This window comes from Thermobia domestica, chromosome 6, assembly GCF_964235325.1.
Source record: "Thermobia domestica chromosome 6, izTheDome1.hap1.1, whole genome shotgun sequence".
NCBI lineage: Eukaryota > Metazoa > Arthropoda > Insecta > Zygentoma > Lepismatidae > Thermobia > Thermobia domestica.
This window is the reverse complement of record NC_137459.1, coordinates 240,574,157-240,862,514: the sequence shown is the minus strand read 5'-3', so window position 1 is coordinate 240,862,514 and position 288,358 is coordinate 240,574,157. Positions and strand designations below refer to the sequence as shown.

At 36.4% G+C, this 288,358-nt stretch overlaps 1 protein-coding gene across 1 annotated transcript; it reads right to left on the bottom strand.

Moving 5' to 3' along the window:
- Positions 1 to 48,715: 48,715 nt before the first annotated feature.
- On the bottom strand, positions 48,716 to 230,031 carry LOC145688439 (tubulin alpha-1 chain-like). Its single transcript, XM_081762673.1, has 4 exons — positions 229,703 to 230,031; positions 195,878 to 196,097; positions 167,931 to 168,232; positions 48,716 to 49,751 (listed from the first exon to the last, which is right to left on the bottom strand). Exons 1-4 carry the CDS (start codon positions 229,703 to 229,705, stop codon positions 48,933 to 48,935), a joined length of 1,344 nt encoding a protein of 447 aa, XP_081618799.1. The 5' UTR covers positions 229,706 to 230,031; the 3' UTR covers positions 48,716 to 48,932.
- Positions 230,032 to 288,358: the final 58,327 nt, after the last annotated feature.

The following is a 288,358-nucleotide window of genomic DNA, read 5'->3' as shown; positions in this document are numbered from 1 at the left end:
GCACCTTTTGTCAATTAGCGGTCCCAAAGGCCAAAAGGAATGGAAATCTCCAAGAGAAAGAAACAAAAAACTTTCTTATGGTAAATTCTAGTTCAAAGTTCGAAGTACTTGCTTTTGCACGTGATTTTTTGTTTCTTTTTTCAGGGAACAAAAAAGTTCTGGCGCCTAAGAAATTACATCATATAATATTGCAAATTTGCAAGTGGATGTATTTACATTGCAATATTTGGTAAATAAGATATTATGATTAGAAAACAATCTTGCAAAAAGTAAGTTTAATTTCTTCATCAAACGCAAGTCTTAGGGTATCTTTACACCTCGCCTCCTTACTCCCCGAATATCGATATCGAAAATTTAGAATGATATATTCATGTCCATATATTTGCGATATCGAATGTTGATATATGATAATATAGATATCGATGATAGCGATATATCGACATATCACAGGCCCAGATTCCGAGAAGTGATGCTTGAAATATACTGGAATCAACAATCAAATTCTAAATAAGTTTTCCATTTCCAATGTTGTGGGGCAAGGGTGGGAGTCTACTTTGCTACACAGTCCATATCAATTGTGTTCTTAAATCAGCCATTACACCCGCTATTATCAAAGGGTTAAGTCAGCCATTGTCTGCGAGTTACCCCAGTTCCATTTGAAGTTTGAATTGAAGACCTGAATTGCAAAACATCACAAGTCCACTCTTTTTCTTCGTATTTTTCATTTTCTGTTTTTTATGTTAGCATCTATGTATCAGGGCTATTCTCTTGCATAATACGTAAGTCCAAATCAAAATTTTAAAAAAAAAATCAAAATAATTTCAGCAGAACAGAATAGCATTCCAAGTATAACCTTCTTGTCTTTCTTCTAAAAACAAAAAAAAAGTACTCCTGTGAAATTCAGATCTTCAATTTTATTTACGGTCTTTAACCATCTTTAACTCGCAGGCTCCTTCCTTTCGTAAAAAGCATTTGTTGTGTAGATTAAAATCAAGAATGAATTAATCTATATTCTTTGGAACTTACTGTTGCACCAACACACACATATACAGGGTGTAACAAAAAGGTACGGCAAAATTTCAGGGGTGGATTCTTTGTGGGTAGACAAGCAAAATCGTTCATATGACCATATGTCGGGAAATATATCATTACAGAGTTATGGCCATTGAGCCGCCTAATGGTGGAAATAGTCATATTCTGGTCGCTCCTTAATGTGACTCATTTTAAACCTCAATAACTCAGACCCTAATTAACCTAGGAAGATATTTTTGGTATCAATGTATTTCTAAAGGACGATGCTTTCCGCCTATATATACAGGGTGAGTCAAAAGTCTTGCGACACCTGGATAAGTTTTAAAATCGATGGGAAAAGTAAAAAGTGCTGATGGGAAAAGAGGTTTGATGAGGGGCTGCAACCTTTGGAGTGTATGTCATTCATGGCGCCATCTCGAAATCCGCCATTTTGGATGCAAGTCATTTTTTAAAATGGGAAGGGGGTGTATGTCACATCAGATAACACTAGCTTGAGCTCAGAAATTTAGTGGTGTCATTTGTTTTTTTTTATCTTGTACAGTTTAGAAGTTATTAATGTTCAAAGCTGGGAAATTACCTTGATACTGACCCAGTTCTCTCTGTTCCAGGTGATCTAAAATAGGTCTGACACGTGAACAGAAGATCGAAATCATCCTTATATCAGTGGAACGCAGCTATCGAACAATAGCAGCTGATTACAACCGACGGCACTCAGACAGAGAACCGGTATCGCACAGCACGGTGGCTCATGTGATCACCAAATTCCGAGAGACGGGCTCTGTTCAAGATAGGGCACGTAGTTGGCGACCAAAGACTGCCACCAATGAGAAAACTGCAACGGTGGTTGTTGCGTCGTTTGTGAAAAGTCCTAAATGAAGTACCCGTCGTGTGTCCCTAGCATGTGCAATAAGCCAATCCTTCGTTGTCCGGATATTGCACGCCAATCAGTGGCATCCTTACAAGCTGCACATGCAACATAAACTGAACGAGGATGACCCTGATCGCCGGTTGGAGTTCTGCATGTGGGCTACTGAACAACACGAACTGGATCCTGCGTTTACCAAGGGCATACTGTACAGCGACGAGGCGCATTTCACTTTGAACGGGGAGGTTAATCGGCATAATTGTCGATACTGGTGTGACGCAAATCCGAACTGGGTTGACCCGAGTCGAGAACATAGTCCAGCGAAGGTGATAGTGTGGTGTGGCATATAGGACACCCGCATCATTGGGCCATTTTTCATTTACAACACCTTAACTGCACCACAGTATCTGTTGCTGTTGCAGAACTTTGTGTTCCCTGCCAAACTGAAAGCTGACGGCATTTTCCCATCTTATTTTCAATACGATGGAACCCCTCCACACTATAGACTTGGTGTCCGTGAATGGTTGTATGAACAACTGCCAGGGAAGTGAATTGGTCGCCGTGGTCCCGTGGAGTGGCCGCCCAGATCCCCTGACTTAACACCCCTAGATTTTTATCTATGGGGACATCTTAAGCAGATAGTGTATGCTGAGACAAACCGTGATTTAGACACCTGAAGGAACGCACCCAACAAGCCTGTGACCAAATTTCAGGAAACATCTCCTCCGTGTGTAGTCAGAGTGGTTGCGGCGACTACAGTTGTGCATTGCACGGGATGGACAACACGTAGAACATGTGTTGTAGCATTCAGTATCAAGGTAATTTCCCACCTTTGAACATTAATAAATTCTAAACTGTACTAGATAGGAAAAACAAATTACACCGCTAAATTCCTGAGCTCAAGTTAGTGTTACTTGATGGGTCATACACTCCATTTCCCATTAAAAAAAATGACTTGAATCCAAAATGGCGGATTTCAAGATGGCGGCCATGAATGACATACACTTCAAAAGTTCCGGCGTCTCATCAAACCTCTGTTCCCATCATCAATTTTTACTTTTCCCGTCGATTTTCAAACTTATGCAGGTGTCCAAGGACTTTTGACTCACCCTGTATATTTTATGTATGTGTGGGAGTACCACGGTGGACATGGGAGGGTAATTACTTGTTTTTTGTTTGTTTTTTGCATCAGTATTTTGGAGATCGCATTCCTTGGGGATACACTCATAAAATGCATATCAGCGGAAAGCTTAATTTTTGCAGAACACATTGCTACTAAAATTATCTTCCTATCTTAATCAGAGTTTGATATATTGAGGTTTAAATTGACACACATTAAGAAGCGACCAGAATGTGACTATTTCACACCATTGGTCGGCTCAAAGGCCGTAACTCTGGAACTATGCATTTCCCGACATATGGTCATCTGAACTTTTTTGCTTGTCTACCCATAAGGAATCCACCCATGAAGTTTTGCCGTACCTTTTAGTTACACCCTTCATATACAAGATCCGTTTTGTAGATTTACGAAATCACTCATTTTTCCTCAATCAATTTACAAAACGGGTCTTGAATGAGGTGGTCGCACTAGTAATGATATCCCGTAGCGTCGTTACATAACACACACAGTATAAATAAAACTTCGAAACCACAAATTGCAAGTTCTTCCGCAGATAATTCGGTAAGGTGTCTACTTGTTGAGTGAGCAACCTAGATTCATATCACGGCTGGTACGGTTTGATTTTTTTCCCTTTCAAAATAGATTTCTATATGTTTATATTTCTTCTTAATAATTACTTTCTTGCATCTTAAATTAGTCGGGGTTAAGTAGTCAGAAGATTAAAATACATGCATTACTACTTTATCCGTGTGTGTGTACACATGTATGTATCTTTACTTATTTGTTTCTTTCTTGGGGCCGCGGTAGCTCAGTGGTAGAGCGTTCAACTGTGGTGCTTGGGGTCCCGGTTTCGATCCCAGTCCCCGACAAGTGAACTTTGTGGTGGACAAACAACGTGTGCGTGGGCTTTCCCGGGGTTCTCCCACTTTGTTCATTCCATCATTTCATTCATTACTCATCATCACCGCCTTCTTTAGCCTAACTGGCATAAACGTGGGACGTAAAACTCAAAGATTTCATTTGTTTCTTTCTTTCAACTAGTGTTGCCACGAGACGAGACAGAAACCTTTGATACGAGACACGAGACGAGACAGACTACTTTTCCCTTCTCGTTTCCGAGACGAGACGAGACGTCTCTTGAAATGCATCGTATCGTCTCATGTCTGAAAAATGCAAAGACAGTTTTTAAAATTGTTTAAAAATGTATTTACTCGGAATAAATTATTGCCTTCGGAAGTATATCAGCGTTTATTATTTCAAATGAGGACTATCCTAAAAGAACCAGGAAGACAAAAAGTTATTTTTTAGATGATTCTTACAAACAGCTTTCATTTCCATTTTCCAACCGATTCAAGTTTAAATATTTAGTGATACTGTTCCAGATTCAAGTAAATTGTTAAACCATTCTTTGAGATCAGTGTTTCAGAAGATTTCATTCCGAGGGCTGGTGGTTATATCTATGTATAAAAATCCTTTATAGAAATACAAGTTCTCTTAATTCCAGTTTCATCAGCAACTAACCATTGTTTCATGAGTTTTCTCGTTCCGAACAAAGACAGAAACGTGTAGGCCTTTTTCTGTACTGAGGTTGAAAGGATGCTGGTTTGACAATAAAATTTAGTTTCTTTTTATTGTTTTATGATGTTATTCGTACCAAAGTCATTTTTGAAATCAGAAAGTCACATAGGCCTTCTTATTTTTTTGAAGTGGCGCCAGAGGTTTTGAAAAAAGGATTTCAGAATAAGTGGGGAAGGCTTGCCTTTCGACTGTACCGACGATATTGACAAATATTACTGTCTTAGTAAGTCATTACTGGAAATCATTGGCGCCCGAAGAAATTTTTAAGGAGTCATCTCCTTGATTGCTATATTACGTCTGGTATTTAATATACGTAGTTTGCTATATTACGCATACATTTTCGTGAGCAAGGGGGGCCGGGCCCCTCCCCCTCCTTTCGGGCGCCCGTGGTCGAAACTAAGTAGTCGTTGTTTTAAGCAGTGTTTCTTCCAGACATGTATTTGGGGTGCTGCCCCCTGGAACTCTGAGAGTGCCCCCCACGGGGAGACCAAAATAATACATCTATAAAATATTAATAAATAGAATAATACCAGCAGTATCCCCGGAATCCTAAATGTACCCCCAGGAACATTTTTTCTGAAAGAAACACTGTTCGGAAAATTGTAGTCGTGTTGTGTGTTGTGCTGATAACCAAACTAAAGTGGTTAAAAGCTGTAATTTTAACCACTTTGTATAACAGCTCCTTTTTGTGGGCCTCATCCGCTCTAGTGTTGCCAGGAGACGAGAAATTTCTCGTGTCTCGTCTGACAAGACGAGATATGGGACGAGACGAGACAGCTTGAAGTCTCCTCTCTTCTTATCTCGTGGAAACACTACTTTCGACCATGTGGATTACTGCCCCGATCTTGGAAATGTCCTCGAAGGGATTGTGCTACGAATAACAGATTTTATTCGAACTAATTGACTGACTCCGATGCAACATTGTTCCAATTTCGCCTATTCGCAATGTAATGGAATAGACAAGCATACTTTTATATGGTTACGTGAAGGCGGTCCCGTGTTCGATTCCTGGTGGGGGCATTCGGTCGAAAAATTTAAAAGATTTTCAGGCCAGCAACCCTGGATGAGATTTTCCTTGGTTTTCCACATTCACACCAGGGAGATGTCAGGGTGATACCTTAGGTTTTAGATCGCTTCCTTTCTTCCCCAATCTTTTCTTCCTTCCCTTTCCCCGGAAAGTGTGTTCGCCTAGAGACGTCATCCCTCGAACGTGACGAGCTAAATGGTCTCAGATGCCGAAAGCCCAGAAATCTAAATCCTAAATCCTAAATTTACAAGCTTACTTCTGGGGAACATTATTCTTTCAAAATATATTTCTATATGTTGATATTTATTATTATTAATTGCTTTCTTGCATCTTTCCTACATTATTCTAGATTAGTTACCATCGGTTAGTTTAGTCAGATTATGTATAATTAAATACGGTTATGTATGTTTACCGTTTCGTTTCTTTTTTTTTCAAAATACATTCCTATCTGATCACATGTATTGTTAATAATTTATTTCTCGCATTTTTTAATAATTTATTTCATACACACAACAGATAAAACAACTTATACATTTTAATTACACAGCATATAGTTCTTTGACATGGAGGGAAATCTCCTTTGGTTATAGGAACATCTAGTATTACCAATGGGAATTTCCCTCATCCCCCTTGTAATTCGCACACCGTCAACAGATATAGAACATTGTTGAACATTTCTCGAATTACTTCATCACACTCCTGGCCTTGTGACATGGTGCATTATTTTGTCGAAAAATGCCACTACTGTTGGGAAACATGGTCGTAATCAAGGGGTGTACATAGTCTGCAATCAGTGTGCAATACGCGTCGGCCGTCATTGTGCCTTGCTCGAGCTATACTAGATACATGCTCTTGTGTATGTCCCCCAGAGCATTATTATTATTATTATTATTATTATATTTGAAGTACTATCAAATATCACGACATTAATTATTAGTTTTAATTAACTGAATTGAGCTGAAAATTAAATCTTGATTTCGAAAGATTAACCATTAAGTTTATGCGTTCGGTACCTTGCTAAGGTAATAAATGCTAGAATTGGTTTCAAGGCTGTTTCTGACTGAATACTTTCTTCAAAATAATATTAAAAATTATAGAAAGATTTTCGAGACATTCGAGTCGAGTCGACACTTTTACAAAAAGTCTCGACTCGAGTCGTGTCTCGGCTCGAAAATAAGAGTCGAGAAATAAGTTTGTCTTGACTCGTCTCGAATTTTACAAAGTGTGTCTGAACTCGAATTCCAGTCCAGATTTGAGACATGTCTCGACTCGTGCGCATCCCTAAATATTCATATTTTAAATGTGCAATACTACCTCGCGAAAAATGACCCCGAAGTTAATTTACCAAAGTCTACTTTCTTCTTGTTAGATTAGTGATCGTGGTTTAGGATAGATATGTAAAGTCAGACACGGTTATGTATGTTTACACTTTCGTTTCTTTCTTCCAAAATGCATTCCTATCTGTTCCCATTTATTATTAATAATTTATTTCTTGCATTTATTAATAACTATCAGAAAAACCCATTATTCGCATGGTGGCTGTATTTGGAAGTCAACGCCTTATTAGTAGTATCACCGTTGATTTCAGCGAGTGCGAAAACTACGGATTTGACATTAATATCAGCCATTTTGGATTATTTTTATATGTGAGGTATCCCCTCCGGTACCCCGACCCGCAGAGCTCCCTCGTGGCAAAGCGGTTAGCGTATGCGCCTTTGGCGTAGGAGACCCGGGTTCGATTCCCGGCGGGAGCTCATGTGGTTCGGATTCCACGTTAATCAGTAGGTCCACGAGTCATATAGCATCGCTGCTGAAAGGGACGCTAAACTAAAATCAACAACTACCCCGACCCGCAAGTAAGTGGGGTTAATTTGGAAGTTAATGCAATCGGAGTTTCACCATTGATCTCAGCGACCGCCAAAACTTTGAATTCGACACTAATATCGGTTATCTTGTACTACTTTTACATGTCCCTGTAAACGTCTCCTGAGACCCCCCTGGTTCGATTTAAAAAAAAACGCTTCGTCTTGATCTGGAACCTGGGCCAAGGTACCCAAGATCAAAATTTGGTAACAGATACATACAGACAGACACACAAACAAACTTTTTATTTTATTTGTATTAGATTAGGTGTATTTCAAACAGTGCTTCTTCCAGAAGTGTTTTTAGGGGATACTGCCCGCCCGGAGCTGTGAGAGTGACCCCCGGAAGAGACCAAAATAATACGTCTATAATATAATAAAAAAATAGAAAGTTATCAGTAGTGCCCCCGGAATACAAAGTGTGCCCCCCTGGATCATAGTTTCTGAAAGAAACACCGATTTCAAACACAACAGATAGAACCAACGGGGCCGACTTTCCAGAATGTATGTGGGTGTATATAAATGGCGGGACGTGTTATATGTTTTCAGGGGAGTCTCGATTTTTTTAATTGATTTCTTTTTAGCTAAAATCTTTTATGAGCACTGTCATAAAGGGCTGTGCTGTGATAAAGTAAAATATACCGGTAATATAAGGATAAGTTGGGACTGTCCTAGCTCGGTCGGTAACACGGCTGACTTAAACGTAAAGAAACAGATTTAAACCCGGGTTCAAGTTTAATTACTCTAATGCATATTCCCAACATATATGATCGTGATATTTAATGTATATTTTCAACAACTTACATGATGCACAATGAGTGCAAGAGGCAGTGATATTATCAACACGTTACTAAAAGAAAATACTACATTCATACAAATTAAAATGAAAACATCATCTTAAAAGAAAATAATTTTAATTGTATTGCCATAAGAACTTGCAAGGATTTCGTTGTAGACATAAAGTATAAAGTGACTAACTTAGTATGTTCCTTGATTTTGCCTTTGCACAAACACATTTGAAACAAACAATTATGTTTTAGAGGTTAGAAATTTTAACTCCCATCATTATGCTTTAATTGTTTCTTTTTTGATAGTGTAAAGCGAGAACTATTTATTTTGTTATGTTTATTATGTTTTGAAACTAAAAATCTTGCCTGCAGTGCCCTGACGAGATTATTTGTGTGAGTGCTGGAACCAGGGAACATCAAGGAGGCGGCGTACATGGACAGAACAACCCCTAGCATTTCTTACACAGCACAACGTTGTTTGGCATAGAATGTTGCTACTGTAGTAGCGAGTTCCAGCTAGTTAAGCCTTTTATTAACAGCCGGAGGCAGCATTCTGTTATATCGTTGTAGTGAGTGGCGTGTTAAAATACTCCTAGTATCAGTTTTTTCATTGTTCGATTGACCTTGAAGGACCAACAAATGCCTTTCGAGGAATACAAGTTCCCTTTAATTCATGAAGTTAATATAGAAATGACCTTCAAACATATGCTGTGCATAAATGCTGGAAGTCTTATAGAGCGGTTTTATCCGTGTGTCTGTAGACCAGAGCCCTGCAAAGCCAGGCCCGAAGACGGCCCGGATGGATCTGTATTCTGTGTCCGGCTCGACCCGATCCGGGCTCTAACTGGGCCGGGCACAAACGGGCCGGATCCTAAACTAGCCGGGCACAAACGAGCCGGGCACAAACGAGCCGGGCGTAACCGGCCTCAGAACAACCAAGTTAATAAGTCAAGTCAATCCTTCAATATGCAATGGAAAATGAGAAATATGTCGTCATAATATTGCAATGTCTATTTGTCCTTTTCAAATGGGAAAATCGTGTGAAAAGTTACCCAAGGTTTGTTTTCTATATCCCTATACTGTCTGTCTATTTGTTATTTGTGCTTGTTCTGTCCAGCCATGTTTATTATACAATAATAAAGCTCATGGACGTAAAAGTCTTATACTACACTCATTAATGCATTACGAGTAACAGAGAAGATATGTAAAACTTCTACACCGTATGTGATACTAATACTACAAGTACTACTGCTAATACTATTATTATTATTACGATTACGAATGCTAATGCTAATTCCACTCTTGCTTCCACTGCTACTACTGTTACTATTACCACTACTGCTACTACTTATTACTGTACTAATACGACAGCGAATGCCACTACTGCTATTACTAGTAATAGGAAAATAAAAAAATGCAAATGAAATCTTTGAGTTTTACGTCCCACAGTTATGCCGGCTAGGCTAAAGGTGACGGTGATGATGAGAAATAAATAAAATGGTGGAATTAATAAAGTGGGAGGAAACGGGAGAACGTCGAGAACCCCCACACACGGTGCTTGTCCACCACAAATTTCATTTGGCGAGACCTGGGATCGAACCATGGACCCCATCCACCAGAGGTGAACGCTCAATCACTGAGCCACCGTTCCAGGAACACCTAATCGACCTTGGCGTCTTGGTGATTTATTTCACCATATTTTGTTATATTTGTAGTATCATACTGTGATATAAAGAATACAGGAACATGTAACATCATTTGGTATTTGGCTTGCTAATTGAACATAACTACGAATTGCACTGATCTTATGAGCACGCCAGTTCATGGTTTTGGCCTCCGTGGTCTAAAGGTAGCGTACCAAATTCTACTTTGTAGGTCAAGTACTTTACTTTGTCATACGTTCTTCAGGTAACTACGGCTCAGGCCGTATGGATGATGATGGGATGAATTGGTGGAATGAAAACAGTGGGAGGAAGCGGGACCACCCCGGAAACTCCCCCACACACGGTATTTGACCACCACAAAGCTCACATAGCATCTGGGTGGTAGTTCTGTACGGATCCAATGAACTACGGAATAACGTAGCAGAAACTCTTTACTCTGTAAATATATACTGCTAATATTCGTAAGTTTCAAGCTTGTAAAAGAACGTAGCTGTTTTGTCTTTCTGTTAAGGTTTACGATATTTCTATCGTATCTTGTCTGAGCTGCAAAACGAGAGGTAATACATTTATCGCTTTATGGTTAGGGATTGGTCCTTTAAAACATTTAATTAAATCGAGAGGTGATAGAAAGATACTGTCCCACGAAAAACGTGCATTTTCTTTTGTGACAGATGGTAACACTACTTCAAGTTTCACTATTGAATTCATATAGTTTGGAAATCTTCGTTTCACACTGTGAAACGATACTCACTTCATTTATTTTGGTATTGGTACTGGTAACTCGTCTAATATATGCAACAAGTTGACACTCTTAGTCATATATTTGAAACTTGTAGCAATACACGCTGAAACCGAACTTGGCTAACTTCAGCTACTTCTGGTTTGAATAGGGATTGGTGGAAAATATTCTTGGGATGCTGAATTCTTGGAGGAAGATTTCCTTACGACCCTGAGTTGATTTTAAAAAGCCGTATCTTGATATCTCCTATTGTTTTGATTCCTGGAAACAAGAATTGAAATAGGAAATGATAGTTAACTTTAACCACTTCCTGTTGATCTTTAAAAAAAGCCGTATTCTGATATCTCCTATTGTTTTGATCTATGGAAAAATAATTGAAATAGGAAGAAATAGTTAATTTGAACCACTTTCTGTTCCGGTAGGGTGTTAACAATAATTATGGTATGTTGCCTAGAGACGGTAAATCGTTTGGACAAAGATATTCTCGCTATCTGTTACTGTTTTTGTTCTATGGCGTTCAAACAGAATATGGCTAATTTTAACAAATTCTGCTTTGATCAAAGTTGCCACGGAGATGGAGGAGGCTATTCTTGAGACGATGAATCGATTGCAAAAAGCCACTTTTTAATATCTTTTACCATTTATGCTCTACGGAAATCAGCGTTGGAACAGGAAGTACTAGTAAATTTGAACAATTTCCAGTTTTAGTAGAGTTATATGGGTAGTAGCGATATGTTTGTTGAGAGGCTGAATCGTTTGCTTAAAACTGTTTCTACCAATCTGCTGCCGTTTTCATTCTATAGCGATAAACGTTGAGACCGTTATTAAAACCAGAATAAATTCTAACTACAGCCGAATTTAGTATTGTAGATATTTGTCTTTAGACTCTAAATCGTTTGCAGAAACCACTTCTCACTATTCGTTATCATTTTCTTTATATATCGGCAAACGTTAAAATCGGAAATGGGTAATTTGAAGCAATTGGGGTTTGAGTAGAAGGTTAACGGAGGAAATAAAATATATTCTTTAGATACTGAATTAATTGCAAAAGATCACATCTTGAAGCATTTACCATTTCTATTAGGCGGAAATTGGAAATTGAAACTGGAAGTAATAGTAAATTTCAACCATTTATAATTTCGGTAGAATATTTTTTGTACCCATGATGTTGTCTCTAGCTGGTAACTCGTTTTCAAAAATCAGTTCTCGCTATGTTACCGTTTTATGCTATGACGATAAAGTTGAAACTGTCGTTGAAACCGGAAGTAATAATAAATTTAAACCATTTTCAATTTTAGTAGAGATTGTGAATGACCATGATATGTTGCCTATACACGCGCAATCGTTTACCAAAAAAAAGTTTTCATGTATGTTACCGTTTTCATCTATGGGTTAAATGTTAGAACCGGAAACTGCTAATTTGAACCACTTCTGGCTTCAATATAGAGTTAACGGATGAGATGGAACCTATTCTATTCATTGGATGAAGAATCCATAGCAGGAAACCATTTCTCTATATCATTTTCTGTCTTTGCTCTAGTATCTGTCAACAGACACACGGATGAAACCACTCTATAAGATTTCCGACTTTTATGCACAGCACAGTTTGGAAGTTTAAAACCTGTTTTTGGTTCCATAAATATTATTAACACTAACATATCAATGACACTCTTGTGTATGATTCAAAAAGTTAGCCCGTGCTCGTGGTTTTCTCGGGGTTCTCCCGTTTCCTCCCACATTCTTCATTCCACCATTTCATTCATTTCTCATCATCACCGTCTCCTTTAACCTAGCCGGCATAACCGTGGGACGTAAAACTTAAAGATTTCATGTTTTTCAAAAAGTTAGCCGTGAAATTTAATCTAGATTGGAAGTAATTGTGGAAAGGCCTCTTGCTATAACAGATTTGTGGGTGTTCAGATAAAATCAACATAATCTTTCTGTTTCCCAACGGGTGAGTAATGCATAGGTCATTTCCACTGTATATCAACTTCACAGACCAAAGCAACTTGTGACTTCATGAGAAACCATTTGTTAGTTCTTCAAGGTTAATAACAACAAAATAGCTAATACTAGGACTACACGCGACCCATTACTTCGATAGAAGAGGCAGATTCAATAGACGTGTTTACGTATAAAAAAGCCCTCCGGCACTTAGGCTGGGTGGAAGCAACAACATTCTATGCGAAAGAACGCTGTTTGTTCTATCTGTTCGAGTTTGCTTGTGTGTCTGTGTGCAGCCTGGGGATCAGACGAGTTGACAAAAAGTTACTAAATTTTAATAACGGATCCATTTGTCCAAGCCCCAGACCAGGACCAATCGGTTTTTATTTTAAAAAATTCGAACCAGGGGTCTCAGGGTAGGGGGACGTTTACCGAGACATGTAATAATATTAGAAAATGGCCGATGTTTGTGTCGAATTCAAAGTTTTCACGGTGACACTTCCATTAGCGATGACTTTCAAAATCAGCTACCATTGCGTGCGGGACGGGGTCACCGGGGGGGGGGGTAGATGTACCGAAACACGTAAACATAATCCAAAATGACCTATATTAGTGTCAAATCATTAGTTTTCACGGTCGCTGAGATGAATGGTGATTCTTCTAGAGGCGTTGACTTTTAAATACAGCTCCCATCGCTTGGGAGCCAGAGGCGTTCTTTTTAAATTTCGATCCAGGGGTTCTCAAGTAGTGTTGCCACGAGACGAGACGAGACTTCAGTCTGTCTCGTCTCGTGTAAAGCATGTCTCGTCTCGTGTCTCGTCTCAAAAAAATGTGCATGTCCCGTCTCGTCTCGTCTCGTTTGTCTCGTCTCGTAAGAACTATAGCAGCATACCATAGGAACGAAAGTAAAATGTAGCCGGCTGCATCATGCTAATCAAGATACAACTAATTTACAAGTATTACCCAGAACACACAGAACAAGAAATGTCACGGTAGCTACACCGTGAAGCCTTCACCTCTGGTGTATGTGGTAGTCGGTTCGATCTCAGTTAGTGCCATGCAGGGGCGGATCCAGGATATGATCAAGGGAGGGGCTAAACAATAATTTGCCGTTTTATCCAGTGTAAAGCAAAATTGAAGTTCATTTTATCCAGTGTAAACCTGAGCGTGAAGGGGGGGCTATAGCCCCGTAGCCCCCCTTGGATCCACCCTTGGTGCCATGTGAGCTTTGTGGTGGACAAACATTGAATGTGTGTGGGGACCGCGGTGGCTCAGTGGTAGAGTGTTCACCTCTGGTGCTTGGGGTCTCGGGTTCGATCCCAGACCCGCCAAGTGAACTTTGTGGTGGACAAACACCGTGTGCGTGGGTTAGCTCGGGGTTCTTCCGTTTCCTCCCACCATTTCATTCATTACTCATCATCACTGTCTCCTTTAGCCTAACCGGCATAACCGTGGGACGTAAGACTCAAAGATTTCATTTCATTTCATTTCATTTTTCAAATATGTGTGTTTTCTCGAAGTTGTCTAGTATCCTACTACTTTGTTCATTCCACTAATTTTCCCATCGTCATCCATTCCAAAGTTGCCTAAAGGTCTTAAAAATAAATTCAAATAAGCTCACAATGCAAGGACAAATAGTTTACAAGATAATATATCTCTGCTGTTAGTTGTCTGAGGCTTCTCGACCCTGGGTTCTTTTTCTTTACATTCTGAAACATTGAAATTTGTTTCACCAGTTACAATACACGAATATACAGTAAATTGCTCATAGTACGTCGAAGATGAAGACACTAATGTCAAATAATGTTTACACGACAAGCAAAGTTCGATGTAAAGGTGTCACCATCCCAGACACTACCCTATACTATCAGCCCACTTGCTTTATAGTGTCTGTATATATATATATATATATATATATATATATAGAGAGAGAGAGAGAGAGAGAGATGGAAAGATATATAGATAAATAGAGAGAGAGATATGTGTGTGCACTTTGATTTCATATATTCCAGCCTTTAGGTTTCACAGTCTTAACCCATACCAATCCAAAAACTACTTTCCATTTTAGCATGTTTAGATTTGTTGCAATTATTATTTTTTTTTAAAAGCTTGGAACCAAATAATTTTATTGAGTAATGGAAAGTATTTGATTGAAATTTTATATGTTACTGCACAGTAAGCTCTACTTAAAGTGCCATAGTAATGAGAGCTGAACGACACATCGGACGAAAGAATGCTTGGGGCCTGTCTTCACCTCCATGGTTCAAATCTGTTCCCATAACCGCGGGGTGTGTGCTACTATGTGGTGGTTGCCCCGTTTGTATAACTGTGCCGGTGCTGTGCCATCAGTTGTAGCTCAGAATTATCTCTGACAATATTTATAGAATAAAGTAACTATTGGGGATGGAACTGATGCACAACACGGTACTTAATAACTAAATTATGACTGAATTTAAATAAAATTCAAATGTTTCTAATTTCAAAATGACTAGTTGGGGAAAAGGTGAGAGAGAGAGAAAGGTTGTAATTAAGGAATAGGAATGAGCACTAGCCTGATAGATCCAACGAGGCTGGCGTCGTCCTTGTCATCTGGAATGATGAATATCTTTCTCTGCAGAAGTCTGGATTAGCTGGAGACAGTCAACATCTGAATCTTAATCATGTTGATCTGCAAGGGGCGTCGATAAAGCGTCTTTACGATAATGTCCTTCTACATCTTCATTCTACTAGACTGCTGGAGCTTGTTGAGTCTGCGGTGATAAACCAGCAGAATGGTACTCTTTGACTTGTGGAGTCGGTGGTCCTCCAATGGTGGGATCCGCTTCTCTCCGATGATCCTGCACCTGTCCCAATCGTGTGTTGAATACCTCTTGTAGTTGTGTTCCCCGTGGTTTTGTTCAGCTCAAGAATGATGACCTAAGAGTCCAATGAATCGGGAAGTTACAGGCTGTGCTTGAAGGTATGCGGAAAGGAAAGAAGGAAGCTAGTCGAGTTTATTTAACAAATATGCATTTACAACAGGTGTCTGAGAATGTACAGTTCTAGTCAAAGTTTTCTTTCAATGAGTTTTCAAAAGTTCATGTTTCTTTGTATCAAATACACAGTTACTTCACACACCGTCCTTGAAACTAAAATACACGAAAATTTTAATTTTCCGTAGTACAAAAAAAAAAAGATTTTTTTTGAAGAAATTCCAGAAAAAAAATGTTTGTTGAAGATAAAAGAGTTCTTTGTATAACATATTGTTTGTTTTGAATTAATTCTCGACTACATACTGCTGAGTGTATATTTCTGAGATTGTCCATGTAGTTCATTAGGTGACCTTGTGATATGTAACGACAGCGTCTCTGGGAAGATGGAAAGTAAGAAAAATAAAAATAAACCTTAGTGCTTGCATAATATCATTGTGAGTGACATGTGTTTTAAAACGTTAGTGTGGAGTTCCGTTAGTGCTCAGGGAAGGGAGATAAAAGGTAGGAATAATACTAAATTTAATTATCACTAATACAGATCATCAAAACTTAGATACGTATAATGAAAAAAATAATAATCAAATAAATAAATATTTCATAAATATAGTATAATCTAATGTAGACCTCTCTCTCTATATATGTGTATGTTCTTCTAATGCAGAAAATAACTTCAATATTAAACGTGACTAATACGCGAGAAGAAAAAAAAACGGTGTAATACTATCTAGCTAACCAAAGATAGTAAAGTTAGACTACACAAGAAGGGTACTGATTTCAGTTTGAGAAAAATGAGCTTTAAGTTATTTAGGCTTAAAGCGTCCGTTGACTGGAAAAGAATTCCAAGATATGGTTATAGCCCCATATACTGGCTGTAATCAAACTATATGAAATCAGCACGACAGAACTATTCACCACATATAACCTACAACCCTAACAAACATATAAATTCTTCTTATCTTCATCTTCTTTCTTCTTAAATCTTGTCCTCTTCGGGCATCGAATGCTGGACATCAATCATGGCATCGAATCCTAGACATCTAAAAGGATGGAGCATGGTTCTTGCAATCTTGACTTCAATCTTCTTACATCTTCTTAATATATCCATCAAAATATCTATTCATATACGTGTCGTTGATTTTCTTCATTCTTCACATACTCACATTTCAAAAAAAATAAAAGTAAGAAACTTCTGTACTGATACGCTGTCCAATCAAATGAAATGGTACAATTCTTGAAGATACCAACGTGTTCCAAATTACGAAGTATTCCAAATTTTAAAGTGTTCTAAATTTTCGAAGTGTTCCACCGGTGGATTTGGATGCACAATTCAAAACCAAGATAAAACTAACTTTTAAGCGTGGCCAGTGCTAAAAGAAAGTTCATCATCCATCTACAAGGTGTTCCTATCCACAATCCAATCTTCAAGAAAAGTAATCCACATACAAGTTACGTACGGACAGACGGACTAACAGATTCTTCATCAATGGGAAAATATATGGGGAGTAACCGCTGGTAAATGTCCTAATTCTCTCTATCATAAACACAAAATACGACACGGTTTACGTCATCTAGATGTTCCTCCAAAAATATTCTTGTTGTAGCCAAGGCAATTTTGGCAGCTTCTAACTTCGGAAATTTAAATGCTCCAGTCGAAATGTTGGGTAATACAATTGTAGATAGATCATTCTCCAATATCACTTTAAAACAATTTTTGTACGTCTCTCGTAAAATCTTCTTGTCTCAATTCCGTGGTCCACATGTCATAATTATATAATTAACTGGTAAACGATAACCATTGGCAATCTTCGCTTCTCCTGGCTTCAATGATGATATGGTAAAACATTCTTCTAAAAATTCAGATCCAGCTGCGTCTTGAATGGCTTTGTCTGCACCACCTAAAGGAGCTAGGGTTTCATTCGTCGGATTTACTAAGGCATCTGCTTTTATGTCCACTATGTTACCTTTATAAATACTAATCTTCTGATTGATGTCAGTATTACAAGCAAATTTCGGTTTTTCTTCTATGGAATTCTTCCCTATAATTGCTACGTTGGTAGATTTTCGGCAATCACAACATCCTTAATATGATGAGAAGGGATGAAAAATTCTTCTTCCAAACATTGTTTCTTGGGGTTGAAAATCTCTTCAGTTGGTGGTCCTTGATGGTCTTCGCGTCTCGTCTTCTTCTTTTTCATCGTATGGTCTTCCGTGCAGACGTTGATAGGCATCTCTTCGTCAAAGTCTTCAAGGTGGTCTTCCTCTTCCGGGTTTTCCTTCTCATAAAACTTCTTCAATCTCTGGACTGCTATGCTATCTATCTTGTAAGATCCTCGGGCGGTCTTATACTTAACAAAATATGAATTTGGATTTTCCACACGTTCAATTATGCCTGGACCAATAAACTTTCCGCTGAATGCTTAGGCGTGACCTTTTTTTCTTGTGGTGTCTAAAATCCAAACTTTTTCTCCTTCTTTAAAAGCAGGTTTCGTATGTCTCTTGTCAAAAAATTTTGTCGCCGTTTTATGACGTTTATAAAGATTTTCTTGCGCTCTGTCTCTAATCTCTTGTAATTGCTGTAAACGAATGGCATTATCTTCGTATTGACACGGAGTATTTAAAATTGCCTGATGAAGTAACCTAGGTTTGAAACCAAAAAGACATTCAAATGGTGAAATTTGAGACGATAAATTCTTGGTGACGTTAAGCGAAAAAACTACAGGTTTAGGTCAATCCATTCTCCTAAATCTTTGTCACATAAAGCTGATTTCAATCGTTGTTCTATATTCCTAATACTAACTTCACAAACACCATTACTATAATGCCCATGTACATTTACAAAACGCATGTTAGCACCAATCATAGCACATAATTCTTTAAATAGTCCACTAGTGAATGCACTGCCTTTGTCTAAGACAATTTCATAAAAAAATTCCAAACTTTAAAATTACTTTATGATAAAGAAATGAAGCCAGAGAACTTGCTGTAACATCAGGAAGGGAATCTGCAATTATGTATCTAGTACAACTGTCTACTACAACTACCAAATATTTGTGATTTAACATATTATTGGGGGAATAATTCCCAGCTACATCTATGTGGACTCGATAGAAGGGGGGAACGGAGGGATAAGTAAGCAATGTACAGTCCGCGGCATAAAATTTGTTACAAAAATTCTAAGTCCAAATGAATAACAAACTCTTGCCCAGTTGTATTATGCATTCCCGCAATACATGTATCAATCGATTAGTTGCTTCTAGTATTAATTCCAACTCCTCCCCGTTCTCCACCTCTCCTTGTCTAAAGCAGTGTGTGTGACGTAGTATGGAAATTGCCAAGAGCTCAAATATCTACGGACAGAAACGAGTTTTATTCGATGATTCATTGAATTTCTTTTCAGTAAGTGCAAGCAAATATTTCAGGGGCGTCATTTGGGCAGGACAGGAGGGTGTAATTCCCCCTCTCTTGAGCTTCATAAATACGTATTTTTTGATCAAATGTATAGTAATACACTAATAAAAAGTGAAAATCTTATGTCGCCGGAGAATCTCTTCCCCCCCCCCCCCTCCGAATAAAGTCTAAAAGACACTGGTTTTAACAACAAACCTATAGAGCTACGATAGCACATTGCTAAAGAGCTTACATTTGGTTTCAAGAGTCGAAGGTTTGATCTCAAGCCATATGAATTCCTGGGTGACATTGAGAGAGAGAGACAGAGAGAGAGAGAGAGAGAGAGAGATACAGAGAGGGATTCAAGTATGGAGACAGAGAGGGATGATTTGTAAACACAGATTTAGAATTGGGGAAAAAATGATCGGACAGCATTCGTATTATGACGAAAATTCTGATTTTGTGAAAGATAAGAAGGGAAGTTTTCGAACTGCGAGGATCACATTAGGCAGTTGTCGAATTTATGTGGAGAACTCTTTTTAGAGCATCAGGTGATTACGAAAGGAGAGAAATATCTTCAGAACTGAGGAATTAAGATTTTAAAAACTCTGATTTCGGCGACGGGTTTCGAACCACGAACCTTGTGGTTATCGAGCCATGACTTTATCCATTCTGCTACGGAGAATTCTATTACTGGTTCACATACGTTTCCCTTAGCTGCGTTGAAAGCTACCTTAAGGGAATATTCCAAAAGTTGACTCGGTGGATGCGCCGTTCAGATAGGACGTAAACCTCTTGTAACTTAGTTACAATGTGCAAAATGAACTTTCTCTTCTTCAGGATACTTTTTAAAGCTTTAAAATTTGTTACTATTGTTTTAATTAAGTTACATTTGATAGAACCATCTGATAAAGTAAAGCCAAGCCCTGTGCGTCATTGTCTGTTAGGTGAATGGTTAATGTAAGTTACTTTTACGTGGATGGTCTGAGCTTCCAATCAAGACCATTCTTATTGATTATTTGATTTGAGATACGCTCATACTGTATATTCCACAAGTTCAAGTTTGAAGTAATGTAGTCACAGCTAGTTTAATTCGAAATAATTTTCCAATATTATATTTGTTACTAAATTTACATGGCACTTCTCACTGTTTGTAGCCCTGAATAAATGCAAAATTGTTTTAAAAGTATATTTTACTTTCAAGTTTTATTGTTTTTTTTAATTGTCCTTCAACTTTATTTTATAATTATTTTATATTTCTTAATTATAACATATTTTCTATTTATATTGTATTCTATGTTACACGTTTATTATTTATATTTTATGTCTTACCTTTGAAGAGGAGCTTTTGACAATTCAGAGCAGCAGGGACATACACAGGATGCAGGCCTTGGCAATCCAGAGCTTTTGCCCCCACGAAATCACTACTTTTTTGTTTGTATATATATCTAATTTTTGTAGATGATGATAGCAGGGGCGATTCAGGGGAGTGCGTTCGGGCGATCACATCCCCTAGAATAGAGAACTTTTTATACTTTTTATTTTAAAAATAAAACATATCCTAAGTATTTTTCATCTTTGTATTATAAACTTAAATTAAAACCTAAAGTAGATAGGCCTTACTTTCTTAAGAAAGTTAATTCTGCAGAAGAGCTACTTCTCCTTTTCTAAATTTGTTTCTTTTCTTTTCTTTTCTTTCTTTCTTTTTTTTTTTTTTTTTTTGCAATGCGCTCTTACCTTGATTTGACTTCGAACGACCGCCCCTCCCAAACAATCATCCTGGATCTGCCCCTGGATGATAGACATTTTAGTAAAATATGCCCTCAATCGCTGAAATAAATTCCTGTCAAGCTTTCGATCGCTGAAATAAATTTCTGTCTACGGCCCTGCAAAACAGTGACGATTTTAGGGAGTGATCAGTTAGTAATGCCTCCCTGGAGCAACGACACTTCCCCAGAAGTCATATCTCCGATAATTCAGAATGTAATTTGTGCATTATCACTTTTCACTCTCCGTGTCTTGAAACGCACCAAAAAGGAACTGTTCTGAAGTATTTACTGGTTCTCCCTATGACCCCATTTTAATATGGCCAACCTTGGACATATACACATCTGAAATATCACCTTTTATGTCAGTGATCCCGAAAACTATCCATTCGACACAAATATAGGATATTTTCAATTCTTTATTCCTGTCACCCTCCCATTGTCAACTCGAAGCCAACCAAGGCTTATTTTGGACTTACGCAGCATCCACAGTGTCACTTTTCATCTTTGCACATGAATTCGACACTAATTTCGTTCGTATTTGACTACTTTTACATGTCACCTTCACCTTTTGGTAGGGATTTTTTCAGTATCTCGCCCCCACAACTATGGAGAAATTTCAACCAACTAAGTATAATTATAAATTATCATCTGAAACACAACAGTACGGGTGATCTTTTTCGCAGAGGAATTCGTTAACTACTGTTTCAATATCAATGTATTGGCTCTTTTTGCTGTCCATGCTGAAGATTTCCAAAGGGCTAAACTTCATCTGCACTATTGTGCAATGAATATAGGTTTTAGTGGTTTAATTTACTTAATACTCGCTTAGATGATGCTCTCGTCACAGGAAAAGTGAGATACAGTTATAAAAGAAAAACGAAACGAAATATTTAAGTTTTACGTCCCACGTTATGCCGACTACGCTAATGGAGACAGTGACGGTGAGAAACGAATGAAATCGTTTAATGAAGAAAGTGGGAGGAAACTGGAGAAACCCGAGAAAACTCATGCACACGGTGTTTGTCCATAATAAAGTTCATTCAGCGCGAGCTGGGATCTAACCAACAACTCCATGCACCATAGGTAAAGTTATAAAAGAATAGGCGTCTAAACAAATACGGAACACTACTATCAATGAGAGTTGTATAAGATTAGATTTTTATTTATTTCATTCTAAGTTGAAATTCCAATCAATCTTGATCTTCATTACTGTTCGAAATCCCGACCAACCAGTATTCCCTACTAGGGTAAAGATTAACCAAAATCCTCTGTGTAACCCCACGCTCCATTATTCCATATACACAATTAAGAATCCAGCGTAACCTACCAGTTAATAAGTTTTCTTCTTATTATTATTTTTAACACCTCAAAAATATAGGCTCATAATTGAACCACTGATTGGAAAAAGGGAATAAGTACATAAAAATATTTTTTCCACTTTTAAGCTTTTCTCACCAATTGCAGTGCTACAATACAAGGTTCTTCTTCTTGTCTAATTGTAGCAAAAGAACTGACAAACTCTAAATCAGTTATACACGTGTTGAAACAAATACAAATACGCCTCGGGAATTTTTTTAGCTTTTCTGAAAACTTAGGTCTGATGTACTTATTCCCTTTTGCTGGAAATAGTTCATGCAAATAGTTGCTGCAAGGACGTGATAAATCTTTTCGGTAGACTTCACTGTCTATAGCTCCTTCACAACTTCCTTTTCATCTAAGGCTAAGTAGTTACATTTTAGACATTGAGGAAAAAGTGTGAAATTAATTAAAACCCTCCAAAGTGGAGTTACGAATCTTCAATGGACCCCATTTTGCTTTTGGACTGGCTCAACGCACTCCCGTCACTGTTCAGGGTGCACGATGGAGTTTCTCTCTTTTAGGAATACTTTCTAAGACAGTACTAGTTTTTTTTACAGCTGTTTCAATTGAGTTGTATTTGCTAGAACTGTCGGTTAAAGGAAACAAAACATCCTATACTCAAACACAAACCATCTCTCTAGAAGCTCTAATGGAAAACGAAACGAATCATCGTAAACATGTTACGTTCTTGAAGAGGAAAACAACAAAACATTGATTGCACAAACGTATAATGGTATCATTTGCTTGTAAATTTAAAACTTATAGAAGTTGATGGCTTGTTAGGTGAGGGGTTAGTGAACAGGATTTTTGTACTGGTGGTCCAGGGTTCGAATCTCGTCCGTTCTTCTTACGTTTTGTTTCTTTAAGCTACACTGAGTTTGTTCATTCCAATTCTTTAAGCTTGAATTAAATCTAATACCAGTTAGTGAATTAAAAGTAGCTAACATTATTTTCAAATACGAGACGTTATTACATGCTTGTCACTAGCTCACAATACTCAACTTTGATATAAACTCTTGCAGCCTTCATTTAACTCATTTCTTGACGTGTTTTGTTACAAAACTCATGAATCGTGGCGAACAAAATTGCTTTACCATATAATGGTGACTGCTTTGAAACCAAATGACAAGTATGAGAATTTAACGTATCATATCTGTAGTTTGGTGTGGAGAAGAAACCAAATAGCGAACAAGAGGTTTAAGAACAACCACGTTATTAATACAAACTATGCCAAAGATTATTGACTTATATGATTTTAAAAAAATCGAAAGAAATTTTGAAATAACGAAAAATACTAACTTAGAATTTTGTAACTGGAGGCAAGGAAATCTAATTTAAACATACTAAAACCTACCATTTAGCGCATATAGAGCGTGGATATGTGCTCAAGGCGCTAGCTAATAATCTGGAGGTTCTCAAGTCGGAACCATGTATGAATATTTTGTTTGAATGTAGAATTTTTGGTGATCATTAGTCGGCGATGACACACGTTTAATTGTCTTAAGGTATTTGAATATTTTGATCTTTCAATATTTGAATGATCAAATCTTCAATAATAATAATACTAATACTAATACTAATAATAATAATAATAATAATAGTTATTATTATTATTATTAGCAAAGTAATTCAATAACACGTTAATATCTTTAATTATTTCTCGATAGGGGCCGCGGTGGCTCAGTGGTTGAGCGTTCACCTCTGGTGCTAGGGGTCTCGGGTTCAAACCCTGCTCCCGGCAAGTGAACTTTGTAGTGGACAAACACCGTGTGCGTGGGTTTTCTCGGGGTTCTCCCGTTTCCTCCCACTTTCTTCATTCCACCATTTCATTCATTACTCATTATCACCGTCTCCTTTAGCCTAACCGGCATAACCGTGGGACGTAAAACTCAAAATTTCATTTAATTTTTTTTTTATTTCTCGATAACTACTCGAACTTAAGACGTCCTCGAATCTAAGTCGCACCCCGATTTCGCTGGGCTAAATTAAAGAAAAATAGTAATATGTTATGGTTTTACTATTACTAAAGCACTCTTTGATATTGGTCATTTTCGATGATTTTATGTATCCCTCTCCCCTCTCATGTTGGGGGCACGGTATGACAAAAATTATCCCACACCCGAATGTCATGTACGCTGAAAATTTGATCGAAATCTGTTGGATGGTTCAAGAGTTGTTCTATTTATTTTTATATATTAATCTCCCCTTCTCTTATCCTCTCCTATGTTCTACCGTCAAAGTGAAAATATTAAAACAAAAGTTTCTAGGCCCGAACGTCGTCTATGTTGAAAATTAGATCGAGATCGGTCAGGTGGTTCAAGAGTTGTTAAGTTTTATTCATTTTTATAGCTATCTCCCCTCCCCTCCTCCTACCCTACGTTCTACCATCAAAGGGATATGATGAAAACCACCCCAGGTCCGAACCTCATCTATGTTGATAATTTGATTAAGATCAGTTCGGTGGTTTAAGCGTGATGAAGTCACTAAGACAGCATTTTTATTTTTATTTTTTTTACATAGTCCCCCTTCCCCTCCCCTACATTGTGCCGTCAAGGCAAAAAATGAAAACATCCCAGGTCCGAACCTTATCTATATTGAATGTTTGATTGATTGGGATCAGTCGGATTGTTCAAGAGTTATTAAGTTTTATTCATTTTCATATATTTACCCTCCCCTCCTCTTCCGCAAGTTCTAATATCAAAATGAAATAACAAAAAGCTTCCCAGGTTTGAATTTCATCTATGTTCAAAATGTGATTGAGAACGATCGGGTAGTTCAAGAGTTATTCACCACCGAACATTGTCACTTTTATTTTTATATTTATAGCTGTTATGTATCTTCCCCCTCCTCTCCATCCTCTACGTTATTCCGTCAAAGTGAAATGGTAAAATCCATCCCTCGCGTTAATCAAGACGGGGACATATAGCCTCATTGCTGACATCCCCATTAATCCCCCTACTCATACCCTTTAGTCTGTTTAAGTTAGTTTTTTCTTGTCTTCAGTTGCAAATTTCTAAGTTATTTTTCTTTGTTTCAAAATTCTCGCATTTCTTGTATGATAATACAAGTTAATAATCTTTGACTTGTTTTATATTAATAATCTGAGTTGTTCTTAAACCTTTGGTTTCCAATTTTGTTTTGTCTCTACACCAAACTACAGATACGACAAATTTAATTCTCATACTTTACATTTGATTTCAAAGCGGTCGCCATGAACTGCTTAAAAGCACTTTTTCCGTCACGAAACACCCAGCAGAGGGCGTACAATATCGTCTACAGCAATGAGAGGAAACTCCACCTTGTTACTTCACATGAAGCACGTTCCGTTCAAACATCTAAGCAAAGCAATCATTTTGCTTCTGATGTGAAAATGGCTCACTACGAAGCTTCTGTTAAAAGCAGCGTGATTGCTTTAATTGAGCATGCGGGCATGAACTATAGCGAGGCAGGCGCGAGATATGGCGTTAACCGTGCTACAGCACGGAGGTGGTAGAGGAGATATGAGGAAACAGGAGATGTAAGACGTAAAAGAGGAAGTGGGCGACAAAGAGTTTCCTCTGCCGAAGAAGACCAGAGTGTAATTGCCCAATGCCGTTAGCACCCTTTCATGTCTGCCCGACAGTTACGAGAGGAAACCAATTTCCCAGGCGATGTTACGACTGTCCGTCGTAGACTCAAATCCTTTGGTTTGAGATCATACAGGGCAGCTGTTAAGGAGCGACTAACAGAAGACCACATGGTTGACCGTCTGGTGTTTGCACAGTTGAATATTGCACGTGTGTGGGACGAGGTCGTTTTCACAGACGAAAAAATATTTTCCAGTGCAAACTTCGGGCCGAAGCGTGTTTACCACCCCCCTGGAAAAAGGTATGCCTCTGAATATGTTTCCCGTTCTGGTAGAATGGGACATGTAACTGTCCACTGTTGGGCATGGATATGCAAGGCTGCAAATTTCAGAGGAATCTACAGGATTCCTGGTCGCCTAAACGCCCACAAGTATGTGGAACATCTGGATGAGACGCTTCCGGAAATAAAAGCTCATGTAGGTGACGGCATATTATATTTGCAACAGGACAATAGCTCGATACACAATTCAAATGTGGTTCAGACATGATTGCAGAGGCAACCTGATGTCTAAATAGTTGACTGGGTTCCTCATGGAGCAGATCTGAACCCTATTGAAAATATGTGGGCCTCTGTTGCAAGAACATTGCGGGAAAACTGGTCGAACAATCCTCCACGAACATCTAATGATCTTTGGGAGCGTGTTGAAGATGCGTGGTCGATCTGTTGCACCCAACGCTATATCTCTCGCCTGGTGGATTCAATGGCACGGCGTATGGCAGCTGTAATCGAGTCCCAAGGGGACTATACACACTATTAATAAATGCTCGCCCACAACACCATCAGCCCTCTCGAGGGCTACCTAATTCGACCCACTTATTAACAAAATTTTATGAAATACATTACGCGACACCAGTGAAAGTAAGTGTCTCAGTATGTTCTGCATTAATAAAGAGGCTAATGTGCGAGACTTGGTGGCCGAGTGGTATTATGCTTGATATGTAAACCAAAACCGCCTGTAACAGTGGTTCGAATCTAGTGAAGAAGACCCCTACTTTTTATCACCAGGGATATTTGCAATACGCCTTCTGCTATGTCCGTTTCCGTACGGTCTATTATAAGACACATAATGTGGACCGCCATAAGTTTTTACTTAGTAAACAATTTATAAATATATGAACAAATACCTAAGTATATTAGAGTAACAATGGAATATAGTACTTTCGTCCGACTGACGTCGCTCTGCAAATGTTCATTGTATTACACCGGAAGATGAATTAAATAGACTGGAAAATTTGATATAAAAATTAATACGTAATAAGTTAAAGACAAAATATGTAATTATAATCTTATATTTGAAACTAATTTGGACTACAATTAATTCTCTACCTGCTTTCATAAATAATACAAACCAAACTTCGAGGTTTGGAATGCACAAACTAAGTGTAGCTAGGAGAAAAAAGTAACAAGAAGAGCAGAGATTTGAACCCACGACCACCAGCGTAAGAATTCCTTTTACTAACCCTTCATCTATCAAACCATGACGTGAACATGACTTTTGTAAGTTATAAATTTGTATCCAAGAAACACCATTAAGCGTATGTGCAACTACTGCTTTGCTCTTTTTCTCTTCAAAAGCGTAACATGTTTAGGACGATTCGTTTCGTTTTCCATTAGAGTTTCGAAAGAGATTATTTGTGTTTGAGTGTAGGATCTTTAGTTTCCTTTAACCGACACTTCTAGCAAATACAACTTAATTCACACAGCAGTTTAAAAAAAACTCGTACTGCCTTAGAAAGTATTCCTAAAAGCAGAAGCTGCATCATGCATCCTGAACAGTGACGTAACTAACGGCAGTGCGTTGAGAGAGCCCAGAGTAAAACGGGGCCCATTGAAAATTCGTAATTCCACTATTCTTCCTCGATGTCTAAAACGAGACTACATTAGCCTTACATGAAAAAGAAGCTGTGGAGGGGACTGCGACGTCTACTGAAAAGATTTATCACGTCCTTGCAGCAACAACTTTAAGTTTTCGAACAGTAATGAAGAACAAGATTGATTGAAATTTTAACTTAGAATGAAACAACTAAAAATGTAATCTTATATAACTCTCATTGATAGTAGTGTTCCGTACTTGTTTAGACGCCTATTCTTCTATAACTTTACCTATGGTGCATGGGGTCTTTGGTTCGACCCCAGCTCACGCCGAATGAACTTTATTATGGACAAACACCATGTGCATGAGTGTCCTCGGGTTTCTCCCGTTTCCTCCCACTTTTTTCATTAAACAATTTCATTTATTTCTCACCATTACTCTCTCCATTAGCATAGTCGGGGGACGTAAAAATTAGATATTTCATTTCATTTTTCTTTTATAACTGTATCTCACTTTTTCTGTGACGAGAGCAACATCTAAGCGAGTATTAAGTAAATTAAACCACTAAAACCTATATTCATTGCACAATAGTGCAGATGAAGTTTAGCCCTTTGGAAATCTTCAGCATGGACAGCAAAAAAAGCCAATACATTGATATTGAAGCAGTAGTTAACGAATTACTCTGCGAAAAAGATCACCCATACTGTTGTGTTTCAGATGATAATTTATAATTATACTTAGTTGGTTGAAATTTCTCCATAGCTGTGGGGGCGAGATACTGAAAAAATCCCTACCAAGAGGTGAAGGTGAGATGTAAAAGTAGTCAAATACGAACGAAATTAGTGTCGAATTCATATGCAAAGATGAAAAGTGACACTGTGGATGCTGCGTAAGTCCAAAATAAGCCTTGGTTGGCTTCGAGTTGACAATGGGAGGGTGACAGGAATAAAGAATTGAAAATATCCTATATTTGTGTCGAATGGATAGTTTTCGGGATCACTGACATAAAAGGTGATATTTCAGATGTGTATATGTCCAAAGTTGGCCATATTGAAATGGGGTCATAGGGAGAACCAGTAAATACTTCAGAACAGTTCCTTTTTGGTGCGTTTCAAGACACGGAGAGTGAAAAGTGATAATGCACAAATTACATTCTGAATTATCGGAGATATAACTTCTGGGGAAGTGTTGTTGCTCCAGGGAGGCATTACTAACTGATCACTCCCTAAAATCGTCACTGTTTTGCAGGGCCGTAGACAGAAATTTATTTCAGCGATCGAAAGCTTGACAGGAATTTATTTCAGCGATTGAGGGCATATTTTACTAAAATGTCTATCATCCAGGGGCGGATCCAGGATGATTGTTTGGGAGGGGCGGTCGTTCGAAGTCAAATCAAGGTAAGAGCGGATTGCAAAAAAAGAAAAGAAAAAAGAAAGAAAGAAAGAAAAGAAAAGAAAGAAAAGAAAAAAATAGAAAATGAGAAAGAGCTCTTCTGTAGAATTAACTTTCTTAAGAAAGTAAGGCCTATCTACTTTAGGTTTTAATTTACGTTTATAATACAAAGATGAAAAATACTTAGGATATGTTTTATTTTTAAAATAAAAAGTATAAAAAGTTCTCTATTCTGGGGGATGCGATCACGCCAAACACACTCCCCTTGATCCGCCCCTGCTATCACCATCTATAAAATTAGATATATATACAAACAAAAAAGTAGTGATTTCGTGGGGGCAAAAGCTCTGGATTGCCAAGGCCTGCATCCTGTTATGTCCCTGCTGCTCTGAATTATCAAAAGCTCCTCTTCGATGGTAAGACATAAAATGTAAATTATAAACTTGTAACATAGAATACAATATAAATAGAAAATATGTTATAATTAAGAAATAGAAAATAATTATAAAATGAATATGAAGGACAATTTTTAAAAAAAATCAATAATCCTTGAAAGTAAAATATACTTTTAAAACAATTTTGCATTTATGCAGGGCTACAAACAAGTGAGGAGTGCCATGTAAATTTAGTAACAAATATAATATTGAAAAATTATTTCGAATTAAACTAGCTGTGACTACATTACTTCAAACTTGAACTTGTGGAATATACAGTATGAGCGTATCTCAAATCAAATAATCAATAAGAATGGTCTTGATTGGAAGCTCGGACCATCTACGTAAAAGTAACTTACATTAACCATTTACCTAACAGACAATGACGCACAGGGCTTGGCACTACTTTATAAGATGGTTCTATCAAATGTAACTTAATTAAGACAATAGTAACAAATTTTAAAGCTTTAAAAAGTGTCCTGAAGAAGAGGAAGTTCATTTTGCACATTGTAACTAAGTTACAAGAGGTTTACGTCCTAACTGAACGGCGCATCTACCAAGTCAACTTTTGGAATATCCCCTTAAGGTAGTTTTCAACGCAGCTAATGGAAACGTATGTGAACCAGTAATAGAATCCTCCGTAGCAGAATGGATAAAGTCATGGTTCGATGAACACAATGTTCGTGGTTCGAAACCCGTCGCCGAAACCAGATTTTTTAAAATCTTAATTCCTCAGTTCTGAAGATATTTCTCTCCTTTCGTAATCATCTGATGCTCTAAAAAGAGTTCTCCACATAAATTCGACCACTGCCTAATGTGATCCTCGCAGTTCGAAAACTTCCCTTCTTATCTTTCACAGAATCAGAATTTTCGTCATAATACGAATGCTATCCGATCATTTTTCCCCAATTCTAAATCTGTGTTTACAAATCATCCCTCTCTGTCTCCATACTTGAATCCCTCTCTGTATCTCTCTCTCTCTCTCTCTCTCTCTCTCTCTCTCTCTCGGTCTCTCTCTCTCAATGTCACCCAGGAAGTCATATGGCTTGAGATCAAACCTTCGACTCTTGAAACCAAATGTAAGCTCTTTAGCAATGTGCTATCGTAGCTCTATAGGTTTGTTGTTAAAACCAGTGTCTTTTAGACTTTATTCGGGGGGGGGGGGGGAAGAGATTCTCCGGCGACATAAGATTTTCACTTTTTATTAGTGTATTACTATACATTTGATCAAAAAATACGTATTTATGAAGCTCAAGAGAGGGGGAATTACACCCTCCTGTCCTGCCCAAATGACGCCCCTGAAACATTTGCTTGCACTTACTGAAAAGAAATTCAATGAATCATTGAATAAAACTCGTTTCTGTCCGTAGATATTTGAGCTCTTGGCAATTTCCATAGATTTCTTCGGGAGCATCTTACTAGCTTGCACTCTTTAAAGAAAGAAAAGAATGAAACTAAAGATATTTATGAAGCTCTGGGAAGATTGTGTGACTTTTCTTTAATTTAGGCTCTTAAAAATATTTCAGAACAAACGAATGGAAAAGACTGTTTTAAAGCTATAACATTTTAAACTTGATTCCTGATTCTTTTTCAGCTGAATGGAAAGAGTGTACTACGTCACACACACTGCTTTAGACAAGGAGAGGTGGAGAACGGGGATGAGTTGGAATAAATACTAGAAGCAACTAATCGATTGATACATGTATTGCGGGAATGCATAATAAAACTGGGCAAGAGTTTGTTATTTATTTGGACTTAGAATTTTTGTAACAAATTTTATGCCGCGGACTGTACCATACGGAGAACCAATTTTCGATTTCGATACTTGACATATCGTACATTCTTTACACTTCTGATATATATATTTCTTCATGTTGGGAAAATACACTGTTTTTACTAACATATCATAGGTTTTAGAAAAACCAGATGATGATCCCAATGCAGACGTATGGCAAGCATTAAAAACTTTATAACTCAAAGAAGTAGGAACTGCAAACAAAAATTTTATTCCTTGAGAAGTTTTTTGTTTTCTATACAAAATTCCATCTTTAATAGTAAAATATAATGCTTGTTCTATTTTAGGATTTCTATTTTCTTTCTGTTCCAACCAAGAAAAAACATCTTTAAAGAACGGATCTTTACGTTGCCAGATTTGTCTCATTTAAAATTGAAAATGAATTTGTGGTCTGAGTAAATAAAAATTTTGGATCATCTTGATTCTTTTTCTCGTCTTCCAAATCTCTAGGGGGTTTAGAAACGTGAAATGGCGTCTGCCTCTATGTTACTGATGTGTGAAATAGTAAAATTGTACGATTCAATTTCACTTAACCATCTGGAAATTTTACTTACATTCTTTGTTTGCTTCAAATAAATTAAACTATGACAATCTGTCTTCAAATAAAAATGACGTCCCAAAAGAAAATACCTAAATGAACGTAATGAGTATAATAATGCTAGTAATTCAAGCTGATAAGGGTGTAATTTTCTCTCACTAGGAGACGTTGCACGACTACAATAACTAATGGGAACTAAATTTGTGTCGTCAGGTGAATTTTGAGGTTGTTAGATTAGACCAGAAATAGCGACTTTGCTGGCATCAAAATAGAGATACAGAGGATAATCAGGCTTGTATCTCATTAGACAAGGTACTGAAATAATGGCTTGTTTGATATTATTGAATGCTGTCTCCTGTGGTTCCTTCCAACGAAAACGAGCGTCTTTTTTCAACAAAGAAAGTAACGCTTCTGCTAATTGACTAAAATTAGGTAAATACGAACAAACAAAAGAAGCCAATCCTAAAAAACTTTTGACTTGTTTCTTTGTTTTGGGACGTTGATAGTTGGAGATTGAGTTAATTATTCGTTTCGAAATAGACAAACCATCTTTACTAACAGTGTGACCTAAAACATCTAATGAAAAATATCCCAATTTTGTTTTTTCTGGGGAAAGCTTTGAACCAATGTCTTTTATTCTTTGAAGCAACATACGAGTTAACTGCACAATTTCATCAAAACTATCACTAGACCAAAAATAATCGTCAACATAGGCAAATATTTTATCTTGTGGAAGACCTTCCAAAGTGAGTTTCACTAATCTGTTCATACCACTAGTAGATGTCTTGATCCCCTGGGGCAAAAAATTAAAATGATACGATCCAAGATTCGGAATCGAAAAAGCTGTAATAGGTTTTGATTCTTCAGTGAGGGGAATATTAAAGAAAGCTCCAAAAACGTCTCTAGAACATAGATATTTGCGTCCTGTCAAATTAGTCAAAATATCCTGGATAGGAGGAACCGGAAAGCTGTCAGGATCCATTTTTTGATTGATATAACGGGCGACTTGTATAAATCGATACTGTCCATTCTTCTTTTTAACAAGCATTACCGGAGAATTATACTGACTAATACTAGGCTCAATGATCTTACTTTTCAATAAAATATCTACTTGTTTTTTTATCTCATCCCGGAGATGAAATGGTATCGAAAATTGGGGTCGATTTACTGGGATATTGTCTACTAATTCAATTTTATGCTTATATCCTTTAGCACAACCATAATCAAATTCATTCCAAGAAAAACTAGAATAAAATTCTTCTACTAAATCATATAATTGCTGTTGTTGATGTGGCAACAATTCAGGGTTAACATTTACTCTATATTTATTATAACCTTCAGGAAAAGATTTCTTATCTACTGCATTAACTTGATGAACCTTACTGTTAGTGCTATTTTGTTTCTTGAAATTGGTATCACTGATAACATGTTCGGCAGAACCTAAAACAATATCTTTTTTCAAGTAAAGTTTACTTTTGGTAGGATTAATCACAGAAATTATCGGATGTATTTCGTCTACAACTGATTTACGCACAAAAAATTCTGCCTGCGTATCTATTAACTCATTGGGAACTAATCAATTGCGAGTTCCTGCAAGATCATTTACTTTTATCAATGTAACTTTACCACTTGAATTTGCAGGCAAAACAACAGAGCGAGCTACTAAAAATTGAGGTTTATATAATTTTGCTATATGGTTAGAAATTTCATCAAAAGATAAGTATGGCGGCAATTCAACTCTTGGAGGAATACCAAATTTAACAAAACTAAAAGAATTCTTATTGTGATCAACCATTGCAAGATGATTTTTCAAAAAATCTTGGCCAATTATACTACTATACAGAAAATCTTTATACACTCGAAAAGGATGCGTAAAATACTGTCGTCCTAATTTAAATTTCACTAAAGCGATTTGATCACTTTCTTGAGAATTTCCAGTGATACCACAAATAAAAGTCGTTCCTTTGAGTATTTTATGCTTATTACTTAAACTATTTCCAGAAATTATGCTAACAGTGCTGCCTGAATCCAATAGAAATAAATGCGGCTTATTATCAATATATGCTTTAACATGAGGCAAATCAGCTTCATATTGAATAGGCACATAATATCGTTTACTATTTTAACATTATTACACATATTATTGTCTAGTTTATTCTTATTATTCGATTTAACATTCTCATTTACATTGACTGCATTAACAAAAGCAAGACGCTGCGAATGAGAGGAGGATGCGTTGGATGGATTTCTTCGCTCCAAACGCGAATGCTCATAAGATTGTATACACACAGGTTTTCCTTTGTGTGCGTGAGAAACTTTTGCGAGCGCAGTTCTTTGCACCAGGTCTTGTAACTGGACTTTGATATCGTCCAACTGAGCTATCAAGCTATTTCTTTTTTCAGGCTGACTTACAGTTTCAATTTCGTTCTGAATATTAACATCTAAAGTATTTTCTTTTTGCTGTATGGCATTCTTACTAACAGGATGTATATTGTATTCGTTTGTTATTGCCAAGGACTTCGATTGCTGACTACGCATGCTGACAAGAAAATTAATTCTTTCCTCTAGACCTAAGGACTTTGCTAACTCAAGAACAGTCTTATAAGATTTTCTTACAACTACAGAATAAAACGAAGGCAATAACCCATTGATTATCAAGTTAATTTGTTCGGTCACTGGCATCTTCGAATCGTACTCGAGTATTAACTTCCATTTATGAAAAATGTAATCTAAAACAGATTCAGAATCTAACTGTTCTCTTTTTCTCATTTCTTGCTCTAAAACTTGCGAAACTATGTTATCTTCATAAGCCTCTGTTAGTTTCTTCTTAATCTGTACATACATGATATTATTATATTCTGCGGTCGATTGTAAAGCTAACAGATAAGCACGAGCTCCATTTTCTAAACAATACGGCAACAAGTGACGTTTCTGTACATCACGTAGGTTATGAAGGACAGAAAAATCCTCAAAATGACTAAAAACGACTGAACTGACTCGTTCAATTTGCCGGAAAATCTGGGGGGTTCTACTAAACGATCTAAGGCAGAAGATATAGCACTAGTACTCTCCATTATATCTATTTTCAAAATCACACACTTATAATAAATATCTTACACTACTATATATATATATCCAACACCAAAATGTAAATAACACTTCTTATATACTAACACAAAGAAAAACAAAATATAATAACTTGGCAAAAATTTCTCTTCTCACCCACTTAATCATTCAACTAAGAAACAATAGAACAAGAATTACTCTAACAGAGCAAATGAATTAACGTAGCGAGGGTGGGCGGGTGGGCTAAAAGTAACTCTACTCAATTTCTCTCGACAAACTATAAATTACACTGTACAAATTACTCAAAATGCATTGTTTCTACCGTTTAAAATCTCTAAAGTACCTGACTTATCTATCGAAATTAATCGTAGAATCACAATCTATCGAAATTTTAGAATCGTAACAAAGGCGTAAGCCTAACAGCATCTCCATCCATCTGCCGGTGCTGTGCCATCAGTTGTAGCTCAGAATTATCTCTGACAATATTTATAGAATAAAGTAACTATTGGGGATGGAACTGATGCACAACACGGTACTTAATAACTAAATTATGATTGAATTTAAATAAAATTCAAATGTTTCTAATTTCAAAATGACTAGTTGGGGAAAAGATGAGAGAGAGAGAAAGGTTGTAATTAAGGAATAGGAATGAGCACTAGCCTGATAGATCCAACGAGGCTGGCGTCGTCCTTGTCATCTGGAATGATGAATATCTTTCTCTGCAGAAGTCTGGATTAGCTGGAGACAGTCAACATCTGAATCTTAATCATGTTGATCTGCAAGGGGCGTCGATAAAGCGTCTTTACGATAATGTCCTTCTACATCTTCATTCTACTAGACTGCTGGAGCTTGTTGAGTCTGCGGTGATAAACCAGCAGAATGGTTCTCTTTGACTTGTGGAGTCGGTGGTCCTCCAATGGTGGGATCCGCTTCTCTCCGATGATCCTGCACCTGTCCCAATCGTGTGTTGAATACCTCTTGTAGTTGTGTTCCCCGTGGTTTTGTTCAGCTCAAGAATGATGACCTAAGAGTCCAATGAATCGGGAAGTTACAGGCTGTGCTTGAAGGTATGCGGAAAGGAAAGAAGGAAGCTAGTCGAGTTTATTTAACAAATATGCATTTACAACAGGTGTCTGAGAATGTACAGTTCTAGTCAAAGTTTTCTTTCAATGAGTTTTCAAAAGTTCATGTTTCTTTATATCAAATACACAGTTACTTCACATAACAAACACATGACAGTACACCCAGATTAACTAGTGGTCTAAAAAAAGTTGATTTTTGGGTGGCCATTTTGGATTAAAGTTTCTTATATTGTCTTGATCTATTCGCAATCATACAACGTACATCTAAATACCAAGCCAAGCGGTTTGCGGCGATAGACCATCGGCTTGAAGGCCCCGGGTTGAGTTCCGGAAGGGTCATGTATATGGATTATAACAGCATTTGTTTTTTTGTATTGTGTCAAGGGGGATCGTACGGGATAAAAGGCTTTCAGTTTGAAAAAAAATGGAGAGAATATCCTCCCCAGGATACTTTCATGGGAGTAAGAAATTAGTAAAAATATAGGATATACATTTTATAGCAGGTGTAAACATATGGTTTGGGTATCCTATTTCTTTTCTGTTAATTATGTTCTTCAATGTTCGAATTTTGATCGTTCTCATGATATTTTCTGCTTTCAACGGAGTTCCATGAATATTATACCAAATGTTCTTTACACTCTGCAAGAAACCATTTCTGAAGATAATTCAGGTCCTAATGAATATTATTCACTAGGAAAGGGAATTATTCCCCCCTCTCAACATGGAAGCAGAGGGCAATTTCGCACTCTGGTCAGATGAAACATTTCCGCGTAACAAAACGAAGATCCCCCTGCAAAACCTCTTCACCTAAAGTGTTATTATTAGTATCATAAATTTGCTGAAAGCAAACAATTTGAAGGGTTCCTCGATAATATCTTTGCTTTCTTTGTCCTTCGCCCACCTTCCAAACCAATAGCTGAATTTTACAACATGACTGCTGTGTAATAAGCGAGCGATTGGTAAAATGGTAAAAGTGTGTTTTATGTGTATGTGTGTGTGTGTGAGAGAGAGAGAGAGAGAGAGAGAGAGAGAGAGAGAGAGAGAGAGAAACACAAAATTTAGTTGCATGATGACATACTTCAATTGGCGTTTTCGGTTCATATAGCAAAAAGAATACCGCCACCAGAGAATAAAGACAAGTGTAATCTGTTCTGTTCTCTTGTGCCATCTCAGCCAGAACTTTCAACTACAGCCTGTAATGAGTGTAGACCTTACCCAGTTTTCAAATTGAATAGATGGTGGTAGTAGTTCGGTTTCTTGACCTTGTAAAAATCTTCCCTGTCTTTGATTTTGTTTGTCATCATTCCAGCCAGAAATGAAGAAAAGGAGAATGCCTTATTTTACAGCACGGGAAATTGGAGACAAAATATTAAGGATGATATTCCTGGAAGCTCATGTATCACGACTGTTTCATTCAATAGACAGAGGACACTTTTCTATGAAGGCTTTTCAACATGTTTTCTCACAAAGGGGATTTTCCTTTTGAAATCTATATAACCACTGGCAATTTCAATCTTGGCCATTCCCGCCAGCGTTTTCATTTTCGAGACACGAGACGAGACGAGGCATTTCACGGGACGTCCCGTCTCGTCTCGTCTTCGAGACGGGACAAGTAGTCTGTCTCGTCTCGTGTCTCGTCTAAAAGTGTTCTGTCTCGTCTCGTGTTTCGTCTCGTGGCAACACTAGTCTCAAGGGACGTTTCCCGCGATATGTAAAAGTAGTAGAAAATTACCGATATATTTTCGTTTCGTTGTTCAGTTTGTTTACATAGATATTTTATCTGACCCATGCGAAAAGTGGTTATTTTCAGCAAGTTATTGTTAAATGCAAGAAATAAATTATTAATAATATGCAGGGTGTCCCAAAAGTACGTATACAGTACCGTACTGATCAGCCTATTGCATTTTATATAATTTCTTATTTTTATCCATCAGGTAGACTTAGTTTCTTTATTATTTGTTGTTAATATGTTTTTACTTACATCTTAAGCTCAGAAGAGCCGAAACAAACTCAAACTAGAGTGTTATAGTTGATCAATATAGAGGTGTATGCCTGTTTTTGGACTACGTGAACAGATAGGAATGTATTTTGAAAGAAAGAAACGAAAGTGTAAACACACATAACCGTATTTGACTTTACATAATCTATCCAAACCGCGGTCACTAATGTAAGATAATGTAGAAAAAAATGCAAGAAAGTAATTAATAATAATAATAAATATGAACATATAAAAATATATTTTGAAAGAAAAAAGTTCCGTGGCAGAACTTGTTTACTCCAGACGCCGAACCGTTAACCAGAGTTGGAGTGGGTCAGTGGGTCGGTGGGTCAAGTGGGTCGAGTTTTCTGAGTGGGACCTGGGTCAACAGCATGTGACCCACTGTGACCCACCACCCACTGTGACCCACTGCGACCCATCACCCACCATGACCCACTCTGCTCACTGCATTTAAACAGCATCTTCAGAACAGCATATTTTTTTCACCCTCGACTCTAGCCATAGAAACTAAAAAGAAGAACATAGAAGAGGCGGTTGAAGTTAAATTTATATCATGGCAGTCAAGGTGGTTCATATCGAGAACTGCCTAATATCAATATAAGGCAGTCAACCAATATCGATCCTTTTCGATTATTTTTAGAAATCAATCCTATATATAGAAAATGCCCTCCCCTCAACAAAATGGGGTTTTAAAAATGATATTGAGATTAGGGCCTAACTATGTATATGCCAAATGTCATTTCAGTTGATTTTGCAATTTGATCATGATGATCACACATACATAGTTATATTCAATTTTTTTAAAAAAAAATCAGTAGTTAGCTCCTCTAAAAACTCTTAGGCTGTGTCTGAAAAGTCAAGAAGTAAGTCCTATTGCTATGATTACAATTGCAAATATGATCAATTTCCTGAAGTTCTGCAAGAGTGCCTAAAGTTGTTTCTTCAATAGAAACAAATGAAAAAAGAAGAAAAAGAAGGCCTTGAAAGTAAAACGTAGACAAATTCACCAGTACTCAGAAGAAGCTGTCTACAATGCACTGAGCAAAATGGGTTGGTGCGTCAGAGTGGTTCGGTGGGTCAGCGTGGGTCAGAATGGATTGTTGGGTCAGAGTGGGTCACGGTGGGTTGTGTCGCAGTGAATCATATCCTGTTGACCCACAACCCACTTAAAAATCCTAATCCAATTGACGCAATGACTCACTCCATCTCTGGACTGCACACACGGAAAAAGCAGCCATATATTTATCTGAACCTTCCTGACTTTACTTAACCTCCACTAATTTAAGTTAATCTACAAAAAATACAATAAAGCAATTATTAATAACAATTACAAACATAGAGAAATTTATTTTGAAAAAAAATCAAAGTGAACCAGAAGAAAATTTGAACCCGGGTTGCTCCACTCAACAAGCAGACATCTTACCGACTTACCCACGGCAGAACTTGTAACTTTTGGTTTTGAAGCTTTATTTATATTGCGTGTGTTACGTAACAACGCTACGAGACGTCATTACTGTAGCTACGACCTCCTTCAAACCCGTTTCTTAAATTTACGAAACAACTCTTTTAATCCTCAATCAATCCGATATATATCCGTGTGTGTTGGTGCACCAGTAAGCTCCTAAGATTATAGATTAATTCATTCTTCATTTTAATCTAGAGAACAAATGTTTTTATTGAAAACAAGGGGCCTGTTGCCGTAGATGGCTAAAGGCCGTAAATAAAATTCAGACTAAAAGTGTAACTGGGGTAACTCACCGACAATGGCTGATTTAACACCTTCGATAACAGCGCGTGTAATAGATGATTTACAAATGCAATTGATATAGCCTGTATAGATAACTGGGTATCGTGTGTGACTGTTGTTCTAAGGATTCTGTGTTCGAGTCTCACCCTAGACTGATTTACATCCTTTTCAAAGAATTGAACATTATAAATGATGTTCCTGTTTGATCCTGAAATAGATTTATCCTATGAAGTGAGAAAAACCAAGACAGATGCAGGGGGAAAGGCACAGACTGTTTATCTTTAGGTGTTAAAATTTAATTTATTCTCATGTCTTTTGTTCTTTCTTTTCCTCTTTCCTTCTTTTCTCATTTTGTTTAGCTTTCTATACTTTTTCGGTCTCTGTATGATGCGTATTATTATTTTCGTTTTCTTTGCATTAGTTCCTATCTCTTAGAACTTAACGTGAATGGAATTTCTGCAGAGTTATCTCGTGGTTGTTTCTCTAAGTAATGCTCTCAGATAGTAATACTTTTCCTCCAAGTGGAGGAATATCCTGGGATGTTATGTTTTCGAGATGTATTTGCTGTCGTATTGGTTGTTCAACTATCAGACATACAGTGAAACTATGCTGCTACAGGAAAAAGTTATCATTTCTTACATATCCAACCTCCAGGTTTTAAAGTTCCTGGGTGTACCTGGAAGATCTAAAAATAGTCCCCATCAGCATCGACGAAATTCTGTCAACGTTCTGGAAGGCCATGGATTCCTTCGCGGTAGAACTTGGTGGGCCGTGAAGCGAAGAAGGTATTAAGTGCATTTTGCACCTCTATTAAAGATTTGAACTGGCATCCTCTAGGGTGATTGTCCAAGGAACAGTCCTACTAGGTTAATTATAATGTATTTCGAATCAGTACGTTTAATGAACACTACCGAATTTGTAATCGAACCACGCTAAAAGAAAGGGTGTGTGTTAAACTTTTGGCATGATCCTAGATGTGTCCCGGAACCCTACAGTGTCACTGGAAATTGAGTAATTAATTTGACCACCAAGTTTACTATTCATTTTGAAAGTGACTTAATGAATCTTTCAAGCATTCTCTATACATGCCAATAGTTCTGAAAAACTATTAAAAAAACAAACGCTATTTCCATATTACTGATGGACTTCTGGAAACGGAACTTTATAATGTTAAGTTCTTTTACTACCTCCAATATTTTTATCTGTGGTCACCTTTCTTTCTCTTCTTCTGTCTCCTTTTCACTCTCTGTCTCACTTGTGTACCTCTAACAGATATCTATTCGTTTCAATTCTTCATTGAGAAGTGTTTAAGTTCTCCCTACATTAATTATGAATCTCGTTTCGTCTCATTTTTATTCAATCACTTTATTGATACTAATACATGTATATTTTGAAATTAGAATTGTGCTCATGTTGTTGTTGATTTTAATACGAGAAAAAGGAAACGAAAAGAGAGGGGTGGTCTTTTTACCAGACACAATTATGGGATAAGAAGGGATATATTGGATGGTCTAGCTGCACGGTGTTAGCTGTCACACTTTTCTTGGTGTGTATAAAGTTCAATAATTCACCATGAATACAATCAACGAGAAGTGTTTTTGTAATGAAGAAATAAGAACATGCAATCTGAAATCTCTTTTAACAAACTGTTGAGATTTGAGAGTCGACAAACTTTACACTTTTGGGTACTGATTACCTTGAAACCCCAGTAGCCACAATTATCCCGAGATAGGGAGCTTATATTTAAAAGAATGACATTATCAGCAAAATGCAGAAGTCTTTTAGTCTGAGAAAAAGGAAGGAATGAAATCTTTCATTTCTAGTTCTATTAGTCTTGTAGCTCTGAGTCTGTGGCAAAAGTACTGATAGAAATAAGGACAATGAATGACAATTGAAGACTTTGGTGCACAAAACCGTCAATTCTAAAAATTGAAAGTGTAAGGGAGATATCTTCACAAAGATTTCTCTTTACCCGATTTCTTTCGTACTTGGCACATATATACTAGACCGAAAATAAATCGATAGGTATTTTGTGTTTCTTTCGGAAAATAGGTAAGGGGGGAAACGGGCCCCTTTTCAAAACGGGGTCCCCTTGATTAAAAGGACCACATTAAAGAAACGAAACTCTGCCGATGCACAGATGACTTCAAAGTAGAAAATATGGGTTTTGTCGTTTTTGCGAGTCAATGCTCCTTCGAAATACCAAAGACCCCGCACAATCCTGACAGAAAATGGATTTAGGTGGAACTGCTTGAAACCGTGGTATGTTGTAGATATGGCGTTCCTGAGAAGTCGTCTCAATGGGCACAACAACAAATCACTGACCGTTTGGCAACTACAGGGCCACATTTTTGCAAACAGCAGAAGGTAACGTTATTTTGAATTTCGGTGGAATTGCTTGAAACCGTGACATGTAGATATTATGATTGTGAGAGAGACACATAATTTGACCGAAAACTAGAATATCGCTATCTTCGACTCGGCTGCTTTCAAAAAAGATGTTTTGTAGTGACCAAACGGTCACTGATTAGTGGATGTGCCTATTAGACCTTTCCTCAGAATCATCATATCTACAACATATCACAGTTTCAGTCATTTTTGAAGAAATCCAGAACATCACCATGTTCCTTTACTTTCAAAACAATGGTCCTGTAGTATCGAAACGGTCAGTGATTAGTGGTTGTGCCTATTAAATCCATTTCTCAGAATCAGAATATCTACATTATTTCACAGTTTCAGTCATTTTTACCGAAATCCAGAATATCACCATCTTCGGTTACTTTCAAGTGGTCTGGTTGTGGCCAAACGGTCAGTAATTATTGGTTGTGCCCATTAAGACTTTCTCAGAATCACAATATCTACATCATATCACACCTTCAGTCATTTTTACCGAAATCCAGGACATCAATATTTTGGTTGTTTCAAGAAAGCGGCCTGGTTGTGGCCAACTATCAGTGGTTGGTGGTTGTGCCCTTTTCTCAGAATCACAAGATCTACAACATGTCACAGTTTCAGTCATTTTTATCGAAATCCAGAACATCATCATGTTCCGTTACTTTCAAGAAAGTAGCCCTGTAATGGCCAAACGGTCAGTAATTATTGGTTGTGCCTATTAAGACCTTTTCTCAGAATCACCAGGTCTACAACATATCACAGTTTCAGTCATTTTTTACCGAAATCCAGAACATCACCATTTTCGCTTACTTTCAAAAAAGCGGCCTCGTAGTGTCCAAACGGCCAGTGATTATTGGCTGTGCCCATTAAGACTTTTTGTCGTAATCACAATGTCTACAAGATATCACAGTTTCAGTCATTTCTAGCGAAATCCAGGCCATCAATATTTTCGGTTACTTTCAAGAAAGTGGCCTCGTTGTGGCCAAACTGTCATTGATTAGTGTTTCTGCCCATTAAGACCTTTTCTCAGAATCACAATATCTACAACATATCACACTTTTAGTCATTTTTACCGAAATAAGAACATCGCCATCTTCGGTTACTTTCAAAACAGTGGCCTCGTAGTGGCAAAACGATCAGTGATTAGTGGTTGTGCTGATTAAGACCTTTTCTCAGAATCACAATACCTACAACATATCACCGTTTCAGGCAATTGCTATGAAATCCAAAATAACGTTAAGTTGTGCTGTTTGCAAAAATGTGGCTCTGTAGTTACCAAATGGTCAGTGATTGGTGGTTGTGCTTATTGAGACCTTTTCTCAGGATCACAACATCTACAACACATCACAGTTTTACAGATTTTCATTGAAATCCAGATTATTATGTTTGGCTGTTTTCAAAAAAGTGGCCCTGTAGTGGCCAAATATCAATGATTGGTGGTTATGGCCATTAAGACTTTTTCGGAATCACAATATCTACATCACGGTTTTAGTTATTTTGTCCAAAATCTCGAATATCGTTTCCTTCGGCATTTTTTTAAGAAAGTGGCCTCGTGGTGGCCAAATGGCCAACAATTTGTGGTTGTGCCCATTGAGACTTTTTCTCAGGAACATCATATCTACAACATAACACGGTTTCAAGCAATTCCACCGAAATCCAATTTCCATAAAGATTGTGCGGAGTCCTTTCTCATTTCGAAGGAGCATTGCCTCTGCAAAACTTCTCTCTGAAAAACTTCAAAACCCGTATTTTGTACTTTGAAGTCATCTTTGCATCGGCAGAGTTTCGTTTCTTTAATTTGGTCCTTCTAAATCAAAGGTACCATTTTTTTAAAAGGGACCCTTTGCCTCCTTTAACCTGTTCTCCGAAAGAAACAAGAAAAAAAACGTGTGCATTTATTTTCGGTCTAGTATATATGTACCAAGTTTGAAGAAAATCGGATGAAGAGAAATCCTTGTGAAGCTATCTCCTTTATATTTTCACTTTTTGGACTTGACAGGTCGTTTGCCCCGAAGTCTTCAATTTCCTTATAACCTCAAATTGCATTGTAAATAAATGCACTTGCAAATTTGCAATATTATATACTATAATTTCTTAGTCGATACAATTTTCTGTCCCCGAAAAACAAGAAAGCACCCGTCAAAGCAATTCTTAGAACTTTCTCCTAGAATTTATCATAAGTTTTTTTTTGTTCCTCTCTCTCTCTCTCTCTCTCTCTCTCTCTCTGAGAGATTTGCATCCATTTTGACTTTTAGGGCCACTCATTGACAAAAGGTACACACATGACCGCTATATGCAGACATGCTCTTAGGTACGGTCAGAGATTGGGAAAGTAAGCGATTTTTAATAATAATAATAATAATAATAATAATTATTATTATTATTATTACAACAATTACGTTTACAACTAGGGTCCCATCTCTATCTTGTATGAGAGGCCCGCTAGTCAGCTAAGCCACTGGTGTTCCTTATTCTGTGTTTCTCTCTCTTTCTGTGTCGTGTGGATGTTTGTTTTGGGGTTGTTAGGCTTTTAAATTAAACCTTTACATTATATAATCTTTTTCTTTTTTACGAGATTTTCTTTTGGAAAAACGAAAGAAACTGCTTTCCTCTTATGTCTGTTTCTTACCATTCACTTGGTTTGAACTGCTTAGGTAAGATGATTTTGTAACAAAATTGAGGTTTGGTCCAACGCCTTTCGAATTCGCAACCAACCCAACCGCTGAGCTTTTTGGGTTGCCTGCTATTGCAGGAAAGGGAGAATTGTAGGTGGTAATGCACTTTTGGAGTCGTGTATACAATCTCCGAACGAAAGAGGAAAAGGATAATGATAAAGTTTTGAATCTCTCACGAATTAGAAATTGAGAGTAAGTTAGTAGTATGTGAGTTTATCGAATGATTTAGTGAATGTGGAGCTATAGTGACTGACTAATTGAGGATATAGAATAGCCTCCATAATTGAAAAGATGAAACGTTATTTTTTAACCAGAATCGGAAAAGTATCACTAATGCTCATACGAATAGAATTCATATGGTTTATAATGAACAACAATTATATGTACGATATAAAATATAATAGTGATATGAATGGACGCTGTAGAAGTTTCTATTGATCAGTGTGATACCGGCATTCACATTTATCAGCGAGATAGGACTCGTAAATAAACGAACTAAGAAAAAAAGAAGAAGTAAAAACGCAAATTTTCATATATGAGAAAAGACTCATTTTAAATTCTTACATAGTATTTTCTCTTCTCTATAACCACATAAAATATAAGAATATATATTCATATAAGTAAATAAATTTCTATGTACCATGAATGTTTTCTACTAATCCTCTTGTTAATATATGTGTAGATGTATATAAATATATATGTTTATACGTTATTCTGACGTTGCTGTCCAATCTAGTATGTACGTTGCCAATCTTGTTAATATGTTCCAAATGTCATTAATAGCTTTCTAAATGTAATAAAATGTATAAAACAATGTAGTTAGATAGTTTCCTTTGGAATATTTTATCCTTGTTTATACGCTGTCCCGTGTGTACGTGTGTGTTACTGACTGATAATTTTTTAGCTTTAAGTCGTAACATTAATGTTCTTTTATTGTAAAGGTTTTATAATGCATGACTAAGGTCGTAAAGGATAAAGCCTAAAACTAATTATAATCGGCTCTGTGAGAAAAGCCAAAATAACAGGATATGCCCGAATAAACGATCTTCCAGGAATATCAAAATTTCATTTGTGACAAATGTATGCAATACTAGAAGTTTTTCTTTTCTTTTTTCTAACTGATTCAAATGTATGATCGATATCTGAATCTTGAAGTTCAGAGACTGGATACTAGGTAACCTTCGTTCTAAAATAATGGATAAACAATAGAACTGAACTTTCTCGTCACACGGGCTAGGTCGGGGCAACTCCCACTGGCGTAGTTACCTAAATTCAGGTCAGGGTTGTATGAGTGAACATGTCTCTCTTCCGGATCACCTCAATACTGATCCTTCAGCAGTAACATTTTGAATTCAAACTACCTTCCAGAAGTTATTCAAAGTTCTTAACTATATTCCCATAGTCACCCAGTAATCCCTTCTTCTCAGATTTCTTATCTCTTTTTCCTTTCCTTCTCCTTCCCACTTCCTACTTCCTACTTTCTTTTTCTCACTCTTGTTTCTCTATTTCTACTAAAACCTGAAAAGAGGGGTCGTGACTGGGAGTTGTCGCTATTGACACGGTCATTGAAATTGTTTCAATGTTTCTTCGGAAGTGATACGAATTAGTCAACCCAACAACAAACATTTGAAATTAGAATTATAAAATCAAATTTATTTTATTTATATTTAATTAAATTATTCTTTTCAAAGTATTCACAACAGTTTTTCAAAACTTAGGAAAAGAGTATAGCGACACCCCTAATGTGCACGACTGCTCGAGGTCTTAAAATTTTTCTTTTCACTTTGACCTAAATACCAAAAATATTAGTATCATGTAAAAATATATTTTTTTAATTACGCCAAATTGACAAACTGAAGTAGACATAGCCGTCGAGAATTTAGTTAAGGTTCAATGTAATGAGTTAATTTCGAAGAATCAGATCTTGCACTAAGTATCCCGTCTTGACCAACTTTCCCTTACATATATTAGAGTGGAGATTGAATATATTTCGGAATTGTTTAATTTATCACAGAAAAACATTTCTCGATTTTTATTACGGGTTTTATTATATGGCAATCAAACGTTTAACGGGAAATAATTTCTTCCTGCTACTTCCAGTATTGATAGAACTATTACAGTAGGGATGGAATATTTTCTTTGGACGCTTAATTGATTACATAAACCACTTCTCGTTGTTGCAGATTTCACTATAATGACAAATGTTATATCCAGTAGTAATTGATTTCTGCCACTTCCGCCTTTAGTAGAGAGTTGAGTTGAGTTGATTTTGAGTTTAACGTCCCGTTCAGCAGCGAGGCTATATGAGACGTGGACCTACTGATTAACGTGGAATCCGAACCACATGCCTTTAGTAGAGAGATTAGAGTGAAGATGGAATATATGTTTGCAACGCTTAGTTACAGAAAAATGCTTCTCGCTGTTCATTGAGGTATTTTATGGTGGTCAATATTAAAACTGGAAATGGTTATTTCGTGTCATTTCCAATGTTAATAGATTAAAGGCGAAATGTGTCCTTGGAATACGTAACTCAATACTGAAAACAGTTTCTCGCTATTGGTTACTGATTTTGTTTTAGCGATCAACATTAAAACCGGAAGTGGATGATATCTGCCACTTCTAGTTTTAGTGGAGAGTACAGTGGAGATTGAATAAATTTTGAAAGCCCCATTGATTACAGAAAATCACACCTCTTACTATGTGTTACGAAGTTTATTATGTGACGATAAATGTTAAAACCGGAAGTAGTTGATTTTTTCATTTCCAGTTTGAGTAGAAGAGGTAAGATAGGTTACCTCTTTGAACGCTAAATCGATTCCAAGAAACAGTTTCTCATTGTTCTTTTGTACTATATGCAAATCAATATCGGAACCGGAAGCTGTAGTAGGTTCTACCACTTTCGCTTCTATTAGAGAGTTAAAGATTTAGACAATTTAGTCTTGGAGCGCTTCTTCGACTGCAGAAAACAGCTAATCTCTATTACAGTTTCTTCTGTATAACAATGTTAAAATTGGAAATTGTTAATTTCTATAACTTCCGGTTTGAATATTGGTTTCGAAAACTTCTTCTAGCTCTTGACCCTCTACATTTAACAAATTTTATAATTAATGGTTAAATAGTTCTTTATGTTTCCTGTCTCTCGGATAGACGGACGGGGTAAATATATAAAGGAGTTTTGGTAATCTAAAATTTGTCCTATTTTTGTTTCGACACCTTATGTACAGTCTGCAGCAAAAAGCCTGCAACATGAGCGTCTAAGTTTGTGAAACTACGCCTAACAGCGCAGGGAATCAACAAAGTCTAAGTGGCACGAATCACGCCAGGACAAACCTCGGAGTCCTCCCATGCACACAGAATTTGGATCAAAAGACTTCGTTTCACAATAAAGTTACATGCTCCGGAAATGTGTGTTTTCACAAATAAGTCATTTTAAACTGTTGCAGTCTCTATCCATGTTTTTGATATATTCGGAACGATGTTATGTATATTCTGTAAACGGCAATATATACAAGACTTTTGAAAATTATTCACGTCATTCTACGTGCTACTTATCTAAGCACCTTTTCGAAATGCAGTTTTTCTTAAAAGTAAAATTTTGAATCTCAAATTTCTTCCTATTCTTTCAATATACAATTGTCATAGTATGCGACGATAAGGTACTTTGGATTTGCCTTGCGCCTTCCATCTCACTTGTGTTTTTACTGCTTTGAAGACGTAAGTTTGAAGGTTTGATACAGCGTCCGTTTGCAACACTGAATAATAGATGTGATATTGTAAGTTTTAGTTTAATATGTAAATGTAAAATTTATAATCTGACGTAGTGCCATTTGATAAAACTGTTGGATTAGTGACACTTAAGTTGGTGTTGGTGGTGTAGAATACTGCATATTGGATGATTTCCTCATATAAATATTTGTGCCGTACAAAATGTGTATTAGTTGAAAGTTACAAGGGCATTAAAAAGATGAACTATCCACCCGGCAATAATATATAATGGAAATTTTACAAACTACGGTGTTCTTAAATTAGACTAATTAAAAGGAATGATTAAGTTTTGTCAGCTAAATACATATTTATTTTGTATATTACATTTACAACCATAAGTATACATTAATAGATCCTTAGTTTTCACTACACATGTTTCAGTGTTTTTATAAAGATTTGTTACCCAATATTAATACCCAAATACTAAACTGCTTAATATAAATGCAATTACTGAAATAATGAATTGCAAATTAAACTTAAGATTCAAATCAAAATATTATTAATATTCAAATTCATCTTCAGCGTCAGCACTTTCCATTCCAACTTCTTCATAGTCTTTTTCTAGCGCCGCCATATCTTCTCGTGCCTCGGTAAACTCTCCTTCTTCCATACCTTCACCCACGTACCAGTGAACGAAAGCTCGTTTTGCAAACATCAAATCAAATTTATGATTCAATCTACTCCACGCTTCTGCAATTGCAGTGGTGTTGCTTAGCATACAGACAGCTCTGAGAACTTGTGCTAAGTCTCCTCCTGGAACAACTGTTGGTGCTCTGTAGTTTATTCCCACCTTAAAGCCTGTAGGACACCAATCGACAAACTGAATGTTTCTTCTAGCTTTGATTGCAGATATCGCAGCATTTACATCCTTTGGTACAACATCTCCCCTGTATAACATGCAGCAAGCCATGTATTTTCCGTGGCGAGGATCACATTTTACCATTTGATTTGTTGGTTCAAAACACGAGTTAGTTATTTCCGCTACGCTCATTTGTTCATGATATGCTTTCTCCGCTGAGATCACTGGGGCATAAGTAACAAGTGGGAAATGGATCCTTGGATACGGAACTAAGTTAGTTTGAAATTCGTTTAAGTCTACATTAAGAGCACCTTCAAATCTAAGCGAAGCAGTAATTGAGGATACTACTTGACCAACAAGACGATTCAAACTTGTGTAGTCTGGTCTGTCTATTCCCAGATTTCTTCTACATAACTCGTATATTGCTTCATTGTCTACCATAAAAGCACAATCTGAGTGTTCAAGCGTCGTGTGAGTAGTTAGAATAGAGTTGTATGGCTCAACTACAGCAGTAGCAACCTGAAATAAGATTCTAAATTAATTCAGAATAAAACTCTGGAATAACTAAAGGTGAACAAGGCAACAATTGACTTATTCTAAATCAGGGGCGGATCCACGGGGGGCGATCGCCACCCCCCAGAAGAGGAAACTTTTTCTTATTTTATATATAAATAAAACCCATCCCAGAGTTTGGAACTCGTAAAAGTAGCTCTAAGTGGCAGTATTACAACCCACCGCCCCCCCCCAGAAGTCCATCCTGGATCCGCCCCTGTTCTAAATGTTCTGCAGCATTTGAAGAGTATAATAAAATAACCATGAATTGCTACAATAGAATGTGTTTTACTAGGGAAGGTACTTGAAGTGGTACGCACGGACCTGCATGTGTTATATATCGTTGGAAAGGTCACACCTGTACACTTCACATGTGAAATGTCTCACTTGAATTGAGCCCGTAGAGGGTGTGGCGACCATTTAAAGATCAGAACAAGCCACACTCCTAAACACCAGAAAACGTGAACAAAATAGGAAGCTATGATATAATTGTATTGGGACGTGGTATATATAGGTTTAAAAGGTAGTTGAGTACGAATCTGACACCAAATGTTTACAAATCAAAATTGCGGATCCAACATGACGAACAAAAAAAAAAAAAAAAAAAAAAGGGCTATGGATCTAAAATTGGGTATATAGATATATTCGACATTCTAAACGGCGAATTCAAGATGGCGGACAAAATGCAAAACCCTGCTGTGGAACTGAAAGCAGGTAGGTAGAGGTTTTCGTGATAACTGAGTACAAATTCAATGTTAAAAGTGCAAAGTGCAATATAACGGATCCAATGTGGCGGACGAAAAGTGCAAAAATTACGTACCGAACGGACATATATGATTCTTTCACATGTAGTAGAAAACTTCCTGTAGTACATAACGAAATAAGTAGGGCCAGGTGATTTTCTACAATAAACGGAGGGTTTTGCTATGCAATCATACCAAAATTGAGACACAAAATGCAGGGCAGGTTTTGTGGCGCACATGAAAATTTTATGATACAAATAGATTGCAATCATAGGCAATTAATTTACTACTAACTCCCTCTTCCGCCCCTGAAGAGATACGCAGGGTTCGGCTTGTGCTATATATCGTTGAAAAGCTCGCACAGAGTACATTTTACATCTAATATCTCGCTTGAATGGCGCCTGTACGGTACGTTGCGATTATTTGCAGATACCATCTGAAGGTCCGAACAATGACTATGAAAAAGCGCGTTGGAGTTTAAAACATCGTTATGCTTCCACAACTGTTTTTCCGGTTTCACATTATGTGCTGTGTACACTTGTGAGTCATATGTATAAGAAATGTCCACTCTCATGAGTGCCGTTCCTAATTCAAGACAGAGTGCTTTTCCAAATCGAGACGAGACCGAGACGGAGCCCAGGCTCGTCTCGATACACACATGTCCATTTTGTACTTTTGCACTTTTTGTCCACAATAGGGATCCATTATATTGTATTTTTCACTTTTAACATTGAATTCGTACTCCGCGACCACGAAAACTTCTACCTACCTGCTTTCACTGTTTTGCATTTTGTCCGCTATCTTGGATCCTCTGTTTTGAATTTTATTTTTTGTATCCGATTCATATATAGCGACGTCGAATATCTCTATATACCCAATTTGAGTTCAATAGCTTTTTTTTTTTTTTTTTAATTTGTGTCAGTCATGTTGGATCCGCTATTTTGATTTCTAAATGTTTGATGTCAGATTCATATTCAGCTACCTTTTAAACACACAATATTTTATATATCATCATAGCTTCCTATTTTTTCCAGGTTTTCTGGGTTTTGGAGCGTGGCTTGTTCGGATTTCCATTCAAGCGAGATATTTCACATGTGAGGTGTCCTCAATGTAACCTTTCCAACGATATAGAACACATGTAGATCCCGCGTACCACTTCAAGTACTTCCCTTATCAGTCTGGCGTCCCTCACTAAGTCTCATTCAGAGTCTGCTGTGAGGACTGCTGACCATTGATAGTTCCCTGCGGTAGAATAGTATTTACCATAAGAGTATTTATTATATCTAATATTATTTTCATGCAGAAACTGATTTTTCCACTCGTAGATTCTCTTCATTTTTAACAGGTTGACTGCCATGAGCATCATATGTGGTGCTCACCTTATTTTTCTCTGGGGCCATGAGCACCATATATGATGCTCATGCTTGATATCACAAATTACTAACTTATCCATGTTCTTGAGCATCATATATGATGCTCATTGTCAAATTACTGTGAGACAATGAGAATCACATAAGGTGCTCGGTTCTCATTGGTACATTTTCGGGAGAAACAAAATATCGCGACAAAAATATAACTATCCATAATCGAGCCAAAGGTAAGATGAAATTTATGGCCTCCTGGGACCAGTACCCTCAAATCACCTTGCCAGTCAACCTGTAGATCTACAGTTTTTGTATGTAGAGTCATCCGAAAAAAGTTCGCATATACTGTAACTTATACATTTTCATTAATAACACACAAGGAAAGGACATGAACCTGTCATCCGCACATCCGAATCAAACCTAATACATTCCGTAAACAAAGATATGTTAATGCACAAAATATTGCGTGCTATGGACAACGGAATAAGTCCCTGGTACCCATTAACCCTGTTAGTATAAAGAAAATCAGGCTCCCAGTGAAACAGCTATTGCATCAACACTTCATTGGAAGTCATGGTTTGTAGTTCATTGTCTTCAGCAATGAAACAAGCTTTCCAGAGGTGCTATGTATTGGCACCCACATCGTACTTGAACAGGGAAAATTGGGAGAATATCGGGAAAATTCCCTCCTGAAATCCCTCCCATCAACCTTAGACCCCTCTGAAGTGGCCTTGGGTAAAAGCACACAATCCAAATATAACTCGAAAAATACTGTAGAGGATAAGAAATGTTAGTACCAAGTTTTATATTAGTAGACAGAATAGGTATAAGGGAAAAGTGTGTACCAATACAAGTGTATATGGAGGGAGGGAGAGAGAGAGAGAGAGAGAGAGAGAAAATATATATGTTTGCACTTTTAGTTAAAAGTGGTAGTATAATTTATAATCTGGATTTTTATCAAGTGATTTAAACAATCATGTTGGACATGTATACTACATAAATATGAATTAAATTGCAATTGCGGTAATCTGCAGTATCTTACTTTCTTATTTTTTTTTACATCGAATGTTTGTTTTATATTTTATAGCATGAGTGTTAGTTACCATGTAAGACAAAATTAGCTATAAATTTAATCTAATTAGGAAATCGGTATAGTTGCTATAAGAACAAGTTTATGAAAATAAAGTGTATAATAATGGTTGTATTTGAAAGAGAGAGAGCGTAATGGCGTATGTATTTACCCCACCAGCCTTGGAATAGTGTGCAGTTTAAACTATCAATCTCATTTTACTTATTTCGCTTCAATATTCATGGAATTTAGTATAACATCCATCTATTAAAATGCTACAATTGCAGTTAGAAGTGCCTGAGCTCCAACCTATAATCTTTCATTTACAGTTGTGTGAGATTTCACGTTTAACAGAGAAACACTGAGTATTTGGTTGACTTTAAATAGTCTAAATTACTTAACTATATCTTTTTCATAAAGTTTGATATAAAATTATTGTTCAAAGCCTTTGTATTTTTATAAGCCTTCTCTAAAATCAATGCATTTGAATTGTGCTTCCATCTTCCGAGTTCTTTCAAACTATGTTTATATGTTTGTGGTCAATCCTTTCAACAATGAGATCTCGGAAACTACAAGCTCTAGAAAGATGACGTTTTCACTGATCGATTGGAAATTTTGCGTAGATTGTCCAGTTCTAATTGAATATTGAAAAAAACATTGCCATTATTTCTTTACATTTTTTAGGGTACACTGGAAGCGTTGAAATCTAAAAAAAAACTAAAGCATCATATCCTATGCGTTATACATTCCAACACCACAATGTTGTATATTGGGTTGTATGTGTCTCAGGCGTTTGTTCCATGGCCAAATAATAGTGAAAAAGGAAGGATAACCATTTCTCGGGTCTAAGATAAATTTTTAGGCCTATTTTTTTGAGTGTTTTGCCCAATGAACACCATATATAATTGACATTATAATTAATTGTATATGTAACGTACTTGCTTATTACATACTTCATACAAGAAGAAAGAAAACACTGGTCATACATGAATTAGGAACTCCAACCGGAAGTAGGCTCAAATCTTGCAAACGGTGCGAGATATTGAGAAAAAATCGAAAAAAATCTCCCCTTTATGATACCCCTTGCCGATTTTTTTTTTAAAAATCAAGAAGTCTTTCACTTGTGTCTGTAAAGGAACATGTACATATGTTGTGAGGGATGAGAAGGAGAGTTATGCTCATACGCGAATGATGCGCTGTGTAGAGCGCGCAGGTTCAGCTAGTTATGAAACATTGAACAACTAATCTGGCAGTGATAAGAAGTCAAAAGGTCACGTATTTAACATTTAGTAAGATTGTCTTGAAGCTTGTGCCACACAATAGATTCCGTGCTCGCTCACAGTTTTGAACATTAAGGATAGTATACTATGGATGGTAAATAGATGCACTTAATCTAGTATATCTATATACGTATATACACTATATCTGTATAAATAGATATTACTATCTTTAAATAGATAGCAATTAAATACATAAATAGTAGTTTAGTACGAAGTACTAAAGACCAACTGACATATGCAACTTTGAAAGGTAAAAAATAATAGAAACTGCAATACAACGTTAGTTAGGAGTCTCTCAGATAAAAGCTTCACATTTTTGCCGTGTCTCAATCAATGATTAGATTTTATGACGATAGGAGCGTGAAGCATACAATGAAAATTAGTGAACTGTACGTTGCACCTTGTATAATCAGAAAGTTCTTCCCTGACAAGAAGTGACCGAAATACTGAAAGATTTGATAATCAGTGAGCGATCAGGAAAATATGATGGATGAAGAAGAATTTTATACTGAGGTTCGTGGACAGTCTGCCTAATACTTTGTGGGCATGACTTTGGAACATATCTGTCAACCACCATTGCAGCAGTAACCAAGGTAAAGTTTCGCTAGCTCTTCAGATAGCGAAAGCAATGAGTAATATAAAAACTATATATAATTGCCTCTAACACTTTTAAATGGAAGGTCTTTTAATTGCTACTATGAAATATCAGCCTTACTATGAAAAGAGTCATATGAATACTTGTCTGAAACGAGGAAGAAAGCAGCAGTAAGTGATAGTTCAAAGTTAAACCCTTTACATTTGAAACTGAAAATTTCAGGTTTAAACTCAGGTGTTCAGTTCATTTTTCCAGAAAATAGTCTGTGATAAAATCTCGTTACACTTAATAGAACTGACCTTCCTTTAATACTTGAAGCAATCCAAATGAAATGATCAATTTCCAGCTCAAAGGTTGCTGACAAAATTAATTTATTTTTCATTTTTTTAAACCTAAGATTGTATTATATTCGGGGAGTTGTAAACTGGTATTCATTTATTTTGAGCCGCTCAGATTGGTTTGTAGCGGCCATTTTGTATAGGCGCGTGTGCGTATTTTGCACTTTTCAGAGGATTCCGTTAAACGTTGTAACTTTTCAGGTTTTAAAGAATAAGTTCAAACCAAACCCATACGAAAGATAATGAACAACATTCTGTGTTCTGTGGACATTGAGACGTACTTTAGAACGTCGGGGAAAAGCTCTGAACATTGATTTTGGAAACCTAAAAATGACTGTTTTGGAATGTACAGTACACTCATGTCCAAAATTATTGTCGCATATCTATAACTGTCTTCTTGTAAAATATAATTTGATAATGATTTTGCAGGGTACTTTTAATACTGATAGGCCTACTATGTGTATGATCGGGAAATGTATATTTCTGATAAATTTCATAGAAAAATAGTTATAAATACGACAATTAGAATGAGTAAAAAAAAAGTTGCTAAATGGACAAGAAAGTTTTAGTTTTATTGTTCTTATTTACTGCTCTTTTGACATTGAAATTTGCCACATACATGTCTTTGACGATTATACACTAACATTATAAGCAATACCGGGCGAATTCGTTATCAAATTATATTCTTATAACAACATATTTATAGACATGCGACAATTTTGGACATGAGTGTACATTTTGAAACGAAATAAAAGATTCCTTCAATTTTTTTGTCTACATAAAGACTACATAATAGACAACTTTCTAAACAAGTTTCAGATTTGAGAACCATATACCTGATTTTTTGGAAACTTTTAAACATTGCGAATTTTCGAAAATCGTGAATTTTCACCATCAAACATCTCAGGAAGGACGCAAATGAAAAAATCCCAACTTTACACAAAATAAACTATAGTTCTGCAGTAATACGTGGGTGGGTAAAATTGCATCACTGAGATTTGAGAAGTTTCCGAGTTATAAGTTGTTGCAATGATGTGAAATTCGAAATTTTAACAGCTGAACAGATGTTCAGGTTCTGTGTTGATGGTATGTTACGCATAAATTTTATCTATTTCATCAGAAGAAGTGCAGTCAAACGTCAAGAAATTCAAGATTTGCTACTTGTAAAAGTGTATATTATATAATATATATATATCACACGAGGGTCGGCTGATAAGTTCTCGGCCCGACCCCCTTACGAATGTACTATCCTGATGTAATTGATGTCATGTAAAATGTTCTTTTATATGTTTACGTACTAAATTTCACGATTTTACCATGAACGGCTTTTATTTTACATGTAATTGAGTGAACCATGGCGAAGCCAGATGTCAAATTCACCAAAGAGAAGTTGTGAGGTGCAATGAAGTAGTTCTTCCTGCAACAGAAGTCGCTCAAGGAAATCCATGGTTGCATGATAGACACATTGAGTGGACAGTACCCTTCATACTCCACTGTGAAGAAATGGTGTGCGAACTTAAAGCGTGGTGAATTTTCAACAGAAGATTGTGACAGGTGTGGCAGGCCAGTGTCAGTGTCAACTCCGGAAAAAGTGGACCAGATTCATGACTTGATTTTGAGCAACAGACTGATTTCGCTTCAGGAGATGGCTGACAAAGTGCACATATCCAAAGAACGTGTTGGGTCAATAATCCATGATCAGTTGGACATGCGCAAGCTTCCTGCGAAATGGATTTCGAAATGTTTGAACGCGGATCAGAAATCGAACGTGTGAGATCACCGGATAGGTGCTGATTGCCGCGGGTGCTGACTGCCACAGCCAATTATTGGTGCTGATTGCCACGACTGTCGCTGATTGCAAATATGAAGGTGCTGACTGCCACGACGGCGTGCTGACTGCCACGAGCCTGGGAGAAACTGTGTTTGGAAAGAGAGGAATTAATCCCTCATACTAAATTTATGATTATTAATTAATAGAGATTTAGTAGAGATTAATTTCGTAATCATCACAGCAAGTCTATGTGGCATCCTATAAGTTACAAAGTTGCTCACTAAGTGGAACGACGTACACTTGGATGTTTATAAAGGGATTGATTTTCTGTTATATGTACAATTTGCACATTTCATTGTTTATATTAATTGTTTTATTGTATTATTTAATGGATATGATGGTCTGAAGCCAGCTGACAAGGGAAGTTTGGGAGAAAGCACTCGCCTGCAGAGAAATAAGCACGTCATTTGAAGGACCAATTCATGCTGATTACAACAGGTAATAAAACCCCTGTACGTTGAGAACTGTTCGAGGTATTCAGCTTGGAAGTTTATATGAGAAAATGAGTGGATACACGTTTCAATGCATTAAGTATTCTCTCCCTTGGCGAAGCCTGATGGTTTGAACTTGCTATTGCTTGATCACTGAGGTCCATTCAAAGACAAATTGTCCATTACAAGTAGCATTACGGATGGCAAAGACCTAATGGTTGAGAAGATACCAAAGAATTGCACACGATTTGTGCAACCATTTGATTTGTTTTGATTCCGATCAATCAAAGATTATGGTAAGAGATTTGTATATAGTATGAAACTTCTTCATCCGGACGTTATGATGTACCAACGAAAAAAATCAAAGTTCGTGGCCATACGAATAACTTCCGATCACCGCGATACATTGGATTGTTTCAGTTTGCGTTCTACAAGCAGGTTACGAACAAATTATAGGCCTAGAACTTTTGAATCACTTGTCGAATTTGCTTTTTGCTTTGGTTCTACGAACTGTTCCCTTGACGGATGCAACGCAATTGCACAAATAAAATGTTCATGGTGCAAGAGAGTCTTTTGCCTGCGTCATTTCTTCATAAAACAGAAAAACAGTGATCAATTTTCATCTCTAACCTATGATTGTGAACAACGTAATGACTAATTGTATCTATCAAAACCGTTAGTTATTGCAAAACATTTTTTTCTGTTACGTCCGATAGCTTTCAATTCGTATGTCAATATTCGTTACTAATTATTTTTTACTTAACGCGTATAAATGCGTATATCCTCATTTTCTCATATAAACTTCCAAGTTGAATATCTCGAACCGTTCTCAACCGTACAGGAATTTTATTAGCTTGTTGTAACGGCATGAATTGGGGCTTCAAGTGGCATGCTTAGACTAGAGCCATCGTAACCTGAGCTCTGACAGATCTAACATCGTGTAATTTGACGACAGTGTTGCGAACCGTCATAGCAAGAAGAATCAAAGCGACCACATGACAGAATGATAAAGGAATCTAATTACTTTATCACTGATTGAATCAGATAAGTTGAAAGATTTACAAACTAGATATTTAAAACAATAATCGTACTTCACTTTACTCCTCAACATTCCAGCACAACGTAGTTCCACTAGGCCTAAAGTTATTGCCACAATAATGAATACTTTTCTCTTTTTCCACTTATTGACACAACTCTGTCCTTTTGACAACTTTGCTACGTAAATAAAAGTTGGGTTACATGGAACAACCACCGGTCCACCTCCCTATCGCCGCAGGGAGTAGGTTTTCGTGGAATTGAAAGCGAAGAGGGTAGTGAGTCTGTACGGCTCTTCTAAAGTTCAAGGGCAATGAACCATTATTTGGAATGTCAGGCTGAAATGAGTGTAATTTCTAATGATCTTTGTAGGAAATTTGTTGACATAAGGAAAAATGTACCTACATACTCTATATATTACAGAGATTGTTATGAGCTTTTCATAAGGACTGATTTAGAAATTGAATGGTTGGAAAGTAACGAACGTGATCCAGCTATGTTTGTCTTTTCGTAGAAGACATTTTTTCACCAATATGTGAAGGGAAGGATAGGTTTAGACCCACAAAAATACATTTGGAAACACTAGGTTGTTTCCATGGTAACCGAACAGTGTCGCATTTATACCTACTCATTACTGTGAAAGTTTGTGTGTTGTCAGGTTGTTTTGATTTTTTGTGCTATCATCTCAGTGCATTGGTGTGAATATTGTATTATTTTCATTCATCAGTGGAACATAGTTTGTATTCGTATTATTCACATAGACCTAAAACATAAATTTAGTATGTGTGTGTGTGTATGTTTGTGTTTATGAACACAACGCCTGAAGTGTGTAAGTGCGGAAAGGTGGTGCCCTTGACAAGTCAGGCACGGGAATTTGAGTTTTACGTCCCACGGTTATGCCGGTTAGGCTAAAGGAGAACGGGAATTTGTGTTTAATCTTAGGAAATATTTGGAGAAAAAACGTAACGACGGTCCTTTATTGCCATTGAATAAAGTGATTGAAAGAGTAGATTCAGCTTTATACATTAGCCCTACAACTGTGAAAAGAATCACAAAAGAGAAATGCCTGAAAGATCTCGCTGAACCGACGGAAATTTTATCCACCCTAGAAAAAAAGCGTAAGATTTCTACAGTAATTGGAATTAAATTATCTACAATTGAAAGCCATTCTCTAACGTAAGTAGTTTTCATTAAAAATAAAAAGTAACATTATGGGTCTTAGAGTCGTTCTGACGCGTGTCATACTAAAGAGTTGAACTGATTTTGAGTTTAACGTCTCTTTCAACAGCGAGGCTATATGAGACGTGGACCTACTGATTAACGTGGAATCCGAACCACATGAGCTCCCGCCGGGAATAGAACCGGGTTCTCCCATGCCAAAGGCGTACGCTAACCGCTTAGCTACGAAGAAGCCCGATCTCATGCTAAAAGAGTTCGACTAACATATGTTTCCATGCAGTAGTCAGGCATTTAGTATGACGCTAATCATATGTCAAAACGACTCTGCATAAGGCCCTGTGTGTTTAGAAGTAACGGTTGTTTTCTTTACGATTTTGTAAACTATCTTAACGCAATACTAATTTGTTTGTTTCTTTTGTCTAATACTTTCGTCAGGCATAATGTTAAATAATATTTTTGTTGTAATACATACATAATTCATTTCCACAAAATGTGCCCCTTGTTATATTGTTACAGAAGATAAATGTGGCAACCGCGCTTGATCGCACGTGGGAATTGTCAGAGCTCTTCTTAGCGCGGCCTCCTGAACTTCCCCTGTGAGGAACAGCCAGCAGTGCTTTTTTGATGGAACTTTCAAGAGCTGCTCGAAACAATTTGCGCAGCTGTACTCAGTTCATGCTGACAAAGGGAGTTCAGGTGAGAATACATAAATCGTACCAATTTTGTACTCACCGCTCCCTGACAAAACAAAGTACACTCATGTCCAAAATTATTGTCGCATATCTATAACTGTCTTCTTGTAAGAATATAATTTGATAATTTTGCAGAATACTTTTCATACTGATATGTGTATAATCAGGAAATGTACATTTGTGTGTAAATTTCATAGGAAAAGAATTATAAATACGAAAATCATGAGTAAAATAAAATGTAACTAAATAGACAAGAAAATTTTATTTTCGTTTTATTGTTCTTATTTACTGCTCTTTTGACATGAAATTTACCACATACTTGTCTTTGGCGATTATACACATACTAACATTGTAAGAAATACCGGGCGAATTCGTTATCAAATTATATTACTAGAACAACATATTTATAGTCATGCGACAATAATTTTGGACATGAGTGTACATACGGAGACCTGTTTACCTTTGTTAGGTGTTGGTGTGAACAACACGATCCTAAGGTTCATCTAGGTTCTTTCATGCTTCTTGGCGTCCGGTAATGTTACATCTAGCAACTTTCTCTCAGGCTCGTGGCAGTCAGCACGCCATCGTGGCAGTCAGCACCTTGATATTGGCAATTAGCGCTAGTCGTGGCAATCAGCACCAATATTTGGCTGTGGCAGTCAGCACCCGTAGCAGTCAGCACCCCACCAGATCATCGCAGGTGATTTTACGGCATTTTGCGAACTCCAAGGACGATTTTTTGAATCGGCTTGTTACCCAGGATGAAACTTGGTTGCATGACTGATCCGGAAACCAAACAGCAGTCATGCGAGTGGCGCCACTCAGGATCTCCAAGGCCCAAAAAAAAAAATCAAAGCACAAGTCCGCAGGGAAGGTGCTTCACTCAATATTCTGGGATAAGGATGCTGTTTTGCTCTCAGACTACCTTCCAAAGGGCCAAACCATAACTGCAGAGTATTACTGCAGTCTGCTGGCTAAGGTAAAGGACGCTATTAAAGAAAAGCGCCGGGGAGAGTTGACACGAGATGTCTTGTTCTTGCAGGACAATGCTCCCGTCCACAAGGCTGGTAGAACAATGGATTTTCTGAGGGACCTAGGGTATCAGTGCATTGACCACCCACCTTACTCGCCAAATCTTGCCCCTTCTGATTATCTGTTTCCAAAGCTCAAAACAGCACTGAAAGGACAGAAATTTCACAGTGATGAAGAGGTGATAACAGCTGCGGAACAGTTTTTTTTCTGAGGACCTTTAAAAAATTGGGGAGGGGTTGGAGAAGTTGCAGCATCGAAGTGCCAAGTGTGTTGACCTTCGAGGGGACTGTGTTGAATAGCCTAACACTTTCATGCCTCCAGCTGAAGCCCTGGGTCGGGCCGAGAACTTAGCCCACTCTTGTGTATTATATATCTTTACTGGAAATTTGTGAATTTCAATCCCTCAAAAGTACAATTGGCAGGATAGATTCAATCTAGCTTAGTTCTGTTTTATGCTTGTTTTTTAATTACATTTCAATATTTTTTAGAAATATTTTCATACAATAAATGCTTGTTATCTCCATTTAGTAATCGGAACTTTAGGCAAAGTCGGAAAGCAACATTTTATGGACGCAAGAAATCTTGAACTATATAGTATACACGCAAAATTTAACGAGGATAGGTGTAAATTAGGATAAATAATGGTTAATTAAAATATATTCAAATATGTTTTGCTTGTACTTTGAAAGTTTATGTTCTGATAACAAAACTCCTTTAGTAATTTTGAAAAGATCAGAAATTTAGCAAAAACACAAAACCACTTAAAAAGGAAATATTAACAAATATATTTTGCGACTTACATACTGAAGCTTAGTATTAAAAGTAAACTAAATAGACGAAGTCCAGGGTAATTTCAATAATACACCGAGTTATCAAACAATTCAATTACCTACAAGTTTGCAAGATTAGAGAGTGTTACCTGGAAACACTGACGATACATGTGCAGCGACTGACTAGGTGTTAGATAATTGTCTGTGGTCTATCAGGTTGAGGTACAATGGAGGCCTGAGTTTAAGAGACAGACTGGTGATGAAAAATGGAAGCCATCTCTCACTCAAAGATGTCAAATTGGGGGTGCATGTTTAGTTAGCAAAACTTATCTACAGTAGCCAGTGTTAGGTACGTAGCAAGGAACAGTGTCTAAGATGACCTACAGAATCCACTGCAAAACCTCGGTGAAGAGTAATAGCTACACACACACACACACACACACACACACACACACAAAAAAAAAAAGTTCTGTGCACCGGACCCCAGGGTATGGATCAGAACCCTGCACGGGCCGAGCGTGCCCGTTTCAAACTGGACCGGGCCGGCCCGGGCACACAAAGATGGATCGGAAACTAATGTTAGCCTATGCTAATCGTAATGTGTTTGGGAAACTGACTCTTTATTCAAAACTGCACAGTACTGTAATACTACTACTATTACTACTAATACTACTACTACTATTATCACTGCTAATACTACGACAACTGCTACGACTTTGCGTCAGAGTTGACATGTCTGGTGTTACCGAATTTATCTTCTAAGTACAGAAAAAAAGGAGAACTATTAGTTACTATGGCCGGTCTCCATAGAATGTGAACCGATGCTTGATGTGGACAAACACCGTGTGCGTGGGAGTTTCCGGGGTGGTCCCGCTTCCTCCCACTGTTTTCATTCCACCAATTCATCCCATCGTCCATACGCCCTGAGCCGTAGTTACCTAAAGAACGTATTATAAAGTCAAGTACTTGACCTAGTAAGTAGAATTTGGTACGCTACCATTAGACCACGGAGGCCAAAACCGTGAACTGGTGTGCTCATAAGATCAGCGTAATTTGTAGTAATGTTCAATTAGCAAGGGAAGTACCAGATGGTATTACATGTTTCTGTATTGTTTGTAGTATGATGCTACAAATATATAAAATATATAAAATATATAATATATATATATATATATATATATATATATATATATATATATATATATATATATATAATGATCAAATAAATCACCAAGACGCCAGGGTCGATTAGGTGTTCCTGGAACGGTGGCTCAGTGGTTGAGAGTTCACCTCTGGTGCATGTGGTCCCTGGTTCGATCCCAGCTCTCGCCAAGTGAACTTTGTGGTGGACAAACACCGTGTGGGGGGGTTCTTGGCGTTCTCCCGTTTCCTCCCACTTTATTCATTCACCATTTCTCCTTTAGCCTAGTCGGCATAACTGTCGGACGTAAAACTCAAAGATTTCATTTTCATTGCTTCGTTTTCGTATTACTAGTAATAGTAATGGTATTCGCTGTCGTATTAGTATAGTAATGAGTAGTAGCAATAGTAGTGGCAGCAATAGTGGAATTAGCACCAGCATTCGTAATCGTAATAGTGGTATTAGCAGTAGTAGTTGTAGTATTAGTATCATATATGGTGTAGCAGTTTTACATATCTTCTCTGTTACTCGTAATGCACTAATGAGTAGTATAAGAGTCCGTGAGCTATATTATTGTACCTAGGTATAATAAACATGGCTGGACAGAGCAAGCACAGATATCACCGACAGACATAATAGGGATATAGAAAACAAACCTTGGGTAACCTCTCACACGATTTTCCCATTCCAGAAGGACAAATAGACAATGCAATATTATGATGACACATTTTTCATTTCCCATTGCATATTGATGGATTGACTTATCAGACTTGGTTGTTCTCAGGACGGTTACGCCCGGCCCGTTTTCTGCCCGGCTCGAGATTCGGGTCGAGCCGGGCACAGAATGCAGATCCATCCGGGCCGGATCCTGTCTTCGGGCCTGAGTTTGCAGGGCTCTGGTATGGATTCGATTTATTTTGTTACACAGGATCCAAATTTCGAAACCCCAGGACGATCGATCGCGTCAATTCTCTTTATGGGCGAGAAACGTGAGCGATTTTAGATAGGGAGGATACACACAAGGCTACTATCCGTCCCGATTTTGTCGGAACTGTACAGATTTCTGACTTATTAGTCCCACGTTCCGATCGGACACTCGTCGGAACGCATATTGTCCCGATTTATCAATTTTCAAAGTTAATATTTTACTGGGCCATTTCTACAAAGTAATAACTTATTCTTTTACATGGAAGTTATGTATTGTATTTATTTCGTCCTTTTTTCATACATTTACGCGTAGCACTATCAATTTAACATTATCGTCGTAAGTTCACGGAAGGGCGTAACTCAATTTTAGCACTTTTTCAGTGGATAACGAGAAAGTTTTTGCGGTGATGGAAAAGTTTCTCATTAATTGTTTTTTTTTTTTTTTTTTTTTTTTTCCAAAATTGACAGACTTAAGAAGCGATCCTCTAAATATTGCAATATACGATGTGATTATAACTATGCTCCTCTCGGAAAAAATGGCGGTTATTTCAGATATGCTCTTTTGTAAACTTCTTAACCCGAATTCAGTTCACGCATTATCAAGTTACGCTTAAGTAATGCACGGAGTTTCCATAAAATACATTTACTTACGAGACAATATACACCTAATTTTGTGTGATTTTTGTAGCGTAAGGTAATGAAGAATACACAAATATTGATCTAATTATCTAACTTTGCTTACAGAAATCAACGTCATCTTTTACTTTAGAGTTTTTTAATTTTGAATTTAATCTGTGAAAACCATTAGAAACTTCTGCCAGGCTGGATGGATGAGATGATTAGTGGCATGAGCACAGTGGAAGGAAAAGAGTTCCAAGGAAAAGCCACGGGTATGCGGTGTTTATTATTATTATTATTATTATTATTATTATTATTATTATTATTATACTGCAATCTATAATTTCACACTATAGAATTCAAAAAGTACAGTTTTAATAAACATTTAACACAAAGAAAATCTGCTTTAGCTATATACAGTACATATGCAAATAAAAACAGTTATACTCTGATGTTATGAAAAAGTAGACTACGAACAATAGTGCGGGAATTTTGCGAAGAAAACAAAAATAGTTCATACTAGCAAGGAACTTTGCACAGATGTAGTACTTGACCTCCTTATCAATATACGAAAAGTCCCCTGAGATTGACCTTGAGCTTCGGCCGCCATATTGGAAAATGGCCGCCGATTAAGTTTTTCGCCGATAACTCCACAATGAGCAGAGAGAGCGTAAACTATAAAGAGTGATGATATCTGGAGAATGGAAAACACACATTTTGGTATATAATACATCTTTATTCGTTCAGGAGATATGAAGTTTTAAGTTATGGGAACTTATTTTGTGCAGATAGTACGGTTTCTACGGCAGAATTCAATTACTATAGATTGTGTGGCTTGTAAATATATATAAGTGGCTTGTAAATCACACAGTAATAACATTTATAAATCAAGTTTTGAAAGGAGTCACTACTTTTCTATATCTATGGGCGTCGCAGGGGGTCGAAGGGTCGGTCGACCCCCCCTGGAAGTCTAGTTAATATTACCTTGATTTTGAAGTAGTCAAGTATAGCCTATATATATTGAACTTAGGAGTTTCCGGAGACATGATCGTATGTTCCATTCGTAGCATTTCACGATAATTTCTGTTTTCAAAATCTCAAACGTTGAAAGAATCAAGCAAGTTATCCTCAATCGTTCCCATAGAAAATGAAGAGCCACATCTTTTAATACTTCTGCAGTGGTTTCCTTTCTAAAGCAGAATAAAAGTGTTTCTCTGACTCATTTTTTGACCTTTGCAACAATCGGAAAAGTATGAGTATTTAACACATATTGATGTTAAAAATAACCCAAGAATTCTGTTTGTGAAGGCAATAATGTACCGACTCCTCTGCACCTGTTTGCTCCTGGCTGTTGCAAGGTAATCCTGAATGACCCCGCCTCCTTTTAAACCAAGAATCTTGATGGATTACAGAGGGGAAGGGGTCGAGAAGACAAAACTGCAAATGGAGCAGCAGGAACAATGATTCTAATGCTGTCCAACATTGTCTTCCTTGTTCTTAGTAGCGTTCTGAGCAGAAAGAAATTCATTTTTTTTCCTATGAGACCCCGCGGTTTAAAACTACAATGTTATTTTTAGCGGGGAGGATGGAGACTGACCCTTCTCAAGAAGAAAAAGGTTTAGTTTTGCATAGTTGGTTGTGCGCAGTTATTGGAAATCCGAGTTTCTGGTGTGCCATATAGGCAGTTTTCGTTTTCAAAACTTTCAAGTTGCTCGGGAGTGTCGGAAAGTGGTAAATATGTGGTTTTCGATCTCTGGTCTCTTTCAGAGTTTAGTGGGTGTTTTCCCCTTAGTTTATAATTTATCTAATATCTCATGTGTATGTGAGTAACTCGATGTTTTTCTGAAACAGCAAGTGTCCTCAAAATTGGAAAACGCCAAACGTGATATTCTGTGTGTTGAAAATCTGAGCGAAGAAAAAGTTACCGGTGGGCAATATCGTTAGCGTACCTTCTCCCCAAATGTCCCCTTGTGGAACTTTATTAAGTGAGACGCCCTGTGACCCAAAAAACATTGGCAATTATGTAGACTTAAATTTGCAGTCAAGTTTGTCGGACACTGGTCGATGAGATATTGATGTCGCCGTGGCACCCAACGGAAACATACGATTTTAAACAAGATGTTATGCCAGGAAAACGCCCATTTTTGTATAAGTGGTTTGTTGAATTTCCATGGCTAGCATATTCTAGAAAGTTGAGAGGGGGATTGTGCAAGCAGTATGTTCTTTTTCGATCTCCGGTAAAAAGAGAATTGCAAGGGTCTTTTATACTAACACCGTTTAGAAAATACAATGATTTTTTTGCATCTGCTCGACAACACGAACAATCTGAATGGCATTGAGAGTCTACAGAACGTGCTCAGTTATTTTCGAATGTTATGTCTACGAAGAGTTTGCACGTTGATTTGAAAATTGAAGCGGCTCGGAAGCAAGTTTAGGAAAATAATAATAATAATAAAAAAAAAACTGTCATCAATCATTGAGACAATTGTCTTTTGTGTGACATTATTTGTCTTTACGAGGAAAGAATGTTAAATCTGGCAATTTCTACTATCTTCTCCAATTTAAAGCAGATTCAGGAGATATAGCATTAAAGCAACACTTTGAAACTGCTGCTCAAAATGCAAAATACTTATCTGTGCAGACTTAAAATGAATTGATATCAGTTGCAGACAACACTTTATATGAACAGTACATAAAGCCTAAAATTGTTTCTTCCCACTATTATAGTGTGCTTACAGATGAGACAGCTGATATTGGGGGTGTAGAACAATTGTCTCAAGGTATTCGGTTTTGTGACACTGTTGAAAATCAGATGCGAGAAGATTTCGTAAGTTTCATTCCATTAGGAGAGTTAAACGCCGCATGTATTGCTAGAATAATTCTAAAAGCATTGGAAGAACGTGGATTATCTCAGTGTGAACTTGTAGGGGGTATCAGGTCAGATGCTCAAGTGTGTTTTGCTCAACTATTAAAATGTGGGACATTTGCTCAAGTGTCTTATCTTGCAATTGATCATGAACTGGAAATCCATCACAGGCGCGAAAATATTGGCTAATGGCCAGAACGGGGGTTGAGATTTTCATATATGATAAAATATGTGCAGGGTTGCCACAAGTTAGATATCATATTTTCCATATTACGAAGGCAAAACATTGTATCTGAGCAATTCAAGGTACAAACTGGATTTCTTTTATTGCTTAAAAGATTTAAGAAAAAGAGAATAATTAATTACAAACGATACACAGTATGTACGAATTCTTAAATAAATAACATTAATTTCTCAGGTTATGTACAGTATAATTCAAATGAGCTGTATTGAAGGAGATTATATTAAATGTTCCATTGTTTGAAACAAAATGTTTTATGCGTAGAGTATAACAACGATTAAGAATAGTAGGCCTATTAGCCAAGAGAAGAGATTTAAGGCTGTTTCGTCTTAAAAAGGAGGCTTGAAAGTGTTGTCTTTAAAAATGAGTTTTTGGAAGAGTTCGGTGTCATCTCAAATATTCTCTCTCGACATTATGTTGGGTAACACTAATTCCATAATCTATATAGTACTATTATATACAAGAATGGAAGTGATTCTCTTATCATCGCCTAGATCATGCTTCTTTAGGTAAAAATAAACTGAAATTTTTGACAGAATATTCCTCGGGTGTACTCCACTAGCGCACAAAGAAATGAAATAAAGTGCTTATGGTATTGCGAGCACACAATATTCGATATTGCGTTGTCATGGTTAGATTTGTTTTACAAATTATGGCTATATAAGAGATTGTTCCTGTTACATAGAGAGGCAAATATCAAGAAATATAATAGACGTTTATTATAACACGATTAATTGCCACATTTTGATTTGTGAAAAATACGGGAAGATGTTTTGTATGAAAAGGTAAATAGCAAGAAGTATAACATATACGTAATATTATTATATAGTAAATTTTATATCCACGATATGTCTTTAATTGACGTTTACCCATTTTCAGTTAGCACCTATAAAAAAGAGAATAGTGAACATCACCGGCTAGCACCACAGTATAAGTGCCGCTAAATGTGTAACTTTCGTGAAGGGGAAAATTTAAGTTTGTTTGTGTACCAGTTTTAGACAATTTAAAATAGGATTCTTGAATGTCATTTATGCACAATTATTCTTGCTGTTTACTTTGAAAATGATACCATATGTTAATAGAGAACAGCAGTTTACTTTTTTAAAGAATATGCTGACAATATGAAAGTATAAAGACGTGACACGTAATATGTTGACCTATCTCCAAATTCTGTTTTCTTCTCCAGCGCGAAATAAATTAACTAATCTTGTGTTCAGTGATAATGCAATATTTGTTTCGAGGGTGGAGGATGGTGATTTTGAAAAAAAAAAAAAAAATCACTTGCCAAAAACTGTTTTACACAATGGAGTATCTTTGCATCATATTTTGTGCACTCGAGGTTTCTTATTTGTGTCATGATCGCACAGAGGCCTTTATTTGAGCACTCCCGGCCTACGGCCTATCCCTTTTATTACGGAGGCAAGAGATAAGAAAGGATTTTTGGAGCACGTATTCCAAGGGAAATAAAGAGGTTTTTAAAGTTTTTTTTTCTTTTTTAAAAAAAAGAATTCAGTATCTCACACATTCATGAAATTAGAGAGATGAAACTCAGCATATAAACTCTTCTTTATAATAAGAGAATACGTATTTTTAGCGCTTTCAAAAGTGCCGTTTCTAGCGGAGACATTTCTATAATATTCAAACTTCTCTTCCTTTCTTCAGAGACTGTCGAATGTGAAGATTCGCTTAAGTTGGAGATGTGGAATTCAGTACATAGATTTTTAGTTAAAAATTAGGGAACACATGTTTCAAGAGCAAAAAGAAGGTCATATTTATTATATTGAAAATTCCTTTTATTTATACATAAAGTGCCGAGTGTGACAATTTAAATTTCCGGTATTGTATTTATTACACTTTATCTTCCTGTAAGGAAAACAGAAACTTCTGCTACTGTATGTATAATCAGAATACGATAAAATATGTATTTAATAACTAGCCTTCGGTTGTCTGGGGACTTCGCCCAGAAACCGCCGTGTTTCCTCAGCCTACGGCCTCACATCTCATACACCTGCAAGCATACCGATTTTCAGTTCAAACATCAAGTTTCATGTTTCTAACTTTCGGGATCCCTAGATATGAATGTATTATTATAATCCGTAAAGAGGATTACGTAATATTTTATCATTTAATATTGAATTTGGAAGTTGTAGTATGGTTCTTTCAATTCCGGTTTGAGTAGAAAGATTAGTGTTGAAATGGAATATAGGCTATTCTTGGGACACTTAATTGATTAAAGAAAATTGCTTCTCGCTATCTATTACCATTTTTAATTTACAGTGATCAGCATTATAACCGGAAGAGAGTAACTTCTACTTCCGGTTATTCTAGAATGTTAAGGATGAAGATGAATGTTGTCCTTGAAACGTTTAATCGATTACGAAAACAGGTTTTCGCTATATATTACTGTTTTTGCTATATAGTGATCAACGATAAAAGAAGATGTGTCTTATTTCTACAACTTGCGATTTCACTAGGGTGTTAAGGATGAAGATGAAAGTTGTCCTTGAAATTTGTAATTGATTTCCGAAAACCGTTTATCTCTGTCTATTTCCGTTTTTCCTCTGATAAATGTGGAAACCGGAAATGGCTCATTTCTACTACTTCCGGTAGGCAAATCACCTCCATCAACGAACTCCCTCGATATAATCACTCTATCTATCTATGGCAAAAAACAGAATTTAAAAATTTGCATTCGTTCAAAAGTTATCGTGTGGAGTAACGGACGTATGTACTAACATTGTAATCTTATAAGTACCACTACGTGATCCTAATAATAGTAATACTTCGACTAGCTAGGTGTTTCGCCCTCAGACTCTTGCATATGTTCAGCCTACTCTCTCGCAGCTCATAAACGTAAAAGCACACCAAATTTCAGTTCAAATACTAACTTTCATTTCTCTAACCATCCTGAATGCCGAAATACACTGATAATTTCAAGTACCAGGCGACTTTGCCCCCAAACCTGCGTTCGGCCGGCCCACGGGTTTACATCCCATGAACCTATAGAGTACCGAATTTCAGTTCAAATACCAAGTTTCATGCCTCTAATCTTCAGGGATCCAAAAATATGAACATCTTATTGTAATTGTGATCCTCACCTTTTTCTTTTCTTCTAGGCCAGATGTAAAAAATACGTATAGTGACATCTTATCATAATAATTGCATTCCCTACCTTTTCTCCACCATTTTTCTTCCTCTTTTTATTAAAATATCAGATGTTTCTAACCTTCAGAGATTCGAAATATCGATATATAATAATTGCAAACCCCCACTTCTTTTCCACTTTCCATTTCTTTTCTTACCCTTTTAGTAAAATATCAGAAAACGCTGAAAAAAAAAGTATCACATTATTTTAAATGAGAAATTTCAAATCTGTCACTTTAAGGAATTCGGAGATATGGCCATCTTATTAAGTTAATTTCCATTCCTATTTCTCCCCCTTCCCCGTCGAATTTCCAAAAATTCTTTTTTAGTAGTACCCTATGTCATAAATCTTACATATTGTCCAAATTTCAAGTTTATAGTTTGAGCAGTTTGGTCTGTGGGTTGATATATATTTGAGAAGTTTAATTAAGTGCAAACTTTTTAGTCCAGTATGTAGGAGTCTGAACTAAAAAAAAAAAAAAAAGTAACTTAACTAAACTTGCAGGGCAGCTTCTTTCCATCAAGTATAGGCATATCCTGGAAGTGCGCTTTAAGCTTCAGCAAATATGGCTGCCATACCTAATTTGGCCGTCTTTGTCTATAGAAGAATGATGCTTTCCTTGATTTCTTACTTTACGTTCAATTCTACGGTCTTGAAAGTTATAACAAAATATTTTCGAAGTAAAATTTCATTTCGTTTGATATACAATACATTTTTGTAGGTTAGGTAGATATGAAGTTACAAATGATAGAGTAGGCTTGTGTCTGTTTCTTTCAAGAGTAGTTTTCTGATTTTTTAAAACTCTTTCATAAAAAAGGCAGATTTCATCAACCAGTCAAAATGTATAAATACATGAAATTACAGGAGGAAGTATGGGTGATGTAATACTGTTTTCACATTAATTTTCAGGAAGTGACACGACTTTGTCTCTGTTCCAGAAAGAGAACAAGACTTGTTAGAAATTACTTGGGAAATAGTTAATTGCAATAAGTGGTGAGTATATTCAACAAATGTACTTCGAATCCGAAATAACATTTCCAATTACACTTTTGTGCATCGTATGATGAAAACGCACTGGCTTTGTATCTATATTTCTTATACAGAAGATTTATTTCACACCAGTCACCCATTTCTCAGTTTTTGCCTATAAGAGCAAGTTCGAGCAGACGACACGTATTGAAGGTGTACCATCAGGAGAAAACTTCACTAGAGCAAGATATTCCAGCAATTGATTGTAGATCGGAGGAGTAAATGAAGAATATACTCAATTACGTGTTTGGACACACCAGCACCAAACTTTTTTCTTTTTCTGAAGCTTGTGTATTGCAAGTGTAATACTCTCATGTACTTAATCCAACTATTATGTTAGTAATCTTCGAGATTGTAGGCTACATGTCGGCGTTTTATTCAGACATGTTGGCGTTATATTAGTGTTGAACTACCCTCGAATTATACGTTACTTTTATGAATCTTTCGAAGTTCCTTCTTTCTTTTTAATTTTTCAGAGTAATAGGTAACTTTCCTGTTCTGAAAGAAGCAGAGTTTATTACATGAAACCTAAATTACTAAAATAGAAACGCTCTGCTTAAAACTCGTCGTTTCAACATTTTCCATTTGAAGCAGCAGTGGGTCTGATCCAACTCAACTGTATCGCTTATGTCCCAGCAGTGCACCTTACCAGAGATTGGTTAATTTATGTGTCTTTTATGTACTATAGATACTTTTATAGTTTATAAAAAACTGAATTTTGCTTAAATAACGTTTTCTCTTCGGACTATTTGCTAAATAAGTTTATAGAAATTTTCGCATAATACCCTATTATTTTCAAATGTACCATATTTTTTATATATAAATTCTAATTATGGCATGTTTCTTTCATTCTTTCATTCATCAATGTCTCCTATAGCCTTTGAGCGTAATTGAGAGAAGTTAAATTTGACTATAGGTCTATATACTACATAGGCTTTGGCAGAAATATTCGATGGGAGAGGATATGTAATAACTGTGATAATAATAATATCTTCCTATTGTGTTTTGTAGAGCGCATGTTCACTTCTCTTCCTGATACTCCCCCTCTCCACATAAATATGAAGAGTATGTGGGACGAACGATAAAAATCATATTTTCACATTTCTGAGATACTTTTTTTTTTAACTGTTTTAAATTGCAAATTGATTTTCATCGTTCTTCTCGCCTACTCTTCATAATTTTTCTCCACTCCCTGATATTCAGGTTCTAAATACCAAATCCCGATATTCTCTCTCCCCATTATTTGTTTATTTAACTAAAATAAGTAAATTTGATTTTCCTTCTTTATTTACAAATAATAAAATATTTGGAATTTTATCTTATCTCCCCCTTTCAAAAGTTCTTGAGGTACACTATGCAATACAATACCCCACTCTGGAAAACATTGGGAATGTATAAAATACAATCGGGGATCTCATCCAAATCTCCTGTCCAATGCAGTTATGGTGTGGTGCTTGAAGTAATCGTCTCTACATTTACTTCACGGTTTGGTTAAAATATCCCTTTATTTGGATAAGTATATACTGTAGCCTGTTAAAAATTTTCTGAACATTTGGAAGCGATGTAACGTAATACCTATAAATTAACCCTAATCCACACATTAAGATTGTCACTTTTCCAAAATTTAAGTAATCTGAAATCCATTCTATTTAAGTAGTAATTAAAGTTTAATGCAAGTCGCCCGATCCCTCCCCCACCTTGGATCCACGCTTGCCTGGATGGCCTAACCAGGATGTACGGACTCGGGATTTGAACTCGGAATCTTACGATTAGTAAGTGCAGCACAAACTATGTACCAGATACTATTTTAATATTGTCTTTTCTTCTTAATTAAGATTGAAGGAAATTTTGATAGAACTACTAGTAAGAGTTATGCCTAGTACGTAGGATAATAACAAAACATTTGACCAAAGAACGTAACTTTAAATTAAAATTGAACATCTCTTTCGAAACAATAATAATAATAATAATAATAATAATAATAATAATAATAATAATAATAATAATAATAATAATAATAAAACTGACTTATTCAGCATATATTTGAAAACTTGGTCCTAATGGCGTCAACCCTCTGGTTCGTGGGGTTCCTGGTTCAATTCCAGCCCGAGCAAAGTAGGCTTTGTTGTGAGCACCGTGTGCGTTGGTTTTCTCGGATCCTACCGTTTTCTCCAACTTCCTTTACTCCAGCATTGTGATCCGTCTCATGCTTGTGTCCTTTAGCCTCGGTGCATAATCATAAGACGTTAGGCTAAAAAATAAAATAACGGCGCCAATAGAAATTCGATACTTAATCAACATAACTTCTTATTTTTGCTTCGCTTTCACATTGAGATAATTTAGTCAGTACTTTTAGGCTGTGATATGTTTTTAAAGTTCAGTTAATTTATTGTAAAACAGACATTTTATATTGTAAAATCTTAGTTTATGCTTCTTTTTCAGTTGAACTAGTTTCAACTATGCTTAGTTTACCATATTTTTAAAAGCAACACAATTTTATGTGACACACTGCAACCCTGTCTATCGGAGATATTTCATAATAGCCTGCAGCGAAACCATCCATCCCCTTTCTGGTATTTGCTAAGAATGCAGCAGGTGTCCCTTCTGTTTCGGTTGATGATCATCAGATTAAGAAAAAAGATAACCACTTTAGGAAATGACTAGTTTAGAGACTTGAGGAAATAGACACTTGGGCAAATGACCCTATTTCCTTGTAGGGCAGGGTTTAGATGGTTGGATGTAGTAACGGTGTACAAAGCATTATCAGAATTCCCAAAAGAGTTTTTTTTTTTTTTTTTTTTTTTGTTTACCATTGTGCATAACAAGCTTAATCTTGTCGTTAATAAGCTATGTTCCGTTTCTTACATACGAAACACAATGGATACTATCAAAGAAATCAATTTTCTTTCGCGAGAGCCCATTAAGAAAAAAAATATTCCAAATATCCCACTTCTTTCTGAAACCCGCTGGACTTCCAAATACAGCAGCATCAGAAAAATTTCTGAACATTTCATAGAAAGTGTGTGCGCGTTAGAAGAACTGTCAAATTCTACAGTTTCTGAAACTAGAAGCAATGCTTATCGTGTTTTTTTGTGCAGGAACAACAGGAGCCTTATTGTTTCTTTCTCAGTTATCAGTTAATATTCCTCGTACCTTGAGCCAGTAGCACAAATTTTGCAAGGAGTTCAGTTGAACTTAATGGCGGCAAAATCACATTTCGGAGTTTATTTGTATGTTCAAAGAACAGAGATACAGCTGAAGTTACATTTCATTCGATCTTCGAAAAGTGTATTCGTGTTGCTGATGAACTGAATATTCAGCTGTCAGTTCCCAGATTTGCATCTCGACAAGTTCATCGTGCTAATCCCAGCGGCGGCTGGTACTATATGTTGCATGGTTGTGCAACCGGATATTTTTTTTAACACTAAAAATATTTTTAAGTATTAAAGTAGTGTATCAGTAAAAAAATAAACTTTTGCTCTTGAGTGCAAAACAGTATTGATGCATTTCTGAAAAAAAAATAATTAAAAAACGGAAAGAGAGTGAGATTTACATTTCCAGTGGCAGCGAACGTTGACACTGGAAGCAGTAACGTTGAGCATATGGCAGCGAGCTCCTATCTCTTAACATGGGGAAGTGGATTTATTTTTGCATCGCTCCTATCTTCCCGTATTGCTCTCTTGCGGTTGCACTTTCTTTCGCAACTGGTCAGCTTCTGTAATAGTTACGAATTCCTCCGCTTAGCAGCGCTTGACTCAATTGATAGGGTGAGGGAGATACAGACGCTTGAAAGAAAGAAGTTATTCACAAAACAAACTCGCAAAGAACAGATACAAGTCTGGTGGTAGCAGGGACGGATCCAGGCTGAAAGTTTGGGGGGCGGTCGTTCGAAGTCCATAGATTGTATTTAACATTTATAATACAAAGGTGAAAATTCTTGGGATAAGTTTTATTTTTTAAAAAATCCTATTCTGGGGGGGGGGGGTCGATCGAGTCTCGAAGAAAATAAATCTGAGTTTTACGTCCCACGCTTATGCCGGTTAGGCTAAAGGAGACGGTGATGAGTAATGAATGAAATGATGGAATGAAGAAAGTGGGAGGAAACAGGAGAACCCCGAGAAAACCCACGGACACGGTGTTTGTCCACCACAAAGTTCACTTGGCGGGAGAGTCTCGAAGAAGAAAATGTCTTACTACTGGTCTAATTCTTAGCTCTGTCTCTTTCGTGCACATGATTCCGTGTTCAATTTCCGGCGGAGAGCATAAATTAATATCAAATTATTCACTTCCAATACTCATCTGTCTTCTTTAGCCTAATTTGCTGGAATGTTAATCTATTTTTTTTTTCATTTTCGAAAAAAAAATCTTAGATTTCATGCTTCTTTACAGAGAAAATACGTGGTTTCTGAAAATGGACTTTTTGTACCGTATATTTATACAAAAAATGCTAACAAAATGCATATTGTCGGAGGAGAGAGGTGTTTCTGGACCCTAAAGAAAATAAAGCGGAAAATATTTGCGGTAGCGATGCTTTCTGTTCAGAGAAACTTGGCGAGCAGCATTTCAGATTTCAATAGTCATAGAAAAATTTGAAGCCCAAAAGATAGAAGAAAGACCTTCCATTCTAAAATAATTCATAGTTTATATATTTAAATAATTTTGTTTAACTGCGTGCATGCAATTTTCTTGCTTTTTTTTCTTCTTTTCGGATTAACGTCGTCATTCATGGCTTACAGCACATACTATATATTCGATTTATCTCGTTTTCAATAACATGAGTGTAGAGGTTTTGTATATAAATAGTGTATAAACGTACATTGATAGTGGTTGTTTGAAAAAAAGGGAAATAGCTTATATATTAAATCAATATTAGAGAAATAATTTAATCAATAATATACAAATAGAGCTTAAAAGACTTTCCTCTTCATATTTTCTGAATATTTTTTGGATAAGACTCAAGAATGTTGGGGGAGGGGAACACTTGCGCGTACTTACATACCTTTGATATTGGAACATTGCAACCGGTGCTTGTTTAGACTACGAACCGCTACTGGCTAATCCTCCATACACAAATGCGGAAGAATATTATCGGCGAACCATATCTATACCGTACATAGATTCTTTGTTCTAGTCGCTAAATAATAGATTTTCGGAAGAACATAGTCCAGGCTTTTCACTCTTCACACTGAATCCCCGTGAAATAAAAAACACCTCTAAACTACAATTCATGAAGATGATGGATGAAATAAATGAAATTTATGAATTTGACAATTTCCTTCCTCAAGCTGAATGCTGGTACGATTTATGGAAAAACAGAAATCTAGAAGCAGACAGTTTAGAGAAACTCTCGGTTTTTGATTTGACGGATCACGCCACATTTTATCCGGCAATAAAGTAAGGAATACAAGTAATGGTACCCTCCCCGTTACAACATGTAGTGTTGAGAGAAGTTTTAGCACCCTAAGACTTGTGAAAACGTGGTTAAGGTCAACTATCTCTGAAGAAAGATTGACAGGATTGTGTATGATGAGTCTCCATCGGGAACTTATAAATAAAAATAAAACAATTCATATCAGACGTGTTGGATGTTGTTGGGAAAGAACCAAGGTGTATGCAATTCTTGTTCAAGAAGTAGACCTATATGACACGTAATAATGCTTATATTATATTATATATATATATATATATATATATATATATATATATATATATATATATATATATATATATATATATATATATATATATTACATCAGCTAATGCTTCTGGCAACAAATACTATTCGAAGCTTTCTTGCACCCACTGGAAAACGTGAAGTATATTAATATTTATTTGCATATATTGTTATTGTAGACTGTTCCCATAATGCCCACCGACTTCGATTTTACAAAATTTGAGAAATAAATTTCACTTTTTATTTAGTGGTCAATTTGAAGGCATTTTGTTATACTACCATTAAGAAACCCATATACATCATATTACGAATCAATCATTATGGAACAATCTCATGTGTGACACGCAGCAGTGGTACCAATCTTTGAAAGTTTCATTTACAACTTTTTTCTTTTTTCTTTTTTAACTGATTTTGTGAGTAATGGTGAAATCAGTATAAAGGTACAAGAAGATATTCTCTTTCTCTCTCTCTCTGTCCCTGTGTGTGTGTGTGTGTGTGTGTGTGTGTGTTTGTTTCTAGTTTCCGGCGTAAGCGTGTGGACACTACCAGGTATACTTTCGTGTGTACAAATGCTAGTGTGTGTGTGTGTGGCGCGGGTATATGAACTATTAATTGGGATCGCGTAGTGGAACTTATCAATATTAGTACGTACATACAAACGGCTGTTACTTCACACGATAACTTTGGACGAATGCGAATTTTTAAATTCTGCTTTTTGCAATAAATAAGTAGACTGATTCCTCTCGAGGGAGTTCCCCTAAATGGTAGCCCCTACCATGTCCAATTAAATCACAAATTGCCGCAATCGTTTGTACATTGTTTGTACAGAAATGTACAGGCCAAATTTTTGTTTGTACACTATTAGGGGCGCCGCCAGAACGAAAACAAATTGGGGCTGTTTAACTGGTACCCCCCCACCAACATGTTCTATTCAATCACTAATTATCGCAATCGTTTGTACTTCGTTTGTACAGAAATGTGCAGGCGAAATTTTCGTTTGTACACAATTAGGGGCGCCGCCAGAACAGAAAAAAATGGGGGCTGTCTAAGTGATAGCCCCCCACCATGTCCAATTGAATCACAAATTGCCGCAATTGTTTGTACTTCGTTTGTACAGAAATGTGCAGGCAAAATGTATGTTCGCACGCAATTAGGGGCGCCGCCAGAACGAAAAAAATTGGGGGCTGTCTAAGTGGTAGCCCCCGACCATGTCCTATTCAATCACAAATTGTCTTAATCGTTTGTACTTCGTTTGTACAGAAATGTGCACCCGAAATTTTCGTTTGTACATAATTAAGGGCGCCGCCAGAACAGAAAAAATGGGGGCTGTCTAAGTTGTAGCCCCCCCCCCCACCATGTCCAATTCAATCACAAGTTGTCGCATTCGTTTGTGCATCGTTTGTACAGAAATGTGCAGGCGAAATGTTTGTTTGAACAAACTTAGGGGCGCCGCCAGAACGAAAACAAAGTGGGGAGTTGTCTGAGTGGTAGCTCCCCCCACGATGTCCAATTGAATCACAAAGTATCGCAATCGTTTGTACATTGTTTGTATAGAAATGTGCAGGCCAAATTTTCGTTTGTACACTATTAGGGGCGACGCCAGAACGAAAACAATTTGGGGCCTGTCTAGCTGGTAGCCCCTCACCAACATGTCCTATTCAATCACAAGTTATAGCACTCGTTTGTACTTCGTTTGTACAGAAACGTGCAGGCGAAATTTTTGTTTGTACACAATTAGGGGCGCCGCCAGAACAGAAAAAATGGGGGCTGTCTAAGTGGTAGCCTCCCCTCACCATGTCCAATTGAATCACAAATTGTCGCAATTGTTTGTACTTCATTTGTACAGAAATGTGCAGGCGAAATGTATGTTCGCACGCAATTAGGGGCGCCGCCAGAACGAAAAAAATTGGGGGCTGTCTAAGTGGTAGCCCCCGACCATGTCCTATTCAATCACAAATTGTCGAAATCGTTTGTACTTCGTTTGTACAGAAATGTGCACGCGAAATTTTCGTTTGTACATAATTAAGGGCGCCGCCAGAACAGAAAAAAATGGGGGCTGTGTAAGTGGTAGCCCCCCACCATGTCCAATTCAATCACAAGTTGTCGCATTCGTTTGTACGTCGTTTGTACGTAAATGTGCAGGCGAAATGTTTGTTTGTACACAATTAGGGACGCCGCCAGAACGAAAACAAAGTAGGGTGCTTTCTAAGTAATACCTCCCCACCATGTCCAATTGAATCACAAATTGTCGGAATCGTTTGTACTTAGTTTGTACAGAAACGAGCAGGCGAAATGTTTGTTTGTACACAATTAGGGGCGCCGCCAGAACGAAAACTAAATGGGGCTGTCTAAGTGGTAGCCCCCGACCATGTCCAATAAAATCAAAAATTGTCGCAATCGTTTGTACGTCGTTTTTACAGAAATGTTCAGGCAAAATTTTCGTTTGTACACAATTAGGGGCGCCGCCAGAACGAAAACAAACTGGGGGCTCTCTAAGTGGTAGCTTCCCACCAACATGTCCAATTGAATCACAAATTTTCGTAATCGTTTGTACATCGTTTGTACAGAAATAGGCATGCATAATTTTCGTTTGTACACAATTAATGGCGCCGCCAGAACGAAAACAAAGTGGGGCTGTCTAATGGTAGCCCCCGCCATATCCAATTCAATCACAAATTATATCAATCGCTTGTACATCATTTGCACGGAAATGTGCAGGCGAAAGTTTCGTTTGTACTCTATTAGGGGCGCCGCCAGAACGAAAACAATGTGAGGGTTTGTATAAATGGTAGAAACATTAAAAAAATGTGTCACATTTATGGAGTATTTTTCTAACAGGATTTTGTTCACACTATTGTGTGGTTTGGTTTGTTCTCACTATCGTGTGATTCACTATATTGATCTTATCCTAACGATGATGGAATTAAATGTCTTTTTTGTTTTTTTATATTTATATTTATACTTACAATCATTATTGCTGAGTTAGTTTTTCACTCCTCGGCTCTTATTATTAAACTTATTCATTATTTCTTACGTGAAGTGAATCCTTATGAGAAAAATGTATTTTTTTCTTTCTATCTTGCGCAGAAACCGTTATTCTCATCTCGTACAGGAAATTGATAAGTGGAAGATATAACAAATTCACAAAGTAGACTGTTAGAGGGAAAATTATAACACAGTATTTTGTTTTGTTTGATCATCTTCATTAAACTCATTTTGCAGAAACTATAGAATGCATGGTGAAGTATTTTGGTGCATTCAGCATTCTGATTTACGAGTAGAGTTGCTAACTGGCCGGTATTTGCTGTAATTTTGATTAAGGCCGGTGACCGGTACAAACTTGTTATTAGATCCCTTCTGACCGGTATTTTGGAATCTGCAATCCAGAATATAACATTGAACATCGAAATTTTTCAACAGTGCCTTTACAAACACAAATTTCCGTTGTATTATACATTATCGATATTTTTTTAACGTATGGCAGTTTTTTTTATTTATTTAACATAACAAATTTGATAACACTTATATTTTATTGTAAAAGAATTTTATTCATTTATTGAGAGTAGAAAATGACCTTTTAAAGCAATTTCCTTTGTTTGAAGTGAAGTTTATAGAATAAATTTCATTTTATGAATCAACTATTGTTACATAAAAATTAATATCCAGTATTATTCATCTGTTTCGATAATTTTAAACAAGTGGCAATTGCTGGTAAATACAATAACGATCAATACAGTCTTCAGTTTCTCATTTGTACAGAGAATTTTGACGGTGTGAAGGTAATTTTGTTTTCCTGAGTTGGCAACCTATTTACGAGGTTTTGTTTCAACTCTGCTACGTAGTGGCTCCGTACTGACACTCCGCATGCAAATAAGTATGTAAGGCTACCATACGCCTCGGTTTCTTAAAATTTGTCCCGGTGTGCAGAAATTTTCCTTCTTGTCCTGTTTTTTTCTTTATTATTATTATTAATTACATATCAAAATTTCTGAAAAGATAATAAAATCGACTTATTCCTTTTGCTTTCAATTCCGACAATACTATAGGAACAATTTCATTCTAATCTTTATTATTATTGCAATCGCTGCTTCCCCGGATATAACATGCAATGTTTAAATCCTCCTAAGTAGCACTCTTATCACTAAAAGTAAGAATGTATACCCCGAGGTGGCAACAAATTCTTGTGACGTTGCAGACCAGCCCCGAAAACACATTTTTTTCTGCTTCAGAAAAACAATTATGCAAATTGCTTTCTTTTAGTTCGCATTTTAGGTTAACAAAAATAAATCAGCCTATTGAAATTTTGAAACAACTTCATAAATCTGGATATTTTTCTTTATAGACATGTAGAGCATGTAAAGATGGTATGCGTAATAATATTGAAAATATAATTTTTGCCTAAATATTGTATGTTCACTGATTGCGTTTATATTGTATAACAGCTTCTAGCTTCTATAATAATTTTTAGCACTGTTGATTAAGTATGGACAGTGGCGTATTTACGATTTTGTTTCGGGAGGGGCTTTGCTAACTTCCGGGGGTGCTTTGCCTAAAATATGAAAATTCTGCAAGATATTTCATATACTTTACTATAGTAAGTAAGATTTCGGTGGGGGGTTTGAGCCCGGAAGCCCTCCCCCTAAATACGCCACTGAGTATGGACTATATTAATACATTATTTTAAGTTGTATAACTAGTGCGATACTGTAGTAAAATTCGAAAGATAAAATTAATACAAAATGCAATATTTACTACTAATTTGTAAGATGTCCCGTTTTTTCTGTTTTCAAAAAGTATAGTAGCCTTAAAGTATGCTAAACCATACAAAATAAATTGTACTGTAAATAGTACCCCTCTGATAGTGCTCTCAAACGGGTCGGGTTACGGGTCGGGTTGTCGGGTCGGGTCAGTCGGGTTAGCTCGTGTCGGGTCACTCGGGTCGGGTCGTCACATTCTTCACTTATTTTCTATACGGAATACTATAAAGAGCTTTGTTGTGGAATTCAATTCGAAGTTGGTGAATGAATGATAAATGTGACTAATTGAAGGTGAAATAGTAATAAAATTTTAATTTTACCCTATATTAACTAATTGGTATTGTAATTGTAATTAATATTACTACTGACTTTTTTCCTTTCTGCGTTTCTATGTCAAGTTAAATGTCACATTAAGTGAAATTGAAAGGAAATATCTAGTTAACGTCCCACGTTATGCACCAACGCTAAGAGAGACAGTGATGATGAGAAATAATTGAAGTGGTTGAATGAAGAAAGTGGGAGGAAATGGGAGAACACCGAGAAAACCCATGCACATGGGGTTTGTCCACCAGAAAACTTACTTGGTACGAGCTGGAATCAATACCCATGGACCTTCGGGTCAAACATCTGCCTTTGGGCAGGACACATTATTATTATTATTATTATTATTATTATTATTATTATTATTATTATTATTATTATTATTATTATTAATATTATTATTATTATTATTATTATTATTATTATTATTATTATTATTATTATTATTATTATTATTATAACTTTAAGAGTGCCCAAGAAAGTTCCGCCGCCTTTTCACCAACACCTTCGAACATTGGTATGTAACCTAAGACGTACCTGGAATATCAAAAATCGTCTCCATCAGCCTCGACGACCTTCTGAAAACGTTCTGGAAGGCCATGGATTCCATCGCAGTCGAACTTGGTGGGACGTGAAGTGAAGAAGGTATCAAGTGCATATTGAACCTCTACTAGCTGTTTGAATTGGCGTTCTCTAAGGTGATTGTCCAAGGAATGGAACAGTTGATTATCGGACGGTACAATGTCCGTGGAGTATGGCGGATCCAATAGTGTTTTCCATCCAAGGCGTTTAGCCACGTGGGGCTTAGCGTTGCCTTGTAACAAGAGGACCCCTTTGGGATTCAGAACTGCTGGATCCAGACAGTACACAGTGACAGTACACAGTTGCATTGATGATCTGACCAGCTGGTAGCAGTTCCCGATGGACGATGCCTCGAGCAGTCCACAAAATGCACAGGAGAACCTTATTCTGGCGTAGTGCTGGCTTGGGCTGTTTTTGAACCGGTTCATGGGATGCTACACTGTTAAAAATGGTTTCTTAAATTCGAGAAAAAAATCCTCGCATTTGAGAACATCCGTTTCTTACTTGTGCAACGAGTAATACATTCTTAAAAGTGAGATTTCGATTTTTTCAAATCATTTTGAGAAATAATGACTCAAATGAGAGGAATTATGTCTCATTTCTGAGGGTGCAAATGCTTTCTCAAATTTGAGAAAAAATCTATTTTTCTTAAAATTGAGAAAGTAACATTTGAGGAAATGGGACATATAACCCCAATTTTAAGAAACACATTTCTCAAAAAGATTTGAGAAATATCTTCCTCAAAAGCGAGAAACGGTGCACAGAAACGCGGTTCTCAAATACGAGAAGACGTAAAAGGATATAAACAAAATATAAATATGCAAAAAATCCAAACTATTAGTCCACCCAAAATTTGTATTAAATGAACACCTATAGTTATAGATATTGTTTAAAACATAACACATTTAAATCTTCACTTCAACTCAAGAAAATTCCACGAATACCACGATGGCTTGTATTTTAGGTGCGTTACTTATTCCTACTGCATCAGACAGTTGAGCATTTTCCTTTTTATCACTGTCCACTTTCTCAAGACTTTTCTTTTTCATCGACGTGGTTTACTCAAGATTCTTCCGTTTCCTCCGACATTATACCAACTTCTTGATAATTCAGAATCAAGAATTATCTGTCTACTTCAGAATAACGGCAACAATTTTTGCTGGAGTGTAGCGTCCCACGTTTATGCTACGAAACTCAGGGACACGTTATGATGATAATGAGCGAAAATGCTGTAATGAAGAAAGTGAGGGAATCCCGAGAAAACATACATAAAATGTTTACTCACACTGCCCACTTGACGGAGGTGGAATCAAACTAGGGACCCCATGCATCGGAGTCATCGCAGTCTAATATGCCTACTTCTCTACCATAAAAGAAAAAGTTGCCAAAATGAGAAAACACCATGTTTGTGGGCTTTTCCAGGATTCTCCAGTTTCCTTCTTCAAGAAATGTACACAGGAATTTATTTCGGAGGGTTTCCAAGTTCAATACGAGGACAAATTGTATTAAAATATATAAAATTGCCCCTAAAATTTGATAAAATTTACATAAAAGTAGCGATTTCGGGGAAGGTCCGGAGTTCCAGGACTCAGCCCCTACCTTCCACCTTCTTCATTACTGCAGGGGCATGTGACAGTTTCTGCCCCTCAAAAATGTGCTGAAACTCCACTGCTAATGATTCAATTCAGATTGGAAACAAGGTCACAAACCCATGCAAAAACTGCCAAGAAACGTACGTCCACATTTTCATTACACCATTATTATCCATCTCTATCACTGTCTCTCTTAGCTTTGGAACACAATCGTGGGACGTTGGATTAAAAACTAATGAAATCTTTGAATCTTACTTCCCACAGTTGTGTTGGGTAGGCTAAAGGAGACGATGATGATGAGAATGAAAAAGATAGTGGAATGAAGAAAGTGGGAAGAAATGGGTTGAACCAGGCCCCTTATCCACGGGAAGGCTAGGGGACCGCCCCCCCCCTAAAATTTGGCTGGCCCCCTAAAAGTTTCACGGTAGGCTTCCAAATGAACTATAATATGATAATATGATTGGGTCGAGCCCCCCTAACTTCTACCGCCCCCCCTAATTTTTGGGGCTGGCTACGGGGTTGGGAAGAACCCCGAGAAAACCCATGCACACTGTGTTTATCTATCAGAAAACCCACTTGCCGCGAGCTGGAAATCCTTTGATCAGAGCAAGGGCCTCATCGCACCAGAGGTGAGCGCTCTACCACTGAGCTACCGCAATCTCTATATTAAATTAAGAGCAAATGCGTACAGTACTATGCCACAAATAACCTGCAAACGTGTCATTAAAAGCCTGCCGGGTCGAAAACGACCCACTTACATATTTTGCTATTACTAAAGCTTATATATTTACCCCTCAGGTCGTTTTTGACAAAGTATCATAATTAGCCAATGGGAGATCAGCAAAAATAAATGACACTAAATTCACCCAGAATAGGCCAAAAATTATGTACTTTCCAAGAAAAATCAAAATTCAAAACAAAAAAGATAAGGGCATATATGGGTTAAAACGATTACTGGTGATGAAAAAAAGGAGGCGCCAATCTATGCTCGGTGATCAGTACAAAGTACTTTTGTATTACAATTCCGTGATAATAAATCGCACGTTGTTTTGTAACGCTGTTCCTAACTACCACTGGCGCAAATCCCAGGGGGGACGAGGGGGACATGTCCCCCCCAATCTTGGACCTGGGGGGGACTGTCCCCCCAATAATCTGTCTTAAAAAGTGCTTTTTGGGATAAGTGTGATGATTTGTGTCCGATTGGCACAAAGGAATGTGAGATGAAATTTATTTCTCTTGGCTTTTCCATTTCTTTTAAAAAGAATCGTATTCTGTAGTATTTCAAACTGAACTTCGTGCTGTAGATACGTTTAGTAGTCTCATCAATATGTACTAATTCCACGTTCGTTACTTGGGCACAAGTTGCAATAAATGCCCCTCTCTTCATGCTGGAAATTTATCTCCGCAGTAGGTACGGGGACAAATTCCGGGGAAATGGAGAGACATGTCCCCCCCAACATTGGAACTGGAGGCTCTCCCAATAATCCGATTTGAAAAGTCCTTTTTGCAGATAACTGTGATGCGTTGTGTCCGACTGCCACAAAGAAATATGAGATGAAGTTGGTTTCTCTTGGTTTTTCCATTTTTAATGAAAATGAAGGTGTGTGACTGTGTGTGACGTAACGTGATGTGAAATCTTATTTCATCCTCTCCCCTAGGCCGTAGAACACGAAGAGTATATAGACTACCCAATGTCAGTAGAACCCATCTTTTCAGTAAATGCGCATTTCATATATTTGTAGTATCAGCCTAGGCATCTACTCATGCTTCGTAAGCCAACTCTATGGCCTATGGAACCCGGAGGTTCAATGCTATGTTCACAAAAGCTCTCCATTGACTTATATTTAGCCAACTGGATCCAGTTTCTACTTTGCAATCCTATTTTTGCGAGATCCATCTTCAAATTGTCTTCCCATCTGCGCCTACGTCTTCCTAATGGCCGTTTTCCAATTGGTTTTACCGCTAACACTTTGAAAGCGTTCATACTTTCTTCCATCCTGGCTATATGACCTGCCCACCTAGACTTGATGGCCCTAGCAATGTCTAATAAGCCGTATAATTTATGTAGTTCCTCGTTATGAAGTTTTCGCCATTCCCCATTCCCGTTCCTCTTGGATCCGAATATTCATCTGAGGATTTTGTTCTCAAATACGTTCAGTCTATGTTGTTCCTCAGAGTAAGCTACCATGTTTCGAAACCATACAGAACAACAGGCATGATTATCATGTTATATATTTTAAGCTTCAAATTCCTCGACAGAATACGCGACGACAAGAGATTTTGAACTGAATAATAACACGAATTCCCTGGTTTTAGTCGATATTTAATTTCTTCGTGAATATGATTATCGTCTGTTAATGTTGATCCTAGATTTTTTTATCACTACTTTATCATCTACTGTATCTACTTTATCAAAAGTATTATTTAATATTTTAACGTATTCAAAATTGGCCGTGTTACGGTCCTGACGCACTTCCATGTATTTAGTTTTCTGTGCATTTCTTTCTATTGTTCTCATATCATCCCCTATTAAAATTACATCATTAGCGTACGCATAACCTGGCGAACACCGTCCAACTCTAGGCCCTGGTTGCTATCTTTGATTTTCCTTATAGCGTATTCCAGGACAAAGTTGAATAATAATGGGACAACACATCTCCTTGTTTCAAGCCATTCTCGATGTGAAAGCTCGTGACCAAAAATTTTCCTACACGAATTTTATTTTGGGATTCATTTAAACATGTCTTAATTAATCTAATTAGCTTTCTTCGGTATTCCAAATTCTGTAAGAATGTTGTACAATATTTCTCTCCTAACCGAGTCGTAAGCCTTTCTAAACTCAATAAATAGTTGATGTATCGGGCTACTGTATTCCCACTTTTTTTCGAGTATTTGGTGAATGGTAAATATTTGGTCGATAGTTGATCGATTTCGTCTAAATCCGAACTGATAATCTCCAATAATTTCATCTGCGTATGGGGTCAATCTTGCTAATAGAATATTTGAAAGGATTTTATAGGATATTGACAGAAGAGAGATTGACCCCATCGCCTCGATAATTATTACCAGAGGCGTATTTAGGGGGCGGTGGCTTCCGGGCTTAAGCCCCCCCGAAATCTTACTAAGTATAGTAAAGTAAATGAAATATCTTGCAGAATTTTCACATTTCCAGGCAAAGCCCCTCCCGAAACAAAATCGTAAATACGCCACTGATTATTACAGTCATTTTGTCGCATTTCTTGTGGATTGGAACAATGATTCATTCTTTCCACTCTTGTGGCAATTTTTCCTTGTTGTAGATAAGAAGGATGAGTTTGTGGGATAGGTGCTGATTGCCACGGGTGCTGACTGCCACAGCCAATTATTGGTGCTGACTGCCACGACTGTCGCTGATTGTAAATATGAAGGTGCTGACTGCCACGACGGCGTGTTGACTGCCACAAGCCTGGGAGAAACTGTATTTGGAAAGGGAGGAATTAATCCCTCATATTAAATTTATGATTATTAATTAATTTAGTAGGGATTAATTTAGTAATCATCACAGCAAATCTATGTGGCATCTTATAAGTTACAAAGTTGCTCACTAAGTGGAACGACATACACTTGGATGTTTATAAAAGGATTGTCTTTTCTGTTATATGTACAATTTGCACGTTTCATTGTTTATATTAATTGTTTTATTGTATTATTTAATGGATATGATGGTCTGAAGCCAGCTGACAAGGAAAGTTTGGGCGAAGCACTCGCCTGCCGAGAAATAAACATGCCAATTCTTGCTGATTACTACAGGTAATAAAACTCCTGTAAGTTGAGAATTGTTCGAGATATTGAGCTTGGAAATTTATATGAGAAAATGAGTGGATGCACGTTTCAATGCATTAAGTATTCTCACCCATGGCGAAGCCTGATGGTTTGAACTTGCTATTGCTTGATCACTGGGGTCCATTCACAGACAAATTGTCCATTACAAGTTGCATGACGGATGGCAAAGACCTAATGGTTGAGAAGATACCTAAGAATTGCATACGATTTCTGTAACCATTTGATGTGTTTTGATTCCGATCAATCAAAGATTATGGCAGGAGATTTGTACATAGTATGAATCTTCTTCATCTGGATGTTATAATGTACCAACGAAACAATCAAATAAAGTTCGTGTCCATACGAATCACTTCCGAACACCGCGATACATTGGATTGTTTCAGCTTGCGTTCTGCAAGGCAGGTTATGAACAAATTATAGGCCTATAACTTTTGAATCACTTGTCGAATTTGCTTTTTGCTTTGGTTCTGCGAACTGTTCTCTTGACGGATGCAACACAATTGCATATATAAAATGTTCATGGTGCAAGGGAGTATTTTGCCTGCGTCATTTCTTCATAAAACAGAAGAACAAGTGATCAATTTTCATCTCTAACCTATGATTATTGTAAACAATGTAATGACTAATTGTATCTAACAAACCCGTTAGTTATTGCGAAATACTTTTTTTTTCTGTTACTTCCGATAGCTTTCAATTCGCATGTCAATATTCGTTACTAATTATGTTGTTGTATAAATGCGTATATCCTCATTTTCTCATATAAACTTCCAAGTTGAACCGTTCTCAACCGTACAGGAATTTTATTAGCTTGTTATAATCAGCATGAATTGGGACTTCAAATGGCATGCTTAGTTTCTCTGCAGGCGAGTGCTTTCTCCTGAACTTCCCTTGTGATGGTCAGTCAGCAGTGCTTTTTTGATGGAACTTTCAAGAGCTGCTCGAAACAATTTGCACAGCTGTACACAGTTCATGCTGACATAGGGAGTTCAAGTGAGAATACATAAATCGTACCAATTTTGTACGCACCGCTCCCTGACAAAACTGAAAGTACATTCATGTCCAAAATTATTGTCGCATATCTGTAACTGTCTTCTTGTAAGAATATAATTTGATAATTTTGCAGAGTACTTTTAATACTTATATTATGTGTATAATCAGGAAATTTATATTTGTGATAAATTTCATAGGAAAAGAATTATAAATACGAAAATCATAATGAGTAAAATAAAATGTAACTAAATGGGCAAGAAAATTTTATTTTCGTTTTATTGTTCTTATTTACTGCTCTTTTAACATGAAATTTACCACATATTTGTCTTTGCCGATTATACACATACTAACATTATAAGAAATACCGGGCGAATTCGTTATCAAATTATATTACTAAAACAACATATTTATAATCATATGACAATAATTTTGGACATGAGTGTACATACAAAGGCCTGTTTACCTTTGTTAGGTGTTCGTCTGAACAACACGATCCTAAGGATTATCTAGTTTCTTTCATGTTTCTTGGCGTCCAGTAATGTTACGTCTAGCAACTTTCTCTCAGGCTCGTGGCAGTCAGCACGCCATCGTGGCAGTCAGCACCTTGATATTGGCAATCAGCGCCAGTCGTGGCAATCAGCACCAATAATTGGCTGTGGCAGTCAGCACTCGTGGCAGTCAGCACCCCACCAGTTTGTGTATCTTGTTCCACATTTTTTAGCCTCCAGCTAAAATTAACTCAGCCGGAATTTTGTTTACACCCGGATATTTGTGTTTCTTTAATTTCTTTATAGCGATTTCTACTTCTATTCGGTTGGGTTCTGGAATATTCAGTTCTGCGGTGTGTAGCTCCCTTTCTCCACGCACATTAGTCTTTGGCTGCGTGTTAAGCAAATCGTCAAAGAAATCTTTCTATTTAAAATGCCATCTGTATCAGTGAGAACTGTTCCATCAGCTTTCTTTAATATAAGCACGAGGTTGATAGCCTTTCTTAAAGTCGTTGATCCCTTTATACATGTCCCAATTTTTTTTAACTATTATCTTCAAGTTCCTTAATTTTAGCTTTCAAAAACTCCCGTTTCTTTGTTCTAAAAGTTTTGGAAGTTTCCAGCATGATGTCTATGAAATTTTGTGTAGTTATTTCATTCGGATTTTGTAGCAAACGTAATTTTCCTGTTTTCTCTTCTCTGCTATTTTGAACCATGGTTTGTTCCTACGTATTTCAGCGTGTCCCAATTTTTCTTTTGAGAGAGGATGCTTCGTAAGCAAATAAAAGGATTAAATTGCTGGAATATTTTTTTCTCTATAATCTTAAGGTTATATCTGTTAACTGTAATTTTATTGAGATCATCATCATTTTGCTCAAATACGAGTATTGTTGCGTTTTACATAATTGATATTGTTTCTTCATAGTCTTGGGTAAGTCATTATTTATATTATTATAGTATTATAAAACAATTTTAACGTGGATCTTTGTGGATGCCTAATTAAAAACATACAAATTGTAAATATGCATGTATTCAGATTTCAGAATGTGTTCACGGCAGTGATTTGTAATAGTGATATGTACTACTACTTCATCTACATCGCCTAATATATAATACTGTATACTCTACAACAGGTTCACCTCAGAAATCAGATTCATCTACTGTAATATGAGTTTCATCTCCATTCTCTAGAATAAGCCTCAAATCTGCCCACCACCCAATGCTGAAGACAACCAATAGCGTATTTAGGATTTTGTTTCGAGGGGCTATGTCCAACACAAGGAAGGAAGTGGGCAATTGCCACCTGAGTTTGAGAATTAAATATATTTTAATTTATGAATAATGGCAAGAAAGTTATAATGGCAAGAATTGTAGACCGATAAATCCTGTATGATATGATAGAAAAGTTTAGGAGTGAATCTAACCCTTTATTCTATTCATACAAGAATAAGGAAGCATCTTCTTGGTCTTCCTAATTTCCCGGGCTAATTATTCCACTGTTTTGATGTTCTTTAATTCAAACATTTCTTTCTTTTAAAAATAACTAACCGATATAATTTTTCCTTTGTTATAATAACCAAAGTCCTGTCATGTTGATATCCGCGAAAGTTGGTGTGAAACACCAGTTTCGCTTATCAACTCCTCTTAGTTTTGGTGTTACTGATGACGGCAAACTTGAATCACAACTGACAACGGTCGATAAAGTATGATAAGCGAAATGAAAGAAAGTAACATCACGAAAAAGAAACAGAAAAGTAGAAAGGACGAAAGAAAGAACAAAAGGACGCAGTTCTTACATGGAATGAAATTTGACAAATACAGTATTATTTCTGAACAGAGCATAAGAAAATGGAAAGTGAATGACATTCTTAGAAATGGTAAGAAGGATTATTGTTGTGCCTGGTATGCGAAAAACTAACAAATTTATTTCGGGAGGAGCTTGAACCCTCTAAATAAGCCACTGAAGACAATTCTGCTCCCCTGATCCTTCACAGCATTGTTTTTCAACTTCATAAATAGTTTGAGCATCGCTTATATATATATATATATATATATATATATATATATATATATATATATATATATATATATATATATATATATATATATATATATATATATATATATATATATATAATGGGAACGGTCTTAACCCGTCCCCCCCAATTTTGAAGACAGATTTGCGCCGATGCTAACTACACAGATGACTTATGTATTCTTTGTTTCCGTACATAAGCTATTTTGCACATTACAACAAATGGCGAAGGGTGTAAAACATTGACATGCCTCCCCGTTCTATTGCAATAGGCCTATAGAAAACAACGTGCCCTACGGGGCTCTGACCGGCCTTGCATTGCAGCTGCACTCGTTATTATGTGAATTGAGTACTGAGCTTTGATACATAAGGGAGCCAACCTGAGTGCTATAGCCTATATAACCTGCATGAGGTGGGCCTTAACGAATGTACTACAGTAACTTTTAGTCTATGGTAGTATGTTTACAATTCACCCAAACTTACGTTCGAAAGTTGATATGTATGCTGCTCCTCGCCGCTGTCACATGACACGTATCCATACGCCACCTCAGCTGCATCACCTACTGCGTATTCATATCCATTCGCACTCTGCTACAGCTGAAATCCTTTATCTCGTCTTCTGAATAGTAATTGAGCCCTAGCAATGTTACTCCCTAGTAAAACATAGTAATATTATTTCGGTAAGATTGTTACCGTTATTTTTAAATCATCTATGATAATGCAAATCGCGCACTATTCCATTCTCATTTTTAAGAAGTGAGAAAATCTCATAAATGGGAACCTGAAAATTTGCCTTGAGCTCACAAATGAAAACACATTTGGAAATAATGAGACATTTTTCCTCAAATATGAGTAAACATTACTTATTTTGTTTTGAACTTGCATTTTTCTCATTTCTGAGCAAGGAAATTTTTAAGAGTGTAACCAACAATGACGGCGTCGTGGAGCTTCGTACAGGACCCACTTCCCATCACATGTCAACACCCTGTTCAGAACTTGCTCCTTCCTCAGACGAGACACCAAAGAAACACAGGTGTCTGCTCGCGTTGCTTTCTGGCTCCAAGCCAAATCATGTAGGACCTTTCAACCCAACTTGCAGTGCTTCCCAAGTTGATGGTGGTGGTGCCGAATGGTTTCTCCACTTACACTGAAAGGTAGTACCAGTTCCTCACATGTCTGTCTTCGCCTCAATTGCTGCCCGAAGATCTTTATTTTGAACATCTGTTTGTCTTCCGGCACGTGGTGCGTCTTCGAGTGTTTCGTCACCGTCCTTAAACCGTCATACCACTGCACTCTCCGCGTAGTCACGACACCCTCACCAAAGGCCTGTCATATCTTCCGCTCCGCGGAGCAGCAATTTGAACTCGTACAGCAAACAAGCCCTTATGACGCTTTGTGAAGGCCCCATGTTCACTCAGTCCTTACGCACGTTCACGGTGTATCTGAACAGCCACAACCAAGTAGTATGTTGGATATACTTACTAGTGTTGCTCACGAGACCTGGTTTGGGGCATTCTCGTTTCGAAAATGTGTCGTGAAGGTAGTCTCGTCTGGAAAAGTGCATATGTTTCTATTGAAAGAGCTCTGTCTCATCTCGTACCCTTTCATGAAAATTCTGTCTCGTCTCGTCTCGTCCAACAACTGACCTTCACCTTATATCCATTCGCATTCAACTCAAGGTGTGAGGGCCAATTGAACACAGACCTCCACAAAGAGACAGAACTTTCTTGGTCACCTTCAGATTATTATTATTATTATTATTATTATTGCTGGGGTAGTGATTTGACTTTCTCCGCAATAAAATACTTGCTAATTTTATATAACGTTGCAAATATCTTCTAGATAAATTAATCAAGAAAAAATAAAAGGTAATTCCCTAGAGAATGATATTTCAGTGCAATTAGTTCCTTATGATTCTATCAGACAGCAACGCTGTTTTTAAATAGAAAAATCGGAATGTTAACGTGATGAAATTGTTGTTTGTTACACAGCAAAAAATATTAAAAGAAGTTCTATATACATTCCTTACTAGAAAATAATGTCTTCAGAACTTTTATTCTTTTAGCCTTCAGAACTTGTCTTCAGAACTCAGTCAAATTTTATTTTGACTTTTGAACTTGATTGCCTAAATTTTAACCTTGGAAATTTGGATGTGGAGTAAAATAAAGAAGGTTAGCAGGGTAGAGAGGAAAACGAATTAGGAAATGCTGAAAAAATGCAAGAGACGAGAGCAATATTAGACGATATAAGGAAGCGAAAAATGGACGGATCACAAGTTTTGATCTTGCTAAGGGATTGCATTCTGAGGGATGTAGTAAAGGGAGTGATATCAGGAGAGCGAGAGTGTGTAAGAAGGTTGGAATTGATATATTGTAATAAGGAGGGTGGTACATTATGTTGGGTTGCGAGGCAGATATTAGCGGGAAATCGCAAAAATGGAAGCTTCTTACCTAATTCACGGAAACTGGCCTGTTTATTAATGGGAGAACACTGAGGAGGAGGAGGAGGATAATTATACTACAAGTAAAAAAAGCCGAAACAATGGTTTATGCATAAGAATTGGTCAGCATTTTTTTTCTGGTGGCAGTTTTGTAAAGTTCTAGCTCTCTCAAACTGGTTAGATTGTAAGGTCAAGTCACTCGGGTCGGTTGTCGGGTTAAGTCACCTTGGGTTGGTTCACTCGGGTCACTTTGGGTCGGTCCAATCGGGTCAGCTCGGGTCGGGTCAGTCAATTTGGGTCACGGGTGGGGTCGGGTCGGTCTTCAACACATATAATTTCCACGAAAATTACAATATATCACGGTTTATACCTCATTGGACTTCCAATAAAACGTTTTCAATGATGTGTACACCATGTCACCATTTTTGTATGAGGGAATGTCTAGAGGGATTTTGTGGGAATTTGATGGAGTGTAGATTCCTGTGTGTGTGTGTGTGTGTGTGTGTTCCCGCATTCCTATCCTTGTTGGCACCTGCATATGGTTTAACACCTTACCAGTTGGGACCGGAAAAATTGTTGGAACATTTTCCGGTGCCAACAATTTTTAAGCCTACAGGAGCTTCGTGGCGACGTCCTGGGCCTCCTGGCCGAATTTCGGGAAGGTCCCAATAATTATAGAAAAATGTGAGAATCTGTGTATACCGTGTGTATGCTCTACCGAATTACCTGCCTCCTGGTGGTCTCACACTTTAACTAAGAAACGGTGTGTAAATATGACGCATACCGCATTTATTGGCACTGCCCTGCTTACGGGATGGAGAAACGTAAGGGGAGTGGAAAGAGGAGGTGAGTCGTGCGGGGGAATAAACACACAAGCAAATTTACACAGTGCTTGTTGGTACCAACGCAACCTTGAAATTTTCGTTTGCGCAGTCGCGTCTACTCACAGTAGCCTGCCTGTCACATGACATAGTTAAAGAGCAGAAGGTGGGTTGAAATCAGGGGGAGGCATTGATCACAATTGGAGAAACGTATATGCATATATTTACAACTCGTACTTCCAGAAACGGTGGGAACAGAAACAAAGTTTGTGATAAATGAATGGAAGATAGGCTAGCGTAAAACATATACACAGAGCGTGATCTTATCGGGACACAATTATTGTTTCTATCTACACACGTAGTTCGATTTTCTGTTGCTCCATGTAAGAAGGTCTGGGACCAATGTCTGAAGCGAAAGTTAATTTATTTGAACAAGAGCAAAAACAAATGTATCCTAAGAGGTACACTAGAATTGTCTAAGATTGAAGACTTACAAGCACATTGGCAGAGCACAGATTCATACATACCTACATACTATATGTTCCAACTTTAACACTATTTTATTTCCTTCTTTTGTCAAACAGAACTCATTAGTTTAAAAATAATAATAAACTAAATATTTATTTTAACCTTTAACAAATAAAAAAGCACAACCGTAGTTTACAGATATGTCGCATACAGATTTATTAAATTAATTCAAACATATGGAGTAGGAAACACGTAAGATGTCTGGGTTGGCAAAGGATAGGCAGCGACCGCAGCCCTTGATTGTTGGTGGGGGTGATAGGGCTAACTACGTATTTTGTGAGTCTCAGTAGAATAGTAGTGTGCCTGTATCGAGCAAGCGGTCATAAAGTAAAAAAAATAACATTTCCAAAGAGGCCAAATTATTAAAGCTCGGATATATGGTGTTAGCGTGGTGAAAGTGGTAAGTATGCTGAGAGTGTCGCGAGTAACAACATTTAGGTGACGGTCAAAGTGATGAAATTCTACAAAATTTACGGGGAAACCACATCCTCGAAGAGGAACAGTGGTTAAAAAAAATCCTTGGTGACAGGTCCCACGTACAGCTGTGCGATATTACGATATATCGATTAGTAGATATTTTTAAGTATCGAAAACTTTTAAGATCGGTGTTTTTAATATTTCAATATTTTTCAATATTTCGGTATTTTTCAGTATTACGATATTACGATTCTTCGATACTTTTAATGCTTTAATATATCCATGTTTCACAATATGACGATATTTTCTATTTAACCTCTTCAATCCCAGGTAATTATCTGCAATCATACAAATTTATATATTTGTGTATTTGTATCGTAGGAAAAGCAAATTTGTATATTTTAAAATTGGAGTGTTATAAAACATAGAAATGACGTTTTGTAAGAAGACAGTACCTAGGTATATTTATTTAAATAACCCGAACCTGCCTAATCGAAAAAATAAAAACCTGTGAATTTCAGTATATTTGTTATCTAGTGCACTATGTATATTAGAGTTGTTCAACTATCAAAATACGAGCACAATATGTTAAAGGTGTCTACCAAAGGCGGCTTGTAAGGTAAATTACGACAGTAAAAAATAAAATGATATTGCGTAAAACAAACAGATGTATTACTTTCTCGTGTTCTGACTGTTGATTACAAAAATAGGAACAGTAAGTAACATTTCTTCTCTCAGTCTGATGCGACAAAACTTTTTAATCTTTACGGACATGACTTCCCTCCGGAGCCGAGTCTGGTGTTGAAATTGGAATAGTTATTTTTATTATGTCCCTTCTTTCTTCTGTATTTCATATCTGTTTTACTTTACATGCAAATCATCAGGACAGTTTCTGTTTTCTCAATACACAAAAAAATCTTTCACTTAGCGCACTTGAAACTTTTTGATTTCGAACACCCAACCTTAGTCCATCTTTGGCAGTTTTTGTCTTCAGCTTTCTTTCTTTACATATTTTCATCACATTCATCCGTTTCTTCAGATCCTTACGCAAGAGTTGTTGGTTGATTCAGGGCGTAGCATCCTATACAGCACCGAGACTATAGGAAACATGAAATGCAGCTTAACGCGGGATCCTAACCACATGAGGTCCCACCAGAAATCGAACCCAGGTTTCACGCACTTAAGGCGCGCATACTAACCATGTAACCACTAGGGAATATGAAAGCAGAAGTCGAGTGAGTCTTTCTAAGAGTATCCGAAATTAAAATTGTATTTTCTATGGACTATCAACGAAGTCACTAAATACGCTTCCACTCAATGCCCATATACTCAACGTACCAATATTTGTTCTTCCAGATCTACAAATGCTTAACTATTTAACAGTTACACCTGGAGTTGGAATCACGTCATATATCTGGGTCACCAAAGATTACGCGGCCACCACAGATCTGAGACGATGGTAGTGGCGTGTTACGGGCAACTCCATACTACGTGAGGGGTAGTAGAACGTGAATGGACAGTGAGCTGAGCAGTGTTAGTGTAAAATGAGAGTTCTATTTAGTTTTCAAGGAAGGAAAATTGTTTCTCCGTCACGTTCTGCAAGCGCAACCAAACTTACAGGCCTGTTAGGTGTGCCGCAAAGGACAGTGTCCAAAGTGATTACAACCTACAAAACTGATGGCAAATCCTCATCCGCGAAGTGAAACAGTGGATGGAACAATACCGCCGTTGACAGATCTCGCCAAGCCTTACGGCGTATTGTCACTTTGAATCATCGTCTGAGTGCGGAGCAAATAATGGAGAACAAATAGCACCTTCCTCAACCGGCGTCGACAATCAGTCGGCCAAGTTACATGACATGAATATGACCTGACAGGGATGGACTTCATAATGGACCATGACGCTTTGGCACAATGTCAACAGTGAAACGTCGACGGTTCTGTGTCGTTGTTGTCTCAAATATGCTGTTTTCAGTATATTCTGTGCTGACGCATACCGATTGTGCCAGTGCCCGTGATTATGTTGTCATTTTTGGGAATCAGGTATTTTATGGTCCAATTGTCTCCGTTATGGAACAGAAGAACACCGAGAAAACCCATTGAATACAAAGAAGTTTTTCCGCACCTGAGGTATGGGTAGGTAATGCAAAAGTTCAACCCTCCTAGCATCCTGCAGACAGAGCAAAGACATTAACGCACTGTTACAAATCTTTACAGGAAAAAATAACTGAAGAACGAGTAATTTCGTTGAGAACTTGTACCAAAATTGTAAACCAAGTATTCCAAATCCGACTATCAACGAAGGTCATGATTTTTTGAAACTGTTCACAGCTGAGAAATTTAGAAAAGAAGAAAAATGTTATTTTATAGAAAGAACTCGACTAAAGAAAAGATAGCAACCGTCTAATTAACGTTTGAGGAGTCCACGGGGAAATGCGGGATGTCCACTTTTGGGCGGAATTTCGATTTTCATGCCATCTTGTTGAGCACGCTGAGAGTTTCATTCAATATATCGAAAAGGGGAAAGGGTTACTGTTAGCCTGCTATAGCAGTTTAAAAATCCTTTTAAAATGGAAGGAGATATCGTCATCACTTGCAGTGGAAGAAAGGGGAATTCATTTTACTCTTATTTTTCTGTCTCTTTTGTCGATAACGTTCAACTGTATTTATGTTCCAGTGTTGACTGATCATACAGCTAAATGTAGCTTCAACAATGTTTTTTTTTTTAAAAAAATAGTAAGACAAATCATCTCCCAACATTCATCTTGAGCATTTCTGTTACTCTTGAGCATTTCTGTTACTCTTGCAGTAGTCAAAATAAGGATTATACTTTATTCAGATGCCTTCATTGCATTGCACATGAAAGGCAGGGGTTCATTTTCTTTCAAGTGACATTCCCAGTTCGTGTCATTCCTACCTTGAACGTGATAAGAACATGAGACTGGTTAACATAAAATCAAGAGATCAAATACCAGAGGATTGGAATAATGTAATCAAAGGCAGCAGAGTGAAACGTACACCATATAAAGTAAGTGAATTTTTAGTTTCATAATTCGAGATTGGATATCATTCTTACAATCACTGTACTTGGGAAAATGCTCATTCCACTCTAGGCCAATAATGAACTTCGAGTAGAGAAAAGTCACCCATGTTTTGTGATACCTAGGGAGACTTATAATGGACTTTGGTTTTCTTCTGTGATTCACGTACTATTAACAAATGGCCCACCACAACCAGATTTATTGGAGGGAGCATTCTTTAATCCATAAATGACTAGCGTCGGAAAGCTCGACGCTTTTACCATAAATTGTATTAATGTTGAAATATAGTACTATAACACTGCACGAGAGACCCGGGTTCGATTCCCGGTGGGAGCTCATGTGGATCGGATTCCACGTTAATCAGTAGGTCCACGTCTCATATAGCCTCGCTGCTGAAAGGGACGCTAAACTGAAATTCAACTCAACAACTCAATAACACTGCAATAATGCGCAAAGGACCGCATATACTTGTTTCACTCTCCCATACTTGATATTGATTACAGGATAAAAGTACATTTCCAAGATTTTCGTTGTACATTAAGGAACTGGGTTAAATCGGTTGAGAACAGTTTGAATAGGATGCTATGACCAACATCAATTATTGGTGGGATTTACAAGATCGTTTCCTCTTTCTTAAAGGGAAGTTGCCTATCTAGGAAGAAAAATGGTAGGATCTGTATGCTTTGAATGTCTTATGCAGCCTATACGCTTACGCCTTCTATACGAAACTCAAAAGAGAAGTAATTAGCGGAGTAAAGGAGAACAAAGATGTCATATTTTTAATAATATTATTTATAATTTGATAAACAATTGCCTCTTTTTTCCGTTATTTTGCCTGCAATAGACCCGTTTTTCCCAGTATATAAAAACCTCATGTAAGTTTTCTTGTATTCTTTTACTTACAATAATATACATTGAACATAAGATTTTGTAAGCTAGTTTCCAATATAATAAATAACTTGTAAACCAAATCTGAAGCATTTTCCACGACTAGTTTCCGAAATAAAATGTTTTGAACTTTAAAAATCGTTTCCTGAAAAAATTGTAAAAATGGACATCTCCTTTTCCCCTGGACTCTTTATTTATGACAATTTAAGAAGGGACTACTCGGTAGCCTTATACAAGCTCATGCAAACGATAAGCATACCTGCGACATGAAAGCATTCGACCTATGTTTGCGCCATGAGTGACAGTATTTCTTGTCGAATGGCCTTGCCATCTGATTGTCTTTGTATGGTGGTGCTCTAAAGCTATTTGTAGGTAGCGCATATACGCAATAGTAGCGTTGGTTAATTTAGTTTATTCAGTAATATGAGTAATGTTTTTCGAATCCAGGTTTTCTGCATCGAAGACTGTAACGACAGTGATTTAGCTACAAGGGAACTAAAGAAGGAAACTAAAATTATCCAAAATTTTTGTGTTGGAAAAAATGCGACCGTAGCTATGCAAAACATAAAACCAAAGAGCCCATTGGGAATGAAACGAAATCTTTCACTTTTACGTGCCACAGTTATGCCGGCTAGGCTAAAGGAGACAGTAATGGTTATGAAATGGTGTAATGAAGAAAATGGGGGAAAACAGAGGAACCCCAGAAAACCCACGCACACGGTGTTTGTCCACCACGAAATTTATTTGGCGTAATCAAACCAGGGATCCTACTCACAGGAGCCCATAGGGAATAATATAGAAGAAATGAACGTAACTGGAGACAAAAATAGGTTAGGCCATCACTGCTGAACAAATTGTATTGTGGGAGAGTCGGTAGTACATGGGAGAGGAAAAGGGATAAATACTACAATTTATGATGGTATTAAAGCTGACAATTCGCATATCAGGACGATAAAATTGCTGAGAATCGCAACGATGAAAATTCGCTTCAAGTGGTCTACTTGAAATGGCAAACAGCTATAATGAATTATATAATACTGTAGTAGAGACAACAACTGTATTTTGTGTCGCAATGTGAACACGGTACACTTTGAAACTATGAACATTCAATATTAAAACTGGTTGCAGGAGATATATAGCTTTCGATTACAATAGAGGAATAAGATTAGAGGTTACATGTTCTTCGGACGCTGAATACACAACAAAAAAGTTCTATGTATTATCGTATTTGCTTTATGGAGATCAACAATGAAACCGGAAGTAGTATTCGGTTATACTGGTTTCGCCTTTAGTGCCGAGGTAAGAGTGAAAAAAATATTCTTGGGACGATGAATCGAATACAAAAAACAGATTTTTGCTATCTATTTCCATTTTTGCTGTATAGAGATTAACGTTAAAACCAGAAATTGTCTACTTTGACCACTTCTTAATTAAATTGGTCAAAGACTCAATGGATCCTTGGGACCTTGAATCGATCACAGAAAACCGATTCTCATACATAACTTTCAGTTTTATATCAATGCAGATCAATAGTGACACTAGCAGCAGTAGTAATTTCTTTACCATTTCCGCTTTAATAGAGACAGAGAGTAAAGATGGTATATTTTCTTGAGATGCTCAATTAATTCTAGAAAACCGCTTGGCGCTATCTGTTACTGTGTTCTTTCTATGGTAATCAGTGTTGAAACCGTAAAATATTTATTTCCACTACTTCGGTTTTAGAAAAGCGTTAACGGAGAAAATGGAAGCTATTCTTGGAATGGCGAATCAATTCCAGAAAACCGATTCTTGATATACCTTACGGTTTTCTTCCTGTACGGAGATTGATATTGAAACGCTGACTATAGCTCTTTTCAAATGTCAAGTTAAATACCTTTGAGAAGGTTTCCTGCTCCTTTAATAGCAGTGAAGCGACGTTGTCATCATTGTGGGGCAGATGACAGACAGTATATAGACACACAGAATTTCGTACTACTATGATTTTTGTCAATATCTGCCGCAGTACCTAGAAATATCGCGTATCATTGGCTACCGCTCAAGTAGGTTTTCATGTGAAAAAAGGTATAGTAATAATTTCTGGTTTTAGCAGACAGACGACAGATATATTTCCTTAACACGCTCAATACATTCCAAAAAAACTTATCGTTATATATTGAAGCTTTTATTCTATGGCAATTAATCTTGAAACCGGATACGGTTGTCTTCTACCACTTCCAGTTTGAATAGAGACTTATCAGAGCCGATTGAATCTATTCTTCAGCAGCATAATAGATACCAGAAACCGCATTTTCTATATCTTACTTTCGCTCTCTATCTCTCCATCCCTCTGTGTAGATTAATATTGAAACCGGAAACAGTAGTAAAATAATACAACTTCGAATTATAGTAAAGAAATACAGATTCTTTTCTTGAGAAACTGAATCGATTTCTGGAAACTATTTGTCAATATCTAGTACAGCTTTTGTTATGCTTAATTTCTACCATTTCTGTTTGAACAGCACATTAACTGAGTAAAAAGAACCCTATCTTGGGACGCTGAATCGATTAAAAAACTGGTTTTCGATATATCTTACCGTTTTTTCTATGGATATCAATACTTCAACCGGAAGTAACATTAAATTTATAATGCTTTCGGTTTTAATACCATATGGATGAAGATTCTAAAATCTTCCAAAATTGAATTGATTCCCGAAAACAACATGTTCTGCAGCTCTTTTCAAGTGAGAAGTTACATGAGTGATAGCCAATGATACGAGATGTTTCCAGGTAGCTCATCTGGCATTGAGAATAATCATAGTATTGCGAAAAGTCTTGAAAAGATTTTTGATTATTACTGTTATTACTGTGTTAATTTTAAGGCGATCAATGTTGAGACTGCATAAGGTTGACTTTTACCACTTAGGACTTCAATAGTGGATTAACGGAGGATAAGATGGTGCCTATTCTTGAGACGCTGAATCGATTTTCGAAAACCACTTCTCAATATATCTCACCAGTTTTGCTCTAATCCCCGTCGACAAATGGAAGGACGGGTATAGCCATTTTGTAAAACTTCCGATATTTATGTACAGTAGAAACTCGATTAACCGTCACCCTCTTAACCGTCACTCTCTGTTATCCGTCACTGCTCCGGACAGCACTGTACTTTAAATGTGCCGTAATTGACGCTGTGCGCCGTACAGAGCACGGAATAAAGTGTAAGCGAAATGGACTGAAATAGTCATGCGTCACTTCCGGTCATGCTAGTTTCCACATAAAACTTGGTACAGTACTGAAACCCTTATGGAAAAAAGCGTGGACATGTATTATTCACTTGTAAAAGGTTATTTATTTCTTCCAGAACCTTTTAAATCTACTTACTGTAGAGGTTTATAACGATATTTCTGTTATCCGTCTATTCGCTTAACCGTCATGGTCCCGGTCCCGAGGGTGACGGTTAATCGAGTTTCTACTGTATGACATAGTTTGGAAGACTAAAAATTGAAACTCATTAGCTTTTAATTCAAATATCCATCTAATTGCCTTACCATTTCAACATAACTTTAGTTAAGTCTACAAGTATTATAATGCTAACTTTAGTTAAGTCTACAAGCATTATAATGCTTTTATTGTACCCATCAATTATAACATTCAAGAGACGCTCATGCTTATATGGAGTTATTCTGTGCTCATCCAGTAACGTTTTGTCTTTTATGAGGAGCTATTCTTTTACTTTGTACATTTTCATATTTCTCGATTGAGTAGCCTAGAGCTTCAGCAGTACCCGTGTCACGACGCGCTCACACGTTTCCTCATTTTAATTTTTACAGGAATGTTTCCCTTTATCATAAAATGTTAGGCCATTATGAAGCATTGAATTGAATTATTTTCAAACACAAGAATACGCAAGAAAAATGCATTTAAAAGTTTTGTTGATCATTTCAGTTTGGATAAAGTTTCAGTTGCCTTTTTTTTTTTATCATAACTTAATCAACTGAGGTATCAGTAGATTTAGCTTCGTATCAGTATTCTATATCACTATATCTCCCTATATTCTATATCTCTCCATCAGTATTCTATAAGTATTTATCGTTCTACTCTGTTCTATATTCTTAAACGAAAATAATAATAAATGGTATCTATTAAGAATGCCAAATTTTTAAGTGACTTTATTAAAATTTAAGATTCGTAAAAAATCGCGGATTTAGAAGACAAAAATCCTCACCACCAAGAACGACATTTTGGGAGGGCATAGACGGTAATTGTCACTCTTTTTTTTTTTTTTTTTTTTTTTTTTACAAATACAGACCATTTAATAAAAATCGTATTTTGGCAAGCAGTTCTTGTTGCAGGGTCTGTCACTTTTCCGTAAGAGTTTTCCGTAAGAGTGCTAAGTATTTACAAGTAGTATTAACAACGTTTCAGCTGTTGTGTGTGATCTATTGGTCTTAACGGTAAGTTCGGATATCTTATAATTAGCTATCTGTACATTTTGCGAAACACGCACCGTGGGAGCAGTGACGACACCAGCTTTACTTTCTTGAGGGAAGGGGTGTGTGTGAATAGGCAGATACATTTTTGGAAACCCAGTTATATTTTGTGTACCCAAAAACTGCTGTGTGATAATACAGCTTGCCTGGGAAGCGGGGGTTGTCACGAGGACGGAAGGCGGACGATGTGATTGGAAGGCGCCCGTTCCCCTGGTCCCTTCTAGTGTCGTCACTGCGTAGCAGTCATAAACGTCTTCTTTTTTTGTTCCAACAACCGACGAAATTAGTATATAGAGAATAAAATACGACAGAGAATGAAATACTATACAAGCGTATGACGCATAGTAACTGGAATAATAATAGACTCTAATAACAATAACAATAACTCAAAAAATAATTTCTTACGATGTCTAAAATTTTGTATCACATTTTCCACCTTGCCGTGGCACTCTGGTGCCGCGGTACGGCGGTTGCAGATCACTCGTTTAGTATACTGGGTGCATCAAAATACCGGAACTTTGTTATGATAAAGATGCAACAACAGAAAAAGGAAGGTTGTTGGAAATAGAAGGTTTTCAATCTAAAATCTCGGATTTATTCCAATCGCTCCAGCCGTTTCCGCTCCACACTGTAAGGCGTCCAGTGTTAAACGTTGACAGTGTTTTTCTATTTAATTTGAAGGATATACGAGTATACCGTATATATCGTATATAATACTCATTGTCAAAGCTGCTTCAAGATAGATTCCCGGCGACGTCACCACCAAACAGGTTAGGACTGGAAATACGTTAGTAAGGCGAATATTATAACTCACACTGTAATGTAGGTTCGATAACTCTTTTTATTTTTCAGTATAAAGTCGAAATTCCTAAATATATATCTTGACTATGTCACTGATTTAGATACAATCAAAACCACCAGTAGGATTTTATTGATTATAAATCTCACGACCGCAGCTGAAAATTACAACATGATTGCTTAATTTGATGCATGATTATAAAAATAATGGTTAATGCTTATGAACTAAAGCTTAAGAGAACAACAGAAACGGTAATGAAAATGATAAAATTATCGTCTTGTGTAACTAATAAGGACAGAATTCTGCTTTGATAAACCATAAGTACAAGTAGTAGGAAGAAGTTATAGCCTTGATTTTTATAAAAGGTACGGGCCACCGCACTACACTTTGACGCTCCAATTTCCTAAACTGTTAGGCCACACTTCCTATTGAAACTTGTATTTGGGAAATAGGAATAAAATAATTTGTCTTGAAAAACTCAATTGAATAAACTTCACCCTTCCTCCCAAAAAATGTACCACCCCTTCAGATATTTTCATTAGATATGTCATACTGTATATTAGAGCAATTAACAAAATAATTGTTTTTGCAATATTAACAAAAGCACCTGAGCCATTTTTGAGAAAATCGTTAGAAATCTCACCCCAAGAGTAAACTACATATTGTGGATCATTTTCGATCCTGCGAGTTTAGCCATATATTTTAGCTAATTAATGAAACATTTATTTTCGAAACTTGAACAAAATAGTCTGAGTCGTTTGAGAAAATTGTCGGGAAAAACCTTGAGTAAACTACTTTTTTTTTAAGGAACAATGAGTTATTTCATGTTATTAGATTACTAATGAAATACTTATTTATGCAATCACTTGAGTTGTTTTCTAAAACGAAAAATAGACGAAAATACACGAATATGCTACGCCTGGTAGATTTTTCCCAGGGAAATGATTTTTACCACAATATATGGTTATAAAGAAATATTTATAAATTATCAACAAAATCGCCTGGGACATTTTTGTGAAAATCGTCGATAAACAACTCACTCCCAATTCACAAACTGCCCCTACTATATTTCTTCACGTCAAATGACTTATGCCATATTCCCATGTTATTCATGAAATACTTATTTATGAAATACGAATAAAATAGCCTGAGCCGTTTTTGAGAAAATCGTGTTTTTCGATTTTTACTCTTCAGGAAACTACTCTAATTTGAAGAAAACTTAGCGAACGGGCGGACGGATATATATCGAAAAATCACCGAACCTAGAAGTGTAATAGGTAAATTGCGGAGAAACCGGGAGGATGCTCATTAAAAGGAAAACTTCATATTAAAAATAGAAAGTTGACATAAGATTTCATGTAGAAGAGATTACTTTTTAAGAAAAGAAGTTGATTTAGGTGTTTGTATAACGATAAAAGTCCTAACATTACAACCCACGAAGATTTGGAGGACTTTTATAATGACATTTCATTAGCACTATGGTTCCAATCTCAAATTATTTTTGGTTTTCTAATGTGTGAAAATGACCAATGACTGACGACGCTCATTGATCTACTGGTTGGAATTAAGTCTCCCTTTCTAGCACCTAGGCTATATCACAAGAGGCACACTAATGTAATATCCAAAACACATTGCTCGGGTTTGTATTTGAAGCAACTACCACCACTAAAGCTTGAACCAATGATACAAACTTGTGGGATAAATCCATATTGTAGGATTTTTTAACATTTGCTTTTAGAAAAGGGATAAAGAAAGTTTTCATCGAAATTGGCAGCGTAGGTTTATGTGGGATTGTAACAATTTATCGACGCCAACAATTATTTTATGGACCGAAAATAGTCTAATAAATCTTCAATCTAAAATCAGGCTAATTGTAATTTTATGCTACAAACACATGGTAGAGGAAAATGTCTTTAAAAAATTGCTATCGGCCTCCAACAAACTTAAATTGTGCTCTGGCATTGAAAATATATACTGCAAAATGAAGATGTTTTTTTTTTTATTTTTCTTATTTCCTTTTCTTGTTATTTTCATATTCATTTTTGTTGTTACATCCAGTACAAGATGATGGCACAAAGGAGAGGCAGAAATAATAAGTTTTGGAAACAATATATATATATATATATATATATATATATATATATATATATATATATATATATATATATATATATATATATATATATATATATATATATGTTTCTGTCAACATACTAAATTGCTTCTTTCAAGGAAAATCATACTTTAAAAGCTATTTGATAAACGTAGAAAATCTATATTTGCGGATAATTAATTATATATCGCAGAAAATAACATTCAGTACTTCTGTTTTTCTTATTTTGCAAGTTTCGTAAATTTATAATTAGCATAACATGGGAAATTCAAGAGCAAAATGGGAATTTCTACACCACGAGTGGAATTTTATAACGTTTGAAGTTAGCATAACTGATTTGGAACCATAATCATAATCTGTCACGTAGGACATACAATGGCGGTAATTATGTGGATTTATTGATAATGTGTGCGGGACTACGTATACCAAAAGTGCATTCGCGGTCTCATTGTTAAGACCCGTACTCCGAGGTCATATATTCAAGGAATTTTCAAATGAAAAGGCACGAAACGTCGTAGAAACCAAACGTCGTATGTTGAAATAGGAATATATCGCTTTGAAATTAAGTACTGCGGCAACTAAGGAGAGAATGTAGTGTCCGGCCTGGTTGTGCCCATGTGTGGCTGCCTTTCACATGATGCAGGAGAGAATCAGGCAATTATGTGTTCCGTCCAAGTCGAATTGACTCGGCAGTGTGTGTGAGGAAATAATAGCATTCACAATGAAGCATTCGATGAGTGAGGAGCAGCGAGGTATTATCCGATTTCTGACTGGGAAAAGGGGTTTAATCGGTCGATATTCATCGCCGGATGGTGACTGTATACGGGAAAGATTATGTGTCCAACAAGTCAGTGAGAAAGTGGAGTGATTCTGCTCCACCATTACGCTTGTCAACACGTCTCGCAGGTCACACGAAGTGTACTGAATAAGTTGAAGTGGGAGCAGCTCCGCCCTACAGTTTGGACATATCTCACTGCGACTTCCATCTGTTTGGTCCGCTAAAAAGACATCTCAAAGCCAAGCGCTTGAACTCGGACGAGAGCTGAAAGAAACAGTGGAAGACTGGCTGCTATCACACCCACTGGATAGCACAAACAGTGGGATAGTTGTGCTCAGGCGTTTGGTAATTACTTTCGAACAAAGACTTCGATTATATCCACAGTGTCATCTTTCACCTTTCCATTTGAACACCCCTCGTATATCTGACTTAAATATAATAAAATCAATACATTCTTTGTATCAGGTCTAGTTAGAGAGAACGATGAGAAGCAAAACTTGGCTGCCATAATGGTTTTCTGCTTTTGATAAGAACTGCTTCTTAACTGTTATATAATGATCCAACTTTTTTTAAATCACCAACTTTTTAATTCGATAAATTTGTGTTCTTCTATCGCAAGCATGCATATTATTAATTAAACCCACAGTGCTAATAATATTATCAAGCAAACAGGTGGTAGTAACGATCCTCCAGACCCCTGGAGGAGGGGTGAAGCTTGAAACTGTTTTGCACAGGGTTTGGGTGTTATTCCAGTGATGGGAAAACTTATTTAGGAAGGGGCCAAAAGAAAAAATAAAAACACTTTGGCGGGCTAATATTCAAAGAAAAAGAACAATTAAGTGGCCTATACATTTTCTTAAAAAAAAAAAAAAACTTGTAATACTAAGCCCATGATTGAAAGACTATAAAGTGGAAGTGCTAAATGAAATTTGTACAACATTTCTACAAGTTTCTCACAATATTGATTAAAGTGGGATTCACGGATTTTCAGAAGTGAAGTTAAATTCTGTAGATCAGGACTCATACTGCGAACCTTGTGGTGGACAAACACAGTGCTCGTGGGTTTTCTCGGGGTTCTTCCGTTTCCTCCCACTTTCTTCATTCCACCATTTCACTCATCTCTCATCATCACCGTCTCCTTTAGCCTAACCGGCATAAGCATGGGACGTAAAACTTAAATATTTCTTTTCATTTTTCATATTGCGGACATGATAGAATGTTTCAGCCGGTGGCATCTGGCCCGTGGGCCGTAGTTTGCCCATCACTGTTCTAGTCTACAGATGGATCAGACAAAACCGGTTCCGTCACCACTGTGCCAAATTGCTGCATAATTAATATCAGTGTCAGACCTTAGTTATGCACTGAAAACTTTTGTTTATTTTTGTAAGGTGTTGGCATGTCTGCACTCCTATTCTTTGCTGTCTTGGGTTATAGATTATTTTCTTTCTTTAACTGCAGTGACCAAACGACCTGGGCTCTACACCAATCACATAAATGTTTTGCTTTACCTCTGATACATCGAAAGATTTCGGTATACGATTCGTGGAGCCGTCTTGCGAACGCACGCTTGACAAAACGTCAAACACCAAAAGTTCACCAACAATATTACCAAACTTTGAAGACGTGATGATGATTTGGTTTCGCAAAAACACATACTAAATAAATCTAAAGACATTGTATCCTCGTGAGATATTCTCCATACAATGCGGGAGACGACAGAGGCAAAATTTCATGCATAGGAGTTGTAAGCCGCCCCCCTCACGTTCTATAGGAAGGGAAATCGGTATATATAGGTGAATTAGGCAATGTAGGCAGTGATGAATGATATAACGAGGAGTGTTCGATAATTCCTGATATAGAAGATCTTCCATTTTCCCACATAGTCCCCTGTCACTATAATGCACTTCTCCCAACAATGTTCTAGAGCATGAATACCAGTTTTAAAAAAATCCTTAACGGCTATACTGGAAGCCATACTTCGACAGCCTGCATAACATGCTCATTGTTGGCAAACTTTGTTCTTCGCGGGTGCTACTTAATCTTGGGAAACACGTGAAAGTCACTTGGGGCAAGATCTGGAGAGTGGGGAGGGTGCTCACGTATTTCATACCTGACATCGGCAATAGCGGTGGAGGAAAGGTGACTTTTGTGAGTAGAAGCATTGTACTGCAGCAGCAGCACTTTCATGTGTAGCTGCGTTTCCCCTTGATTGCCTGCCTTACTTTTGGAATCAGTTGGGAATAGTAGTAACTTGTAATTGTCGTTGGACCCTGAAGATAATCAATGAAAAGTATGCCCTTACTATATCCCCTCCCAGAAAAAAAATAATTGCCATAATCTTGCCATCTGATTGCATTATCTTGAATTTCTTGAGGGGTGGACATCATGAAGCCGCCACTGCATGCTATGTTGATTGGACTCTGGACCGCAATGATGTACCTAGGTTCCACACAGCCATAATAATACATAGCCAAACCAATTCAACTCTCTCCATTGTTCGGATTTTTCCGCACTCGTGCTATGTGAAAGGAATTTTTAAGTTTACAAGAGAAGAAGAATCTTTGTTTTAATAGAACGTCACTTCAGTTTCCATATTTCAAGATAATTTATTAAGAGTCTGGTTTAAGATAAATTAACAGGGAAAAGAATTGAAATATTTTCATTTTTCTAATGCTTTTCCGTAGTACGTAAGGTGTTAGTCAGGTCTGGATTAACTTATCTGGAGGACCGGGGCTAGGAAAAAAAATATGTGGCCTCTGCTGACTTCACCTAATAAATTTCTCTTAAAGTACAGTAGGAAAGTTAATGGAATATGTTTAATATTTTCGGTCATATTTTATTTTATGATGATTATTATATATCCATGATTCTTTTTAGAAAGCAAGTTGAGGGGTGATATCAATAAAACGGAGAAGTTACTCATTATTCCCAGTTTTGTAGTAGTTACTCGCACTATTCGTCTCAGCTGACCTCGGACAAGCCCCGCCCTTTTGAAGTAACCACACCTTTAATCTCAAGCCAAGTAACTACTCCGCGTTTGATATTAATAAAAATCCAAGATTCCTCTGTGTTGCTAGTAACTTCTCCAAATTTGTGGAGCAAGCTCAATAGGTGACTCTGTGCGAAATATGACAGAGTATATGATTGTTTTGCTACGTAGAAAAACTTGTAAACTGCATAGTAATGTTGCAAATGGAAATTACAAAAAAACATTATAGGTTCATGAAAGAAAATGTAAAGTGATTAGCACAACATTTTTTTTTTTTTTTTTTAAGGAGAATCAACCGAAATTCGGGGTGGTGCACTACGTAATGAGGAAAAGATGCGGGTTTTCTTGCATTACATGAGTGATCCGGCATTCCAGATCGGAATGTCAGGGGATTCTGGTGTGGCTCAAGATACTGTGTCTATGACTACTACAAGTGTAATGAATGCGATTATTGCGAAATCTGAGAAACCTAGTATTTTGGAGACGAATATACTAATAGGAAAAGCTCACTCGTGGCTAAGCGGTTAGCGTACATACCTTTGGCATGGGAGACCCGCGTTCGATTCTCAGCAGGAGCTCATGTGGTTCGAATTCCACGTTAATCAGTGGGTCCCGTCTCATATAGCCTCGCTACTGAAAAGGACGTTAAACTCAAAATCAACTCAACTCAACGTTGATAGGAAGGGTATATACATGAGAATGTATTTTGTTTATGTCAAGGCGAAAGGGGACACGTATGGTGTAAAAAACGCAATCAGATGGACGTGCTTTATGACGTGACTGGCTTAACTTTTTTTAAAAGAAAACAAAGGGGCCAAGTGTCTGATTTCGTTCTTAAAGTCAAACAATCTACAAAGACCTTTGGCAACACGTGACATGCACTTGTCGTGTTAATCTTGATATTGCTGGATTCGAACCAACATCCATCAGCTCCAATAGGTTCGTTCCCATGGTTTCGGTGTTACTTTCTTGTTTCCCGTTTTTTCTTCTTTTTTATTTTTGTTTTATTCTCGCTCAAATATTAAATATTCTCTTTTTGATTTGTGTCTCAGTCGTCGATGTATTTGATATTTCGTTGCATTTCACTGTAATTGCCTTCAAAGCTTCGGCTTTCCTTCGTTTACTTTCTGGTAACTGTGACTTTTAAAGTACTACTGGAAACTCTTTTATAACATCCACAAATGAACTTTGAAGCTATCGTTGCTATTTGCCCGTTCCATGGCGTTTAGGATACTACGCCATAGGTTAAAAACAACGAAATGACCGCGCGACGGATGGGAGAAATGAGTAATCACTTCTTTTATTGATACGACTCTCTGCCACGCGCAGAGGAAACGCGAGCGAACGTTCATAAATCTGGAGCAGTCTAGATCTGAGTAGTGGCTTGCTCTATTGATACGAAATTGAGGGAGGAGATTACTCTAGCTGTAGTTACTCCGATTCTCGAGCAGGACTTCTCAGGAGTAGTTACTTATTTTTATTGATATCACCCGAGATTTTGATCAGATTGGAGGACCCTATTCACCTAGACGCCCGGGGCTATAGCCAGGGGTGTAGCCAGCAGGTTTCTGTAGGAGGGGCCTGTAGTTTTAGAAGGAGGGGCAGCTACAATATACAAAACCAAAAAAAAAAAAGAAAAAAAGTGTTGCAGCTAGTTTTTTTGAAGCCTGAAAAACTGGAAAATTTTAATATCCTTCCGGGAAACTAAAACCACTCTTTTTTAGATTATTTATTTATTGTTTTTTTTATATATTATATTCCAGGTAGTTTTTATTATATTTAACCAAGAACTACTGCCCCGAACCAAACATTATACCTTTGTGCATAACTATTTCAATACACAGAACCTATCTATAAAGGTAACCAAGAAAGTTCTATCGCTTTCTCACCCACTACCTCCGAACATTCATATGTCACCTAAGACGTACCTGAAAGATCAAAAATAGTCTCCATCACCATCGACAACTTCTGCAGACGTTCTGAAAGCCCATGGATTCCATCGCGGTAGAACTTGCATTTTCCGAAGAAGATATCAAGTGCATTTTGCACCTCTATTAGGGTTTTGAATTGGCGTCCTTTAAGATGACTGTCCAAGGAATGGAACAGATGATAATCGGACGGTGTAATGTCCGGGGAGTATGACGGATGCAATAGTGTTTCCCATCCAAGGCGTAGAATGGTATCCCGGGTTATTCTAGCCATGTGAGGCTGAGCGTTGTCCTGTAACAGGAGGACCCCTTTGGGACTCAGAAGTGCTGGCTCCAGAGTTTTGAGTTTTTCTTGAACACGGCTCAACTGTTGACAGTACACAGATACATTGATTATCTGACCAGCTGGAAGCAGTTCCCGATGCACGATGCCACGAGCAGTTTTTCAAACACACAGGAGGAACTTCTGGTGCAGTGCTGGTTTCGGCTGTTTGGAACCGGTTCATGGGATGCTAACCAATTATGACGGCGCCGTGGAACTTCGTACAGGACCCACTTCTCATCACAGTCAAGTCCAGAAATGGCTCCTTTCTCAGACGAGACAGCGAAGAAACACAGGTGTCTGCTCACGTTGCCTTCTGTTCCGGAGTCAAGTTATGTGGGACCAATTGATCCAACTTCTAGTGTTTCCCCAGTTGATGAAGATGCTGCCGAACGGTTTCTCCACTCACACTGAATTGTAGCCCCAGTTCCTCACATGTCTGGCCTCTGTTCGCCTAATTGCTGCCTGATGATCTTCATTAAATGCATGTGTTGGTTTTCCGGCACGTGGTGTATCTTCGAGTGTTTCGTCACCGTCCTGAAACTTATTAAACCACCACTGCACTGTCCGCGTAGTCACGACACGCTCATCAAACGCCTGGCATATCTACTCTACTGCACCGTGGCATATCTTTCATCCCAGTTTGAACTCGTACAGCACATGGCGCTCTGTGGTGGTTACATGTTCACTCTGTCGTTACGCAAGTTCACGGTGTAACTGAAGTGCCAGAAGCAGATAGAGACTGTCTATTCCACCTGTGCCCTCGGAAACTATGTGAACTGTACTTCGACCCCACCCTCTGACTGATGAAACCCTCCCTTTCCGTAGGGAGAAGAAGCGAATGACCTAAGCTGTGTTGCCGATTTGTCATTCAGTCGTTTGGTCTTGACGAGTGAAGATCGTAGGCTACTTAGAATGGCTAACAAGATAGCGCACAGCGAAGTGCATGAAATAATTCATTCTGGCAACGATTCTGCATCCAATAATTGAAAGATCTTGGTCGCAGCAACTTGTCCCTCCTCTTTCGAGGGAAAACACACATCGACAGTGGCGCAAGAAACGGCATAGTTGAGATAGAAAGGCTCTAGTACGTTGGATGTACCACTCCCAGCAACTGATCTTCGCATTATCTTCATTCTCGTTTAACTCACGGTGTGAGAGCCAATTGAACACAGACCTCCACAAAAAGCGACAGAACTTCCTTGGTTACCTTTATACATAAGACTGGTTTTCTTTGAAATTGCACTTAATTTCTTTAAGATTTTCTAAAAAATAAAATTATCTATTTATTATTCGTGACTAAAAAAAAATATTACAGCTGTTTTACACGAAGTAGCATTTTAAAAAAGCGAATGAAATCTAAACTAAAAAACTGAATAAAAACCACCAAATTATTTTCACCAAATTTTCCATCTGATAATTTAAAAAAAAAAATAATTACAGCATATAAATAACGTAATGTACTTACAATTTAGTTTAGTACCATTGTTTAATGGTAGTATGTCTAGTACCTTGTTAAAACGTTTGTCTTCAAACTGTCAAATACAAATCACCGTAAATTGTGTAATCTGCTGTCACAAAAAAGTATACCATACTATTTTCCGATCGCAATAAGAAAGAGATACCATACTGTTTTCCGATCGGTATGGTAAAATACTATATACTATTTTTCCGTACTATTTTACCGTAAATTATTAATCATATGTAAACCTTGTTATTTTTAAATGATTGAAGCGAGGTAATCTCACTATGATGTTTTAAGAAGCTAGTCATTAGGGGGGCCAAGAGATCATTTGGGGGGCCTGGCCCCGATGGCCCCCCGTGGCTACACGCCTGGCTATAGCCTCCCTAAGTCCCTCCCTTAATCCGGCCCTGGTGTTGATGCATGTGCTTTCGTTATCAGGTTCATCCCGAAAGTTACCGAAATTCATGTTAATTATTTATTATCTGCCCTCATACAGTGATTTGTTATTATGATTTTTTTTTAACTGATGCGGTAGTGGGAAGTCTGCATTTGATGTTTTGATTGGACTATAGGATATAAATACACTTACCAACTGGTCAATATTTGTTCTCATTTCATTTTTTATTGTACGATTTTGTAAGATTATTACAACGAAATTGTCGAACAGTGGACATTCTTTCAGGAAATAGCTGACTTTTTATTAAAAAGCTGGATTTTTTTTACATGTAAATTTGAAAACGTTTTGCCTTATAATTGTGTGGATGATGTTGAATCTGCATTGGTTCTTAAATCAGAATTGTAGTTGCCCCAGCCAGAATTTTTTGACCGATGTAATGCATTATGTTGTTGCAACAAGTATTTGTAAAATTCTTCATAATTCATGTGCATAAAACTACGTACATTTTAGGACAATGATCGATCCCGTAACTGACTCTATTAACGACCTTTTTTCTTTACACTAAGCATTGATTAGAGAAAACACTCTTTACTCTCTGCATTACCGTACTGATAAAATCGCAAAATAAAGTTGATAAAGTTCACTGGAAATTTCAATGCTATTGCTATTTCTGAAAAATGCCCATCACTACTCTTCAGCAATAGTTAAATTTTCATTCTAGACTAAGAACTCATATAAGATAACGGACACATAATGAGTTATTAGGACTAGGCTATATGCGATACGCCTATGCTTATATAACTACTTACATAACTTTCGTCATTTATAGCTTCGTCTTTCATTGATTATTTTCTGAAAGATCAAAGGGACTTATTCAGTACAAATTCAATCAAACTCATTGATCTGAATTAAATTTGGCATGGTTGTAAATCTTGACAACGTTGTATTCATATGAAATAAATATGATTTGCAGGATTTTAGTTCCCGAGTTAGATGAGATCAAATTTGAAGTTTGGACTTCGACACATTTTCGAGAATCAATTTTAATAAAGAGTTCATTAAAAACCAATGAAGGACAGTTTTCTAACGCAATTGAGAAACATACTAATGTTTCAACCAAAATATTGAACAAATAGAAATATGATTAAATGTCAGACTATTCAAAAAATAATTGAAGTGATGTCTTGACATTGAAAAATCACAAAATGTCGGACATGCTCGGCAAACTCCGAAAGGGTGGCAACCCTAATTTCACTGAAATTACCTGTGAAGAAATATAAATGTTCTATTTCGGTATCTTACCAATACTTTCCATTTACTAATATTGATATGATTCAAATGCCGGAAAGAGGTGGGTAACTACTTGTTTACTAACACGCTGAATCACAAGAACTATATCTCCAATTTAGATTCAATTCCAGATCTCGGATACAAATTCAAAAAACGATTTAGATTGTGATTTTGATCCGACCACTTCCACCTCACAAGTTGACAATTTTGATTCCCGGCGGGAGCTCAAGTGGTTCAATTGCCGCGTTAATCAGTAGGTCCACGTCTCATATAGCCTCGCTGGTGAAAGAGACGCTCAGCTGAAATCAACAACATTCCGGGTGGGAACTGAAGGGGTTAGGACGTAACGATAAGGCGGAAGTTTGTGTCAAATGATTCAGTGCTCAAAAGGCATGTTAAAATCCGAACCAACCAACCAATCAATCAAGCTGCAGAAGCACATGAGATGTCCATGTAAGTTCAGCACGACAAAAGATTACGTTAAACAACTTATTTTTTTCCAGGGCACAGGAGCGATAGTGAATATTGAGAAAAGCACTATGTTATCAAACGTTATATAAAATACATGTTTTAGATAAATGTTAATCTAAAAAGTTAATTTCAGAGACAGATTAAACATTTATGGATAAGATGTTTATCTCACAAGGAGACTTACGAAAGTGAAACTCACCGATTTGAATGAAACTTTGTAGACTTGTAAAATTTCGAAAAATAATCGATACGTTTATTTATTTATTTTTTTTTTTTATTTCGGCATTGGTGGAGGTTTAAGAGTAGAAACAAACTTTGAACGTTAGAGGTGATCTTGAAGCGTGGGCAGAAAACAATTATTTAATGTAGAAAAAAACATATTGCCAGGGAGTTTTAGGACAGCTGATTCAGAATCTGACGTCAAAATTAGAAAATGCAAAATGTTGGATCCAATATGGTGATTACAATTACAAAAGTCTTCTGGTTTGAAATGGTATGCAGTTAGCCAAGAACAATTATAGTTGGTAGGGGTTACTGCGAGGAGATTGCAGAACGATTTGAAACACCTTTCTCTACTTATTTTAACGAGATACTTGATTAAAGTGCATCTCTATACCTCTCACTATTCGGGGTGCTTGTTTATAGTGAGTCTCCTCGCTTGTCAATATGTCCGAGTTTCATATGTCCTCAGTTGTTATAATTATGAATTTATTGAAAAAACGTTTTACAGTTATGATATTCCGTAAAAAGATGTGTGATGCATAAACATAGTTCACACAACGCACACCTTATTACAGCAATAACGGCGCACAAATTACAAAATGATGCACAATCTTTGAAATAAAATGTTACGGGATTGTCAAATGTAGGAGGTTTTTGTTACAAATAACCGCTTTCGTATCCTAGATACCTAATATTTACAAATGTGGGAGAAAAAAAGCTATTTATGAATCAATGATTGGATCTTAATTATATTATTACGGATATGTAAATATATGTTATAGAGAAGGACAATGTCAGAAAAATGTCCCAAGAAGTTTTTCCAGGGACTCATAATGAAAATACATCAAGATACTAAATCCAGTTGTTCCTGCAGGAATGGTTTCTATTTTGAGATACACTTTTGAGATTTAACTCGGGACTCAAATAGGAATATAAATCACTTAAATACTCACCCCGACTAGTAAGAAGCGAGGGGACTCGCTTTCAGTAAGCACCTTTAATAGTGAGAAGCGAGGGGACTCACTTTAAATAAGCACCCGAATAGTGAGAGGTGCAGAAACTCACTTTAATCAAACATGCATCTAAAACAAGTACAGAAAGGGGTTTCAAATCGGTTTGCAACCTTCTCGCAATAACTCATGCCAATTATGATTGTTCTGGCTAACTGCAAACCATTTCAAACCAGAATACTTTTGTAATTGTAATCAACATATTGAATCGCCATTTTGAATTTTCTAATTTTGACATCAAATTCTGAATCAGCTGTCCTAAAACCTCCCTGGGAGTATGTTTTCTATATTAAATGATTGTTTACTGTCTATGCTTCAAAACCTTCCCTAACGTTCAAAGGGTTAACGAGGGAATTTAAAACAGTACCATTGCCGAAATTAAAAAAAAAATACGTCTCGATTCTTTTTCGATGTTGTACAAATCTGCAAAGTTTCATTCAAATCGGTGAGTTACACTTCTGTAAGTTTCCTTGTTAGAGACGTATTCAGTAATGTAATAATGATGGCCACAAGAATTATCTTACACAGTGACCAGGATTATTACAAGAATATTTTCTAATTCTAGAATTTACATACAAACTGTGGAAACAAAGTTGTCATAGTCATTTTCTAATGTGCAATTTTTGTACTGAGTGCTCATGTTTCAATGTAATTAAGTTGTTCTTTAAAGTGTCAAATGTGGAATACATTTAAATTCATATGATCAGTACAAGAGCCCGATCAAAAAACCAGTTCATCTATTCGAAAAGCAATTCCAAATGTCCCATATTGAACGTCTAAGTACTTAGCAAGAAAATGCAAAAAGTAGCTACGCGTTAAAATTCTCAGCATATCCTATTTATGTTTCTGTATTAACATTTTTCTTTCGAAACAATTCAGATCTTATGTTTTTCCTTTCTATCGACGAATGTGATATAAAACGAGTCTCACTGTCGTGAGAATGTTTCTACGTCATCGTCACGCAGAAGGGAAAGGAACTGTTTGAATGGCGGGAGAGTTAATCGAAAAGGTGGATATATTCTTCTGAGCGTTTATTAACAAATGCAGCGAGCAGTTGTAATCATAGCAAATCTGAAACTGACTCTCGCCCGTTTACGAACGAGTTGTTTCTTTCCTGGTAGAACTTGTTTCAAATACCCACTTCTACTCCGATAAAGCGAAGTGGAGACCAAACATACAGAGTGTCTCCCGGTTTAACGTGGTTGCCAGGTTTAAGGAGTAGTGTAGGAAGTTTACTTGACGAATATCTGGTAATTTAAATATAATAATATGTAGTTTCTTTCCACATACTTTTAAATTCTTGTAGACTTATTTCTCCGAAACTGCGTGTACTTATCTACTTTGTGCTATTATTTTACACTGTAGATAACTGAAATATTGCAACATTGTAGAGGTCCCAACAGCGCCTGCAATTCTGTAGAAGAATGTTAATAGTGTGTATGTGTGTGACATTAGATCATCCAGATATGTTATTGGTACCGGTACCAATTATATCTTGCAGGTGATGTTGGCACCAGGATCCAATAAATATAGTACGGCACCACACGTGTTTCCCAAGAAACTGCCAGAAATAGCGACATAAGTATTTTCCCACCGCAAATATGAATAAAATTAATGCATTTTGATCTCACTCTCGTTTTTGTATCTCTTCTAGTTTTTTGTGCACATTTGGTTCCAACAAGTCGGTCTCCCAACTCGGAGCTAACAAGTACGAAAATACGCGTATACGTGTGTGTGTGTGTGTGTGTGTGTGTGTGTGTGTGTGTTCCCGCATTCCTATCCTTGTTGGCACTTGCATATGGTTTAACACCTTACCAGTTGGGACCGGAAAAATTGTTGGGACATTTTCCGGTGCCAACAATTTTTAAGCCTACAGGAGCTTCGTGGCGACGTCCTGGGCCTCCTGGCCGAATTTCGGGAAGGTCCCAATAATTATAGAAAAATGTGAGAATCTGTGTATACCGTGTGTATGCTCTACCGAATTAGCTGCCTCCTGGTGGTCTCACACTTTAACTAAGAAACGGTGTGTAAATATGACGCATACCGCATTTATTGGCACTGCCCTGCTTACGGGATGGAGAAACGTAAGGGGAGTGGAAAGAGGAGGTGAGTCGTGCGGGGGAATAAACACACAAGCAAATTTACACAGTGCTTGTTGGTACCGACGCAACCTTGAAATTTTCGTTTGCGCAGTCGCGTCTACTCACAGTAGCCTGCCTGTAACATGACATAGTTAAAGAGCAGAAGGTGGGTTGAAATCAGGGGGAGGCATTGATCACAATTGGAGAAACGTAACAGTTATATGCATATATTTACAACTCGTACTTCCAGAAACGGTGGGAACAGAAACAAAGATTGTGATAAATGAATGGAAGATATACACAGGAAGGCTAGCGTAAAACATATACACAGAGCGTGATCTTATCGGGACACAATTATTGTTTCTATCTACACACGTAGTTCGATTTTCTGTTGCTCCATGTAAGAAGGTCTGGGACCAGTGTCTGAAGCGAAAGTTAATTTATTTGAACAAGAGCAAAAACAAATGTATCCTAAGAGGTACACTAGAATTATCTAAGATTGAAGACTTACAAGCACATTGGCAGAGTACAGATTCATACATACCTACATACTATATGTTCCAACTTTCACACTATTTTATTTCCTTCTTTTGTCAAACAGAACTCATTAGTTTAAAAATAATAATAAACTAAATATTTATTTTAACCTTTAACAAATAAAAAAGCACAACCGTAGTTTACAGATATGTCGCATACAGATTTATTAAATTAATTCAAACATATGAAATAGGAAACACGTAAGAGGTCTGGGTTGGCAAAGGATAGGCAGCGACCGCAGCCCTTGATTGTTGGTGGGGTTGATAGGGCTAACTACGTATTCTGTGAGTCTCAGTAGAATAGTAGTGTGCCTGTATCGAGCAAGCGGTCATAAAGTAAAATAAATTAACTAATTTCCAAAGAGGCCAAAATATTAAAGCTCGGATATATGGTGTTAGCGTGGTGAAAGTGGTAAGTATGCTGAGAGTGTCGCGAGTAACAACATTTAGGTGACGGTCAAAGTGATGAAATTCTACAAAATTTACGGGGAAACCAAATCCTCGAAGAGGAACAGTGGTTAAAAAAATCCTTGGTGACAGGTCCCACGTACAGCTGTGCGATATTACGATATATCGATTGGTAGATATTTTTAAGTATCGAAAACTTTTAAGATCGGTGTTTTTAATATTTCAATATTTTTCAATATTTCGGTATTTTTCAGTATTACGATATTACGATTCTTCGATACTTTTAATGCTTTAATATGTCCATGTTTCACAATATGTCGATATTTTCCATTTAACCTCTTCAATCCCAGGTAATTATCTGCAATCATAAAAATTTATATATTTGTGTATTTGTATCGTAGGAAAAGCAAATTTGTATATTTTAAAATTGGAGTGTTATAAAACATAGAAATGACGTTTTGTAAGACAGTACCTAGGTATATTTATTTAAATAACCCGAACCTGCCTAATCGAAAAAATAAAAACCTGTGAATTTCAGTATATTTGTTATCTAGTGCACTATGTATATTAGAGTTGTTCAACTATCAAAATACGAGCACAATATGTTAAAGGTGTCTACCAAAGGCGGCTTGTAAGGTAAATTACGACAGTAAAAAATAAAATGATATTGCGTAAAACAAACAGATGTATTACTTTCTCGTGTTCTGACTGTTGATTACAAAAATAGGAACAGTAAGTAACATTTCTTCTCTCAGTCTGATGCGACAAAACTTTTAAGCTTTACGGACATGACTTCCCTCCGGAGCCGAGTCTGGTGTTGAAATTGTAATAGTTATTATTATTATGTCCCTTCTTTCTTCTGTATTTCATATCTGTTTTACTTTACATGCAAATCATCAGGACAGTTTCTGTTTTCTCAATACACAAAAAAATCTTTCACTTAGCGCACTTGAAACTTTTTGATTTCGAACACCCAACCTTAGTCCATCTTTGGCAGTTTTTGTCTTCAGCTTTCTTTCTTTACATATCTGCATCACATTCATCCGTTTCTTCAGATCCTTACGCAAGAGTTGTTGGTTGATTCAGGGCTTAGCAACCTATACAGCACCGAGACTATAGGAAACATGAAATGCAGCTTAACGCGGGATCCTAACCACATGAGGTCCCACCAGAAATCGAACCCAGGTTTCACGCACTTAAGGCGCGCATACTAACCATGTAACCACTAGGGAATATGAAAGCGGAAGTCCAGTAAGTCTTTCTAAGAGTATCCGAAATTAAAATTGTATTTTCTATGGACTATCAACGAATTCACTAAATACGCTTCCACTCAATGCCCATATACCCAACGTACCAATATTTGTTCTTCCAGATCTACAAATGCTTAACTATTTAACAGTCACACCTGGAGTTGGAAACATGTCATATATCTGGGTCACCAAAGATTACGCGGCCACCACAGATCTGAGACGATGGTAGTGGCGTGTTACGGGCAACTCCATACTACGTGAAAGGTAGTAGAACGTGAATGGACAGTGAGCTGAGCAGTGTTAGTGTAAAATGAGAGTTCTATTTAGTTTTCAAGGAAGGAAAATTGTTTCTCCGTCACGTTCTGCAAGCGCGACAAAACTTACAGGCCTGTTAGGTGTGCCGCAAAGGACAGTGTCTAAAGTGATTACAACCTACAAAACTGATGGCAAATCCTCATCCGCGAAGTGAAACAGTGGATGGAACAATACCGCCGTTGACAGATCTCGCCAAGCCTTACGGCGTATTGTCACTTTGAATCATCGTCTGAGTGCGGAGCAAATAATGGAGAAACAAATAGCACCTTCCTCAACCGGCGTCGACAATCAGTCTGCCAAGTTACATGACATGAATATGACCTGACATGGATGGCCTTCATAATGGACCATGACGCTTGGCACAATGACAACAGTGAAACATGTCGACGGTTCTGTGTCATTGTTGTCTCAAATATCCTGTTTTCAGTAGATTCTGTGCTGACGCATACCGGTTGTGCCAGTGCCCTTGATTATGTTGTCATTTTTGGGAATCAGGTATTTTATGGTCCAATTGTCTCCGTTATGGAACAGAAGAACACCGAGAAAACCCATTGAATACAAATAAGTTTTTCCGCACCTGATGTATGGGTAGGTAATGCAAAAGCTCAACCCTCCTAGCATCCTGCAGACAGAGCAAAGACATTAACATTACAGGAAAAAATAACTGGAGAACGAGTAATTTCGTAGAGAACTTGTACCAAAATTGTAAACCAAGTATTCCAAATCCGACTATCAACGAAGGTCATGATTTTTTGAAACTGTTCACAGCTGAGAAATTTAGAAACGAAGAAAAATGTTATTTTATAGAAAGAACTCGACTAAAGAAAAGATAGCAACCGTCTAATTAACGTTTGAGAAGTCCACGGGGAAATGCGGGATGTCCACTTTTGGGCGAAATTTCGATTTTCATGCCATCTTGTTGAGCACGCTGTGAGTTTCATTCAATATATCGAAAAGGGGAAAGGGTTACTGTTAGCCTGCTATAGCAGTTTAAAAATCCTTTTAAAATGGAAGGAGATATCGTCATCACTTGCAGTGGAAGAAAGAGGAATTCATTTTACTCTTATTTTTCTGTCTCTTTTGTCGATAACGTTCAACTGTATTTATGTTCCAGTGTTGACTGATCATACAGCTAAATGTAGCTTCAACAATCTATTTCTTTAAAAAAATAGTAAGACAAATCATCTCCCAACATTCATCTTGAGCATTTCTGTTACTCTTGAGCATTTCTGTTACTCTTGCAGTAGTCAAAATAAGGATTATACTTTATTCAGATGCCTTCATTGCATTGCACATGAAAGGCAGGGGTTCATTTTCTTTCAAGTGACATTCCCAGTTCGTGTCATTCCTACCTTGAACGTGATAAGAACATGAGACTGGTTAACATAAAATCAAGAGATCAAATACCAGAGGATTGGAATAATGTAATCAAAGGCAGCAGAGTGAAACGTACACCATATAAAGTAAGTGAATTTACAGTTTCATAATTCGAGATTGGATATCATTCTTACAATCACTGTACTTCGGAAAATGCTCATTCCACTCTAGGCCAATGATGAGCTTCGAGTAGAGAAAAGTCACCCATGTTTTGTGATACCTAGGGAGACTTATAATGGACTTTGGTTTTCTTCTGTGATTCACCTACTATTAACAAATGGCCCACCACAACCAGATTTATTGGAGGAAGAATTCTTTAATCCATAAATGACTCGCGTCGGAGAGCTGGACGCTTTTACCATAAATTGTATTAATGTTGAAATATAGTACTATAACACTGCACGAGAGACCCGGGTTCGATTCCCGGTGGGAGCTCATGTGGATCGGATTCCACGTTAATCAGTAGGTCCACGTCTCATATAGCCTCGCTGCTGAAAGGGACGCTAAACTGAAATTCAACTCAACAACTCAATAACACTGCAATAATGCGCAAAGGACCGCATATACTTGTTTCACTCTCCCATACTTGATATTGATTAGAGGATAAAAGTACATTTCCAAGATTTTCGTTGTACATTAAGGAACTGGGTTAAATCGGTTGAGAACAGCTTGAATAGGATGCTATGACCAACATCAATTATTGGTGGGATTTACAAGATCGTTTCCTCTTTCTTAAAGGGAAGTTGCCTATCTAGGAAGAAAAGTGGTAGGATCTGTATGCTTTGAATGTCTTATGCAGCCTATACGCTTACGCCTTCTATACGAAACTCAAAAGAGAAGTAATTAGCAGAGTAAAGGAGAACAAAGATGTCATATTTTTAATAATATTATTTATAATTTGATAAACAATTGCCTCTTTTTTCCGTTATTTTGCCTGCAATAGACCCGTTTTTCCCAGTATATACCAACCTCATGTCAGTTTTTATGTATTCTTTTACTTACAATAATATACATTGAACATAAGATTTTGTAAGCTAGTTTTCAATATAATAAATAACTTGTAAACCAAATCTGAAGCATTTTCCACGACTAGTTTCCGAAATAAAATGTTTTGAACTTTAAAAATCGTTTCCTGAAAAAATTGTAAAAATGGACATCTCCTTTTCCCCTGGACTCTTTATTTATGACAATTTAAGAAGGGACTACTCGGTAGCCTTATACAAGCTCATGCAAACAATAAGCATACCTGCGACATGAAAGCATTCGACCTATGTTTGCGCCATGAGTGACAGTATTTCTTGTCGAATGGCCTTGCCGTCTGATTGTCTTTGTATGGTGGTGCTCTAAAGCTATTTGTAGGTAGCGCGTATACTCAATAGTAGCGTTGATTAATTTAGTTTATTCAGTAATATGAGTAATGTTTTTCGAATCCAGGTTTTCTGCATCGAAGACTGTAACGACAGTGATTTAGCTACAAGGGAACTAAAGAAGGAAACTAAAATTATCCAAAATTTTTGTGTTGGAAAAAATGCGACCGTAGCTATGCAAAACATAAAACCAAAGAGCCCATTGGGAATGAAACGAAATCTTTCACTTTTACGTGCCACAGTTATGCCGGCTAGGCTAAAGGAGACAGTAATGGTTATGAAATGGTGTAATGAAGAAAATGGGGAAAAACAGAGGAACCCCCAGAAAACCCACGCACACGGTGTTTGTCCACCACGAAGTTTATTTGGCGTAATCAAACCAGGGATCCTACTCACAGGAGCCCATAGGGAATAATATAGAAGAAATGAACGTAACTGGAGACAAAAATAGGTTAGGCCATCACTGCTGAACAAATTGTATTGTGGGATAGTCGGTAGTACATGGGAGAGGAAAAGGGATAAATACTACAATTTATGATGGTATTAAAGCTGACAATTCGCATATCAGGACGATAAAATTGCTGAGAATCGCAACGATGAAAATTCGCTTCAAGTGGTCTACTTGAGATGGCAAACAGCTATAATGAATTATATAATACTGTAGTAGAGACAACAACTGTATTTCGTGTCGCAATGTGAACACGGTACACTTTGAAACTATGAACATTCAATATTAAAACTGGTTGCAGGAGATATATAGCTTTCGATTACAATAGAGGAATAAGATTAGAGGTTACATATTCTTCGGACGCTGAATACACAACAAAAAAGTTCTATGTATTATCGTATTTGCTTTATGGAGATCAACAATGAAACCGGAAGTAGTATTCGGTTTTACTGGTTTCGCCTTTAGTGCCGAGGTAAGAGTGAAAAAAATATTCTTGGGACGATGAATCGAATACAAAAAACAGATTTTTGCTATCTATTTCCATTTTTACTGTATAGAGATTAACGTTAAAACCAGAAATTGTCTACTTTGACCACTTCTTAATTAAATTGGTCAAAGACTCAATGGATCCTTGGGACCTTGAATCGATCACAGAAAACCGATTCTCATACATAACTTTCAGTTTTATCTCAATGCAGATCAATACTGACACTAGCAGCAGTAGTAATTTCTTTACCATTTCCGCTTTAATAGAGAGAGAGAGTGAAGATGGTATATTTTCTTGAGATGCTCAATTAATTCTAGAAAACCGCTTGGCGCTATCTGTTACTGTGTTCTTTCTATGGTAATCAGTGTTGAAACCGTAAAATATTTATTTCCACTACTTCGGTTTTAGAAAAGCGTTAACGGAGAAAATGGAAGCTATTCTTGGAATGGCGAATCAATTCCAGAAAACCGATTCTTGATATACCTTACGGTTTTCTTCCTGTACGGAGATTGATATTGAAACGCTGACTATAGCTCTTTTCAAATGTCAAGTTAAATACCTTTGAGAAGGTTTCCTGCTCCTTTAATAGCAGTGAAGCGACGTTGTCATCATTGTGGGGCAGATGACAGACAGTATATAGACACACAGAATTTCGTACTACTGTGATTTTTGTCAATATCTGCCGCAGTACCTAGAAATATCGCGTATCATTGGCTACCGCTCAAGTAGGTTTTCATGTGAAAAAAGGTATAGTAATAATTTCTGGTTTTAGCAGACAGACGGACAGATATATTTCCTTAACACGCTCAATCCATTCCAAAGAAACTTGTCGCTATATATTGAAGCTTTTATTCTATGGCAATTAATCTTGAAACCGGATACGGTTGTCTTCTACCACTTCCAGTTTGAATAGAGACTTATCAGAGCCGATTGAATCTATTCTTCAGCAGCATAATAGATTCCAGAAACCGCATTTTCTATATCTTACTTTCGCTCTCTATCTCTCCATCCCTCTGTGTAGATTAATATTGAAACCGGAAACAGTAGTAAGATAATACAATTTCGAATTATAGTAAAGAAATACAGATTCTTTTCTTGAGAAACTGAATCGATTTCTGGAAACTATTTGTCAATATCTAGTACAGCTTTCGTTATGCTTAATTTCTACCATTTCTGTTTGAGCAGCATATTAACGGAGTAAAAAGAACCCTATCTTGGGACGCTGAATCGATTAAAAAACTGGTTTTCGATATGTCTTACCGTTTTTTCTATGAATATCAATACTTCAACCGGAAGTAACATTAAATTTATAATGCTTTCGGTTTTACTACCATATGGATGAAGATTCTAAAATCTTTCAAAATTGAATTGATTCCCGAAAACAACATGTTCTGCAGCTCTTTTCAAGTGAGAAGTTACATGAGTGATAGCCAATGATACGAGATGTTTCCAGGTAGCTCATCTGGCATTGAGAATAATCATAGTATTGCGACAAGTCTTGAAAAGATTTTTGATTATTACTGTTATTACTGTGTTAATTTTAAGGCGATCAATGTTCAGACTGCATAAGGTTGACTTTTACCACTTAGGACTTCAATAGTGGATTAACGGAGGATAAGATGGTGCCTGTTCTTGAGACGCTGAATCGATTTTCGAAAACCACTTCTCAATATATCTCACCAGTTTTGCTCTAATCCCCGTCGACAAATGGAAGGACGGGTATAGCCATTTTGTAAAACTTCCGATATTTATGTACAGTAGAAACTCGATTAACCGTCACCCTTTAAACCGTCACTCTCTGTTATCTGTCACTGCTCCGGACAGCACTGTACTTTAAATGTGCCGTAATTGACACCGTGCGCCGTACAGAGCACGGAATAAAGTGTAAGCGAAATGGACTGAAATAGTCATGCGTCACTTCTGGTCATGCTAGTTTCCACATAAAACTTGGTACAGTACTGAAACCCTTATGAAAAAAGCATGGACATGTATTATTCACTTGTATAAGGTTATATATTTCTTCCAGAACCTTTTAAATCTACTTACTGTAGAGGTTTATAACGATATTTCTGTTATCCGTCTATTCGCTTAACCGTCATGGTCCCGGTCCCGAGGGTGACGGTTAATCGGGTTTCTACTGTATGACATAGTTTGGAAGACTAAAAATTGAAACTCACTAGCTTTTAATTCAAATATCCATCTAATTGCCTTACCATTTCAACATAACTTTAGTTAAGTCTACAAGTATTATAATGCTAACTTTAGTTAAGTCTACAAGCATTATAATGCTTTTATTGTACCCATCAATTATAACATTCAAGAGACGCTTATGCTTATATGGAGTTATTCTGTGCTCATCCAGTAACGTTTTGTCTTTTATGAGGAGCTATTCTTTTACTTTGTACATTTTCTTATTTCTCGATTGAGTAGCCTAGAGCTTCAGCAGTACCCGTGTCACGACGCGCTCACACGTTTCCTCATTTTAGTTTTTACAGGAATGTTTCCCTTTATCATAAAATGTTAGGCCATTATGAAGCATTGAATTCAATTATTTTCAAACACAAGAATACGTAAGAAAAATGTATTTAAAAGTTTTGTTGATCATTTCAGTTTGGATAAAGTTTCAGTTGCCTTTTTTTTTAATCATAACTTAATCAACTGAGGTATCAGTAGATTTAGCTTCGTATCAGTATTCTATATCACTATATCTCTCTATATTCTATATCTCTCCATCAGTATTCTATAAGTATTTATCGTTCTACTCTGTTCTATATTCTTAAACGAAAATAATAATAAATGGTATCTATTAAGAATGCCAAATTTTTAAGTGACTTTATTAAAATTTAAGCTTCGTAAAAAAAATCGCGGATTTAGAAGACAAAAATCCTCACCACCAGGAACGACATTTTGGGAGGGCATAGACGGTAATTGTCACTCCTTTTTTTTTTTTTTTTTTTTTTCAAATACAGACCATTTAATAAAAATCGTATTTTGGCAAGCAGTTCTTGTTGCAGGGTCTGTCACTTTTCCGTAAGAGTTTTTCGAAAGTCTGGAAGAGTACTTGGTAGAGGTATACGCTCGGCAACACGTCTCCCTAGAGCATCCCAAGCATGCTCTATGGGTTGAACTCCAGGGAATACGCTGGCCATCAGATTTAATGAATATCCTCTTTTTCAAGGAGGGCGGCCACGGCAGCTGTACGTTGCGGACAAGCATTGACATTCATAAAACGAAACTTCGGACCGATAGCTCCACGCAATAAACGAACATAACGGAGAATGACATTAATGCAACAACTGGCCTCTGTTATAGTCCCTCCTTCTACGAACTGCATTTCACTGATTGTTAAATAACAAAATTGTATCTTTCGTGCCCTTACCTAGCTGAAAACGAACACGGAGACTGATTGTCGGTTGAGAGAGAAAGTTTGGAATTTCACTATTAGCTAAGCCTAGGACTATTTTCACCATCTATTTACAAGTAGCATTAACAACGTTTCAGCTGTTGTGTGTGATCTATTGGTCTTAACGGTAAGTTCGGATATCTTATAATTAGCTATCTGTACTTTTTGCGAAACACGCACCGTGGGAGCAGTGACGACACCAGCTTTACTTTCTTGGGGGAAGGGGTGTGTGTGTGAATAGGCAGATACATTTTTGGAAACCCAGTTATATTTTGTGTACCCAAAAATTGCTATGTGATAATACAGCTTGCCTGGGAAGCGGGGGTTGTCACGAGGACGGAAGGCGGACGATGTGATCGGAAGGCGCCCGTTCCCCTGGTCCCTTCTAGTATCGTCACTGCGTAGCAGTCATAAACGTCTTCTTTTTTTGTTCCAACAACCGACGAAATTAGTATATAGAGAATAAAATACGACAGAGAACGAAATACTATACAAGCGTATGAAGCATAGTAACTGGAATAATAATAGACTCTAATAACAATAATAATAACTCAAAAAATAATTTCTTACGATGTCTAAAATTTTGTATCACATTTTCCACCTTGCCATGGCACTCTGGTGCCGCGGTACGGCGGTTGCAGATCACTCGTTTAGTATACTGGGTGCATCAAAATACCGGAACTTTGTTATGATAAAGATGCAACAACAGAAAAAGGAAGGTTGTTGGAAATAGAAGGTTTTCAATCTAAAATCTCGGATTTATTCCAATCGCTCCAGCCGTTTCCGCTCCACACTGTAAGGCGTCCAGTGTTAAACGTTGACAGTGTTTTTCTATTTAATTTGAAGGATATGCGAGTATACCGTATATATCGTATATAATACTCATTGTCAAAGCTGCTTCAAGATAGATTCCCGGCGACGTCACCACCAAACAGGTCAGGAATTTGGAAATACGTTAGTAAGGCGAAGATTATAACTCACACTGTAATGTAGGTTCGATAACTCTTTTTATTTTCAGTATAAAGTCGAAATTCCTAAATATATATCTTGACTATGTCACTGATTTAGATACAATCAAAACCACCAGTAGGATTTTATTGATTATAAATCTCACGACCGCAGCTGGAAATTACAACATGATTGCTTAATTTGATGCATGATTATAAAAATAATGGTTAATGCTTATGAACTAAAGCTTAAGAGAACAACAGAAACAGTAATGAAAATGATAAAATTATCGTCTTGTGTAACTAATAAGGACAGAATTCTGCTTTGATAAACAATACAAGGAGTAGGAAGAAGTTATAGCCTTGATTTTTATAAAAGGTACGGGCCACCGCACTACACTTTGTTGCTCCAATTTCCTAAACTGTTATTCCACACTTCCTATTGAAACTTGTATTTGGGAAATAGGAATAAAATAATTTGTCTTGAAAAACTCAATTGAATAAACTTCACCCTTCCTCCCAAAAAATGTACCACCCCTTCAGATATTTTCATTAGATATGTTATACTGTATATTAGAGCAATTAACAAAATAATTGTTTTTGCAATATTAACAAAAGCACCTGAGCCATTTTTGAGAAAATCGTTAGAAATCTCACCCCAAGAGTAAACTACATATTGTGGATCATTTTCGATCCTGCGAGTTTAGCCATATATTTTAGCTAATTAATGAAACATTTATTTTCGAAACTTGAACAAAATAGTCTGAGTCGTTTGAGAAAATTGTCGTGAAAAACCTTGAGTAAACTACTTTTTTTTTTTTTTTTTAAGGAACAATGAGTTATTTCATGTTATTAGATTATTAATGAAATACTTATTTATGAAATCACTTGAGTTGTTTTCTAAAACGAAAAGTAGCCGAAAATACACGAATATGCTACCCCTGGTAGATTTTTCCCAGGGAAATGATTTTTACCACAATATAGGGTTATAAAGAAATATTTATAAATTATCAACAAAATCGCCTGGGACTTAAATATAATAAAATCAATACATTCTTTGTATCAGGTCTAGTTAGAGAGAACGATGAGAAGCAAAACTTGGCTGCCATAATGGTTTTCTGTTTTTGATAAGAACTGCTTCTTAACTGTTATATAATGATCCAACTTTTTTTAAATCACCAACTTTTTAATTCGATAAATTTGTGTTCTTCTATCGCAAGCATGCATATTATTAATTAAACCCACAGTGCTAATAATATTATCAAGCAAACAGGTGGTAGTAACGATCCACCAGACCCCTGGAGGAGGGGTGAAGCTTGAAACTGTTTTGCACAGGGCTTGGGTGTTATTCCAGTGATGGGAAAACTTATTTAGGAAGGGGCCAAAAGAAAAAATAAAAACACTTTGGCGGGCTAATATTCAAAGAAAAAGAACAATTAAGTGGCCTATACATTTTCTTTTTTTTTAAAAAAAAAAAAAACTTGTAATACTAAGCCCATGATTGAAAGACTATAAAGTGGAAGTGCTAAATGAAATTTGTACAGCATTTCTACAAGTTTCTCACAATATTGATTAAAGTGGGATTCACGGATTTTCAGAAGTGAAGTTAAATTCTGTAGATCAGGACTCATACTGCGAACCTTGTGGTGGACAAACACAGTGCTCGTGGGTTTTCTCGGGGTTCTTCCGTTTCCTCCCACTTTCTTCATTCCACCATTTCACTCATCTCTCATCATCACCGTCTCCTTTAGCCTAACCGGCATAAGCATGGGATGTAAAACTTAAATATTTCATTTCATTTTTCATATTGCGGACATGATAGAATGTTTCAGCCGGTGGCATCTGGCCCGTGGGCCGTAGTTTGCCCATCACTGTTCTAGTCTACAGATGGATCAGACAAAACCGGTTCCGTCACCACTGTGCCAAGTTGCTGCATAATTAATATCAGTGTCAGACATTAGTTATGCACTTAAAACTTTTGTTTATTTTTGTAAGGTGTTGGCATGTCTGCACTCCTATTCTTTGCTGTCTTGGGTTATAGATTGTTTTCTTTCTTTAACTGCAGTGACCAAACGACCTGGGCTCTACACCAATCACATAAATGTTTTGCTTTACCTCCGATACATCGAAAGATTTCGGTATACGATTCGTGGAGCCGTCTTGCGAACGCGCGCTTGACAAAACGTCAAACACCAAAAGTTCACCAACAATATTACCAAACTTTGAAGACGTGATGATGATTTGGTTTCGCAAAAACTCATACTAAATAAATCTAAAGACATTGTATCCTCGTGAGATATTCTCCATACAATGCGGGAGATGACAGAGGCAAAATTTCATGCATAGGAGTTGTAAACCGCCCCCCTCACGTTCCTTAGGAAGGGAAATCGGTATATATAGGTGAATTAGGCAATGTAGGCAGTGATGAATGATATAACGAGGAGTGTTCGATAATTCCTGATATAGAAGATCTTCCATTTTCCCACATAGTCCCCTTTCACTATAATGCACTTCTCCCAACAATGTTCTAGAGCATGAATATCAGTTTTAAAAAAATCCTTAACGGCTATACTGGAAGCCATTCTTCGACAGCCTGCATAACATGATCATTGTTGGCAAACTTTGTTCTTCGCGGGTGCTACTTAATCTTGGGAAACACGTGAAAGTCACTTGGGGCAAGATCTGGAGAGTGGGGAGGGTGCTCACGTATTTCATACCTGACATCGGCAATAGCGGTGGAGGAAAGGTGACTTTTGTGAGTAGAAGCATTGTACTGCAGCAGCAGCACTTTCATGTGTAGCTGCGTTTCCCCTTGATTGCCTGCCTTACTTTTGGAATCAGTTGGGAATAGTAGTAACTTGTAATTGTCGTTGGACCCTGAAGATAATCAATGAAAAGTATGCCCTCACTATATCCCCTCCCAGAAAAAAATAATTGCCATAATCTTGCCATCTGATTGCATTATCTTGAATTTCTTGAGGGGTGGACATCATGAAGCCGCCACTGCATGCTATGTTGATTGGACTCTGGACCGCAATGATGTACCTAGGTTCCACACAGCCATAATAATACATAGCCAAATCAATTCAACTCTCTCCACTGTTCGGATTTTTCCGCACTCGTGCTATGTGAAAGGAATTTTTAAGTTTACAAGAGAAGAAGAATCTTTGTTTTAATAGGATGTCACTTCAGTTTCCGTATTTCAAGATAATTTATTAAGAGTCTGGTTTAAGATAGATTAACAGGGAAAAGAATTGAAATATTTCCATTTTTCTAAGTACGGAAGGTGTTAGTCAGGACTGGATTAACCTATCTGGAGGACCGGGGCTAGGAAAAAAATATGTGGCCCCTGCTGACTTCACCTAATAAATTTCTCTTAAAGTACAGTAGGAAAGTTAATGGAATATGTTTAATATTTTCGGTCATATTTTATTTTATGATGATTATTATATATCCATGATTCTTTTTAGAAAGCAAGTTGAGGGGTGATATCAATAAAACGGAGAAGTTACTCATTATTCCCAGTTTTGTAGTAGTTACTCGCCTTGGTATCAATAAAAAGAGAACTGAGCACTATTCGTCTCAGCTGACCTCGGACAAGCCCCGCCCTTTTGAAGTAACCATACCTTTAATCTCAAGCCAAGTAACTACTCCGCGTTTGATATCAATAAAAATCCAAGATTCCTCTGTGATGCTAGTAACTTCTCCAAATTTGTGGAGCAAGCTCAATAGGTGACTCCGTGCGAAATATGACAGAGTATATGATTGTTTTGCTACGTAGAAAAACTTGTAAACTGCATAGTAATGTTGCAAATGGAAATTACAAAAAAACATTATAGGTTCATGAAAGAAAATGTAAAGTGATTAGCACAACATTTTTTTTTTTTTTTTTTAAGGAGAATCAACCGAAATTCGGGGTGGTGCACTACGTAATAAGGAAAAGATGCGGGTTTTCTTGCATTACATGAGTGATCCGGCATTCCAGATCGGAATGTCAGGGGATTCTGGTGTGGCTCAAGGTACTGTGTCTATGACTACTACAAGTGTAATGAATGCGATTATTGCGAAATCTGAGAAACCTAGTATTTTGGAGACGAATACACTAATAGGAAGAGCTCACTCGTGGCTAAGCGGTTAGCGTACATACCTTTGGCATGGGAGACCCGCGTTCGATTCTCAGCAGGAGCTCATGTGGTTCGGATTCCACGTTAATCAGTGGGTCCCGTCTCATATAGCCTCGCTACTGAAAAGGACGTTAAACTCAAAATCAACTCAACTCAACGTTGATAGGAAGGGTATATACATGAGAATGTATTTTGTTTATGTCAAGGCGAAAGGGGACACGTATGGTGTAGAAAACGCAATCAGATGGACGTGCTTTATGACGTGACTGGCTTAACTTTTTTTAAAAGAAAACAAAGGGGCCAAGTGTCTGATTTCGTTCTTAAAGCCAAACAATCTACAAAGACCTTTGGCAACACGTGACATGCACTTGTCGTGTTAATCTTGATATTGCTGGATTCGAACCAACATCCATCAGCTCCAATAGGTTCGTTCCCATGGTTTCGGTGTTACTTTCTTGTTTCCCGTTTTTTCTTCTTTTTTATTTTTGTTTTATTCTCGCTCAAATATTAAATATTCTCTTTTTGATTTGTGTCTCAGTCGTCGATGTATTTGATATTTCGTTGCATTTCACTGTAATTGCCTTCAAAGCTTCGGCTTTCCTTCGTTTACTTTCTGGTAACTGTGACTTTTAAAGTACTACTGGAAACTCTTTTATAACATCCACAAATGAACTTTGAAGCTATCGTTGCTATTTGCCCGTTCCATGGCGTTTAGGATACTACGCCATAGGTTAAAAACAACGAAATGACCGCGCGACGGATGGGAGAAATGAGTAATCACTTCTTTTATTGATACGACTCTCTGCCACGCGCAGAGGAAACGCGAGCGAACGTTCATAAATCTGGAGCAGTCTAGACCTGAGTAGTGGCTTGCTCTATTGATACGAAATTGAGGGAGGAGATTACTCTAGCTGTAGTTACTCCGATTCTCGAGCAGGACTTCTCAGGAGTAGTTACTTATTTTTATTGATATCACCCGAGATTTTGATCAGATTGGAGGACCCTATTCACCTAGACGCCCGGGGCTATATCCACGGGTGTAGCCAGCAGGTTTCTGTAGGAGGGGCCTGTAGTTTTAGAAGGGGGGCCAGCTACAATATACAAAACAAAAAAAAAGTGTTGGAGCTAGTGTTTTTGAAGCCTGAAAAAACTGGAAAATTCTAATATCCTTCCGGAAAACTAAAACCACTCTTTTTTAGATTATTTATTGATTTTTATATATTATATTCCAGGTAGTTTTTATTATATTTAACCAAGAACTACTGCCCCGAACCAAACATTATACCTTTGTGCATAACTATTTCGATACACAGAACCTATCTATAAAGGTAACCAAGAAAGTTCTATCGCTTTCTCACCCACTACCTCCGAACATTCATATGTCACCTAAGACGTACCTGAAAGATCAAAAATAGTCTCCATCACCATCGACAACTTCTGCAAACGTTCTGAAAGCCCATGGATTCCATCGCGGTAGAACTTGCATTTTCCGAAGAAGATATCAAGTGCATTTTGCACCTCTATTAGGGTTTTGAATTGGCGTCCTTTAAGATGACTGTCCAAGGAATGGAACAGATGATAATCGGACGGTGTAATGTCCGGGGAGTATGACGGATGCAATAGTGTTTCCCATCCAAGGCGTAGAATGGTATCCCGGGTTATTCTAGCCACGTGGGGCTGAGCGTTGTCCTGTAACAGGAGGACCCCTTTGGGACTCAGAAGTGCTGGCTCCAGAGTTTTGAGTTTTTCTTGAACACGGCTCAACTGTTGACAGTACACAGATACATTGATTATCTGACCAGCTGGAAGCAGTTCCCGATGCACGATGCCACGAGCAGTTTTTCAAACACACAGGAGGAACTTCTGGTGCAGTGCTGGTTTCGGCTGTTTTGGAACCGGTTCATGGGATGCTAACCAATTATGACGGCGCCGTGGAACTTCGTACAGGACCCACTTCTCATCACAGTCAACATCCTGTCCAGAAATGGCTCCTTTCTCAGACGAGACAGCGAAGAAACACAGGTGTCTGCTCACGTTGCCTTCTGCTCCGGAGTCAAGTTATGTGGGACCAATTGATCCAACTTCTAGTGTTTCCCCAGTTGATGAAGATGCTGCCGAACGGTTTCTCCACTCACACTGAATTGTAGCCCCAGTTCCTCACATGTCTGGCCTCTGTTCGCCTAATTGCTGCCTGAAGATCTTCATTAAATGCATGTGTTGGTTTTCCGGCACGTGGTTTATCTTCGAGTGTTTCGTCACCGTCCTGAAACTTATTAAACCACCACTGCACTGTCCGCGTAGTCACGACACGCTCATCAAGCGCCTGGCTTATCTACTCTACTGCACCGTGGCATATCTTTCATCCCAGTTTGAACTCGTACAGCACATGGCGCTCTGTGGTGGTTACATGTTCACTCTGTCGTTACGCAAGTTCACGGTGTAACTGAACTGCCAGAAGCAGATAGAGACTGTCTATTCCACCTGTGCCCTCGGAAACTATGTGAACTGTACTTCGACCCCACCCTCTGACTGAAGAAACCCTCCCTTTGCGTAGGGAGAAGAAGCGAATGACCTAAGCTGTGTTGCCGATTTGTCATTCAGTCGTTTGGTCTTGACGAGTGAAGATCGTAGGCTACTTAGAATGGCTAACAAGATAGCGCACAGCGAAGTGCATGAAATAATTCATTCTGGCAACGATTCTGCATCCAATAATTGAAAGATCTTGGTCGCAGCAACTTGTCCCTCCTCTTTCGAGGGAAGGTATAGGAAAACACACATCGACAGTAGCGCAAGAAAGGGCATAGTTGAGATAGAAAGGCTCTAGTACGTTGGATGTACCACCCCCAGCAACTGATCTTCGCATTATCTTCATTCTCGTTTAACTCACGGTGTGAGAGCGAATTGAACACAGACCTCCACAAAAAGCGACAGAACTTCCTTGGTTACCTTTATACATAAGACTGGTTTTCTTTGAAATTGCACTTAATTTCTTTAAGATTTTCTAAAAAAATATTTATTTATTATTTGTGACTAAAAAAAATATTACAGCTGTTTTACACGAAGTAGCATTTTAAAAAAGCGAATGAAATCTAAACTAAAAAACTGAATAAAAACCACCAAATTTTCCATCTGATAATTAAAAAAAAAATAATTACAGCATATAAATAACGTAATGTACTTACAATTTAGTTTAGTACCATTGTTTAATGGTAGTATGTCTAGTACCTTGTTAAAACGTTTGTCTTCAAACTGTCAAATACAAATCACTGTAAATTGTGTAATCTGCTGTCACAAAAAAGTATACCATACTATTTTCCGATCGCTATAAGAAAGAGATACCATACTGTTTTCCGCTCGGTATGGTAAAATACTATATACTATTTTTCCGTACTATTTTACCGTAAATTATTAATCATATGTAAACCTTGTTATTTTTAAATGATTGAAGCGAGGTAATCTCACTATGATGTTTTAAGAAACTAGTCATTAGGGGGGCCAAGAGATCATTTGGGGGGCCTGGCCCCGATGGCCCCCTGTGGCTGCACGCCTGGCTATAGCCTCCCTAAGTCCCTCCCTTAATCCGGCCCTGGTGTTGATGCATGTGCTTTCGTTATCAGGTTCATCCCGAAAGTTACCGAAATTCATGTTAATTATTTATTATCTGCCCTCATACAGTGATTTGTTATTAAGATTTTTTTTTTAATTGATGCGGTAGTGGGAAGTCTGCATTTGATGTTTTGATTGGACTATAGGATATAAATACACTTACTAACTGGTCAATATTTGTTCTCATTTCATTTTTTATTCTACGATTTTGTAAGATTATTACAACGAAATTGTCAAACAGTGGACATTCTTTCAGGAAATAGCTGACTTTTTATTAAAAAGCTGGACTTTTTTTTACATGTAAATTTGAAAACGTTTTGCCTTATAATTGTGTGGATGATGTTGAATCTGCATTGGTTCTTAAATCAGAATTGTAGTTGCCCCAGCCAGCATTTTTTGACCGAAGTAATGCATTATGTTGTTGCAACAAGTATTTGTAAAATTCTTCATAATTCATGTGCATAAAACAACGTACATTTTAGGACAATGATCGATCCCGTAACTGACTCTATTAACGACCTTTTTTTTACACTAAGCATTGATTAGAGAAAACACTCTTTACTCTCTGCATTACCGTACTGCTAAAATCGCAAAATAAAGTTGATAAAGTTCACTGGAAATTTCAATGCTATTGCTATTTCTGAAAAATGCCCATCACTACTCTTCAGCAAGAGTTAAATTTTCATTCTAGACTAAGAACTCATATAAGATAACGGACACATAATGAGTTATTAGGACTAGGCTATATGCGATACGCCTATGCTTATATAACTACTTACATAACTTTCGTCATTTATAGCTTCGTCTTTCATTGATTATTTTCTGAAAGATCAAAGGGACTTATTCAGTACAAATTCAATCAAACTCATTGATCTGAATTAAATTTGGCATGGTTGTAAATCTTGACAACGTTGTATTCATATGAAATAAATATGATTTGCAGGCTTTTAGTTCCCGAGTTAGATGAGATCAAATTTGAAGTTTGGACTTCGACACATTTTCGAGAATCAATTTTAATAAAGAGTTCATTAAAAACCAATGAAGGACAGTTTTCTAACGCAATTGAGAAACATACTAATGTTTCAACCAAAATATTGAACAAATAGAAATATGATTAAAAGTCAGACTATTCAAAAATAATTGAAATGATGTCTTGACATTGAAAAATCACAAAATGTCGGACATGCTCGGCAAACTCCGAAAGGGTGGCAACCCTAATTTCACTGAAATTACCTGTGAAGAAATATAAATGTTCTATTTCGGTATCTTACCAATACTTTCAATTTACTAATATTGATATGATTCAAATGCCGGAAAGAGGTGGGTAACTACTTGTTTACTAACACGCTGAATCACAAGAACTATATCTCCAATTTAGATTCAATTCCAGATCTCGGATACAAATTCAAAAAACGATTTAGATTGTGATTTTGATCCGACCACTTCCACCTCACAAGTTGACAATTTTGATTCCCGGCGGGAGCTCAAGTGGTTCAATTGCCGCGTTAATCAGTAGGTCCACGTCTCATATAGCCTCGCTGGTGAAAGAGACGCTCAGCTGAAATCAACAACATTCCGGGTGGGAACTGAAGGGGTTAGGACGTAACGATAAGGCGGAAGTTTGTGTCAAATGATTCAGTGCTCAAAAGGCATGTTAAAATCCGAACCAACCAACCAATCAATCAAGCTGCAGAAGCACATGAGATGTCCATGTACGTTCAGCACGACAAAAGATTACGTTAAACAACTTATTTTTTTCCAGGGCACAGGAGCGATAGTGAATATTGAGAAAAGCACTATGTTACCAAACGTTATAGAAAATACATGTTTTAGATAAATGTTAATCTAAAAAGTTAATTTCAGACACAGATTAAACATTTATGGATAAGATGTTTATCTCACAAGGAGACTTACGAAAGTGAAACTCACCGATTTGAATGAAACTTTGTAGACTTGTAAAATTTCGAAAAATAATCGATACGTATTTTTTTTTATTATTTTTTTTATTTCGGCATTGGTGGAGGTTTAAGAGTAGAAACAAACTTTGAACGTTAGAGGTGATCTTGAAGCGTGGGCAGAAAACAATTATTTAATGTAGAAAAAAACATACTGCCAGGGGGTTTTAGGACAGCTGATTCAGAATCTGACGTCAAAATTAGAAAATGCAAAATGGTGGATCCAATATGGTGATTACAATTACAAAAGTCTTCTGGTTTGAAATGGTATGCAGTTAGCCAAAAACAATTATAGTTGGTAGGGGTTACTGCGAGGAGATTGCAGAACGATTTGAAACACCTTTCTCTACTTATTTTAACGAGATACTTGATTAAAGTGCATCTCTATACCTCTCACTATTCGGGGTGCTTGTTTATAGTGAGTCTCCTCGCTTGTCAATATGTCCGAGTTTCATATGTCCTCACTTGTTATAATTATGAATTTATTGGAAAAACGTTTTACAGCTATTATATTCCGTAAAAAGATGTGTGATGCATAAACATAATTCACACAACGCACACCTTATTACAGCAATAACTGCGCACAAATTACAAAATGATGCACAATCTTTGAAATAAAATGTTACGGGATTGTCAAATGTGTGAGGTTTTTGTTACAAATAACCGCTTTCGTATCCTAGATACCTAATATTTACAAATATGGGAGAAGAAAAGCTATTTATGAATCAATGATTGGATCTTAATTATATTATTACGGATATGTAAATTTATGTTATAGAGAAGGACAATGTCAGAAAAATGTCCCAAGAAGCTTTCCAGGGACTCATAATGAAAATACATCAAGATACTAAATCCAGTTGTTCCTGCAGGAATGGTTTCTATTTTGAGATACACTTTTGAGGTTTAACTCGGGACTCAAATAGGAATATAAATCACTTAAATACTCACCCCGACTAGTAAGAAGCGAGGGGACTCGCTTTCAATAAGCACCTTTAATAGTGAGAAGCGAGGGGACTCACCTTAAATAAGCACCCGAATAGTGAGAGGTGCAGAAACTCACTTTAATCAAACATGCCTCTAAAATAAGTACAGAAAGGGGTTTCAAATCGGTTTGCAACCTTCTCGCAATAACTCATGCCAATTATGATTGTTCTTGGCTAACTGCAAACCATTTCAAACCAGAATACTTTTGTAATTGTAATCAACATATTGAATCGCCATTTTGAATTTTCTAATTTTGACATCAAATTCTGAATCAGCTGTCCTAAAACCTCCCTGGGAGTATGTTTTCTATATTAAATGATTGTTTTCTGTCTATGCTTCAAAACCTTCCCTAACGTTCAAAGGGTTAACGAGGGAATTTAAATCCGTACCATTGCCGAAATTAAAAAAAAAAAAATACGTGTCGATTCTTTTTCGATGTTGTACAAATCTGCAAAGTTTCATTCAAATCGGTGAGTTACACTTCTGTAAGTTTCCTTGTTAGAGACGTATTCAGTAATGTAATAATGATGGCCACAAGAATTATCTTACACAGTGACCAGGATTATTACAAGAATATTTTCTAATTCTAGAATTTACATACAAACTGTGGAAACAAAGTTGTCACAGTCATTTTCTAATGTGCAATTTTTGTACTGAGTGCCTATGTTTCAATGTAATTAAGTTGTTCTTTAAAGTGTCAAATGTGGAATACATTTAAATTCATATGATCAGTACAAGAGCCCGATCAAAAGTCCAGTTCATCTATTCGAAAAGCAATTCCAAATGTCCCATATTGAACGTCTAAGTACTTAGCAAGAAAATGCAAAAAGTAGCTAGGCGTTAAAATTCTCAGCATATCCTATTTATGTTTCTGTATTAACATTTTTCTTTCGAAACAATTCAGATCTTATGTTTTTCCTTTCTATCGACGAATGTGATATAAAACGAGTCTCACTGTCGTGAGAATGTTTCTACGTCATCGTCACGCAGAAGGGAAAGGAACTGTTTGAATGGCGGGAGAGTTAATCGAAAAGGTGGATATATTCTTCTGAGCGTTTATTAACAAATGCAGCGAGCAGTTGTAATCATAGCAAACTTCAAACTGCCTCTCGCCCGTTTACGAACGAGTTGTTTCTTTCCTGGTAGAACTTGTTTTAAATACGCACTTCTACTCCGATAAAGCGAAGTGGAGACCAAACATACAGAGTGTCTCCCGGTTTAACGTGGTTGCCAGATTTAAGGAGTAGTGTAGGAAGTTTACTTGACGAATATCTGGTAATTTAAATATAATAATATGTAGTTTCTTTCCACATACTTTTAAATTCTTGTAGACTTATTTCCCCGAAACTGCGTGTACTTATCTACTTTGTGCTATTATTTTACACTGTAGATAACTGAAATATTGCAACATTGTAGAGGTCCCAACAGCGCCTGCAATTCTGTAGAAGAATGTTAATAGTGTGTATGTGTGTGACATTAGATCATCCAGATATGTTATTGGTACCGGTACCAATTATATCTTGCAGGTGATGTTGGCACCAGGATCCAATAAATATAGTACGGCACCACACGTGTTTCCCAAGAAACTGCCAGAAATAGCGACATAAGTATTTTCCCACCGCAAATATAAATAAAATTAATGCATTTTGATCTCACTCTCGTTTTTGTATCTCTTCTAGTTTTTTATGCACATTTGGTTCCAACAAGTCGGTCTCCCAACTCGGAGCTAACAAGTACGCAAATACGCGTATACGTGTGTATGTATGTGTGTGATACCTTACAGGATACAAGATGTCGATGAAGTGTGTAAATAAACCGGACAATTTCTGTTATGTATGTGGGGAGCTGATATTTAAATCACAACGTCGATGTTTTACTCCACTTGTGAGGAAGTGTTATCAGTTATATTTTGGTTCCTGTGTAGGAGACCAGGATAAGAACTGGGTTCCTCACTACATTTGTTGTACTTGCGTGAAACGTCTGACTGGGTGGGCAAATGGTGGACGAAACATGAACTTCGCAGTACCGATGATCTGGAGGGAACCAAAAGATCATTCTTCAGACTGCTACTTTTGTATGACACAGATAAAAGAAATAAGCAGTAAATCTAACCACACAGTACATTACCCTAATTTGCATCAGCAATTAGGCCAGTTCCACACAGTGCAGAATTACCTGTACCGGTACCTCCTCCTCATCTTACGGTAAATGAGGATTACGTACTTGAGGCAACTATTGAAGTTCCAAATGAAGATGATGATCCTACTTATGTAGGAAGCACATCTACATTGGATTCCCATCTGATAACTCCGGGTGAACTAAATGACCTCATACGGGATTTAAAACTCTCCAATACACAGACAGAACTTCTTGATTCTAAACTTAAGGCTGGAATCTGCTCCATCATGACACTAAAGTGTGTATTTTTCGAAACCTTCATACAGAGTTTCAAAACTACTATTCTCAAGAAAATGATTTAGTGTATTGAAATAATGTCTGTGCTGTGATGGATAGACTTGGACATGCACATATAAGTACAGAGTGGAGATTGCTTATTGACTCTTTGAAAACTAGTTTTAAGGCTGTCCTTTTGCACAATAGCAACAAATTTCCTTCAGTGCCTTTGGCTTATGCAACTAATATGAAGGAAACCTATGAAAACATCGAAATAGTGTTAGAAAAAATTCAGTATGAGAAATACAAGTGGACCGTTTGCTGTGATTTACAAGTCATTTCTTTGTTAATGGGTTTGCAGCTTGGTTATACTAAATATTGTTGTTTCCTCTGCGAATGGGACAGCAGGAACAAAGCGGAACATTACATCAAGAAGGAATGGCCAACGCATGTATTAACTCCTGGAGAGAAGAATTCTGTTTATTCCTCACTGGTGAGCCCTGATTAGATAATTCTACCTCCTCTTCACATAAAGTTGGGGCTCTTCAAAAACTTTGTTAGGACAATGGACAAAAGTAATGCAGGATCTTGTTACCTCAAGGAAAAAATTCCTCGGGTTAGTGACGCTAGGGATTTTTGTAGACCCCCAAATAAGATGTTTGATTCGTGACCAAAAATTTGAGGATCTCTTAACTCTGGTTGAGAAAGCAGCTTGGTGTCCATTTAAATGTTTAACAGAGAATTTTTTAGGAAACAAGAAAGCCCCAAATTACCGTGAAATTGTGAGTGATTTCCGGCAATCATTCAATGAAATGGGTTGCAACATGTCCCTTAAATTTCACTTTCTAGAATCCCACCTGCATTTCTTTCCTGAAAAGCTTGGTGCTGTTAGTGATGAGTATGGGGAACATTTTCATCAGGACATTTCCTCCATGGAGAAGAGGTACCAGTGACAGTGTAGTTCAAAAATGCTAGCTGATTACTGTTGGACACTTAAAAGAGATGTTCCAGAAACCAAACACAGAAGAAAGTCGACAACTAAAACATATTAGTTGAGGTAAGTAAGTGTCCATTTATTAAGAAGATACCACTCACTTCTTTTGTATTATTTATTAAGTAGATATAAAATGGTGACACGGTGTATACATCATTGAAAATATGCTTTATTTCAAATCCAATAAGATATAAACCGTGCTTATATTGTAATTTTCGTGGAAGTTATATGTGATTTTATCTGCACTAATGAATATTGTTAAATGAACAGTACACATAGCATATTTTTTATATAAATATGTTTATTTCTCTAGATAGAATAATGCTATTCTTATGAAACTTAGAGGGCTTACTAAGTATAAATCAGGCGTGCGTTTATATACCTAAGGTACCCAAGCTACAAGTATGAAAATGGTTTAAAAAAAAGAAAAAAGAAAAAGAACAGAAATTTGAGGGGAAATTTTCCGAAAACACCTCTGTCACGGGAAAACTGAGGGTGATGGAGAAAAACTGATTGCAGATTCGAATTCTACGTGAAAAGTTCTATTAGAATCAGGCATTTTCTTCCGTGTGCCAGAGAAAAAGAATTTTTTTTCAACTAGTGCAATAGGAACCATTTTCAAACTCATCAACCGTTATTCAAACCGGTTAATGTTGATCGCAGATATTAAAAATACTCACATCCGTATATTATTTAATACAAACGAAAATTTTACCTGCACATTTCTGCACAAACGATGTATAAACAATCGCAACAATTTGTGGTTCAATTGAACATGGTGGGGCTAGCACTTAGACAACTCCTCTTTTTTTTCGTTCTGTCCACGCATCTGATAGCTTAGAAAAAAAATTTCGCCTGCGCATTACTGCTCAAACGATGTGCAAACAATTGAGATGATTTTCTTTTGAATCGGACGTAGCGGGTGCTAACAATTAGGTAGCCTATACTTTGTTATCGTTTTGGCGCGCCCGCAATTGTGTACAAACGAAAATTTCGCCTGCAAATTTCTGTACAAAACCGTAACAAACAAGTGCGACAGTTTGTGGTTGAATTCGACATGGTGGGAGGCCTATCAATTAGAGAGCCCATAGTTTGTTACCGTTTTGGCGGGGCCACATTTATGTGCAAACGAAAATTTCAGCTGCACATTTATGTACAAAGGCGTACAAACAAGTGCGACAGTTTGTGGTTGAATTGAACATGGTGGGAGGGCTAACATTTAGACAGCCCCCCACTTTGTTTTCGTTCAGGCGGCGCTCCTAATTGTGTACAAACGAAAATCTCGCCTGCACATTTCTTTATAACTATATTCAAACGATTGCGACAATTTGTGATTCAATTGCACATGGTGGGAGGGCTACCATTTAGACAGCCCCCCCTTTGTTTTCGTTCTGAGGTCGCCCCTAATTATGTACAAACGAAAATTTTGCATGCACATTTCTGTACAAACGATGTAGAAACGATTGCGACAATTTGTGATTGAATTGGACATGGTGGGGGGCTATCACTTAAACAGCCCCCACTTGTTTTCGTTCTGGTAGCGCCCTTAATTATGTACAAACAATAATTTAGCCTGCACATTTCTGTACAAACGATATAGAAACGATTGTGACAATTTGTGATTGAATTGGAAATGGGGGGGGGCTATCATTGAGACAGCCCTCACATTGTTTTCGTTCTGGCGTCGCCCCTAATAGTGTACAAACGAAAATTTGGCCTGCACATTTCTATACAAACAATGTACAAACGATTGCGATACTTTGTGATTCAATTGGACATCGTGGGGGGAGCTACCACTCAGACAGCTCCCCACTTTGTTTTCGTTCTGGCTGCGCCCCTAAGTTTGTTCAAACAAACATTTCGCCTGCACATTTCTGTACAAACGATGCACAAACGAATGCGACAACTTGTGATTGAATTGGACATGGTGGGGGGGGGATACAACTTAGACAGCCCCCATTTTTTCTGTTCTGGCGGCGCCCTTAATTATGTACAAACGAAAATTTCGCGTGCACATTTCTGTACAAACGAAGTACAAACGATTGCGACAATTTGTGATTGAATAGGACATGGTCGGGGGCTACCACTTAGACAGCCCCCAATTTTTTTTCGTTCTGGCGGCGCCCCTAATTGCGTGCGAACATACATTTCGCCTCCACATTTCTGTACAAACGAAGTACAAACAATTGCGACAATTTGTGATTCAATTGGGCATGGTGGGGGGCTACCACTTAGACAGCCCCCATTTTTTTCTGTTCTGGCGGCGCCCCTAATTGTGTACAAACGAAAATTTCGCCTGCACATTTCTGTACAAACGAAGTACACACGATTGCGACAATTTGTGATTCAACTGGACATGGTGGGAGGGGCTACCACTTAGGCATCCCCGACTTTGTTTTTGTTCTGGCGGCGCCCCTAATTGTGTACAAACGAAAATTTAGCCTTCACATTTCTGTAGAAACGATGTACAAATGATTGCGACAATTTGTGCTTGAATAGGACATGTTGTTTGGGGGCTACCATTTAGACAGCCCCCACTTTGTTTTCGTTCTGACGGCGCCCCTAATTGTGTACAAACGAAAATTTCGCCTTCACATTTCTGTAGAAACGATGTACAAATGATTGCGACAATTTGTGCTTGAATAGGACATGTTGTTTGGGGGCTACCATTTAGACAGCCCCCACTTTGTTTTCGTTCTGACGGCGCCCTTAATTGTGTACAAACGAAAATTTCACCTGCACATTTTTGTACAAACGATTGAGACCATTTCCGATTGAGTCTGATAAGGGGGGGGGGCTGTCTAAATGGACGTCTCCTTTTCACCTCTACTGTAATTAAATTCTTCCTCGAGAAAATCTGTAATCAACACTGTCAGTAGCTACGTCCTCGACTAATATACCTTAACAAGTACAGCTTTATTTTCGTATATTTTTCAACAGTTAACCAATTTAAAACTATCGCAAACAAGAATATGTAGTCAACTTCTTAAATACTTCGCTCGCCGAAACACGTTCAGCGCGTGCAACAAGCAAAAACAACATGTTTGGCGTCTCACAAATGGAAAAGGGGGAAAAAAGAGAAAGAAAAGCAGCACAGCAGTGCCTTATCGCAGTCAGAGCTGACAACATAGTTTCGGTCGTTACTAACGCGAATAGACCTACTAGCGGTGTACAAGAGTTATACAGTTACAATATACGTCGTGCCACAGTAGCGCTACAGGCGGAATGTGCACGAACTACAAATGAATATGTTCCCTTACAAGCATCAGTCACTGTTGCACCCTCTTTACATTCTACACATCCTTTTTTCTCCCACTTTTTGACCTTGACAAGCAGAAGTACCAGGCTTTCCGAGTTCACAACCATAAACTGTTTGTGTACAGAGTACGTTTTCAGTTCTTCGAATGACTGTGCGCGCGAAGAACAAGGGTGGTGATCGGGCTACCGTATACGGAAGTCAGTAACACCCGGTTGCAATAATAAATGTAAAATACAAATATAGAGCCTTGACAATGCCGTGAGGATGAATATATATATATATATATATATATATATATATATATATATATATATATATATATATATATATATTAGGATGGTCCTTAATTTTTGATTCCCGAATTTCTTTGATCCCAACCCCTAAATTGGTTCCATATCGGACCAAATTAATCTGTGAAAAAAAATGTGTTCAATCGAAGAATATTTAACCGACCCCCAAGCGACCTAAATATCTGAATGTATTTACAATGTATAGTATATGGCAAAAGTTTGTAATAAACTCTTGTAACTTAAAAATGGCTGAGGGAAAGGAATCATCTTGGATAGAGGTTGCAGAAGCAGATCCATACCTGATACTGAGTAGTGACCGAGATGAGGCATATCTTTACGTCCACCATCTTGGATTCGAGCACAAAATTTTAAATAGAAATGACCTCGTATGATATATCATTTTGAGGTAGCTTTTGACGACAAACAGACGTCTGCCTTTATTTTCCAGTTATCTCTGAACATGTAATAATTATCAACTATGGAAAATAAAATATCCGAAGTAATAAAACTTAATATTCTGTGAGTTTATATCTCTGTACGGGCTGCAGATTTATAAGATTGTTGAATAGTTTCCCTTATTTGAATTAAACCATAAAGTAAAGAAAGAAATGCACAAGCCCATCTACTTGGAAAGAAGATGTGAACTTTCAACGTGGGTTGAATATATTGAAAAACATTGTGGTGGTGAATGATGTTGCAAAGAGAGGTGTGAAACTGATACAAGAATACGGGAACATTTTAACAAAGGACGAAAAAGAGAAACAATACATGTTGCAGATAGTCAGTGAACACAGAAAAGGGTATCCAGATGCTACAAAAATTGGCTTAATGATGCAGTAGAATTTGGCTAGTTATCCACAGCCTTCAGCTTTCTTTTATTAACATTTTAAACATTCATTATATCATTTATGTAATTTCTTTTCATATAAATAATTTCAATATAGGCTGGTGTGTATTTCGACGGGATGTAATTATATAACAACATATATAATTATTTCCTTCTTACATGTATGTAATAGTTTATTAATATTTCAGTAACCTATAAAAGAAAAAAAAAACAGTATTGAAAGATAATAAACTATTATTTCAAAGCTAAAAAGAATTAATGACCAGAGATAAGTTGAAAATATAGGAAGATATGTTTTTTATAATAAAAGGTTACCTAAAAACGATGTCACAAAACATCATTTCCGTTTAAAATTTTGGGTCCGAATACAAAATTGCAAACTTCAAAATGGCCGCCATCATGCTATTTCTCAGGGTCAGATGTGGATTACTTCCAATCCCTGTATTCAAGATTTGATCCCTTTCCCTTCAGCCGCTTTAAAGTAAGAAGGGTTTATTCCAGACTTTTCCTATATATTAACATATTGAATATGCATTCAAACTTTAGGTCGCTTGGGAGTCGGTTAAATATTCTTCGATTGAGCCCATTTTTTTCATGGATAAATTGGGTCCGACATGGAACCAATTTAGGGGTTGGGAGCAAAGAAATTGGAAAAAAATTTTCGCCATGTAATTAAGGACCACCCTAATATATATATATATATATATATATATATATATATATATATATATATATATATATATATATATATATATATATATATATATATATATGTGCACTTTCCTTTATATTGTGTGTTCGCTTTCTTTTAAATAAATATAATTTGATTGTTCTGCGTTTTGTAAAGTGGTTACGGAAGAAAAATTTTATGCATTTTGTGTGAACTTTATGAAACAAAACAAGGAATTATTTCTACCTGGTGGCTTAGTTATTTACAAACACGAAGATGATTACGATGTTATAAAATCTGCTCTTTTCCTGTTTGGTAAGTAAAACAGTAATACAGTATTTTCTACAGCCCCGAGGGTGAGATGTGGACCTAAAGCTTTATATGGAATGCAAACTTCATGAGCTCAACTTCTACCGGGAATCTAACTCTAATCTCCCACACCAAAGGCACGTACGGTAGCAACAGTCACGAACATGCTTTCTTTCTTTCTCTTTTTCTTTCTTTCTTTCTCTCTGTCTTTCTCTTTTTCTTTCTTCTCTCTCTCTCTCTCTCTCTCTCTCTCTCTCTCTCTCTCTCTCTCTCTCTCTCTCTCCCTTGATTCAACGTTTGAGATATTGAAAACAGGAATTATTATGAAGTATTAAGGGTCTTCACTACAGCGAAATTAAACTACCGCTGATTTTAGAGTTTTTCTGTAATATCTTCAAAACAAATAAATATTCGAAAACCAGAAACGTAGTGAACTAGACAATACGATTTTGCATGTGATACCTTTACCACAATTCACCTATCCGCTTTTGGTATGCCGCTATTTACAGAACCCGGAAAAAATGCTAAATTTATCTACAGTTGCAAATGGAAAGCAGATAAATGAGTTGTGATAGCGGTATCACATGCAAAATCATATTATCTAGTTCACTACGTTTCTGCTTTTCGAATATTTTTATTTGTTTTAAAGATATTACAGAAAAACTCTAAAATTAGCAGTAGTTTAATTTCGCTGTAGTGAAGACCCTTAAGGAGGGAACATACGATTCTGTCTTCTTCGGAAAGTAGTTCTAAAGTCAACATATTATATGTACTTGCATGACTTCCTAATTATAATATTGTGATTTTGTTTAATATATATATATATATATATATATATATATATATATATATATATATATATATATATATATATATATATGTATGTATGTGTGTATGTGTGTGTGTGTGTATTAGCGTTTGTTCTTGACCCACCCCTGCGTAAGTTTCTGGCGACGCCCATGTCTATACCTAAGGATGCTAAAATACATTAGAATACAAGAACTTATATTGAAAATTATTATTAAAAATATGTTCTGAAGTTTGTTCTTTTATCTATGTAATTTAAATATTAACTACATATAATTTATCCTCATTTTGTTGCGAAGTAGGAACATATGGGTAGTTATGACACGAAACACCCTGGCAATAACCGCTCATTGGCGAATAAGACAGTCCAACGTTGAGACAAACTATTCTTCTTACGATTATCTTTACACCCACAAGATATTATATGCAATAACTCAGTAACAGGTTCCAGATCAGGGTGCGAAATCCTGGGGGGGATGAGGGGGAATTCCCCCTCACTTACTGTTTTTTGAAAAATAATCCCCCTCACTGCAGAGTTACTGAGGGGGAAGATAATATGCAGATATTTGACAGAAGTCATACATATTTCTTGAAAATGTAACGTTAGTTTCCCTACAAAATACTTTCAAAGGCACATGTTTCCCATTAATACATGTTCAATACACTTATCAATATATTTGGAAATATTTCAGGAGGAAAAGTATAATGAAAATAATCGAAGTACAGTTAGCGTTAAGCAAAAATAAAAATGCAGTGAATAATTAAACTGTGCTTTGATCTGGCAACTCTGAAAACAAAATAGAAATGGGATCTGAAGTAATTATTCTTTTTTTGTCCTTCTACTACTAAAATGATCATACTTGAGCGCGGTGTTATTGACTTCTTGAATGTAACAAAAATGAAACGTAGGAAGAGTGCTACGAATAACGTAATTACAAACTACTTTAACGTTAATTCTGAGTCAGACAATAAAGTTCGCAAACTAAAAAGTGACAATTCGCATGTTACTAATAATGGGTCGCTATTCACCAACAAAAGGAGTGACGAATGCAGTAGTGGTGAAACGGGTGAAGCTGAAAAGAAGTGTTTTAGTGCAAATGTGGGTTAAGCTTCTAAAATACATTTATGAGAGAGTTTGTGTGATGGAAGTGATAAAACAATGTCAAGTAAAATGAACCAAAATGTAACATTGTTAGAAGAAAGTCAACCACCCATGGAATGGAAAAGATTTCAGAATTCGTGGAATCAAGATAGATCATGGCTTGTTTTCGAAATGAAAGCAGGACAGGAAGTGATGATGTGTAATGTTTGAAAACTGCATGCTTCTTTCATGTGTAAAAACAATAACATTAAAATTGCCAATAATGACTTGCCGTGGTCATCGAAAGGTGTTTCTCGGAATAATGAAAATTTGGATGCCGTATACAGACATGAACTAAGTTCAGTTCATCGGTTGTGCTTAGATGCAGGAGTTACTTGTCAGAAAAAGGCACTGGAAAAAACGCAGAAACAGCAAGGAAAACGTGTCTGAGAAAGCAAGAACAGCAATTGGATGTAACGGTATAAAAGTATTTCGCACTGTGTATACTAGTGCAAAGCGAGGTTGGAGTTTCAGAAATCACCCAGAACATTAAATTACAACGTGCAAATGGTTTAGATATGGGAACTCATCTCCATACAGACAAAAGTGCTGCTTTGACAACACGTTTCATTGCAGACCAGCTACACAAGAAATTGGTACCGTAACATTTTTTGAAGTTTACTGATTGCTTCTCTATATCTGTTGATGAGTTTACAGATCAATTTTCTGAAAAGCATTTGATTTTGTATATTACGTAGGCTACGTGGATGAGAGGAATATTGCTCGAAGCTGTTTTTATACCTAGGTAAACTAGTACGCATTGAGAAAGCAGACGCAGAAGGAATAGAAATAAAGATCATTGAAGCTTTCGCAAATTAGGGCATTGATTCAGATATTATTAAAGAGAAGCTTGTGGGTCTTGAATCAGATGGAGCATCGGTTCTTGTAGCTAAGCACGATGGAGGTGCTGCTCGTATTAGAAGAAATTTTGTTCCCCACTTAGTCAGTATTCATTGCATGGCTCATAGGCTTGATTTAGTAACAGAAAATGTTTTTGGAGTCGTGAACATAGTACACTTCGAAAATCTGCTTAACGAACTTTATAAAGTCTTCAGAAAGCCTTCTGCATTTGCTCGCCTCGAAAACATTGCCAAAGTCATTGGCAAAGAAGGTAAGTTATTTTGAAAGTAAAGAAACTGTTTCGAATCCGTTGGATTTCCAGTGAAAAGGATGTGCTCTTAGCCGTATATAGAGACTATCATCCATAATTGATTATTTGTCTTCTGTCGAAGTGAGAAAAGAGTGGAGTGAACAAACGGTGTTAAACTTTGAACGTTTGTATCGTAAGCCAACTTCAAGACAAACCATACTTATGTTAAGGTTGCTTTTAGACATTGCACATATATTAACTACGGTCAGTACAACAATGCAAAAAAAAAAAAAAAAAAAAAAAAAAAAAAAAATCTGAATTATATCGAGAAATAAAAACTCAGCTACGTACTGCGGGCACAACTCTTACTGAAATGAAAGAAAATGGTTACGTTTATCTCACGAATTGCAAAGAGAAGTATCTGTGTTATTGTGTTGACAGTAAGTAACTCGACATCATTTCAATTCGAGCGAGTAAAATGTCAAATCTTACAGAGATTTAGATTAACTACGAAGAAGATTTCCAGCAGATGAACTAATTTTCCTGTTTTAAAGTATTTGATGAAACTTTAAATTCAAGAAACTTAACCCATTGTACTGCAATTCTAATGTCTATAACGCTGCTGAATTATTGGGTATAGATCCGTCTATAGCGGTAATGGAGACATTTGAAATCTGGTCACAAATCTATTGATGATCCACCCCTATTTAAACTGCCGTTACGGAGAATAAAATCAGTTGCACTGTCGACTGCAGAGTGTGAGCGTGGTTTCAGTGTTGCACATGACTTGAAAAGCTATGAAAGAAATCGATTAACAATAGATACATTAGAAGCCTTAATGACAGTTTAAATTGTGTGGACCACCCTTGAATTTGTGGAATGCATTAAGTGTTTCACAGTCTTGGGTTAAGGAGGGGCACCATATGGCAGACAATAAATATAGCACTATACAGAAGAATGAAGATGAGTATGAACATAATTTATTTCTATAAAGAGTACTACAGGTTACCGATAGTCTCGTGTTTGTCAGATTTAACGGATGGCTGTAATTCTTATTTTTTTTATATAGTTTCTCATTTCGGTATTGTTCTAACTTGTAACCTACCGAGCTCTAACCTAAACAGTATTCTTTTAAATTGTGGTTATATTAATAAAGGACATGAGCCAATAGACTCGGATTTATATCTCAACAAAAATAAAATTAAATACTTAAATGGCCAATCATTTTTAGATGTAACACTAGATAATAATATAGCCTGGTAGGCCACCAGTTAGAACAAAAGCCTCATTTCTATTTTTGATGGTTTATTAATGCAAGCTTCTAGAACATATTGAAGGTCAATAAAATAAAGCACAACGTTTTAGTTCAGAGTACACTTTTCTTGTATTGTTTAAGTTTTATTCAATACGGAATAGCATAACTGGAAATGAGTGTGTTTTGCGACAAGCTGGTAAGCTTAGGTTAGCTTCTTTTCTTTCTGATAGGTTACGATTTTGTCCTATGTTTAAAAGAACTTCCCCCTCACTTTGAATGAGATGATTTCGCACCCTGTTCCAGATCAGAGCAAACCGGCATCAATTTGTTGCTAGATTGTGTCCATCCCCAATATGTAGGCTGTAATGAATTCCCCTTCCATTCATGCACTTGATATACCCGGAAAAAGTGTTGCTTTGTGGCTGCACTTAGGAGTGGCACTGCGAATTCAAATATGGAACTTAGTGTTTACTTACCGATGAGAAAATTGTACTTATAATAATGGTGCTCATCAAGATTCTAGCTTTTCTTTGCACCATAGAGTTGAAGCAGAAATCTTTCACCAGCCTCGGCTATTGTTTCTTTGGTAGACAATGGATCATTGAATACAAACTGATTCCCTCAAATCTTTATCTTTCTGAAGAAGACCCATGAAGTTTACCCTTTCAATATAAAAATGAAAATGAAATGAAATCTTAAAGTTTTAAGTCCCACGGTTATACCAGCTAAAGAGGACAGAAATGATGAGAAATGAATGAAATGGTGGAATGAAGAAAGTGAAGGAAACTGTGTAACCCCGAGAAAACCCACGCACATGGTGTTTGTCCACCACAAAGTTCACTTGGCGCAAGCGCGGATCCCATGCACCAGACGTGAACGCTGAGCCACTGTGGCCTCCCTTTCAATATATAGCCGAGATTGTATCACAATTTGTTGGTGCATGTAAAGATAACAGTACATCACATACTTCTTCCCCAAATAACGGTTGCTGATAAATATTAAATATAGTTTTCTGTTTCTTAGTACCAGAGGCAGGTCTTAGAAACCACAAATCACTTTTCCTTTGTTAATGCTGTTAATAGAATTAAAAGACCAGTATTCTGACCGATAAAAACAGGCACTTGGCATTTTATATTTTCCAAGGCTGCATTTACTATTGAAATATCAGCACTAACTTCTTGGCAAACCTTCACATTTTACTTCAAACAACGAGCTACCAAGGCATTGTTTAAGGTAACTATTATTGCAATTACCTAAAAATTCAGCTTGAGTGCAGGACGTAAGTGAGTTTTCTTGAAAGTCAATTGTTGCCGACCTTGTACAGTACGTACTGTTCTCTGTTCCTCGATTCCTTTAGTCGTTGGCTGTTCAGGATATCAAAAACAACGATGCAATTTTCACAGTAATAGGATACTGTGTAATAGGATTTTCACAGTAATGACCTGTATCAGCCAAGAATATCACTATATGTCACTAGTTTTGGCTATACAATCGAATGCAGAACGTGGCCTCCATCTAAAACATGAACAGTATTCGTTGGTACTTTGAAATATCTTTCTTCACATTTAAAAGCTGAAACTACAGATTACTTGATAATCTTTCTCATTGAGATTTTATCAAATAATGAAGGTGGTTTTGGGAATAAGTCATATCGGAAGTAATCTTTCAATTGCCCAGTTCCCTTTACGACATAAATAATTCTATGGCTATTAATAACTACATTATTGTCTTAGATTTTTATTCCTGCATTCATTGAAGCCAAAGGGAATTTATTCTTCCGTTTCAGTTTAAGAGTACTGAAATAATTTCAATGCACAATTTGAGTAAGTACAGGGCCGTGCCCGGGGGGCAGGCGAGCGGGGCGACGGTTTCGGGCGCCGACGTAAGAGGGGCGAAAAATTCTGAAAAAAAAAACATACGAAAAATTGTTTGGAATATATGTATGGGGGCGCCGTCGTATACTCTCGCCCCGGGCGCTGATTTTCTACGGCACGGCCCTAAGTATGCAAACTATTGTGATCGAATTCTGCCAGAATAACCATACTATCTGCACAATATAAAGTTCCCATAACTTAAAACCTGAACGAATAAAGATAGATTTATTATATACCGAAATGTGTTTTTCCATTCTCTAGATATCATCACTCTTTCTAGTTTATGCTATCTCTGCTCATTGTGGTTATCGGCGAAAAACTTAATCGGCGGTCATTTTCCAATATGGCGTCCGAAGCTCAAGGTCAATCTCAGGGGACTTTTGGTATATTGATAAGGTGGTCAAGTACTACAACTGTGCAAAGTTCCTTGCTCGTATGAATTATTACACTAGTCAACAAATTTTAACTTTTTTTCTGCCACATGAGAGAAAACACCTGATCTTAAAGGAACTTTGGCCGCTGAATTCGAATCTGCAATCAGTTTTTCTCTATCACGCACAGTTTTCCCGTGACAGAGGGATTTTCGGGAAATTTCCCCCAAAATTTCCCTTTTTCTTCATTTTTGTACCTCTAGCTCGGGTACCCTTAGGCATATAAACATACAAATTATATTCTAGGTTAGCTTGATTTATACTTAGTAAGCCCTGTAAGTTTCATCTGAGTCGCATCATTCTTCATTGAGAAATAAATATATTTCTATAAATATATGATATGTGTACTGTCTATTTTACCATATACATTAGGTGGAGAAAAATCACATGTAACTTCCACGGGAATTACAATATGAGCAAGGTTTATACTTCATTGGATTTGTAATGAAACATACTTTACAATGATGTATACACCATGCCCGCCATTTTTATAAGAGGGCAATTCTAGAGGGATTTTTCGGAAAATTCCCTAAAAAAAAAAAGTAGATTTTTTGTCTCATGTCACTGTTCATATAGTGATACAGAAGCGGGAATTGCACCAGAATATAGATTTATATCAATTCAATAAATCAATAGCTCACTAGTAAAGAAGGTTTTTGCCATATGAAAGAAAACATCTGATCCTAAAGGAACTTTGGTCGCTGAATTCGAAAGTGCAATCCGTTTTTCTCCATCACCCACAGTTTTTTTTTTTGCGTGACAAAGGGAGGGGTGAGAAATTCCCTCAAAATATACCCTTTTTCCAAATTTTCGTACCACTGGCCCTTCAAATATAAATACAAAACTGACACCATAAAAAACTTTGATTTATACTTAAGAAACCTCGCAAGTTTCAGAACAATCGCATTATTATTTCTAGAGAAATACATATAGCTGCATGTATGTTGTTTGTACTACTTATTTTGTTTGTACTACTTATTTTAAGACGTGATGTTGCGTTTTTTGCACCGAAAGAAAAAAAAAACAATTTCATTTACCCATACAGGCACAAATACGAAAAATGAGAGTATACGACATGGAGTAAGAGGTAGTGTGTTCTACCACCTGACGTGTGATTGCATTGATACAGCTGTACAACAACACGTGTTTAGCTGATGCAATAAAGCTGCGCAAAATCGGACTCTACTGATAAATTGTCAGGTCCATGGCAAATAGATAAGGAAGTGTTGTATAACTGCATGCATATTGTAGGTTTAGTTTTAATTTTGATTTACCTGTGACAAGTGGTCGTAAGTGCGTGTGCGTGTTTGTTTTCTTTCTCCGCTATGAAGAGATCGCGGCGTGCGTGTATAAACTCATCGAACACTTTCTGTTACGTGTGTGGAAAATATACTGTGAAAAGTCAGCGCCGTGCATTAACAGAAACGTTAAAACAAGCTTATTATAGCTATTTTAGGTGTCATGTGGGTGATCAAGACAAAGTGTGGGCTCCCCATGTGTGCTGTGTAACATGCTATTCTACTCTTATTAAGTGGAAAAGTGGCGATAAAACTCGAGCTATGCCTTTTGCGGTGCCAATGGTCTGGCGAGAACCAACCAGTCATGCTGAAGACTGTTATTTCTGTCTAACAAAAATTTGGGGTCATTCTAAACGAACAAAATCTAATATTGAGTACCCAAATGTTCCATCCGCTCTAAAACCCATACCACATGGACCTGAACTCCCAATCCATGATCCATACGCACAGTCAGAAGAATCTTCTCCAGCAGAAGAGCAAGTAAATGAGTTGCCCGAACCATCAACTTCCTTTGATCCAAACTATAGCCCAACCAAAAACACACCTCTTCTTGTTAACCAGTCCAGACTGAATGACTTAGTGAGGGATCTAAATCTGAGTAAGCAACAAGCTGAGTTGCTCGGATCGAGACTTCAAGAATTGAATTTACTGGCTCCTACCATCAGAATTTCAATTTTCAGGGAACTATATAATGCAAAATTCCCTCTGTGTATGTACAAATATAGATGGTTTAATGGATGCACTAGGTTTCCAACACATCCCTGAAGAATGGAGGTTGTTTATCGACTCCTCTAAAACAAGCCTTAAGGCTGTTTTGCTACATAATGGGAACACTAAACCATCAATTCCAATGGCATATTCCGTAGAGATGAAGGAAACTTATGAAAGTTTGTCTGTTGTTAGCTGTGATACATTATAACAAGTACTGTTGACAAATTTGTGGTGATTTCAAGGTCATTGCTATATTACTGGGGCTTCAGGGAGGATTTACAAAATACTGTTGTTTTCTTTGCTTGTGGGACAGTAGGGCAACTGAATCACACTACATTCAAAAAGAATGGTCCCCAAGAGATACATATATGCCAGGGAAACACAATGTTAAGTATTCTCCCTTAGTTAATTCAGAAAAAAATTCTGCTGCCGCCTTTACATATAAAATTAGGCTTAATGAAAAACTTTGTTAAGGCCATGGACAAGAATGGAGAAGGTTTTGCGTACCTTAGAAGTCAGTTTCCAAAACTTAGTGACGCGAAAGTAAAAGAGGGGATATTAGTCGGGCCCCAAATTCGGAAACTATTAAAGGACAACATCTTTGAGACAAAGTTAAATAATGAACTATCCGCCTGGAGAGCTTTCAGTAAAGTGGTGTATGGATTTTTGGGAAATCATAAAGCAGAAAATTACCGTCAATTGGTTCAAGAGCTTTTGGATTGCTATCAAAGGTTAGGTCCCTGAAAATTCACTTCCTTCATTCCCACTTGGAATTTTTCCCCGAGAATTTAGGAGCTGTAAGTGACGAACAAGGGGAACGATTCCATCAGGACATTCAAAAAATGGAGTATTTTTATCAAGGTAAATGGGATCCTCAAAGGATGGGCGACTACTGCTGGTTTTTAGTTAGAGAAAGTGACTGGCACTACAAAAGGAAGAATTAATTGTAAGTACAAATGTTTTATTTTCATACTTTGTAAAGCAGTTGTGCATTTGATCCATTGAGAGTTATTGATATTTGTTTTTGTAGGTTAATATTAATTTTTTGTTTACTATCTTGAATGACGTTTAAAAGGCGTGGAAACTAAGAATTTTGTTGTATGCTTTTGGAGTTAAAAGATCAGTTTTTCAATAAGATTAATCTGGCGCAATTCCCGTTTCTGTATCACTATATGAACAGTGACATGAGACAAAAAATCTACTTTTTTAGGGAATTTCCCGAAAAATCCCTCTAGAATTTCCCTCTTATAAAAATGGCGGACATGGTGTGTACATCATTGTAAAGTATGTTTCATTACAAATCCAATGAAGTATAAACCTTGCTTATATTGTAATTCCCGTGGAAGTTACATGTGATTTTTCTGCACCTATTGTATATGGTAAAATGGACAGTACACATAGCATATATTTATAGAAATATATTTATCTCTTAATGAAGAATGATGCGACTCAGATGAAACTTACAGGGTTTACTAAGTATAAATCAAGCTAACCTAGAATATAATTTGTATGTTTATATGCCTAAGGGTACCCGAGCTAGAGGTACAAAATGAAGAAAAAGGGAAATTTTGGGGGAAATTTCCCGAAAATCCCTCTGTCACTGGAAAACTGTGCGTGATAGAGAAAAACGGATTGCAGATTCGAATTCAGCGGCCAAAGTTCCTCAAAGGTCAGCATTCTTCTTTCATGTGGCAAAAACCTTGTTGACTAGTGTTATTATTATTATTATTATTATTATTATTATTATTATTATTATTATTATTACTATTATTATTTTGCAAAATTCCTGCACTATTGTTCGCCGTCCTTCCTACTTCCTAGGATTCACATGTCTTTGGACAAGCGCTTGAAGTCCATGAAAAATATATTCTAGAGATTTAGCACTGTGTGGCTGTTTACGTCTAGACAGTCAGAAGATAGGGACAAGCTGTGAAGGTACAAAGAAATCGTCCGATTTTTTAATAGCCGTTGAAATAGCGCTTTGTGCTGAACCTCCCTCATTCTGTCCATGGAACGCCTCAAAAAGTGAAGAGTAATTTGCCCCACATTGGTGAAGTTTTGCAATGCATACATTAACATCCCAGCAACAATTGAATTTTTATTTCGCCCATGGCTCAAAAAACGAGAAAATAAAAGCGAATACTTTTCCATTTGCCGTTATGTTTCATGTTTTGCTGTTTTCTGCTTGGGATTAGAAAAGAGTATCGATGGATTCCCTTTGAAGTTGGAGATTCCCCAGACTCTAAAATGATTTATTTCCTTAGTTTCATCATCATTGAAAGCAGAACATCTTTTCCTATCTCTGGCAAAATGTTCCAATACATCGAGTATCAACTATGCATTGCACTAAATTCATTGTATTAACTGTGTATGGTTTCTCAGTTAATCGGAATTGCTTAGAAAATAATTCTTTATTTACTTTCTCTTGTTCTTCCTGTTTTCTCGGGGTGAACCTTCAACGAAGTACTCGTTGTAAATGTTAACAGCTGATACTTCAGAAGATGACCCTGATGATTCTGTGCTCTTCTTCGGTAATTTTCCTTATTCTCCTTCGATTTGTTTTGTGAGCTTCATAAGTGATTGAAGTGAAGGGCACAGCTTCTCTGCAGATGTAGACGGCAAACATGTCTTACACTGCTCGCAGGTGCCTACAGCATCTTCATCGCACATTTTGGCACTACAAGTTCCCATGTAAGATGGATGTTCATCATAATCACCAGTTTCACATCAGCTATCTTTATTGCTTCCGATTTCTTCTCTGTAGAGTTTTGTTGTATTTCTAAGGTCACGATAACTCCTTGAAGTAGCAGCTAACAGACTCAGATGTGGTAACAACTGTCGATAACGTACAGAGTTTTGAATATTCCATTGGGCTATCTTTTTTTTTTTTTTTTTTTTTTTTTTTTGCATATGTGGAGACAAGGCACAGCACCACTACACTGGAGAGCTTTACCTGGAATCCATGGAAGGTCATCTGCAGATGACCACGAACTTGTACCATCTTGGGATTCTACTATAATTCACACGACTCTTGCAACGAATTTGTGGCAGTAGCAGTGTTCAACACTTGTCCATAATACCATTTGCTTTCATACCACATTTTCATTACTGATCCAGTTGTGAAACTGGAGCGAGAGCGAGAGTGTATATTATATAACAACGTAGTTCTGACGAATGAAGTACATTTTTGATCCGTCATTCCATTGCACTAAAACATCCATCTTAACACTTCAACGATCGGAAAAAAATGAACTACCAATATTGTATTAACCAGGGCAATTCTGAAACAGCACTGCGAACCACTTAGCTCACAGTTTGGAACAATTACATGCTTCGTCGTTTGAACCAAGGTGCACACATACAGAGAAAGTATAGTTGGTAGCCTATAGTAGTATAAAGTAGTATATGGAAGCCTTTCTTTGTCCTGGTACCGGCAAACTTAGAACTCTTTATTGATGTAAAAATAAAAATTAAAAATCCGATAGGCGTAAATCAACTTACACTGTCTTGGGGGGGGGGGGGGAATCACGATCACAAATAGGCGTAATTTAACTTACGCCTCTTTGTAATCTGAAAGTTGATCTCTTAATGAGATATGCTTTTTTTTACTTATTTCTACACTAATGGGAACTGAGCCATACCGATTTGAGAGCAACAAGATACCACTGTTGCCCATGCTTCAATGGACTTCTCAAAAATGCGTTATTTTTAAAGTTACGCCCTTTTGTGATCTTGTCGACGATATTTTTGTTTTAATTTGATTCATGTTCCGGACAAATGTTCGGAACCGCTGATCTGTCGACTTAAAGCTGAGCTACTCATTACTTGAAACTTGGGCATGTCTTGTGCTGACTATCTCAACTTATAAGAGCAACAAGATATTGATCAAGGCTACTAAGAATACCGAAAAGTACAATTTTAAGAAATGCTAAATTCTACAGAAAGAACACGAAATCTTTTTGCATTTTTAATTTAAGTTTGCCAAAGGGAATAGCCAAAGAAAAGACTTGTTTAGTTGATAGTCTGTTTCAGTCATTCTTTAAAGGAACTCATTTGTCTGTGATAAAAGTCGAACATTTTATATAGTTTTCTTTTCAAACGTCGTTTATGTTAAATTGCAGTTCTTTGATTTGAATTTGTTGTATGATGATTAGCCAAAGAATAAGACTGTTTTAGCAATACTTTTTGCCGGTAATTCCTTAACAATGTTATCCAATCATTTGTGATAGAAAAAAAATTATATATCGTTTCTTCTAAACTTTGTTTATCTATATTATAAAATTGAAAGTGACTATGTTTGTGACTTAATCTCTTTAACCGCCTGACCAATCTCGATCAAATTTTCAACGTATATGTGGTTCTGGAATGGGAGTTTTTAGCTATTTACTTTGACAGTACAACTTAGGGGAGGGGGACATAGAAAAAATAAAACTCAACTCGAACCACACGACCGATCTTTATCAAATTTTCAGTGTAGATGAGGTTCAGAACTGGGATGACTTATTTCACTTTGACGAAACAACATATGGGAGGGGGTGAAGGGGGAGATATACAAAAATCAATAAATTTAAAAATAAAAGTGACTATGTTCATGAATTAATTACTTTTGAACCACCCAATTGATCAAATTTTCAACATATATGAAGTTCAAAGTTGGGATTTGTTTTTATCATTTCATTTTGACATTAGATCTTACTGTTAGGGGAGGGGACAGACTTAATTACTCTTGAACCACCGGACGGATCTCGATCAAATTTTCAACCTATATGAAGTTCGAACATGAGATGATTTTTGTCATATCACTTTGACGATGTAACTTAAAGAAGAAAGACATTTACAAATGATCAAAAATGACCGATATTAGTGTTGAATCTATAGTTTTTAAGGTCACTGAGATGAACAGTGACACTTATGATGCCATTTAAATTCAAATTTAGCCCCTCAAAAACTGTGGGAGGGTAGGGAGATATCAAAATGACCAATATTGTCGAATTCATACTTTTCGGGGCCGCTGAGATGAACAATGACACTTCTGATGCCGTGGCTCGCAACATGGGGAGGAGAGGGGATATATAAAAATCATCGAAAATGACAAATATCAAGAAGCGCGTTAGTAATAGTAAAAAGTGACTAACGAAACATATTACTATCTATTTTTAATTTAACCCAGCGAAGCGGGTAATTCATGCTAGTATTCAATAAATTGCAGTTCTTTTCGTTTGAACTTCTTGCATATATTACTTATACGTAGTGATGAACAGTGGATGGGGAAAACGTGCCGCACTCATTCAGGTTCGTGGTATGCAACGGATTATTTACATTGTTAGCAACGACTCGCCGTACGTGTAGTCGTTTCCGGTGGAAAGATTGGAAGGGGGCTCCAACACCGATTGTCCCGTTCCAATTTTTTAAGTTGTCAATCGTGGACACACGTAACAGCCATACGAAAGAAAAGTTATGTGCAGCATACCCTAGGGTATGGGGATTCGATGTCTTGGTACACAGAATCCAAATTTCGAAACTCCAAGACGATCAACCGTGTCAATTTTCTTTTATGGGCGAAAACTAACGAATTTTGGTGCGAATTTTGGTACGAAGACAGTGCATACGTTTTTCGCAAATAAAACAAAATTGACACGGTTCATCTTGTAGTTTCGAAATTTGGATTCTGTGTACCAAGATACGTCGAATCCATACCGTGGTGTCCACTACACATTTTTTTTTTTTCGTATGGCTGTCTTACGTGTATTGTCCGTATGCAAAATCGCTCAAGTTCTTCGCCCATGAAAAATTGACACAGTCGATTGTCTTGAGGTTTCGAAATTTGGATTCTGCGTAAGAAAATACATCGAATCCATACCCCGGGGTCTGGTGCACAGAACTTTTATTCCTTGTGTGTAGCTGTGTAGGGAATGGAAGACAAGGTTCATTAACAGATATCGTCAATCACTTACGATTGTCATCAATGGCTGTATATCGAATGCGGCAAGAGGACTGTGGAGCTCAATCATCACTTGGAATAGCCTATTACAACAATCACAGTTGCGTAACATGAACACTTTAGGTCGAATTGTAATTTCCAAGTCATTGATCACTGCCAAGAAGTCACTTTACAAGGAAGGAAATGTTCAAGAAAATGCAAAGTGGACCGCTGATTGGAAACTCTTAATATGGTCTGAGTTTCTTTTCCACCTTGTTTCCAACATGCCGTATTCAGTTGCCGAACGCCCAAAGTAGTTTATGCTTCGAACTGTAATTCCTATGGTGAAACATGTTTGATACGGTGAGACGCAATTTTCTAGTGTTCCGTTGAGTGACTGTTTACCAAACTAATTATTGCCGGTGATTATATGGCCAGTTTAGGTGACCAGGTGCATCGTATATTCAAGAGGTTTCAAACCAACGAAAATTTTCTAAGATAAGGTGTCAATTTAGCTATTACGGCGTAGTTTGACAAACATCAGGATGACCAACACCTTTCTTGACCGCTCCATCTCCTGAAATTAACATTATTGAACACTTGTTACTTGTGGAGCAGATATTTTGCATCCTAGCTGACAAACTCTGTACTGTTTAAATAATGGTCCCGGTTACTGTTGCTTACGAGACGAAATATAAGATTTTCTTGTCTCGTAAATTTTTGTAGAAATAGCCTATAGTCTCGATTCTTGGAGAGGTTTTCTCGTCCCTAATTTTTTAAATCTCGTTTTGTAATTATGTAAAACTTTGTGCCTTGTTATTTTTCTGATTTTCTTCTAAAAGTTATCAATCATTCCGCGTCATGAGAGGTCCACGAAGAATGATGTAACCAGGCCCGTATTTAGGTAAGTGCTATTCTGTGATCGAGCACAGGGCGGCAGAATTTAGGGGGAAGCAAAATTTTGGATTTTTTTTTTAAAGATTCACAATAAAGTTATATTTAAAACTAGCAACCTGCAGAGTCCCGCGCAAACACGAGAAAATAGTATCATGTTTAATTCGCTCTAATTACAGTAGTTACTAATTAGCTAGTGTAACGTTACTTCTGTCGTCAGTTACGTTACATATTCCCTGATTCTAAATGTTTATGCAATGCACAAGTTTATCTGGAATAACTCAACAGTTATACACTTCAAATATATATATTATTATCTTTCAACTTATATCTCGTTCGCAACATTAAAATATTATACATTCAGAATACACAAGATGGTTCTTCGTTACATCTATCCTTTTCTCAGTTACCATAGCAACGACATTAAACAGATGAATAGTCATGGCATCGACAAGCAAAATCTCAATATAATACAAAGTATTTAAATTATTTTTTTATGTAATTTTTCTTCTTGATAGCTTGTGCCTTTTAAATAGCTCATTTTGCCCGTAAATAAAAAATGATACTTAAAAGTACGTAAGAAATATACATATATAAGTTATCGTACTAGCTTATCTGATTATTTTTAAAAAAGTCATCGTCTCCCACCCGCATCCCAAGTGATGATGCACATCATGAAAACTGACAGTTAAACTCCGCGACCTCGAAAACTATGAATTCAACACTAATATCTGTAGTTTTCGATTACTTTTAAAATCTCGCTTCTCCCTGGGAAATGGAGTATGATCTTGAAGTTTAATTGGATTAAAACTCTCACTATTCATCTCAGCGACCCCAAAAACTATGAACTCAACTCTAATATTGGTAATTTTCGGGGAGGGAGAGATTTCGTGCGGGGGCGGCAAATTATTTATGGCACAGAGGCGTTCAATATATAAATACGCGCCTGAGTGTAAAAATATTTAAACCACGTTTATCATGGAATATATTGTGTAATGACTTGCGTATATCTTTCAACATTGATAAAAGCTACTTATTGTGTTCATACAATGAAACAGTGTTTAAGATCTAAGACTAGTTGAACTAGTGTACATACGAGACAAGAAAGTCTCGTTCTGGAGACTAGAATTGTCTTGTTCCTTCGTTTCGTCTCGTACTTAAAAATGTACTTAGTCTTGTGGCCAACACTAGATTCAATATTCCCTTGAAACCATTCGCGACTTATACGCCTTATTCCACGACAATCAGCTGTTGTGCAGGCAAACTGTAGTTCAGTGTTCCCATTATTTTAACAACCATCTGGGCATGTCAATATTACATTCTCTCCTAAAATAAAATTAATAAAAATAAGAAAAACTGTAGTTACCTTTAGGTTTGAAGGCGCACAGAAGGAATATTCATAGGAAAAAACAAAAACAATTAATCCTAGCGGGAAACTACCTTACAGCTAATGCAAGGAAGTTAAGATGATTGGATAGTTGAATTAAACATAGTAAATAAATTTAGATATGTAATTCAATTTCAAAACTTGCAAACTAATCGAACTAAGTTTCCTTGACCGACTATTTTTAAAGCTAAAGTATTAGAATATACTGAGTGCTGTTAAAATAAAGGCTTTTAAATGAGACATGGATGACAAGTTTATAGGCTATATAATCACAACTTTGTAAGACAATTAGTATAATACGAGCAAATATTACCTGGGGAGCAGGATAAATTGCAAACTCCAATTTACTTTTCTTCCCATAGGCCACAGATAATCTTTCCATTAGAAGAGAAGTAAATCCAGATCCTGTGCCACCACCAAAGGAATGAAATATTAGAAAACCCTGAAGAGCTTCACACTGATCAGCCAGTTTTCGGATGCGATCTAAAACTACATCAATCAGTTCCTTTCCAATTGTATAATGTCCTCTGGCATAGTTGTTCGCTGCATCTTCCTTCCCAGTAATTAGCTGGTCTGGATGGTAAAGTTGTTTGTAAGGTCCCACACGAATTTGATCTGAAAATTTGAAACTTTACAGTTAACAATACACAATCTCATAATAATATTATATATATATATATATATATATATATATATATATATATATATTACATTACATTACATGCAGGGTGCGGCACGTAAAACCGGCCCGTCGTAATATTCTGGTATATTGTGTTTTTAGCAACACTTAATAATCTACCTTCCTACCAAGAGATGGCGTGTCGAGGTCGGGTCGACTTACGTGACCTGCAGCAGTCACGTGCAGCCGCAGCCAGTGAAACTTGTCGAAACCAGTTGAGAAAAAGGCCTCGTTGTGTTAAGCCGGGTGAGTGTCAGTGTGTGATAATGCCGTATTCGATACCCGAGCGTGTTGCCATTGTTGAAGGGTTCATTCTCACTGGATCTTTTGTGAAAACAAAGAATTTGTTTCGGGAGAAATTTCCAGGACGTTCTGTGCCAGCAAAAAGCACCATTCAGGAATTGATTGAAAAATGGCGGCGTACAGGATCGGTTCAAATGCTCCCAGGAACAGACGACCATCTGTCTGCACACCTGAATTAAAGATGCAGGTGGAGGAGATAATGACAAGAAGTCCTTGAAAGTCAACCAGGAGATTGAGTCAACAGGTTCGTGCGAGTGAGAGAAGTTGCAGACGTGTTTTAAGGGGACTGAAGTTAAAACCGTACCGGATAAGTGTTGTGCAAGAACTGAAGGAGCCTGACCTGCAGAAGAGGGTGCATTTCTGTTCATGGCTGTTGAGCAATGTTGCCAGTGGTTTCTTGGATCCACTAATGCTCATCATGAGTGACGAGGCGTGGTTCCACCCGTCTGGGTACGTAAATTTCCAAAACAACCGGTATTGGTCAACAGAAAATCCACACGCAATTCACCAGGTACCCTTGCATGATGAGAAGATTGGTGTTTGGTGTGCCATTTCCGCCACACGCGTTATTGGGTCCATATTCTTTGAGGCGACAGTGAACAGTGACGTGTATATGGGAATCCTGGAGGAGTTTTATACACACTTGACCGAAGAGGAGCGTCAGTTATGTTACTTTCAGCAGGACGGTGCAACATGTCACACATCAGCTGCATCATTGTCCCTTGTGCATGAGATGTTTACACCAGAGAGGACAATCAGCAAAGGCCTGTGGCCTCCTCGGTCACCAGACTTGTCCACGTGTGACTTTTACTTATGGGGACTGTTAAAGGGAAGAGTATACGAAACAAGTCCACACACAATTGAAGAACTCAAGACCAGGATGTCACCAATAGCATTACAACACAAGAACTGACAAGGGTATATATGAATCTCCTCAATCGTGCTCACATGTGTGTTGAAGTGGGCGGAGGACACTTTCAGCACCTGCTGTGAAGGTGAGTAGTCATATTCAATACATTGCATTTCATTTTATGTGTTCACTTTACGGGCCGGTTTTACGTGCCACACCATATATATATATATATATATATATATATATATATATATATATATATATATATATATATATATATATATATATATATATATATATATACAGGGTGGTCGTGCATGAATGTCGGAAAATTCGTGAGATGAATCTACAGGTAAAAACAAGCAAAAAATGTCATATGAACATTGGGTGAATGCGGCTTCGTTCGGATACTAGAGGCGTCTGAAATGTCACCTTCCGAGGCGGCAATTTGCAATATCTCAAGAACGGAGAGAAATACGAATGTCGGGTCAAAACATATCAAAGGAAACCCCATCCGAAGAATCCAATTATGCATAAGTGGTGGCGAAACAGTGGCGGCGCTAGAGGGGGGCACAAAGAAAGTGAATGAAACATGGAGAAAAGTGAACAATTTACACTGAAAAATTGTAGGAGGGGATGTTACTTGGAATATGCAACAACAAATGTTAATGAACAAAGGCAACAACGGCTAGTCTGTAGGGACTTCATGGGAGGCGGATTGTAGGAATACAGTATCTTTGTAATGGTGAGAAATAGGAATGTCGGGTCAAAAGATATCAAAGGAAATGCCATCCGAAGAATCCAATTATGTATAAGTGATGGCGAAACAGTGGCGGCGCCAGGGGAAGCACAAAGATAGTGGATGAAACATGGAGAAAAGTTGAAATTGGTGAAAACACAACTATTTGAAAGCAATTAGGAAACAAGGAATACAACTCTAGGTGTACTGTATGATACATGTCCGATGACCGAGAGCGCATAGCTACAGTAGGTGGAACAAGGGGGCGTGCAGAGCGTCGCGTAGTAGAGTTAGTTATAGGAGTAGTGAAAGCGTGGGTAACGAGAGCGTTCGCATCGAAGGTGCAGAGGACAGCGCACAGTTCATTCGTACTGAATGGGGCAATGACAGTAACAGCACAAGCGTTTTAGTGCTACACTCTACAGGCAGGGCAGCAATCCATGTGTATGTGAATGTGGTTACTTTGTGTCGTGTGAAACAGTGTTGATTTTGACAAGCGCTATGTGTAATGCACCACAATGAATAGGGTAGTATACACTAACGCCGAAATGGCAGATATGCATTTGATGTACGGCTTAGCGGAAGGTAATGCAGAAGAAGCACGTAGGTTATATGCGGAACGCTACCCAGATCGACAAATTCCAGCACCGGGGATGTTTATTCGTATTCATCAGCGATTGCGGGACACTGGGTCATTCCTTCCCAACACAGACATTCCGAGACGACGACGCGTTCGAACACCCCCTGGAAGAGAGGGTACTCCGACATGTGACCCGGAACCCGAGTATTAGTACCCGACGAATAGCAAGGCAGGAACACGTTTCGCATCAAGTCGTGCAAAGCATCTTGCATAGTAATAATCTCAGGCCATACCCCGTACAACGAACGCATGCGTTATACGATGGTGACTATGAAACCCGACGACGTTTCTGTCGTTGGTTATATCGCTGCTGCCGTGTATCACCAGCCTTTCTAACACAGGTATTGTTCTCGGATGAGGCATTATTCACACGGGATGGCATCACAAATTTCCAGAATGACCATCGATGGGCACTCAACAACCCGCATGCAATTGTAGAGACGAAACATCAACAGCGTTTCCAATTGCATGTGTGGGCTGGTATTATTGGCGACAACGTTGTGGGACCACATTTCTTACCACAGCGATTGAACGCAATATGGTATCTCCAGTTTCTGACTCAGAACCTACCTATTCTGCTTGAAGATGTGCCACTGAGGACACGACAGTGTATGTGGTTTATGCATGATGGCGCCCCTGCCCACTCATGTCACACCATTCGTGCATATCTGAACAAAACATTTCCACGCAGGTGGATAGGTCGTGGTGGAAGACAAGCATGGCCCCCACGTTCACCCGACCTGAATCCCCTAGATTTTTCCTGTGGGGTTACGTGAAGAGTCTCGTGTATACACGGCCCCTGCATGATGTTGAAGATCTTTGCTAGCGTGTACATTACGGCAAACGCCAGCGATATTGGCACCAGTCAGACAATCCTTACGCCATCGTGTAACTGTCTGTCTTGAAGAACAAGGAGGACATATTGAACAGTTGCTATAGAATGGCATTATGTTGACCATGGTAAGTACAATACCTCTTGTTTTTACAGTACACTGGGTCTCATCTTCCATACGTGTTTTTTACGATCTGCAAAAGTGTGTTTTTTTTTTACGATTATCACTAAGAGTGTTTAAGAGTTTCTTTGCAGCTCCCATGCGCCGCCACTGTTCCGCAGTACGTGTGCATAATTGGATTCTTCGGATGGGATTTCCTTTGATATCTTTTCACCCGACATTTCTATTTCTCTCCGTTAAAATGATACTGTATTTCAACATTCCACCTCTCAGTGTCCCTACAGCATAGCCATTGTTGCCTTTGTTCATTAACATTTGTTGCTGCATGTTCCATATAACATCCGCTCCTACAATTTTTCAGTGTAAATTGTTCACTTTTCTCCATGTTTCATTCACTTTCTTTGTGCCCCCCTCTAGCGCCGCCACTGTTTCACCACCACTTATGCATAATTGGATTCTTCGGATGGGGTTTCCTTTGATATGTTTTGACCCGACATTCGTATTTCTCTCCGTTCTTGAGATATTGCAAATTGCCGCCTCGGAAGGTGACATTTCAGACGCCTCTAGTATCCGAACGAAGCCGCATTCACCCAATGTTCATATGACATTTTTTGCTTGTTTTTACCTGTAGATTCATCTCACGAATTTTCCGACATTCATGCACGACCACCCTGTATATATATATATATATATATATATATATATATATATATATATATATATATATATATATATATATATATATATATATATATATATATATATATATATATATATATATAAATTAGGGATGGCCAAAATTTTCCGAAATCGGAAAATTTACTTTCCGGATTTCGAAAAAATTCTGGAATTGGCTATCCTTAGCTAGTAGCTGTTAAAAGAAAAACAATAATGAATATATATATATACTTGTATTAGTTTCTTGTAGTTGGATATGTCTATCACTTACGTAGACAATTGCTACTGCAGTTATTTACTGCTTTATGAGGAAGGTCCTATTTTCACACACAAAAAAGTCGCCGGTATGTTTCAAACATTATCGTGTTCCCACCTGCAGTTTTTCCAAAACACTGCAAACTACTTTTTAACCAGACGAAAGACAGTGAAGGAAAAGAATTATCAACAAATATTCTAATAACATTCGCTTATTGTCAACATACCTATGTACAGTAAATACAAATTTATAATTTTTGACTTTACTAAGTATAAAATGTAATTGTTCAATAATTAACATAGGCAGGCATTCATTAATTTATATTAATATAATAATTAATAAAACTAATAAGCGGGTGATTGATGACTCAGTGGTAGAATTTTCATCTATGGTATTCTAACCCAGGTGATGTGGGTTTTCGATGGCTAATTTTGTGTTCGAAAATTTTCCCGGTGGTTCTCTTGGTTCCCTTTCTTGTATTTGTTCCATCATCACTCATTAACGAATTTAGTTTATCAAAACTCTATAGCCATATATTCATTCTGTCCGTCAGTGAAACAAACAGTCAAGAACTATCTGATGGATTACCATCAATTTTGGCCACGATGTAAGTACAGAGTCAATAGTTAAGAATCGAGTTCCCTGATGAATGTAATATTCAAACCGGAAGCGGTACAAATCAACCATTTCCGTTTTTAACGTTAATCATTATATAGTAAATATGGTAATAGATAGCGAGAAGCCGTTTCCAGTAATCGACATATATAACATTCATGTAGATAGAATGTTACCCAATTTGTGCATCTGCTGAAAATAATGAGCTTACGTATTTAGAGAGCATTTTCCGCTTTAGAAAATGTGTGCTTGGTAAAGAATGTAGAGAATTAGCTGAGTCATGTACGTAGCTAGAATATGATAATAGGAAGGGAGGGGGTCTGTCACGAAATACTGTGGTTATTTACCAGGGTCTCAATCATTCTAAACTATTTTATTGGCAACATATATTGGTTCGTTTAGCCAAGATTTCTAACGGGGGATGATATGAAATACTGTGGTTACACACCAGGGACTCGATCAATCTAAATATTTTACTGACAACATACCCATATTGATTGGTTAGAACAAGAAAATCAGGATATGTTAGTAAGTATTTTAATAAGAAGCTATGACGAAATCTCGAGTAAAAGAATATAAAAAAGTATTGAAAAAGATATAGTCTTCCGAGGTCATTCGAACGGTGTCTAGAATTTTGCGCCTGGGAAATTTGCGCCCTACCTCAAGAACAGGGAAAATTGCGCCTGTGATGTACCTCCACCGGGAAGTTTGAGCCCTGTGAAATAAAAGAACCTATTCCAGCTTACGCATTTGCTCGGAGGGGCTGACATTACAGCCTAAACAATCCTCCCCCCCCCCACAGACATGCCATTTGTGATTTATTTTCATTGTGGCTATATAAGGGGAAAATAAACTTCAATATAAGCCAAAAGAACACCGGATCAACGCAATCACTGCTTCTTCCAGAGATGATTTTGGGGGAACACTGGCCTCCCCACAGTTCTCAGAGTGCCCCCTCGGAGAAGACCAAAATAATACGTCTATAATATAATAATAAATAGAATAGTACCAGCAGTGACCCCCCTCCGGAATACTAAGTGTGCCTCCCGGAACATTTTTTTCTGAAAGAACGACTGAACGCAATTGTGTGTTTTTGAAGTGTAATTCCAGCAAGTAAACGCATTGTACATAGTTTTCTTGATAATATTACTGAACTGATTTTACATTGACTTTACATTTTCTTTTCTATATTTTGTGTTCTGAAAAGCCAAACAACTCGCAAGGATTGTAAAAGGAGATATCTGGGTAGAGCCAAACAGTCTTTTGCAGATTAAATTATACTCTTTGATTATACACGTATTAATAAATAATTATATATCAATCATTTATACTTTTATTGTAAATTTTGTAGAATAGGAAAAAATTGTATTTGTATGGATTGCCCTTTAGTGAACTAAAATTGTAGTTTTTTCATTTGTTCGGAATATTATTATGGATGGAGTAACTCACTGAGACGATGAGAGGCAAGCCTAGTTCAAGTGTGAGTTACTTTTCACAATACAAAAATAAGTTGAATTGTAGGGCGCAAACATCCCAGTGCAAATATATAGCCGGCCCATTTTCCCCTCTTTTTGGGGTAGGGCGCAAACATCCCAGTGAAAATATATTGAGGGCGCATTTTTCCCTATTTTTGTGGTAGGGCGCAAATTTCCCGGGCGCAAAATTCTCGCATTCAAGGAAAATATAATGTCCGTGAAGTTGACAAGCCACTTATGTCAGACTCCAATTTCGACTTTAAACGTCGCTAGTGCTACGTTAGTGTTCGATAGTGACGCAAATCGTTAGTACTCCACAGATAACGTGTGCTTTTTAAATAATGGATATAGGTCTTCTAACTGCATGCCAACACGCCCACTTCTAAGAATCATCTCAAAAATGAGGTTAACCGTTTACATAAGTACATAAACTATTAATAATAATAATAATAATAATAAGACTATTCCAGCATAAAAGTTATCAATTGCATCACACTGGCAACAAGCGACGCATATTTTAACTTCATAAAAATTAGTTTCTCACGATTTTCTGGAAAACTACGTATATCTTCATTATGTCAAGTTGTTTATCTCAGTGTGATATATGTCTTACTTCTGGACAGTATCACAGTAAAACAAAAATTAAATATTAGGAGTACATCGTACTTTTGGACTACATCCCATTAACCATGGAAAGTGAGTAGCGTATACTTTAGGATGTAAGTTTCAGCTTAACTTGCTTGCATCATGCATTCTTAGGATTACAAAAACGAAATTTGTTCGTTTGCATTTGAAAAAAATTCTTATGATTAAAAAAAGAAAATATTTTTGCGAATTCCGGAATTCTTCCGAAATCCGGATTTTTTCGGTTTTTTTCGAAATCCTGATTTTTTTTCAAATTCCGGAATTTTTCCGAAATCCGGAATTTTCCGATTGTACTTTCCCGATTCCGGAAAGTAAAAATTCCGGAATTGGCCATATTTTATATATATATATATATATATATATATATATATATATATATATATATATATATATATATATATATATATATATATATATAGTGAGAAGAGGTAAGAGGACAGAATGATGTCTGGTGGAATTACATGAATGTTAATTAAATGAAAGTTAATGAAAAACTAGTTTAACGTTCTACGATTATGGTATTTAGACTAAAGGACAAACTATTAAAGTAAAATTTTAACGATCTCATACCGTGAATAGGACCCCGAACTGCATACTACCGACGCGCACGCGTTAGTCACTAGACTAGCGAAAAAAGCTCGAATTATGTTAATAGAATTACGAAAATTTTTCATATGTACGACTATGTTTCGTAGTCTCCGTGTCTGATCAGGGTTATACTGACAGCAGGGGATAAACTGGGCAACCCAAATTTACTGCGGCAGCTTCAATGTACTTGAATCCTAGAGAACAATTATCAAATTTAGTTTTTTTCACAATTCCCAAATTGGTTGGGCCAATGTTCCACTCCCAAAATTTAAGAGGTATGCGACATTGTAGGCCTACATATGTTATGGAAGAGAATGAATTCACTGGATTCAGTCTTAATTATGTAAGGAAAAAGTAGTCGTCATGGAGGGAAAATAGGTCAAAGGCTTCCTAAATGTACATTTTGGATTTTTTAAAATTGTTATTCATTAAAGGAAACAAAGATGGATCACAAACTTACAGGGGGTACATACCCAAGTCCTATATTACCACACGAAATTTTTAAATTTAACAATTTCTAAAATTTTAGGGGTGTGATCCTATGTATCCAGGGTTGCCAACTTTTCTTAAGAAAAAATCGGGACGGGATGTGTCGAACCCCTTCCCCCAGGAGACGACTATATGTACGAAGAGTCGTTGGAAACAATGTAAATATTTAGCTGAATAACACGTACCTGAATGAATGCGGCACCTCATTTTTTTTAAATTTTCCCACTCACTGCTCATCATTAGGTATAAGCAATATAGGCCTATGCAACAAACTCAAACTCTGTGTAAAAATGGCCCAGTAAAATATTGACTTTGAAAATCGATAAATCGGTCAATATACGTTCCGTCCCGACGCGGGACGCGGGACAAATCAGTCAAATCGTTACAGTCCCGACAGAGTCGAGACGGTTGGCAACCCTGTATGCACCCCTCCCATAATTCAGGGATGGGGAAAAGTACTCCTGTCAAAATTTAGAGAGAGTGGTTCTGTACACCCGTAAATCATGGCCCCTGAGCTAGGGACCAGGGGCACAAAAGTGCGATCAGTGACTATTAAGCTACTTCCAAAACTAACTTGGTCGAGGAACAAACCAAGAATCCAACGCACTAGAAGTAAGCGCTCTACCACAGCCACCCTGTTAAGTCTAATTCTCGAGACGAGAATCGAAACAAGACTAGAAATTTCTCCTTTCATGGACAACAGTACTCACGGTTATGCCGCACAGGTAAAGGAGATGATGTTTAGAATGAATGAAATGGTTGAATAAAGAATGATAGAAAACGGAAGAACCTCGAGAAAACTCTCAAACACTAATTGGTACGATCTGGGATCGAACCGGAGACTTCACAAGACAGAGGAACGCTCTACAACTGAATCACCACGGTCCAATATAACCAAACATCAATATTTCACTTGTCTATTTTAAAATTGCATGGTTCTTTGTTCATATGAATGCTATTCTTTCAAAGTACTTATTTCAACGTACCTCAGCTTATATATTCATTTAAGAAAAATCTCTCACTTGCCAAACTTGTGGTATGATCCCACTCCTTGCTTACTACCCAGTCAAAAATCTCTCTCTCTCTCTTATATATATATATATATATATATATATATATATATATATATATATATATATATATATATATATATATATATATATATATATATACAATAATATATAATATATATAACATACAATACCCTATGTAAATTATTATGATCTTATTTATGCATATAATTATTTTGCCTAATTTGCGTATAAAATGTGTTGTTCACGTATAATTATTTTTATTTATAGTAGTAAGTAAAGGATTAATTGTGGAAGTAATAGAGTTAATTTCATTTTTGTGTGTTATTATTATTATTATTATTATTATTATTATTATTATTATTATTATTATTTGGGTTTGATGTCATTTCATATATGTGAAGGGTCGAAATAAGATAGAATTTTATTAATATTGATTGCAAACAATATTTAATTGCAAGGCGAAGCTCTGGTTAAATTCTATATAGAAAATATAGGAAGTTGGGAACTCCGCTTTCATGAAACCCAGCACAGAAAAAAGGAAAAGTTTAAAGACAAGATTCTTTGTCTGCATGAAGAGAACACACTTGAGTTTGAAGCAACTGGTACATCGTTGCTAACTCTATCGTTCATAGTATAGGTGCATATGGATGAACTTTAAGTATCGAAGGGCATACAAAAGATATCGACGACAATTTTACTTCGGTCGCATACGTTGACAGCCGGATCGAGAACAGTCATTGTCAAAAACGGTTGCTGGAGTTGAGAGGCACATGCGAAAATATAGAATACAAAGAGGTGTGAACAAATGAGAACCTGGCCAGATCTAACACATATTTCCTCGGAAGCATCATCTCCAACGAACTTTTCGCCAACTCAGCGCCGGCCTAGCAATTTGAAGTTCTTCCCCACTTGGACGAGAAAAATCAAGGAAAAGAGCATTCCCTGTAGAAGCCTTCACCCCTGTAAATATTTATACTTCCACAAGTAATTCTTTAAGTGTTGTACAAGTTTTCTTTAAGTTTCGATATCGTAGTATGTAGGATAAGTTAGTCGCATGATAGTATGACTTAGAAAATAAATGAAGAAAGGTTTATTTCGGTGCAGGACGGCAAGTCCAACAGTTTAAACCTGAGGGGGATGCATAATAGATGTAAGAGCGACAAAGTTGTCGGAGAAGCAGATGTCCTGGGGAGAAAAAACAGCACCCACGTCGAACAAAATCACGATATGTTATTATAGGACAGCATGTCATATGTTCATATTGTGTATATTTTTGCGTGTGTATACTTATTTTAATATGTTGTGTGTTGACAAATAGTGCAATCACCCAAAAGCAATGAAAAGTAGGTGAAAATCTCAGTTGCGACAACCCCTCATGCAGGTAAAATGCCTACGAGTAATCCCGACAGGTGGCAGCACCGGCTAAAGCAAGTGTGAGGATGGGACACAGACAAGGTTGGACGACGACAAGCCTGGACAGCCTGGACACTTAATTTTAGTCACTCCCGACAAGGCTGGACAACGACAAGCTTGGACACTTCTCAATTTATCCTCTTTCGCCAGACTCGAATGAATTCCTGAGGTGTCCAAGCTTGTCGTGGTCAATCCCGACAAGCCTGGATACATCTCATTTTGGGTCGTTGACAGGGACGTAGCCAGAGTTCTGAGTTTGCGGGGGCCATATTTGCAAATGAAATAACCCATATATATAACGTGTGTGTGTGTGTGTATTGTGTACTCACGATAATTCGCTGAATTGGGTGGCGCGGCAACCGCGGATAATCAACACTAAAACGTCGTGTGGAGAACTCACCAATAAATTGTTATAATTAGACTAAACTTTAACTACTCTTTCGGGGGTTAAAAGAGGAAAGTAAACTTCTCCTACGAAATGCAATAATGAAACAATTTAAAAACTATGTATTAATAGTGTTGTTTACTTATACAAGGACATCCAACTAGAACATTAAAAAACGCAATACTTCATATAAATATTTTTTGATCCATTTATACAGGGTGTTTCAAAACAGCACCGACAACGTTTGGGAGGCAATTCCTGACACCAAGATAAGACAAAAAGTATAGACCAACCTGGGTGCACAAATGCTTCCTTTCGGAGTTATAGGCTGCCAAAAACATGAAAAAATGAACTTTAAAGGAGCATAGCTCCAATACTATGGGAGCTACCGCAGTCGGCTCAGAACTTCACACACATGTCCAAGTTTCCTGTGTTACTTCCACAACAATTTTTATAGAGATAGTTCGTGAGTACTTCAGATTATATGCACGTAGCCAAACTCCCTCTATAAAAAGGGAAGTACCGCAGGATTCTGAAACTTGGATATTTGGTTAGGAACATACCTAAGTGAAGTCTTGAACCGACTACGGTAGGTCACATACTTTTGGAGCTACGGACCTTCAAAATCATTTTCGGCAGCCTATAACTCCGAAAGGAAGAATTTATGCACCCAGGATGGTCTATACTTTTTGTCTTATCTTCGTGTCAGAAATCACCTCCCAAACATTGTTGGTGTTGTTTTGAAACACCCTGGATATACTGTACATTTTTGCCTTGTACCTTTATATACTTTGTAGATTGAGAAAATAGTTACAAATAATATAGTAAGTAATAGGTAACAGGTAATACAGTAACTATCCTAAAAAAGTGATATTACTTCCATGAGGTTACCTAAACTGAACACACAGGTTCTCAAGACATATTTTTGCGTTAAAATGTAATATTCTACAGAGTTAAAGAAACATTATAGCCTATACTAGACTAATAAACTTCAATGTAATTTCAACTGACTATCGTGTAAATTTAATAAACATTAACAAACTTTAGCATTTATTAAAGATCTTGATTTCCTTTATATATTAGCATATTTTTATTGTTCACAAAATCGTTAACGTCTTCCGTGCGTCTCAAACATAATATGAATATTAAAGAGGCCTACAATACTTGAACGTCCGTAAACATAAATCTAATCAAAGAAGTACATATAAAATAATAATTGGTAAAATATTGGTCTAATATTACAAACCATTTTTTATGCTGTTCTTGCATCCATCTGACAAGGTTCTGCCACATTGCATTTACAAATTACTTGCTGGACACAAATTGTACCGCATCTGCGACGACTTTCTGAATAGGCCTATGTGAATAATTTTATCTTCTTCAAGCTTAGCCCTATAATACCCCGCGTTACATATATGTAACATTGGGATTTTACTTCTTTATATTGAATACAATGGTGTTTTGCTGCTAATGCCCACTGTGGCACATCTGTAACAGTACGCTCAACACCACCTACTGGATTATTGCTGAACTTCTTGTCATTTTGTCCTCCCAGAAGTACTTGAAAGCATATTTTTTTGATTCTATGATATCACACTCTGGGTATTATAGGGTTAGAGACTATCTCTTGTTCTATTTCAAGTGCGGCTAATGCTGATGTTCTGTCCTGACAAGACTTACAACGAAGATATGATTTGAGCAGTGGCGTATTTAGGGGGCTCCGGGCTTAAGCCCTCCCCCCGAAATTTTATTTACTATATTAAAGTAAATGACATATCTTGCAGAATTTTCATATTTCCAGGACTAAAGTTAGCAAAGCCCCGAAATAAAATTGTAAATACGCCACTGGATTTGAGCCTCTTATGCACGCTGAAAGAACACTCACAAGAAGCTGATAACACAGGTAGCGTCAAGACTATTTTCAGGAAATTCGTAGTTTGGGGGAAAAATTGCCTTGGGCAGAACAACTCGCAGGTCCGCGATATTACTTAATTTTTACAAAACGAATTCATATTCAGGAAAATCTATTTCGAATTGCGTAGTAAACTCTTCCATTGCCTCCTTCATCAAGAACAGTTTTGTTTCAGGATGACATGCTTGAATGCCATCAATCACAGATATATTTTCCTTGCAGAATCTTCTGACAAACTCGTTCACAATGTTATCATTCTCCTAAATTTTCGTAAACAACTTAAAAGATGGTCCTAAATCTTCCAAATAAGTACAGATAACGATCACTAAAGTTCATAATTAACTTTTTAAGAACATGTTGGCCCTAATTGATATATCACATGAGTACCTTTCCATTTCAAAAACTATCACACATTTCAAAATGACGGATTTCAAAATAGCGGCGGTGGTTCCTGATCTACTTTGCCCATTTTTCTCTTGTCAATATGTGAAACTACCACTGCTTGAATTGTCTATCTATCTTTCACTATTTTTACGATTCAACAGTTTATTTGATATATTTCTATAACATAACTCTTCTCCCACCAACTTTGACCCCTCCCCCTCCGTTCCTTATGGCGCTCAGCCGCTATAATTTTGCACATAAAAATATTTTCACATACTCTATCAAGTGCACTATGTTTCATCCTGCATCTCAACTCATCCATTTGGACCCTTTGCTTGTTAGTCGGTTATAAAAAGTGCATTCACATAGATTTTTAGCCCATTTATAGGTACCTCAAGGCGACTTTAAGGCCGGAATCACCATGGGCTGGAAGAACCTAGCAATGTTAAAAATTACGACTCCCAGCCACAAAGTTACTGATCTTATACTCACATTACCGTTCACTTAATGTTTAAGAAATAGTCTATAAATGGGTTTAAAAAATAACCTTTTCTTAGAAGTACGAATAATTTCAGTTTACTATGGATAATTTTTTCATTTATTGTCGGATAAAAACAATTTGTAATATAATTTTAAATAAATATTTGAGGGGACCAGACCAAGATTTGGGGGGGGGGCGGTGCCCCCCGTGCCCCTCCCTAGCTACGTCCCTGGTCGTTGACAAGGTTGGACGACGACAAGCCTGGACACATTCCTGGGGTGTCCAAGCTTGTCGTGGTCGATCCCGACAAACCTGGACACATCTAATCTTAGGTCGCTGACGACAAGGTTGGCCATCGACAAGCCTGGACACATTCCTGAGATGTCCAGGCTTGTCGGGATCGATTTTGGATCGCTGACGACAAGGTTGGCCAACGACAAGCCTGGACACATTCCAATGGGCCGATTTGGTGCATTCAAAGCACGTAGATCTGACAAATACAACTGTTGATTCACTTGTACGGGTGTTCAAGGACAGTTAGTGTTATCAATGTACAAGGGCAACTGTTCTCTCTGATTATACTGCAGTGTTATTTTTATACCACCGTGATATTCACAAAAATCGTAAGAAGTACCACCGACATGAGGGTTCAAACCTATTCAAGCCATCAGGTTTTGGGGCCGCTACGTTTCGACGACACCGTTTCGGCGCCAGCTCAGTTCGGCGAAAATTTTATGTACAAGGGCACACATTTAAGTTAAACGAAAATTTTGTAAATAATAATAATCTCTTTTAATAAAAGATAAATAAATTTAAAATAATTCGAAAATCCTCTAGTAGAGGGCAGTAGCTGACTGGCGAGAATCAGCCAATAGCGATATAGATGCGAGCCATGCAACTCTATATTGAAGGGCATGTATGTATGAACTGGAAACGCCTTAACTGGTAGAGTTTGTTGGAACAGACATTTCAAATTGGGTCGTTGACGACAAGCCTGGACACATTACTCAAGTGTCCAGGTTTGTCGCGGTCGATCCCGACAAGCCTGGACACATCTCATTTTGGATCGCTGACAAGGTTGGCCAACGTCAAGCCTGGACACATTCCTGAAGGTGTTCAGGCTTGTCGGGATCGACCCCAAGATGCTTTGACATATCTCATTTTGGGTCGCTGACGACAAGGTTGCCAACGACAAGCCTGGACACAAAAAGTGTCTAGGCTTGTCGTCATCCAACCTTGGCGCGGTCCCGTGAGGATGGGGATAACTCAAGTGCAATGCATGCACATTATGTTTAAAACTAATTTGTGTATTTATTTGTGAAATCCTCAGGAGGCGCTGCATATCAAATGAAAACCAGATCTTTCTAGTTAACAGTGCAAGTGCCAGAACTTAAATAGTGTTTACCAGTTCCATGTAATTCAAGTGAGAACAAGGCAAAGTGTGGTAATGAAGTCAGATAGTGCAATGACCTGTGGTGGAAACCCCCTCATACCGCAATCATCCCCGCCAGGGACGTGTAGTGCATATTACCGCTGTTACCGGCGATAACGGTAAAAATATGACAGTTTTCCGTGGTATTCATATGTCTAAATTTCATCATCAACATGGGAAGATGTTTACATATTTTCCTTTTCTTTCCTTCTTTCTTTTTCTTTTCTTTTTTTTTTTTTTTAAGTTCAGACGGCCTCTGCCGCATTTAGCCAGCGCCAAATAGGAACATACTGTTGTTGATACCGCAGATTTCAGAGGTAACGCGAACCCCGATAGCGGTCATTCACTCCAGAAGTACCTTTCAGCGTGCCAGCCAGAAGCATCCTGCGCGCTCGTATTTGGACTTTTCGGAATGGCCCTTATGTTACCGTTCGGCTGAGTGGATCAGGAAAACGTAGGAACGTTCCCTGTCAAAACAAGGAGAATCTAGAATAATATCAACATGTTTACTCTACCCGCTCTCCTCTCGCTAATAGGATCGAGCTGGCAGTGATTTTACTATACTGTTTAGTTTGCTTTCCCATTCCAAGGACGAAAATTTGGCTGTAATTTCCATATTCGTGAGGTTATTATATTGTCTTAACAGTATACAATTTCAGATAAATGTAAATAGCAGGTTTTTCATAGTACTGTAATAACATTGAACACCTGCCACTGTGAGACTGTATGTTCCTAGGTGCATGTTTTATGTGTTAAAATATCATTTTCGCATGATTTTGTATATTATTATGTTACCTTTAAATTTGAATAATATGCCAATAGAGAAGAAGAAGAATATATTCCATAAGATATTCTAACAAACACATTTAATATGTATGCTTTGATTCAAAATAAAGCTTCTTATTGACTGTTAATTTGAGCTATAGGAATTTATTATTATTATTATTATTATTATTATTACTGAGATTTCTAGCTGTTTAAACGCTAGAAAAATTAGATGGTAGTTGTCTCGTGCCTCAAAGAGCAAAGATATTGTCAGTCCCTGAAGCGTGTCATTAAATATACAGGAATGCCCATCGATGAAACACATTGTGCTATATGTGAACTGTTTCAAGATCAAGGGGGAATAGTAATGATAGAGAGAAATAGAAATGTTTCCGGTGCTCTTTCTAATTCGAATACTTATTATTATTTAGGATTTATGCTAATTGAAAGTAATTTGTTTTTTTATTTAGTATAGAATCCTTTCTATTCATCAAATTCCCAGCTTAGTAATTGAATTTGCACTTTGATGCAGTTTGATGTGTTTGAAAAAGAACTGTGCAATCGTCTTCATCATACCGTAGTTTGACTGTCCCAAATTATGTATGACTGACTGACTAGTTTTCAATACAGAAAACTTTTTGCTCAAACAAAAGATAGAGCTTCGGTTATGGTTGGTGAGGTAGAAGTCTAATTTTTTCATAGTTATGCCCATAGGCTTAATTTAGTTTTAGAAAAGTCCGTTGACTGTACAAAAGAGTGTAAGTTTTTTTTTTTTTTTTAACTATGTCGTGACTTGCGTCTTTTTTCTCGAAGTCTTCAAAAAGAACAAATGCTCTGCACTATGTAGTCAACAAAAGTACCCCAACAGCTTCAAACACAAGGTGGAACTGTAGAAGTAGGATAAATAATGTGCTGTATAGCTTAAAAGATGAACTGTTAGGACTTTTAACTCCACGACGAAAACATCGGTAAATGGGATTCTCAAATCAGAGTTCGTGTAGCAAAATTCTATCAAACCCTTCAAAGTTTTGACTTCAATTTTTTACTTGAACTGTTTTATGTTATAGGATAAAGTAAGAAATCTTGTTCAATATCTTAGAAAAGAAAATTCATTATGTAAGTTACTATAGAAAGAAAATAGATGACTGAAGAATATCTAAGATTATTGAGAGACGGTTTCGATTGTATCTAGTAAAAAATGGAAGAACCTGATTTTTCAAAAAGATCAAAGTAAATGAAGTGAGATTTGACCCCCCTCCTAAAAATTGATGCCAATGCCTATAGTTTGAAATGGTTGCTACACTAAAAGAAAAAAGTACTAGATTTTCTGATATTGAAAAACTAGATACCGAAAAACTAGAGATAATAACAACCGGTAACAATCGTCAAAGTGTTACGCCACGCTACTGATCCCCGCCATAAAAATTCGCAGTAGGCAGAAAGCGAGCCCAGACTTTTGGCAACAAGAAGGGTTTGTTGAAAGGGAATAGCGGGGAAGAATGAGAGTAATTCGTGTCTGGTCATCGGAAGAGAAGGAATAAAAGTTCATCGTAACCAACTGTATACTTAGGTACAGAACAGTATTTTTTCAATAAGCTGAAACTTTGAACTATCGTTGCAAGTTATTTTAAAGCCAGTGTCATCTTCCCTTTAGTATTAGAGTGGTGAAAATTAGATAGCCGTACCATAGCCACCTAACGGGCTGGATCGCGCTAGTTAGGCGAGACGAGCAGCTTCCTGAAAACTAACTACACTACGGGCACCAGAGAATGGGAAACTTCAATTGTTTCCTAAAAGACAAGGCGTAGGCGAAACAGGAGAGTGGCAGAAGTCTTGTTCCAATGGGAAAAGGAGCAAGGCCATCGTTGGACCGACGACCCACTAGAAACGGAATATAGTGAGGCCAACGCAAGAAGAGGACATGGAATCCACAGGAACCACCAGGAACTAGGACCAGGATGTGTGACATAACGTGCACGAACTGATTATAAGTAAAGATAGGCCTAAATCAGTATAAAGAACTTTTCGGCGAAAGAATTTGAAATTCAAAATATTTTTTTTCTTTCCATCTGTGAACCAAGTGTAAAGTGTGATATAACGTGTGCTTACGGCATATTAAAGTTCATTCATCCCAATGAAATCAAAGTGCATCATTGTCCACAGGAAGTCCATTAAGGTATGTAGAAATTGTACCAATATTCTGTATTATTTTCAGCTGTCCTGAAGTTGTCGGAGTCCAGTACGACATGGTTGACCAACCTCTAATGTTGCGTGAGTGGGAGATAGTATTCACTCCTTCCACCTGGAGTATGGTTTCTGTACCACAGGATGTACACTCATGTCCAAAATTATTGTCGCATGTCTATAAATATGTTGTTGTAGGAATATAATTAGATAACGAATTCTCCCGGTATTTCTTATGATGTTAGTATGTGTATAATCGGCAAAGACATGTATGTGGTAAATTTCATGTCAAAAGAGCAGTAAATAAGAATAAAAAGAAAAGAAAATTTTCTTGTCCATTTAGCAACATTTTATTTTACTCATTCTAATTTTCGTATTTATAATTCTTTCCCTATGAAATTTACCACCAATATACATTTCCCAATTATACACCTAGTATCGGTTTTAAAAATACCCTGCAAAATCATTATCAAATTATATTCTTATAAGAAGACAGTTATAGATATGCGACAATAATTTTGGACATGAGAGTACATCCATGAATCATGGCATAAACAGTTTATCATTAGAGAAAAATATACTGTGGATGTACTCCTCTCCCAAGTACCCCAGTTTGTCAGTGTTGGCAACCAATTTTTGTAAAATTGAGAAGTTTGTAAAACAGTTTCCGTACGATGAAACGTTTATACACCAAGCTTGGCAGAAACATCACAAGGCGCTATAACAAAAAGACGTTGAGTATTACAGTCTCCCAATCATCCTAAGTTGTCAGTGTTTTCAACCATTCTAAACTACCTTTTCTCGAAAAACTGCCTGATCATGTCACAACGAAGCTCCTATGACTAGATGTACGCATGACTCATCCAACCCTTTCTTTCTATATGAGCTCCTAATCAGTGCGGTTCGTTATGTTGTCAGCAGTCATGTCTCATGATATATGTTCAGCTACATGTTCATGATATTAGAAAACATAAAAATACCGCCAAGCTAGTATACTGCTATTTGAAGAGCTTTCATTTTGAAAATGTTAGCAACTGACAGGCTGGGGTACTTGGTGAATGGTACCAACCACAGTATATTTGCTGTTGTGTCGAATGATGTTTATTTCAACTTTTGTCTCTATGCATGCCAGAGATGGAGTGGGTCAGTGGGTCGGTGGGTCAAGTTTTCTGGGTGGGTCAGTGGGTCGTGGGTCAACAGTATGTGACCCACTGTGACCCACCACCCACCCTGACCCACTGCGACCCACCGACTCAGTATGATCTACCGACCCTCTCTGCTCACTGCATTGTAGATAGTATCTTCTGAGGACTGGTAAATTTGTCTTAGTTTTACTTTCAAGATCTTCATTTCCCTTCCTTTTCCACTTGTTTGTCTACTTACCTGAGGTGAGTATATCTAACCTAGTGAAAAAAGAACATCAGGACTTTTGGATATTGATATTTTTAATTGTACTAATAGCAATAGGACTTATACTACTACTACTTGGCTTTAGAGACCTGAGCTAACTACTGTAAAAAAATACATTCAATTTTTTGTATAATAATTTATATATTACAGTGATTCAAAAATTTGACTATGTGTGCCTGATCATCACGGTCAAATTGCAAAGTCAAATGAAATTACTTTTGGTATATAGTTAGGCCTTAATCCAAACTGGGATGTTATATTGCTCTTATTATAATGCATAATATCCTAAGATAGAGAGGATCCGAGTTTTTGCGAAAAAAAAATAGTATCTCGCAAACCGTTAAACTTACGGAGCTGAAATTCAGTGTATTAACTCTTTATTGAAAATAAACAGAATGTGTCCTAGCATTTTTTTAAATTCTCCTTTATGTGTGTGTGTGTGGGGGGGGGGAGCGGGCACTTTCTATATATGGAAAAGTGGTAGTGAGTTGGTTTGTAAAAATGATCGAAAACGATCGATGTTATTTAAGAAAAAAAAATACAGTGCTTGGCTTCATATATCCATTGCTTTCTACTATAATAATTGCTGAAGCTTATATTTATTATATGGAGCGCTTACAGCACAGGGCAATCAACCCAAAAACTTGTGACTAAAATAGGCATAAAATTTGTACTGTAAGCTTAATTACACGAAAATTTTAAGTTTGGATTGTACGCATAATTATATGGAAAATCTTACTCTTTTTTTCCCCTTTACGTTGGTTTTCTTACCTTGATTTGGAACTTTCAAATTTCATTCTTTTTTCCACTGAAAAGTATTGATAATTCAACAAGGAAATAATTATACTATAATAATTTAAATTCATCGTAATTCGGCCCATGGCAAACAGCAGTGTGGTAATTGAAGGGGAAGAAGGAGGGAAATTCCCATTCACCTCTGAACACTCCAGGCACCTCGTTCCCTTTCGCTTTCTAGACGGGGTAGGGAACTTGGTAATGGCATCAAACCTTCATGTGTAATTACAAAAATTAAATGTATAAACAAATAAGAAATCATCAGTTTATCAGGCTTTAATTGATAATTTATTCACAAGATTTCTTATCGAAGGCGTGGTAGATGAAGTTTCTGTTCCCCATGAGTCGACATTGCCAACTGACATGGTCGATATGGAAAAGATGTGTGGTGAGAGAGAGATTATACTTCTTGCTGAGTATTTCAAAACTGACTAAGAAAAATCGTTATCAGACTTAAGTCGAACAAGCAGATTGTCGATGAGGAGTTGCAGAAATCGGGTAGAAGTATTATCAATTTCCACGACAGTGCGAGAACGGGGATTTCCCCTTATGAATTTACAGATGACTGCTATTAGAAATAGACTAAGTGCTCAAACATTGTCTAACTTGTTGTTCATCAATGTTAATGGCCCACCGCTAGACAAGCTCAAAGTAGACGAGCTAGTTATTTCTTGGCTGAAGGATGGACATCATTCCGCTGCGGATGATTTACCACGAAAAAGTTACCAACAGGAAATAAACCCGATTTCAGATTTGTTTTAAGGTGGAAAATTACGAGTTATAGAAAATGTATACTTGTATTAGTAATAACTTATTTGTGTTATCCAACTTTGTACCTATTTTTTAGTAAGTCTCTTCTTTGCTTTAGGTAAACTACTTTGAATAAATATTCATAATAATTGCAATTATGCATATTTGTAACTTAAATTTAACGTGGTGTTTTAGTGATTACACAAATTATAATTATGAGCATACTTTATGGAGATTCTCTCACATAGGGTACCCGAGCACCTTTATAAACTATGAAAAACTGATTTTTCAAGTTTTTTTTTTGTGAGAAAAATACTGTGAACTGAGAAACCATAACCTTTTCCATATTGTACAGGGGTATTTTCCTGCGAATAGAAGTTTCTTGTGGAATGCGTTCAGAAATTCACACTTGCAAGAATACTCTCTTAGTACAAGTATATTTTAGGCACACACTAATTTCTCCCCACCTCGAAGTGCTACAGTTTCCTCATTGACAATCACTTTACCATTTTATATCATAAAGGTCAGATCCACCGTTATTTTAACAGAGTGGTGCTTGAGCGATTGACTACAAATTCAAACTCCGATTAGTGACAATTTCACAGTCTTGTTTTATTTTAAGTGTAAACTCTTTAGTCAGTACAGAAGAGGCCGTGGATCGTATTCAGAGTTGATGACGATGGATTTTGGTTAGTCAGAATAGGTCACAGTGGATGAAAGTGGTTCATGGTGGGTGGTGGGTCACAGTGGGTCAGAGTGGGTCACGGTGGGTGGTGGGTCATGGTGGGTGGTGGGTCACAGTGTGTCACGGTGGGTGGTGGGTCACCGTGGGTGGTGGGTCAGTAGGTCGTGGGTCACCGTGGGTGGTGGGTCATGTTTTCATTGACCCACGCCAACTGATGCATGCAATGGTCAGGCAATCTTTCGAGAAAATGTATTTTAGAATGGTTGGAAACGCTGACAATATGAATGCTTGTTGGTTTACACTAACATACTACAAACTAGTATGGGTTCCAGTCTAATTATGTACGTCAATGCTGTCGACTTCATGTAAAAATCTTGAATGTTCACATTAGTTGGCAACACAGCCATTTTTTTGAAGACAGACGTTCACACTATGTTTTCTATTGTCGAATACTTATTCTGTCACATTTGTTCTATATTCGTTCCGTGACACGCACACCATTTGAAACATTATGATGTTTACACTTGGTTGGCAACACTGACAACCTAGGATGACTGGAGGACGGTAATACTCAACATCTTTTTGTTATAGTGTCGTGTGATGTTTCTGGCAAGCTCTGTGTATAAACGTTTCATCGTACGGAAACTGTTTTACTTCTCATTTTTACAAAAATGGTTGGCAACACTGACAAACTGGAGTACTTGGGAGAGGAGTACATCCACAGTGTATTTTCTCTAATGACAATATTTATGCCGCGTTTCATGGATATAGCTTACATCCAGTGGCACAGAAACCATCTTCCACATTGTATTTACAGTTCGTTGACCAAGTACGTACGTCAGGGTGCAAAGTGATATCGTCAAACCCTTGCCCAAGTCACGTTCTAGCAATGGGCCAAAAATGAACATGATAGGTTCAGATGCTTTTGCGTGATACATCTTAACATTCATTTCTATTCTGTAGAATATGCCATTCATAGGGTCACAAGCACCAACAAAGTGGCCCCTTATAGGGTCAAGTTGCGGGTTTGCCCGTGATTTGAAAACTGCTGCATATTTCTCATAAGAGCTTTCAGACGATATATAGGTTTTCTACAGGTACTTTGTCCCGGTATGGAATCATCCCTAGTGAGTCCCAAGTGGATGAATGTGTGCTGCGCAACGAAGGGAAAGGATGGGAGGAGGAAGCAATAATACTCTGCTTCTGAGTAGATACGTAGATTAAAGGAACAACTTAACAGAAGTTATTTTTATTACAGTGGGTAAAAAAAAAGTATTTGGACACCCCGCACAAAAACAAAAGAGCCGCTACTTTACTGGGTACGTAAGAGATTGGATTTTCCATGGTCGGCCTGTTCGCAATTTAGTTTGTGGTATTTCTTCTGTTTTGTGTGTGTTTATAATATAACCAACAGTGGAAGGTAACCTGTCTACTATACGGTCAATTTCTCGGTAATTTTTACCTTCCCCATACAATTTCACAAATTTCGTTCACCTAGCGTTGTCTCTCAGTTTTCTTCCCACGATACTGGTTTCGTCTTCAATTGCTATGAACTGCCTCATTCTACTTGCTAGACTTCCCATGTGTACTGAAGGAACTCTTCAGCTCTTATTTTTGAGTGATTTGTTCGCGATCACAGCGCTGTCCAAATACTTTTCTTGCCACCCTCGTATCTACCTACTTAGTTTTCCTTCACTCATGGCTGTCAGATGGGGTACATAGCAGTATTCAATATGCAACAAACTACCATACCTGTGTTAATGCCTCCAATAATCTTTTGTTCTATATTGTATTGCATATACAGTGACTAGCAGAATTATTCGGACAGTTCCAATGAAATACATATAACGGGCTGTGGCTCCGAAATGAAAAACATTTTGTACACAACACTACATAAGAAAAAGGAGCTATATATGCATACCTGAAAAACACAAAGGAGCGTGTAGTTGCTGTTAACAGTACGGATATAAGTAATCGCAATGAATACCATACCCAATATTTTCCCAGCAAAATTATTCGAACAGTATGACATCTATGAGAATGACGCAAGTACTACGAAATATGGCGCTAGTGTTGAGGATTGTGTTAAGTACTGCAGTCGTTATTGTGGCAGTAAGATACAACAATTCGTTGTCAATACGAAGAATGGGTCTGGAGACACGAATTGCCCTGTATGGCAACGTCTTAGACACAGAATCAGTAGATCTAGCATTTGAACAGCGGCGATTAGCAATTTTACACCATGAAAAAGGAAAAAAAGCTACAGAGAACTTGCAGAGATGTCGCAAATGACAAAAAGTACAGTATGTGATATTATCAAGAGATACAATGTTGAAGATCGAGTTGATTTCCTCCCTAGCACGAGACGTCCAAAGACATTTTCGGAGAGACGGGAATCTGCTATAGTCCGGAAAGTAAAAAAGGATCAACGAATAAGTGCTCCAAAAAACGCTGCCGAGATTGGAGAAAAAATTGGGATCGACGTAAGACCCGATACAATTAGAAGAGTCCTGAGAAGAACTGATTTTCATGGCCGCATAACATGCAGAAAGCCTCATATCAACAAAACAAAACAAACAGGAGGAAAATACTAGTTTTGCGAAATAATACCAGTATATGGGTGCCAATTGGTAGAACTCCGTGATTTTTCTCATGAAAGCAAGTTCAATATCTTCTGTTCTGATGGGAAGATAATTGTGTGAAGAAGACCCAATACAGAGAAGAGAAACAAAATCTGCAGCTGTCAGTAAACTTAATGGTATGGGGCTGCATGTCAGCGTCTGGAGTAGGTGAGCTGGTGTTCATCGAACAGTCAGTAAACAAACACCTCTACCTGCAAATTCTCAAAGATAATTTAAAGAACGCAGAAAAATGGGGATATTAGATACATTCAAATTAGACCAAGATAACCCGAAACAGAGCTCATATTGTAAAACTGTGGTTACTATTCAATTGCCCAAAGACATTCCATCCACCTCTTCAGTCTCCAGATATGAACCCCATTCAACATTTGTGGGATAAACTAGAGAAATAAGTTCGAAATGTGTGATAAACTAGAAAAACAAGTTCAAAATATGTGAGAAACTAGAGAAAGAAATTCGAAAAACATTGATAACCTCAAAGGCGCATCTGAAGGACATGGTTCGTCAAGAATGGGCCAAGATGCATACACTCGCACACTTGTGAATGGTATTATATGTCAAATAGACTACACGCAGTTCTTAAACAGAAAGGATTACCTTCTAGATATTGAGTTTTATTTTTTTATTTTTATTTTATTTATTTATTTTTTTTTTTTTTTTGCTCGATAAGGGATTTCTGATCAGGTATCCGAATAATTTTACAACACCCGAATTCGTGTTGTTTGTGTTTTGATCTCACTACATTCATTGTTATGTTATTTTATTTTCGAAGTGTAAAATTGTTTTTTTTTTTTGTTTGTTGAATGTCAGAAAATAACATTTACATTTTTTTCTTTGAAATAAATCCCATCTTTTGTCAAACACTACAGTGTCCGAATAATTCTGCTAGTTACTGTATGGTATTTTGTGTTTTCATCCTAGGTTTGGCTGTTCAAATACTTTTTTACCCACTGTATGCTGCTTCAGTTCTTAGGATTATGAAAATCTTACAGATACCCTATGATTCTAGAAGAAATGCAGAAAAAGGAAGGAAAAAGGGAATGGAATTCGATCCTGTAATGAAATCCTGTGTAAGTTTGTAGTCTTGCAATGTATTCACTCGCCCACGGGGAGTCGAAAGAACTTCCGGCTTTATACCACACGTTGAGCTTTTCGGCCGTAGCACGTCGCATAAGCCTCAAAAGAAGGGGTTTTATTGTTTCTGTATTTGCGTAGGATATCTTGATTGCAGAAGCTAATACAGTACATGTTTAACAAACAATGTAGATACTAGGTTTAAACAAATAAATTAACATTTTACTCCCTTACGTCCTTTTCCCAGCTCATTTACTAGAAATTTGTTTCTTTCCCTTCACTACAAAAATCAGTCAAAATTACGATTGCCAGGATTAACTCAATCGACCATTTTCTTTTTTGCTTTTAATTTTATTATTTAGGGGAAAACGGGGTAATGGCACGCTGGGTATAATTGCACACACCCCTGTTTACAAAGAAGCAGAAGGCGGCCTGCATGGTGCCCAACGTACAGTACTTCACTTGTGTGGAAGAGCGCTGCAGAGAACGTAGTGCGGAGTATGACTATATTGAAAATCTGTTTTTCTTCAAAAATTCAGCAGTTTTCTTTAGTAGCTAAGTTCAAACTTACTTCTGGGGTACGGTATTTTTGTAGTCAATATGTATGAATAAATATAGGGTTAGTATTTTGTTATAATATTTATGCATGCCAGTCAACAAAAAGAAAGATGTCTTGATTTGGGGTAATAGCACGCATGAACACACAAGTGCGTGTGATTAAAATGCCTCATCAGGCTTTGGAAAGTATGGTACGTTGCCCATGAATCCAGAAGTTTTTATAGATGCTGATTTTGCTGCAAGTGATCAGTGCTGTAGTCAGACTAAGAAGAATATGGAAGCAGACCTTTCTCTTGATGCAATTGACTCGACGAAACAAAAAATTTAGTGATATTTCGCTGGACCATCAAGGGAAGTCACCAATTCCGAAAAATTCTCCGCAATAGTCCCGTTAACAGCAATTTCTCCAATTCCTAGGTAAAAATTATAGTCAGTGAAACAGATGGGGAAGCACAAAGCTCAGAAATTCTAACAGCAATGCGTCGTAAGGATCTTCTTCAATAAAAAGAGCGAAGAAAGCAAATACGTTTAGGGAATATAATCACATGGAAGTATAAAAAAGAATTTAACTAAGAACTCAACTGTTGCGTGCTATTTCCCTCAACTGCAGGGTAACTGCACAGTGTAAGGTTTCAAATTTCTGTCTATCTTATAACTGAGAGTAATTACGCAATAGTTCCGAGTTATTTCATGGTAAACATACGTGGCTATGTACAGCACTATTCATTGGATTACATGGTGCTCTCTCATTGCTGTTCTTCGCAATTAAAAAAAAAAATCTTGTCATTACTCCCTTTTCCCCTAAATAGTTTCGAGAACATTTACTGTAAGGAATGTTTTCTATAATCTCCACCTAATAACCATTCAACTTTAATAAACGCTGAAAAATCGTGAACTACAGTATACACGCGCAAGATTGAATTAACATAAGTACATTGCTACCCTCTCTCTCTCTCTCTCTGTTAGTGGATATATTAAAGTTGGCAAGATTCCGCCATTCTACTCAGTAGCGTCATTTCAGATTTGGCGGGGGGGGGGGGCAAGACCCCTTGATATATGTAAAATTTCGCGTTTTTCACTGACTACTATTCTATTGATAAAATCTATATAAATATCAAACTCGGGGGGGGGGGACGAATGCCCCCGCTAAATGACGCCCCTGATTCTACTATATATAATTTGTTAAAATGTAATAAAAATACAAACAAAAATGAACTCCTGAGAGATATCCACTGAAGAAAGTATAGAAAACATGAAGAAAATGTATTTTTTAAGTTACAGCACCGTTCTGGAGATTAAAAATTTTGAACATTGATTTAAATTTAAGAAGTCTGAATTTAGTGTGAAATTTTAACAGCATTACTCTACTAATATATTTAACAATCTAGCAAAGAAAAATATTAAAATTTGCAAACCACATTTCTACAATTCTTTAACTCTTACCTATAACAGACGGTTCCAAGTCAACAGACACTGCTCTAGGTACTCTTTTGTAAGTTCCTGCTTCACTAAAGAACGTATTCGAATTATCGTCACTTTGTTTCGACTTGTCAGAAGGTATGTATCCATCAGGTTGAATGCCATGTTCCAAGCAATACAGCTCCCAACACGAGTTACCCATTTGGACACCTGCCTGTCCGACGTGAATTGATATACACTCGCGCTGAAAAAAATAAAATAGTAATCACGTTGTCCGAGGAGAAAAGACTGGTAAGGCAAGCATTGAAAATATTGTGAAAACTATTTCAAAGTGGGGTGCATTTTTTTTTTAAAAAATTGGAAGTAGAAAACAATAAAATTTAAGAATGAGAACACATTGCATGGAATCTTTCTTACAGACAAGTTATCAAAACTGAGGAAAATATTTGGACCAAAACTATTGGCAAATGGAGAACGTTAATCAACGAATATACTGTGGGTAATTAAATTATTACTAAGGCAAATCACTCATACGGGGAACTGAGATGCATGTAGGTTGAAGAAAAATCTTTGGGAAAGAATTTTGAGTAGGTCAATGCAGAGGGATAATTGAACGTAACTCTTTGGGAAGTAGCTATTAATCCTGATTGGAGTAAGTGGATTGGCTTATGATTGAATCCATTACCAAGGCTTTATACGTTTGCGGAACGATGAATCTTCGTAATCATGCAGTGGGAAATTTGCTTCATGGTTTAGTTCTTTTAAAATGAACACGCTTTCTTTCAGAGTTGTCAGAGTAAAGAAAAGGTTTCTCGTTCCGCATTGTATTTATTTGCTCAAAATCAAATGTGTATATGATTATTATATCTACTTTTGTCGTGATAACTTTTCAGGAAATGTAGTCACTAAGAAAGGGGAAAAACAATTTTGCAGGATTTTTCTTTACTGCTTTTCCTGTAAAAAGTGCCATAAAGGTATAATGACCGACAAGTCTTCAAACACAAAAAGAAAAGTGGCAATTTTCCGAACTAATTACATGATTGATGTTACAATACCAATGTGTAACCCAGTACGATTATTTCGACATGCTGCTATTCTCAGTAAGTACCGAAGTTATGAATACATTTAAATTGCATAGGAAGAATACGAAGACTATTTGTAATATCAAATACACTAAATATACAGTATGATACTATAGCAATATCAATGCAGCCATTCCACGAAAAGTGGGAATTTCACGAGAAAAATACATATGAAATCTGAAGAATAATACTATTTACACTGGAATTAATCGTCCTTATATTTAAGAAAAACTTATTTGTGCATTTATTGTACCTCTATTATATATTTGTATCACTGAATGAAACTGTTTGTGTATTGTCAAAGTTCCGTTCAAACATGATTAATTTGGCAAGCTTTTATCAATTTAGTGGACGAAGCAAAGTAACACATTTATGGGAGGAACGAAAGAAGCATACTTGTAGTTTCCAAGAAAACAATAAGAATTTTCAAGGCAGGTACTTAGTTAAACTTATACAGGGTTTGATGAGTAACAACATGTTGTAACTTGTTTTTTTTTTTTTTAAAAAAAAAGAATTAATGTAAACTAGAACATAAGTGTGTTATTTGCACCAAACCTGCGGAAAGTAATAATGAAGACATAATTAATGTCCCATCTACAAAAACTGGTTTAAATAATATTTTCTTCTTAAAAGGTGTAACGGAGGTTACATGTCTTGAATTGACACACGATGCAACCTCCGTTACCCAAAATAATGCTCTAAATTCATGTACAATCGAAACAATAGATTTCTTAGTTACATAAAAACTCCAGAACGTAATAATAAAGCCACAACGAATGCATTACCTGTCAATAATTGAGCTAGAAATACATCTGTAATATCTGTTGTCTCACAACAGCGGAATAGAACACCTTTAGACCAGGACATGCAAAGGAACCGGTAGATGCCATAGCTGGTCAAATCAGAAGGATTGTTTGAATGTCTGTCAAGACCAGAGCCACACACATTACTTCTGCACAAAACTTCAATTAACATTATATCAATTTGTCTACAACTGTTAATGTGCTTTTGGTATCTCAAGCTGATGTTGAAGAAACTGCTCACTTCCTCCTCAACAAAATGTTGAATGTTAGCTACTGATATCATTGAAATACGGAACTTCCATCACTGAGAAAATGGATGACAATAATATATTATTTGGTCTTACTGCAACGTCGAACTTAAAATACATGTTTCTTGGAGGTCGACTTAGCAACCAGCCACACAATCATTAACTCAAAGGCGTTTAAATTAGTGATGTTTACACTGATGATTATGATAGTGGCACATTGTCTAGCATACAAATGAGCTATTCTGACGTTCCTGGGCCATCAGTTGAAAAACCTGTATCGGAATTCTAAGTCAGCACATAATATTAATCCAGGAACTTGTGTTCTGATAGATTTTACGTGTGGCGCTATAAGTAAAGCTACCTATAAGTATTCATACATTGTCAGATTGGATGTGATGTACAGTTCGCGGCATAGAAATTGTTACAAAAATTCTAAGTCCAAATTAATAAACTCTTGCCGGTTTCCTTACGCATCCAGAAATACATGTCTCAATCGATTAGTTGCTTCTAGTATTCAATACAACTCCTCCCCTCCTAGACCTCTCCTTGTCTAAAGCAGTGAGTGTGACGTAGTACACTCTTTCCATTCAGCTGAAAAAGAAACAGGAATCAAGTTTATAACGTTATAGCTTTAAAACAGTCTTTTCCATTCGTTTGTTCTGAAATATTTTTAAGAGCCTAAATTAAAAAAAAAAGCCCCACAATGTTCCCAGAGCTTCATAAAGTCCTTTAGTTTCATTCTTTCCCTTCTTTAAAGACTGCAAGCTAGTAAGGCCCTCCCTAAGAAATCTATGGAAATTGCCAATAACGGCAGTAGGTTCTATGCTTCCAAAAGTCTAATGCACAAACAGGGCTCTAAAATATCTACTGACAGAAATTAGTGCTATTCAGTGATTCATTTCATTTCTTTTCAGTAATTGCAAGCAAATGTTCCAGGGGCGTCATTTGTGCAGGACAGGAGGGTGTAATTCCCCCTCCCTTGAACTTCATAAATACGTATTGTTTGATCAAATGTATAGTAATACACTAATAAAGTGAAAATCTTATGTGTGCGGAAAATCCATCCAAATAAAATCTAAAAGACACTGCTTTTAGCAAAAAACCTATAGAGTTACGATAGCACATTTCTAGAGAGTTACATTTGGTTTCAAGAGACGAAGGTTTGATCAAAAGCCATATGGGTTCCTGGGCGACATTGAGAGAGAGAGAGAGAGAGAGAGAGAGAGAGATATTCAAGTATGGAGACAGAGAGGGATGATTTATATACACAGGTTTAGAATTGGGGAAAAATGATCGGACAGCATTCGTATTTGACGAAAATTGTGATTTTCTGAAACAGAAGAAGGGAATGTTTCGAACTACGAGGATCACATTAGGCAGTTTGAAATTAAGGTGGAGAACTCTTTTTAGAGCATCAGATGATTACGAAGGCAGAGAAAGATTTTGAGAACTGAGGAATTAAGAATTTTTAAAAAATCAAACTTCCGAGACTGGTTTCGAACCACGAACCTTGTAGTTATCGAACCATAACAATCCATTCTGCTACGAAGAACTATGTACTCGTTTACATACGTTTCCTTTAGCTACGTTGAAAGCTAACTTAATGGGATATTCCAAAAGTTGACTCGGTGGATGCGCCGTTCATATAGGTCGTAAACCTCTTGTAACTTAGTTACAATGTATCGTGGCAGATATAAATTATTGATCAGGTAATGGTGACTGCTTTGAAACAAATACAGAGTATGTGAATTAAATCAGTCATATCTTTGGTTTCGTGTGGAGAAGAAACAAACTTGTGAACCAAAGGTTTAACAACAACTCAAGTTTTTAATATAAACTTTGCCAAAGATCATTCACTTATATCATTATAAAAGAAATACGAAAGACGTTCTGAAACGAAGAAATACAACTTTGCAAGCGGAGGCAATGAAACCTAAAATAAAGAGACTAAAGACGAATCATTTACCGCGTAGTGATCGTGGTTGAGGGGTCAAGGCGCTGGATCAGTAATCTGGAGGTTCGTGGTTCGAATCCACGTCGGGCAATTTTATTTACTTTAGGATTTTTGATGGCGATTGATCGACGATGACACGTTTTATTACATTCAGATATTTGAATACTCGGATGTTTCAATACTTGAACTATCAAATCTTCATGAATAATAATAGTAATAATAATAAACTAATAATAATAATTATCTCGTAGAAGATTAAAAGCTAGGAGCTAATTATCGCTCAGTTCATACCATTACAAGCAAAAACGTGACATTTAGCAAGAAAATTTTGGTTTTGTTTAATGTTGCCCACGAGATGTGCATATTTTTCATCTAGTTTCTAAATAGGGATGCGCACGAGTCGAGACAGCTCGTAAATATCTCGACTCGACTCGAATGTCTCGAAAATCTTTCTATAATTTTTAATATTTTGAAGAAAGTACTCACTCAAACGAGTAATTTCGGCACGAGAATTTCGGAAACTGCAGGACTTGTCAGGTGTTCAAGGAGTGCAGTGGTGAGTGTCTTCAACAAGTGTCGAAACCAAGGGGAAACTACGTCCAAACGCCGAGGTGTTGGGCGCCCCCCACCTCATTACATATGTCGGATGTCGTAGGCTGGGCAGATTGGTAAAGCAGGACAGGAGCAAACTGAGTGGGAACTAACATCAAAGTTTAATGCTGGGCAAAGTACAAGTGTGTCTGGACTAGTGTTGTAAAATTTCCGGAAATTTTGAACCTGTTGGTAAAAAAGTTTTTTTCGATTTCTTTCCGGAAAAGTTGTAAAATTGAAAAATAAAAGATGTTAACTAATAATAGTAAGTAATAATAACTAAAATGATTCTGTCCGTTATTTTAACACTTCCCTGACATCAAGGGGGAACTTCGTAAGATTTCTCAAGACAATTTTAATGCGTCTATACTAATTAAGCTAACTAGGAGTATATTCCAGTTTCTTTTGTAGCCATAACTCCATTCTATCACGGTGCTAACTTTGAAGTGTTTGAGTTGTTCACAAAATTTCCCTATTCTAATTCAAGAAACATAAGTACTCAATTATCTTAACTCTAAACTAGTAAATACAAAATAGTATTAATTTTGAAAGCATAATAAAATATTCGATAATTTCAATTTTACCCAAATTTTCCTTTTTTTCCAAGCTCGAGAAGACCGTAAAAAAGTGTTTTTTAAACCAAAATGTCCGTTTTTTTCCCAGACCTTCACAACACTAATCTGAAAAAAAAAAACAGTACACCGAACACTCATAACAATGGACCTCCGCAGCAGACGACCCATTCATGTTCGAATGTTAACACCATGACATCGGCAACTACGTCTGAAATGAACACATGACCATCGCCACTGGATCTTTGTACAGTGAAAGAGCGTTGCATTGTCTGATGAATCTCAATAGCTTTTTCATCATGACGATGTGAGTGTGCTAATCCGTTGTATTCCAACAAAATAGCTCCTTGACATCTGTACTACGGGACGGAGACAAGCTGGCTGTGGCTTAATTATTATCTGGGGAACATTCACGTAAGCATCCATGTGTCTAGTGGAGCTCGAGCAAAGCACCATAACGGCAGAAGCGTATCGCACACTGCTTGCAGACTACGTATACCCCTTCATGACGACCATGTTTCCTAACGGTAGTGGCATTTTTCGACAAGATAATGCACCATGTCACACGGCCAGGAGTGTTATGGAGTGGTTCGAGGAACGCAGGAGCGAGTTCCAAGTGATGTGCTGGCCCCCCAACTCGCTTTTGAAATATTACATGTCCTCGATGTATCTGTGTTTGTGTCCCTCTCGTTCAAGGTCACTGGAAACTGTAAAACAAGAATAACCGAATATAAAAGAGAAGTTAACGGAGATCCTTTCGGTCTTTTTTTTTTAAAATTAAACTTGAATTCTCTGGACTATAGTATTTTATCATGACCGTAATCAGTGTTTCATTGTTAACAAAATATTGTAATCGTAAACGTTTGTAATTTCCTACATAGACGAGTGTTTCTTTACTCTTACTTAAAAGAGCGATCTTAGGGTATAGCTTGAGCATTCGTGTCGTGAGTTAGGGGAACGCGGTTCGCGTCCCTCCAAGGATATTCAGGAATTTTTTATAATTTAGAATGTAGATATTTCTGAAGTATAACAACATGAAAGATAGTCAATTTCTCTCGTTCTTACAAGTTAGAGTTGAAAAAACTCCCTTCACAGGGGAAAAACTAACAACATGACGTCACAGTCTACAATCTCGATTCTTACTCTCTGAAAACTTCGCGTGTTTCGCAAATAATTCATGAATACAAACGGGTCATCCTTCAGGCCTAGCATGAGTCAAATTTGTCTGAAACGTCATGGTGGAATGCTTATTAAGTTCTTCCAATCTACTTAGAAATAATATTTTCGTTCGCGATTTTCAACACGTTCCATATATTCGTTCAACCAAAAATTGATAAATAGGAACTATTCTTTCTTTTATATTTGTTTCTATATTTTGTTAAAATATCAAGATAACGCATACACAATCCAATGTCTTACCCAAAGAAAGGGTGTTAGTATGTATCGAGATGAAGACAAATCCTACTGAGTTTGTTAAGGCATCCGAAGGTTCGATTTTCATATTGCCCAGTACCTGACACCTTTTCCCCTTCTTTTATTTCCAAAGTATCTCTTATAAGACAATTCATCCTTATAGAGAATTCAAAACATTTTTTATTTTTCTTAACTTGAGTATGCTAATTTGCAGTGGAATAAGACTTAATATTGAGGTCTCAAATATACAACAACAACAATAATAATAATAATAATAATAATAATAATAATAATAATAATAATAATAATAATAATAATAATAATAATAATAATGGTATTAAGTTTTAAAGTTGCCCTAAAATTTGGCAAAACTTTATTCAAGGTAGGGATTTCGGAGAGGGGGTTCCGTATCTTGAAGACACACCTCTGCAACTAGCCACAATTTAAACAAAAGCTTTCCCCTAAAGTTTTATGTAGAAAGTATTCTAGTGTATGTTTTAAGGAAAATAACTAATAAAAATAAGTGAATATCACTCAACAGTAAGACATATAATAAACTAATTTTTAGGATATGCAGAGGTAAATATAAAAGCTTTGCTACAAAAATACCTACACAGACCATAATGCAATGAGTTCTGAAATACAAAGTAACAGAAAGCCTATAAGATTCAGTCTACAGGGCAATTGTTACTTAATGGACATACACTATTTCGAGAATCGAGACAACACGAGAAATGTTTACGATACTTTCCGTCTCGTCTACATTCTCATCTCCAAAGCGAGACGATCATTTGGGTTAGCTTTGTCCCGTATCGAATGTAAAACGTTAATTCGAATTTTTTTTGTTTATTTTAGAAACAAGATAAATTCCTCTTCTCGTTGGCAACATAAAACCAAAATATTCTTGCCAAATGTCACGTTTCTGCTTGTAATGGTATGAACTGAGCGATAATTAGCTCCTAGCTTTTAATCTTCTACGAGATAATTATTATTATTAGTTTACTATTATTACTATTATTATTCATGAAGATTTGATAGTTCAAGTATTGAAACATCCGAGTATTCAAATATCTGAATGTAATAAAACGTGTGTCATCGTCGATCAATCGCCATCAAAAATCCTAAAGTAAATAAAATTGCCCGACGTGGATTCGAACCACGAACCTCCAGATTACTGATTCAGCGCCTTGACCCCTCAACCACGATCACTACGCGGTAAATGATTCGTCTTTAGTCTCTTTATTTTAGGTTTCATTGCCTCCGCTTGCAAAGTTGTATTTCTTCGTTTCAGAACGTCTTTCGTATTCCTTTTATAATGATATAAGTGAATGATCTTCGGCAAAGTTTATATTAAAAACTTAAGTTGTTCTTAAACCTTTGATTCACAAGTTTGTTTCTTCTCTACACGAAACCAAAGATATGACTGATTTAATTCACATACTCTGCATTTGTTTCAAAGCAGTCACCATTACCTGATCAATAATTTATATCTGCCACGATACATTGTAACTAAGTTACAAGAGGTTTACGTCCTATCTGAACGGCGCATCCACCGAGTCAACTTTTGGAATATCCCATTAAGTTAGCTTTCAACGTAGCTAAAGAAAACGTATGTAAACGAGTACATAGAGTTCTCCGTAGCAGAATGGATAAAGTTATGGTTCGATAACTACAAGGTTCGTAGTTCGAAACCAGTCTCGGAAGTTTCAGATTGTTTTAAAATTCTTAATTCCTCAGTTCTCAAGATCTTTCTCTGCCTTCGTAATCATCTGATGCTCTAAAAAGAGTTCTCCACCTTAATTCCAAACTGCCTAATGTGATCCTCGTAGTTCGAAACATTCCCTTCTTCTGTTTCACAAAATCACAATTTTCGTCAAATACAAATGCTGTCCGATCATTTTTCCCCAATTCTAAACCTGTGTATATAAATCATCCCTCTCTGTCTCCATACTTGAATCTCTCTCTCTCTCCTCTCAATGTAGCCAGGAACTCATATGGCTTAAGATCAAACCTTCGACTCTTCAAACCAAATGTCAGCTCTCTAGCAATTTGCTATCGTAAGTCTATAGGTCTTTTTAGATTTTATTCGGAATGGGGGTGGGGAGAGATTCTCCGCCGACATAAGATTTTCACTTTTATTAGTGTTTTACTGTACATTTGATCAAACAATACGTATTTATGAAGTTCAAGGGAGGGGGAAATTACACCCTCCTGTCCTGCACAAATGACCCCCCGGAACATTTGCTTGCAATTACTGAAAAGGAATGAAATGAATCACTGAATAGCACTAATTTCTGTCAGTAGATATTTTAGAGCCCTGTTTGTGCATTAGACTTTAGGAAGCACAGAACCTACTGCCGTTACTGGCAATTTCCATAGATTTCTTAGGGAGCATCTTACTAGCTTGCAGTCTTTAAAGAAGGGAAAGAATGAAACTAAAGGTCTTTATGAAGCTCTGGGAACATTGTGAGGCTTTTTTTTTTTAATTTAGGCTCAAAAATATTTCAGAACAAACGAATGGAAAAGACTGTTTTAAAGCTATAACGTTATAAACTTGATTCCTGTTTCTTTTTCAGCTGAATGGAAAGAGTGTACTACGTCACACTCACTGCTTTAGACAAGGAGAAGTCTAGGAGGGGAGGAGTTGTATTGAATACTAGAAGCAACTAATCGATTGAGACATGTATTTCTGGATGCGTAAGGAAACCGTCAAGAGTTTATTAATTTGGACTTAAATTTTTTGTAACAAATTCTATGCCGCGAACTGTACAAGTTCGGGTGGCATTTTTAAAATTGTCTGGATGTGACGGTACATTGTTCCAGATTGATGAACATAATGGAAAGTATGTTAACTACGAGCAAACAGACAAAATTTTACCTATTGCAAATCTAAAGATAATATGCAACAGATACTGTACAAATTTTCGCATCCAATTGATGTATTGAAAAATAAATATATGATTAATATCAAAGTACTCCAATTTTCTAGAAACACACTTTAAAACTTGATAGAGTATATTTATTTCTGTTAATTATTTTACGCAGTGAACAGTGCATAACGCATATGCGATAATTAACAATACAAAGCAAATTCATGGGGAAACAAAAGCGACAGGACTCGGTCTTGTAAGAAAATATAAAGCAGATTATGAAAAATGTAAGAGTTCGCAGTCAGTAACAAGTTCTGAGAAACAGAAAGAGATTAAAAATCTTACTATGAATACTACTAATACATTAGGGATCTTATTGCGTACCAGTTTTCGTTATCGCAGCATAAAATTTGCATTTTAGTTAGCGATAATTGACAGCAGTTATAATAGCTTGTTGCATTTTTTGCGTTGCAAAGCGACCAGCAACTTTTGCGAAGATCGTTATGAATGAGATCTCAGATGAAGTATAGTGCCTTTTTCTGTACTAGCTTTTTCGTAAAAAGTACCTCTAAAACTAGCTTTTTTCTGTAAACAAAAGCATCAATTGACTGTGTGCTGCAGCACTACTGTTTTCCATTAGTATGCTGATAGGTGTTGTGGATGAAGTGCTTAAGTTTGTGTCTATGATTTGGAGAATTTAAAATTAAAGAGCCCTATATCCGTTTTTATTTGTTCCTTTGAAATAGTAATACAGTGCATGTGTGATGTGCGAGTATCGCATATGTAAGGAAACCGTATATGTAAGGGAAATATGAAGCAGAACTACTCTTATACTTTTTCTTGCATTGTATGAAAAATATATTGCATGAATTAGCATTTTTCTGCCAAACATTACAGCCAGGTCCGTAGTCAGAACACTAAGACGTGATTGTTTATATAAGGGCGAGATAGTTTTTATTTGAGGGGGGGCGGCGCAACTAGAATTCACTTTGCACTCATATATACATACAACCAAGGACGGATCCAAGGGGGGCTATAGCCCCCCTTGACCCTCAAGTATACACTGGATAAAATAGACTTCAATCCTGTTTTACACTGAATAAAGCGGCAAACTATGGTTTAGCCCCTCTCTTGATCATATCCTGGATCCGCCACTGTATACAACAAACAATTGCAAGTTTCAGGGGACTGGACCCTTCCTAGCCACCCTCTAGCTACGAATCTAATTTCAGCCTACCTATTTCAAAACTTCACGCTACGTAACTGGTGTTATGTATGTCTTGAAACAGTCTTCAGTTTTAATTCATCTGAATGCTTTGCAGGAAAAAGAGCATTACTAATGAGCATTACGATATGAACTATAAACCTACCATAAATCCAGAAGCTATTAAGTCGTACTGAAGTGGAGTTACAAAGGTCTTTTTGCAGCCATCAACATCTAAAATTCAGTGGTAAGTACGCCAGAAAAAGTATTAAAAGATATGCAAACCGTGATAAAACACTAAGGTAAAGTTAGTAACAGTGGAATAATAATCATCTTTTGTCTATTCTACGCGGCAAGGATGAAGAGTACAAACTAATTTAACAGATAAAAAGTCAATACTGGTTGGGATTGTCAACTCAAAGAGAAACTAGAAATGCATTGAGTGATAATACACAAGAAACAATTATGAGATCCTCCATGGCTAAGCGGTTAGCGTACGCGCCTTTGGCGCGGGAGACCCGGGTTCGATTCCCGGCGGGAGCTCATGTGGTTCGGATTCCACGTTAATCAGTAGGTCCACGTCTCATATAGCCTCGCTGCTGAACGGGACGATAAGCTCAAAATCAACTCAATCAACTCAAGAAACAATTACATAGAAAGAAGTAAAAACTACGTTAAGTAACAACGCGGGAAGCACATTGAGGTAACGAAACAGATCGTTCGGAGATCTCTAAGTAGTGCTATAATGTCTACTGGAAGGGCAAAGTCATCACAAAGCTGAGTATAACGATTGATGATTGAAAGCGTGAAGCTGGGTGAATTTATTCTACAGAGAGGTCTTTTGTACCCTTCTGACACAAAAATAAGATAGAAAAAGAATAAAAGCAAAATATACAAGGAAAATTATAAATGCAGAGCTCAGGCGAAATCATAAAAATTGTCATTCCATTTTTGTCACAGCATTTAAGAAGTGTGCAAACAACACACGCAGACTGGTTAAAACACAGACATGTTAATCTATGCAGGGGCATCTCGGAAATAAACATACGTGGGACCTCAATTAGTAGTGCACACAACTGTGCAGAATAAAAGGTAGATAGAAAAAAAATGCTATGACAAGAATAAAGCAAGCATAAAAGGTAAGCAGTGGATAAAATGAAATAAAATGGGAAAACTATCTCACAAAGCAATCAAGGCTTAGACATGTAGGAAGGAGAAAACTTTGTGGACAATCTGGGCCTAGTCTCCAAGCAAAGGCGGCAGATCTGCAGGTATCCCAAGGCTAGCTAGCTCAGCAGCAACAAAGTCACTCCACTAGAAGATTGCCAATAGTAAGTATGTATAACTGTTAAAAACTGATCGTATACTGTAACTCACGATTTGTCGCATTTATTCCATTTTCCTTACATTTATGGATAAAATTCTCTTGTTAGCGAGTGAAGATAAGAGAAAGTAATCCATATATGGAAATATTTCCAATATATATATATATATATATATATAATAATAAAAATATAATGCAAACAAAATTATGCTCTGTTTTGTGTATCCTGGCAATCATGCTTTCGAGGGATTTTTGCAGTAGCAAAGTACAATTGCGAAGGGAAATTGACAATTGCCAGTAAACTAGCTGGAGCAAGGAAACTAAAGTAAAATATTGAATTTATTGGTCTAAATCTAGTGTGTAGACTATCTGCTAAATATAAATTAGCGTCTGTAACCAAGATTTCGTACGTAAATATAGAAACAAACAGGAAAACTGTTGTCTTGAAGTTGGAAGTGACACCATGGTTGTAAAACAACCCCAAAACCTAGACCAGAATATAAACCTACAGGAGTCTCCGTGGTTAGGTGGGTAGAGTAGCGGACTAGTTTCTATTTTGACACCAGATCAAATCCCATCTTTTCAAAACAAGGATCTTAGGAAGTGAATAATTTTCATGTTAAAAAGAACCGAAACAACATAATAAGGAATTAACTTGATATTTTCCTTTAATCGACGTATTTAGTTAAGATTAAAGTACTAATGGTAACAGCGCTTGTTTTCAGTTTATGGTCTTGTATGCTTACTCCTCCCATTCCAGTTCTTGCACAGCAGACCAATTTCAACTAACTGCGGGTTTGTGTTATGTTATCGTTCTGCTTTTAGTGTTATCGTTCTCAGAAAGAAACACTACACCATTTGTTAAAGTTTGGGTAGAACAATCGGTGGAATAGTGGTATCGTGCTAGACTTCCAAATGGAAAATATCAGTTCAATTTCTCGTCAGGTAGTATCATTTTTAGCATAAAATAATGGCTGCAAATTTACAAGGCATCATTGGCGAGGATCCGAGTAAGCAGTATGTGCGTCCATCATACACTGCGATAAGTATGCTTCATATTTACATTAGTCTTTTTTCTCTCTTTCTCTGGTAGTTTTACAATACAAACATCTGCTCTAAGATGTTGATTATACAAAATTGCAATATTGAAATTATGATTTACGAGTGTTAAACATAATAAAATCAAAGCATTTCTCTTTATTTTCTGTTAAGAAATAATCTTCATAAGGAACTTTTATGTAGTTATTTCATTAAATAGGCAGGCCTGAATGTGAAAGAATAGTAGAATTTTCTATTTCGGAAATAATTGATAAATTCACAAAGTTTTTTTTTCATTTCTTGTTACATTTTAAATATTGGAATGGGATATTTGTTCTTTACGAACTCGATATATGTTCCCTGCACTTTACACACACGCACAGAGCGAGAGGGGGAGAGAGAACACTAAATCTTTACTTCAACTTGAAATATTAGAAAATTTTCTGGTGCCCGAAAGCTATTTGGAAAATTATAGCTTGTTGCTGTCTAACTTGCCTCTACAGGAATTGAATTATGCAGTTAAATACAGTGGAATATTTTCCACCTAACATCACTATACATAATATCCAAAATCGTTCGGCTTATGAAAAGTTTTTCCACTTGTCTACAGAGCAATTAAACTTTCCGATTCACAAAAGGTGCTTTTCTTTTGGCTTCAAAATGAAAATTTTCCGAAAGTTCAATTTTTCCATAGAAGAAAATATTTTGATTCATGAAAAGTGTTTCACTTGTTCCTTCATAGTACCGAAAATTGTCTGAGCCATGAAAATTTTTAGATTCTTAAAACGATCTTTCACTTTTTAACATTTCTGTATATGTATTCAATCAATTTTATGATTACTGAGAAATTGTTACTTGATTACTGTTATTATTTAGAACGAAAAATTTTCCCGAAAAACATATTGTAGAAAATTTTTCACCTCACATCACGGCTAAACAACGATGTAGGAATAAGTGGAATATGCTTTTATGAATCGGAAAATTTTCATCACTGGAGAGAGGTCTCTTGACCGGACACGATTATGGGATAAGAAGGTATATATATTGGGCGGCCTAGCTGCACGGCGTTAGCTGCCTCAATGTTCCTGATGCGGAGTGTACAATTCTGCAAGAACAACAAAGGATCTTGAACAAAAGTAATCCCTTTTATTGCCGACAGAATACTTCGTCCATTGTTGATTTATCAACAAACGCAACACAGCTATTGCGGATTAGTGTTTTGGGTATGTTATTACCTCCACATCACAGCGCTGAAAAAACAAATTCTCATTTGTTTTACTTAAATATTTTTAAACAACCTATAAACCTACTGATTCGGGATACTGGAGAGCACTCGAGAAAAGTAAAAGAAAACCAGCGATTTTAAAATCTTTTGTAATAGGAGCTGTCATCAACTTACTTTGTGTAATTCTACTTTGCGGCCGAAAACTAACCACCAACTTTACAGGTTAATTACAAATATAGCTGCCACAGCCTATATGACTATCAGAACAAAATTCAACATATTTTACGGTATTAGCTTTTAATTATATTTACTACGGATGGCCTATTCCGGAACTTTCACTTTGTCACAAAGCAAATAATGAGATTAACTAAAGTTAATTAACTACTAATCAAAACGAATGCGTGTTCTTTCTGCTTTTCGCTACATCCAGGATACCTACCCTTAGAAGTTTTCAGTGCATTTGGCAGGAAGAAACATTCGTCAGGTGTAAATAAGTTGTTACAGTTACTGCTTTGAAGTGGAAGACTCATCTTTGAATCAAGGCAACAGCTCATTTTTTTTAAAAAAAAGTTTAACATTTCACGATTATGCACAGAGACTGAGAAAGGGTGAGATGAGATGGTTGGTAACTGGAATGAAGTGGGACGAAATGGGAAAACCTCGAAAAAACCTGCGAACACGAAGTTTGTCCACCATAAAGTTTACTTGACGCAGGCTGGGAGCAACAAGTCATGTTCGGATCTCACGACAAACTATAAAATACAAACTAACTACGTTTAAAATGTAACCCGGGAAATATATCCAGATCACTAAACCTGACTTATTATCTCATGCGGAAACAAACCTCTATATGCTCTTTCTTCAGATATTTTTAATCAATGTATCATTCAACAGGAACATAATTCGAAACATTAGAACATTATGTTATCTTGAATGATCATATATCTTTCTTTCTCTTAGTGCACCCCTCCTACACACACACACGAGTTCGTATACCTATAAAAAATTGAAAGATCTGGAGTTCGAAACATTATATATCTGAATTAACAAATGAAGGCTGTTGGTGGCTGTATGTTATGACAAGGATCGTACTACGTAAGGAGGAGTAGCACGCCGTACATCTGGCTGAAATCCCAAAAAGCTGGTCAAAAGTAAGAAATAAAAAAAAAAATGGATTTGAGAATTGTTGTCTTAAGTCATATAGTAGAATGTTTTAAGTATTGAATTTCGTTGAAACATCTATCCTTTTGTTGTACCTGCGGAGCAAGCAGTCATATCAAAAGTGCAGTTTGAACGGTTCGGATGTAGTGAACGTGGTAAACACTGACAAAGTATTATAACTTAATTTTCAACACTGTTCATTGTAGATTTTCGAAATAGATAATATGAAAGTATGTAGAATTGACGTTTAAAATCATTTAAGCTGAGAAAACAATTGAAATTATCACAAATTATAATTATATTGAACGACAAAGAAAAACTAGATAAATGTAGAAAAATAATTATGGAATCCACATAATTCTATAGACATTGATTTTACGACACACGCAATACTAAAGCTAACATTTGTAAACCTCATAATAATAGAAGTAAAATTGGAAGCCATGCGACTTAGAAATGTAACGAAGTTTACAAGTTAGAATTGATAATCGGACAAGAGAAGGCTATGGAATGCTTTCGAGACGTTTAAAAGACGAGACCAGACAAGGACATGTCACGTCTAGTCTTGGAAAACGAGACGACTGACGCTTTGTCTTGTCTCGTTTCGGACGTTCGTATTGTCTCGCCCATTCTGATTGGAAGCCTCTCACCAGGGATGAAGTAGATTGTGGCCATGCGTCAACAGGACGTGACCCACTGCAACCCACCATCCGCCGTGACCCACCATAACCTTCATACCCACTACGACTCAGCGACAAACACTGCTTAGTGCATTGTATATAGCACCCTCTGCGAGTGGTGAATTTGTCTACATTTTATTTTTAGGATCTCCATTTCCTTCTTTTGGTTCTGCATTTGTTCCTATTTACTTACCTGAGATGAGTATATCTAACAAGGTTCAAGCCAGACTTTGTTAAATGAACTTAGGGGCCATCTTTCGCGAGGTAGTAGTGCACATTTAAACTGGGAGAGCGCAATAGCCAGAAATAGCCTAGAAAAAGCGTCTTTAAGTTTCGACTCGCCGTATATATGGTACGAGCCTAAAATTATCAAGTGGCGGTGTGGCAGAGTGTGGAGCATTCACGGCTCCCGTGTAAAGGATCCATCGTTCGATTCCCGTTCGAATCCCAACTTGTTTTTGCTTTTTACCAATAAAGTAGTCATTTATAACTACAAGTAAAATATTAATTCACTGTATGTTCATATATTCTAAACGATAGGAATTTTCAAATCAGTTGTAAAACTTTTCAATGTTTTATGTGAACTACATACAAAATATAACCTATTTCATAAATATATTGATATCACTAGCTGTATTACGGTTTCCACAGTCGTTGTGTCCGAAGTTTTGTGTCTATATCTGTGGACAGTGTGCGAATTGCAAGGGGGATGAGGGGGAAATACACTAGGGAATACTGGATGAATGCTATAGCCAAAGGGGATTTCCGAATTATCCCCTTTGCAATTCGCACTCTGTCCACAGGTATAGACATGAATCGTCAAGAACATTTCATATAACGACTTTACGAAATAGGTTATATTTGTATCTAGTTCACATGAAACATTGAAAAGTTTTACAACTGATTTAAAACTTCCTATTCTTTCATGCATTATAAACATATGGTGAATTAATATTTTACTTGTAGTTATAAATCACTACTTCATTGATAAAAGCAAACACAAGTTGACTCGAGCGGGAATCGAACTCGCGATCCTTTACGCGTGAATCGTGAATGCTCCACACACTGCCACACCGTCACTTGGTAATTTTAGGCGTCGTATCATATATGCAGCGAGTCGAAACTTTAAGACGCATTTTCTAGGCTATTTCTAGTTATTGCGTTCTCCCAGTTTGTAATATTAACACTTTAAATATGCACTACCACCTCGCGCAAGTCCATTTAACAAAGTCTGCTTTTTCCTTGTAAGATATAGTCATCTCAGGTAAGTAAACAGAAACAAATGCCTAAAAAGAAAAAAAATAGAGACCCTAAAAGTAAAATGTAGACAAATTCACCACTCTTCAGTGGGTGCTATATACAATGCACTAAGCAAAGTGTGTCGGTAGTCGTAGTGAGTCTGTAGGTCATGGTGGATCGCTGGTTTATGGTGGGTAACTGTGGGTTGTGGATTGCAGTGGGGCACATCCTGTTGACCCACGACCCACTAACCGAATTATACATCTTAACCTACATGTCTCACTTGACAAGACACACTTCAATTCTGGTGAGAGGTTTCCAATTCAGCATGGGCGAGACAATATTTTCTTTGGTAAAACCGAGACGAGACAAAGCGTCTGTCTCGTCTAGTTTTACGAGACGAGACGAGACGTGACGTGACATGTCCTTCTCTGGACTCATCGCGTTTTAAATGTCTCGAAAGCATTCCATAGCCCTCTCTAGTCTGATTATCAATTCTAACTTGTAAACTTCGTTACATTTCGAAGTCGCATGGCTTTCGATTTTACTTCTATTATTATTATTATTATTATTATTATTATTATTATTATTATTATTATTATTATGAGGTTTACGAAAGAAAATTAGACGAAAGGAGAAGACATAATTTGTCTCGTTTCGGAAACACGAGATGACACTGGGATAGCCACGAGAAAAGACACAGGTTTCGTCTCGCATCGTTAAAATTATAAGAAACAGGCAATTATGTTGTATCTAGTGTATCATAATTTATTTTCTAAAGTTCTATTTTCATTTCATTATCAAATTATTTCTCGACGTCCGACATCTTATGTTTCATTGACCGTCACGGTTGCGGAATCTTAGGTGATAATGCTTGCAATTATGACTGATGTTTTATAGTTGTTTGTATTCGCCATTCACATTATGTAAGCGTCTATTTGTCAACTCGTGGATTTTAATGGAAGCACCTCACTCAGTTCCGGGAACATTCTCTCTCTCTCTCTCTCTCTCTCTCTTTCTTTCTTTCTTTCTTTCTTTCTTTCTTTCTTTCTTTCTTTCCGTTTCAGAGGTGATGATAGACAAAATGGCAAAATTGCATAGAAATTTTCCGGCATTTTTGGCAAGATGGTCTCTAGAATAGGCACATTTCTGAAGAAATTTGCCTATCGTAGAGACTCACATGTGCGAAATTCGGGAAAATTTGCAATTTTTGAGATTACTACCCTCTGATACATACTACTGATTAAATATACCTGCTTCTTCGTTTTCATTGTTTCACTTCTCTAATAAATTTCACCGAAATTTTTAACTCTTTTACACTTATCGTATTAAACGGGTAATACACTCTCTTTCACCACCTCTCATGTGCTCTGGGGATTATTTTTAAAGAATATATATATAGTCCTTGAAGCAATTCGAACCGTCGTTCTCTGGATTTGTAATCCAGCGAATTAACCACTACACGAAGATCGTTGCTTGGTAAACGTTTAGTTGTTGGAATATATGTTCGCATTTGTATTTTATGTTCCTACTTCGACAATTTCTACTTTCCCTTTTTCTGCTTTCTCTGTATTGATTTATTTCTCATATTTTAGATGGTTAGAGCGCAGTAATGTAGTGGCTAAGACGCTAGATTGAAAATACAAAGGGCGTAAGTTCGAATCCACTACAAGTAGAATGATTTTTAATAATGCATACAGTACGTGAGAGGTGTTAAAAGAGTGTATTACCCGTTTGAGATGTTAAGTGAAAACTTGGTGAAAATTAAACTGACATTTATTAGAGAAGTGATACTATGAAAATGAGGAAGCAAGTATATCTAATCAGAGGTATGAATGAGAGGGCGGTGCGAAAATAAAACGAAATTTTTTCGAACTTCACACATGTGAGTCTCTACAATAGGCAAATTTCTTCAGAAATGTGCCTACTACAAAGACCATCATATTCCACCGATTGCGCTAGCCAAAGTTAGTTTAACAATAACAAATGGTGTAGTGTCTTTTTCCTTAGAACGATAAATTAAAAAGTGCATACTGCAGATGAACGAAGTGTTTCGAATGTCCTAGTAATTTCCTTGCCCTTTCCGAATTAGCATGCGTAAATCGTCTCTATTATGATAGAAGTGTTTGCGTTCACTTTCTTAAGGATTGCTTATTTAGTATAACAAGTCACTCTTTGATTCTTCACGATTGCTTTAAAAAAATACTGTAACTTGAAAAGGATTTGAAGCTATATTGATTAGCTGTATTACTCAAGTCCAGCACTTCACCCCTACATTATTTTCTCATGCAACATCATAAGCTAAATATTGCTGAGTTCAGCCCTGATGTTTGGAACGAACCAGTAATGTTCCTGTAATGATATTTTCACCAAAGTGCATGCAGAATTAATTTATTCGATGATCTGGAGACAATTTAGTACCCATTAATAAACTAAATAACATACAATGGAGTAAAATTAAAGAAATCATATCGTATTATACAGTAATTTCGCCGTGCAATAGTGTAATAATAATAATAATAATAATAATAATAATAATAATAATAATAATAATAATTTTTCATCGGTCCTGCGCGGAAAGTGAGAATTAAATCAATCACATGTGTAGTCAAGGTAAGGAGAAAAGCCTAACCTGAATACAAGATTGAAGCGGGTCACAAGCTGGGAATAAGAATAGTGCATGGTGTAAATAAAGGACGACACCAAAAGAGAAATCCAGAAACAGCAGGTAAACGGAGAAAAAAGTAGAAATTGTTGAAGTGGAAACATAAAATACAAATACGAATAGGCATGAGCACGAGTCGAGCCAGAATTCGACTCGACTCAATTCAAGTCGAGTCAAAGGTAATTTTCTTGAGTTCCGAGCCAAGTCGCTGTTTTCGAGGTCGAGTTCCGAGTAGAGTCGAGTTTGATAATGACTAGCTTGCTCGTTCAGCTCGTTTTGAAACAATGGTCTGATTAAACTGGAAAGCGAAAGCCATGAGAAATGTAAGCAGTAATGTGGAATACTTTTAGTGTTGTTCACGACAGGGGTGCATCTCGTGGGGCAATTTTAGTGTATGTAGTCTCGTCTAGATAACGAGAGGAAAAGTTCTTTTTATTATATTATTATTATTATTATTATTATTATTATTATTACGAGACAGCCTCAAATGTTGTAATCACCAATATAAGTATGTACTGTAGTTCTTAAAATCAAGGCTAAGACCTGCACGGTCGAATTCTTGAGCCCAAGCAGAAGACCAACTCGGGTAGTGATATCAACCGGCTCGGCTCATATCAACTGAGCGAACAGCTCGAGTCGGCTGGGTTGGGATGAGCCTCGGCTTGGCCCAATTGAGCCGATGACCTGAGCCGGCTCAGTTGGAACGAGCCATCGACTCGGCTCAATTGAGCAGATGGCTCGAGCTTTCTCTGTTGGGATGGGTCACCTACTCGGCTCATGTGAACCGGTTCAAGCCAACTAAGCCGATGGCTCAAATCGGCTCGGTTGGGTGAGCTGTTGGCTCGGCTCACTTCTCGCTTCGGTTCGGTAGAGAGTGAGCTGTAAGCCGAGCCGCTCGAGCCGTTGAAAACCCTAAACCCGGTCCCAGCTGTTTTCAACATGTTTGGCTGAAGCCTATAACTTTTAACAATTTTTGGCTCGAGCCCGAATACTTGCCCCTTCGGAACTCAAACCCAGAACGTGACCGATGTTCTATCCTCTTGAAGACTTCTCGACGACCGAGATCGACAGTCAATTAGCTTTTACTATTCAGATACAAACTACATATCTTTTAAAGACTATACACGGTGTTGATTTAATAATAATAATAATAATAATAATAATAATAATAATAACAATAATAATAATAATAATAATATGGCACTAAAATTTTAAACTTACCCTAAAATTTGGCAAAATTTACTTAAAAGTAGAGATTTCGGAGATAGGGTTCCGTACCTTCAAGACACACCTCTGCAACTACCAAAATTTTAAACTAGAGCGTTCCACTGAAGTTTCATGTAGAAAGCATTCTACTGTATGTTTTAAGGAAAATAACTGCAATAAAAATAACTGAATATCACGCAACAGTAAGGCATATAATAAACTAATTTTTAGGATATGCAGAGGTAAAAATAAAAGCTTTGCTACAAAAATACCTACACAGACCATAATTCAATCAGCTCTGAAATACAATGTAACGAAATATCCGATGAGATTCAGTCTACAGAGCAATTGTTACTTAAAGAATGGACATACACTGTTTCGAGAATAGAGACAAGACGGGAAATGTTTACGATAGTTTTCGTCTCGTCTCGATTTTAGTCTCCAAAGCGAGACGAAAATTGAGTTAGCCTTGTCCCGTCTCGAATGTAAAATGTTAATTCTCATGTTATTTTGTTTCTTTTAGAAACGAGATGAGAAATTGCTCTTCTCGTGGGCAACATTATACCAAACCAAAATATTCTTTCCAAATGTCACTTTTCTGCTTGCGATGGTATGACCTTAGCCATAATTACCTCCTAGCTTTTAATCTTCTATGATATAATAATTATTAGTTTATTATTATTACTATTATTATTCCTGAAGATTTGATAGTTCAAGTATTGAAACATGCGAGTATTCAAATATCTGAATATAATAAAACTTATGTCATAACCGATTAATCGCCATCAAAAATCCTTAATTAAAAAAATGCGAAGTGGATTCGCACAAGCACCTTGACCACTGAACCGCGATCGCTACGCGGTAAAGATTCGTCTTTAGTCTGGTTACGTTAGGTTTCTTTGTCTCCGCTTGCAAACTTGTGTGTTATATTTCTTCGATTCAAAATGTCTTTCGTATTTCTTTTATGATGTCGGCAAAGTTTACATTAATAACTTGAGTTGTTTTTAAACCTTTGATTCACAAGTTTGTTTTTTCTCCACATGAAACTACAGATATGACAGATTGAATTCTCATACTCTCCGTTTCTTTCAAAGCAATCGTCATTACCTGGTCAAAGTCTTATTTCCGCCACGATTCATATTAACCAAAATAAATTCATTTTTCGGAAGCGGAATTTCACTTTCCGGATTTCGGAAAATTATGGAATTCAGTTAAACTCTGGAATTCAGAAGAAATCCGGAACTCGGAAAGAATCCGAAATTTAGAAAATTTCGGAATTGAGAAAAAATTCCGGATTTCGAAAAAATCCGGATATTTCCGAATTCCGGAATGTTAACGAAATCAAATTTCTAAATTCCGGGTTTGTTCGAATTCCGGAATTATTCGAAAATCGGAATTTTCCGAATTCCGGAATTTGTCCGGTTTTAATTTCGGGAGTCCGGAAAGTAAAAATTCCGGAATTGGCCATCCCTAGTTTATACACAACCTTTCAGAACACTAAGCTAGTACCTGTCTACAAACAAACATGTAATGCAAAGCATTTTGTTTCCTGTAATACTTCTTGTATTAAAATCCGACAGGAGTTTCAGTAACTAACCAGAAATTGCATGTATCTAGCTACTGGAAGCTGAGGTATGAAGAATTGTATTGTGTCTTATCTTTTTGTGTCTTATACAACCCTGCAAACCACTGAATATCTAAACGGCTTTCGTTAAATCCAAGTTGTAGTACTCACAGTTACATCCATTTGTGTCTATATGATCGTGTTACTAAAGCTTACTATATGGTAGGGTTAGTAAGTCTTTCTCTGCTCTCAGGTAAAATTGTGATACGAATACTACAGGATACAGAACGAATTATCAATTTAACCAAGTTGTTGTATTACTACACATCTGCTTCCGCCTGTCAACCTTGGTCGATCTCGTTGACGCGACATATTTGCTTTTCTATACCCCTTTCTTCGTTTACTGAACTAAACAGTAACTATTCTGAATTATACTACTGCGCATGCCTCTTAGATAAAATTTTCTGATGCCAATAGTTTCCGTTTTGTCCAAGGAATGTTCTTTTTCTTATTCCCAGCATGACCCTTTTATTACATTATATGAAGAGCATGTAGGTCTAAATACCTCATGTACTACATAGAATGTAGGTTTAACTCCTCCAGCAAAAAAGGAAAATGTGATCATAGTATACAACCCACAGAATTGATAGCAGGCAATACAGTGGTCGTAATCCCTAACGACACAGGAGGTGAGTGGTGCCCTCACCGCTGGTCTAGAGGCTACCACGTGCGCCTTCGGCGTATGGTGTCCCGGGTTCGATTCCCGGCGTGAGCGCATTTATGATTTTTAACTGTCCTCGATGTTTCTGTGTTTGTGTCCCTGTCGTTATAAGTTATTGGAAAAAGCAAGTTAATCGAGTGAAGCAAGTAAAATTAGCAATAAGTATGTTACTGAAACACGTTCGGTGAGCCAGTTTTTAAAATAAGTGGACAAAGTACTATCTTTCCGCGCCGTCCATCCAAGTTCGAATCTATCTCGGCTTGATTTTTTATCCATTTGAGAGAAGGTATTGTTTCTTTTCGCTGCAGGTAGTCACTCCTTTCGTATTTTTCGCCGTCCTTCACAGTTAAAGTAACTGGCTATTCTTATTCTTTCTACGAATGATGGATCTTCTTTGGTTTCATGTCAAACATGCACACGTAATGAAGAGACGCTGTTAATAATAATAATAATAATAATAATAATATGAAATATTACTAGCTAACTCGTGTGTGTATTTCGACAATATAATTTTATATTATTATGTGGAAATAAGTAAGGATGGCTGGTGCTTCCTCTCTAATTTTTTCGATGCGCCTTATGGGTCCCACGTTGTCCAACGTTGGTCCCATCCCACTATCACCGCCTGTTCTCTCGATATAAGTTAGACATTTTGCCTAAAGAGGGCTCTGCCGTGGCCCCATGACAATGACTCTTCGTTCACTTTGCATTGAAATTGCTTATTTTTCTGAGTACTATGAGTGCATACTGTCCAACGTTGCTCCCATCACTACAATTTCCTGTTCTCGCGATGTAAATTGCTAATATTTTGTTTGTAAGGGAGATATGGCGTTACAATCATTACGTTTGAAAAAGAATTGAGAAAGATATTGCCTTGCCACAAACACCTATTATTATTATTATTATTATTATTATTATTATTATTATTATTATTATTATTGTTTTACTTACCACTAATGTTGCCTACCACTATTTGCAATGCAATGTGTTACTGAAAAGCAAATCAAATAGCACTCCTCGCCATTCACGCTCGCGAACTCGAAATACATGATTTACAGTTCTCTGGGTTAGGAGAAAGCACATTTATTATATTATTCTTTCAAATAACACGTTTCACAAGTTACTTCACTTTCAATGTGTAATTTCTTATCACTAACAACCATCTTGTTCCGATAGGAAAATATTCCCCCTTCCTGCAAAAAAAAAAGCCTGACCGTAGCGAAAGGGCGTGAACCTTCTTTAGGCGAGTAAGTGGGTGCAATATTTCAATAAAAGAGGATAAGTCCCTGCACACAAATATTTCAGTAAAAGAGGAAAAGTTACTCAAACCTTCTGAATACCTATTTATGGGCGAAATTTGGTTCCCTTGGAACTGTTTAAGAGTTTGAAGGGCCGCCATTTTGAACATTTTCATCTGATTATTCTGGTTAACGAACTCATTCAAGAAATTTCAACAAATAATGTTTGTGCTAAGTTTCGTCTCAATCCGCTGAAAATTAGGGTGGTTATGGCATTCCCAAATAGCGTTATATATATACACAGATAAATACACACACAGAGGGAGTGAGAAACCGTGTTTTGCTCCCTTCTCGCACCTGTGGTGCGTCAGAGCTAAAACGGGCCTCTTTCTAAAACGTATTGACCAGCGTAACCTAAACACAAGCCCCTTACTTGCTAGAAAAGTGGTCGAGAGGTGTAAGGCAGGTAGAGATTGTATTTTTAATAACCATGAGTACGGGTTCAAACCCCTCCATTTCCATGTTTTTTTTTTAACTTTCTGCAGCTACCTCGGAACGTTCAATTTTTATTCTTTACTAATTGCAAATGGCGTTTACATTCAAAATAAGAGGAATTTTGGTGGCATTTGTTCGGATATTATTCTTTTTCGAAATGAAGACAAGAATAAAAGCAATACGCAAAGACAAAAAGTATTATGAGTACTAAACATTACCAATAATAATTGCTACAAAAGACTAAATACGACCTCTTTTACCATCTCTCATGAGCTGTATGTATTATTAACAAAATTTTTTTAAAATGTCATTGCCGGAGATTCGAACTGGCGTCCTTTGCATTTGTAAGCCAGCACCTTAACCACTACACCAAGATCATGGCGTGGTGACCGTTTAGTTTTTGGCGTATTTGTGCTATTTGTGTTTTATGTTCCCACTTCGACAAATTTTACTCTTTTTTCTCCGTATAGCAGCTGTTTCTGGCTTTCTTTTTCGGTGTCGTCCTTTATTTACACTATACACTATTCGTATTCACAGCTTGTGCCCCTCTGGAATGTCTTATTCAGATTAGACTTTTCTTCTTGCCCCTCAGTAAACATTTGATTGATTTAATTCTCATACTCTCCACGGATGCAGCGCAGGAATGCCAGACTCGAAAAATAGGTGTACATTTACTTTCCTGACATAATACTTTAGGCTAAGGGAGACTGATTAAAGCAAGTGATGGAATAACTGGTGGAATGAGAAAGTGGGAGGAAACGGGAGTATCCTGAGAAAACCCACGGACACTATGTTGTCCACTACAAACTTACTTAGCTGAGGATCGAACCAGGGACCCCACGCACCAGACTTAAATGCTCTACCACTGAGGCACCGTATCCCCCAGCTGCCATGCACTCTTGCAAAATTTGTTCATGTGTTACCTAATAGATGTCAAGAATACCAATTTGTAACAATTATTAGTAATTTGACACTATAGCAATAATAAATTATTTTGTTGTATTGCAGTTCACTTCATAACCATTTTGAATGTTGAAATTCTTACTTTACGATCGTTATCCTAGTTACCTCAAACGTATGACGAAACTACTTTTCAGCCTATTTAGAGAATTTTTAAAAATGTTTGCCCGCCATGTTGTCTCCGCCATTTTGAATTTTTAATTTGTGACCTCAATCGTCATCAGCGACCTCTAATACCTATATATTCATAATATGCAAATTGACCAAATTGTTCATATTTTGACCGGCTTTGAGATTTCAGGTTACTGTGCGTCAGTGTATACTTAATTGAGCAGATAGTGTAAAATGGGCAATACCTCTAATTTCCAAAGATGGCTAATTTCCAAGGCCGTCTGGTAGACTTAGAAACCCAGTAACAATCGCGTTGGGTTTGGAGTGCTGGCAACACATTAAGTAAAGCCATTCTGATAGGCCTTGAGATCTTTTTAAAAGAATCATATTGGGATCGATGTGCTCAGCGCTGCGTTTACGCCCGGGCGTAGGGGCTCACGTTGACGAAAATTTAGCAAACAAGAACAAAATTCAAAGTATAATAATATAATAATATAAAATGACAATTTTCTTATAGTATCATAGTACCCTTTTCTACCATTTCATTTACTTTTTATGATCTTACAATAATGAAAAATAGCTACGATTGAAAAGGTTATTTAGTGTATTCGAAAGAACAATTTTGTATTGGAGTAAAAATATAAATTTCAACAATCAAAACAATCTTCTCTTTCTAACAATCAGAACAAAATATATTTTTTATATCTTTTCATAGGCGTAATATAATTTCCCAGGCCTATGAAAAGCAGGAGATACACGAGATGAACAGGAGATACAATAATGAAAGGACATATGCAAGTGCACACAACTTTAAGAATATCCTACAAATTTCAAATTCCGTTTTCTGTATATGCTCAAAAGAACACTTCTCGGACCTGGGAGAACTACATGTGAATATTCCACTGTTACGGACGGAAATGTAAAATTATTTTATTATTGAACTACTGTATATTGTGAAACTAATCATTTCCTGTAAGTTTATTTTTAAAATGTAAATTTGTAACAATACAAATATTTCTGTACAGCAGACTCAACGACAAAAATGCAGTAAAATTTACTTTTAAAAAAGTTGAAACAAAGGAAGGTATAAAATAACTATTTTATATTGTATTGGAATTTTGTTCGTTAATCGGGATCAGGGTGGCAAATACCTTCGGGCCTAGGGACTCCAAAACATTAAATCCGGCACTGAATGTCCTGACCCCAAATCACTCTGCTAAAAGTCGTTTGGTATACCACACTGTTTGTTGCTGTAACCTTAGGGAATTTTATTTTTATTACTAATGGTAAATGAAGTGCAGAGTGATGCTTTTACGAATTGGATGCTGAGAAAGCATTTTAAATTTCAAGTTAACGAACCTATTAATGACATCACATGGAGTTGAATCTGGGAGACGTGTAACTACAGCTTAACGTGGGATGTTAACCACATGAACTCCAAGTTTCCCACGCCAAAGGCGCGTATGCTATCCACACAGCCCAAGGGAGCTCTCCCGCATTTTCGTGTATTTCGTTAGGAATATAGGTCACACATTACGAATGCGTGAAACCTTTAAAATAACAAGATTGATTTGATGTGATTTTAGCGTCTCTTTCAGCAGCGAGAATATGAGACATGATCTTATAGCTTAACGTGGGATCCAAACCACAAGCTCTCGACGGGAATCGAATCCGGGTCTCTCGCACCAAAGGCGCGTAGGCTAACCGTTTCGACACGAGCGAAATTGCTTAATATAATGCAAGGTCAACTCAAGATTCGGATCACTTACCCAATAAATATGCTGTAATAATATATAAATATCCCATATAAAAAAAGAGAAAGGTATTTATAGCAGTTTCCTTAGAATAATTTTAAAAAATATATATAATTGTTTTTTCCTCCCTTAACCTCAAAATGTGTAAGATTTTATTTCTGCTTGAGCAGCAATTTTATGTAATGCTCTGATGGAAAACTATTGAACATTCTGAATAAATAAACAAAATACTAGTTACCACCGGCTGGTTACATAACGTATCAGGTTTGGTTCATGTGTTCCAATACTACGTTACACGTTTCTGCTTCTATTCTGTGCAATTTTGTGTCTTGATATACTTTTCTCTCCTTCTCTGCGTTCTCAGCTTGTGAGGAAGGGAAGAAAATGACAACTGCAAAGTTACCAATAGTCGACTTACTGCTTTTTAACATATATACAAAAACTCTAGAAGCAATTTTAATTTCCTCATGCGTACCTGCATTTAAAGTGAGTGATTTTGTGCCATGCTGTGAAAATAATCATCTCCACTTACCCATCATCGTTCTTAGGGAATAACGAGGCGGACAAGTCCCTATTACCTACTACAATCCTTGTCAAAACTAAACTACGACTTCAGGTCCAATGTACGAGGAACCAGCGCCACTTTATTTTAGACTGATGGGTACCTTCAAGAAGACCACCGGCTCATGGTAGAAAATGAAATCTATCAGTTCAATGTCCAACGTTTATGCCCTTTAGGCTAAGGGAGACGGATGATTAAGGCAAGTGAATGATGATGGAAGAATTGGTAGAATGAGGAAGTGAGAAGAAACGAGAGTACCCGACAAATCCCATGAACACGATTGTCAACCACAAGCTAACTTGGCCGGAGTTCGAACCAAAAGACCCACGCACCAGAGATAAGCGCTGTACCACTGAGCCATCGTGCCCCCTTGCTTATGGTAGAAACCAGACTTCTTGGGAGGTTTAACATGCTGCATTCCTAGCTTTTCCTTTCAGGGCAGCACTCCATCCCGTACGGCTAGGCACAAAGTTTCTCTCGGCCATCACAAGATCCCGGAAAACCCAACATCAAATCCAAGAATCATTGACAGTTCAAACTACATGAAATATAAGCTATAGAAGGTGCGTTACCTGTTAGTATGTTAATGGATTGAATCCGTTAAACACTTTCGAGATAATATTTCTAGCTATCTATTGCATGAAATAAAGTTCAAGAGTTCGCCTACATCTATAGAATATAGGCTTTATATAGCCACCACTAATGTTCCAGTTATCCGTTAATGTTAACGATTGATTCTATTAACGGACTTGGTCGAGATAATTGTTTTAGTTAGCTATGGTAAAAATGTATTGAAAAATTCACTCACACACATGGAATGTCGGCTAAAGATAGCCAGTTAAAATCGCCGTTATCCGTTAATACGTTAACGGATTGACTCCGTTATTGAACTCTACTGAGAATTTTTCTAGCTATCTATTGCAGAGACCAAATTCAAAATTCTGCTTACATTTGTGGGATATGGAATAAAGATAGCCACCATTAAAGTCCCACTTAGTCATTGCAAAGTTAGCTGATTGTCTCAATTAACGAATTTAGCCAACGTGATAGTTCTGGCTGTCTGCGGCGAAATATTTGAAACGCAATAAAAAAAAATCGCTTACTTGCATGGGATATGGGCTATACACTGCTACCATTAAAGATAAGTTATCCGTTAATACGTTAAATTGACTCCATTAACGAACTCGGCCGAGATAGTCGATCTAGCTATCTACTGCGAAAAAGATACAATTAAAAAACTTCATTTGTTCAAGAGTTATCGTCTGCAGTAAGAGACGAAGGGGGTGGACTGAGAAGCGTAATAATCTTAAAAGTCTCATAACGTGATCCTAATAAAACATCTCTCAAATATCTATATTGTACTTTTTGTATATAGCACATAATGGTATATTGTGGCCTGGGGGCAACGAAATTTTAGAGTAGGACTCCCTAGCTCTTGGTTGCGGACCAGGACTATCTTGCAGAATAGGCTTGGTAACAAAGGGTAAAACGTCACGCCAAATATCGATTGAGGTATATTATGATGGCCAACTACACTTTACCTGCTATCTATGGAATCAAAAACAGAACAAATCTTTCAATAAAAATATTCATGGGATAAATGAAACAAACTAACAGGTCGCCGTTAATCTAAGTAGTAATAATAAACAGATAAGCAACAACTCACTAACAGTTAATGATGGCATTTAGTATCTCCCCCAACTAGTTTCATGGTTCCAGAACAGAGTACCTTTTTTTTGTGTCTAAATTGTGATAAAGGTAGAAAGAAGTACAAGGGCCCTGGGGGCTTCTAACTCCCTTCGCTAGCTGTCCCTAGCTCAGTTATATTTTGTACAGCAAGTAACACACTGTAAATCTTATATGTGCAAGATTGGGGGAGTGCTAAATATCAGCCACAATTAAGATCTTGGTTGGAAGTTCAGTGTCCTTTCAGCAGCAAGACGATATGAGATGAGGCAAGGTTCTAGAACACAGGTCCCCCTTCTCATTTAGCTGTAATAAACAGAAGGCAAATTTTTACTTTGACTCAAACAGTGACTTCAACCGATTCATCTGATCAGATTCCCGGAGCAGTTTAGGAATCATTCCTAAACTTCTCCCGGAACCGGATCAAATGAATCGCTTACAGTTACTATCACAATCAAAGTATTGTACGATGTTAAGAATTATACTATAAGTTCAAGGGCCAAATGTTACTAAACACCATTCCTAAAGTCCTCCGAGAAATCAATTCAAGTGAAGCGGTGACTATCAATTTTCAGATCTAAATGTGGGGATACCGCCCCCCAAACCCCCCGCTCAAGTACCATAAAAACATCCAAAACAACAATAAATAATCACATCACTACTATAAAGCTAATATAAGGTGAAAAAATAAAAAAAAACTCGTCAATAATCATAAATCAGTGCATGACAAAGAAAAATTACATCTCAACAAGACAATAGGACAACCAGCAGCAAACTAAATACTTTGCTTAATACTCAAATGCAAAACAAATAAAGAATAAAAATAATATGAATTAAAAAAGAAAACGGTAACAGTATACATGAGAACCCCCTGATCTGAGTTTCTCCTGTGTTCTATTACCACTTCTACATAAAACACCATAAATTTTCTACGTAGTGCAATAGTAAGAAGTATCCATGTGCACAAGACATGCGATATGCGTTAAATTTCGCCCCCCCCCCCCACACATAGTCATAGATAAAGTACAAGGGCAGTACACATGCATATATAAAGTACAGGTACGTTCTTTTTTATTTTCGTTTTAGTCGATAAGTAAATAAAAGTCGCTTTGTTACCCCCTTTGTAAGTTCGTACATACTCAATGAATAATCCCTAAAAGTATGAGCGTCCTGCTCCTTCGGGAACTGATGCAGTTTCATGTATACTATATCCAAGAAAACACTCATCATTTCGCCATAGGAGAACACTCATGAATAATGAACTCATAATTGCTTTTACCCACTTTTACCATACGTCGGAAATATCTTCAGCCTTAGACCACAACCATGATAGGTTTTCTGTAACTCAAACCACACACTGCTGCAAAGCGATATGAGTTAATATCCGAATCAAATACAAACTTATTTAAAAACGACAAGTTGAAATTCTTTCTATTAAATTCATGAAGCGGTTTCTCAATAGCATTTGCTAACTCGATCGTCGCCATGAAACGAAAATTCAATTACGCGCTCTCCGCATGCCACCAACAACAGCACGCACACACAACATGTGACATCACACTAACAAACTACCATATGACTGTACGCAGACACCTACTAGGAAAAATATGAACTACGACGTCACACCAAAGGCACAAGCAATTCCAACAAGCGACTCACCCAGAAACAGTTCCAAGAAGTGACTGAACCTATAAGAACCGATTAATGTCACTGTGAGTCAAAGTAAAGACTTGCCCTGCAGGGCTCTAACCCGCCTTCACTCGCAAAGTTTCGCTCGGCAATACTATGTAAATTTTGGTACAGAAAGGAACCAACTTAGTTACTAATCTTAGAACCTTCCCAGATATAGAACTACAGCAGCTTAACATAGAACGAATCACGTGAGCTCCCACAGGGAATCAAACTCAGGTCTCCCACGCCATAGACAGAATACGGCGTACGCGGTACACCGTACGCTAACCATATAGATTCCATTTACATATTTCACTTAAGATGTAGAGTAAAAAGAAAAACTGTAGAGTAAAAATGTGCAAAGGAACGGGGAAACTTTTAGAAATTTTATTAATTCCGTGTTAAGGCAAATTCTCATTACTTGGAACCATGGGCGGCGATTAGGGGGCAAGGGGAGGCAGTTGACTCCTTAATGCATATAGTTTCATTTTGAAATGTAAAGTTTTTCTATGTACTACTTGTTCATAGAAAAAAAAATTGTGCCATATAATATTTGCTGTTGTGTGAGTACATATTGGATATTTGTCTTCCCGTGGAGTTAAGATAGCTACAGGAATTGCATTTTAATTGCAATCTAAAGCAATTAATATTGCAATTGCTTATTTCTTTAAATGTCGTAGCATATGCTTGTAGTATTTACTGTCTTTCATTTTCTAAGAGTAAAAGCATACATTTAATGTGTGGAATTAAAAATATAAGTTGTACATTAATCTCCACTTTCAATATAACTTCTACAAAACGAGCTTCATTATTTATTACTATGATTAATTTTATTCTTTCCATTTGTTTGTTTCGCAAATTTGTTATTAAATAACGTAATTACACAATTTTCCAGACAATTTTAAGATGTTCATGAGCAAGGAATCAAACCTCTTCTTACATTTCTGTTCTTTAAGAGTACAAAGGGCTAGTACCTACTTTCATTGCTCTGTCAATTTATTTATTAAAATATGAAATACGATATTTTAACTGAAAAAGAATATCCTATTAGTTATACAACCTTTCGCCAAATATCCAGATCATGTCTTGCCCCCCCCCCACTTTTAACGTCCAATCGCCGCCCCTGCTTGGAACTATAATAGGAGCCTTTCCAACATAGGTTAGCGCTCCGCTCTACTACTGAGTCACCGCAATCCCGTCCAGCGTTAGAACCTATGCTCTACTAGATATTAAGGGGGGGGGGAGATTTGCAACCAATATCTACGTAGTAAATCTGAACCAGAAAAAGTTTTATTTTCATAAGATAGATATCATGCAAATTTTGTTAGTAAATCTGGAAACAAATTTTCATTAAAAGAAAACTGTTACTTCACCTACATAAGCCTCATGAACAAGTTTCACAATGTCTAATTCAGGAGTAGAAAACCTATGTGTTTGATTGTATTTTCTTTTAAAAGGCCACATTGACAATGTCTATTTTCCAGAAGGCCGAGTACATAATAGTTTTGAATACACCCATTTTTGCAATTATTTTAGTGTTATTAATTACATCAATCGTTTACATGAAAATGTATAAGACTATAACATATTGAAATTATAAAATAAAAAAAACTATCATTCATTAACTATTTTATATCATTTACGTATATAATTTAACATTTTTAGTAACAGGACCAGCAGGCCCCATTTTACGATTCTGAAGGCCTCAGGTTTCTTACCCTTGGCTTACTTAAACGTAAATATGAGAAAAACTCTTTAGAAAAATAAATCATTTAATCTCATATTATGATTAACATTATTATTTCAACTTACCATAATTGATTCAGCCTCCCTAATTTGAGAACAGGACAAGTATCGGTGTACAGCACTGATTGCAGCTGTCTGATAGCATGCGTCTCAAGACAATCTTTGCTTCATGTATACAGACACAGCAATAGTTGCTACCAACTTTTCGTAACAAAACAACTGAAACGAGCGCTCAGTCAGCGCCTCTATACGAACAGAATTAGAGAAATGCTGTCACATTCCAGTGTTGAAATTGAATGTTGTTTGCCGGCTCAAGCTAGAGTTTGTTCTCGTTTTCTGCCTTCCTAAAACCATTTTCGGATTTTTGCTAAAAACAATGTATGGAGAAGGTTCTAGAGTTGAGTTTATGTTTAGCGTCTCTTTCAGCAGCGAAGTTATGAGACGTGGACCTATAGCTTAACGTGGAATCCGAACCACATGAGTTCCCGCTGGGAATCGAACCTGGATCTCCCACGTCACAGACGTGGCGTTAACTGCTCAGCCAATAGAGAGCTCGGGAAGATTCTAGAATGCTGGTCCTCACACATAGGTGAAGGCAGGTTACTAGCCAGGTTGATACTTTCTTTATTACATCTTAATGGATGTGGACTATTGTTCTAGAACCCTTCCCAATGGATGAAGCATACGCACTCTGACCCAACTAATTCCTGTGTAATCTCTCCTATTCACTGAAACAATGACAGAACTTATCATGGCCCAAATCATAACTTACTCTATATGGTTAGTGTATGTACTACCCATGACGTGGGAGGCCCGAGTTCGATTCCCGGTGGGAGCTCATGTAGGTCTATATCTCACGTAGTTTCGCTTTTAATGGAGACAATTAACTTCCAATTAACCAACGAAGATCTTAACTGTTAGTGAGTTACCTTATCTGCCGAAATTATTACTACCTAGATTAGTGATGGCTAAGCGGCGGCCTGTTAGTATGTTTCATCCAGCCAGCAAATATTTTTTTAATGTATGATTTGTCCTTTCTTTGATTCCATGAGTAGCAGAAAAAGTATAGTTGGCTATCATAATATACCTGAATCGATACTAGACCTTTAATTGTGATTTTTAACCTTTTGGTTACCAACTCCATTCTGTAAGATAAAGTCCTGGTCCGCAACCAAGGGATCGCTAGGGGGTCCTGTTCACCACATTTTCGCTGTCCCCAGACCAATATGCCGTTATATGCTATAAAATAGAAAAAGTACAATTTAGATGTTTTATTGGGATCACGTAGTGAGACTTTTAAGATTGTGATGTTAGTACGCCTCTCCGTCCACGCTCTCCGTCTGTCCGTTACTCCGCACAATGAGAATTTTTTAATTGTATCTTTTCACAAAGAATACCTAGATCGATTACCTCGACCGAGTTCATTAATGGAGTCAACATATCTTTAATGGTAGCAGTCTATAGCCTATATACTATGCATGTAAGCGATTTTTTAAATTGTGTTTTGCCACAAACAGCTAGAACTATAACCTCGGCTAAACTGGTTAATTGAGGCAAACCGCTAACTTTGCAATGAGTAACGGGGCTTTGACGGTGGCAATCTATATTACATAAGTGTAAGCAGATTTTTGAATTCTAGTTTCTGCAATAGATAGCTAGAAAATTTTTCTCTGTCAAGTTCACGGAGGAGGGGATTCAGGATTTAGATTTCTGGGCTTTTGGCATCTTGGCCATATTACGATTTGAGGGATGATATCCCTGGTCGAGCACACTATCCAGAGAAGAGTAAGGAAGCGGTCTGGGACCTATATGTTACCCAACACCCCGGTATTTGCCTGGTGTGAATGAGGAAAATCTCATTCAGAATTGCTGGTCTGAAAAAGCTTTTCACACTTTTTCAACAGAGTGCCCCCACCGGGAATCGAACCCCGGACCGCTCGCACCAAAGGCGAGAGCGTTAACGACTACGCTACACGCGGTCACCTCGTCCCAATCTAATGATGGAGCCAATCCGTTAACATACTAACGGATATCAGTGAATTTAACTGTGGCTATCTTTAGCCGACATCCCATGTGTGTAAGCGAATGTTTCAATAACATTTTTACCATAGTCAACTAGAACAATTATCTCGACCAAGTCCGTTAACAGAATAAATCGTTAACATATGAACGAATAATGGGAACTTTAGTGGTATTCCATAGATGAAGGCGAATTCTTGAATTCTATTTCATGCAATTGATAGCAAGAAATACCTATATTATCTCGAAATACTTAGATATTATGTTTGTTAATGGAGTTAATCCCTGAAAACATTAATGGGTAACGCTACTTAAATTGTAACTATTTCTAGCCCATATCCCATGTATGTAAGATCATATTTTAATTATATTTCTTGTAGTAGCTAGGAATAGGAATTAGCAGAGTCCCTTAATATAACCACTCTGTTAACACGAACAACGGTTACTTTAACAGTGGGTATCTATAGCCAAGGGCGCCCATGTTGTGGTTTCCAAGGGGGAGCAAGTATAAGCGACGTTTCAAAAATAGTTACAAATTTTGCTATAACTAATGTAAAAATTCTATTGGATTTTCGATATTCTGGAGCGCCCCACCATGGCCCCCCTGATGGCCGCCCTTGTCTATAGTACTAGTAGAAAATGGATCGATCTGGGCCAGACCTGGCTCATAATAGAACAACTCAGGAGCCCCTGGGAAATCGAGCACCTTGACCCGTCCACCCACGGTCTTTTACGACCTCCATTTTAGGGGTGTATTTGTTCCCTTTTATGAGCACTTTTTAGGGGGTGTACTCGTTCTCTTTTATGAGTACATTTTTAGAGGTGTATTCGTTCTCTTTTATGAGCATATTTTCCAACCCCTATTTTACCATAGCACAGACTACGAACACATAGCAGAGCAGATAATACATAAGACTACGTAACATAACAGGGATGGACTCGTTTCCTTTTATGAGCATTTTTTAGGGGTGGACTCGTTCTCTTTTATGACCACTTTTTCCACCCCTATTTGAACATAGAAGATAATACATAAGAATACGTAACATAGCAGGGATGTATTTGTTTCCTTTTATGAGCATTTTTAGGGGTGTATTCGTTCTCTTTTATGACCACTTTTTCAAACTCTATTTGAACATAGCAGATAATACATAAGGCTACGAAACATAGCAGGGGTGTATTCATTCCCTTTTATTAGCATTTTTTTCAACATAGCAGACAATGAATATCTATGTAACATAGCAAAGGGGATGTACCGAACACACAACTATTTAACATAGTAGGGCTGTATTCGTTCCACCCCTATTCAAACATAGCAGAACTAGTAAAAGGAGTATGGCTTATTTTCCAACTCTTATTTTAACATAGCAGAAATTACACTGAGACTACAAACACATAGCAGAGCAGAGAATACATAAGACTACGAAACATAGCAGGGGTGTATTCATTCCCTTTTATGGGCATTTTTTTCAACCCCTATTTTAACTATAAACATAGCAGACACTGAATACCTATGTAACATAGCCAAGGGGAAGTACATAAGATTACGAACACACAACTATTTAACATAGTAGGGGTATATTCGTTCCAACCCTATTTAAACATAGCAGAAATTACACAGAGACTACGAGACTCGTTAACTTAGCACATAGCAGGAGTGTATTCGTTCCACCCTTATTTTAACGTAGCACAGATTTCGTCCCCAACCCCTAATTTAACATAGCAGAAATGACACAAGCATGTTCCCAAACTACTGACCATCGAGAACAGAGGTCAAACTGAAAAACGGAGCCACATTTAGTAATTGGTCATCAAATACTACAAGTACCAAAATAATGACCATCGAGGTCAAAGGTAAAAATACCTAAAACCTAATAACTCGAAAACGGAGCACATACTGAGGTGGTGTTTCCACATTTAGTAATTTGTCATCAACTACTACAAGTTCCAAAAATAATGACCATCGAGGTCAAAGGTCAAAATACTTAAAACCTAATAACTCGAAAACGGAGCCACATATTGAGATGGTGTTTCCACATTTAGTAATTGGTCAGCAACTACTACAAGTTCCAAAAATAATGACCATCGAGGTCAAAGGGCAAATATTTAGACCCGAACAACTCGGAAACGGAGCAACGTATTAAGATGCTGTTTCCACATCTAGTAATTGGTCATCAACTACTACATGTTAGAAAAGTACTGACCATCGAGGTCAAAAGTCAAATATTTAAAACCTAATAACTCTTAAACGTAGCAACGTATTGGGGTTTGTTTACATATCTAGTAATAGGTCATCAACTAGTACATGTTAAAAAGTACTGACCATCGAGGTCAAAGGTCAAAATACTTAAACGCGAATAACTCTTAAACGGAGCAACGTATTGAGGTGCTGTTTCCAAATCTAGTAATAGCTCATCAACTAGTACTGATTATCGAGGTCAAAGGTCAAATATTTAAGCCTTAATAACTTGTAAACAGCGCGTCGGATAAATTTGTGTGACATATTCAGTTTTGTACCAAGCAGAAAAAAGTGAAGAATGAATAAATTTGAGTGGCTTATTTGCTATTGTACTAACGAGAAAGAAACCATAGATATATAATTCTCAGCTAGTTAAAATGGCATATAATCTTGTACGATTTAAACAAAAAAAGAGACAAATTTGAGTGACCTATTCAAAATTGTACCAACGAGGAATGCCAGTTTAACTAGCTTAGAATTTTATATCATCTTGTACTACTCAAATAAACGAAGGAATAAATTTGTAGTAACCTAACAAAAGCGAAAAAGGCCCATTTTAATTAACCCAGAATTTTTTTATCATTTTGTACTACTAAAATAAACGAATCAATAAATTTATACTTACTAGAAAAAGCGAAGAAGGATCAGTTTAACTAACTCAGACTTTTATACCATTTTGTACCACTCATATAAACGAAGGAATAAATTTGAATGAAGTATTCAGTTTTGTACCAACTAGAAATGGCATATTTAACTGTCTCAGAATTCTATACCCTTTTGTACTATTTAAACAAAGGAATAAATTTGTACTAACCAGAAAAAGCGAAGAAGTTTCATTTTAACTAACTCAAAATTTTATATCATTTTGTAATACTCAAATAAACGATGGAGTATTCACTTTTGTAGCAAGCAAAAAAAGGAAACAACTAACATTTTGTACTAATCAAATAAGCGAAGGAATAAATTTGGGTGGCCTATTTAGTTTTGTACCAACCAGATAAAAACAGAAGAAGGTCCGTTCTTTAACTAACTCAAACAAACGAAATAATAAATTTGAATTGCTTAAGCAAAGAAGGTCAATGGTAACTAGCTCAGCAATTTGTACCTTTTTGTGCTATTAAAATAAACGAAGGGTTATATTTGAGTGACCTATTCAATTTTGTACCAAGTAGAAAAAATTGAAGAATGAATAAATTTTGTTTGCTTCTTTACTAAATAAACAAACGAATAAATTTCTACTAACCAAAAAGGACTATTTTGACTGGCTCAAAAGTTCCAATACCATTTTGTACTATTTAAACAAACGAAGAGATAACTTTCGAGTGAGCTTTTTAATTTTGTAGCGAAGAAAAAAGCGAAGAAGGGCTATATTTTATATCATTTTGTACGAACCAGAAAAAAGTGAAGAATGAATAAAATTTGAGTGAACTATTTCCTTATTTTCCAACTGGAAAAAGTGAAGGGTCATTATAGCTTTTGTATTTTTCAAAAAACGAAGGAATAAATTTTTACTTACCAGCAAAGGCGAAGAAGGTCTATTTTAACTAACTCAGCATTTTATACCTTTTTGTGCTAATCAAATAGTCAAGGGAATAAATTTGAATAGTCTATTTTATTTTTGTACCCATCAGAAGAAAAGGAAAGAAGAACCATTTTAACTAGCTCAGCATTTTATACCTTTTTATGCCATTTAAAGACGGGTGTCCTATTTCCTTTTGTACCAACGTCAAAACAAAAAGCGAAGAAGGGTCATTTTTAACTGACTTAGAATTTTATACCTTTTTGTAATATTTAATCAAACGAAGGGTTAAATTTCTGTGACCTATTTCGTTTTGTACCAAACAGAAAAAAGCTGCACAAGTAAACAAAGGAATCAATTTGCACTAACCAGAAAAAGCGAAGAAATGCCATTTTAACTATTTTAGCTCAGAATTTCTAGACCATGTTGTACTATTTAAACAAGCGAAGGATAAATTTGAGTGGTTATTCATTTATGTAGCAAGAAGAAAAAAGCGAAGGACCATTTTAACTAACTCAGAATTTTATATAAATTTTATAATACTCAAATAAACGAAGAAATAAATTTGGATGGAGTATTTAGTTTTGTGCCAAGCAGAAAAAGGAAAGAATTAACCAAGTAAACAAAGGAATAAATTTGTACTGACCAGAAAAGGCGAAGAAGGTTCATTTTAACAAGCTCAGCATTTTATACACTTTTGTGTCATTTAAAGTCCTAAGGTGCTCACGGAACAATTTTTAAAGTCCAAAGTTTCCCGATCACTAACTACATATTTGAATGTAAGATTTAACCAACCAGTACTGCCATTGGTTACAGACGAAAAGAGTGCGTCATAATTCAATGTTAACTTAATTGTGTAGAACAGACTCCATAGCAATTAACGTTCTAAAGAAAACTGACGAATGATAACGAATCATTGCAATTAATAAAGAAAGAAGAAACAGCATGCTTGTCCATTTTGAATCACAGTACTGATAGAGGAAAAAGCAGAAGAGATCATATCAAAGTAAAAATCAGCTCACCAAGGAAAAGAACAGTTTTCGAAGTTCCATGTTGCACACCATCTATAGAAAAGTGCTGAATTATTCATTCTGTTGCTGCAGATGTTTAAGCTTCTCAAAATTAATGCACTTTAAATAAAATAAAAAAGGGACGGTACGAAAAAGTTACCTTAACATTTGTATTGTTAGTATAGTGAGGGTACTAAGGTACAATGTATTGAGCGCAAATCTGTTTCTTATATAACAGCGTTTCCCAACCGGTGTGCCGCGGCACACTGGTGTGCCGCGAATGGGCCGCTGGTGTGCCGCGAGGAAATCGAAACAAATTATTAATTCTATAGGAACCAAGTTGTAAGACATAGGGGAAAATATATATTTGTATTTTACATTACTATGAACCTCTACTATAAATCTACAATTTTAAGTTTCATACTGTGTTACTTTTCTGTACATTTTTAATGTTGAAAAACGTATTTATCATTGTCATGGCCATTATTGCTTCTTTACTGTTGCAGACTATTTCGTAGCTTGAAATTTTAAGATATCATTCAATAAATTCAACAAAGCAAACATGCATACAAATTACCTACATTTGTGTTTTTAAAGTATAGGAGATTTGTTTATTTGTTCGTAATTTAGTGACCTTCCCTTTTAGTTAAAGGTTAGATACAGTTTTCGAAAGAGAAAGTGGATTTTTAAAAACCCGAGTTCTATATTTCATTGCAATTGTTTTCTATTTTAAAATTAGAATGAAAAATAAGCATAATGATTTACCACGGTGAAAAATCAGTGATCGAGCTTTCTTCTCTGTAAGAAGGAGATCAGTAATCACATTAAAATACCAGAGTATTTTATATTTACAAATAATAATAGTAATATATATATATATATATATATATATATATATATATATATATATATATATATGGGTGTGCCCCTAGAATTCAAGTTGCACCTGTAGTGTGCCGCAAGGTGAAAAAGGTTGGGAAACGCTGTTATATAACATAGGGCACCGTGGATGGCAAACGGTTATTGACATTATTTTAGTGTAATTTCAAAGCTCCATATATAGTGCATTTTTTACGTGACGGGAAACACAATGCTACTTTAAAGTTACCCTTTCTCTGGGTGACACAAGAATATACAAAATAGTACAAAATCTAGTAGCACAAAAAATAGAACACTCAAATGTATTTCTTCGTTTATTTGAGTAGTAAAAAATGGTGTAAAATGGTGAGCTAGTTAAAATAGACCTTCTTTGATTTTCTTCTGATTGGTACAATAATAAAATACATTACCCAAATTGATTTCTTCGTTTATTTGATTAGTACGAAATGTTATTTTCTTCCTTTTTCTGCTTGCTACAAAACTGAATAGGTCACACAAATTTATTCCTTCGTTTATTTGAGTATTACAATATGATATAAAATTTTGAGTAAGTTAAAATGAAACTTCTTCACTTTTTTTGGTCAGTACAAATTTATTCCTTTGTTTTTTAAATAGTACAACATGGTCTAGAAATTCTGAGCTATTTAAATATGGCATTTCTTCGCTTTTTCTGGTTGGTACAAATTGATACCGTTGTTTATTTGTGTAGCACAAAAAATATTAGTTAGTTAAATGGCATTTCTTTGCTTCTGCTTGGTACAAATTTTACAAAAAGATATAAAATTCTAAGCAAGTTTAAAATGGTCATTCTTCGCTTTTTTTCTCGTTGCTACAAAAGGAAATAGGACATCCATATGTATATATTCATTTCTTTAAATGGCACAAAAAGGTATAAAATGCTGAGCTTGTTAAAATGAACCGTCTTTGTTTTTCCGTAGTAAGGTGATCAGATGTGCGCTCAATACATTGTACCTTAGTACCCTCACTATACAAACAATACAAATGTTAGGTAACATTTTCGTACCGTCCCTTTTTTATTTTATTTAAAGTGCATTAATTTTGAGAAGCTTAAACATCTGCAGCAACAGAATGAATAATTCAGCACTTTTCTATAGATGGTCTGCAACATGGAACTTCGAAAACTGTTCTTTTCCTTGGTGAGCTGATTTTTACTTTGATATGATCTCTTCTGCCTTTTCCTCTATCAGTACTGTGATTCAAAATGGACAAGCATGCTGTTTCTTCTTTCTTTATTAATTGCAATGATTCGTTGTCATTCATCAGTTTTCTTTAGAACGCTAATTGCTATGGAGTCTGTTCTACACAATTAAGTTAACATTGAATTATGACGGACTCTTTTCGTCTGTAACCAATGGCAGTACTGGTTGGTTAAATCTTACATTCAAATATGTAGTTAGTGATCGGGAAACTTTGGACTTTAAAAATTGTTCCGTGAGCACCTTAGGACTTTAAATGACACAAAAGTGTATAAAATGCTGAGCTTGTTAAAATGAACCTTCTTCGCCTTTTCTGGTCAGTACAAATTTATTCCTTTGTTTACTTGGTTAATTCTTTCCTTTTTCTGCTTGGCACAAAACTAAATACTCCATCCAAATTTATTTCTTTGTTTATTTGAGTATTATAAAATTTATATAAAATTCTGAGTTAGTTAAAATAGTCCTTCGCTTTTTTCTTCTTGCTACATAAATGAATAACCACTCAAATTTATCCTTCGCTTGTTTAAATAGTACAACATGGTCTAGACATTCTGAGCTAAAATAGTTAAAATGGCATTTCTTCGCTTTTTCTGGTTAGTGCAAATTGATTCCTTTGTTTACTTGTGCAGCTTTTTTCTGTTTGGTACAAAACGAAATAGGTCACAGAAATTTAACCCTTCGTTTGATTAAATATTACAAAAAGGTATAATATTCTAAGTCAGTTAAAAATGACCCTTCTTCGCTTTTTGTTTTGACGTTGGTACAAAAGGAAATAGGACACCCGTCTTTAAATGGCATAAAAAGGTATAAAATGCTGAGCTAGTTAAAATGGTTCTTCTTTCCTTTTCTTCTGATGGGTACAAAAATAAAATAGACTATTCAAATTTTGTCCCTTGACTATTTGATTAGCACAAAAAGGTATAAAATGCTGAGTTAGTTAAAATAGACCTTCTTCGCCTTTGCTGGTAAGTAAAAATTTATTCCTTCGTTTTTTGAAAAATACAAAAGCTATAATGACCCTTCACTTTTTCCAGTTGGAAAATAAGGAAATAGTCCACACAAATTTTATTCATTCTTCACTTTTTTCTGGTTCGTACAAAATGATATAAAATATGGCCCTTCTTCGTTTGTTTTCTTACTACAAAATTAAAAAGCTCACTCGAAAGTTATCTCTTCGTTTGTTTAAATAGTACAAAATGGTATTGGAACTTCTGAGCTAGTTAAAATAGTCCTTTTTGGTTAGTAGAAATTTATTCGTTTGTTTATTTAGTAAAGAAGCAAACAAAATTTATTCATTCTTCAATTTTTTCTACTTGGTACAAAATTGAATAGGTCACTCATATATAACCCTTCGTTTATTTTAATAGCACAAAAAGGTACAAATTGCTGAGCTAGTTACCATTGACTTTCTTTGCTTAAGCAATTCAAATTTATTCTTTCGTTTGTTTGAGTTCGTTAAAGAATTGACCTTCTTCTGTTTTTATCTGGTTGGTACAAAACTAAATAGGCCACCCAAATTTATTCCTTCGCTTATTTGATTAGTACAAAATGTTAGTTGTTTCCTTTTTTTGCTTGCTACAAAAGTGAATACTCCATCGTTTATTTGAGTATTACAAAATGATATAAAATTTTGAGTTAGTTAAAATGAAACTTCTTCGCTTTTTCTGGTTAGTACAAATTTATTCCTTTGTTTAAATAGTACAAAAGGGTATAGAATTCTGAGACAATTAAATATGGCTTTTCTCGTTGGTACAAAATTGAATAGGTCACTCAAATTTATTTCTTCGTATATTTAAATACTAAAAGATGATATAAATATACTCAGCTAGTTAAATTGAACTTTCATTTTTTCTCGTTAGTATAAAATGTTGACGACACAACTTATTTCTTTCCTTCACTTGAATAGCACGAAAAAGTACAGAAATTATGAACTTGTTAAAATGGTCGTTCTTAGGTTTTATTCTGGTTTGATACAAAATCAGAACATTCAAAATTGTTCTTTTGATTATTTGAGTAGTACAAAAGGTAATAAATTCTGAGCAAGATAAAATTGTCGTTTTTCGTTTGTTTAAACAGTATATAATGATATAAAATTCTAAGCTAGTTAAAATGGCATTCCTCGTTGGTACAATTTTGAATAGGTCACTCAAATTTATCTCTTTTTTGTTTAAATCGTACAAGGTTATATGCCATTTTAACTAGCTGAGAATTATATATCTATGGTTTCTTTCTCGTTAGTACAATAGCAAATAAGCCACTCAAATTTATTCATTCTTCACTTTTTTCTGCTTGGTACAAAACTGAATATGTCACACAAATTTATCCGACGCGCTGTTTACAAGTTATTAAGGCTTAAATATTTGACCTTTGACCTCGATAATCAGTACAAGTTGATGACCTATTACTAGATTTGGAAACAGCACCTCAATACGTTGCTCCGTTTAAGAGTGTTTCAGGTTTAAGTATTTTGACCTTTGACCTCGATGGTCAGTACTTTTTAACATGTACTAGTTGATGACCAATTACTAGATGTGGAAACAACACCTCAATATGTGGCTCCGTTTTCGAGTTATTCGATTTTAAGTATTTTGCCCCTTGACCTCGATGATCATTATTTTTGGAAATTGTAGTAGTTGCTGACCAATTACTAAATGTGGAAACATCATCTCAATATGTGGCTCCGTTTTCGAGTTATTAGGTTTTAAGTATTTTGCCCTTTGACCTCGATGGTCATTATTTTTGGAACTTCTAGTAGTTGATGACCAATTACTAAATGTGGAAACATCATCTCAATATGTGGCTCCGTTTTGGAGTTATTCGATTTTAAATATTTTGCCCCTTGACCTCTATGATCATAATTTTTGGAAATTGTAGTAGTTGCTGACCAATTACTAAATGTGGAAACATCATCTCAATATGTGGCTCCGTTTTCGAGTTATTAGGTTTTAAGTATTTTGACCTTTGACCTCGATGGTCATTATTTTGGAACTTGTAGTATTTGATGACCAATTACTAAATGTGGCTCCGTTTTTGAGTTTGACCTCTGTTCTTGATGGTCAGTAGTTTGGGAACATGCTTGTGTCATTTCTGCTATGTTAAATTAAGGGTGGGGCGAAATCTGTGCTACGTTAAAATTGGGGTGGAACGAATACACTCCTGCTATGTGCTACGTTAACGAGTCTCGTAGTCTCTGTGTGATTTTTGCTATGTTTAAATAGGGGTGGAACGAATACACCCCTACTATGTTAAATAGTTGTGTGTTCGTAATCTTATGTACACCCCGTTTGCTATGTTACATAGGTATTCATTGTCTGCTATGTTTATATTTAAAATAGGGGTTGAAAGAATGCTCATAAAAGGGAATGAATGCACCCCTGCTATGTTTCGTAGTCTTATGTATTTCTGCTATGTTAAAATAGGGGTTGGAAAATAAGCCATACTCTTTTACTAGTTCTGCTACGTTTAAATAGGGGTGGAACGAATACAGCCCTACTACGTTAAATAGTTATGTGTTCGGTACATTCCCTTTGCTATGTTACATAGGTATTCATTGTCTGCTATGTTGAAAAAAATGCTAATAAAAGGGAATATATACATCCCTGCTATGTTTCGTAGCCTTATGCATTATCTGCTATGTTCAAATAGAGTTTGAAAAAGTGTTCATAAAAGAGAACGAATACACCCCTAAAAATGCTCATAAAAGGAAACGAATACATCCCTGCTATGTTACGTAATCTTATGTATTATCTTCTATGTTCAAGTAGGGGTGGAAAAAGTGATCATAAAAGAGAACGAGTCCACCTCTAAAAATGTTCATAAAAGGAAACGAGTCCATCCCTGTTATGTTACGTAGTCTTATGTATTATCTGCTCTGCTATGTGTTCGTAGTCTGTGCTATGGTAAAATAGGGGTTGAAAAAGTTATCATAAAAGGGAACGAGTCCACCCCTTAAAATGTACTCATAAAAGAGAACGAGTACACCCCCTAAAAAGTGCTCATAAAAGGGAACAAATACACCCCTAAAATGGAGGTCGTAAAAGACCGTGGGTGGACGGTTCAAGGTGCTCGATTTCCCAGGGGCTCCTGAGTTGTTCTATTATGAGCCATGTCTGGCCGAGATCGATCCATTTTATACTACTTATAGTTAATATCTCATAGATGTAAGCGAATATTTCAATTCTGTTTCTTGCAATAGATACCACTGGCGTAAATTCCGGGGGTTGAGGGGAACAATCACCCCAATACTCCGGCTTGAAATGTGTTTTTGGCGAGAAATGTGATGATTTGTGTTCGACTGCCACAAAGGAAAGTGAGATGAAATTGATGTCCTTTAGCTTGTTTCATTTTTTTAAAATTGTGTTCTTTAATATTTCAAACTGAACTTCGTTTCCTGCTGCATTTAGGTCACATCAATCTGTTTTAATTTCGCTCCCTCTACTTACTAGCGAAGTACATAAAGTGGTACGCGGGGATCTGCATGTGTTATATATCGTTCGAAAGGTTACACCTAGTATGTCTTTCATGTGAAATATCTCGCTTGAATGGGGTCTGTAGGGGGAGTGGCAACCATTTGAAGATCAGAACAAGGTATGCTCTGAAACACCAGAAAACGTGGACAAAATAAGAAGCTATGATGGAATTGTTTTGAAACGCGGTATTTATAGGTTTGAAAGGTAGCTGAATACGAATCTAACATCAAATGTTTACAAATCAAACTGTCGTATCCAACATGACCGACACAAATTACAAAGAAACATGCTATGAATCTGAAATTAAGTATATAGAGGTACCTGACGTCGGACGTCGCTATGTATGAATCGGATACCAAAAGTGTGAAATTCAAAATGGCGGACAAAATGCAAAATACTGCTATGGATCTGAAAGCCAGTAGGTAGAGCTTTTCGTGTTCGCTGAATACGCATTCAATGTTAAAAGTACAAAATGCAATATGACGGATAAATTGTGTCGAACGAAAAATGCAAAAATAAATAGATAAATAAATAAAATAAAATAAAAATAAAAATATTTACATAACGGGGATATGTTATTCTTACGCATGTAGTATTTTTCTACTACACATACCTATAGCACATAAGGGGGCAAGAAGAGGCAGGTGATATTTTACGATAAACAGGAAACGTGTTTTACTATACTATCATGCCAAAATGTAGGCACAGAATGCAGGGCAGGTTTTATAGCGTACATAAAAGTTTTATGATACGAACAGATTGCAATCATAGACAATAAGTATTTTAATATCAACTTTCTATCTTGCCCCCGAACGGATACGCGGGGATCGGCATGTGTTACATGTCACTGAAAAGCTGCATCGACTATACTTTACATCTGTAATATCTCGCTTAGGATATGTTGCTATTATTTGCAGATACCATCTGAAGATACGAACAATGACAGTGAAAAATGCGCGTTTAAAACATCTTTATGCTTCCATAACTGTCCTTCCGGTTTCACATTATGTCGTGTAAATTTGTGAGCAATATGTATGACAAATGTCCACTCTCCGTAGTAGGGATGGTACTGACACCGAGAGATTCGATCTTGTCTCGGTCTCGTCTCTAATGTGATTTTCCAAATCGAGACGAGATCAAGACGGAGAAAAGGCTCGTCTCGATACACATACGTCCATTATGTACTTTTGCACCTTTTGTCCATCATATTGGATGCGTCATATTGAATTTTGCACTTTTAACATTGAATTCGTACATCGCGACCACGAAAACCTCTACCTACCTGCTTTCAGTTCCTGCAGTGTTTTGCATTTTGTCCGCTATATTGGATCTGCCATTTTGAGTTTAACATTTTGGTATCCGATTCATACATAGAAACGTCGAGTGTCTCCATATATCCAATTTCAGATCCATAGGTTGTATTTTGTAATTTGTGTCGGCCATGTTGGATCCATCATTTTGATTTGTAAACATTTGATGTCAGATTAGTATTCAGCTACCTTTTAAACTTATGTATACCACGTCTCAAAACAATTCCATCATAGCTTCTTATTTTCTCCACGTTTTCTGGTGTTTCGGAGCATGTTTTGTTCTTATTTTAAATTGGTCGCCAGGCCCCCTACAGGTCCCATTCAAGCGACATATTTCAAACGTGGGATATACTCGGTGTGACCTTTCCACATATAACACATGCAGATCCCCGCGTACCACTTCATGTACTTCACTAGTTAGACACAAATTGCAGTAAGTGGCAGAGGAGGTTATGTTCCTCTCCTCATGCTGGGCAATTGTCTCAGCTGTAGATACGGGCACAAATTCCGAAGAATTGGGGGAACATGTCGCCCTAATATTGGAACTGAGGGGACCCACCCAATAATCCGATTTGAAAAGTGCTTTTTGGGGATAAGTGTGATGATTTGTGTCCGACTGCCACAGAGAAAAGTGAGGTGAAATTGATTTCTCTTCGCTTTTCCGTTTTAAAGAAAGAATCGTATTCTACATTATTTCAAACAGAACTTGCTCTGGCGGGTTTAGTAGTCACTTCAATTTGTATTAATTCCGCTCCCGCTACTTAGGCACAAATTGCAATGAATTGCCCAGGTAGATATATCCTTCTTCTCATGCTGGAAAATTGACATACACATATTGTAAACTCACGTTCATTCCCTAATATTTTTTGAGAACTTGTGCTTTTCATTGTCCAATTCTGGAGGGAGCTTTCGCTTCCCCGTTTCCTTGTGAAATTAATAAAAAGACTTATATCATGTCAGAGTCAAAGCACTGAAAATCTCATTCCCAACCTATATCTGGAGCTGAGAGGTAAATTATGCCAAGTCACCTTTTGGCCGAAATTGAGTTATCATGTTTTTTCTTACTTACTTTAGTACGAGGAACGCAGGGAAGGTTTAGTGATGTGGACAACTGGAACGCAGGAAGTAAACAAGTTTTCCGTCAATAAACAATCTACGCAATTCAACAAAATATTGTCTTGAAAACACTTTTCCGCTTCTCCTGTGAAATTAATATTTTATGACTTATACTACTTTTCTTCTCAGTCCCAGATATATTTCTGAAAATAAAGTGCAACTAAAATGAAGGTGCGCGACTGTGCGTGACTTAACCTGATATGTAATCTTATCTTCTCCTCTCCTCTAGGACCTAGTATACGAACAGTATATACCCCATGTCAGTATACCCATCTTTTCAATAAATGCGCATTTCATCTATTAGTAGTATCAGCCTAGGCATCTACTTATGCTTCGTAAGCAAGGAAAAGGATTCAAAGAAAATAAGTCATTATTTATATTACGGTATTATATAACAAATGTCCTAAAATTTTAATTTGGGGAATTACACATGCCTAACAGTAAGTAGAAACATACCAATTATAAATTCAGATTGTGTTCACGTCACTGATTTTTATTGTCTGTCACATAAGTTTATGCATGTTTTCCGCAGGATAGTAACTTGCCCCTTGCTGCTATGAAAATAAAATACTACACATTACCCCATATCATTTCGCCTGTAGCTTCCTATTTGCTGATCAGTTAAAATAGTATTCCTGGACATCGTGGTGAAAAATATATTTGCTTTTTCGTGGATTGTATGAAAACCATAAAGGGTGAACGCAATAAAAACGAAACAAGGAAAAAAATACAATGCGATGTAAAGTGTTTGGACTCTTTCGACACATCACTCAATGTAGAGCTTTTCTTGCAAGCAGGTCTTGATAATGTAATAGGTAACACCGTGGGCTCAAGTTCACGGGGTTCTCAGATCGATCCGCCCTGAAGACGTACTATTATTATCTTTACAACAATAGAAGTATTTTTTTATTTTGCAGTCAGCCGAGAAAAGGAAATTGTGTAGAAACACAACATTTCACTTTTGTATTCACATTATCGCGAAGAAATATGATCACTTCTTGTAGTTCAAACCGTAGACAATAAGTTTGTGAATAATGCATTTCGATATTTTTATAAACAATGTCCAGTGTGTTGTCGTCGGCAGAGCTCTACAATGTAGACCTTCAAGTCGCAAGTTTCTGAGGAAAAGAGTGTCCAATTATTATTATTATTATTATTATTATTATTATTATTATTATTATTATTATTATTATTATTATTAAAATGACAAAAGAAGGAAAGAAATATACATATAGTCGAAGCTACTGATATGAACAGAAGAGATTATCTTTATGTCAGATTCTTTTTAGGTTTACACACGAACATAATAATATTGGGTCAATCCATGCAGTGATCGAGAAAAAAAATGCCGCTCGACCTTTTCAAAAAAATCTAATTTTTCATTGATGTTTGTTCTATATCAGGGTACTTCAAAACCACAATTAATTTTTTTACAACATCCCATGGCCACGCAACCGCTGCCGCCATTTTGCGTTTTTTTCGATTTTACGTGTTTACGTTGGTTTGAATATCTCAGCATGTATTTGTCCTAACAAAATGAAAATTGCTGGACGTCTCCAACTCGTGCAGAGCTAAAACTTTGATTTTTAACATTTTTGCCTAAAACCATTTGAAGGGGCTGAAATCAGGGCCTACAAGACAACATTTTTGGACATTGAAAACATGTTTGGGAAGAGGAAACATGATGTAGATGTTAGAATTTGTATGTGCATGTAGTCCGGGGTCATAAGTTAATATACAGAAATTTACAGACCTGTAGCTGCTCCCAAAGGCCTAAAAAATCATAAATTTGGGGAATTATGCCAATTTAGCATATTTCACTGTCCAATATCTCCAATGGGCCTGGATAAAAAAAATCTGAAATTTTGGGAATAGTTAGTGCTTTAGTATACCATAACACACAACAAAGTGCGTTTTGTGCTTTTGAGCAGAAGGGGGTCAAAGTATTAAGTAATGACGTCATACTCTAGGAGCTGTTTTGTTGAGTGACATTCATAAGTCCTAAACGGCATAGGTCCTAAAAATATAGGCACTAGACCTAAATTTTAGGTCTTGTGCCTTTTAGGACTTGTGCCGCGAAATGATTTTTTATTACTTCTGCCATTTAGGACTTGTGCCGTTTAGGTTTTGTGCCTTTCTCATGCACTTCCTTTAGTTCTGAAATTCGCCACCACCACATGAATTTTCGACGATGCAGCAACTAGTAGGCGATAATGTTATGAACGTAGCTAATTCCAACGTAACAGCTATATTTGCACTACTAAGATTATTTTTTATACATGAATTACATAACATATCCTATTCATTCTAAGAATTAATTATATAATTGGTTACGAAATTCGTTTCTTTCAAATGGAGATACGAGAATCCCAAAACAAATTCTTTAAATAAATAAATAAAAATGTTTAAAAGCCATATTTTACCAGACTTCTGAAACCAAGCAAACATTCAGAATTGCAATATCTACTGTGTGGAGTGTATTTTATTAAGAGTACAACAAAAGTCCACCAAAGTTTACTTAATTAGGACAAAAGCTCACTAGACATTTCACGAGTGAACATTAAATACCAACTGTATACATTAAGAACGCAGTAAATTTAAAATTGAACAAAGAACATTTATTATGCAATACAGTTACTATATTTCACAGTGTGCTTTGATAGAGTTGATATGTATAGGCAAAAAAATCAACAAATAACGCTAAATTACTAATGTAATATGCAATACAATACGTTTGCAGAAACTACCACATAGTCATTTAGGGTGTTGAATTAAAATTTTCTAGGAGAGCAAGCTTTTTATATATTAAAAGCAAACAAAGTTTATTTCCAGATTACGAAAGCTTCAATAATTCCCTTTCTGCCTAATCTTTGGATGTGGGGAATTCTGTACAGGGAGGGATTTCTTCTAGGAATTTTTTTCTTCTTAATTGTGAGAGATTCTGTAAGAAGAATAACTATTTCTTCAGGTTTGATCATAAATTTTAATTCTTATTCTACTTGTTCTTCTCGAAAAAATGAGTAGATAAAGTTTGGTTATTAGCAGTATTATTCACATCTATTTTAGTGAAAATGAATGCGATTTTTTAAATACCTGCAGAGAAATGGAAAATTGATGGACTAAGTTGCAAGAAAGTCGTTTGACATTGTAACTGAAACAAACATACAACAAACTTAATTCGGTCTAACATAAAGTCATTTCAAAACAAATTTTTCTGTTTTCCAGTAACTCATGTCCAACATGCTAAGGTTAGCAGTAAATAAAAGGTATCATATTTTACACCCCCAAGACATGTTTGGCCATACAATAAACAAATTATCCAAGAGGGTGCACAAGACGGCCATTATCCCCGATTATCTGACCTTTTGATTTGGTTGGAACTCTATAAAAACATACAAGTATTTGAATGTGTGACATTGATATTTTGTATTGGTGCTGTTTACAAGCTTGTACATTCGCAATATAAATATGAGAATAGAAGTATGTTTTTGCATATAGTATAGAATTATGTATAGAAGGCAAATCAGCTGATAAGGTGATGCTGAAAAAGGAGTTGTGATGTATATACAAGACTAAGACTCTTTCCTAAGGTCCTCCTTATGCGTTCTCTTGCATTGTTTACTTAATATGTGGCCAAACATGTCTTGAGGATGCGAACTGTGACACGTTTTACGTACTGAGAGCCTTAGCATGTTAGAAATTAACTTCTGGAAAACTAAAGAAAATTTCGATGTGAAATGACTTGATATTAGGTCGAATTAGGTTTGTTTTATGTTCATTTCAGTCACAATGTCAGACGGCTTTCCTGCAGCTGAATCAATCGATTTTCCATTTTCCTGCAGGTGTTAAAAAATTACATTAATTTTACTAAAGTAGGTGTGAATAACACGGCTTATGACAGAACTGTATCCTAGTCATTTTTCCGAAAAGAAGAAACAAGTAGAATGGCATCTAAAATTTATGATGAAACTTGAATATATGGTTATTCTTCTTACAGACTTTGTTAGAATTAGTAAACAGATTATTACGAATGCAGGACAAAATCCAAGAGGACAAGACCTTGAAAAGTCTGACAAAATGAACGAAAATCAACACCACACGCGCAGCCTAATAAAAGGAGTATTATGTTTTTCTTCAACTGTCACACACCTTTGACAGAGGGAGAGGCGAATGAGACTACAATTGATGGACGATATCAAAACAGAAAAATCGTACGTGAAGAGAAAGAGGTTAGCAGAAGACCGTGGAGCATGGAAGGTTCTCAGTTACAGCAAGTGACCTGCCAATAATGGCGGAATACCTATGATGATGATGATGTCATGCACCTAAAATGTTATCTGTAATTCTTCGCTTTATTGAAGTAACCCTTTAAAAATACTGAAAACTCAATAAAACAAGCACGACCAATACCTACAAGTTATTCAAGAAGAACTGCTTCCCCAGACTGCAATCTGGTTTGATGAAGCACACTTCATCTTTATGCATGATGGAGCCCCATCCCCCCGGGCCAAAACTGTGGCAGAATTCTTCGAGAACAACGAAATTAGTGTTCTTCCGTGGCCGGGCAATAGTCCAGATATGAAGTAGATTGAAAACTCCTTTAGCTTCATGAAGGAAAAGCTAAAGAAGAAGCATATTACAACCAAACATTAATTGATCGAGATCATTTTCTTGTAAGTATTCCATTTCATTTAAAAAAAATAGATACGCAAATTGTATAGTATTTATATTTAAATGTCACGTACGCATTTGTTTAATTGATATTGAAAAGCATGTGCCATGACCAAAACAAATTAGAACAGAGTTAAAAAACAGTAATTTGGACTTAGTTGAAAGTCGTTTTCTGATGTAAGTAGTAGAAAATGGATCGATCTGGCTCAGTATTGGCCAACATTGGCCAACTCAGGAGCCCCTGGGAAATTGAGCACCTTACACCGTGAACCCAAGGTCTTTTACGACCTCCATTTTAGGGGTGAATTTGTTCCCTTTTATGAGCACTTCTTAGGGGTGTACTCGTTCTCTTTATGACCTCCATTTTAGGGGTGAAGTCGTTTCCTTTTATGAGCATATTTTCCAACTCCTATTTTAATTACGAACACATTGCAGAGCAGATAATATATAAGACTACGTAACACATAGAAGAGCAGATAACACATAAGAGTACGTAACATAACAAGGTTGTACTCGTTCTCTTTTATGAGCATATTTTCCAACCCCCATTTTAATTACGAACACATAGAAGAGCAGATAACACATAATACTACGTAACACACAGCAGAGCAGATAACACATAGCACTATTTTAACATAGTAGAAAACACATAAGACTACGTAACACACAGCAGAGCAGATAACACATAAGAGTACGTAACATAACAAGGGTGTACTCGTTTCCTTTTACGACCTCCATTTTAAGGGTATACTCGTTTCCTTTTATAAGCATATTTTCCAACCCCTATTTTAACATAGCAGAAACTACGAACACACAGAAGAGCAGATAACACAAGGGTGTATTCGTTCTCTTTTATGATCACTTTTTCAACCCCTATTTAAACATAGCAGAGCTAATACAAGAGTATGGCTTATTTTCCAACCCCTATTTTAACATAGCAGAGAATACATAATATTCATTCCCCTACGAACACATATAAGAGTATAAGACTACGTAACATAGCAAGGGTGTATTCATTCCCTTTTATGATCTCTTTTTCAACCCCTATTTGAACATAGCAGATAGTACATAAGACTATTTAACATAGCAGGGCTCTACTCAGTTCAACCCCTATTTTAACATAGCGGAAATTACGAACACATAGCAGAGCAGATAATACATAAGATTCATTCCCTTTTATGAGCATTTTTAGGGGTGTATTTGTTCTCTTTTATAACCACTTTATCCACCGCTTATTTTACCATAGCAGAAATTACACTGAGACTACGAACACAGAGCAGAGCAGAGAATACATGATTCATTCCCTTTTAAGGGGTGTACTCGTTCTCTTTTATGATCACTTTTTCAACCCTTATTTTACCATAGCAGATAAAACATAGCAGAGATGTATTCATTCCCTTTTATGAGCATATTTTTTGGGGTGGACTCGTTCCCTTTTATGAGCATATTTTCCAACCCCTATTCGAACACAGCAACAAACTAGAGAATAATGGGTATGTACTTGTTCCCTTTTTAAAACCCTATTTCCCACAGAGGCTACGGACAGAGGAGATTACATAGCAAAGAAGTCTTTTTACCAGGGTGTTATAGTTTATGTGGGATACGCCCTTTCTATGATAATTTTAACCGATTTGGATGAAACTCGGCATATGGGGGGTTTTCGGACATGCTGATTACGAATAACATATTTATTTATTGTTACCTGGGTTTTATAGTTTATGTGGGATACGCCCTTTCTATGACAATTTTAACTGATTTGGATGAAACTCGCCATATGGGGGTTTTCGACCATGCTGATTACGAATATCATATTTATTTTTACCTAGATTTTATAGTTTATGTGGGATACGCCCTTTGTATGACACTTAAAACCCAATAAATCGAAAAAGAGTCACATATTGAGGTGCTGTTTCCAAATCTAGTAATTGGTCATCAACCAGTGCAAGTTCCAAAATAATGATCATCGAGGTCAAAGGTCAACATACTTAAAACCTAATAACTCGAAAATGGATCCACATACTGAGGTGGTGTTTCCACATTTAGTAATTGGTCATCAACTACTACAAGTTTCAAAAATAATGACTATCAAGGTCAAAGGTCAAAATACTTAAAACCTAATAAGTCGAAAACGGAGCTAAATATTGAGATGCTGTTTCCAAATTTAGTAATTGGTCATCAACTACTACAAGTTCCAAAAATAATGACCATCGAGGTCAAAGGTCAAAATACTTAAAACCCAATAACTCTAAAACGGAGTCACATACTGAGGTGCTGTTTCCAAATCTAGTAATACGTCATTAACTACTATATGTTCCAAAAGTACTGACGGTCGAGGTCAAGGTTAAATATTTAAGCCCTAATAACGTTAAACAAAGCCTTGGATAAATTTGTGTAACCTATTCAGTTTTGTACCAAGCAGAGAGTAGTGAAGAATGAATAAATATGACTGGCTTACTTCGAGAAAGAAAGCAAAGATATGCCATTTTAACTATTTAAATTCAATTTTGTACCAACGAGAAATGCCATTTTAACTAGCTCAGAATTTATGTAACATTCGAACTACTGAAATGTTCTATTTTTGTATCAATCAGAAAAAAACAAAGAAGGATCATTTTAACAAGTTCATAATTTCTGTAACGAAAGAATAATTTCGATGTTCTACTTTTTTATACCAACGAGAAAAAATGAACTAGCTGAATATACGAAAGAATAAATTTAAGTGACCTATTCAATTTTGTACCAATGATAAATGTCATTTTAACTAGCTCAGAATTTTACTACTCAAATAAACAATGGAGTATTTAGTTTTATACCACCGAGAAAAAATAAAGAATATTATACCATTTTGGAGTATTCAAATTAACAAAGGACTTATAATTTGTGTCAAGTCTAAAAAGAACCATTTTAACTAGCTGAGTATTTTATACCATTTTGTATTATTTCAACAAACAAAAGGAAAAAGCAAAAAAGGATCATTTTAACTAGTCTAATAAACGAAGGCATAAATATGAGTGTACTACTCAAATAAACAAAAGAACAAAATTGTACTAACCAGAAAAAAGCGAAGAAGGCCCATTTTAACTAACAGAATTTCTGTACCTTTTTGTACTATTTAAACAAACGATGGAATAAATTTGAGTGGCCTGTTTTTTGTACTAAACAGAAAAATCGAAGAAGGTCTCTTTGTACCAGTCCAATGAACCAAAGAACAAATTTGAGTGTTCTACTTGTTATACCAAACATAGAACCATTTTAGGTAGCTGAGTATTTTATACCATTTTGTACTACTCAAATAAACGAAAGAATAAAATTGTACTAACCATTTTAACTAGCTCAAACACAATTTTAACTAGCGCAGAATTTCTGTACCTTTTTGGGTTATTCAAATGGACTAACAAGAAAGAAAATAAAGATATGCCATATTAACTATTTAAATAAACCAAGAGATAAATTTAAGTGATCTATTCCATTTTGTACCCAAGGAGAAATGCCCTTTTAACTAGCTCGGAATTTATAAAAAAAGCGAAGAAGGTCCATTTTAACTATTTAAATAAACGAAGGAATATATTTGAGTGGTTTATTCAATTTTATACCAACGAGAAATGCCAATTTTATCTACCTCAGAATTTCTAGTGCATGTTGTATTATTTAAACAAACGAAGGGATAAATTTGAGAAAGCGAACATGGACCATTTTAACTAACTCAGAATCTTATATCATTTTGTAATACTTAAATTTGGATGGATTATTTAGGTTTGGTACCAAGCAGAAAAAAGGAAACAAAGGTATAAATTTGTACTGACCAGAAAAGCGAAGACATTTATTGAGGTATCCTGTTTCCTTTTGTACCAACGAGAACCATTTTTAACTGGTTTAGAATTTTATACCTTTTTTATAAAATTTGTACCAAACCGAAAAAAGCAAGGAAATAGCTCAGCATGTTATAACTTTTTGTGCTTTTGGTCTACCCAATTTCTTGACCATGTTGTACTATTTAAACAAAGGAATAAATTTGTGTGACCTATTCACTTTTATAAGCAGAAAAAGGAAAGAACTAACATTTTTTACTAATCAAATTTGGGTGGTTTATTTAGTTTTGTCCATTCTCTAACTAACTCAAACAAACGATAGAATAAATTTGAGTGGTTTAAGCAAATAAGGTCAATTTATACCTTTTTGTGCTATTAAATTTGAATGACCTATTCAATTTTGTACCAAGTAGAAAAAAATTTTGTTTGCAATTAAAAAAGCGGAGAAGGTCTACTTTCTGTACCAACCAGAGAAAAACAAAGAAGGAAGCTCAGAATTTCTATATCTTTTTGTGCTACCAAATCAACAAATGAATAAATTTGTACTAAGCAAAAAAAGCGAATTTAGTTTTGTACCAACCCCGAAGGTCCATTTTAACTAGCTCAATACTTTTTGTACTACTCAAATAAACGAAAGAATAAATTTGAGTGACCTATTCAATTTGGTATCAACGAGAAATACCATTTTAAATAACTCAGCATTTTATACCTTTTTTTGCTATTTAAATAAACGAAGAAAGCGAAGGAGGACCATTTTAACTAACTCAGAATTTTATGCCATTTTGTACTAATCAAGTAAACGAAGGAATAAATTTGAGTGGTCTATTTTATTTTTGTATCAATCAGAAGAAAAGCAAAGATGATACATTTTATACCTTTGTGAAGGATTAAAATAAACGAGTGGTTCATTTAGTTGTGGTGCTACATTTTGTATATTTTTGTGTCATCCAGAGAACAATTTAAATAGACTCTCACTGACAATTCAGTTGCCAGAGTCCAATGTTTGTAATATTACAATACTACAAATTGATCCATTTATAAAATAATATAGTTAACAGTTCAATTCTCTGTAACCCTTTGTAATTTTAGCCCTAATATGTTCGTCTATTCATACACAATCAATCTACAGTGTCTCAGTGTTCATTTAAAGAATTAAATAATTGTTTATCTTTCTCTAAAAACATTTCTACTATTTCTTTGATATAATAATCACACTCTATAATGTATTCATATACCAGATTATTTTTTTTCTCCAAAGTATAAGTGTTCTTAATATTACAACCTTTAAAATGCTTCTTTAAATAAAGTTTATAGATTTTCTCTCTCATTTCACGTTTAATTAAGATCGTCCACACCTTTTGTAATAATTCGTAATCATACTGCAGCAAACAGTTGTGATCTTTTTCATTTTCATTATGTTCAGAACATGCTTCACATAATAATACTGAATTTGGTGTGTACTCATTAAATAATTGTATAACACATGTATCACTAATACTTTCATTAGTACACTCACACTCATTCAAGACAGGTAATATTTGAAACACTGTCATCATCACTTTCCGGGAGTATTTAATCATTATATCTATTATAGCGTCTAAAATAATACACTTCTTCCATTTCCTGTGTTGGATATATGATTCTCACTTTATCACGTAATTCATCTGGCAAATAATTTTTTCAAGTGTGATACATCTATTTATATATCTACAACAAAAACATTCTATGTATTCTCAGTGTTTAATAATATGTTTCAAGCAATGCAAAGAAACAATTCGTTAATATAACATCATGATGTATGTTCTATTATTTTTCAAATATACTTCAAAAACTTATATTCCATTATAATAAAATACATAAATGCAAAAGTATATATTTGGAGTTTCAGGAAAGAAAGTTTAAAAAATAACTGAATCGTTGAGCAATAGGCAGTACCTTAGGAGCCTCACTATACTAGCAATACAAATATTAGGAAACGCATTCATAACGTTGCTTAAATATCTGCAGCAATCTTTATAGATTTTATGGAACATGGAACTTTGAAAACTTTTCTTACTTTGATATGATTCCTTCTGCTGTGATAAAAAATGGCCAAGCATGCTGTCATAATTTGTCATTCTTCATCAGTTTTCTTTAGTACGCTAATTGCTATGAAGTCTGCTCTATAGAATTAACTTAAAATTCAATGTATAACGCAACTCTGGTTATAACGTTCAAATATATAGATAACGACCGGAAAAATTGAGACTTCAGTGTCGGCGTTAATATTTTGTCAACTGATACTAAATGTAAGACTTAATTCGCTTAACGCAAGTCTATTAACCATATAACTATGAACCTTACTTAGTGACGGGACAGGCAATTTAAAATTTATTTAGCAATGCTACTTTAAAGAGGCCCTTTCTCTGGATGACACAAAAATATACAAAATGTAGCACCACAACTAAATGAACCACTCGTTTATTTTAATCCTTCACAAAGGTATAAAATGTATCATCTTTGCTTTTCTTCTGATTGATACAAAAATAAAATAGACCACTCAAATTTATTCCTTCGTTTACTTGATTATTACAAAATGATACAAAATTCTGAGTTAGTTAAAATGGTCCTCCTTCGCTTTCTTCGTTTATTTAAATAGCACAAAAAGGTATAAAATGCTGAGTTATTTAAAATGGTATTTCTCGTTGATACCAAATTGAATAGATCACTTAAATTTATCTCTTTGTTTATTTAAATAGTTAATATGGCATATCTTTGCTTTCTTTCTTGTTAGTCCATTTGAATAACCCAAAAAGGTACAGAAATTCTGCGCTAGTTAAAATTGTGTTTGAGCTAGTTAAAATGGTTAGTACAATTTTATTCTTTCGTTTATTTGAGTAGTACAAAATGGTATAAAATACTCAGCTAGCTAAAATGGTTCTATGTTTGGTATAAAAAGTAGAACACTCAAAATTGTTCTTTGGTTCATTGGACTGGTACAAAGAGACCTTCTTCGATTTTTCTGTTTAGTACAAAAAACAGGCCACTCAAATTTATTCCATCGTTTGTTTAAATAGTACAAAATGTACAGAAATTCTCAGTTAGTTAAAATGGGCCTTCTTCGCTTTTTTCTGGTTAGTACAATTTTGTTCTTTTGTTTATTTGAGTAGTACACTCATATTTATGCCTTCGTTTATTAGACTAGTTAAAATGATCCTTTTTTGCTTTTTCCTTTTGTTTGTTGAAATAATACAAAATGGTATAAAATACTCAGCTAGTTAAAATGTTTTTTTAGAGTTGACACAAATTATAAGTCCTTTGTTAATTTGAATACTCCAAAATGGTATAATATTCTTTATTTTTTCTCGGTGGTATAAAACTAAATACTCCATTGTTTATTTGAGTAGTAAAATTCTGAGCTAGTCAAAATGGCATTTATCATTGGTACAAAATTGAATAGGTCACTTAAATTTATTCTTTCGTATATTCAGCTAGTTCATTTTTTCTCGTTGGTATAAAAAAGTAGAACATCGAAATTATTCTTTCGTTACAGAAATTATGAACTTGTTAAAATGATCCTTCTTTGTTTTTTTCTGATTGATACAAAAATAGAACATTTCAGTAGTTCAAAAGTTACATAAATTCTGAGCTAGTTAAAATGGCATTTCTCGTTGGTACAAAATTGAATTTAAATAGTTAAAATGGCATATCTTTGCTTTCTTTCTCGAAGTAAGCCAGTCATATTTATTCATTCTTCACTACTCTCTGCTTGGTACAAAACTGAATAGGTTACACAAATTTATCCAAGGCTTTGTTTAACGTTATTAGGGCTTAAATATTTAACCTTTGACCTCGACCGTCAGTACTTTTGGAACATGTAGTAGTTAATGACGTATTACTAGATTTGGAAACAGCACCTCAGTATGTGACTCCGTTTTAGAGTTATTGGGTTCTAAGTATTTTGACCTTTGACCTCGATGGTCATTATTTTTGGAACTTGTAGTAGTTGATGACCAATTACTAAATTTGGAAAAAGCATCTCAATATTTAGCTCCGTTTTCGAGTTATTAGGTTTTAAGTATTTTGATCTTTGACCTCGATGGTCATTATTTTTGAAACTTGTAGTAGTTGATGACCAATTACTAAATGTGGAAACACCACCTCAGTATGTGGATCCATTTTCGAGTTATTAGGTTTTAAGTATGTTGACCTTTGATCTCGATGATCATTATTTTGGAACTTGCACTGGTTGATGACCAATTACTAGATTTGGAAACAGCACCTCAATATGTGGCTTTTTTTCGATTTATTGGGTTTTAAGTATCATACAAAGGGCGTATCCCACATAAACTATAAAATCTAGGTAAAATAAATATGATATTCGTAATCAGCATGGTCGAAAACCCCCATATGGCGAGTTTCATCCAAATCAGTTAAAATTGTCATAGAAAGGGCGTATCCCACATAAACTATAAAACCCAGGTAACAATAAATAAATATGTTATTCGTAATCAGCATGTCCAAAAACCCCCATATGCCGAGTTTCATCCAAATCGGTTAAAATTATCATAGAAAGGGCGTATCCCACATAAACTATAACACCCAGGTAAAAAGAATTCTTTGCTATGTAATCTCCTATGTCCGTAGCCTCTGTGGGAAATAGGGTTTAAAAAGGGAACAAGTACATACCCATTATTCTCTAGTTTGTTGCTGTGTTCGAATAGGGGTTGGAAAATATGCTCATAAAAGGGAACGAGTCCACCGCCAAAAATGTGCTCATAAAAGGGAATGAATACATCCCTACTATGTTTTATTTGCTATGGTAAAATAAAGGTTGAAAAAGTGATCATAAAAGAGAACGAGTACACCCCTTAAAAGGGAGTGAATCATGTATTCTCTGCTCTGCTCTGTGTTCGTACTCTCAGTGTAATTTCTGCTATGGTAAAATAAGGGGTGTAAAAATGGTTATAAAAGAGAACAAATACACCCCTAAAAAATGCTCATAAAAGGGAATGAATCTTATGTATTATCTGCTCTGCTATGTGTTCGTAATTTCCGCTATGTTAAAATAGGGGTTGAACTGAGTAGAGCCCTGCTATGTTAAATAGTCTTATGTACTATCTGCTATGTTCAAATAGGGGTTGAAAAGAGATCATAAAAGGGAATGAATACACCCTTGCTATGTTACGTAGTCTTATGCTCTTATATGTGTTCGTAGGGGAATGAATATTATGTATTCTCTGCTATGTTAAAATAGGGGTTGGAAAATAAGCCATACTCTTGTATTAGCTCTGCTATGTTTAAATAGGGGTTGAAAAAGTGATCATAAAAGAGAACGAATACACCCTTGTGTTATCTGCTCTTCTGTGTGTTCGTAGTTTCTGCTATGTTAAAATAGGGGTTGGAAAATATGCTTATGAAAGGAAACGAGTATACCCTTAAAATGGAGGTCGTAAAAGGAAACGAGTACACCCTTGTTATGTTACGTACTCTTATGTGTTATCTGCTCTGCTGTGTGTTACGTAGTCTTATGTGTTTTCTAATATGTTAAAATAGTGCTATGTGTTATCTGCTCTGCTATGTGTTACGTAGTATTATGTGTTATCTGCTCTTCTATGTGTTCGTAATTAAAATGGGGGTTGGAAAATATGCTCATAAAAGAGAACGATTACACCCTTGTTATGTTACGTACTCTTATGTGTTATCTGCTCTTCTATGTGTTACGTAGTCTTATATATTATCTGCTCTGCTATGTGTTCGTAATTAAAATAGGGGTTGGAAAATATGCTCATAAAAGGAAACGAGTTCACCCCTAAAATGGAGGTCATGAAAGAGAACGAGTTCACCCTGCTGTGTTACCTAGTCGTATGTATTCTCTGCTATGTTCCAATAGGGGTGGAACGAATCTTATATATTCTCTGCTATGTTAAAATAAGGGTTGAAAATAAGCCATACTCTTTTATTAGCTCTCCTATGTGTTCGTAGTCTTATGTCATTTCTGCTATGTTAAAATAGGGGTTGGAAAATATGCTCATAAAAGAGAATGAATTCACCCTTTCTATGTTTCATATTCTTATCTGTTATCTGATCTTCTGTTATGTTACGTAGTCTGATGTTCGTAGGGGTTGGAAAATATGCTCATAAAAGGGAACGAGTTCACCCCTTAAAATATGTCCATAAAAGAGAACGAATACACCCCCTAAAAAGTGCTCATAAAAGGGAACAAATTCACCCCTAAAATGGAGGTCGTAAAAGACCGTGGGTTCACGGTGTAAGGTGCTGAATTTCCCAGGGGCTCCTGAGTTGTTCTATGCTGTTTAATGCTGTTCAATGCTGGCCCAGATCGATCCATTTTCTACTACTGATGTAATATTGTAAGAACTCAAAAATATTCAGAAACTGAATGTTGAATCTAATAATTTGAACATGCCTGCAGTAAGTATAGACTATATTCCACATTTTGATCTTTGCTAAAAAAAATATATCTTGATCAGTATTTCAGAATTAAAATAAACAAATATTTATACAACGCTCAAAATAAGACTCCTATATGCTACTTCATGAAGATGCACATTTAAAAATAATCAAATAACATCACAGTTAGTTTTCACAATTAAAATGAATGGTCTAACAACAACGTGCTGAACGTATTTCAATGTATTAAATATATAATAAATAGGAGTACCCAGAACTTTTCATGTGTGTGTGTGTGTTAATTAGAGCCAATCTACCCTTTTATTATAACATTTTTAGGAATAAGTTTTATTGGGTTTTCCGTATTTTAAAAGAAAGAAAATGTAACAATTGAAGGGAAAAAAATAATCTTATAGAGCGAACACTGGTAAATCAAATATATACTCATATAATGCTGTTCATAGGATTTTGTCCGCCTTGTCAGAATTTTTCTTGGAATTTTTTTATCGCTTGAGTTTTGTCCTCGCTCTCGTTACTACAGCCATTATATGCACCTATATGACTTCCGATGTGCATAAAAACTCGCTAGGAGTCAAGCAATTTGGTGCTACATTTCCCTTTAAAAATCCTTCCAGCATAAAATTCCCTGTCTCCAAAGACTAGGCAGAACGGGAATTCCCGTTCTGCTTAATGATAAGATCATTTAAAATATTTTATACAAAGTGTTGGAAGGCCTTTAGGCTGAACGGGAATGAATCATAAACTCCAAACCATAATTTCTAATATGGAGACGTGCTTATATAAAACAGTCCTTTTTTCTACATTAATAAATTCCAGAACACTTGAAATTTTTTTTTAAAGATGTGCCAAATATATACGGAATTCGTAAATTTGAGGGAAAAATTTGCATAATAAACTCTCAATGGGGATCGAACTTTAGACCCTGTGTGCAAGTCACACGCGCTAGCAACTACACAAGCAGGGAGTACTGTTTCAAGCAAAAGCTTCACCCTCTTCCTACAGAAGAAGAACTTCTTTGTAATTCACTTACATATAATACCAACATGTCACACTTCCCAACAGTAACATTCCGATTATAATAAAATTTGGCAGGTAGATACTACATATAAAATAAACGAATCCGTGATTTCACTTTCTGCGGAAAAGCGGTTTCAGAGGGCAAAAGTCCCCATCCAAAATTTTGAACGTTGACGCCCGAAAGGGAAGAAGAAGTGGAACAAAGTGAATGTAATTGTGCACAGATTTTGTAGACGTAAAATGAAAGAATACGTGTTTTGTATTTCTTTCAAAAAAACGGTTCGGTGGAGCACGGACCCCTCCAAACCTTTGATCACGAAATATCAAAAGTACTAAACACAGTATGTCAGAAGTGCCTAGAGCACGTGAAGAATTGCAACGAAACTTTGTGTAGTGACAATACGCAAAAATAAACGAATATGAGTTTTTTTTATTTTATGCGAAAAACTGTTTTAGGGAGCAAAAGTCCCCACCCAAAATTTTGAAAGTTGATGCCCAAAAGGCAAGAAGAAGTGGGCCGAAGTGAATGAAACTGTGCACATATATGGTAGACGTAAAATAAGAGAATACGTGTTTCGTATTTTCCTAAAAAACAAAAAAAATATATATTGAGTGGGGCACCGACCTTCTAAACTGTTGATTGCGAAATATAGGGATGGGCACGAGCGAGTTCGAACGAGTTTTCATTGAAACTCGACTCGAATCGAAATAGACATCTTTGAACTCGACTTGAGAACTCGGCTCGAAAAATTCCCTCCAACTCGACTCGAAACTCGATTCGAAATTGACTCGAGTTTCGAGTCGAGTCGAGCCAAAACAGCCAAATGCTGTGTGTAGTTTTAAGTACTTTCTTCAAGTATCCTACATAGTATAATTATTATCAATGATACTTACTACTATTACAACTTTATTATTATTATTATTATTATTATTATTATTATTATTATTATTATTATTATTATTATTATTATTATATCACCACCGTGTATTAGAGGTCTGCAGGAGCTGAAGCCCGACCCGGCCTGCGGGACGGAAAAAAATAAAATCTTTAAGTTTTACCTCCCACGATTATGCCGGCTATTCTAAAGGAGACGGTGATGATGAGAAATGAATGAAATGGTGGAATGAAGAAAGTGAGAGGAAACTGGAGAACCAGGAGGAAACCCCCACACACGGTATTTTTCCACCACAAAGTTGACTTGGCGAGAGCCAGGATCGAACCAAGGACCCTAATGCACCAGAGGTGAACACTCTACCAGTGAGCCACCCCAGCCCTGCCCACGGGCTGGACTCGGGCCTATTAAGGATATATTACTTCGGGCCCGGGCCGGGCTCAGGCCGTAAATTTTAAAATATAAACCATATTTATCGGGCCTTCTCGGGCCTAACTTTGCAAATATATTGTATATACAAGGATATTTATTGTACCGTTCTTTCTGGAGAAATTTTAAAACACAACTTCAAAATCAAACTTCTAATTGCTGTAAATAGAAATGTAATTTTGCGTTCATTATTAAATTTCTGTAATTCAGGCTTATTTCAGGCTCACTTGATTATCACACGAGCTCGGGTTTAAATGCTAAAACATATTTCGAACTCCGGTTGGGCCTAACATTAGAAATTCAGGGCCGGGCCCGGGCTACCAATTCCGGCCCGTGCAGACCTCTATCGTGTATAAACATGAAAGATAGGCGATTTGTATCGGAATACTAAAAACTAGTAGACTGCTGACCTCGGTAATTGTGGAGTCTAGGAGGCAAGGACATTTTTCACGATGTTCTGAGTTTGAGTTCTGGAGGAGCAAGTATCCGGGTTCGAATCAAAATCGTTAAAATTTAGAGGGCGCCGGCCAAACATGTTCCTAACTGCTCGGCTCACAGCTCATTTACTATCGAGCCGAGCCAACAGCTTACCCAACCGAGCCGAAATAAACCGAAATGATGGCTCACCCCAACCGAGTCGGCTCGAGCTGTTCGCTCAGTTGAACCTTGCTGATCCGCTTAACACCACTACCCGGGTTGGGCTTCTGCTTCAGCTCAAAACTTCGACTGTGCCGGTCTCAGTCTTGGTGATAAGAACTACAGTATATACTTACATTGGTGTTCACGACATTTGAGACTGTCCCGTTAGAAAAATCAATGGTCGTCTTGTTAATCGAGACGAGACGGGATGCAAGCAGTGTCCCATCCCGTGAGCAACACTAAAAATATTGCACATTACTGCATACATTTCTCATAGCTTTCGCTTTCCAATCTAATCAGGCCATGATTTCAAAACGAGCTAAACGAGCGAACCAGTTACCAAACTCGACTAGACTCGAAACTCGACCTCAAAACAGTTACTCGGCTCGGAACTCGACTCGAGAAAATTACCTTTGACTCGACTCGAAACTCGACTCAAATTCGCTTCGAGTTTTCGAGTCGAGTCGAGTTTTAGCTCGACTCGTGCCCATCCCTAGCGAAATATGAAAGGTGCAAATGAGTGTATATTAGAAGTTCCTAAAGGATATGAAGAACTACAACGAAACTTTGTGCAAAATAAAAAAAAAATGTTCTTAGTTTGTGCGAAAAAACAGTTTTGGGGATAAGGCCCCCTCCGAAAAAAAGTTAATATTACCGTAGTAGTGGAGGAAGGAGTGGACCGAAGCAAATAAAATTTGTGTAGATGTAAAGTACGGGCGCTCGAATGTCCTTAGTGTCCGCATCCGATTTGCGTGAAATTTGGCACGTCAACAGTAAACAGAAAATAAATCGACACGTGTTTTTGTTTATGCGGAAAAACATTGTAAGATGAAGGAAGCCTCCCGAAATACTGTAAAATACGCTATACAGTTTGTGCTTACTGTTGATGTGCCAAATTTGAAGAAATCGGATGGGGACACTTGTTGAACACGGAAGACCAGTAGCGTAGCCAGGATTGTTATTTGGGGGAGCTTAGTGTTATATATATATATATATTTGGTCTAGGAATTAATTCGTGCGGGTTGACAAGAGATGGCGCAACGAACGGAGCGTCCCACAGTTCCGTGTATCCACACATGTGTTGCAAACCCCTGTCATCGCGTATCGTTCGTAGTATAGGGCAGTGGATTAAAGCGTCAACAACACCAGTTTGTAGTTAAGTGAACATGGCGCAATTTGTGCCTGATAAAGTGTTTTTGCGGGGTGTCCTGCTGCATTACTTTAACATGCAGAAAAGTGCGACTGAAAGTCATCGTATTTTGGTGGAAGTGTATGGTGACCATGCTCTAGCTGAGCGAACGTGTCAGAAGTGGTTTGCACGGTTTAGAAGTGGTGATTTCGGCTTGGCAGACCAAGAGCGAGCTGGACAGCCAAAAAAAAAAAAAAATTCAAGACGAAGAATTGACAGCATTCCTCGAGCAAGATTCGTGTCAAACGCAGGAACAACTTGCAGCAGCATTAGGCGTTGATCAAACAACAGTCTCCAAACGCTTGAAAGCCATGGGAATGATTCAAAAGATGTCACATTGGGTTCCACATGAATTGAAAGACAGAGACGTTGAAAGACGAAAAACCATTTGCGAATTGCTGCTTCAACGACAGAGCAGAAAGGGGTTTCTGCATCGAATTATTACGGGTGATGAGAAGTGGATCCATTACGAGAACCCTAAACGAAAAAAGGCCTGGGTGAAACCAGGTGAACCAGGTCCATCACAACCAAAACGAGATATTCACTGTGCAAAGGTTATGCTGTGCATATGGTGGGATATGAAAGGTGTGGTGTACTATGAGCTGCTGCAACCGGGTGAAACTATGAATGGAGAACGTTATCGACGACAATTAATGCGTTTGAAGCAAGCTCTGGCCAGAACACGACCAGAATGGGAGAACAGACATGATAAACTTATTGTTCAACATGATAACGCTCGCCCACATGTCGCAAAACCGGTCAAAACCTATTTAGAAAATGTCGGATGGGAAGTTTTACCCCACCCTCCGTATTCACCAGACGTTGCTCCTTCGGACTACTACTTGGTCGATTGCATGAACAACGATTTGATTGGACAGCGGTTTACTTCTTCAGAAGATATCGAAACATGGGTCTCTGACTGGATCGCTTCCAAGGATGAGGACTTCTTTCGCCACGGAATCCGTACATTGCCTGACAGATGGGCGAAAGTGGTGGCTAGCGATGGACAATATTTTTCTTAAGGTATTTATGTATTTTGTGTTTGTACTACAGCTTCAATGTGTGCGTACCAACCGCACGAATTAATTCCTAGACCAAATATATATGCGTTTGTAAAATGTTTTGCGACATTCTGCAATTGCAAAGGAAGTTCTTATTTCGACACCCTGAACTCGTCTAACTTAAGCAAATCATCATACATCAGAGATTGCTGTGAGATAGTCACATGCTACAAGTGTTTACTATTGTTTTCCACCCTCTCTTCTTAACATTTTTCCTCAAATATTTTTCATTTGAATGAAACGAAAACATCAAACGAAAACATTACCTGTCCTTTCTTTTATTCAGCTTGTTTAGAAACTGTTTAGTGGCATGTTATGTTCTGAAATAGAGTACGTGGAAGGCAATTGTTGTTTTTTTTTTTCAGAGAAAAAAGTTAAACATCGAAGCACCAAAGTAAATCGTCGAAACCCTTTGGAGGGGGGCTCGGCCCTCCTGGGCCCACCCCTTCCCTACACCACTGCTTAAGACCTTATTTTATTTATAATATCTACACAAAATTTCATTCGCTTCTGTCCACTCTTTCCTCCACCCACACCCAACGCTTCGGTCCATCCAACATTTTCTTTCTTTTCTTTTTTCAGAAAAATACGAATCAGGTATTCCCTAACCTTATGTCTACAATATCTGTGTACAATTTCATTCACTTCGGTCTACTTCTTCTTGCCTTTTGGGCATCAAGTTTCAAAATTTTGAGTGGGTGCTTTGGCCTCTAAAACCGTTTTTCCGAAGAAAATGAAAAAAAACTGTGTAAAGTTATTTTTGAGTACTGTCCCTACACAAAGTTTCCTTGCAGTTTCTTCATGTCCTTTAGGCACTTCTAACATACTGTTATTAGCATTTTTGATATTTCGTAATCAAAGGTTTGGAGGGGTCTGTGCCCCACCCAACCGTTTTTTTCTAGGAAAATACGAAACACGTATTCCCTCATTTTACGTCTACAATATCTGTGCGCAATTTCATTCACTTCGGTTCATTCTTCTTGCCATTGGCAATCTGGCAACCTTACAAAGTCGAATCCCTCCTTCGTAATCACGACGTTGTATAAGGACGCAAAACTCAGAAACTAAACTAAAAAAAAAAAAAAAAAAACAGCTATTGCTTCTACACTATTTCAATGGTTCGTACTTTAATACATCGCTTCCCTTACCATGGTTGTGGCCTTAATTAAACGTAATGTTCTTGTATTAAATAAATTTATTTTAAATATATCTAAGTTTCTCATTAATTTCAATTAAGTTGCTTTCCAAAGATCCTCTAAAATTTTAGTGACGCACTATGGGCTAAAAGCCATTAACTTCTGTGGCCACCCCTGCTACAAACTACAGACTTAAATATTTGATAAAGCATTTCAGTAGTAAGTAGTTGCCACAATACGATTATGAACGTATTTAATTCTAACGGTAACAACTATGTTAGTAATAATAAAATTATTATTAATAATGATAACGAGTAAGGAGTAGTTAATTACGAGTATGACAACTATTTGCTACAGAAGGACTTGTATACAATAAATATACGTGTAAAAATAATTTACTTCAAAACACCAGAGGGAAAGGAAAATTTATGACGTACATAACTAAAACACAATATTATGTTACTAATATGAGGTCAATGGTGTGGAAATAGAGAAAAACAGACATTATGAAAGATCTGGGAATCACATTTGGAAGGAAGTAAAATTTTGTCACCATAGAAATATATCATGGAAAGAGCAAGAAAGGACAATAGGCTTTATTTATTTATTTATTAGTTCAGCGCGATATAATATGTATTTATACAAATTACTTGTAAGAACTAAGGTTCTGTAATATGAAGCAGTCTAAAACTTTGACTAACAGATTGACAGTATTCTTCGCACGGACGCGATAGTAGCGCCACAAGAGATTTTTAGGTCCAGTGCCGTTTAGGACTTGTGCCGCGAAATGATTTTCAGGACTTGTGCCGCTTAGGACTTCTGTCGTTTAGGATTTGTGACGCGAAATGATTTTTAGAACTTGTGCCGTTTAGGACTTCTGCCGCGTCCCCGTTTTGTTCATAAAATCTTTTTTGGACATTTAAAACATGTTTGGGGAGAGGAAACATCTTACGTAGAGGCCTGAATTTGTGAGTGCATGTAGTCCGGGGTCATAAGTTAATACACAAAAAATTACAGGCCTGTAGTTGCTCCCAAAGGCCTGAAAAAAATTGTAAAGTTGGGGAATTATGTCAATTTAGCATTTTTCACTGTCCAATATCTCCAATGGGTCTGGATAAAAAACATCTGATATTTTGAGAGTAGTTAGTCCTTTAGTATACCATAACACACAACAAAGCATCTTTTGTGTTTTTGAGCAGAAGGGAGTCAAAGTATTAAGTAATGACGTCATACTCTAGGATGTGTTTTGTTCATAAAATCTACTTTAAATTTGTTGTTGTGAAGAAAAATAAAGTAGGACGAGTAGTTAGTCCAGTCAAGGCTCTCAAGCTCGTTTCTTTCCTCTAGTTCTAACACTGTCTTATCAGACCCACAGCAACACTGGTGAAGAATGCCGCTATCAGCAGAAGACGAGGAAAGTCAAAATGTACCCTTGACAAAAAAAAAAAAAAAAAAAGTCCGCATTCCTTGCTTTTGCTGCTTGCTATATCAATGATACTCAATCATGTTTATTCTTGTTTTAACTGTCAACTCATGCAGGAGACAGTAGTAGAAAATGGATCGATCTGGAACAACCTGGAACATATGAGAACATATGAGGCCAACTCACAAGCCCCTGAGAAATTGAGCACCGTACACCGTGAGCCCACGGTCTTTTACGACCTCCATTTTAGGGGTGAATTTATTCCCTTTTATGAGCACTTTTTAGGGGGTGTACTCGTTCTCTTTTACGAGCACAATTTAGGGGGTGAACTCGTTCCCTTTTATGAGCATATTTTCCAACTCCTACGAACATCACACAGCAGAGTAGATAACACATAAGAGTACGTAACATAATAAGGGTGTATTCGTTCTTCCAACCCCTACGAACATATAGCAAAGCAAGGGTGAAGTCGTTTTTCAACCCTAAAAGAGTTTAGGGGGTTATTCATTCCCTTTTATGAGCACTTTTTAGGGGGCGTACTCGTTTCCAACCCTTATTTTAACATATAGCGAAGATTAAACATAGTCCATTTTAAAGGGTGTACTCATTCTCTGTTGGCCTATTTTTCCAACCCCTATTTGAACATAGTAGAAATTATTCCCTTTTATGAGCACTTTTTAAGGGGTGTACTCGTTTTCCAACCCCTATTTGAACATAGCGCATCAGACAGAGACTACGAAACATAGCAGGGGTGAACATAACGAACATAGCAGAGAATAGGGGTGAACTCGTTCCCTTTTCCAACCCCTATTTGAACATGAGACTATCAACACATAGAAGAGCAGAGAATACGTGGAGACTACGTAACACACAACCACCTCCATTTTAGGGGTGTACTCGTTCTCTTTTCCAACCCCTATTTGAACATAGCAGAAATTACATAAGACTACGGGGGTGTATTCCACCCCTATTTGAACATAGCACTGATTTCGTTTAGCGCATCAGACAGACACTACGAAACATAGCAGGGGTGAACTCGTTTTTACGAACACACAGCAGAGCATTCCATGAACATAGCAGAGATAATTTTCTTTTACGTTGGTAGCAACACCCCCAACCCTCCTCCTTTCTCATCCAGGGCTTGGGACCGGCAATGGCAGAGTTTAAAAAAATAACATCATCATACTCTCATAAATGAATAAAGCATAATATCATTAGCATCAATAGTGGTAAGTGAGAATTTGTTTAAAAAATCGTGCATCGAATAACCAGATGCACAACATGCTAGATGTAGAAAACAGTAATGTCCACAAAATTGAGATAAATCACCTTGAATACGTCTATTATTCCATGTATAATACAGACAGTTTCGTTTTTAAAACCTTATATGATGTTGTATATAGGGAGGTATACCATAGCTATCGAAATACTCTCCCACACACATATTAGATATATAAACAGCAACCCAATGTTCACCAGGCTTATCACTAGAATCAGTATTTATAATTATAGCGGCTGGAAATGTATGAATAAACGAAGGTAACTCATCAGCAGCATATACACCAATAAAATGATCTTTAGGCAAATTTTGTTGTAATGCTTCATAAAGTTCAATTGTATTTAACATTTTTTTCTTTAATTAATATATATTTTTCTCTGGAAATCAATTTCTAATTCTGAAGAGAATTCACCATAAATAATTGTTGTTACAGGAGATGGCAGTGCTTCTTTAAAATGAACCTCTAGGCGTACACTTCCTTGCCGTTGTGGACTAGTATGAAATGCAGCACTTGCGCTTGAATCAGGAGTTAAATCAAACACCAGTAGAGTATAACCATTAGGATATTCGGCGAGTGAAATATTATTACCTTGATTAGAATAATAAATACCTGAACCTGTAAATAACGTAGAATATGCTTGTACATATAGATTATTATCAAAATCCGGTTGTAAAGGTTTGAAGGGCATTGGAGTTCCATCAACATACAATGTAAAAAATGACATACTAAAATGTTGAAAATTGAATGGATTTGTTTGATAAGTACCATTGAAAGCAGTATTAGTAACAAAACCAATAATAATACGTTTAGGCACTATGCCTGAAAACAGATCTGGAAGTGTACTATCCATAATTCCTTGTGGCAGAGTTTCTGTCTTCACCTGCACTTTTATTATAGGATATTTTATTCTAAATTTAGGATTTTGTAATACTTTATTTTGTGCTATTTTAACTGCTGGTGATACATCAACCTTTTTCACAAGCAATGTTGCATCTGTAATTACAACTTTTCCATCAGCATCTGCGTCACACATTAGACAAAATGTAGGTTTAGCTGGAATTAGTTTAATACGCAGTTGTACACCATTCAGTAAAAATTTCTCCTGATTGAAAATATCAGCATAAATATAACCCAATAATTCAAATGACTGACTTAAAGCAGTGAGAAGAAAACGTTGTTTAAATCCTACATTAGCATCGGCCACACTGTCCATATGCCCTGCAGTATCTTTAAACCACATTGATGTTTGAAGATGCGTTGTTTTAGCTTCAACATTATAATTTAGTAGTTTTTCAATATACGATCGATATGGATATGTATGTGAAGAGTAGGAAATAAGTTGATTATTTAAATATAATTGCACTTCACTGAACATTGCATTGAGAAAATCATTTACAGGGCCGATTTTCTTATCGGCAGAAGTTAAATTAGAACCATCTGATTTAGTAATTTTACCTTTAACATATAACATTGTGTGCGGTAAGTCAATATAGTCATCCCCATGACCGGGGACTACAAATTCTATTGGTGCATTATCAGCTATTGAAGCCACAGGCTTATATGGAACTATTTTATTACCTATAATACTGGTTTGAGTGGGTAAACCAGCAAATAAATCTAATTCTGATTTCATACACTCACACTGCATTTTCGTTTCTTACTATTAATATTCACACATGGTAAAATTTACAATACCGTATTACGTCTACGAAAATGTAATTTTACACATACACTGCCATATTGGAAAGGAAGTGGATTACCTGTACTATCTCTTAAATCAATAATAATTTGATCAAATTGTTTACGTTGCACTGGCACATAATGAGGATTATCAAAAATATGTACATTATTAATACCATGCTCTGTAATATTTGTATTTATAATACGTAACAATGGAGCTACGGTGTCACCCACCATTTGTGGTTCTACAATATCACTGTAAATATACATAAGTGTAGGTAGCACTTTTTGTAAATCAGGTGGATAACGAGCATGATGAACAACTGCTATATCTTCCTGCTGTATATGATCAAAACCTAGTATTCTGGCTAGTTCAGGAGATAGGCGTACTTGTATATGCTTCTCTTGATCTTTTATTACTCTATTAACCTCAATTCGTTTTACAGATGCTTTGACTTTTAATTGTAAATTTAATATATCACTTTTATGATTAATTTGAGATAGAATATCATCAACATGATAATAGTGGCCTGGTAAGATTTGAGTTATGTTCCAGTTTTTTGTATTCATGAGACGGTAATAAATATTATTTGTATATTTGGAAACATTCTGAAATGAACTTGTATAATGTACTTCAACAACAGCTGTTTCCCACACTCCCTTCTCCAGTACAATAGGTTGATATAATTTAGTAGTATAACAAGCAAGAGTATTTTGAGGAAAATATTTCATAGAACTATTGCTAGGAAGTGTGAGATAAAAACTATCACTTTGCTCCATAATTAATCAATCAAAAATATCTTTGGACCTTTTTATCCGTTTCACACCACCACCACCACTAAAATGAACTTTCTTTCTTTTTCTTCTTCCAGATCCTTCCAACACCTAATTTAATTTATTTTGAGCTTTATTTTTTAAATTGGTTTTAGCTTCTTGCCATCGATCATGCAAAGACTCTTCAATAGGTATATTATTATCTAGTACATCTCCTACTACATTAATTCCTGTACGTATCAACTCTTTACCAAGAGTTTTTGCACCTTGTTTTAATAAAGGAAATACAGTACGAAATAAACCTCCTAGAAAACTACCAATGCCATAACCTTCTTGATATGCTGTACTTCTATACACGTTATAATCACCTTCTGCTTGATGTGTGTAATAATTAAGGTATGGCTCATTCATCTTTCTTTCTTTCTATATACATAAAAATATCAATAGATTACAATAGAATATTAGTATTATTGCTTATAAGTACACCATTTGCGTTTACGGGGTGGAGGACCATCTTCTTCGTCCTCTTCGTCTTCTGTTAGTTTTCTAATATAATCTATTCGTTGAGGATTACCAATGTACTCTAAGGGTATATTGGCTTTTGCTAATAATGTAGCAAAAGGTTTCCAGCCGGCAACTGAAATATTTTTCTTACGACATCTAAAAAAATCGGATATCAAATCCACTATATTTGCACCTGGAATTAATTTATTATTAATATTCACATTTCCATTATCGTCCCATTAAATATTTGGATTTTGTTTCAATTTACGTAAGAAAGGTCTTGCTTTACGTTTACAAATTTCAGGGAGAGTAGATATTATTTCATCCTCCTCATCCTCTTCTTCTTCTTCCTCCGTAGTAGTAGTAGTAGTTGCTGTTGTTGTAACTGCTATCGGTTTTTTAATTATATTTAAATATTTTTGTAATACTTCTTTATATCTTGTCCATTTTTCTTCTGCATTTAAACTTTTATTATTTAAAATTTCTTTCATTTCATCATCAAGATTAGATATCGTTTGATAATGATGTAATTTTTCTGGTGAGATTAAAATAAGTTTTTGTGCGTTTTGCATAATTATTTAATTAAACTAGATAGTATACCTCCTAAAATAGGTGCAAGCAATGCAGTAAGAAAACCACCTTTTTGTATAATTATTCGTTTTTTCTTTTGTTTTAATGATGGACCTTTTTTCACCAAATATCTCAGTTCCTTTTTATATTTTTTTTAGCTTATTTATCTCTGTTTTATTTAATGGAACATTTCCCTGTAATACGTTATAGGAACATTCACAAATAGAGCGAATTAAATCAGGATCTGCATTTTGTAAAATTGCCTTACGGTTTTGACTTTGCTAAAAGTTTTAACAAATGTGCATTTTCCTTACTAATCATTTTTTTACGGCTATTAAAGCACAAATAGTTGTTAGAATATAAACCATATTACAATTATTTTTTTACAGGTACATAAACATAATTAAAAGAATCTGTTGGAAAGATATTTGTTCGAACTCGCTGCTCATCAGGAGTATTTTGTTTTAAATCAAAGAGTAAATAACCATGTGCAATTCGAGTTGCATCTTGATATGCTTCTTGAATAAATTTTGTATTACCTGGATACAATTGTCGTGCGAGATAATTAATTTGAGCTTGGTCTCTAGGATTTTTAAAACAAACAATATAATGACAATTTAACGAAATATCCCGCATTCCTTTTTGTTGATGGAAAATATTCTGTGTTATAAATATTACACTTATATTTCTATGATGGCTACCCTTAGTAAACATATCTACAATCCGATGGTCACACTCACGCATTAAATCATCAATAATGACAAGATGTGGACCTTCGTGTGCTTGAAATTCATTATTTTGAGGTAAACCTTCTTTAAACGTGCAGTCTGAAAGAATATCATACAACGGCTGCCATTCACCATAACACCATACAATATTTTTAAATAACTTACTATAATGGTCAAGAAATGTTTTAACAAAATATGATTTTCCACAACCTGTAGGACCTGCTACCATACATGTAAAAGGAATTTTCCATTCCATCTCTATTACAGATATTTTGCTTTCTTTTCTCCTTTACATAAAAAAACAGCGTTTGTTGAAGAACGAAAATTCACAGTGTTGCTAGAATTTAAAATACTTGTGAGGACATGCTTCACCTATAAATTCTTGACTTCTCTTTTTTTTACAATATAGTATGTTTTAAATCAATCCAAGAATTTTCACTTTTTGGCAGACCTAACCATTTCACATAGGCCTTATTATTTTTCTTTCGCAACACTTTTTCAATTAAATATGTTTTTGGAAATTTCGTTAATTGTAATTCGTGTCCGTAAAATCTTCCTTCAATAGGTTTATTATTTGAGTCTACTAAGTGATATGTCGGAGGATTAGTGAAGAAAACTTTAGTAATTCGAAAAATTTCTGTACTCCAATTGCGTGTAAAACCTCTATCAAAACCAGGACGCTTAAGTTTACTAATTCTTACATATTCACCTATCTTAAATTTACTTTTTCTTTTTATCACAGAAAACTTTTTGCAATAGATGTTTGTCAATAGAAGTTTTTCATTTTCTTTTTTAATAGCGTCGATAGGTTTTATTTTAATAGTGGAATGAATAGTATTATTATATTTATGTAGTAATTCCGGCAGAATGCCAATCCATTTATAATTTCCCTGCAGTGTAAATTGTCTCCACATTAAATTACGTAATGATCTATTAAATCTATCAATAATACTTGCTTTCATATCACTGTACGTGGAATAATGTTTAATGTTATTTTGGTTCATCGCCTTCTGAAACTCTGAATTATAAAATTCTCGACCCCTGTCAGTTTGTAAAAATTTAGGGCTTTTGTTTGCTTTTCTCAGTACTGTTATAAATGCTTGTGCAATTTCTTTCCCAGTTTTATTTTTCACAGGAATAGCCCAAGCATATTTAGAGAATGTATCTATCACAGTTAATAAATATTTGTAATTTCGATTAATTTTTGCTAGACCTTTTAATTTTCCACTATTCATTTCAACTAAATCAGCTTGCCATAAATCATGAATCCCTTTCGTTATAACGGGTATTCGAGGATAGTTTCGTCTTGCACTTTTATGTAATTCTGCAACTATTTGTTCTCGAAATGATTGTGACATATTTTTTTAATACTAATATATCCAAAAAATTATATCATATTTACAATATACAAATCGTACATGTTAAATCTTTATTATGATACCCCCAAGGAACAGTATGTATATTACAATTTAAAATTTTTGTCTTGTTATCATACGGATCTAACGCTAGTTTTGTTACCTGATTTGTTGTTAAATTATGGTATTTACTTTTAATTTCAAATTATGTTTTATGAATCGTTTCGTTTTGAAATAGACATGATTTATAATCGTCAAACGTAATTTGTTCTTTAACTACATTTTTCTTGATCCCTTTACATTTTTTCAATTCTTTATTTTCACCAGTTTTTATTGCATAATTTTTTGCTCGTAAACGAACATATTCAACAATGGGAAGTCCACCTAATTCATCTTTCATTTTACCTACAGCTTTTTTATTTTTCCATGGAATATCATACGGATTAGGTTGAGAAAAATTTGAGGTATCAAAATACTCAATCATGTCTTTTATATCTTTATAAATATCGTTGGTTTTAATATAGTAAATGAAAGAGTCAGTATCCATATAAGCAATACTAATCTTATCTCCATATCAAGGTTTCATTATATTGGAATTCATACATTGCTAATTTTGATAATTCTAAAACTGTAGCTCCTACATAGATCGGTTTATTTAAAGTTACAGATTTTTTTAACATATGGAATAATGCAAGATTATCCCCTAATTTTACCCAATTTTGAAACTGATCTTGCGCTACTAATTTTTTACACTTTTTTCATTGTTAATTAATTTTATATCAATTCGTTTTCGTACATTCTCCATTGTCTTTCCGTATACAGAATTATTTAATAACTTATAGAAATCTTTTTCAAATTCAATTGTAGCATTTGCACGGCGTTGAGTATTTTCTTGTATATAAGATGCAAGCCATTTAGATTGACGAAACCATAATATTTTATGTACTTTTACTAATATTAAACCTTGTTTTAGATAAAATTGTAATACTCTATAATGCAAGATATAATTCGATTTCGATTTAAGTGTCAATAGTAATTTTGAGTATTTACCATTTGGTGGAACTTCATTAGTGGGAGCACACGGAAAATCAGAATGGTATTCGTGTAAATAATTTGGATACTCTAAGTCCACTTCTAGAAAAAAAACATTCACTATCCGTGGGCCAATTGATAATTTTATTTTTGTCTTGCCAATTGTCAATTTTATCCTCCCACCAAAAACCACCATATGGTAAATAGTCAATCATTGATAGTCCGTACAGATTGTTCATGTCAATATACAGTAAATAAGATTTTTCTTTTTCCGCATCAAAATCATGTACGTAAGGATTATTAGCATTGGCATACCTTAACACAGCTTGAGTAATACCTCCGCGAATCGATTTTTCTACAAACATATACATATTGATATCTGATAAAACTTCAAGTTCAATTTTTGTTTTATATAACATGGCTTGCCATGCCAACCCAGGTGCAGTAAAACAATTAATCGGATCAATGCTAAAAGCATTTAAACATGTCTTTGTAAAATTCTCCAACACATCTGCTGTGAGAAGTACATCACATTTTAAATATAGATCGTGGTAGTCCCCTAAATTTTCACATTTAAACACACGCCAAATCAGTTTTGCATATTGATAATCAGTCTCGGAAATTTGTGTTCCATTCAATTTGCTATTAAATGCCTCTCTTTCAGGAAATTCAATTTCATTAAATGTGTCTAAATTTGTTATGTAATCATAATAATAAATTCCCTTACGAAGAATTAAAGGGAACTTAACATCAGAAAAATATTGCTTTGTATAGACGAATTGCTCAGGTTTTAATTTTGACACCAAATTTTCGAGACTGTACGGCAGGAATTTAAATAAGTCTACAAAACGTAACTCGATAGGTCTACCATTAAAATTAAAGTGTTTAGAGAATGTGATGTTTTTCTCAGTGCTTTCAGCAATTACAGAAATATTGCCAGGGGTGCAACCTAATTCTTTCACAAATAAATGTGCATCATACCCAGACAAATTATGGAAGAAGACAGGAATAAAATTACTTTGACGTTTAATTTGTAAATTGCAATTGTTGCACACCGTGGCAATATACTGACCAGTTAAATGGTTATGATGTTTAACTTTTCTATTGTTACTCGTATATTTAATATAGCAAACAGAGCATTCAGTGGATAGATTAAACTCCTGTAACTGAGAACTATTTAATGGTGTTAATGGTTTTTGTTGATCTAATATGTTTATGATTTTTCTTAATTCATTCTCCATAGCAGACATAAACTTCATCGATACATTTTCTCTCCGATAAACAACTAAATCTGATTTCATATAGTTGTTACTCCAACATACAATATAACCAAAACTGCATGGTATATGTTGCTGAATTTGTATTTTATGAGATCCACTTTGTTTATTTATAGGTTTTAATAAACTTTCAAAATCTGCAACTATTATCACATCATTCTGTAATAACAATTTCAAATTTCGAAATTTTAAAACTTCTCCTTGTTTCGGCATGTTAATTTTGGTTGGAGTGTGTTCTTTACATAATTTGTCATGTTCATCTAATTTTGATTTGTTATAAAAAGATACTAAACATCGTCTACAAATAAATGTTTGGTGAGCACGTAACTGATGTCTAACTAAACCATTTAAATTTGTAATTAAACAATAATGAGAGTTTAAATATAATAAATCTATATGTTTAAATACACCTGTGTTTTCGCTTATACGTAACGGAAAAATAGTTTCATTATCATAATTAATGCCATATATATTAATAGAAATTTGTTCCTTAGTAAATACAGAATTATACATATGTTCAAATTTGCTTATGTGTACTATTTCGACTGGAAATTTTATATTCGTTTTTTCAAATAACGGTAATAAAGTATTAATATATTGTATGTAATTATTCACACGGTGTGGATTATCTTTTGCGGTATATAAAGCAGCTAGAATACTATACATAAAACATCTATTATCGTTATTTTCAATATTTATAACACATTTTGTGGATAAAATCCATTGAGGTAATTTTACACAAGTTTTCTCTTTATGACTTTTCAATAAGGAATTGAGATTTTTATAAGACAATAATGACTGTTGCAATTTTCTTCACAATACAGTAAATCTATACGTTTAAATAGAGATGTGTTTTCGCTTATACGTAACGGAAAAAATGTTTCATTATCATAATCAATGCCATATATATTAATAGAAATTTGTTCCATAGTAAATACGGAATTATACATATGTTCAAATTTGCTTATGTGTGCTATTTCGACTGGAAATTTTATATTCGATTTTTCAAATAACGGTAATAAAGTATTAATATATTGTATGTAATTATTCACACGATGTGGATTATCTTTTGCGGGATATAAAGCAGCTAGAATACTATACATAAAACATCTATTGTCGTTATTTTGAATATTTATAACACATTTCTTTTTGGATAAAATCCATTGAGGCAATTTTACATAAGTTTTCTCTTTATGACTTTTCAATAACGAATTGAGATTTTTTATAAGACAATAATGACTGTTGCAATTTTCTTCACAATACTGTAAATCTATACGTTTAAATAGAAATGTGTTTTCGCTTATACGTAACGGAAAAATTGTTTCATTATCATAATCAATGCCATATATATTAATAGAAATTTGTTCCTTAGTAAATACGGAATTATACATATGTTCAAATTTGCTTATGTGTGCTATTTCGACTGGAAATTTTATATTCGTTTTTTCAAATAACGGTAATAAAGTATTAATATATTGTATGTAATTATTCACACGATGTGGATGTTCTTTTGCGGGATGCAACGCAGCTAGAATACTATACATAAAACATCTATTATCGTTATTTTGAATATTTATAACACATTTCTTTTTGGATAAAATCCATTGAGGTAATTTTATAAATGATGAAGCTGACAGAGGATCATATTTACTGATTTTAATTTCTAAGTGATGGTTTGGTTCAGAGCATAAAGACCACCCTGATTTCTTAATTGCTCTATTTTCTTGTTCAACTAAAATTTTATTAAATAGTTTTCAATTATAGAATTCACATCTGTACTCGGTAAAATAATTTCGTTACCACTATTTACAAAGAATCTACATGTTTCTAAATCTACTGGTTTTTGCAAAAGTTATAGCCAAAGAAAAATTTACTTTAAAAGATGTATTAGTTTGTTCTTGTTTTAATATATCTAAACAGTCTTTTCTTTTATTATTTAAAAAACATCCACTATCCTCATTTAAAACAGTATCACATTTTAAAATGATTTTTTCAAATTATTACTAAATAGAGTATCAGTTGGTGAGTTGATAGTATTTGATTTAACCTTTTTTGTTGCCATTTTTTTAAAAAAATAACTTGTAATGGCCCGTGCTTACGTTTTTCTTCTCATTGCGCAACAAATTCATTTTGATACAGTCCCGCGACGGGCGACATGGCAGGCGTCGTGGAACTGTAGGCCCATGGTCGCCATTGAGGTATTTCCTCAAAACAGATAACGCATTCCAAGTCCGTTGAATAATAGGCTGGCATGATGGAAACCACATAATCACAACGTCCGGTCGGTTAACGGAGTATTACCGTGACGTAATAGATGGAGATTGCGTTTAACTTTAGATATATATATATATATATTGATGCGAGAATTTAAACAGTAGCAGCAAGGAGTATATAATCAGTTATGTTGTATTTCTATGTTCAATTTAACAAATAATTTTCTGAGTAATATTATTCCAATACGAATAAACCAATTCCTGAGATAGTAGGATACCATTAAACAAAATTATGATACATCAATAATCATACAAAGACAATATAGAACATGAAAAGGTAATTATATACAAGATTTATTAACAAATGAGCAGTAATGAAGAAAGAATAAACCATGGGTTAGTTTTAGTTTAGTTAGATCATCTTAGAATTAGCAAGACTGAACAACAAAAGTCTATATTGCACCAGTAATCAATATAAGCTTGCTTCATGAGTAGAATACCATGGACATTTAGTTGAATGAATTGTCTTCTAGCCTTGATATGTGATACATGAATAAACACAGGTAAGCTGAATCGCCATCGTAGAAAATCATAAAATTCTTTTAATAAACATTATTATCGTAATAATTCATTACTTCTGATTCATCCATCACTCATATTCATATTTCATTTATAATAATAGCTTATTTTTATCATAAATATTCTTAAATCATTTATATTCATAATAATCATTGTAGTACTGCGATTATTATTACCTATGTTACAAAATCAAATGTTCTTTCTTTCAGGCATGAGACGTTAGCAACCGGTATCCAGGTATTTTAGTGCAAAGCTTCTGTATAATAACTATATATCATGTTAATAAACGGCGCATGATATTATTCGTTTCATTGATTATTTGTTCAATCTTACACTCCTTATTTCTACAGACGTATTAAATGATGCATGACAACTAAACCTTTGATCGTGATTTGCTTGGTTGCAGGATTGAACAGTTCAGAAAATTGAATTTTATATTATAGATTTTGAACGTAGTATTAAAACGATTACCTTTACACGAATTTTGAATTTAATATTTGTCCCTGGAGTTTCGAAGAAAAGGGGCAGAGCCCCTAAATGTATTACTTACAGGTTCATGTTATTCAGAAAATTAATTTTCAAAACTTCAGAAAATCCTGCCTACTGTCTTGTATCGATCAAGTTAAGTATATTATTTTCTTCTTTTTCTTATTTTAGTTTCAAGGGATTCGGACCAAATTCCAAGTTATTTTTACACAGTCTCCTGGTGTAGATTAAGAATAACGTCATCTTAAAGAACTAATAACAACTATAATATCTTAAACGAACAATGAACAAAACGTTAACATATTTATGACGGTGCAGGATTGTAATACGTACACCAAATGGTGGAGCATTACAAACTCAAAGTTACTATAATAATTCTGAAGTGAGTTTTTATAATATGATATTATTATTATAAAATGTCTTACCTAAAAAAACAAAACCACACTAATAATATAAACACACACACAAAAAATCTGAACTTTACACTTCAAACACCAAACAGGAAATGATTACAAAAAAACATCTCGGTCAGTCTTTTATACCTGTGTGATCGCATTACGTCATATTGCGCAATAGGGATGAGTCACGGTCGGGAATTCCCCTCTGTTTTTAAAATCCTATCGTTGAATGACAAGTTATATTTTTGTAATTGATTGCATTACGTTCAGGGATTCCCTTTTTTTCAATCCTATCGTTGAATGACAAGTTATTGTCTGTTAAAGAGAAAACTAGCTCAATGTTTTTAAAATCCGGATGAATGACGTAATGAGAATTATCCACATATGGCGGAAGTTGATAACAAAACACGGAAGTTCGCATTCCTCTGCAATCTTTAAATATAGGTTAGAACAAGTTCACTCCTTAAATGATTATATTTATTATAGAGGGTTAGAACGAGTTTACCCCTTAAAAATGGACTATGCTCAAATAGGGGTTGAAAAATAGGCCAACTGCTATGTTACATTAGAACGAGTACACCCTTAAAAGGGAACGTACTCTCTGCTATGTTCAACTAAGGGTGGAATCCAAAACTAATACACCCCTATTCTCTGCTATGTTCATTATGTTCAAATAGGGGTGGAATACACCCCCGTAGTCTTATGTATTCTTTGCTATCTTCAATTAAGGGTTGGAAAATAAGTCATACTCTTTTACTAGTTCTGCTATGTTAAAATAAGGGTTGAAAGGGAACGAGTCCACCCCTTAAAAAGTGGTTATAAAAGAGAATTAATACATCCTTGTTATCTAATCATCACTATGTTTCGTAGTCTCTGTCTGATGCGCTATGTTGAAATAGGGGTGGAACGAATACAACCTCATTACACCCTTGTTATGTTATGTACTCTTATGTGTTATCTAATCTTCACTATGTTTCGTAGTCTCTGTCTGATGTGTTATGTTAAAATAGGGGTTGGAAAATATGCTCATAAAAGGGAATGAATACACCCCCTAAAATGGAGGTTGTTGTGTTTATTATCTGCTCTACTATGTGTTCGTTCTTATGCTAAGGGGTTGAAAACGAATACACCTCTGCTATGTGTTCGTAGGTGTTGGAGGTTGTTGTGTGTTACGTAGTCTTATGCTCTGCTATGTGTTCATAGTCTCAGTGTAATTTCTGCTATGTTAAAATAAGGGTTGGAAAATAAGCCATGCTCTTTTATTAGCTGTGCTATGTATATCTGTTCTGCTGTGTGTTCATAGTCTCCATGTATTCTCTGCTATGATAGGGGTTGAAAACGAATACACCCCCGTATTCTTATGTATTATCTATTCTGCTGTGTGTTCGCAATTAATAGGGGTTGGAAAATATGCTCATAAAAGGGAATGAATACACCCCTAAATAGTTATGTGTTCGTACCCCTTTGCTATGTTGAAAAAATGCTCATAAAAGAGAACGAGTATACCCTTGTTATGCTATGTGTTAATAGGGGTTGGAAAATATGCTCATAAAAGGGAATGAGTTCACTCCCTAAAATGTGCTCGTAAAAGAGAACGAGTACACCCCCTAAAAAGTGCTCATAAAAGGGAATAAATTCACCCCTAAAATGGAGGTCGTAAAAGACCGTGGGCTCACGGTGTACGGTGCTCAATTTCTCAGGGGCTTGTGAGTTGGCCTCATATATTCTCATATGTTCCAGGTTGTTCCAGATCGATCCATTTTCTACTACTGGAGACTGTTGTCCTTTCGTTTGATCTACATTCTCAAGTCAGTGTACACTTACTCGCTGTAAACACTGACAAATTTCCAGTATGACGTCATTACTTAGTACTTTGACTCTCTTCTGCTCAAAAACACAAAACGCGCTTTGTCGTGTGTTATGGTATACTAAAGGACTAACTATTCTCAATAATTTCAGATTTTTCTATCCAGGCCCATTGGAGATATTGGCAGGGTCGGCGAAAGAAGGGGGGTCGAGCCGTGCCACCGCCCAGGGCGGGCGGCAAAATTTGAAAAAGAAAAGTATACTATCAAAATATAATGCTTTGTAATAGGCCCACATGGAAAAATAAAATTGTGTTCACCTGAGAATGTAATTGAACTTCACTCACATTCAGGATAATACTCACTCAGGAAATTCAGAGCATTCCTTCTCATTTTCAATTATCAAACTACTAACCACAGGCATCTCGTGCCCTTGTAGCGGCGTAGATAAGATTTTCAGCTAGGGTGGATAAGATTATAAAGGTGTCTTTTATATTTTATGTATTCAGCAGTGTTCTAACACTCCACTCCAAGTATGCAAAAGATACACTCCCTCTTAAGACGAACCGTTCTAGCTTACTGCATCTAAAGACATTTAAGTTCTAACAGCGAGTTTTTAACCAATTTACAAATTGTTCATTCCGAATATGGGGAATCATACACATATTTTTTTTCTTGAGAAGTGTCTGCTAGAATCATTTGCGCAATTGCGCATGCATTACAGGATTTTCCCGTTTTCGATAGACAACTCCATACTTTCTTTTTGCTGGATAGAATGGCAACTACGTACCCTGTACACACACTATAGTCATTGTCTGACAGTACGTCTGAGTCGTGATAGGTCTCCTATTCGCCTTGAGTCACAAAGAAGATGGATGTAGCTTTCGGTAAGACTGAAGAGTGCATTGACGCAGGACACCTGAATGTTAAATGCCGAAGCACAACATTGAAAGAACGTAATAGAACGACTAGTTGCAATTATAACATTTTTAGGTGAACAATGTCTACCGTTACCCGGAACATGAGACAAACTTTGTATAAGTAATAATGGTAATTTTATGAAACTGGTTTCTTTGAAAAGTTTGACAGTGTCATGGTCGAACACATTAAAAGAACCATGGATAGACAAAGGAAATACTACCAATCCTTAGAAAAATATGTCCAAATGAAATTATTCCAATTCTCACTGAACAAATTGAAAGTAAAATTCTGTCTTTGTTGAGAGCTGCAAAATATTATACTATAATATTAGACTGTACACCAGATATTTCTGGTACAGAGCAAATGACAATAATCGTTCGTTCTGTATAGATTACATACGGTAATGGAGAGTGCCTTGTAAAAATTGGCGAACACTTTCTTGGTTTCGTACCAGTAACAGACATTACTGGTCTAGGACTGAGAAGTAATAATTAAAGAGCTAAAGAAAATGAACTTCCTATCCAAGACATGAAGGACCAAGGATATGACAATGGTTTCAATATGAAAAGCAAAATTCAGGTGTGCAGAAGAGAATTTTAGAAATAAATTCCCGAGCCTTCTATGTTCCTTTACTAAACTTTGTCGATAACGAGGCAGCCACATCATCTCAGTTCACCGTTTCATTTTTTTGTATAGTTAAAAAAAGTTTGTGACTTCTTTTCTGCGTCAGTTCAACGTTGGGCCATACTAAAGGAACATATTAGCGCCCCACTTTAAAACAATTCAGCACCACAAGGTGGGAGAGCCGAATTGATGCTCTGACTCCACTTAGATATCAAAGAGAGGAGGTTTATGATGTCTTACTTCAAATAAGTAATGACAATAGAGCAGATAGAATGGTCGCCTAAGATTCTCTATGTATAGCAAACCAGCTGCGTGGCTTTACTTTCCTTTGCCCACTCGTTATCTGTTATGACTTTTCACTCCACATAAACATAGTAAGCAAAAGTCTTGAAAACATTGATTCTCACGTATTGGATGCAGTTGGGTTTCTTGAATATATCTGAGTACTTTGAGAGAAGCAAAAATGATGCAAAGTTCCAATCTTACTTAGTTGATGCGATGGAGTTGGCATGAGCATTCGATATGGATGATCCACGGCTAGGTAATGAAGTGCAAGCTCGAAGTCGAAAGAAGAGACAGTTTCAGTACGAGGCAGAGGATGAAGCTATTGAAGATCCACAAACAAGATACAAGATCGATTTTTATTACAGAGTTATACACGCGATTGTGTTAGTTTTAAGAGAAAGGTTTGGGTAACATCACAACGAGTATTTCGATTTTTTTACAATATAGGGTAACTTCGGCAAATAACGCCATTAATTCGACATATTGTTGTGATATTCAAGTGTTTTTATATCTAGAACCGTGCAAATTACATGGAAGATGGAGTGAACCCTCTTCTATAACACGATGAGAAAACAAAGATCCTACACACACAATGTCGATCACAATGTACTGAGAATATGAGTGAGTATGAGATGGCGTTATTACCAGACGTGTCGGCAAATAACGCCACTTGTTTACAACAGCGGAAAGGTGATGGAATCGCAATGAAATACATTTTGAACACATTTAAACAATGTTCTTGGAAATGGGCTACCTGCTTTGCTGGTACAAAAAACTCATAGTCATAGTACATGTCGTTAACCAGTAATTCTTGTGATGATTGCAAATCCCTTAACATGACAGCTGCAGTCACATGGAGCACTACTCGACGGAGTCAGACAACAATGCACAATAAGCGTCACACATGCTGCTAGAATCACATGATTCGTGAAACTAAATCTTGCAATCAATACACTGAGTTCACGTTTTAGGACTCCTAGAATCATAGTAATATCTTCCACAGTCCCCATGGAACATATTTCTATCCTTCGTCTTTCTAGAGGATGTTTGTTTCTTCATGCCGAAAGAAGTGGAAAGGCCAGCCTTTGCGAACAGGTTTGGTGTTACCAATACTCCTCTGGCAGTAATAGAACGCCCCCTGGAATAAGATTTGCTCCTAGTTATTTTAGGTGTAGGAAGAAGCTCGTGGATGGAGTGGGCACTCGGTGGTGTTGAAGGAGAGATGGAGGCTGATCATGTGCTTGGAGATGTTGGTAGAGGTTGATCTTGCTCTAAGACATCATTTGGGGGAAAGTGACATCGGGTGCAGCATTGTTAAAAGGATGCGCTGTAGCGCTGAAGCCTGAAATTGTTCTGAGGTGTTGCTGAACGGAACCATGCCTGTAAAAATAGTTTTGGAAACTCTAACTTCCCAAGTGTTCTTCAATGGATGTGTTCGTGGAGAACTGTCAACTTCTTCAGAGCAGTACACTTTTAACGATTTGAAGAAGCTCTTGTCGATCGCTTGAAGTTCGTGGGTGCGATATGTAGGCAAGCACCGCAGTTGGATGCCATGGTCTCAACTGTATTTAAAATGGTAATATCAAGATGCAGCTAGCAATTTTCATACTCTGCTCTATGGCCGTGATAGCTTGATGTGAATCATTTTCAGACAACCTGGCCCATATATTTTGATATTTCTTTCCCATCTGGAAAAGAAAAGAAACAAAACGATCAAACGTCTCACATTTCATACCCACTTCGACAAAAAAATCTTTTAACACTAGTATTAGTTTCGATTAGAGATTAGGTGAAATGGCGTTATTTCCCAACGCGATAGTGGCGTTATTTCCAGAAGTCATAGACTTAGTTCTGACCATTTTTTCTATACTAAGAATAGCGGTCCTGCGTACATACTAATATGCAAGTATGACCCTATCGACGCATACCTTTAGTAATAGTAAAATACTACTTTAACACAAACAATTCGCCTATCTTGTTTGACGCACTGAAAATTTGCGAGCTGTTTCCTCTGCTCAGCGGCTGCCATGTCAACACATGTTCACTGCTTTCTCTCTACTGACTAGCGGCTGGCCTCTAGTCTTTGTGTCTACAAAAACAACAAGCATCACTGCTTATCACACATCATTAAATGGTCACCTTACGAGCCACGTGCTCATGTTAGCACTATGAAATGGCGTTATTATCCGACTGGCGTTATTTGCCGAAGTTACCCTAAGTAATCTTAAAGATATGCTACCTGAACTTCTGTCTGAAAAGTGTAAACTTGCGTGCATTTTAACACGCGAAGAATCGAAAGATATTAACCCCAGTGATTTGAAAGACGAACTGAAAGTGTTATCCACTATAATTAAACCTAAAAGTTCACCAAAAGATACTTTAAAATTAAGGAATATGACTCCGCTCCCAATGTCAGTGTTGTACTTATGATTTTGTTAACCTTACCGGTAACATTGGCAAGTGGAGAAAGAAGTTTTTCGAAATTTAAGTTTATTAAAATCTATCTACGTTCTCCCATGTCTGAAACACGCTTAAATGGTCTAGTGATGATATCAATAGAATACAAATTGGGTGAAACATTGGATTACGCGAATGTGATAAAGAAATTTGCTCATCTCAAAGCAAGCAGAGTTTCTTTCAATTAAGGTATGTTAAATTTATGTACAGTATTTCTATTGTGTTTTAGTACTTTATAAGGCTTAAGTTAATCACTTAGTTTTGCCTTCAATATCTGTTCTTCATGTGTTTTAGTACTTTATAAGGCTTAAGTTAATCACTTAGTTTTGCCTTCAATATCTGTTCTTCATACTGCATACTCTATTGGAAACACCTTCCGGTATAAAATATGCTTAAAAATTAACATTCTGAGTCGTAACTAAAGCATATTTTTTTTATTTTATTTGCTGTATGCGCTGCTGTATATCACGTACAACGAAATCGAGAATACTGAATATTTTGTCATGTATGAAGTCGTTTAAATATTAGGTAAGCATCGAGAGAAGTAATTCAATATTTTGTTTACTTTTCCATTTCATACATATTTTTAAATGGGGCATCTTACTTTTTCTTGACACTTGAACGTCTTTTGTCAAAATAAGGTTTGCGGATGAAACGGGCGGCATATGAAAGTACCGCTCAGGGTGGCAAAACTGCTAGCGCCGGCCCTGGATATTGCGCAGTGAAATATGCAAAATTGGCATAATTCCCCAACTTTACAATTCTTTTCAGGCTTTTAGAAGCAGCTACAGGTCTGTAAATTTTTGTATATTAACTTATAAACCCATACTACATGCACTCACAAATTCAGATCGCTACGTAAGTTGTTTCCTCTTCGCAAACATGTTTTCAATGTACAAAAAATATTTTATGAACATAACACCCCCTAGAGTATGACGTCATTTTTTAATACTTTGCACCTTTCTGCTCAAAAACACAAAACGCGCTTTGTTGTGTGTTATGGTATACTAAAGCACTAACTATTCCCAAAATTTCAGATTTTTCTATCCAGGCCCGTTGGAGATATTGAGCAGTGAAATATGATAAATTGGCATAATTTCCCAACTTTACGATTATTTATAGGCCTTTAGGAGCAGCTACAGGTCTGTAAATTTTTGAGTATTAATTTATGTCCCCGGACTACATGCACACTCAAATTCAGACATCTACATCAGTTGTTTCCTCTCCCAAACATGCTTTTAATGTCCAAAAATGTTGCTACAGCAGACCCTGATTTCACCCCCTTCAAGTGGTTTTAG

Excerpts from the sequence above, each read along its gene's own strand:
- LOC145688439 (XM_081762673.1), bottom strand. Across the intron at positions 168,233-195,877 it reads CTTGGAACCGTCTGTTATAG|ATCAAATTCGTGTGGGACCT; the intron begins GTAAGAGTTAAA and ends TCAAATTTTCAG. Across the intron at positions 49,752-167,930 it reads CAATTTATCCTGCTCCCCAG|GTTGCTACTGCTGTAGTTGA; the intron begins GTAATATTTGCT and ends ATCTTATTTCAG.